Raw genomic sequence first — 288,358 nt, 5'->3', positions numbered from 1 at the left:
ATAAACACAGAGATCCACAGCTGGACAATATGCAGAGAGTGAGAGGTCTTGGATCACTTAGTCCTAGATGGGATGTCTTCATCAAATCCCTCCTCTCAGGGCTCAGGGACCCCTGTGGAAGAGGAGGTGGAAATGTTGTAAGAACCAGAGGGGATGGAGGACACCAAGGAACCAAGGCCTTCTAAACACAGAACGACTGAAGTACATAGGAACTCACAGAGACTGTGGCAGCATGCACAGGGCCTGCACAGGTCCAAGTCAGATGGAAGTCCACTAGGAGTGGAAGTGGACACAAGTCTCCAGCCCTAACCCAGAAGCTAGCTCTGATTGAGAACAGCTCACAGACGAAAAAGCTTTTCTCCAGTGGCATCTCACTGGGTATACAAACCACTCCTAAGGGCAAGCCCCATGCCCAGCTGTAACTGGCTAACATGAACTTAATTCAATGGCATTTTTTGAAGGTACTTTGTCTCAAAATACTTTGTCTGGGCTTTTTTTTTTTTTTTTTTTTTTTTTTTTTGCTTTTCAAGACAGGATTTCTCTGTGAAGCCCAGGCTGTCCTGGAATTCACCCTGTAGACCAGGCTGGCCTCGAACTCAAAGATCCACCTACTTCTGCCTCCCAAGTGCTGGGACTAAAAGCACAAACCACCATGCCCAGCTGAGCTGGGTTTTTTGCATATATATCATGGTTTCCAGTTTTGTGTTTCTATGGGATTTTTGTGTGTGCAAACATGTGTCTATATGTCTTTCTTGTGATTTTTTTCACTCTTTTTTCTTCTATTTGTTAGTTTTGTCTTATTTGGTTTGTTTTTATCTTTTATTATGATTACTTTAGATGCCTGTTTATGTTCTAATGAGGGAGAGAAAGAAAGGAATGGATGGAAAGGAAAATATGGGTGGGGAAAAAGGAGGCTCTGGGAGGAATTGGAGAAGGCAAAAACTCTAATCAGAATCTATTATATGAAAAAATCCACTTTCAATCTTAAAAAAAAATCTCCATTTCCTTGCTGAACTTGTCTTCCGTGTTAGCCACATTTTTGTTCGTATCACTGATCTTCTCATCCGTTTTCCCGACTTTCTTTCGTGTGCTGTCTTTCCTCGATAGGAGCTTGCTTGAACTCATTTGCTTATTTGAATCTTCTCTGAAGTCATCGACCAATCGTTACTAGTGAACTTTTCAAGTCTTCATCTACCACCTCGCCTTGGAGTTCAGCAGCTGAGGCATCAGTCTCTTCGGAGGAGTCACGTTGCCTTGCTTTTTCATAGTTCTCATGTTTCTGTGAGGCAAGTCGTACATCCGTTAGTTTGCAAATCTCCTGCTTTATTCTGGAATCTTCTTATTGAGCAATCTCTGCTCCTGAGGACCTAATAATCCCCAGCACCGCACAGTGAGGAAACAGCAACTCTTACGACAGCAACGCCGTGAAACCCCAGATGATGCATCTACAGAAAGGCACTCGACGGGACTGATGACTTTTATCAGTCACGTGTCCATTGCTGTGACAAAACACCACGATCAGGGAAACTTAGAAAAGGAAGCATTTAACTGGGCTTACGCTCCCAGAGGCTTTAGAGGTCCATGCCGGCAGAGCATGGCGTGGAGGCAGGAGCAGCTGAGAGCCCACACCGTAAACAGGAGACAGAGACACCCACTAGAAACCGCTTGAATCTTTTGACGCCTCAAAGACCATGCCCAGTGGCACATCTCCTCCTACAAGGTCACACCTCCAAACAATTCCAGCAACTCAGCCCCAAGACTTTACCAAGGGAGCCTAGGGGGCCATCTCCATTTCAACTCCCACACCTGTTTATTAGTCGCCAATGGTCACGAGGTAGAAAATGAGAGTGCTAGTGTAGAACGCACCGTGAGGATAAGATTACTTAGGGTAGGGGCTGGAGAGATGGCTCAGAGGTTAAGAGCACTGCTTGTTCTTCCAAAGGTCCTGAGTTCAATTCCCAGCAACCACATGGTGGCTCACAACCATCTGTAATGAGATCTGGTGCCCTCTTCTGGCTTGCAGGGATATGTGCAGACAGAACACTGTAGACATAATAAATAAATAAATCTTTAAAAAAAAAAATTAGGGTAAATGTGGAAATAAATAAACGAAGGGGGCAGGAAAAGGGAAAATAGAGAGGGAAAAGGTAAAGAAGAAGAGTGGGGCCTAGACACAGGGCTCAGTCATTAAGGGCGCTTGTTGCTTCCAGAGACCCAAGTGCAGTGCCCAGCACTCACATGGTGGTTCACATCCGTCTGCAACTTCAGTTCCAGGGGATCTGACACCGTCTTCTGAACCCCCTGGGCACCAGGTATGCATGAGGTGCACACACATACATACATACAAGCAAAGCACTCATATACTTAATACATAAATAATTTTTTTTTTGGTTTTTTGAGACAGGGTTTCTCTGTAGCTTTGGAGCCTGTCCTGGACTAGCTCTGTAGACCAGGCTGGCCTCGAACTCACAGAGATCCACCTGCCTCTGCCTCCCGAGTGCTGGGATTAAAGGTGTGTGCCACCACCGCCCGGCCCAATTTTTTTTTAAAGAGTGGAAAGAATGATTTGGAGGGGAAAGAGTAGAACTTCACAAACTATTATTTTTATTTTAGCACTTCTTTTTATTTATTTTTATTTTATGTGTATGGGTGCTTTGCTTGCATGTATGTCTATACACCACATGCATGTAGTACCTGAAGGGGTTGGATCCCCTGGAACTGGAGTTAGAGACGATTTTGAGTCACCATGTGAGTGCTAGGATTGAATCCCAGTCCTCTGCAAGAGTAAAAATTTTCTTAACCACTGAGCCATCTCTCTACCCTCCAGAAAAGATTTTAAAAATAAAACAAAAATATTTCTCAGTAATACATAAGCTTAAAAACAAAATTAAAAGTCCAGATGGTGGTGATGCACAACTTTAATCCCAGCACTCGGAAGGCAGAGGCAGGTGAATCTCTGTGAGTTTGAGGCCAGCCTGGTCTACAAAGTGAGTTCCAGAACAGGCTCCAAAAGCTACACAGAGAAACTCTGTCTCAAAAAAAAAAAAAATTAAAATTTGAGGCCAGCCTGATCTAAAGAGTGAGTTCCAGGACAGCCAGGTTACACGGAGAAACCCTGTCTTGAAAACTACCCCTACTCCACCAAAAAAAATTAAATCAATGTAAGAAGGAAAATGAAACATAAAACAAACAGAAAACCAGAAACAGGGGGCTGGAGCAGTGGCCCAGCAGTTGAGAGCACTCGCTGCTTTTCTGCTTTTCCAGAAGACCTAAGTTTGGTTCTAACATCCATCAGGTGATCACAGCTGTCTGTAACTCCAGCTCCAGGGATCTGATGCCCTCTGCTGGCCTCAAAGGGCACTGTCATGTATGTGGCACACACACACACACACACACACACACACACATAAAAATAAATCTTAAACAAAAATGAGCAGGAGTAGGGACGCAGCTCAGTTGGTAGACTGCTTACCTACCTAGTATGCTCAAAGCCCTGGGTTCAACCCCCAGCAGCACATAAACAGGGCATGATGCACACACCTGTAATCCCAGCTCTCAGGAGATGAGGCAGGCAGATGAGAAGATAAGAGTCATCTTCAGTTACATAGCAAGTTTGAGCCCCACCTTGTCTATGTAAGACCTTCAGGGGGGGGGGGAAGCAAAAACAAAATAGGGGGCTGGAGAGATGGCTCGGGTGTTAAGAGCACTGGCTGCTCTTGCAGAGGACCAGGGTTCTGTTCCCAGCACCCACATGATGTCTGTATCTCCAGTCCCAAGGGATCTGATGCGCGCTCGCGCGCGCGCTCTCTCTCTCTCTCTCTCTCTCTCTCTCTCTCTCTCTCTCTCTTCTGATTTCTGTGGGTACTAGGCACACATGTGGTACACATGCATACATGTAGGCAAAGCATTCACTCATAAAGTAAAATGAATAAATCTAATAATAAAAAACAAAAAATCCAACAAGATAAAATTTTAAAATGCTACTAAAATATAGTAGAGAGACAGAAAGGAGATGGTTGGATAGGGGCACAAAAAAAAGGAAAAAAAATAAAATATTGCCCAACAAATTAGATGAATGTATAAAAAATGAATGTATAAAAAAATTAAAATATTTTCTTAAATACAACAAAGTAAAAATATTACTAAAAGTGCAAGAATTTTTAGAGATGAGATTTTTAAAGAGAAGAAGATGAAGTGTTGAAACAGCTTTTTTCCAAAGTTCTCAAAAATTAGAGGCTACTGTTTATACGCTTGAGCGGGAAGGACAGTCGGACTTGAGAGTTCTCCCCTTTCCTCTGGTTTAGGCTGGGGTTCCATGGCCACCAGAGCTGTCACTTCTTGGGTACAAGGGCCCTCTACTGGCTATGCTTAGCTTTGCAGTCTGTGGTCTGGGCAAGCTTTTCTCACCCTCTTGAAATCCTCCAGCTCACACCCGCTGGTGGCCACTGTTGTAGTGCGTGAGGGATGTGTAGGCTGAGGACCTGTCTTCCCGCTTTCAACCCTCCTGCGTTCACCACCCGGCCGGAGGGGTGCGGCTGGGGCGCCAGGCAGACCTCTGGGGCTTCAACTCCCGGGCTCTCCCGCAGATAGCGGCTTCCAAAGGTATACACCAGCTGACCTCCAGCTCAGAGCTCTTAAACTCCAGGTTGGCATCAGCTGCTGAGGCCAGCTGTCAGTCACTGAGGGTGGGGATGCCCTTCCCTGGAGCCTCCGGCCGCGCCCACTTTTCGGCAGGTCGCTGTACCGGCCCCCTCTGCTCTCTACACAAAATTCAGGGTCTCTAGCTCTACGTGTTTCTTGTTCTCAGGCCCACAAGGTAGCTAGCTCAGTTTCAAACAGTGCTTCTCTCTCAAGATGGCACATTTCCCAAGCCTTGCAAGTCATACAGAGCGACAGCATCCTGGGCCTCTGAGTCACTGTTTATCAAAACCTACCGCTGGGTTGGAGGCTTCTGAGGGCTGTGGACTTGTGGTGAGGGTAGGATGGCTAGGTTTTTTTTTGGACAAGGTGTCTGTTGCTGTGGAGAGACTCCATGACCACGGCAACTCTTACAAAGGAAAACATTTGTTTGAGGTGACTGGCTTACAGTTCAGAGGTTCAGTCCCGTGGCCGTGGGCAGGCAGACACGGTGCCCCGGGTGCTCCAGGCTACATCTTCATCAGAAGGCCTGTTACATTGGGTGTGGCCTGAGCATGTATGAGCCCCAAAAATCCCACCCCCACGTGACATACTTCCTCTAATAAGGCCATGCCTACTCCAACAAAGCCACACCTCCTAATAGTGCCACTCCCTATGAGTATATGGGAGCCAATTACATTCAAACTACCACACCAGGATCACCTGGCTTACTTTTTTTTGTTTGTTGTTTTGTTTTTCAAGACAGGGTTTCTCTGTGTAGCTTTGCACCTTTCCTGGATCTCGCTCTGTAGACCAGGCTGGCCCCGAACTCACAGAGATCCACCTGCCTCTGCCTCCCGAGTGCTGGGATTAAAGGCGTGTGCCACCGCTGCCCGGCTATCTGGCTTACTTTTTGGAGTGTCTTCTACCCCTGCCCATTTAGGGCTACACACAGCTGGATGAGTAAGGCCTGCCTGCCTTCTTTTCCGGACAGCACCTGACATTTTCTCAGCTCTTCCAGGTATCCTATCAATACCTTCCTGGATTTCTGAAGCTTGTTCTCTTAGATTTATTTATTTTTGTTTCAAGTGAATGAGTGCTTTCCTGATGGATGTATGTGGGCCATGTGTATGCCCAGTTCCTGTAGAGGCCAGAAGGGAGTGTCAGGTTCCTGAACTGGAGTTACAGATGGTTGTGAGCCACCATGTGGATGCTGGGAATCAAAGTCCTCTGCAGGGACAAGTCATCTTAACCACTCAACTACCTCTCTAGTTCAGCTCTCTTTCTTTTTAAAATTTTTATTTTATTATTTTATGTGTACGGGTGTTTTGCCTGCATGTATGTCTGTGTGCCACATGTGTCCAGCACCCTTGCGGACCAGAAGAGGACATTGGATCTCCTGGAACTGGAATTACAGACAGTTGTATACTGCGGATGGAATCCAGATACTCTGGAAGAGCAGCCAGTGTTCTTAACAAATGAGCCGTCTCTTTCCACCCCACTTAGTTTTGTTCATTTTTTTCCCTTTTCTTTTTGTTTTGTTTTTTGGGGGGTTTTGGGGGTGTGTTGTTGTTATTGGGGCTTTTTGTTTTTTGGTTTTTTGGTTTCTGTTGATTTTTGTTTGTTTGTTTGAGACAGGGTTTCTCTGTGTAGGTCTGGCTGGCCTGGCACTCACCAGGTAGACCAGGCTGGCCTCGAACTCACAGAGATCTGCCTGCCAGTGCCTCAGCCTCCCGAGGGCTGGGATCAAGGGCGTGCACCACCACCAGTTTTTTGCTTTCTTATTCTGGCTCATCTTCAATGGGTCTCATGGAGGCAGCTTCCAGTCGGCCAAATTTAAAACTTCCCTATAGTTTTAGCAACTAGATGGGACAATAAAACTAGTGTTCACTTCACTGGCTATGGCAAGGGACCCTGGCCCCTGGATGAAAAGGCACATTTAAGAAAATTTACTTGGGGAACCATTTACAGCTCATAGGAGTTTGGAAAGATACAATTAACAACAGTGATTATGTTACGAAGACCTGACACAGAGGTCATACTTTCAGATAGGACCAGGATACTTGAAGGAGCCAAGGATTGACTTTACGAAGCTAAGAATAGCCCTGGGAGATCAGGCATTAAAGTTATTGGGTTACCCAGAGCCAAAACCCTAGCAGCCAAGTCCAGAAAACAGCTCAGAACTCCCTTTCCCTGGATGTCTTCCTTTCGTTATATTTCCTGATTGCTTACTGACATTAAAGTAAGTTATTTATTATTAGATATAACTTTTTAGCTGTATTCTTGGCTAAAAGTTGAATGAAACAGAAAGGATTTGCTTCCAAATGCAGACTACTGTTTTTATTTCCCTCTTGAGGTTTTCTTCCAGGTGATAACTGCTGAACAAATCCATTCTCCACCAGCTTAGTTCTCTTCCTCTTTTTGTTAGGATTGGCATCCACTATGGACACTTGGATGCTAAGATGGAAGCTAAATCTGAAAGCCTTCCTAATGAACCCACTCCTGCAAATAACATTAGTCTAGCTCACTTCTCACCATGGCTACACTGGAGATTAGGTTTTCAACACACAAACTTTGACCATGGCATAGAAGTAGAGATGTAGATTAGTGGGACAGCACTTATCTAGTGAGCACAAGGCCCTGAGTTTAATTTCCAGTACCAGAAAAATAAAAAATTGGGGCTGGAGAGGTGGCTCAGTGGTTAAGAGCACTGGCTGCTCTTCCAGAGCTCCTGGTTCACAACCATCTAGAGTAGTATCTGATACCCTCTTCTGGCATAAAGGTGTACTTACAGACAGAACACTCATACACAAAATAAATAAATCTTTCAAAAAACTTAAAAATAAAAAATGACAAGCCAAGTATTAATTAGTAGATAAATGAATAAAGAAAATTGTGATAAATCTGATAAATACATACAATGGGATGGTATTTGGCCCTAAAAAGGAAGGAAATTCTGACACATGGTATAACACAGATGATCCCTGAGGGAATTATACTAAGGGGAAATAACCCAGTCACGCAAATACTGCATGATTCCACTTATGTGAGGTGCTAATCAGATACACAAAGATGGAACAGTGTTACCAAGTTTAGGAGAAGGGGAATTGAGGAGTTATTTAATAGATTTTCTTTTGAAAATGTGTGTGTGTGTGTGTGTGTGTGTGTGTGTGTGAGAGAGAGAGAGAGAGAGAGAGAGAGAGAGAGAGAGAGAGAGGAGAGAGGAGAGAGGAGAGAGGAGAGAGGAGAGAGAGGGAGAGAGTCTGGTTCAACATGGTGGTAGGCACCTGCCAGTACTTAGGGAGTAGACACGAGAGAATCAGGAGTTCAAAGCCAGCCTCAGCTATATATTGAGTCTGAGGCCAGTCTGGGCTATATGAGACCCTGTCTCAAAAAAAAAAAAAAGAGAGAGAGAGAGAGAGAACAAAACGAAAAATCATCATCAACCACAACAACCCACAAATGCCCCCAGAAGATGCAAATAATGCTAAGGCCTTGATCCCAGCTGAGGCTGTCAAGCTCTTGAAGCCCAAAGAGGTTATGCCCAAATCCCAATAAACACAGTTACCAGCGCGCTGGACTTGCCAAAAAGCTCGAGATACATGTGTGTGTCCTTCCACAGCCAAAGACCAGGCCCAAAGCTCAAACCTCAAAAGTAAAATAAAATAAAAGTAAAAAGAGAAAAGATACAATTCCCAAGTAAGCCAAGTGTGACCCAGGGAAGGAGTGGATGCCTGTATTCCCAGCACTCAGGATCCCAAAGCAGAGTCCAAGTTAATCCTTGGCTACATAGCCGGCCTGAGGCCTGTCTAAACTACATGACACTTTGCCTTTTTTTTTTATTTTTCGAGACAGGGTTTCTCTGTGTAGCTTTGCTCCTTTTCTGGCTCTTGCTCCGTAGACCAGGCTGGCCTCGAACTCACAAAGATCCGCCTGCCTCTGCCTCCCGAGTGCTGGGATTAAAGGCGTGCGCCACCACCGCCCGGCAACACTTTACCTTTTAAAAGAAAGTTTGTTAGTAAACATTCTCCATGGAAGATATACGAATGGTTAACCAGCACGTGAAGTAAAAATTAACATCCCAAGCCATCAGAGAAATGAACACCCAAACCACAGTGAGCCATTTCCACCTGCTAGAAAGGGTTAATAGCAAGGAGAATAAGCGGACAAGTTAGAGACTCACACACGGCTGCGAGAATCTCACCTAACGCAGTCACTGTAGAAAACTGTTTCACTGGTGCGCAAAGGGCCACAGAATTGCCGTACGACTCTGACATGCTACTCCCTTGTATACACCCCAGAGAATTAAAACCCGCTCACACATGCATAGGAGTGAGCAAAGTGCACCTTTCACAGTAAGAAACGATGGACGCAACCCAGAAGCCCGTCAACAATTAGGCTAATCCATACTGTGGGATTCGAGCTAGCCCTAAAAGCAGCGGAGTAGTACAAAACGGAAGCATCTTGAAAACACACTGTTTTCATTTGTTTCTATTACTGGGTTATATAAACACCATGACCGAAAGCAGCTTGGGTAGGAAAGCTGGATTCATTTCATCTTCCAACTCTCAGGTCACGCTCCATCACTGAGGAAAGTCAGGGCAGGAACCTGGAGGCAGGAGCTGGGGCAGAGACGATGTGGGGAGGGAACGCTGCCCACTGGCTTGCTCCCAGGATCGTGTTCAGTTACCTTTCTTATACAACAACCCAGAGCCACCTGCCCAGGGATGGCACCACCCACATCAATCATGAATTAATAAAATGCCCCACAGACTTGCCTACAGACAATCTGATGGAGGCCGTTTCTCAACTGGGAGTCTTCCTCTTCCCAGATAACTGTATCCTGTGTCAGGTTGACAAAAAAAAAAAAAAAAAAAAAAAAAAAAAAAAACTGACCAGGATAAACACCGAGTCAAAGAAGCTAGTCACCAATTACCAGACATTTTACCATATAGTCTATGAATAGGAAATATTCAGATCAGGGAAAATCCTGAGAATTAGAAAGTAAATTAATGGGTGGCTAGTTCAGAGAAACCAGGAGATGATACATCAGGGGATGTGTTAGTCGACTTCCCCTTGCTGTGACAAAACACCAAGGATAATTCATTTAAAGGGAAGAATTTACTCAGATGTTCTGTTGCAGGTCATTTGGGCTTTGTTTGGGTCTGGGTGGACCGGCTTGTTATGGTGGGCGCATACGGTGAGGGGATCTGTTCACTTCATGGTACCCAGGAAACACAAGAGAAAAGGGGGAGGTCAGGGTCTCAACAGCCCCTTCAACGACACACCCCCAATGGCTTACCTTCCACAGGGACTCAACCTCTCATGGGTTCCACTACCTCTCATGGGCTTGGGACCAAGCCTCCAAACATAGAAGCCTTTGGGAGACATTCCAGATTCAAACTATAACGGAGAAGAGGGTAATGGAAATGTTATAATGATGCTGTAAGAACTGATAATGGAGGCTAGAGAGACGGCTCAGCAGTGATGAACACTGCCTGCTCTTCGATTTCAGCATCCACATGGTACTCACAACCATCTGTAACTCCAGTCCAAGGGGATCCATGCCCTCTCTGGCCACCAAGTCCACTGCACAGATGTGGGGCACAGACACACACTCACTCAAAACACCCGTACACATAGAATAAATATTTTTTAATTTTAAAAAGAAGTAAATACATTTTTTAAAAACTGATTGTGGTAAAAAGTTATGCAATCCTGCAGCTATACTAAATATCACCAAACCATACATTTTTAATGGATGAATTGTGTGCTGTGAAAGTTAGAGTTCAATAAAGGTGTTTAAAGACTAACTTTACACACTTTTTTAAAGACCAAATATTATTATACAAGAATATTGCGATTACTTCTGGAACTGAAACCAAAGAGGAACTCTCAACTGCCAATAATAATCCTAAGAGGGGAGACATTCCCAATGACATCCTTCAGGAAATGCAGTAATAATTTAACCAGAGACCTTCCTAGAGCGTTCGTTCCCCAACACAAGCCAACACAAGCCAAAGAAAACACAGCTTCTGCCCAGAAGCCAGCAGATGGCTACAGCAGATGGCCTACAGTCAGCAGCAGCAGCAGCTGCTTTCCATAAATCAGTTCTCTGCTCTCGAGCGATGACTCACCCCACCCCGAATGGGACTGGCCCTTTTTACCACCCACACAAGTGGTTTCTGCACACGCACAGCTGTGCAGCTCTCCACAGGGTATTTGTGGAATACTTTTATCCCAAAGACACTCCTCTGCCCACTTGCCTTTTGGCATTGATGACCCCAGGGGTCCCAAGCGTCAAGGACTGAAGGAGCCAGGTTAGACCATCTTCCCCAGGGGTGACTGGGTCACATCTGGCTGTGACAAACAATCTGTCAGTAAGTTACTCTTGCTGAGAATCCTAATAATCCTACATTTTACACAAAAAGGGAATCAATAAAGACGCTTGAGTTAATATGCCTTGAAGTTCTACGGTATGAAAACTTAGTATTGTGACAACTACTGACACATTAAGGCAAGTACCGAGGGAATCCTGGAAGAACAAAGCTACAGGTATCTCATGGCAACGTGACTTTTCACCTTCTTTTCTTACATTACTGTTCTCTTTGCCAGTACTCTTTTGGAGACAGGGTCTCACGCATACCAGGCTCACCTTGAACTCCCCATATAGCAGGGGATGCCTTTGAACTTCTCTGATCCTCCCTCCTGCCTCTGCTACCTGCGTGCTGGAATTATAAGTGTTTGTTACCATGCCTGGTTTATGTAGTGCTTGGGATCGAACCCAGGGCCTCATGTACACTAGACAAGTGCTCTACCCAACTGAGCTACAGCCCTAGTCCCAATTATTCTTGAGCTTGCCTAATAATTATAAGTCATTGTAAAATCAGATATAATTTAGTCTTGTAATACATACCCTAGTTTGATTTTGGGGTTTTGTTTGTTTGTTTGTTTGGTTGGTTGGTTGTTTTTGCTTTGGTTTTTGAGAGTCTCTCTTAGAAACTCCGGCTGACTGACCTTCAATTTACCATCCTCCTGATATGCACTACCATGTGCAGCTCCTAGTATACATTCTAATTCTGTAATTATACAAATAGCCTTGTATCTGATTAGTGATTACATGATGAAATTAAAGGATACCTACTAAGGATTGACACCTTGGCATTTATCACTTAATTTTATGCTATTATTATTATTATTGGCATAAAATAATATTATGCTATTATTTTATTTTTGTGGTGCTAAGGACTAAATTCAGGGCTTCATATATGCTAGGAAAGCAGGCCACTACAAACTACAACCACAGCCTCACCCCCTTTTTCTTAAAGGAAGATTTCCTTTTATTTTATGTGTGTATAGTTATTTTGTCTGCATGTATGTCTGTGCACCACATGCCTCTGAGGCCAGAGAGGGCACTGGATCCCTGGGAACTAGAGTTGCAGTTAGTCATGAGTGGCTATGTGGGTGTTGGAAAGTGAACCTGGGCCCATGCTCTTAACCACTGAGCTATTTCTCTATACCCCATTTTTATCTTTAAATGGACAGATTAGGTAAAATCTAAAGGATTTTGAATTTTACTTATTTAAAACTGATATATAAAACCTTAAATTACACTATTCATCGGGTATTTAATTATTTTATGTCTGTGGGTGTTTTCCCTTCATATATGTTTGTGTGCCATTTGCATACCTGGTACCCAGGGATGCCAGAGAGGGCACTGGATGGCCTAAAACTAGAGTTATAGATGGTTATGAGCCGCCATGTGGGTGCTGAGAATAAAACCTGGATCCTCTGGAAGAGCAGCCGGTGCTCTAAACCACTGAGCCATCTCCAGTCCATGATATACATACATACAAACATACATACATACAAACATACATAGTTTAAATCTGCCTAAACACAACCATCTCCTCAAATATTCACCATTTCTTTATAATAAACATTGAAAATCCCACTTCTGGCTTTGCAAAAGGTGCAGTATATCAGCTACACTCAGCACACTGTGACGAGCACACCAGAACCGCTAACTCCTAACTTTCATGCAATACCCACTAAGCAGCTCCTCCCTAGTCCCTCTCTCTCTTCCTCACCCTATAGATGCTGCAGTGTCATAGAAAATGGCCTATTTGTGGCTCTGGCTGGTCAGGAACTCACTACATAGCTCATGTTGGCTCAGGGCTCCCAGTATAGTGAGTTCCCTTCCACTGTATTATCCCTCCTGAACACTGGGATAGAATGCAAATTTTATATAGTTTGTTTGGTTTTGTTGAGACGGTTTCTGTGCGTATCCTGGCTGTCTTGAACTCTATGTAGACCAGGCTGACCTCGAACTCACAGATCCAAGTGTCTAAACATTGGGATTAAACAAAACAAAAAAAATCCGCCATATTACTCCTACAGTCCTCTGCCGCTTAATGGGACACATTCTGAAACATGTTGTTAGGCAACTTCTTGTGCAAATATCATAGCGCACATCCACAATAAAGGGCTAAGTGGACGGCTAGATGATGTCATCTTGTGGACACACTGTTGTGTATGCATCCCATTGTTGGACAATCTACTACCAAACAAAGCTTCACTTACTGCCCACTGTGAGGCTTTGTTGTTGCTGCTGGGTTTAGGGCATATGCTCATGTGCATGTATGTGTGCATGTGTGCATGTGTGGAGGCCAGAGGCCCACCAGGTATTGCTCCTCAGGAGTGCTCCACCTTAGTTTGTGTTTTGAGTCTGGGTCTCACTATGTCATTCTGGCTGTCCTGGAACTTGCCATACAGACCAGGTTGACCTTGAACTCAGAGTTCTGCTCTGCTTACCAAGTGCTGGGATTACAGTTGTGTGCACCACATCTGGATTCCACCTTAGTTTCTGAGATAGAATCTCCTGCTTGGGCCTGGGGTTCACTGTGTAGTCTAGGCTGGCTAGTCGGTGAGCTCCAAGGATGTGCTCATCTCTGCCTCCTCTGCCCTGGGATTACAAACATGTACCGCCATGATAAACATGCATGACCAGCTTTCCCAAGGGTGGAAACTGAAGCCAGGTCCTTATGCTTGCTAAATATTTTCCAGACTGAGCTATCTCCCCAGCCCCCTCCTTTGTTTTTGAGACAAGGTCTCAATTCTATGGCTCAGGCTGGCCTTGAACTCATGACATCCTCACACCTCAGCCTCCCAGATACAGTGGGATGGAAAGCATAAGCCTTCTTGAAAAAGGCTGTCGACTGTAATGTGCCGTCTCAGCACCACGTCAACAGTTGGTGCTGCCCACGGTTTGTGTTGTCTTTTCTTGGGTTTGTCTTAGCTTTGCTCTCGGAGGATGACAGGGTGTGTGGTCTCTCCTGCCTGCACGCCTGTCCCTGCGCTGGACAGCCCACTGTTGGGCACACCCACAGTCCCTGGGCCACGTTGTGATTCTGTCTCTGAGTTTTTATTTCATCAGAGCATTACTGCCTTCAAGACTGTTTAACTCGGTGTGTCCCTCAATGAGAAGGTGCTGGGGATAAACTCAACATCCCTTTAGTAGAGGGAAATGAGAAATGGGCAGAAATAAGGTCTGAGAGGAACTGCAAACAATTCTTACTGTCGTCTAAAAGCAACAACCTCAAGGATACCTCTAAAAGGCCCAGCTAGAGGTGACGGTGCAAGTCGGCATCTAAAGAGACGTCCCTACTGTGTCCCACCATCACTGTCAAGTGACCACGGGGGAACTGGGAATATAGGATGCGGTTTTGGCCCCCAGAGGGAGTGGCCCTATCAGGAGGTGTGGCCTTGTTGGAGGAAGTGTGTCACTGTGGGGGAGAGCTTTGACGTCTATGCTCAAACTGTGCCCAGTGTCACAGTTCACTTCCTGTTGCCTCAGCTCCTTCTCCAGCACGTCTGCCTGCACGCCACCATGTCCCACCACGATGATAATGGACCGAACCTCTAAAACCGTAAGCCGCCCATTCAATGTTTTTCTTTATAGGAGTTGCCATGGTTACAGTGTCTCTTCACAGCAATAGAACAGTAAGACATAAGGGGTTGGGAAAATAAACTCAAGCTGGTGGTGTGAACTTTCAAAGACTATTTTGACTGCAGCAGTTCGTTCCACAGGAGCCTGTTTCTATGCTCACCTTTAGTACTTGGCATGCAAAGGGACTCCAGAGTCGAGCACTCGCCTCGGCCTTGGCTTGGCTCCAACTCTGGTTCACAGGAGAAAGCACACAGAGGGTGACGCAGCCTCCAGCATTTGCTTTGCCAGCACAGCTGACCCGCAGCTGAGTAAGCAGACACATGTGCACTCACGCATCTTTCATGTCACGTGTACACACATATGCACACACACAACCCTACACTCCTTTGTTTGGGTTTTGAAAACAGGGTCGTCTTGTAACTCCAGCTGACCTGGAACTCGCTGTGTAGACCAGGCTGGCCTCAAACTCACAGTCAACAGCCAACCCCTGCTCCTCTGATGGTGGGCTTAGAGTTAATTGTCAACTGCCATGCCTAATTGCTTGTTTTTCCTCTGTGGTGCTGAGGATTGCTTCTTGGGCTGGAGAGGTGGCTCAATGGTTAGAGCAAGAACTGCTCTTCCAGAGGAACTGTGTTTAGTACTAGTACCCATCCATATCCAGCAGCTCACCAACACAGCTCTAGGGGAGCTGACATTCTCTTCTGGCCTCCACAGACATCCACACTCATGGGCACACTCACACACATACAAGTCATAATTAAAAGAAGAAAAAAAGACCCCAGGTGTGGTGGTGCACATGGAGGCAAGTGAACCTCAGAACAAGTAAATCCTTCTGAAGACAGCGGGGGTGGGGCAGACACTACCCCTCCTTTGCTAAGGACTGACTTGAGGACCTAAAGCTGCTGTTCTTGGAGACAGGTGACACCATGGGAAGCAGCAGTGTCTTCATTTTCCCAGACAGACGGGGCTGGGCTGCAGGGCTGCTTTACTCCTCCATCTACAAACACCCAGGTTCCATGTGCCCTCAGCTTCCAGGGGCCACCCAGTTCCTCAAGTGCCTGTCGCCTGACATGCCAGCTCGGAGCTCTACCCTTCTCAGATCTACCCCGTGAAGTTCCTTTGTGGGTGGGAACGCAGCCCTAGCACAACATCCAAAGCCCTGGGTTAGCTTTAATCCCAGCACTCGGGAGGCAGAGGTAGGCGGATCTCTGTGAGTTCGAGGACAACCTGGTCTACAGAGTGAGTTCCAGGAAAGGCACAAAGCTACACAGAGAAATCCTGTCTCGAAAAACAACAACAACAACAACAAAAAAAAAAAAAAAAAAAAAAGAAACAAACAAACAAAAAGAAAAAAGTCCTGGGTTAAAATAATAAGACAGCGCAGGACTGCATCAGTGACCTTTCAAAGAACTATTTTAAACCATGAATCTAGCTTGTCTTTTGAGATGGGGTCTCACTGTGCAGCCCTAGCTGGTCTCAAACTCACAGGCATCTGCCTGCATCTGCCTCCCTAGCGGTGGAATCAAAGCCATGCATAGCAATCCAATCCAGGTAAACCTAATTAGTAAGATTTCTAGCAAAACAGTAAAACTAAAGATCAAGCTCCACATGTGGGATACAGCACACACTCCCAGGGATTCACACTGAAGTAGTGTGCATACAGCTCGTCACTTCCGCTTTCCAGGGCTTTTGCCCAGTATCATGGGAGAGACAGGGGCCACCTGCCAGAGCTGGTAAGCTCTTGGGTCTCAATCCACAACCTGTTAGTTACTAACCTGACTTCCCTACCCTCCACTCTCTCAACAATACATGGTGCCTTTCCCTACTTTGGCAACGTATGGCTTTGCTCAACCCCTACTCTAATAAGGACCAGGTCAACCACGAAGAGTGGGCCCCAGTAGCACCATGTTGTCTCTGAGGACAAAGTGGTCACTGATTGGCATCTTCTACAAGGCAGTCACTTCCTAAGAATACACCATACTACGACCAGCAGAATTTCCAGTCCCTAACACACCGGTCTCCTTCTTTGTTCGGGGGCAGCCTGATCACTCATCAATGTGGTAAGCCCTCTCTTGGGAAAATCCCTCCCCCACTTAAGCTCTCTCTTAAGTGCCCATGCACTCACACTCCGACTCCACCTCACTTCTCCTATCACCCAAGTTACTGGATCCAGTACCACCTGGTCCACAGGTGTGGTGGCCCCTCACATTCACGCAAAATCAAAGAGAAGAATTCAGGGAGAGGGCTATCACACAAGGCAAAGCTACACTAGGACCCAATGGCACAGGTCAAAAAGCCTGTTTTAAACTTGTGGTGTGTTACTGTTCATAAGTAATAATCTGGGCCAGCGGGATGGCTCAGTGGATAAAGGCACTTACCTACTATGTAGTGACTGAGTTCAAGCCCCACAGGTGATAAGTTCAAGCCCCACAGGGGACTCCACGGTTGTCTTCTGACCACACCCACACTGTGACACACATTTGAGGACACACACACACCAATTAAAATGGAAAAGTTGGGGTGAATATGATCCAAACACATACAAATTTCAAATTCTTTAAAAATTTAAGTAATAAGTTATGTTACAGAAATATACAATACGCCGGGTATGGTGGCATAAGCCTGTAACTGCAGCACTTGGGAGGCTGAGGCTAGCCTGGGCTACAGTGTGAGATCCTGTCACACCCTCACCCCTTCAAAAACCTCCAAAAAACCAACAAATTCCTACGAGAAAACTGGAGAGACTCAAACTGAACGATTCTCTTTAGTAAACGACCACAGAAGCGGTCCCTGCCAGTTAGGTGCACTAGTTTCTCTTCATTCTCTTTGATTTCTTCCTCTGGTCTTCTGTGTCCGTCTCTGCGGGTCGCTTTTTCAACCCCTTCATTTTCCTGGTCTGCAGTTTGCTTAGGTCTTGCTTCTGCATATGAATCCTTCCAAAAGTTGTACCAAAAGTATCCTGAGAAACATTCTTTCTCTTCTTTGGCTATAAAATAAGAGAAAAGTATGTGGGTATATACATATGTAACTTTTTAGTGGTCTTTTACTATATATATATATAACTGGTAGAAATCTAGCACACCACACAAATCTAACACTTCCCACTGTGAAGATTCTCAATGACATAGCTTTACACACCTTTCTTCTCGAGGAATCATAGGACTTGTTTAAAATGCACATTCTCATTCAGAACCAACCACTAGCCCCTCCCCCTTGTCCTACAATGCTGCCATGCTGGGTAAAATGTCAGGTCATCTGGCAAGAATCAAGATACACTGACCACTATCATGTATCAAGACGGTTTTTTCGGACTTAGCCTCAGAAGACTGAGTTCTCAGTTCAATCTCCGATAGCATTCCAGAGGTGCTTACATTTCTTTTATTATTATCTGTGTGTATGCGTGTGTGTGTGTGTGTGTGTGTGTGTGTGTGTGTGTGTGTGTGTGTGTGTGTGTGTCCGCGCGCGCACGCGTGTGCGCGCAGCAGGAGCCCATGGAGGCCACAGAGGAAGTTACAGGTGGTGTGAGCACTAATATGATGGATGCTGGGACTCAAAGCCTGGTCCTCTGCAATGGGAACAAGTACTCTTAAACCACTGAGCCATCTTTCTAGCACGTCTAGTTGTTTGTGAAACAATCTAAAAGTCAAAACAAAGCTGGGCCTGTACTGCACGCTTGTAATCCAGCACCTGAGGGTCTGAGACAGAAGAACCCTGAGTTCAAGGGCACACTAGGCTACAAGTCAATACACATTTAACATATATATCGTTCTAGAAACACAGCTGTAACACAGTCTTCATGATGCCCACACTATTCTGGTTTTGCTGAAAATGGCAGACAGCCAAACCGGACTCCTGGCTTCTGCAGCTCTTTACTACTTTTACGTCTGGAGAGGTTCTTTTCTCCTTCTTCTGACTCTGAGCCTAACTAACCTATTTCATTCATTTTTTCATACATCTTTTTATGACCACAAATCCTTCCTGGCAAAAGTGGAATACAGAAATCAACACAGTACCACATCACAGGGTATGTACCTTGAGAGCTTTGGGCACTTTCATGGACAATTTATAGAGGTCATCTGATGCTAAGTGTGTCCTCCTGAGAACCAGGTCCATCGACGGTCCCATCTCTTCCAGTTCAATCCGTGGGGTTCTGCAACCAGACTTCTTCAACAGCAGCCTTTAGGAAAAGGGGAAATGCTGCTCAGTTTATTTTTTAAAGTCCTTTTTTAAAAGGGTTTTGTAGTTTCAAATAGCGACAGTTATAATTGCAAAGGCCAAGCCTCTTCTTAGACACTTTAGGCATTCATACCAAGTGCATCCTTTGGTTAGTTTTTAAAAATCAGAAATGCAGTGGCACAGTAATGCTGGGAAATGACAAGTATAAAAATTATTTTCAGATAATTCAGTGGTAGAGCACATGAACGTTTGCACAAGGCCCTAGGTTTGACACTTAGCACCAAAATAGCAATTCCAACCGGACTTTAGAAACAGTATGTTTCATGGGGCTTAGTGGTGCACACCTTTAATCCCAGCCCTTGGGAGGCAGAAGTGGGTGGGTCTCTGAGTTCGAGGCCAGCCTGGTCTACAGAGTGAGTTCTAGCATAGCTAGGGCTATATAGTGAGATCCTGTCTCAGGAAAAAAAAAAAAGAAAAAAAGAAAGGAAGGAAGGAGGAAAGAAGGAAAGGATGGAAGAAAGGAGGAAAGGAGGAAAGAAAGGAAGGAAGGAAGAAAGAAGGAAAGGAAGGAGGGAGGAAGGAAAGGAAGGAGGGAGAAAGGAAAGGAAGGAAGGAGGGAGGAAAGAAGGAAAGGAAGGAAGGAAGGAAGGAAGGAAGGAAGGAAGGAAGGAAAGAAGGAAGGAAGGAGGGAGGGAGGAAAGAAGGAAAGGAAGGAAAGGAAGGAAGGAAGGAAGGAGGGAGGGAGGGAGGGAGGGAGGAAGGGAAGGAAGGAAGGAAGGAAGGAAGGAAGGAGGGAGGGAGGGAGGGAGGAAGGGAAGGAAGGAAGGAAGGAGGAAAGGAGGAAAGGAAGGAAAGGAAGGAAGGAAGGAGGGAAGAAAAAGAAACGGTATGTTGAAAGGATTAACAAATTCTTATCTCCAACATTATATGAGTTAAGTCAACCCATTCAAAATCAACTTTTCCCTACAGCACATTAATGACTTCTATAGCATGTAGTAAATCTAAAAATCCTAATAAAACAAAATTACAACTTCTTCATCATTCTATGTCCAAATAACTCCAGAACTAGAAATATCTGGGCAACAGGAGAGAAAGGAAGAGTGAGGAGCTGGTGAACAGACAAGAGGAGCCTTAAATTATTCTATTATTAGTAACACAAAGTAATGGGATTCACTGTCTTGTGCATTCCTGATGGGCACCCACTTCCCAGTCATTACTAATCTCTCTTTCACTCTCAAGTCCCCACCCGGCCTCACCTCCAGTTGTGTTATGAGTCCTATCCTAAGAAGAGCTGAAAGACCCGGAGAGTAGTCAAGTGTCGTCATCCTAGCCCTTGGGAAATGGAGGCCTGAGGACCAGTTAAAGGCCGTTCTCTGCTACACAGTGACTTCACTCTGGGCTATGTGAAACTGTCTCAATAAAACAACAATTAAAAACAAAATACCACCAACCCCAAATCTGAACAGTATATTTGCCAATCACATTTGATAGAGCAGTTATGTTCCCACAGGTAAAAATATGCGGGGGAAGGGGCAGCAGGGAGGTATTAACTGACTAGCATTGCACAAAAAGCTGTCACAGAGGCAAGAGACAACACGGGAATGAGAAGGAACAGAACAATTAAGGAAGGCTCCAGAGAGCGACAGCAGGCAGCTGGTGTGTGTGTGCCAGTGCCTACTTCAGGAGCTCTTAGCCCTGGGTACACTTGCAGATAGCCAACCAAGGCAGTGCACTCTCGGGAGCAGGTGCTGGTCACAGCAAGACTCACAGGAGCAGACATGTATCAAGCAACCCCCTGCACTCAATTCAATGAGACACATAAAGAGCAGAGGGTTCAACAACACAGCGCTATAGAAACATAGAAAGATAAAATGAGCCAGGTACGGTAGCACACACCTTTAATCCAGCACTCAGGAAGCACAGGCAGGTAGATCTGGGTTCAAGGCCAGCCTGGCCAACAGAGTTCCAAGACAACCAGGGCTACACAGAGAGACCCTGTCTCACCCCTCCCCGGAAAGAAAGAGCAAATGGATGCTAGGCATAGTGACATGCGCCTGCCATCCCCTCCCTAGGAAGGTAAGATAAGGCTGAAGCTTGAGGCCAGCCTGGGCTACAAAGCAAGGGTGTGTCAAAACAAATGAAGTATGAATTAAGCTACAGTGCCCCTCCGTGCAAACGATCTCTCTCCCTCATACTAGCTGACACTATGCTGTTTTCATTGTGTAATCTCTCTTACTGGAAGGCTGTGTTTGCTTTTTAAGGTAAACTTAACACTTCCTGTTTGGCATATTTCTCCGCACACAGCCTAACTGATACTCCAGCACAGGTATATGTGGCATTTGAGACTCTTTATCAGGCTGGTCCTGGGAGCCTGTCTCTGTAATTCTCGGTACTTGGGAAACTGAATGAAGCAGGAGGATCACTACAAGTTCAAGTACAGCATAGTCAGAAGGACACTGTATCTTAAAAAACAAAACAAAACTGCATGCTTTAGTGGTTCTGCCCATAAGCTGAACAAAATTGGTAAAGGAAAGCAAACGATGCTCACCTGCGGCAATAAATGACTACAGATGTACAGAAGAAGTCAGTAACACTAGGCCTGACCGTAACCAGAAAGGGATCACACAGCAATAAATGACTACAGATGTACAGAAGAAGTCAGTAACACTAGGACTGACCGTAACCAGAAAGGGATCACACAGCAATAAATGACTACAGATGTACAGAGGAAGTCAGTAACACTAGGACTGACCATGACCAGAAAGGGATCACACAGCAATAAATGACTACAGATGTACAGAGGAAGTCAGTAACACTAGGACTGACCGTAACCAGAAAGGGATCACACAGCAATAAATGACTACAGATGTACAGAGGAAGTCAGTAACACTAGGACTGACCGTAACCAGAAAGGGATCACACAGCAATAAATTACTACAGATGTACAGGAAGAAGCCAGTAACACGAGGACTGACCGTAACCAGAAAGGCATCACACAGGTCGTAGTAATATAATTTCACATTCCAGCTGTCATTACAACAGTCAGGAGGCAGAGGCAAGGAAGATCACAATTTGAGGGCAGCCTGGGCTACCTACTGAGTACTAGAGTACACTGGCAAACCACACTGAGAGCCTGTGTCAGAAACAACCCAAACATCTGCTAACTCATGGGCAGAACTGCCTTCATTCATTAAGAAGCACAGTGCGAACACTAACAGCTACGACACTTGGCACTGAGGCAGCAGGGACCCAGCAGCACAGCCACAAGACATCCTCTAACTTCAGGACTTGAGATGGAAGCCAGAGGTCGGAAATTTAAAGCTAGATGGGCTATGCAGAAAGTTCAAAGCTAGCCTGGGCTACAAGAAACTTTGTTCCCAAAATGAAAAATGAAGTTTATACTAGGGGTTCTGATTTTAAAATTAAAACTTTGTACTATGAATGACTGCCAGGCTGAATCTAAAAGTGGCTTCAGCAATCTGGTAGACTGACCTGCCTCTGCCTTCCAAATGCTGGATTAAAAGTGTGCTGCCATGACGTATGGTGTGCCCTTGCTCTTAAGTCCGATGCATGTACATGTGTGCAAGAGCACATGCGTGTGCACATGGAGGCGGCCAGAGGTCAACCAGCCCTCTTCTGTCATCACAGTGGAAGTGAGAAGAACAGAGTCCCAGGCCATGAGGAAAGCAGATGCTAAGGAGGAAGGCTCCCACCCAGCATGTCCCTCAAGAAACCTTCACACCGCTGGGGCACAGAAGGACTGATTGACAACAAGAGGTGAACACTTTAGGTTCATCTGGACGTTCTGTTTTTTTAAAGGAGTAAAAGGATGCTAACCTAACCCTGAGTAATTGTAGCATGTTGGTATTTCATCAGTGAAAAAGGAATCTGGCTGTGAGTGGTGGTTCTGGCCTGTAATGCCGGCACTTAAGAAGTCGAGGCTGCACAATGAGTTCAAGGCTAGCCTGGAGCTACATCAACAGATATTGTTTGGAAAACTCAAACCAAACAACAAAACAACCTGTTGCTGGGATCTACACTCATATTATATGGTGCTGGGGTTATGGTGGAAACCTAGGCTAGAGGGGAATCAGTGGTCAGTCACTGGTCCTTTCCCTGCTTTATGCTGCAGCTTTTAAATCTAGAATTTTGAAAACTGCTTTGTCTGGCTTGACTGTGGCTTGTTCTAAATCTAGTCAAGAACAATAATAAGACAGCACAGAAATCTAGGAAGGGGGTTTACTACATACACCAGGCTCGTGATAGATGATCAGGGACCCTGGAGAAGTGTGTTTCTCAGATAGGGTCAGGGCACAGCTCCTGGCACTACTATCTGCAAATTCTCCAGGCCCACTAGGCAGGAACTAACTTTGAGTTAGAATAAAACGTTACCCCTGAGGATTCTGAAAAACACCTGGAAATGTACTTACTTATAGCTTCGAAAGTAAACCTTCCCGTTCAGTGCAGTGAAGTGCAGAACATATTCTAACCCAGCCAGTCGGACATTTGATACTGTGGGACCTCTGAAGAAATCTGAAAGCACATATTCAGTTGTTAAGAAAGAAAACTATAGCTGGGCAGTGGTGGCGCATGCCTTTAATCCCAGCACTTGAGAAGTAAAGACAGGTGGATCTCTGTGAGTTCAAGGCCAGCCTGGTCTACAGAGCAAGTTCCAGACCAGCCAGGGATATACAGAAAAACCCTATTGGGTCCTGATATTGCTTGTAATCCAGGGAGTCTGCTTAAAGGGCAAAGAAATTTATTAGAGAACGGGCATGTAGTTCAAGGTCATAGGCAGGTGTAACAGTTACCTGCCACCTAACTAGGGGCAGTGCTTCAAGGTCATAGCTAGAACAGCTACCCACTACAAAACCCTGTCTTAGGAAGGAAGGAAGGAAGGAAGCAAGCAAGCAAGCAAAAATTCAGTTACAGGGGCTGGAGAGATGGCTCAGCATTGGCTGTTCTTCCAGAGGACCCAGGTTCAGTTCCCAGCAACCACATGGCAGTTCACAACTGTCTGTTTCAGGGGATCTGATACTCTCACACAAACATACATGCAGGCAAAATGCCAACACACATAAAATAAAAATAAGCCAGGCAGCGGTCGCACACACCTTTAATCCCAGCACGTGGGAAGCAGAGCCAGGTGGATCTCTTGAGTTCGAGGCCAGCCTGGTCTACAGAGTGAGATCCAAGACAGGCACCCAAACTACACAGAGAAACCCTGTCTCAAAAAACCAACCAAACAAACAAATAAACCATTAAAAAAGAATTTCAGTTACAAAGTGTTAACGTGTGTGTGTGTGTGTGTGTGTGTGTGTGTGTGTGTGTGTATCCGCACCTGTGCATGAGCAGGGATGTGTGGGGACATGAGCAGATGATCACTGAGGCCAGAGGTCAATCTCCAGTGTTGTTTCCCAGGAAGTAGACCTTGGGAACTAGGCTGGCCAACAGCGAGCCCCAGAGTGTGCCTGCTCTCCCTCTGCAGCACTGTGACTATACCCAAACTCAAGCACGTAACTGGCCCCTGCACTGTTCCCCAGCCCTACTTCAGTTTGTTTTGAGCCGTGTTAACAGTAATGTTAGTCTGGCCTCAAACTTCTCACTAGGAGGATGACTGAACTCTCTGAACCTGACTCCACCTCCTGAGTGCCGAATGCATGTACCAAAATACATCTCCTCTTTGTTATATCATCTTCATATAGTAGGAACAGTAACATAAAAAACAGCCATAAAAATCAGGACAGACAGAATCTAAACATTGCTATTGTTTACTGGGTTTCCCGTGAAGAAATGCAGTCCTCAGTAGGTAAGATGGCTCAGTGAGTAGGTGTGCTTGTTATGTAAGCCTGGAGATCCACGTTCAATCCCCAGCACCCACGTAAATGTGGAAGGAGAGAGTCAATGCCACAAAGTTATCCTTTGACCTCCATACACATGCACACCCACATACACATCATACAACACAATAATAAATGTTGCTTTTCCAAAAAAGGAACTGTATAGGTTGGGATATAATCCAGTAACAGAAGGCTTGCCTAGCATATATAAGGTCCTGGGCTTACCCCCAGTAGATTCACTGCGCCGTTTAAGAGACCAGAAAAGGGCTCTGCAGAAGGAAACAGTCCTCTATTAGCCTGTCCCTACTGACCTAGTGGTGTCACAGCCATTTCTGTAGGTGTGGAGTTCACACACTGTGAGATCGTGTGATGACACTCTCCAAAGCACAGGCTGCTGTCACTGTACTTCATTTGAACACAGAACATAAACAGAGCAGTGGGCTGACGTATTTATACTGAAAACCTAACTCCCCCAAGAGCAACAACACTTTCTCTGCATTCAAATCCCACCTCTCTGCTTCTGTCCCGGATTTCTTTTCCATTCCATGCCCTTCCTTATCACTACATTATGGAGTCTTTCATGCCATCTAGTGGAAGTAAAAGATAATGAGAAATTAGGGTTTATGAAATCTAGTCAGCCTTGGTGTGGGGCACACATTTATAATTCTGTGTAATCCCAGTACTTAGAAGGCACAGTAAGCTGGGTGGTGGTGATGCACGCCTTTAATCCCAGCACTCAGGAGGCAAAGCCAGGTGGATCTCTCACATTCAAGGCCAGTCTGGTCTACAAAGCAAGTTCCAGGACAGCCAGAGCTAAACAGTGAAACCCCATCTCAACCCCCTGCCCCCAGAAAAGAAGGCACAGTAAAAGGAATGCTGCATACTGGTACCAGCTGGGCTACAAAGCCCATTTCAAAAGAGACACAGACGCATGCACGCATGGAAAGAAAAAGGGCTGGAGAGATAGCTCGGTGGATAAGAGCACTGGCTGTTCTTCCAGAGGACCAGGGTTCAAATCCTTACAGAACTATAGGCAGTGAACTGCTGCTGGGATGTAGCTATAGCCACTGGTAACTTGCCTGTGTCTCAGTAAACCTCCCACCACCACTACCTAAGCTTATGAATGAAACCCTTATTAAGCTCAGTGGGACAAAAAGAATAGATATGAGAAAAGATATGAGAACTGTACAGTTTGGTGAAGGAAAGAATGTGAACAAGTTTAATCTTACCGAAAAGGTAGGTCTCAAAAGCAGCTGTAATTGTTAATGAGATGAATTCCAATAATACTTACCAATAAGAAGATTTTTTAATCTTCTATAGTCTTCTGTTACATCAAAATCATCACCAGCAAAAATCAACATGGGTTTTGTTCCCTCAGGGCACTTACTAGTCTATGAGATTAAAGAAAAAAAAAAAAAAAGCACCATAATTATATAATTTCCAAAATCTAAAGAATTTATATGACAATTTTTAAGATAGTCAATATGTGTTAAAATAATCAACATTTTTACACATACTACCTCACTTATTATTGTTACATCCACAAGTGAGGATCAAGAAAAACTGATTTGATAAATCACAAACATCACATAAATGGCAAGACATGTCTTGAACCCACAGGTCCAATTATGAGGTCACTCTTTGACTCTGAACTTAAGGAAGCTGGAGTTACCGACTACACAGGGAACTGACTGTCAAAAGCCTTTTTTTCAAAGCCAAGGAGAAGGATATTTAGGTTAATTATTCTATCAAACCTTCAAGGTCTGTCCCTTTTTTAGAGGAGAGCTAAAGAAATGAGCAATGTGTCCATTTACCACAATTTAACCACACACGAGTCTAAGCTCCACTAGCTCAGCTGGACCCAGGGGAGCACGCCTGCAGTCCCAGCACTTGTGGAACGTGGAAGCAGGCAGATCAGAAGCTCAAGCTCAGCCTTGGTGACACAGCAAGTCTGTGGCCAGCCAGGGTAATTTAAAACCCTACATCAAAGCAACACACAAACCCCACTAAGGTGTAAAACCTTCATTACAAACAATATTCTTTCTCTCTAAACTCTTAAACTCCAACCTTGGTTTTTATCTACCATATATACATGACACTAAGGTTAAACAATTAAATTTGGGTTTCGAACTGGAGAGATGGCTCAGCGGTTAAGAGCACTGGCTGCTCTGACAGAGGTCCTGAGTTCAATTCCCAGCAACCACATGCTGGCTCACAACCATCTGTAATGAGATCTGGCACCCTCTCCTGGCCTGCAGGAATACATGCAGACAGGAAATTGTATACATAATAAATGAATGAATGAATAAATAAAATAATAAATTTGGGTTTCAATCACTAAATCTAAACGGAAAACTGGGTTTGGTGTGGTGATGAATGCCTTGAATCCCAGGCCAATCTCTGAGTTCAAGACCAACCTGGTCTACATAGAAAGTTCCAGACAGCCAAAGCCCATAGTGAGCTCTGTCTAAAAAACAGACAAAGACACCACCAGCCAGGGGACACGGCCTTAATCTCACACCTCTAAGATCCAAGTGAAATCATGTATTGATGGGACAATCTGAAGTGAGACACTCCCTGCCCTTCTCAGGCTCTTTGGGCCAAACCTTACGACTTCTTGTTTCATAATCCCATTCAAACAAAGCAGGTACACTGCAGGTTCCTGAGGAGGGGTTGTGCTAGTATTTCTAAGTAATTCTAATAGCTAAGAGACGAAACAATACAGCGGCAGCCAGAGCTTTCTGGCTGTAGAACAGCACTCAACTGGAAAACTTCGGAGTGTCTGTAAACGTTGTTATCACCTAGGACAGAGAGCATTTACTCCACAGCCCTAACCAGAACTGGGCATCGCTCTCTGAAGTTTAGCTTCTGTAAGATCCACATGCACTATATGTTATAAATGCATTCCTCCTTTGTTGTTGGTTTTTTGGGGTTTGTTTGTTTGTTTGTTTTTGTTTTTTTGAGACAGGGTTTCTCCCTGGAATTAACAGAGATCCATCTGATTTCCAGGACTAAAGGCGTATGCCACCACCTCCTGGCCTACATTCCTCTTTATAAAATAAAGGTAAAACTTTTTCTGCATGAGGTTCTTTTTCTATAAAATTCTATCAGTACTTCTTTACCACAAGACGCCAGTATTGGCCAAGAACATTATTAAAATGCTATTTAGTTTTATGATCAATAACTTACCTTAATATCTTTTAGAGACACAAATTTCTCAATACCTAGTTCAATCATATCCAGCACATGGTAGTCATACATACGACCTAAAAGGAAATGCATTTTTAAGCACGTAGATTTCCCAAATAGCCACCTTATGTTACCTATATGCTCCAAATGATCTGTGTCTTCTCTGTCTCTCCAAACTCACGCTCCCTTCTTAAACTCGGACATCTACTTAGTTGCGTAGTTAGGCTATTAGTCATGGAAAAACTCTACACTCTCACGCTGAGCCCAGCTCCTTTACTTTATGGAATGAATGGGGAGCTGGGTGTGGCAGTGAGCACCTACAATTCCAGCACTGGGGAGACAAGAGGACGGAGCTCAAGACCAACCTGGGCTATACAGCAAGACCCAGGCCAGCCTAGAGATAAATAGAAAGACTACTAAAAAGTAATAAATAAATTAAAAAGAGGTGCAGCTCAGCAATACCAGAAATATTCAGCATACATCAGGCTTGGGATGAAACCTTAACAATAACATCCACCCTCAAAAAACAAGCTATACGAAGACCACAGATGGTAAAGGGGTTGCCTATGACTGAGCATGTTAGATAGAAACTCTACATATCAGGGCTGGAGAGATGGCTCAGTAAGTAACAGCACTTCCTGCTCTTCCAGAGGACCTGACTTTGGTTCCTAGCACCCATGTCATGACTGTCCATAACTCCATGTGGTTTACAAACATACACATAAAATATGTAAATAAATAAACAGAGCACCAGGAACCCACACCTCCTGTTTAAAAGCCAGAACTGCTCTCCAAAGATGTTAGCAATAGTGTTCTAAGATTACTAAGCAAGAACTAGTTCACATTCTTTCTCACTTCCCTGGGCTGGAGGACAATACTGATGTCACTGGTGGATAGGAAGTTTCTGTGGTGATGCTGGGATCCCAAACCTAGCCTTCAAAAAGCTGGACAAGGGCTCTACCAGAGGTAGACTCCAGTCCAAAAAATTTTATCCAGTGTCACGAAGTTAATGCAGCAACAGAAACTACTTTGAGCTCACTGGTTGACTGTAAACCCTGAAAACATCAGCTAACCAAGTTACGGAGCTGACTCTATGGGTAAAACCATTAAAGAGTTGTGGCACATGCCATTAATTCCAGCACACGGAGGCAGGGAATCTCTGTGAGTTCTAGGCCAGTCAGAGCTACACAATGAGACCTTGTCTCAAACAACAACAACAACAACAACAAAGAATATGATACTCACCTATAACTAGATTATTCGGCCTCTTCTTATTATGGGAGCCAAACATGAATAAAGAACAGTCTGACTTCTTTGAAAAGAACTCCTATAAAGGAAGAAGGAAAACTCTTGAAGACTCTCAGCCTGCCCTGCTTATGCACTCAGCAGGCTGAGGCAGAAACACTGCTCTAAGTTCCAGCCAGCCAAAGCTACACACAAGAGCCTGTCTTCAAACAAACAAACCAGTCTTACCTTTAAGCTTGTAAAGGACACCAGGGGTTTCCCCATCCACCCCTCTCCCACCAGAAGCTAATGAAGATGTAATGAATTAGATAAGTATATACAGAAGGGGCTGGAGAAGTAGGCTCAGGTTAAGAGCACTTATTGTTCTTGTAGAGGGCCAGGATTCAGTTCCCAGAACCCACATGGCAGCTCACAACTATCCTTCACCTTCTTCTGACCTCCAAGGGCACTAGACACACATGTGATGCACATACATGCAGGCAGGCAAAACACTCATACATTAAAAAAAAACAAACTAATCTTAATACATACTTATATGCCAATATAAATATATAGATAGATAGATGGAATCTTACCTTATTTTAGCTTTTAAATCCAAACTTTTCTGATTTGGAGTACTTAGTTAAAAGGCTCACATTTCAAGACTGAAACTACGCGGAAGCTAGGGAGTTAATACAGGCAAGGCCACTCGTCTCAATTATGCAGTCACTCTGAGTAGCACACCGGGTGTTTCCTTTACTGAATGTCCCTGAACTCACTTTACCGCACATCTCAGCACGCACAGGAGCCACAGAGGTTTATGCAGTCACTCTGAGTAGCACACCGGGTGTTTCATTTACTGACTGTCCCTGAACTCACTTTACCGCACATCTCAGCACGCACAGGAGCCACACAGGTTTATCATATCAACACACTGACTCTGGATGTTCGTAACTGGTCAGGAGTTTTCATGCCCTCTGCTACTTCTCCCAGCAAACTGCAACAAGATAAGGAAGGGGCTCTAGGATCTCCATGCCACAGTTTGATTAGAGCCGTGTCTCGTCGGGGAGGGGCTGACAAAGCTATGACAGTCCAGTATAAGAACTGTTTGGGCTGGACGTGGTTGCACACGACTTTAGTCCCAGCACTCAGGAGGCAGAGGCAGGTAGACCTCTGAGTTCAAGGCTAGCCTGGTCAACAGAGCAAGTTCCAGGACAGCCAGGGCTACACAGAAAAACCCTGTCTCAATCAATCAATCAATCAATCAATCAATAATAAATAAATAATAAATAAATAAATAAATATGAAATAAAAGTTTTCCTTGGCTTCCATTACAGATTTGAAAGGAGTAGAAACGTGAAGTTTCAATCCTAGACAATCCAATGCCGACACTCTACATCCCGCACACTTGGCTCAACTTATTGAGGTCACTATTCTAACATAAAAACTAGATTCGAAGCCAAGTGTGCGGCACACGTTGGAACCCCAGCACTGGTATGGTAGAGACATGCAACTCTAGAGTTCGCTGGCTAGTCCTTGAGGCCCAAATGGCGAGCGTCAGGTTCAGTGACAGACCCATCTCAGACATAAGGCGGAGAGCAAAAGACCCCACAACCTCTGGCTTACAGCACCGCATATGCACAAATTAGATTTAACATGTCCTAGTCCAAAATCAGCTAGAAAACCTTCAAAATTAATGAAAAAGATCAAAGGACAAGGACAATCCTTAAGTTCCCCGTGTCATTCCCCACCCCACCACCCATCCCATACCACACACACTGGTTATCACTCCTTGAGGAGCGAGCTCCCAATCTGGATATCATTCAGTAAGTTTCTATGCAGAAGCAAGTGGGGCAAAGAGCCACAGCTGCCCATCCACTTCCAGTGTGAAGAAAGGAGTTAGGAAAGTCAAGAACTCAGGCTGGACAGGTGTCAGGGTGCACACTCAGGAGGCAGAGGCAGGTAAATCTCTGTGAGTTCGAGACCAGCCTGGTCTACAGAGTAAGTTCTAGAACAGCCAGGGATACATGGAGACCCTTACCTCATAGGTAGATAGATAGATAGATAGATAGATAGATAGATAGATAGATAGATAGATAGATAGAGAGACAGACAGACAGACAGACAGACAGATAGATATAGTGAATGAATGAATGAATGAATGAATGAATGAATGAATGAATTCAGGCTGTGAACCTTTTCCTGTCCTAGAAATTAACTTTTCTGAGAATTAATTTATCAGAGATAGTAAGTCTTGCAAAGCCCTACCAAGGTCATGAGATGTCATCTGATGGCATTCTACACTGAAGTGCTCAAAAATATTTATGGTCAGGCTACAGATTTGGCTCATCATCAGTCCTGATGGATTCTAGAAGACCTGAATTCAATTCCCAGCACTCTCATCGGACGGTTTACAACTACCTATAACTTCATCTCCAGGGGATCCAATGCTCTGGCCTCTGCACACACTAGCTCTCATGTGCACAGACCCACACACATATATACATATAATTAAAAATAATAACACTTTAAAATATGCATTCTTAAGATGCGTTCTGTAAAGTCTCCTGACAGGTGTGGTGTGGCATGTCTTTAATACCAGTACTTGTGAAGCAGAGGAAGGAGGGCATCCTCTGCAGATTAAGTTTGAGGACAGTTTGGGTTTCATGAACCACTGTCCCAAAAATAAATAAATAAATAAATAAATAAATAAATAAATAAATAAATAAATAAATAAATAAACAAACAAATAAAATGAGTGCATATTAGGTATTCAAACATCTGAACTGACTATGTTGTTTAATAAGAATATGAAGTTTAGTAAAATTTAAAAATGTATTCAAGCCAAGCATGGTGGCACACCCTGTCATTCTAGCACTTGGAAGATGGGAGACAGGACTTCAAGGCCAGCCTTTGGCTACTAAACCAGCTAAGAAACACAAGGCACTATTTCAAAACAACAGACAAAAATAAAAACATTATGTTTTAAGAGACCAACGTCATTGCCATCTTCATCCAATTTATATTGAGGAAAGCCCTTTCTCCTTATCTTCCTCTGTTTTTTTTGTTATTGTTTTCAATTTCCCTAATATAGAGGAAAGACCAATTGCCTTCCCTCTGTCATTTTTTTTTCTTTTTACATCCAAAATCATCATAGTTTCCATCAAATTCTTCTCTGTTGTGGGATAATCTTTTTGTACACTGTGAAGATGGGTCTCTGCCAAAGCATCTTCTGATTGGTTTAATAAAGAGCTGAATGGCCAATAGCTAGACAGGAGAGGACAGACAGGACTTTTGGGTAGAGACAGGAACTCTGGGAAGAATCTGGAGGAAGGGGAGAATGTAATTAATATAAACGGGTTAATTTAAGTTTTAAGAGCTAGTTGGGAACAAGCCTAAGCTAAGGCCAAGTTTTCATACTTAATAAAAAGTCTCTACGTCATTATTTGAGAGTTAACGGTCCAAAAAGTCCAACTACGCTTCTGTTTATAGATACTAATTTTTTTTTTTTTTTTTTTTTTTTTTTTTTTTTTTTGGTTTTTCAAGTCAGGGTTTCTCTGTGTAGTTTTGGTGCCTGTCCTGGCTCTTACTCTGTAGACCAGGCTGGCCTCGAACTCACAGAGATCCACCTGGCTCTGCCTCCCAAGTGCTGAGATTAAAGGCGTGCGCCACCACCGCCCGGCTAGATACTAATTTTTTTTTTTTTTTTTCATTAAAACTACCAAGAGGGTTGGAGATGTAGCAGAGTTAGCACTCCTTGCCTGGCATGGACAAAGCCCTTGGCTCTATCCCCAGCACTGCACAGACAGTGGTGGTCCATGCCTGTAATCCCGGGACTGGGGTGGAGACACGAGGGTCAGAAGTTCAAAGTTATCCTTGGCTACACAGAGTTCAAACCACCCTGAAATACATAGGATCCTGACTCAAAAACCAAAACCCAGGCTGGGCGGGGTGGGACTGCCCCTTTAATATCAGCACTCGAGACAAAGGCAGGTGGAGTTTGAAGCCAGCTTATTCTACATAGTTCCAGGACAGTCAGAGAGAGCTATATAATAGAGAGACTGTCTCAAAAACAAGAGTATCTTATGACAGTAATAACAACAGCAGCTCTATCTTTTAAAAATAGCTGTATCTGGGGTTGGGAGTTTAGCTCAGTGGTAGAGCGCTTCCAAGGCCCTGGGTTCGGTCCTCAGCTCCGCGGGGGGGGGGGGGGGGGGGAATAGTTGCATCTTTTAAATTCTCGGGTGGGAGAAACTGCTTAGTGGGTAGAGGTGCTTTGGTATGAAGCTTGGTAACCTGAGTGTAATTCCCAGAACCCACAGGGTGAAAGGCTAGAAACACACACACACACACACACACACACACACACACACTCTATTCATTACACTTTTTTTTGGGGGGGGGCAGTAGTTTTTTGAGTGTAGTTTTGGTGATGTCCTGAATCTTGCTCTGTAGCCCAGGCTGGCTCCCAACTCACAGAGATCCACCTGCCTCTGCCTCCCGAGTGCTGGGATTAAAGGCATGCGCCACCACCTCCCAGCTCATTACACTTTTTTAAAAAAAGAATAGTCTTATTTCTCAGTCTGAATATCCAAACTGTCATACATAGAATTTCTAATTCAAGAAGGAAAAGATAACGCATTAGGAGTGCAGCGTGAACTAGTATGGAGTCATTTCTGCACAGCTCTGTTCTGTCATCTGAGTGCTGTGGGTAGAACCCAGGGCCTCGGGCATGCTAGGCCAGCGTGAGGCAGCACCATTACCGCTCACTCCCTCAGCCACACGCCCAGTCCTGCCCATAAGAGCTCTCTTCAAGGAGGAAGATGCTTGTACTTACCAGTGATGTCTGATCCTCAAATGGTCTTGTAATATTTTTCCTAAGAATATGAAAAAGAGTGACTCCAGTTTTAATAATGTTAACAAGTACATTCAGTTAAATGATATAGTGAATAAAGGTAATTATATATTCAAATGATTAAAAGAATGGGACACAGAGGGACACACCTTTAATCTCACCATTTGAGAAGCAGAAGTAGGTAGATATCACTGAGTTCCAGACAAGCAGACCTTGTCCTAAAACACGCCACCCAAAATGAGGGTGGGGAGGCCTAGAGAGATGGCTCAGTGGTTAAGAACACTGGCTACTCCTTCAGAGAACCAGCTGGGTTCAATTCTCAGCACGTACCTAATAGCTCACAACCATCTGTGACTCCATTCCCAGGGCCGCCAAGGGTAACAGGCATACACATGGTACAGGATGCGTGCAGACAGAACACCCCAAAACATCAAATCAGCAACAAAACTCAACCCACCACATCTAATCCCAGCACTCGGGAGGCAGAAGTAGGCAGATCTCTGAGTTAGAGGCCAGCCTGGTCTACAAAGCAAGTTCCAAGACAGCCAGAGCTACATAGAAAAATCCTGTCTCAAAAACAAAATAAAACAAAAAGATTATTCTAAGTGTTGGGCTGGAACAATGGCTCAGAGGTTAAGGGCTTATTGTTCTGACAGAGGATCCAAGTTCAGTCCTAGAATCCACATCAGGCAGCTCTGTGGGATCTGCTGCTTTCTAGCCTGGGCAGATCTTCATATGCACATGGGCAGACAGCTACACACACACACACACACACACACACACACACACACACACACACACACACACACACGATTCTAAGGGGGAGCAGAGGACCCAGGTTCAATTCCCAGCACCCACATGGCAGCTCATGACTATAACTTCAGTTCCGGGATTCTGACACCTTCACACCAATGCACATAAAATAAAGTTAAATAAATTACACAAAAAGTATGGAAAAAAAGGAGAAGAATGTACGAAGGGACTAGCTCAGTAGAGGGCCTGTCTAGCATGAGTAGGGCCTTGGATCTCATTTCAAGCACTCTCTCACACAAAAGCAAAGATCTTGAAACACACAGAAGCTTATTCAAGCAAAAAAAGCAGGTAAGAACTGACTGAAATGAGTGAGCAAAGTGAACAATGGTGTGAAATCTGTAAGACTAAAGCTAGGCATGCCTTAGCACCTGGGAAGTAAATCAGAAGGAACAGAAATTAGAGGCCAGTCTAGGCTACATGCAACCTTGTCTAAAAACCAAAACCGAACAAATATGTTATCAGTCAAAGAATATAGACCATACACAGAAAGAATAATGGAAAAAGAGTGTTAGCTGCTGAGCCATCTCTCCTGTTTCTTAACTTTTCTTTTTAAATTTTCTCATTAAAACGTCATTGTGTGCTCTGAGACTTGACTTTACTGGCATCCAATAACAACAGCACTGTATTATAACCCTCAAGAGTATACTGAGACCCACATTGACTTAAGCAACTTAAAAATAAAGGGCTAGAGAACTTTTTCTTCACAATTCCAATCAGAAAGAGACCACTAGAGCATCACAATCATCCCGACTGCACACAGACACACACTACAGACAGAACACTAGGACATCACAGTACACACACACACACACACACACACGACACTAGAGCATCACAATCATCCTGGTGCACACACAGACACTATGGACAGGATGGGTAACAGCTAAGTTTCGAGAAAGAAAAGAGACAGAGTCCTCAGAATTTGTGAGTTTAACATCCACATATTCATGCAAGTATACGTAGGAAGTATTTGGATGGGTGGGTAGCTGCACTGCACTGGACATGGGAAGACTTTTGTTTCTTAGCATTATTCCCTAGACAATACAGCCCAACTGTGTACCCAGTATTTACACAGTATGTAGAGATGACTCAAGGTATACAGAAGCTGTGCACAGGTTATGAGACTACCATGACAGACTGTATATTCCAGGGAAGTCATAGATCGGCTTCCCAAGAAACAACGAGGGATGACTGGACTGACTGTATTTACCCAGTTTCAAAGTATCTCTCCTAAGTATTTACTAACTACAAAGGGAAAAATAATAACTTTATAGAGAAACCAGGAACAAAGCCACCAAAGACTTTCACAAATTAAAGAAGACAAAGGGTGGGGCCAGCAAGATGGCTCAATGTACAAGCACTTGCCTCGAAGGCCTAACAGCCTGAGTTCAATCTCCAGAGCCTACAGAAAGGTGGAAGGAGATCGACCCCACAAGACGGTCCTCTGACCTCTACATCTGCACCCTGGGACATGAGACCTACACATGCGCATCATACACACAATGACAGAAGATGATGACTGGGGGCTGAGGATAGACATCCCTGAGTGGCAGAGCACTTACTTGCCCAGCATGCACAAGGCCCTAGGTTCAAACTCCAATATTCCCAAGGAGGGAAAAAAAAAATCAAGACTAGGGAAATACAACTAAAAGCAATGTGGAAACTGAAGAGAAAAGAGCCAAGTAAAATCAATCAATAATTATTTCATATTACCAAAGCAATGTCAATTCCCCACTTAGAATAATTGCACTATAATAATTCAAGATGTATCGGGCAGTGGTAGCACACGCCTTTAATCCCAGCCCTCGGGAGGCAGAGGCAGGTGGATCTCTGTGAGTTCGATGCCAGCCTGTTCTACAAAGTGAGTTCTAGGATAGTCAGGGCTGTTACACAGAGAAATCTTGTCTCAAAAAAACAAAAACAAAACAAAACAAAACAAAACAAAATTCAAGATGTAACACTGGAGTAGCTGGGTGAAGGACATACAGGAATTCTAAAAATTCTTACAACTTTCCTGTGCATATGTAATTATTTCAAAATAAGGTATCTACATATTAGTTATGCAAGAATATTCTGAGCCAGGCATAGTGGCACACGCCTTTAATTCAAGCACTTAGGCGGCCAATGCAGGAGATCTCTGTGAGTTTGAGGGCAACATAGTCAAGTTCCAGGACAGCCAAGGCTGTTACACAGAGAAATCCTGTCTTGAAAAACTTAAAAAAAAAAAAAAAAAAAAAAGAAAAACCATTCAGTGCAAATACTAACACTTTTTCCTTCCAAATCTTCCATAAAGCAATTGTTACTTTTACAACTAAACAAAGTAAGTAGTAATAATAATAATAATAAACCAACTTACTTTTTATATAGAACTCCATATGGTTTCTTCAGTGCATACTGTAAAACATAATTTTAAACTTTCTCAACCAAACATTCAAAAAGCAGAGTCGTGGCAATCTTCCTGCTTCCGTCATTCAAATGCTGGAATTATGTTCATGGGCCATCACATCAGTAGTTTTCAACTGAGTGGTGATACAGGATCTCACTATACAGCCCTGGTTGCCTTGACTGAGTTCTGGGCTTACAGGCATGTGGCACCATGTTTAGTAAAACATTTGAGGATTCTCAGCCAAGTGTCTTAGTGTAATGAATACCGTCACCTTTTTCTGACAAGAATGACCATCATGTAATATCTGTAATACTGTACTTCTCCTAGAACTTAAATGTGTAGTGTCACTTAGAAGGAAAGAGGCTGTTTCCTCCCAATACCACACCATGCAGATAAACATTTCAGAAATAGATGAGCAAGCCAGGCCGACACACGGTAGCTCACATCTGTAATCCCAGGGCTCAGCAGGTGAAGACACAGGATTGAGAGTTCAAAGGCAAATGATGTGGCTCAGGGGGTATGATGTTGTCAATAAGCCTGATGACCTGAGTTCAACTACTGTAGCCTATGTGGTTAAAGGAAAGGAGGAAAAAATGATAAAGTCAAAACCCTCCATATATTCAAGCTCGGCAAAGTGGCACATGCTTGCAATTCTAGCACTTGGAATGCTGAAGCAGGGGATGGCTAGCTGGAGGCCAGCCTGGGCTACACAGGAAACACTATCTCAAAGGGGGAAAAAATTCAGTTATTTAGCTGATTTCATTCAAAGACTCTATCAACTACACACAAGTCTAAATACCCATGTATCTATTAGATATTACCACATACAGTGACTGTCATTCATCAATTTATTGTGTACCTACCAGGTTCAAACACTGTCAGGCTTTGTGGCAAGTATCTTTACCCAATGAGCCATCTTGCCAGCCCAACAAATTAATTTTTATCTTAACTACTTAAATTAAATGTCCCCTGAACATTATCACCTTTCCCTCCAAACCTGCCCTACCGGACACATTCTCTAAATTGATATTTGATTTTTAAATTATATTATCTTATATGTATGTGTGCTTGCCTGTATCTATGTATGTGCACCTCATGCTTGCCTGGTGCCCAGGGAGACCAGAAGAGGGTGTTGGGTCACCTGGAAACGGGAGTTACAGATGGTTGTGAGCTGCCATGTGGGTGCTAGGACTTGAACCTATGAACTCTGGAAGAGCAGCCAGTGCTCTTAACAGTTGAGCCATCTTCCCGGCCCTCTAAATTGGTATTACTGCTCACTGGGCAACCAAGACAGAAACCTAGGAAGACAGTTCCCACCGATGCCAACACTTGTACCTCCATATCTATTCTAACTAGCTCTCAATTTCATTCATTTATTATTAATTGATGTGTTCATTTCTCTGTGGAGCCCTGGATGTCCTGGAACTTGCTCTGTAGACCAGGCTGCCCTTGAACTCAAAGTTCTGCCTGCCCCTGCCTCCAGAGTGCTGGGATTAAAGCCATGTGCCACCATGCCCAGCTGTTAATTTCATTTCTACCATCAGACGCTAGATAACCTTTTCCAGCATTTGCTCTTTAATACCCTCTTTAATAGAAGCAATAAATTGTAGTGACAGGTATAACTCGGTGGTAGCACTTGCCTAACTTGCACAAAACCCTGGATTCCATTTCTAGCACCACATGCATCACAAGGCTTATCATATCTCTCACTTAAAAAACAAACAAACAAAAAACTCAGCATTAAAAAAAAAAAAAAGACTTCAATGACTCCACAGGCTTCAGAATAACTCCAAATCCATGTTACTGTACACCCCTGCCTCCTTTTCTAGGTTCATGGAGTCCACTTTCCTTTGGCCATCCAGTTACTTGTGGCTCACCAAGTGGGTCCTGTTTCTTCTCCTCAGTCTTGGAAGCCCCAAACTACTTTTCCTGTTTCATTTCCTCCTTCAAAATGAAGGCTATGTATCATTTCCGGAAAGCCCACCTGTGATCAGATCCCCCCTATGTGATTTTTTTTTTTTTTTTGCTACATATTATTTCTGGGAAGCCCACCTTGTGTGTAGGTCCCCTCCTCTGTGATTTTTTTTGGTTTTTGTTAGTCTCGTTAGGCCATACTGGACTTGACTCTGTGTAGACTGGATTTCTGATCCTCTACCTCTCCGCATGTGATTTTTAACTATTTCCCATCCTATGCTGAGCATACTTCCAGCACAGCACAACTGCACAACACTTACAATGTATGTCTTCTCTGATCTCACTAAAGAATAAGACTGTACTGTTTATTAATTCTCAGAACCTAGAATAACTAGTACTGTTGAAAGAACATAGTAATAAGCAGTTATTTCAGCTTACAAATTAGTTACTAAACTGGGTATAAACAAGGGGCAGGTGAGATGGTTCAGTGATTACTCTAGAGGATCCAGGTTCAAGCCCTAACATCCACATGTAACTCACAACTCTGTAATTCCAGTTCCAGGGGATCTGAAGCCATACCCACAAGGTAACTCACAACTCTGTAATTCCAGTTCCAGGGGATCTGAAGCCATACCCACAAGGTAACTCACAACTGTCTGTGATTCCAGTTCCAGGGGATCTGAAGCCATCTTCTAGACCCTAAGGGCACCAGGCACATCAGTGGTGCACAACCATACACACAGGCACAATACCCATACACAATTAAAAACAAATGTCCATAAACCAAACTTTAAAAGATTTGTCAAAGAGTAAGGCAGGATGGCACATGCTTATAATCCCAGCATCCAGGAGGCAGAAGTCAGCCCAGTCCACATAGCAAGTTCCAGGCCAGCCAGGGCTACAATGTGAGACCCTGTCCCAAGGGGAGGCAGGACCCGAATAAATAAAAATTCACTCAGATGACTATTCTTTAAGTACCCTTACAAGTACATTATAAGATAAATAGCTTCCAATTTCATTGTCCTTTCTATTTACCCCTGCCCCTCCCAACTCCAACTCTTCAAGGCTGGATCTTAAGACATCATAATCCTGACCTGGCTCAACCCAGTATGCTCAAAAGTTCCTAAATAGTTCAACCTTACTTTAAAAGAATATTCAAAGCCAGCCTGGACTACATAGTGAGAACCCGTGTTTTGCTGGTTTTTTTTTTGTTGTTGTTGTTGTTGTTGTTGTTGTTGTTGTTGTTTTAGATTTTGGTTTCTTAAGATAGGGTTTCTCTGTGTAGCCCTGGCTGTCCCTGGACTCACTCTGTAGACCAGGCTGGCCTTGAACTCGAAGATCTGCCTGCTGGGATTAAAGGCATGTGCCACCATGCATGGCTTTTTTTTTTTTTTTAAGTAAGTTAACAGGGCTAGAAAGATGACAAGGCATTTCTCTTGCAGAGTTCCCACCATATCAGGAGGCTCACAGTCATCGGTAACTCCTGCTACAGGTGATGCAAGGCCTTTGGCCTCCATGGACACCCACAGATGCACTTAGTTTAAAAATATAGCATTGAATATAGTAAGTCACGATACCTACCACATCTCGGAGTACTTGAGTCACGGTTGCATTTGCATTCCCCCCTTTAATCAGCATGGCATTCTTAATGTTTTCACTGAGTTTGGGTTCTCTCTTCTCAAGGAATCGCTTAGCCCTTTTTGTTTTTGGCTTTCTGTTCAAAAAAGCACAATTCATAACAATTTACACATTTTCCTCATATGACACAACTACACAAAAATCAACACTCACATCTATCAAGTAGGATTCCATCATGAAATAACAACAACATAAAAACCCTCACCTTTTCAGGGAGACATTAGCAAAGGTATTTTATCATTACTGGAGCTGATGGATTAAACTAAGAGCACCTGCTACTCTTGTTGAGGATTAGGTTTGGTTCTTAGCACCCACGTGGAAGATCACAACTGACTGTAACTCCTGTTCTAAAGGATCTGATGTTCTCTTCTGGCCTCTGTGGGCACTGCATGCAACACACACATATAAACTAAATTTAAAAAATGAAATGATCCAAGTAAACAGTTATTTTTAACTTACTACATTTCTTCATGGTGACTTATGCTTGTAATTATAGCTCTTTAAAAATCAGGCAACTCAGACTAGAGAAGCAATATGGCCAAGGTCTGGTGTGCAGACCAATGCTACAAAATGAACTAAATGTAAGAACCCATCTACAACTCCCATTACAAAAAAACAAAACAAAAAACAAAAAAAAACCCACAAAACCACACCTAATTTATTATTCTGTTTTTATGGTGGGGCACTAATCGGATGTTGTTATACATTTCTGTTTAGAAGAAAGAATTCAACTTTGCCTCCTCTATGGTAAACATGGTACTTTTCTGGCATCTATTAACAAAATGCCTCCTCTCCTAATTAACTATAACCCTCCATCTTCCAGTCTTGGGACAGGTAGGGAGGGAAGAGAAAAACCACATACATACACTTTAGTTTCCCACACAGAATTTAAAAAATTCTTCTCCAATGAAATGCCACGTGTAAAACCACGTAGTTGGCATTTACTGGTCGCTCAAGTTGCATTTTTCATTGAATCAAATCAAGGCACGCACTGTGTTTATACAGTAATAACTGCTAGACACTCTATAGTCCACGTCTTTTTTCAATCTCACTAAACAGTAATCAATGCAAACTTCAGCTTACTTGCTTTATCAGTGAGGCACAGTGGGTGCACAAAATCTATTGACTAAAAAGAAACTTTCGTTTACATTGCACCTTTACTTAAAAAGCAGAAAACTGAGCCGGGCGGTGGTGGCACACACCTTTAATCTCAGCACTCAGGAGGTAGAGGCAGGTGGATCTCTGTGAGTTCGAGGCCAGTCTATCTACAGAGCGAGTTCCAGGACAGCCAGGGCTACACAGAGAAACCCTGTCTCGAAAAGCGGGGCGGGGAGCGGCAGGAAACTGTAACAACCAATGCAGCAACATTTGGGAACTCAAAATATTTTTGAACAAACGTAACCATCACTCAGCGATAGGCCGAAGTGTACAGATTTGGGCGGAAAAGAAAAACGAAAACTTTGTACCTGTTATGACAACACTGCTCCCTACAGTTCTATGACGCCAGAGTATCATGACAGCTATGTTACAGGATAAACTGATGGAGGGCGGGTTAAAGGGTCACATTCACTAAACTCTGAGCCCGGTCTGTTCCGTCCACCGCCACTCTCGCACTCAGAGCCCATCAGCGGCGGGGCCCTAAGCCGACCACGGCTCTGGCCCTCGCTCCACCCACCCCACAGCTCGCCGCCAGCCTGAAGGCTTCTGCGGCAGGGACTCGGGCTGCAGAGTCCGCCAGCTCCTTCCCAAAGCGCGTCCGTCCGGAGGGCGCAATTCCGGGACGAGACGGCGGCAGAGGCAACGTCCCAGTCGCGGGAGACTCCCTCCCACGCCATCGCGTCCCACACACACTTACATGACTTTATCCAAGGCGTCCATCTCTACCAGACCCCTAGCCAACACACGTGCGCCGCGCACTTCCGCAAAGCCGCCGCCAGCGCCGGAAGATGCCGGACCGGAAGTGCGAAACAGGACTTCCCGAGACAGCCCCGCGGTCCTCGCTGGCGGCCATCTTGGGAGGGCATAGCGTTCTGTTCCCTTGGTAACGGAACGTTGCTTTGGCTGTTTTCTGGAAAGTAAACACTTTGGAGTCGATTTTTTTGGGGAACCAATTGTTCCTCTTCAGGGAAGTAACCAGAATGCTAGAAAGGTTGGAGGCACGGTACTCTTACAAAAAATAGTGGCATGAAAAGGACATCATTGGCTTAACTTCGAGATCAGTTGAGGCCGGTTGATTACCCAGTTGCTTTCTACATAAAAGATATACAGAGAATACTGCTGATTGTGATTAGCCCTCAAGTTTTAGTCATATAATTTGCATATAGTTATATAAAATGCACCTTTCAATGTGTACAATTCGGTGGTTTTGGGTGCATCCACAAAGCAGGTGAACCCCAGCACAGCCTTGTAAACCAGTAATTCAGCATTGGTGGAATGTAGGGCAGGACTGAAAGTTGAAGTCCAGCCTAGGCTCCACAGTGAGATGTCTCAAACACACACACACCAAAGAGCTCAACGCTGGGGTGTAGGCCTGGCATTTCAGTACTTTGGAAATGAAGGCGAGAGGATCAGGCTATGTAGGGCTCTAGATGCCAGCCTGGCCTGGTCTACAGGAGACCTGTTTTAAGAAAGAAACAAAACGTGGAACCATAACCACTATTAATTTCAATATACTTTTATTACTTCAAAGAGCTCACCTACCCATCCACCCAATGGCACCGTCAATCTTTAATCCAGTTTCATGGAGTTGCCTCTTCTGACTATACATAGTATGAACTGATTATCTCAGTGTGCTCTCTTACGTCTGAGTTTAACTTACTAGGTTTTGGGTTTTGTTTTGAGACAGGGTTTTCCGACATTGTTTTGTCTGGCCTGTAACTTGCTATGTAGACCACAAGAATCTTGAATTCACAGTGATCTTCCTGTTTCTGCATCTTGAGTGACAGAAACATGTGGAGTTTGCCACCACACCATTTTTGCTCTTTTGGTTTTTTTGAGACAAGATTTCTCTATGTAGCCTTGGCTGTTCTGGAACTTGCTCTGTAGACCAGCCTGGCCTTGAACTCAAGAGATCTACCTGCCTCTGCCTCCCGAGTGCTGGGATTAAAGGCATGAGCCACCACTACCTGGCACCTAATTTACTGTATTAAGGTCTGTGTGTTTGTGTGTTCTGTTTTAGAGGGAGGATCTTGGAATACGGCCAAAGCTGGAGTAGAGCTATTGCCCATGCTGATATGAAACTTATGCTGCTGCCTTTCCCTATAGACAGTCGAGATTAAATGCATATCCTGCCATGATTAAAGGCGTGGCCTGCCATTCCAGGAAATATATCTTTTGCATATTGGAATAAATGATGGCAGGAGGGTAGCTTCTAAATAGATTAAGGGTAAGGACTGGCTGGAGCTCTCCAGGCTGTCTCAGTGGTATAGCACTTTATATAACACAAGGCCCTAGGCTCAAACTACTGCACTAAATTGAAGAAAAAACACTGGAGCTTTCAACCTCACTTTGACTTACCTTCAGGAATGGTAAAGGGACTGGAGTTATTATGTGGTCAGTTACCAACCATGCTTAATAATGAAGCCTCCATAAAAGCTCCAGAGAACAGTACTTTGTGAGTTTCTGTCTTGATATGTGGAGGTGCTGGGAGAGTGGCTTTGAAAAGAGATAGAACACCCGATTTGGCTCTATGCAGTCTCTCCATCTGGCTGTTTCCCAAGAGGATCAGTTAGAGGTCATCCTCAATACACAACAAGTTCAAGGTCAGACTGGACTATATAGACACTGTCTCAAAACAAATAAGCAATAAATCTAGTAAACAAACTTTCCAGGTCCTTTTCTAAATTCTATGAGCTGTTTTAACAGCAAGTGGTTGAAAGTGAGAAAAGGATTGTGGGAACATCCAATTTGTAGCTAAGTCCTAAGTTGTAGGTAACTTGGGGAACTCACTCTTGAGATTGGAATGTAAAGATGAGATGGGGCAATCCCATGGGACTGAGCCATTAACCGGTGAGATCTGACATTAGGTCCAGGTTGACAGCATCAGAACTGCGTTAAGATGGAGGACATTGAACAGGTGTCCTCCAGGGAACTAATCTGTGATGGAAACTCCATACATCTGAAGTAAAAAGTGAAGTACTGAGGGGAGCAAGATTAGAAGAAACAGTTGAGTTTTCCTCCAGGGGCATAACCAGCTTTTTAAAAAGGCAAAATGAAAAAATATTAACAGAATCTGTTAATATTTCACAGCTTCTAGTCTTGGGAGAAACAATGGGTTTTGGTTTCTTGTCCCTCTTTTTAGGGGACAGGATCTCACACTGTAATCTAGCCTGGCCTCAAACTTGCACAATCCTCCTGCTTCAGCCTCCTAAGTGCTGAGGTGATAGGCAGAAGCCACCAAGCAGGGATTTTTTGTTGTTTTGCTAACTCCGGACCTAATTAACAATAGACTATCAGAATAGTTCCCCCCCCCCCCCCCCCCCCCCCCCCCCCCCCCCCGCTCTTCAGTCTGGCCTCAGACTCAGAGATTCACCTGTCTCTGCCTCCCAAGTGCTGGGATTAAATGTAGGGAAAGGGGGCTGGCTAAAGCAACTCAGTGAGATCAGAGCCTTCTCTGCCCCTGGTCAACTGACTTGTGAAACCAACCAATCACAGAGTAGCATCCTGCCCCCCCCCACCCCCCAGGCTCAGTGAGATCGGAGCCATCTCAGCCCCTAGCCAACTGACTTGTGAAACCAACCAATCACAGAGCAGGACAGTAGCACCCTGGCCCTGGGGCCCAGGACCAGGGAAAGAAACACAGCCTGGGTTTGGGACCTGAGCCAGAGAAATGAACACTTTATCCCCAAACCCAGAACCCAGGAAACATGCCCTGACTCTGAAACTAGTACCAAAATAACACTCTTGGTCCCTAGAATCAGAGTCAGTGAAAGAAATGTGCCCTGGCCTTAGAGGCAGTGTCAAAAAGCCAAGAAAGGCCAGTGAAAAAAACACAGTTTGGCTCTGAAATCAGGGCCATCTCTGTCCCTAGCCCACAAAACTGACCAATCCCTGGGCAGAAAAAATCTAAACAATCACTGGTTGACTCCGCCCCCTGGACATCCTATATAAACTGCCCTGCCTGGTCAGTTGTGGGCTGTTCTCTCCACCCTGGTAGAGGCAGCTATTTTCCTGAACTCCTCCTTCCCAAGTCAATCTCTTTAGAGTTTTGGGTGTGAAGATCTTCATTCACCAGCGTAGAGAAGATCCTTGCTGAGATGTCCCTCAGTGGACAGAGCAAGAGAGAGCTGAAAAAGTAACACTTTTCTCCAGAGCCGGAGGAGATTGCTACATTTCTGCATTGGTTTCCCCTTCTGCAGAGTGAAGCAAAAGAAGCAACATCTTAGGCCGGAGAAGCAGAGCTCTGCTAGGAAGCCCCCTTAAGTGGGGGCTGGGCAAAATTCAGCTGCAACAGCTCTCCAGGAGAGGAGCAGGATTGCTATATCCTGCAGGGAGACCATCCCCCACCACACCAGGTATAGCCTGACTCCCGTACAGTCAGGATACCCTTCCCCCGCTGAAGCAGTTCCAGGCCTGACTGCCAAGCAGTCAGAAAACTTCCCTTCCAGGGCTGAGCTGTCTCTGCAGCTCCAGCTATCAGAGCTGTTCTAAGCAGCTCAAGGTGTTGCCTGACTCCCCAGGTAGTCAGGACACCTTTCCCCAGAGTTACAAAACTTATATTGTTGGTGCCAAAACCCACCAAACCCACAGAGTTGCAACAAATTTACTAAAGGTGGTACTCCACCACCACTCAGCTCAAAAAGATTTTTTTATCCTTTCATATCACTCATTGGCTGCCAACTATGATATATAATTTTGTAAAAAGTAAAACTGAGAGTGTAACATGAAATTTAAAAATAACCATGGCTGGGCTGAAGAGATGGCTCAGGGAGTATAGGTGCTTCTTGCCAAGCCTGGCAATCTGAGGCCAGCAGTTAAGAGTGCTTGTTGCTCTCCCAGAGAACCTGAGTTTGGTTCCCAGCACTGACATCAGGTGGCTCACACCCATGTGAGTTACACACACACACACACACACACACACACTGCATGTATGTGCTTCTTTTGAGACCCACTATGTCTCCCTGGCTGGACAAAACTATATAGACCAGGCTGGCACTTAATTCAGAGATCCGCCTGTACCACCACGCCCTGACCAGGTCATCTTTCTAATGGCTATTTTCTCCCTTGGTGGTACTGAAGATTCAACCTAGGGCCTCAAGCATGCTGGGCAAGTGCTCTACCAGTAAGCTACAATCTTAGTCCTTATATAGGTATTTTGACAGTCTCATTAAGCCCAAGTATCCAGGCTTAACTTGAACTCACTTTGCAACCTTGAAGTCTTGCTTCTGCCTCCCAATTAGCTGAGATTACAGGTCACCATACCAGGCTTCCAAAAGCCTATGACTTTGTTTCAAGACTTAAAAAAAAAAACTATGTGCACGTGTGTGTGTGTGTGTGTGTGTGTGTGTGTGTGTATGAACATATGATGCAAGTGTCCAAGGAGTCCAAAAGAAGCTTTGCATCTCCCAGAGCTGGAGTTATAGGCAGTTGTGAACTGCCTGATATACGTGCTGAGAACTGAACCCGGGTCCTCTGCAAGAGCACCATGCACTCTTGAGTCAGCTCTCCAGATCATGGGGTTTTTTTGTTGTTGTTGTTTTTGAGACAGGTTCTCTCTGTGTAACAGTCCTAGCTATCCTAGAACCTGCTTTGTAGACCAGGCTTGCCTCTGCCTTCCAAGAGCAGGGATTAAAGGTGTGCGCCACCACCGCCTAGCCAGACCGTGTTGTTTAATAGGCATTTATAACACTTGTCTATCTTCCTGTCCAGATACTTTTTTGGTTTGGGTGGTGCTGAGCATCAAACCCAGACTCACACATCCTAGGTAATCAATTACCACTGAGCTATACCTCCAGTCAAGGGGCCATTTTTTTTTTTAAGCATAATAGTGCTAGTATCATACTTGACATTCTATTATTATCTTGAAGTACTGAAAGGAAAACTCAAGATCAGTAGGGCATGGTGGCAATTCTTGAATCCCAGCACTCAGGGGACAGAAGCAGGCAGATCTGTTAGTTTGATGCCTGCCTAGTTTGCATAGCAAATGCCAGGCCAGCCAGGATTACATAGTGAGACCCAATCTCAAATGAAACCCAAAACCGCCTCGAGGTCTTTTTTCCGGAAGGGGTTTTGTTGACCCTCTAACTCATGGCAGTCCAGGGCAGCATCAGTTTTCAGAATCCTACTTTCTCTCTTGCTGCTTCTGCCCTCCATAGTGTCTATGTGCCCGTGACTTTAAAGTTCAAGAACACTTGCTACAGTCACAAGGCCGGGGAATTCAGGGCTAGTCGGGGTTGCATACAAAACTCTGTCTCAGAAACAGAAGGAGGTGAGGATGGAGGAGAAGGACAAGTGAGGGTTCAGCAGTTAAGAGGCTCACCTCTCTTGAAGAGGCCGGGGCTTCGACTCCCAGCACCCACATGGCTCACGACCGTCTCTAACGCAAACTGCTCTTCTGGCCTCCTCGGGCACCAGGTCAGATTGTGGTGAACACACACAGACGCTCACATACACATACTCACACTCACATATACACAGGAGGTACTTTTACAGGGGGGCTGTATGTAAACAGAGGGCTGCGAGATGACCCAGCAGGGAAAGCAGTTGCTACACTAGCCTGATGACCTGAGTTTGATTCCCAGACCCCACCGAGAGGTAGGGGAGAACCTGGTGCCTACAGAGGCCAGAAGCAGGCATCAGATCTGAACTGCCACATACACAACGGGAATTGAATTCAAGTCCTCTGGAAGAGCAGCCAGTGCTCTTAACTATGGAGCTATCTCTCCATCTCCTTAAGTAACATTTTTAAAAATTGAATTTCTGTCTGCTCCTGCGTGATTCTAGTAAAAAATTTCTAGTGTACTGAATACGAAACTGGAAATGTGTGTTCACCCAACAGTAACAAGAAAATGACGAGCCAACTGCAAGCTGGTAAAAAATTACAGGGTAATTTTTTAAAGTTCACGACTGGCTGTTTAGAGAAACATTTCCATCTTGAATTCCCATGAAAACAGAACTTTCCATCTCAGCAGGGGGATCTCCAGGAGGCCCAGGGTCCCCTGCTTCCAAATGCTGCACCTCCTCCTGCTCTGCGTGTGTCTGCTCAGCAGCGGTGCCACCCTGCAGTTGAATCTCTTGGTCTTCCACCTCCACAGGTTTATCAGCAGCTGGCACTCCAGCCTCGTCTTCATTTTCGTGGAGAAAGCTGCAGATCATGTTGGGTCTGTAGGAGAAATCATTATCCTTCATCTGCAGCCACTCTACGCCATCTACTGGGCGGGAGGTAAGCGGGACAAACAAGAAAGAAACAGAAATTTCAGTAAGTACATTTTCTTCTTAACCAACAACAAGTGTGGCACAGATGAAGAGCTGTTACACGGGGCTGGTGGGGACGTAAATTTGTACAACACTACAGAAATCAGTACAACGATGCCTTATTTAAAAAAAGAGGACCGCTGGGCAGTGGTGGCGCACGCCTTTAATCCCAGCACTCGGGAGGCAGAGCCAGGTGATCTCTGTGAGTTCGAGGCCAGCCTGGGCTACAGAGAGAGCTCCAGGACAGGCACCAAAACCACACAGAGAAACCCTGTCTCGAAAAACAAACAAACAAAAAAAAAGAGGACTGCTGTATGGTTTAGCTGTACACTCCTTGATATAGGGAAGGATGTGAAGTCGGTCCAGCACAGAGATATTTGCACATCTATGTTTATGGCTGCAGTATTCACAAGAGCCAAGATCCGGAACCATGCTAAAGATCCATCAACAGGACAAACAAATATAGGGAGGATATAGCTTTACTCGCCTCAAGTTCATTTCGAAGTATCTTCACCTTTAAAATAATTTTATTTTATGTTATCTTCATTTTTTGAGACAGGGTCTCACTATGTAGCCCTCGTTATATAGATCAGGCTGCCCCCAAACTCACAAAGATCTGTCTGCCTCTGTCTCCTGAATGCTGGGATTAAAGGCAAGGGCCACCATTTCCGGCCTAGGGATTAAAGGCAAGGGCCACCATTCCCGGCCTATCAATTTATTTACTTAATATTTGTGGGACTTTCAGAACAGCTCAGCGGGGGAAAGCCCATGCCATGGAAGCTTGACGTAAGTTTGATTCCCAGGCCCCACAGTGGGATGGCCGAACTCACCCCAGGGTTATTCTCTGACGTCCATATTTGCACAACCCCCTGCTGCCAATAACAACTTTAAAATTTTTAAACTTTAATTTCTTTGTATGTGGTATATGTGTGCATACATACATGTGCATGTGTGTTTAAGGCCAAAAATAGACATGCGACGTCTTCCTTAATCATCCTGCACCTGATTTTGTGAGAAGGGGTCTCTCAGTGAACCTGGAACTCGCCGATTCAGTTAGACTGACTGAGCAGCAAGCCTGTCCTGTGTCCACCTCCCTGTGCTGGGGTTAAAGGCACAGGCCACTGCAAGGGTGCTGAGGACTGAGCTCTGCCCCCTGAGCCGTCACCCAGCACCTCGAAAGGGAGAGGCAGTGTGTACTGTAATCCCAGTGCTAGGGAGGTGGTGATAGGAGGACCAGAAATCCACCCAGCCTGGGCTGTAAGAGGTAAGACAATCTGTCTAAAAAGAAGTGGTACTTATGTAATACACAATGTAATTTTATTTACCTATAAATTAGAATTAAATTAACATATGTAGGAAAATGGATGCAACTAAAATTCACTGTGAAGCAAAATAAGCTGGATGAAAAAGACATGTATTGCATGCTTTCCCTCCTATGTGGGATCCACATTTAAACTGTATGTAAGACATGAAAACAGAAAGGGGAGGGTGAGGGAAGCCTAAACAGAGGGGCAGGGAAGACATCAGAAGGCAACGGGAGTCTGTGGCAAGTAAGCAAAAAGAAGAACTCTGAGCCTGGCCTGGTCTCCCAAGTACTGGGATTGTACATAAGAGCCACACACCCAGTGCAGTGCTCAATTTTAATATACTGTGGCTTATTAATATAGTGATCTCTAAAAGTCCAAGGAATGTCTGGATAGCATGTATCCCTCACTGCCAAAGCCTACACTAAGATCACCTACTTTCTTCTCTGTGTGTGTGTGTGTGTGTGTGTGTGTGTGTGTGTGTGTGTGTATATGGGACTTAGGACATTTTTTGTTTTCGAGACAAAGTGTTTGAGCTCAGATCTTACTTCCGCTTGCCAAGTAGCTGAATCTGGCCTTGAACTCCTGATCTTCAGCTGCCTTCCCCCACCCCCCAATGCACTGGGATTACAAGCAGGAGCCACCACATCCGGGTAGTACTAGGCATTGATCTAAGGGCCTCAGAAATGCTGGACGAACGCTCTTGACTTAGCTACACTCCCAGCCCAAGAAACCCATCTTCAAAGAATGGAGTCAACAGACCTATGTTTTCTTCTCCTTCCTTCTTCTCTGTCAGAAGAGTCCTCGTCATGCTGAGTTTCTTCATTGTGTGACACTTGTACTTCAGCACGGTTCTGTCAGTCCCTTCCGGATCAACTAGGACATAAAATGACCTTATTATAGGCTTCATGCCACCAGATCAAGGACTCATGTTAAGAGAGTCGGTCTCAACTACTTCCTATGGAAACAGCACAGGAAGTTCACACGGTAATTCCTGCCCCACATGCAGAAAACTGACAGATAACATTGTCACTTGAAGGCACAAAAGGACCCAGACACCAATAGCTGTAAGGACAGGAACACGAAAACAAAGAGATTAGAGCAACAGGCAGGCAGACTCAAGCCCTGACATGGGAAACAGGGGTCAGAGACTGGCCTGCAGGACAGTGTGTACAATTCCATCACTCAATGTAGGACCAGAATCAAATGCTCTACTTTTTTTTTTTTTTTTTTTTTTTTGGTTTTTTGAGACAGGGTTTCTCTGTGTAGCTTTGCGCCTTTCCTGGAACTCACTTGGTAGCCCAGGCTGGCCTCGAACTCACAGAGATCTGCCTGGCTCTGCCTCCCGAGTGCTGGGACTAAAGGCGTGCACCACCGCTGCCCGGCTCAAATGCCCTACTTATAGCTAGAGGCTTGAGTGGGGATGTTCCCAATTAGAAAAGCCTGTGGAAAAAACTGCTGTGATATTGCTGTCTAGAACTACAACTTTTTTTTTTCTTTTTTTCTTTTTCTGGAGCTGAGGACCAAACCCAGGGCCTTGCGCTTGCTAAATCCCCAACCCTAGAACTACAACCTGTAAAAGACTGTGGGCCCACACAAGTGAGAGAATGAGACCCTGGACCAAAGATGGAAAACACCAGAAACTTCCACACGCTGCTCTGCCAAGCGAGAGCTCTGGCTACACGTCAAGAGAGAACATGACATCTATCTACTTGAACCATATGAAGCCCCACTATTTTTAATATTCAAACGCAGAATTTCACGTGGTTCCAGCTGCTCATTTGGTTAAAAATAGCATACATTCCATTTTTATTCTCCTCCACCTCTCTTTCTACGTGTTTTTTTGGAGGGGGGGTTGTATAATTGTGGCTAAGGCCTCACACATGCTAAGCAAATGTTCTAGAGTGAAGCCACAACCCAGCCTCCTATTAAATCTATCTCTTTTCCTAGCTCATCAATCTAGTTGAAGATACAAAGTTTGGAGACATTTTTACCTATCCACACAAAGACATAAAGAACGGATGGCGGCACTTTTATAGTGAGGTGTTCGATACAGTTAGGAAGGTTAAGGCAGTCATGGTTGTACAGCAAAGCGCTCAGAAGGTTGAGACACGCGGCTCACAAGTCTGAGGTCACCTGGGAGAGGCTACGCATAGCTCCTTGGCATATGCAAAGCTATAGTTAAATGAATGTGAGCCCTGCAGCCAAGCTAAATTCAAAGGTAAATCTGACCCATGTTTTTTCCAACTGTGAATGAACATGAAAATGATACCTATCCTGGCCCTTGGAGGCTAAGACAACAGCAGAATTTAAGTCCAGCCTGGGATACACAGAGAATTCCAGGCCACCCTGTACTGAGGCTGCTTCCAAACATACAGAAAGCACTTTGCTCACTGAACTGTGGTAAGGATTAAATGAGTAAATGAATATATATATGCATGTATGTATGTATATATATATGTATATATGTGTGTATATATATATATGTATATATGTGTGTATATATATATCCTTTATATTTATATCCTTTAGAACAGTACCTAACACATAGAAGATGACAAATAGTAGCTATTAGCTGTGTGTGGTACCTCATACCTTTAATCTCAGCACTCAGGAGGCACAGGCAGGAAGTTCCCTGAGTTCAAGGTCAGCCTGGTCTACAAAACAGAATTCTCCGTGTACAGAGAAACCCTGCCTCAAAAAGCCAAATCAAGCCGGGCAGTGCTGAAACACACCTTGAATCTCAGTACTCTTAAGACAGAGAGGGCAAATCTGAGTCTGAGACCAGTCTGGTCTACAGAGTGAGTTCTAAGACAGTCGGGGCTACACAGAAAAAAAGAAAAAAATAGTAGGGCTGGAGAGCTGGCTCAGAGGTTAAACACTGGCTGTTCTTCCAGAGGTGTGAGTTCAATTCCCAGCAACCACGTGGTGGCTCACAACCCTCTGTAATGAGATCTGGCTCCCTCTTCTGGCCTGCAGGGATACATACAAACAGAACACTGTATACATAATAAAAAAAAAATAGTAACTATTAACTAATGGAGAGTTTTATAATACAGTTGAACTGAGTATCGGCTTATACTCACAGTAAGAACAAACTACAGAATATATTAGTCTCCAAACAGAGCACTACACAACAGGAAAATAAACTTGGATTATATATCATCAGGTATAAACTTCAAAATATAGCTAAATAAAAAAATACAGAGTATCTTGTATGGTATGTTACAATTTATAAAAACTTTTTGGTTTCTGTTTTGTTTTGCAGTATTAGGGACTGAATTCATGTGGCTAGGCAAGAATCTACCACAAAGCTAAACTCCAGCCTCGAGTTTGAAAATACACATATATGTAATATAAAACTAAGTACAGGAAAGAGAAACACCAAATCCAAAACAGTGATTATTTCTGGAGACAGAGGAAAGGGTGTAAGCTAGGAACTGAGCACAGAGGGGCTTCGCTCACATGCTGGGGGATTTTTCTGGGGTGCTAGGGACCGAACACAGATTCCCCACATGCTGCACAAGCATGCTACCATTACGCTTTAACTCTGACTCTGAGGCAGAATCTCACAGTGTAGCTCAGTCAGGCCTTGGCCTCCTGAATAGCTGGGATCACAAGTCTGGGCCACCAGATGCAGTTTCTGTCACACTTTAAACTAGAGCCCAAGTCAAATGACAAATGGGTACCTGATACCTAGCTTTTGTGTTGTTTTAATTACATGTTTTATGTGTTTGTATGTGCACAGGAGTGCCACAGCACATGTGTGGAGGTCAGAGGACAACTTGCCAGTCTTCTCCTTCCCCCATGCGGGTCCCAGGGGTTGACTTCATGTCGTCAGGCTTGGCAGCAGGCACCTGTACCCCTGGAGCCACCTCACCAGCCTGAGGTATTACTTATCCTTATTGTCAGTTTTTGAGACAGAGTCAGTCTCACCAGAATGCTGGCTGACCTGAATCCACTATGTAAACCAGGCTGGCCTCAAATTCACAGACATCCCCAAGCCTCTGCCTTTCAAGTGCTAGATTAAGGTATGCCCAGCCTGAGATATTCAATTTTATTATTTTTTACCCATAATGTATTTTTTTAAAGAATTAATTGAATAAAATCTATAATTTTCTAGATTTTTAGATACCAAGTAAATACATCATTTAACTTTCTCTTTACACTAAAGGTTTAAAACTCTGATAAAACATTTAAATTGAGTCATTCCTGGGCTGGCCAGACAGCTAGGCAGATAAAAGTGATTGTCTTACAAGCCTGAAGAAATGAGTTTGACCCTAGAACCCACGGTGGAAGGGAAGAGCTAACTTCTGAAAGCTGTCCTGTGATCTCCACATGTGTGATATGGCATATACATTCCTGTACTCACATGCGTGTATACACACAAATGCAAATTAATACATTCAAATTTTAAAAACAAAAAGAGGGGACTCCTAGCATTCCTTGTCATAATGCACTTTGTACAGTAAGTGGAACATTTCAAGCTACTTAACTCCACTCCTCTTACTTTTCTTTTTTTCTTTTTTTTTTTTTCTTTTTTTTTTTTTTTTGGTTTTTCGAGACAGGGTTTCTCTGTGTAGCTTTGCGCCTTTCCTGGAACTCGCTTTGGAGATCAGGCTGGCCTCGAACTCACAGAGATCTGCCTGCCTCTGCCTCCCAAGTGCTGGGATTAAAGGTGTGCGCCACCACCGCCCGGCACCTCTTACTTTTCAATTTCCAAATCAAGAGTAGAAAAAATGATTTGTATAATTTGACAATCATGAAGTTGTATCTCCCAATAGTGCCAATACATTAAATACAGGCATCTGTTAACAAGAGACTGTAGTTTAAATACGAGTTTGTTCACGTGTTCTCCAGGTACACTTGTAACTGTGAATGTCAGTTGGCTTTTATGGCATGTAAAAATGCAGCTACTGTGGTACTAGTTTATCCATACCTGAAATATTGGAATATGATGTTTGTCTTTTGCTTTTTTAAGTAAGTCAAAGTTTGTGAATTTAAGAATCGGTAAATTTTGTCAAAATAAAATGTTCATGGTAGAAATCTTTTTTTCTATGTGTATGTGTCCCTGTCTGTATGTGGGAATGTGCTGAGGCCAGTCCCTTGGAGCTGGTGTTACAGGTACTTGTGAACCACCCAACATGGGAACTGAATTCCGGTCCTCTGCATGAACAGTACATGTTTTTACCTGCTGAGCCATCTCTCCAGCCCCCTATATTTACTACATATTGTATATCTGAAGCTCGGCATAGTAGTGTACAGTGGCTGTTATCCCAGCACTAAGGAGGCATGGGAATTCTGAGTTCAAAGCCAGCCTGAGCTACAGCTGACCTGATACTAAGCAACAATAAAACAAAATAAAAAACAAAAAGCAAAACACACAGTATATTTGAAACGATCTGCAGAAAAAGTTAAGTCTAGCATAGCAATGACTTACTACGTTCAACACCTTCTTCAAATATAACACAGGTCCCAAGAGTATCTGCAGGAAAAGGCGAAGGCAAATTAGGAAAGAGAGCAGAAATACCCTGAAAGCCATCTGAAAAAGGAGCTTGCGCATCTGGATTCTCCTACCTTCATATTCCCCAGCAAACACATAGCTGTCTACTTGCAGGATGGGCCTCTCGGTGTCAATTCCCTACAAAAGATTAAAGGGCATAAAACACCATCATTAGACAAGGCCCCTGGAGCCGGGCGGTGGTGGTGCACGCCTTTAATCCCAGCACTCAGGAGGCAGAAGTAGCTGGATCTCTGTGAGGCCAGCCTGGTCTACAGAGTGAGATCCAGGACAACCAGGACTGTTTCACTGAGAAGCCCTGTCTTGAGGAGGAAAAAAAAAAAAAAAAAAAGCCCTCAAGGGCCATCAGGATCACTCAGCAGGTCGGAGTGCTTGCTGTCAAACCTGAGGACCTCAGCTCAATCCCCAGAACCCACAGGGTGGAAGTACAGAACTGCCTTCTGTAAGCTGACCTCTGAGCTCCACAGGAACACCATGGCATGAATACAGTCACACACAAAAGTAAATAAAATAAATGTAAGTTAAAGGAAAAAAAAAAAAAGGAAGACGAAAGAAAAAGCAATGCCAGGTATGGTGACACACACCTGTAATCCCAGCACTCAAAGGTAGAAGTAGTTGAGAATCACGAGTTCAAGAACAGCCTTAGCTGAGGCCATCCTCGATTACATCAGCCCTTGTCGGGAACTACTGGGGAAAAGGCAGGCGAGAAGGGAAGGGTGAATATGACCAAGTATATTACGGGCATGGATAAGATGATCAGAATGAAACCTATTGTGTACACAATTATTACACACCTTCTATTTTTCTTTCTTTTTTTCTTGTTTGGTTTTTTTTTTTTTTTTTTTTAAACAGGTCCACCTGCCTCTGCCTCTCAAGGGCTGGTACTAAGGCATGTGACAAATCTGGTTTTCTTCCCTATTTTTTTGAAGGTTTATTTTATTGGTGGTTTTTTTTTTTTTTTTTTTTTTGCATTTGTTTATTATGTACACAACGCTCTGCCTGCAGGTGAGAAGAGAGCACCAGATCTCATTACAGATGGTTGTGAGCCACCATGTGGGTGCTGGGAATTGAACTCAGGTCCTCTGGAAGAGCAGCCGGTGCTCTTAACCGCTGAGCCATCTCTCTAGCCCTATTTTATTGGTTTTTTGAGACAGGGTTTTTCTGTGTAGTCCTGGCTGTCCTGGAACTCACTCTGTAGACCAGGCTGGCCTCGAACTCACAGAGATCTGCCTGCCTCTGCCTCCCTAGGGCTGGCACTAAAGGTGTGTACCACCACTGCCTAGCTTCTTAGGTTTTTTAAAGACAGGGCTTCCGGTAGCTCAGCTGGCCTAGAATTTGCTGTCATTAAGGACAACATTGATCTTCTGATCTGCATGCCTTCGGCTCTCCAGTGCTGGCATCACAGGGCACACCAAGACAGCCTACTTTAATGCTGTTTCTTGTAGTCTGATGAGTGAGGCACAGGTGTGAGCAACGGAGATACACCAAAGGCATGCCTGTAGTGATGTGCAGAGCCTTGAGTGCAGCGGGTAATGTGGGTGCTGGGCAACGCTGCACACATGTCCACACTTAGACCAGAGTCTGGGTACCAACTGAGACTGGGCCTACTAGAAAGAAGACAGGCTCTGGTTAGGCACAGCACTGGATATGGCTTTTGTCCTAAAACTGCCCCAAAAGTTCCATACAAGACGCTATCTTTTGCTCTTTACTTTCTCTCCAACCATAACCACACATTCAGGCAATGAATCAGGCATTTTCTTTACTCCCTGTTCTTTTGTTTTATTGTTTTTGAAAATTTATTTAATCATGTATATAGTGTTCTGCCTGTGTGTATGCCTGCAGGTCAGAAGAGGGCACCAGATCTCATTATGGATGGTTGTGAGCCACCATTGAACTCAGGACCTCTGGAAGAACAGGCAATGAATGCCCTTAACCACTAAGCCATCTCTCCAGCCCCCTACCCTGTTCTTCTGGAATGATCCTTAAGCTTTGTAAGGTGGAATGAGAATAATTATCTTTGTTGACAAGTGTAACACTTTCATTCTTGTTTTAACTTCAAGAAAAACGCTGGGTGGTGGTGGTGCATGCCTTTATACCCAGCACTCAGGACGCAGAGGCAGGCGGATTTCTGAGTTAGACGCAAGCCTGGTCTACAGAGCAACTTCTAGGGCAGCCTGGGCTACACACATAGAAACCCTGTCTCAAAAAACGGAAAAAAAAAAAAAAAAAAAAGGAAGGGAGGGAGGGAGGGAGGGAGGGAGAGAGAGAGAGAGTGAGAGAGAGAGAGAGAGAGAAAGGAAGAGGAAGAGAAAATCTACAACATTCTCTAAACTCAAAAGAAAGAAAATCTACAACATTCCCCAAATCCTAAGACTCACCAAAATCTTGCATTTTTTTTCACATTTGGAGAGAAAGTCTGAATCAATAATTCCTGACAATTCTACCAGAACAAACTGCTCCTGGTGGAAGAAAGAAAAGTTAATACGGTATACGGCCAGTGCGCACGGGACAACGGACAGAAACGCCCCAAACCCCAATTCAACGAGGCCACCTCAGTGAGAAGGGGATCCGGTTTCTGGTGGGTGCAGCTGACCCGCAGCACCGCCCAGACCACCTCTACTCCTTGTGGAGTGGGTAGACTAGAACCCGGGTCAGCCCAACCCCGCTTCGGTGCCCCGGGGTCTGAAAGCCCCTGGGCCGTCTCCGGGCCTCCCTCCCGCCGTCCGCATCCCGCACTCCCTTCCCCACCCGGGGCTGGCACAGCTATGACCGCCAACGCTGCAGGCCTTCGACCCACGCTTACAACCTCCTCTATCTCCTCGTCCTCCTCCTCCTCCTCTTCCTCGCCCTCCCAGCTGGGCTCCACCGCAGCCGCCATAGCCCGCACACTCGGAGACGCCACCGCTGGCCACGCCCACCCGCGGCCGCCATCTTGCATACGGGCAGCGGCGTCCCGCATCCGGCTACTGCCGCTCACGACGCACACACGCCTCGCCAGAAAGCAAGATGGCGGCGCCAGGCTTCCGCAGGAGAGCCACGTGAAGATTTAACGCACTTGAGAGCTTTCGAGCTTAGGGAATTTTAGATTTTTTTTTTTTTTTTCTTTTTGGAGAACGTGGCTCATAGAGCTCGGGCTGCCCTGACCTTTCAGCTGCCTGAAATTCTGAATCTCAGAAACAAAATCTCACATACACTGCGTGCCTCATTTAAGACAAGAAAACCAATTCGAGCCAAATGGAATGGCTGCCTACACCTGTCCATCCCAGCAGCAAAGGAGGCTGAAGCAGGATTATTAATGCAAGTCCAGGGCCAGGCTGGCTACACAGAATCAGGTGTATGCTTGACAACTCCAGCACCGAGGTTACCGAATGTTACTGGGGAGACTGGGGCAGGGTGGAATCCGGACAGCAGGGACTGTGGAGCAACACCAACCTCAAACAACAAAATGCAACCTGACGCGCCGCACACACTTTATCTTTAAACTGGACCGGAAGCGGTTTTGAGTGAGCGCCTGAAGACACTAACGTGATTGGCTGCTATCCGTAATATGTTAATTAAGAACGTAAAGCTGAATTCGTTTGCAATTCAGAATATTTAAAATGATTTGTTTCAGACTAACATACAAACTTCACTTTGAAAATGGATTTTGTGTGTTATTGTTTAGAAGAGAACATTACGGGGAGGGGAGAGCGAGAGGAATGTAATGTCACCATTAGCGAAAAATGGGCCGTCAGCTGTGACTCGGCGGCGGTTGACAGCTGGAACTTTAAGACTATACTTTCAGGGATCATTTCTATAGTTCGTTACTAGAGAAGTTTCTCTGACTGTGTAGAGCACCCGAAACCACGAGGAGGAGACGGAGCATTCTCCCCCTGAGCGTGAAGCCGGCTCTTAGTGTTGCTTTCTGCAACTGCTACTTGCCATTGATGATCGTTCTTCTCTCCCTCGGGAGAGTGAGAGGGGGAGAATGCAGTCTGAGTGGTTTCTTTTATTCTCGGTCAAAAGTTAGATTTTGGTTAGGTTGCTTGGTTTTTCCTTCTTCCTACCATTTGATGGCAAAGTACTGTCAACCTCTGCTAATACGCTTTTCAGGTTGTGTTTCCAATATTCACATTGTTACAACTCTAACTGCTGCCTACTTTCCATCTGGTTTCCTTGTTTTGTTTTATTTTTGTGGAGTCTGCTGCTATTTTTCGCTATTTTTCTTTCTTCTTTCCTTCCTTTTTTTTTTTTTTTTTTTTTTTTTTTTTTTTTTTTTTTTTTTTTTTTTTTTTTAATTTTCTCCAGACAGGGTTTCTCTGCCTTCTGGAGCTATCCTTGAACTCAGAGGTCCGTCTGCCTCTGCCTCCCGAGCCCGGCACTACTGTTATTTTTCAAGAGTTAAAACTTTTTTTTTTTTTTAGTGGCCAAGAACAAATCTATTGAAGAGCTATGTGTCAAATACACCAGGTCTTTTGCAAGCATAGTTGAAGTTATTTGAGGAGAAAGATCTGTGAGGGGGGCTATTAATCTGAATTTTAGTAAATAAAAGTAATTAGAATACAGAATTCGATTTCTGTATTTTTAAATACGATACTGGGCGCGATATTAATAAACCTGCCACACGGGGGCGACAAGTGATTTAAGGATCTGCTCCTTCTTGCTCTTAAAGGTCTATTATGAAAAATGTACTTCATAGCAGAATTCTAGTAATAGGAGCCTTTAGGGTTAAAGTCTTGTTTCAGAAATGAACATTTTGCACTTACATAAGAGTCATCAATTCAGGGACAATACGTTTTTGTTTGTTTTAAACGTGTACCTTACTTGGATGAGAAAACCAAGTGCAAGACCGGGAATGTAACTCAGTAGTAGAGCGTTTGCCTGGCACCTTGGGAAACCCTTGGTCCAACCGCCAATGGGGCGGGGCGGGGCGGGGCGGCTACTAAGTGCTGGATAAGTAAGACATCTTCAAATTTCAGCTGCATCACAGTGAGCTGGAAGGCTTCACCAGGTAGCAAGTGAACATTTCTACCAAGGTCCCAGTTACTGATGCTGTGGTCTAAGTAACCGAATTGGGATCCTACTCCATTAGATCACAATATTAAAGAGCCATTCGCCAGCAGCCATGTATGTACAACTAAATACTGAGATCATGCTAAGTATTCCAGCTTGCAAGAGAGTAATAATAGTCGTGAAAATAAATTCAATTTATTTTCGTTTTATTACATGTGTAAGTAATGTATTTTGGTTTTGCCTGTATAGGTCTGTCCAGCACACATTAAAATAAAAATATCTGGGTATGGTGGCATCAGCCTTTAATACCAGCATTTGGGACAAAAGAGGTGGATGGATCTCTGTGCATTTGAGACCAGACTGGTTTACATAGTGAATTCTAGACCAGCCAAGTGAGATACAGTTCAAAAGAAAGAAAGGGAAAAAAAAAAAAGGTGGAGGAGATCATAAATTTTGCATAACTGTTTAAGATTCTAGAGTCATAAAATTTCTCTGACTCCAGTTAAGGGATGTGGCTCAGTTAGCAGAGTGCTTGCATAACATGCAGGGAGCCCTGGGTTCATCCCTGGCAATACATAAACAGGGTGTGGTGGTACAGCCTATGATCTCTGGAGGAGGCAAAAGGATCAGATGTTCAAGGTCATCTATGAGCCAGCTGGTGGTGGGGCACACCTTTAATCCCAGCACTTTGGAGGCATAGACAGGCAGATCTTTATGAGTTTGAGTCCAGCCTGATCTACAGATCGAGTTCCAGAACAGCCAAGGCTACACAGAAAAACCCTATTTGAGGAGGGGTGGAGAGGTCATCTTTGGCTATGTAGAATGGGCTATATGAGAGGCCCTCCCTTAAGAAAGTATTCTCTGATATGTGAAGAGAAAAACTTCAGGCTGCTTACAGGGGCTGGGGAGGTAGTTATTCTGGTAGAGTGGCTAGTATGCACAAAACCCTGAGTTTGCGTTTTAGCATTTCATAAACTGGCCGATATGACTCAGGAAGGAGATGGAGGTCCATTGTGCACTACGAGGAAGGAGAGAGACAACATTTATGGGTTCCAAAGATTTTAATAATCACCACATAATCGAGTCACTCACTGCTCAGTAAGGGCTGCAGGACAAGGACTCGGAAGCCTGGTTTCTCGTGTCAGCCCCAAGCACAGGCAGAAGCAGGGTTTATAAGCCCAAAAATCATAACATTTGTTGCCAAGTTACAGTTACAATTTTCACCAATCAGGAATCAAAGATCAAGGACTCTCCTTGTGTGTTCCATCACTGTCAACTGACACAGAATGTAAGCCTTTCAGTCCAACCAATCAGATTCATTTGTTATTTCTGTTGTTGGGAACAGCCATAACGGCTTAGAGAACCAAAGGTGCATAACAACTATTTCTATGGTTGAGGGAGAAGGTTGACCAGCCATTGGAAAGTTCTCAGCTCCCCTCGGGCTTGGGAACCTGAACTTTATTTCACCTTACAGGTAAAATAGAGTCTGAAGTCAAAATGGCAGTACTCAGGCCAAGGTACTTTTGCCTGCTCCCTTCATAATGAATGAATGCATTCATGTGTGCTCAGCCCCCACTGCCTAGGGAATGGTACTGCCCAAGGATGCGTCTTCCCACATCAATCAAATAATCAAGACAATCCTCCATGGACATGTTCACTGGGCAACCAATCCCCACAATCCCTCTATCTAGGAGATTCTAGATTATGTTAAGCTGACAATTGAAACTGACTATTTGGTTGGAACCTCCAGCTCGCCCCTGCATGATCAGGAAAGCCCCCCCCCCTTTTTTAAAGATTTATTAATTTATCATGTATATAGAAGAGGGCACCCGATCTCATTACAGATGGTTGTGAGCCACCATGTGGTTGCTGGCAATTGAACTCAGAACCTCTGGAAGAGCAGTCGGTGCTCTTAACCTCCAAGCCATCTCTTCAGCCCCAAAAGCTTCATTCTTGTCTCTCTCTCTCCAAACCTGGAGCACTCAGAGAGTCTCTGAACAGAGGAAAGATGCCAAAAAGTCTAGTTCCAAATTCTTGGAGGCTACTGCAGATCCTCCCCTGAAGTTGCAGGCCACCCAAGTTCCCGCCTAAAGTGTTCAGCTTTGACCACACTTGGGCACAAACCCAGCTTATGGTGGACACATCACCACCCTCCCCTGCAACCTATAAAAGAAGTCTCCCTGCTTTCATTTTGGGGCACGGCTTCTCCAGCCTCAGTCTCTGGGACTGGAGAACCTGCCCAGCAGTTGCTTTGCTCAAATAAACCTGTTGTTACATTTTCAGTTTGGCTTGATCTGGCTTACCGAGTCAGTGGAGAAACCTATTATGGGATGGAGGATGGGAACAGAAAACCTTTTACTGACCGCCACAGAGCTATATTCCTTAAGTGTATTCTCCTGCCCACCTTTTATTTTTTTTAATTTTTTTATTATTTATTTATTTATTTATTTATTTATTTATTTATTTATTTATTTATTTATTTTTGTTTTGTTTTGTTTTTCAAGACAGGGTTTCTCTGTGTAGCTTTGCGCCTTTCCTGGAACTCGCTTTGGAGACCAGGCTGGCCTCGAACTCACAGAGATCCACCTGCCTCTGCCTCCCGAGTGCTGGGATTAAAGGCCTGCCCACCTTTTAAATTTGTCTCTGCTCTTAGAGGCACTTCAGTGGGAAAGTTTGAGAAATATTGAAATATTGCTTAAAAAGTAAATGATGTTCTGTAACTGGACCTGAAGTGAAGGGCTGCCATTTCAGTACTCAGAGAATGGGGCAGGAGGATCCCAAGTTCGAGGTTAGCCAGGTGACTTAGTTAGACCCTATCTCAAAATAAAAATAAAATGAGGAGGTATAGCCCAGAGGATGATATAGCCTAGCGTGTGTGAAGTCTCCAAAACCGACACAAGTGAACAGACGAAGATTGGACTAGCATGATGACATTTGCATCCGAAGCATACTACATGTCAGCAGCCCCTTTGATGTGTGGTAGAGGCGGTGGGACTTGGCTTCTAATTGGATGAAGGGGAGCAGATGAGAACATTTTAAAATCCAAATTATTAGCTGGGTGTGGTAGTGGACACCTCTAATCCCAGACTCAGGAGGCTGCGTGAGAAGCGTTACAAAAAGGCCAACCTGAGAAACTTACCCAGAGCCTGTCTTTAAAATCAAATATGTGGCCTGGAAGATGGTAGCACACGCCTTTAATCCCAGTACTCAGGAGGCAGAGGCAGGCAGATCTCTGAGATTGAGGTCAGTCTGGTCTATAGAGCGAGTTCCAGGACAGCCACTACTACACAGAGGAACCCTGCCTTGAAAAACCAAAATAAGGGCTGGAGAGATGGCTCAGAGGTTAAGAGCACTGGCTGCTCTTCCAGAGGACCTGGGTTCAATTCCCAGCACTCACATGGCAGCTTACAACTGTCTGTGACTACAGTTCCTGACACCATTACACACATAGGCAAAACACAAATATACATAAATTAAATGAATAAATATTTTTAAAAAGAAAAAGAAAAACCAAAATAAATAAGTTACATGTATTTAAATTTCTAATCTCATTTATTACCAGTGTGTATGTGCACATGCATGGGTAGTACATGTGTTTGCACCTGAAACAATTCAAATGTGGACGTCAGAAGACAACTTTGTGGAACAGTTTCTCTCCTACCTTTACATGGATTCCAGGAATAGACCTCAGGTCATCAGTTGTCACAATATTTAATCTCTAAACCAGTGGTTAGAGGTCACAACTCCTTTGAGGATGAATATCAGATATCCTGTATATCAGACATTTACATTATAATTCATAACAGCAGCAAAACTACAGTTATGAAGTAGCAACAAAATAATTTTATGGTTGGGGGTCACCACAACTGCATTAAAGGGTCGCAGCAATAGGAAGGTTGAGACCCACTGCAAACCATGCCACCAGCTCCTGTCTCAAAGCAAAAAGCAAAAAAGAGCTGGGCCGAGGACAGCGGGAGATGTGACTCAGTTGGTAGAGTACTTTCTTAGGATGCATGAAGCCAGAGCTTTGACCCTCAACGCCACGTAAAACCAGGAACGATGGTACAGCCTCGCAATCCCAGTACATGAGAAGTGGAGGCAGGAGGGTCAGACATTCGAGGTCAGCTGGGCATAGTGATACAAGTCTTTATTTAGTGCCAGCACTGGGGAAGCAGAGGCAGGCAGATCCCTGTGAGTTCCAGGCCAGCCAGAGTTCACAGTGAGACCCTTTCTCAAAGAAGCAAGCAAGCAAGCAAACAGAAGTTCAAGGTTATCTTCGGCTACCTAACAAGGCTGCTGCCATCCTGGGCTATGTGAGAGCCTGTTTCAAAAGTAAAGTAAGGGTTCTGGAGATGGCTCTGCAGTTAAGAGCAACTCCAGATCCAGGGGAGCCGATACCTCTGCCTCTGCAGACACCTGCACTCACATGCAATACCTACATGCAATCACACACACTTCCACATAATTAAAAATAATAAAAGTAAACCTTTATTTTAAAAAGCAAACTAAGGGACCAGTAACATGGCTTGTAGCAGGCTTTTTGGACTGCCAGCCCCCAAATCATGACATGGAGACTTATTATTGATTATGAATGCTCAGCCTTAGCTTAGGCTTGTTTCTAGTTAGGTTTTTTAAATTTAATTAATGAATTTCTATTCATCTATGTGTTTCCTTGAGGCTCATTTACCTCTTCTATGTCCTGTCCATCTGTTTTCCTGCATCCTCTGACTGGCTGGCTGGCCCCTGCCTGGCTGGCTTCCCTTTTCTCTCTGCCGGCCCGTCCTGCGTAGTCCTCTTCTGCCTAGCTATTGACCATCTAAATTTTTTATTAGCCCAATCAGGTGCCTTATGCAGGCAAGATGAAACAGCAACACATCTTTATATAGTTAAACAAATGCAACATAAACAAAAGCAACACACCCTTATGTAATTAAATAAATGCAGCATAAACAAATGCAACACATCTTTACATTGTTAAGCTGATAGTCCACAACAATGGCTCAGCAGGTGAAGGCACTTACCAGGCAAGCCTAGCAAACAGAGTTCAATCAACCCTGGACTGAAGTGGAAGGAAAGAGCCAACTCCACAGGATTTCCCACCGACCTCTACACACGTGCTGTGACATTTGTGCCCTCCGCACACACATCACATATAATATATACACAACTTTTTTAAAGAAGTAAGATAGAGCTCAGCGGTTAAGAGCACCTAGTTAGGTCCCTACCACTCAGATCAGGTGGCTCAGAGCCACCTGCAGCTCCAGTTCAGTGGCTATGATCCCTTCTGGGCTCTGAGGCATGCGCACAAGGTACGCATAAACTCAGGCACACACACATAAATATTAATCAAAAGTGAATATTTTAAAAAGTCAAATAAGGGGCTGGAGAGATGGCTCAGCGGTTAAGAGCACTGTCTGTTCTTCCAGAGGTCCTGAGTTCAATTCCCAGCAACCACATGGTGGCTCCCAACCATCTGTAATGAGATCTGGCGCCCTCTTCTGGCCCGCAGCCATAAATGCTGTATACATAATAAATAAATCTTTTAAAAAAAAGTCAAATAAAATAATAAAAGCAAAATGTATAGAATGTTCCAAAAGTTTATTTGTCATCGATAAGTCATAAAGCATAAAGGCTGCCAGTGGAGGAGACACTGGCAATGGTATGTGAGGTGACTCAGAATAGGAAGCTGCTTTGGGGAAGACCAGAGGACCCTGAGTGAGTCAAAGACCAAAGAATAGAAGATGTGTCAGAGACATAGCTGCTCAGAATAAGGCTTGGGGACTGCCATGATGATGAAGCCAATAAAAGAAAGGGCTCACTTCACCCCTGCTGGGTGGAGTTTGGACTTCGGTCTTTCCCAGGACTAGGCAGTTTTGTTTGGAGCTAGGTTTTGAGGCTTCTGCCCATCGCCATGGAGCCATCGGAGACGCTTGACCCCAGTGTGAACCGGAGATCTCCTCCGGTGAACTACCAACAAGAGTCCTCTGATGACTCGGAAGCCAAAAATGTTAGCAAAGGATCTGAGAAAGCTGACCCTTACCCAAGAAGGTTTTTCCACTCGACCAGGATATCAGCATGGGAAAAAGCAGGAGGCGGAGGATAGACATGAAAAAATCTTGAGGGAGGTTCAATGCGCCTTTCCCAGACGTCACTGTCGGTAAAGAATGATCCTGTAGCAAAGGTGAAAAGATGTATGCAGACTAAAGAAAAACTAAGACGTCTTAATAGAAATGAGTACGAGGAAAATAGCCATTTCTGCCTTGGGTGGTATCCTTCTGAGAATGCCGGAATAGGGAAAAGATAGGACAGTCAATTTAGACCTAAATTGTCCACAGTCCTTACTGCTGCGAATGCCATGCGACAATTGTGGAAGCTATTCCTTGAGGTTAAACTGTCCAGCAGTCATTATGGACAATCTCTGCAGGAGTCGGTGATATTACAGTTCTTCCATTTTTCCTATGCTGGGGGAGTGCTTCCAAACTTGTCTAGATGGACTGTGTGAAGTTTGAGTGCATGTGGCTGATCTCATTATATCATTCTTTAAGTTGACCCAGAGAAGCAAGGGTGAGCCTCAAGTCTTCTGTGAGCTCTGGATGCCTCAAGTCTGAGATTAAATGCAATAACTTGAAAGAATGTAAATAGAATCTGGGGTTGTCTGGTTAGAAGGCAGTAACTGGAGTAGATCTTGGGATTTTCTAGCTCACAAGAAATTTGTAATAAAGGCAATCTTGTCTTAACTTTTAGTAATAAAAATACAGAATAGATTAAAGGGGGAATGGAATGGAAATCTTCAGTTATGAGGCAGAGAGTCAGTTCAGATGAATGGATTGGTAACATGAGGCAGCTTGCCCCAGCTGTCTGTCTAAACAGATAAAAGGATGATTAACCAGGCCAGTGGTTTTCAAGGGTGGTTCCCAGGGCATTGTATTCAACATTAGCTGGGATTATGTCAAAAATGCAAATTTTCAGGCCCTACCCAAGAATACTACATAACAACTCCTGGGAAGACCCGAATTGGTGGCTTAAAATCTCCAGGACATTTTGATGCTCGGTGAAATTTGAAAACTGAGTCAGGCCTAGTCAGATTCTCTTTTTTTTTTTTTTCTCTGACAAGAATTTGGACTGGGACGTAGAAGAGTCAGTCTGCTGGGTGTGAGGAAGAGAGGTTGAACATTGGCTAAAGTGAGGTTATGAGTCAGCTGAAGTTATGAGTCAGCAGAAGTTTTGAGTACACGGGGTAGCTGGCTCACAGTCACAGAGACAGAGAAGGATGGCAACACACACCTTCACGGTGGGGAGTACTGCATGCCTGCAGCAGGCAGGCGAAACACAGAAGCCCAGTCCCTAGTGTGCACAGACCTCACTCCTTTCCATTAATTCCCAGCCATACTGCTGCCGTTCATTTCCTCTGATAATCTTATCTCGTGTATAGCCTTAAAATACACTTCCCATTATTGGAGGTAGCCTAAGTTAATCTATGTTCTTAAATATGTTTTCAGAATTTGAACTATGTGTGTATGTGTGTAGTGGGGTATGTGCATGTGAGTGCTGGTGCCCGAGAATGCCGGAAGAGGGCGTCAGATTCCCTGGAACTGGAATTGGGGTCCTCCACAAGAGCACACACTCTTAACCACTGCTCTCTCTCCAGCCCCTGAATCTATGTTCTTAAAACGAAAAAAGATGATATGGCTCCAAAGCCTACTGAGCAGAAGTATAAGTTAATTAAAAGAATGACTAATTTTTTAAGTATAATTTTTTTGTTTTATTTTACCATTTATTTATTATTTTGAAACAGGGTCTCATGTAGCTATGTAGTTGAGGTTGACCTTGAATTTCTGATCCTCCTGTTTCCAGGAATTCTGGGATTACCAATGTGTGCCAACACTCCAGGTTTATACAGTGTTAGGGATCGAACCTAGGGTTTCATATATCAGTGGATATGAAGCATTCTACCGACTGACCACATCCCCAGCTCTCTGTGTGCTTGTGTCTACACTGCATGTGAAGGCCAGCCGTCAGCCTTAAGTGTTTCTCAGGAAGCCTGTCCACCCTGGTTTTTCTTCATTTTCACTACATTTTATTATTTGTTTGGGCAGGGGCATGTAACCCAGCACCGAGAGGTCAGAGTTCAACCTGCAGGAGTCAGTACTCTATTTGCAGGACATGCATCCCTGAAATCCAACTCAGGTTGTCAGCTTTGGCAGCAGGTGTCTTTACCTGCTGGGGCATCTTGCTAGCTCCACCCACTTTGTGTTTTTGAGAGAAAGTCTCTTACTAGGACCCCAACGCCCATCCATTACAGTAGAGTGGTTTGCCAGCGAGCCCCAGAAATCCTGTGTCTGCCTCCCCAGCACTGAGATTACAAGAACACACCACTATACACAGCTTTTTGCTTTGTTTGTTGGTTTTTGTCTTTGAAATAGGGTCTCTCTATGTAGCCCTGGCTGGCCTGGAACTTTCTATGTATACTAACAGAACTCCACCTCCCTCTGCTCCCAGAGCTCTGGTGCTAAAGGCCTGTGCTACCACATCTGGATCATGCCCAGCTTTTATTTGTTCTTTCTATCTTTTTATTTCCTTTTCCTGTGTGTGTGTGAAGTTTCACCTGACTGGCCTGGAACTTAGAGATCTGTCATGCCTAGCTTTTTTTCCCCCAAGGTTTTTAAAATTTATTTTATGTAGATTGATGTGAAGGTGTCAGATTCCCTGGATCTCAAGTTACAGACACTTGAACCCAGGTCCTCTGGAAGAGCAGCCCATGGCTCTTAACCACTGAGCCATCTCTCCGGCCCCCAGTGCCTGGCTTTTTAATGCTTGCTGGGATTCACCTCAGGTCTTCCTGCTTGTGTGGCAAACACTTTACCAACTGAGCCATCCCTGGCACAAGTTTTTTGTTGTTTGTTTGGTTTGGGGTTTGGTTTGCTTGTTTGTTTTGTTTTTGTTTTTGAGACAGGGTTTCACCATATAGCCCTTGGCTGATCTGAAACTCACTGCATAGACCAGGCTGGCTTTGAACTCTTAGAGACTCCCTTGCCTTGGCTTCCTGAGTGTGGAACACCATGCCTGTTTAGTTGTTGTTGTCTTTGTTTTCGTTTTTTTTAAGACAGAGTCTAGTGTGCTCTAGGCTAGCCTCAAGCTGTCAGGTAGCAGGGACTGACCTAGAACTCCTGATCTACTTGTTCCTATCTACCAAGGACTAGGATAATAAGTGTGAACCATAACCAGGTGTGGTGGGCACACACCTTTAATCCCAGCACTCAGGAGGCAAAAGCAGGCAGATCTCTGAGTTCAAGCCAGCCTGGTCTACAGAGGAGTTCCAGAACAGCCCAGGCTACACAGAGAAACCCTATCTTGAAAAACAACAACAAAAACAAACACAAAGAATGAACCCTGATGCTCAGGAATGTTGTCTATTTGTTTATTTAGTTATGTATATATTTGTCATTATTGTTATCATTGACACAGGGACTCTGTAGCCCAGGCTGGCCTAGAACTCACTGTGTAACCCAAACTGGCTTGGAACTATCAAGAATTCTCCTGTCTCTGCCTCCCGAGTACTGAGATTATGTGTGTTATTTCTCCTGCCTGGCCAGTATTACCAATAGTTTGACCTGGGCCCGGTGGGGTGGCAAGCACCTTCAGTGGTAGGTGGGTCTCTGTGGTCTGCTTATCGAGTTCCAGGCCAGCCAGGGCTACACAGTGAGACCTTGCCTCAGATAGATAGATAGATAGATAGATAGATAGATAGATAGATAGATAGATAGATAGAGTTTGGTCTTCTAGAATTGATATTTTATTATTAACATCTTTCAAAAAAGGATGTTAAAGTTCTAAGAACAAAATTGTGGGGGTGAGTGTATATAGCTCAGTGGTAGAACAGATACATATGCACCGAGGCTCTAGGCACCATCTCTCCCTAGCACCAAAAAGAAAAGGCCAGCTTGATGGCACACACCTTTAATCCCACTGCTCAGGAGGCAGAGGCAAGCAGTTCTGTGAGTTCGAGGCCAGGTTGGTTTACACAGTGAGTTAGTTCCAGGACATCCAGGGCTACACAGAGAAACCCTGTCTTGAAAAAAAAAAAAAAAGACATTGAAAATAAAAGGAGGGGGAGGAGGAGAGGAGGAAGACAACCGTTGTGCTTAGACTGTCAGAAGCTTTAAATGTCGATGACAAGTTGATTGGTATCAGAACCTCAAATACCATATCACAGTTTACACGGCTCCTTTTCAGCCAGCAGCAGCGCTCTCCTGACCACCGGTTGATCAGCGCCCTGCTCTCTCTCTGTGCCAGGCATCTGCAAGTCTTTCCTCCAGGCTCTCTGCTGCTCTTGCTCCAGGAGCCTCATCCTGCTGGCTGACTCCAGCCCACCCTCGTTCCCTGAGCCACACTGCTTGCACCGTTTTATGTGTGTCAGTGCTTGTGCGTGTGTGTTCTTGACCTCGCTCTAAACGCCTTGAGTCGGTTTCTTTCCTGTCTCCCTTGGTCAGTGCCGTGTTTCCTCTGTGCTGCTGAACTGATGAATGGGTAGTTGTCTTGATTATAGGGTATGGAATCTGCTTACCTCGGAGGAATAGCCTTATATTTATTTATTGTACTGGTATGAGTATTTTGCTCACATGGGTGTCTGTGTATCGTGTGCTTCCTGGAATTGGAGTTATGGATGGCTACAAATTGACTTGTGGGTGCCGGGAATTGAATTCTGGTCCTCCACATGAGCAACAAGTGCCCTTAACCACTGAATCATCTCTCCAGCCCCTAGAATTAAAAAAAAAAAAAATTGTGATGGGGGTGACATTGTAGAGGGTTCAAGTGAGTGGTGACACCTTTCTTTTCACTCCCCATTCACGGTTGGGGTGACTCATTTTTTTTTCTTTTTTTTTCTTTTTTTGGTTTTTCGAGACAGGGTTTCTCTGTGTAGCTTTGCGCCTTTCCTGGAACTCACTTGGTAGCCCAGGCTGGCCTTGAACTCACAGAGATCTGCCTGGCTCTGCCTCCCGAGTGCTGGGATTAAAGGCGTGCGCCACCACCGCCCGGCGGGGTGACTCATTTTTAATCCTTGTTCAAGTTAATCTTATTTCTTCCCTAGAGAAGTAAGCTGACTCTGACTAAGACATATTAATAAGTGTCTTTGAATTATTAAAGTAAATTTTTGTATTGTGTTTATCATCTACACTAAGAGCAGAAATTCTGCATACTAGGGACCCTCTATCTGAAGTGTGTGTCTCTGTGTGTGTGTGTGTGTGTGTGTGTGTGTGTGTGTGTGGGTGTGGGTGTACGTGTGTGTGTCTGTGTATATGTATGTATATGCATGTCTGTGTATGTGTATATGTGTGTCTGTGTGTCTGTATGTATGTCTGTGTGTGGTATGTCTGTATGTCTGTGTGTGTCTCTTTATGTATATGTCTGTATGTCTGTGTGTATCTCTGTATGTATATGTCTGTATGTCTGTGTGTGTCTCTGTATGTATATGTCTGTATGTCTGTGTGTGTATCTGTCTGTCTGTGTGTGTCTGTATGTGTGTTTGTCTAGCTGTCTATATGTCTCTGTGTATGTTTGTGTGTGTGTTTGTGTGTGTGTGATGCTGAGACTAGAACACAGCCTTGCCGGGCTAATGTTGTATCTGTTTGCCTTGCCAGACTTTTAGCTTTCCACTTCCCAACAAAACAGAAAATTCCTCCACAAAGCTTGACTTGCTGAAGACAACTTGACCGTAGTTTGTGCTTCTTTCTCTCCTGATTCAGAGTCACAGACAGCTCAGCTCAGGATGTTGCCTTACAGTAAACCACACAAAGTTATGTTCATCACCTCTGCTGAGCCAGAGGATCCCTGCTCATTCTCAGCCCTTCCTTCAGCTTCCCCATAATTAAAACTCACATAAAAAGGGCAGGGATTCAAATGAGTCTCACGGTGTTTCTCACTTCCCAGAAAGTGTTTGGATAGCTACAACGGATAACAAAACACAAAGCCTGTTGTAGCAATAATCCTTTGGCCAAGTCATTGCCTCCTGTCCCAAGTCTCCGCGGAGCTGGTATTAGCTCCAAGGCTTTTTCTTCCTCCCTACCCCCATCTCCAGGAGGTGTGCTAGACTCTCATAGATGGAAAATATGCCAAGAGCAAGCTGAGTTAGAACTCTTGCCCCCGTCCTTGACAGTGAGATGAACCTCAGCACCAACCACTCGAAACATGTGGGTGTCCTGGAAGTGGGTCCTGGACAATTTAGGACAGTGTTGCGGTGTGATCTCAGACTGGATTGGGCATGATAACTCTTAACATTAGTGGTGGTGGCTGGAGGGTTGAAACGGTCTCGTGCAGCCCAGGCCATCCTTGAACTAGCCAGGTATTTAAGACAAACTTTGACCTTCAGATCCTCCAGCCTCCACCTTTGACCCCTACCTTACACCTGAGTGCTGGGATTACAAGTGTAAGCTACCTTGCCCAGCCAGCCCTAATTTCTTAACTGGAAAACACATTCTGTGCGGGGTAACTATAATCTAGTATCGGTCTTTTCAGCAACACCCACTCAGACAGATAATAATCGCCGGTGATAGCATCATTTTCAAATTGTTGTAGCTTCTCACTTGAACAATGGTAGATAAAAATCTAGCTGCAAGAACAATTAATACAGCCAATAGGTACTTACCAAAGAGTAGCGTGGGGCTCTGGTGGATGGAAAAGGAAAGCAGGCCCATACTTGGCTCATTCTGGAGTCACCGGGCTCTACAAAGATACTTTTCCTTCCCAAGCCCCAGATGGAAGGGTGTTCTTTCAGAGTGGGAAGAATTAAATACAGTTGCTTTACTTGTAGGTGAAGGACCAATCTAGAGTTCTAAAATGACTGCTTCTGGAGCCAGAGAGAAGGCTCAGCAGGTGGAGGCTGTTTCCTGGGACCCACATGGAAGAATTAGAGACTCCACAAAGTTGTCCTATGATCTGCACATGAGTTCTGTGGAATGCGCGCAACACGCGCCCCCCCCACACACACACACTCATGCACGCACGTACGCACGTAAATCTTTTTATAAAGTGACTACTTCTGAACTCCTAACAATTCATTTTTATCATCTACACTTTCATTACCAAGTTGTTTTCTTAGCCATTTCCCATTCTGCTGAAGCTGTAATTAAATTGGAGTGTGTATCAGATATGTATATACTAAGTTCAACTTCTCTCTTGCAATGATTCTTTGGTGTCTATCTCCCAATGAGGCTCAGTAGCATCTACTAGCATCTACTGCCACTACCTGTATGGATTTAGGGACTGACCTAGCTGGAGCAACAGAGAATGAAGAAAGGACAGACGCACAGACAGACACAAGTACAGAAAAGCTGTGACTAGGTGACCTGGGTGGTCTGATGGAGATGCACCAACAGCAGCAGCCAAAAATCTCAGAATTTGTATACGTCCGAACCAAGGAGATGGGTTTGTTGTGTGCAGCTGAAAAGGGGGACAAGCATAGCTAATCTCTGTAGGAAGTCTCTATAGGAGAGGAGTGGCAGGCTGTGTACATCCTGGAAGAGGAAGGTGTGGTTCATAGTCTCTCTGGTCAATTATTCATAAACACTGACACTTGGACCAGAGGAAGGCTTTCCCATCCCTCTGAGCCTTCCCCGGGGTGTGAGATATTGGGGTTCTCAACATGGCTGTGCTCATGTCAACAACATGCATCCACACAGAGCTTCCTCCACTCCCCACAGTCAGTATAGTCCTTTCACCTGTCAGGGATCATCTAGCCAGACCTCAGTGGATACCCTCAATTCTCTGGCTGTCAGTAACTATAAGCCTGGGGGCTGGAGAGATGGCTCGGCAGTTAAGAGCAGTTGCTGCTCTTCTAAAGAAACCAGGTTTGATTCCCAGCACCCACGTGATAGATCACAACCAACTATAACTCCAGTTACACACACACACACACACACACACACACACACACACACACACACACACAGAGTATACATACCTAACATACCTACATGCAAGCAAAATATTCACACACATAAAATAAGATACATACATACTTTAAAAAATAAGCCTTGATAGCGCCTACTAAGGATCCCTGGGGCAATCAACACAGATGCCCTTACGTTAAAACTGTCATGGTCATGAGCTCTGGATAGCAAGTGTAGGAGGACAGTCAGGGACAATGACACTTGTTGAGCTCACTGAGGTTCCCATGCTCGCTCTGTGAGCCTAACCCCCACGTAGGAGGTTACTCCCTGTCGCTATACAGATCAGTGTGACAGAATCAGAAAGCAAGATGACTCGTTGCAAACTAAGCCCATTTCTATGCGCAAGAGTTTTATAGCAACAATTAAACTCTTGTGCCTGGTTCTAAGCACAAATCTTTGGAACACACCTCTTTCTCATATTTAAGAGGGCAAATCTGTGCACACACCTAAACCTCGGCGGCCACCTCGCCCTTCTGAGCCTCGCTCTGTGAAAAATGGCTTCCTACCAGATGGACTCTTCTAGAACAGGACTTACTGTTTCAGTAATGTCTCATTCTGTCTGTCAGCTGGCTGCCATCTTTCTGGTTAAGGTCTGGAGAGAAAAAAACGTCTTGCAATGTGATTGCAAGTGAAAATACACTTCCTTTACATTTTTCCTTTAAACATCCTGGAGTTTTATTGCATGTGTGGATCGTCAGATGAATGGCTTTTTTAAAAATTTGGCTTGGAAGCCGGGCGGTGGTGGCGCACGCCTTTAATCCCAGCACTTGGGAGGCAGAGCCAGGCGGATCTCTGTGAGTTCGAGTCCAGCCTGGTCTACAAAGTGAGATCCAGGGCAGGCTCCAAAGCTACACAGAGAAACCCTGTCTCGAAAAAACAAAAACAAACAAACAAAAAAATTGGCTTGGGCTGGAGGTAGAGTTCAGCTGGTAAGAAGAGTGCTTGCCCAGCATCCTCAAAGCCCTGAGCTTCAACCCAAGAACCCTGAATGCATAGAACTGGGCATAGTGGTACTCATCAGTAACCCTGGCACCCTTGAGGCAGGGGGTTTCAGGAGTTCAAAGTCAACTTCAACTACATGAGGCCCTGACTCCAACCTTATCTCTTTTAGCTAATCATATTGCCAGCTGTGTCAATTTATTTATGTATTGAGGTTTCAAAGTTTTCAATTTTATTCTCTCTCTCTCTCTCTCTCTCTCTCTCTCTCTCTTTCTCTTTTTCTCTCTCTCCCTCTCCCTCTCTCTTTCTCCTGTGTGTGTGTGTGTGTGTGTGTGTGTGTGTGTGTGTGTGTACCCATGACCAGGCCAGAGGAGGAATTTGAGTATCTGTCTCTATTGCTATCCATTTTATTTTTTGAGACAGAGTCTCTGATGGGATCCCAGTGGCTCGCTGGCTGGCCAGCCTAACCAGAGTAGCAAACTTTGGGTTCCGTCAGAGACAGAATTAGGAGTACACATTTATACCAGACTTTCTGATTTTGTGGTTTTGAAGACATGGTCTTGCTAGATAACGCTGGCTGTACTGGAATTCGCTCTGTAGACTAGGCTGGCCTTGAACTCACAGAGATCCGCCTGCCTCTGCCTCCCAAATGCTGGGATTTACGGCATGCGCCACCACTGCTCAACATCTTATTTTTGTTTTGAGACAGGGTCTCATGTAGCCTAGGCTGGCCTCAAACTCACTATGTAGCTAAGGATGGATTTGAACTTCTGCTCCTCCTGCTTCTCTCTGCCTCCCAAATGTTTGGATTACAGACTGTGCCACCACATCCAGCTATGCATCATCTTGGGGGTTTTGTTTGTTTGTTTGTTTGTTTGTTTGTTTGTTTTTTAAATCAAAACCAGGGCCTCACAAACACTCTACCACTGAGGTACACTTTTAACCCACTGTTTGTGTGGGTGTGTGGTATATGTGTGTGTTTGTGTGTGCAAATGGTATATGTGGGTATATATGTGTGTGGAGGCCAGAACCAACATCAGGTGTCTTTTCTCAAGTGTCTCCACTTTATTTTTTGAGACAGATTCTCTGACTGAGCCCAGAGCTCACCAATTGTCAAGACTGAATGACCAGCAAGCTCTGGGAACCTGCCTGTCTCTGACTTCCTAACCATGGTGTTACAGATGCACACTGCCATGCCCAGCCACAGTGTTACAGATGCACACCGCCATGCCCAGCCACGGTGTTAAGGATGCACACCGCCATGCCCAGCCACGGTGTTTCAGATGCACACCGCCATGTCCAGCCATGGTGAGGTCATCCTGTTTTCATGCAGGCAGTCTACTGACTGAGCCATCCTGCCTGTTTTTAGTGAGACAGAGTCCAGTAGTATGGAACTTTTAATCCTCCTGCCTCTGCTTCCCAAGTAGATACAAGTGTGAGCTACCACACATAGCTAAGTATTCTCCTGTTTTGGAGCAAGGTTCCTGTTTTGGTGCCACAGAGCTCCCATAATAATTCATCAGGAGATTTTCTATGTGGACATCACTGTAAGCTCAGGAACACAAACAGGCATCAGCAGCGGCTTTCAGTAAGCCCCTGCTAACTTCAGATGCACTCTAGGGAGAGGAAGACAGAACTCTGCCTAGCTATAGTAACAGGCTCTACCTGTTTCTAGGGTTTTTCTTTTCTATTCTTTTTTTTTCCCATGAAATCTGTGTTCTAGGAAATACTGCCACAAACTGAGAGTGCAGAACCACGTCCCTTTCAGAACCATGTCCATGGCCCTTTTTTCTTCCTCCCTCCCTCCCTCCCTCCCTCCCTCCCTCCCTCCCTCCCTCCCTCTCTTTCTTTCTTTGAGACAGAGTTTCTCTGTGTAGCTCTGTGTCTTTCCTGGAACTCACTCTGTAGACCAGGCTGGCCTCAAACTCACAGAGATCCACCTGACTCTGCCTCCCAAGTGCTGGGATTAAAGGCGTGTGCCACCACCGCCCGGCCAGAACCATATCTTAATTAACATTGGTGTCCTTCAGCACCCTGCACACAACAGAATGCACCGTAGAAGCTTGGTACATACATAGTGAACTGGACATAATCCACGTATGGATAAAAACCCAGCACATTCCTGAACAAGGGAGAGCAGCACTATCTTAGGGAAGAAAGACCAGTTTTACTTTTTCTAATGTTCCCAACACTAACACCACACAGGAGGGTGGAGAGAGGGCTCAGTGGTTAAGAGCACTGTCTGCTCCTCTAGAAGACGAATCCTCCACTCCTAGCCCCCACATGGCAGCCCACAAACCTCTGTAACTGCAGTCACAATGCCTTCTTCTGTCTCCAAGGGCACGAGGCACATATGTGGACACACATACAAGCCAACACCCACACATACAAAATAAATATTAAAATCTCTACACATATCTCTATTAAGAATTAATTATACTACCAAACATGATCATGTTTTATTTAAAGTTGAAGCTTTGCCAAGTGTGGTGGCACACATCTTTAATCCCAGCACTCTGGAGACAGAAGCAAACAGATTTCTGTGAGTTAGAGACCAGCCTGGTCTACATAGTTCCAGGATAGCCAAGACTACATAGTGAGAGCCAGCCTGTCTCAAAAAGAGGAGAAGAAAAAAAGGAGGAGGAGGGAGGAAGAGGAGGAAGAGGAGGAGGAGGAGAAAGAGGAGGAGGAGGAGGAGGAGGAGGAGGAGGAGGAGGAGGAGGAGGAGGAAAAGTTGTTGTTTTAGGGCCAGCAAGATATCTCAGTAGGTAGAGATGCCTAAGTGCAAACCCCAAGTCCTTCACACACACACACACACACACACACACACACACTGAAGTTTTAGCTAGTGTGATGTTACATACCTGTAACCCCAAAACTTGTAAGGCTGAAGCAGGAGAATCACAAGGAATTCCAAGTCAGCTTGGGCTACATAGTGAGTTTCAGGCCAGGCTAAGTTAGAGAGAGACCCTCCGTGTGTGTGTGTGTGTGTGTGTGTGTGTGTGTGTGTGTGTGTGTGCAAGGTTGGAGGGAAAGGGTAAAATATACTAAGAAAAAGTGATTTAAAATTTAAAATTTCGCCGGGCGGTGGTGGCGCATGCCTTTAATCCCAGCACTTGGGAGGCAGAGCCAGGTGGATCTCTGTGAGTTCGAGGCCAGCCTGGGCTACCAAGTGAGTTTCAGGAAAGGCGCAAAGCTACACAGAGAAACCCTGTCTCAAAAAAAAATTTTTTTAAATTTCTTGTGATTATTTTGTTTAATAGTGTTGACAGTCTCCTGGGAGAAATAGCAAAAATTCATCTTAAGTGTTGTAGAAAGCATAACCTTGTAGTGCTGGGACAGGAGCGAGTCCCCAGAACAGGACTGACTTTCTGCTCCAGAGGTCATGTTCCGGAAGAAGAACTCCAAAGACATGTCTATAATCAGAAACAGAATATAAAACTTACATATAGCTATCTTCCTCAATAAAGAAACAAAAGGAAAAAGCTCAGGACCTTTTCTCCACCCCACATGAGCTAGGCCCGCGCTCCACCACCGAGCTACACCCACGCCTTAAGCCAGCTCTTCAGCTGCTTCCTAAAATAAGAACTCCAGGCTGAGGAACACTGAGGTCCCTTCCATGAAGCCTCATTCCTTTTCAGGAGGAAGAAGAGCTTGTGGTTGAGACAGGAACTGACAACAGAGAGTCCAGATGAGGAGAGAGACCACACTCCAGCATCATTCACTCAGTGATAGCAGGCACTCCGTTATCCACCCTGGCACTCACAGTTACAACAATCTGCATGCACCGGTTGTGAAAGCAGCTTGCTGGGTTCTGGAGATAGCCTAGTGTGGCTGTCAGGAAGTCCTGGTTCCTGTCTGGGCCCCACTTTCTGAGCTTCCCTCCTCCCTTAGGCACTTGTCCACATGTGGCCAGTCTCCACTATGTGTACTCTTGGGGGGCAGACAGCCTTATACGTGTCTCTAGCCCATGTCCCGCTTAATGTCGTGCAGGTAGATAGTAAGAATCATCAGATGATCACCTACCAAGTGCTATAAAGTAGTTGTGAAACCAGTTTTATTTATTTATTATTTTTATTTTACATGCATTGGTGTTTTGACATGGGTGTCCCGTCCCCTGGAACTGGAGTTACAGACAGTTGTGAACTGCCATGTGGTTGCTGGGAGTTGAACCTGGGTCCTGTGGAAGAGCAGCCAGTGCTCTTAACCAATGAGCCATCTCTCCAGCCCTGTGAAACCAGTTTTCAAATGTCATTTCACACAAAATCTTTGTTTCATTTATGCTCAATAAGCAGGTGAACCATTCTTCGAGGCTCACACCAGGTTTATCCTCCTCTAGGAAGCACTAATGGGCTGTTTACAGACTTTTGTTTTTGATGTTTGGGTTTTTTTTTTTTTTTTTTTGAGACAGGGTTTCTCTAGGTAGTTTCATGCCTTTCCTGGAACTCACTCTGTAACCCAGGTTGGCCTCAAACTCACAGAGATCTGCCTGGCTCTGCCTCCTGAGTGCCGGGATTAAAGGTGTGTGCTACCACCGCCCTGCTTTGTTTTTGTTTTTGTTTCTGCTTTTTTGTTGTTGTTGTTGGTGGTGGTGGTTGTTGTTTTTGTTTTTTGAGACAGAGTTTCTCTGTGTAACAGCACTAGCTATCCTGGAACTCTCTTTGTAGAACAGGCTGGCCTCAAACTCACAGAGATCCGCCTGCCTCTGCCTCCCGAGTGCTGGGATTAAAGGTGTTGTGCCACCACCATCTAGCGAGGACAAGTTTCTTCAGGCTGACAGTGTCAGACTTCTCGATCCATGATCACCTGACCTGTGCAGAGTCTGTACATCACAGCAGGGAGCGATTGAAAGAGAAAATTGCTTGTTTCGAAGCAAAGATGAGCAAGAGGAAGGGATTGGGGTCGCACCCCTTCAAGAGCACACCCCAACAACATACCTTCCTTCTCCCAGACTCACCTCTGGGAGATTGCCTGCTGTGGAGGTTGGCATAGGAATGGCCCCCATAGGCTCATATATTTGACTGTTTGGGTCATTAGGGTGTGGCACTACTTGAGAGGATTGGGGAGGTGTGGTCTTGTTGGAGAAAATGTGTCCCTGGGGGTGGGCTTTTGAGAGTTCAAGGGCCCAAGCCAGAACTAGTGTCTCTCTCTTCTTGCAGCTGGTGGCTCCAGATGTAGAACTCTCAACTTCGTCAGCACCGTGTAGGTCTGTCTGCTGCCAAGCTCTCCACCAAGACATTAATGGACTAACCCTCTGAAACTGTAAGCAAGCCCCCAATTAAATGCTTTCTTTTCTCAGAGTTGCCATGGTCATGGTGTCTCTTCACAGCAATAGAACAGTGACCAAGACCCATGCCTTTCCAGTAGCAGGGCAGGCTGGCCAGTAAGGTTTTTAACACACAGTGCTGTAGCTTGAGTTTTCCTGCCTGGCCCACAGTCAGGACAAATCTCTTTCGCCTGCCAGTCCCACAGCCGCTCAGACCCGACCAAGTAAACACAGAGACGTATATTGGTTACAAACTGTATAGCTGTGGCAGGCTTCTTGCTAACTGTTCTTACAGCTTAAATTAATCCATTTCCATTAATCTATCTATACCTTGCCACATGGTTCGTGGCTTACCGGCATCTTCACATGCTGTTTGTCATCGTGGCGGCTGGCAGTGTCTCTCTGACTCAGCCTTCCACTTCCCAGCTTTATTCTCCTCCTTGTCCCGCCTACACTTCCTGCCTAGCCAATGGCCAATCAGTGTTTTATTTATTGACTAATTAGCAACACATTTGCCATACAGAACATCCCACAGCACAGTGCCCCTGGGGAACATTTGGGATCTACCACGGCAGGTAACAAAAGAAGAGACAAGCAGATTTTGAGGACATTATTGTGTCTTGAGATGAAGCTCTGCCCTGATCTAAGTCACTCTCTATTGTATAAAACTGGTTTTCCTGGCTGTGCCTTGCCCTAGGAGACTCCATTTTACAAGTAGCTGACTCCATTTTGAGGTAGAAGGATGACTGCATCCCCACCCGCCAGCACAGATTAATAAATGACTTATTCCTGGGAGTAGAAAGGGAGCCATTCTGTAAGTTTTTTGGGTGAAGTGAAACATAAGGATACATGGGCATATTAAATTCTATCAGGCCTGGGAACTTACCAGAGATACCAGACCAAGGAAAGGGAGTAACTCCCTGTTAGTAGTTTGTATGAAATGGCCCCCATTACTTATAGGGAGTGGCATTATTGGAGGTATGGCCTTGTTGGGGTAGGTGTGGCCTTGTTGGGGTAGGTGTGGCCTTGTTGGGGTAGGTGTGGCCTTGTTGGAGGAAGTATGTCTTAGTCTCTTTGAGCTGCCTTCAGATCCAGATGTAGAACTCTCAGCTCCCTCTCCAGCACCATGTACACCTGCACACTGCCATGCTTCCCATCATGATGACAATGGACTAAAGCTCTGAACTATAAGCCAACCCCAATTAAATGGTTTCTTTTATATGAATTGCCAGGATCATGCTATCTGTCTCTTCACAGCAATAAAAACCCTAACTAAGACACTCCCTCACTTGGACCCCATGAAATAATGGACACCTGTCACTGCAATGTTACTGCCCACATTAATCCATAATCTAACACACAGTGTGTGCATCAAAGACTGAGGAGCCCCTGACTGTTCCTGGAACTTTGGCTCGACTCTGTGATGGTTTAAATAGGAATGACCCCCAGAGGCTCATATGTTTTGATGCTTAGTCACCAGGGAGTGGCACTACTTGAGAAGGATTAAGAGGTGTTTACCTGGTGGAGGAAGTGTGCCACTGGGGGTGGGCTTTGAGGTTTCAAAAGTCACGCCAGGTCTGTCTCCCGAGTGCTGGGATTAAAGGTGTGTGCCACTACCACCTGGCTCAGTACATATTCTCAACCACTGAGACAGCTCTCCAGCCCCTATTTATTTCTTTAAAGAGGGACTCTTGGGCAGGTGAAGCAGCTCATCAGTTGAAGGTGCTTGCTGTTACACCTGCTTATCTGAGTTCCACCCTTTGGACCCTCAAGCTAAGGAAACTAAGAAGCTGGAAGGATGGCTCACCAGGTAAGACCACTGGCTGCTCTTCCAGAGGACCGGGGTTTGATTCCCAGCACCCACACAGATGTTCAACATTGTCAGAAATTCCCATCTCAACAGATCCATGGCCTCCTCTGTTCTGTGCACATCGGGGAGGGGGGGACACCCTTACATATAAAGATTAAATAAATAATAAATGTGAAAAAAATCATTACTTTGAAAACAAAGTCTATAGGGTCCCCTAGGCTGCAGGAAGGGGCTGTGTGGCTAGAAAGAGAAATTCCTGCCTCTATCTAGGCTTCCTGTTCATCTGTAAATATATTTCTCCTCTGGTTGACTCTCATCCACTGGAGATTAGCCAGCCCAGGGTGGGAAGAACTGCCTCGATGACTTTATTCTGTTAAATAAACTTTAATATTGTTTTTACTTAAAAAAAAAAAAGTCATACCAGGCCTACTTCCCCTCTCTCTCCCTGATACCTGTGGATCAGGATGTAGAACTCTCAGTTACTTCTCCAGCACGTCTGCCTCTGTACCTCCATGCTTCCTGCCATGTTGATAATGGACTAAGCCTCTGAAACTGTAAGCAAGCCCCTGATTACATGTTTTCTTTTATAAGAGTTGCCTTGGTCATAGTGCTGGGATCAAAGGCATGTGCCACCACCACCTGGCTCTACTTTATTTTTAATTGTGTGTGTGTGTGTGTGTGTGTGTGTGTGTGTGTGTGTGCAGGTGTCCCCAGAGACAAGAGGTTGTTGGATCCCTCTGGACCTGGAGTTATAGGCAGTGTGAGCTGTCTAACATGGATGCTGAGAACTTAGGATCCTCTAGAAGAGCAGCCAGTGAGTGCCCTTAACTGCTGAGCCGTCTCTCCAAACCCAGTGTAACACTGTGGAAAGACACGTCTTCGTCTATATTGCTCTGTAGCATAGCGCAATTAAAACAGTGGGATAGTCTGGATACACACAACTGAAAACAATGTAAAAATCTGCAATATAGAAATAGAAATATGGGGCTGGGCATAGTGGCCACGCCTTTAATCGTAGCATACAAGAGGGAGAGGCAGGTGGATCTCTGTGAATTTGAGATCAGCCTGATCTACATTGCAAGTTCCTGGACAGCCAGAGCTATATAACAGAGTCCCTGGAGAGACAGAGACAGACAGACAGAGAGATAGATAGAGAGAGAGAGAGAGAGAGAGAGAGAGAGAGAGAGAGAGAGAGAGAGAGAAGGGAGGGCCTATAGTATATCAAATGGTGCTTGAGGAAGATTATACCTCTATAATGATAATAGCTAACATTTAGCAGGTGCATATCTTTCTGTTCAGATAGCTTGTTTCTCTAAGGCCCCATTGTTATTAAATAGTGGGCCTAAACCATGAGTTCAGGTTGGCGGACTGCAGCCTGGTGGACTTCAGCCTGGTGTTCCTCGCTCCTGAGAAGGTGGAAGACGCATCAGAGACTGCTTAGTTAGGTGATTATCATCTAAGGCAAGCCATGATTGCCCTCTGGGCTGAGAAGGAAAACAGGAAAGGATGAAGTTGAAAACAATATCCAGCAAAGACTCAGACTTGCTAGTTATATTTGAAAATGGAGATAACCGAGATTACAGAGATGAGGATGGCATCTGTGGTCGCTTTATTTCATTCCATAAATATTCACTGAACATTCACTATGTGCTGAGGTTAAGAAACAAGCAGGCTTCTCATGCATACACTGTCCAGAAGGAATCATGACATCACAGTGTAGTGGTGATGGAGATTGTTAAGGAGCAGAACAATCTAGAAACAGGAATGTGGATTTTTTTTTTATTTTATTTTTTTATTTTTTTTATTTTTTTTTTAGGAATGTGGATTGTTAACTCAAGTTCTCAGAAAGAAACTGTACCTCTTCCTGACTCTGCTTCAAGGTCAGCTTACTGATTAGAACTTTAATGATGGTGGAGGGTTTGGAATGGTACAAGACCAGAGACAAATCATCTTGGGTCGGCTTTAGACCATTAATAGCCATTCATTGCCTCCCTCTGTGTGTGAGCTAACATCTTTGTGACCACTAAATAAACTCTCTTGAACGTACAGACACTACGTAACTCCTGCCAAGCAAAAGCGTAAGAGTGTCAGATAGTATCTGAGACCTATGGCAGAGAGTCCCTGGATTTGCTCTAATCCACCTACTTAATGTTCACCAATGTATTTTTTTTTTCATTTTTCTTTACTAAGAAAATTTCTACTCACTCTACATACCACCCACAGATCCCAGCCCTCTCTCCCAAGCCATCCCCCATCCCCCACATCCTCCAAATCAAGTTCCTCCCATGGGGAGTCAGCAGAGCCCGGCACACTGAGCCTAGGCAGGTCCAAGCCCCTTCCCATTGCACCAAGGCTGTGCAAGGCGTCACACCATAGGCCCTGAGTTCACAAAAGCCTGCCCATGCACCAGTGACGGATCCCAATCCCCCTGCCTGGGTGCCCCCCCAAACAGTTCGAGCCGAGCAACCCTCTTCCGTTCCCAGAGGTCCTAATCCAGTCCCATAGGGGCTCCACAGCCACCAGTCAACAGTTCATGGGCTTCCACTAGTGTGGCCGGTCATCTCTGCACGTCTTCCCATCATGATCTCAACGTCCCCGACCTGCAGAATCCCTCCTCTCTCTCATCAATTGGATTCCCAGAGCTCAGCCTGGTGCCTGGCCGTGGGTCTCTGCAGATCTCCATCAGTCACTGGACAAAGGCTCTCTTAGTCCAACCAGGTGCTGGAGGGCTCTCATCAATGTATTTAAAAGTGTCCTGATTCATTACACTCTTGTTCTGCCATTATACTAACTGCATGAAACTGCTTCCACATTGAACATGAAATTTCGGACGACCTAAATCTGTGTTCCCGGGCCATAGCCACTTAAATTTGGCTCCATAATAAGATAACTCTTATTTCCTTTGGGATGAGAGTTGTGTTTATTTTGTGTTTACAGGATACAGAAGAATGTGTTTGTCTTCTGAAACAGGTAATCACTAAATAACCCAAACTCGGGGTTCTCCTTCCTCAGCCTCCCAGCTGCTGTGGTTAGAGGCCTGAGCTCCTGCAACCAGCAAACTTACCTGAATTTAAAACATGGACCTACTAATTATTTATCTCTGAAGTTTTCTTTTTAACCTGAGATACTAACTTTGCACGCTATGGACTAAATCACAAAACACACATGCACCTTTGCCTGTATGAATGCAGACACTGAGGACTCCCCAGCAGCGGTGAAATGGGACCCATCTGAGAGAAGAAGTGTAGGTAGGAAACAGTGATGAACGCCACTGCATTATATATCCTTTCATACAATTTATATGTTTATGTGTTCAATTATTGAGTATTATATGCACACTCTATATATGAGTCAATAGGAAAAATAAATGATCGTATAAAAAACGGCAAGCAGAAGCCAGGGAATGGAGAGATCCCACATACTCTTAATGTTTTATACACTACTGCCATTTCCCTACTGTGTAACTTCTACCAAAACTGACATTTAGCCGGGCGGTGGTGGCGCACGCCTTTAATCCCAGCACTCGGGAGGCAGAGCCAGGCGGATCTCTGTGAGTTTGAGGCCAGCCTGGGCTACCAAGTGAGTTCCAGGAAAGGCGCAAAGCTACACAGAGAAACCCTGTCTCGAAAAACCAAAAAAAAAGCAAAAAAAAAAAAAAAAAAAAAAAAAAAAACCTGACATTTGAAGGAAAAGCATGTGTGTTCATGGGAACACAGGGGCGGGAACCAATAAAGTTTTGGTGCTTGTGAAAAGAAGGGAACTGAAACGTTTTGGCCTCTGGCTAATGTGGGAAAAACTCAGCTATCAGAAATCTCCAGATAAGGTTTCACGGAGCGCCTCAGGCAGTTTCACTCCTTACAATAGACACGATGTGGAAACAGGTTTGGTGGTGGCCAACCTCCACCCATAGGCTGCAGGGCTTTTGTGATCTCTTGTACGACCAACTCACTCTGGCAGGCCAGCTTGCACCACATTTTAAATCGGAATTGTTTCACTGGGTTCCAAACAAAATTTGGATGGTGAGATGCATTTCATGAAAGGGAGAATGCTCGATTTTTAACAGGCATGGTACTGCACCTGCAGTCCCAGCAAAGAGGAGGTGGAAGCAGGAGGAGCCAGAGTTCAAGGCAAGCCTTGGCTACTTAGCCTGTTCAAGGTCAGCCTGGGCTACCTGAAATCCTTCCCCCTAAAACATGAGTCTGACAGAAAGAGAGATGGAGGAAGGGAGGGAGAGGTTTAATTGTTATTATTATTATTATTATTATTATTATTATTATTATTTTGAATTAAATTTTGATTGACCATGGTCTGGGAACACAGATTCAGGATACTCCAAATTCCATGTTCCAACATGAAAGCAATTTCAGGAAGTGGTATCCTTTCACAGAACAAAGAAAGTCATAGTCAAAGCAAGTTTAAAATACACTGTGAGTGAGCACATGGACCTCAGCGGTTATCTGCTGACATTCTTAGCTTTTGAGTTGATGGAAGTTAGTGGTCTGCTAAGTTAATGTACTAGTCACAGCATGTTAGTTCTGACACAGAGGTGGGCAAAGATCGGTTATTTACGGAACTAAAGTTAGCCTAAGACAAGGCAATCAGGCTCTGGACTTGCAACATCCCAACCTCTCCACATCTCTGGAGTTTTAGTCTTTGCAGACATAGCTTCTTCTTGGGAGTTCTTGTTCACAATATTTACCCTTCAAGAGTTTTCAACAGCTTCACTGCAGTATTACTGTCACGCATCCAATAGACACGTTAGGACAGAAGAGGCGACTCACAGGTTAAGAGGATGAATTGCAGAGGATGGATTCCATTTCCAGCATTCATGTGGAGTGGCTCACAGCTGCCTGTAACTCTGGCCTCTCCAGGTACCAGTGCTTAAGTGCCTTTCAAAGGAAAAGGTGGACATCATATCTTTCTTTCCTTGAGACAAGTTCTCACTGTATAGTTCCGGCTTGCCTGAAACTCATTACATAAACCAGGCTGGGCTTGAACTCACAGAGATCCACCTATCCTGCCTCCTGAGGGTGCTGAGATTGAAGGAGTCTATCACCATTCTGGGTTTTGTTTTTCTAGATATTGAGAATTTCTTCCAGGAGTGGGATAGAGTGGCATTGAGGGAAGTGTGACTCATACTTAGTCTAGAATGTCACCACAGTCGCTCCCTCTGCATGTGGCGGGGGATGTACTGACTGATCTTCACTTGCTTGGGATTCCTCGTAACTCTTGTCTACCAGATGTGTTGTCAAGAGTACGTCCAGCATTAGCTCATCTTCTGGATTACCAGTCTTTAGGAGCTTGCTGGGATGCAATGCCTGATGGTTGCTTGCTCATCATCAGGCAAGTGCTCATCAAGCTTGCTCTTGAGGATCTCCACCTAGGTGTTGGTGGGGTCTCCAGGAGCTTCTGGTGACTGTCCTTCAGGTCCCAGCACTGGGCTCTGGACTTTTTTTCCAACCATCCCACCAAGTCAGTGACATTCCTTTCAAGCATGCTAGGACCTGCAGCTGTTGTGAGCATGTTGTACAGCTCAGTGATGTCCTTGCTGCACTCCACTGCCTTCTCGGTGTTGGGTAGTTCAGTCTCCACTTGTTTACATTTATGATTGATTGATTGATTGACTGACTGATTGATTTTACGTGTATGCATGTTTTGCCTGCATGTAAATGCAATAGTCGCATGCCTGGCGCCTGCAGACGTCCAAATCTGTATGCACTTCTTGAAGGCGTCTGCCCTTTCTGCTCCCACTTTTCCTGTTGCTTCAGGCTATATTCTAAAATGTTGGGGCAGATGATGACAGACTTGTTTCCTGTAGGCCTTGTGGGGCTCATCAGTGTTGGGCAGGGAGGACAACTTGCTCTCCATGTTCTTGGTATGCATGCTGTCCAACCATACTGAGGATGTGACCAAAACCTACCAGGACCTGGACATCTGGAATGAAAAACTAGACTGGCCAGCTCACTGCACCCCATTTCCTTTGTTCACTAAAGCCTTATTAGCTCCAAGGCAATGAAGCTCAATGGTACTCCGATCCCAGGAGCACATGCTTCTAGACAGGACTCTGCCTCTCCCTCTCTATAATAAATAATGTTTTCTGTATCTCATCCTCTGTGATCCATGGACCTCATTATTTAAATTCATTCCAAACCCAGAAAAATGCTGGCTTGGGGTGGCCTTGGTGGATGTTGAGTTTCGGGGACCCCAGTCTCTCAAGCTAAGCACAACAGAGATGAAAAAGTCTCTATCATTCTCAAAGACACCCCGATATTCCTGTATCACAGACATGAGTATTTTAATAAACCAATGAATACAGAGTAAATTTAACTTTGGTCATCTGTAAGCAATACTGATTTTATCTTGATTATTTGACAGTGTACATTTATACCAAACTGTTAAGACAGATAGACAGGAGATAGCCAGGGAAGACAGTCCTTCAGTCACCTTCAGACACAACCTCCCATCTCCCATCAACACACACAGGTGTAGGGAGAAATACAGCCGCCCTTTCCCAAGGTCCAAAATACGTGAACAAGGAAGATGGAGGCATCAGACGAGTCAAGGCCTGAGGAGGGTAAGCTACTTCCCTGGGTCAGATAGAATCTGAGTTCTCAGCCGGGCGGTGGTGGCGCACGCCTTTAATCCCAGCACTCGGGAGGCAGAGCCAGGCAGATCTCTGTGAGTTCGAGGCCAGCCTGGGCTACCAAGTGAGTTCCAGGAAAGGCGCAAAGCTACACAGAGAAACCCTGTCTCGAAAAACCAAAAAAAAAAAAAAAAAAAATCTGAGTTCTCTCTCTGGTCCTGACTGGAAATAAAGACACTCCAATCTGTCTCAAAGATTATAGCATTATGTAAACACATATACACAAATAAAAGCCTCCCTTAAAAAACAATAGATCAGAAATATATAGTGTCATTCAGTAACAATGCATATTTCTGATAAGAGAATCCTTGAACATATTATTGTAACAAGTGTGCTCTGCTAGAAATACACGTGAACGCATGTCTTTCCACAATTTGTTGTGGGATTTATGTCAGAATTTATTGAATAACAGTAAGTCCATGAAGTTCAGAGTTTTTAAGGATATTTGTCATATAACCCCACGTTCCTTGGTAACCTGAGGTGAATACAGGTTCTTTTATGCCAATCTTAATTACCAGTATTAACTCTCATACCATACTACACAGCAAATATATCTGTATATGTATGGTTTACAGAATGAATACAAGCTACAGAGGCTGCATCGGAGTTCCAAAGGATTCAGGAGCGGGCTGAGCATCCATATTGCTAAATCAATTAGACCAGGCCCGGGAGAGCTGCTTCTGGTGCTGCTGGGGTTTGAAAGCAAAGCTTCAGGTTGAAAAGCTCGAGGTTCGGAGTAGAAAAGCCTTTCCTGTCCAAGCTGCCAGCAGGGGAACAGCTGGGGAGGCTGCAGGCAGCTGGGGAGAGCCAGCTGAGTTGGGAGTCTTGGGCCCTTCACACACACACACACACACACACACACACACACACACACACACACCAGGTGTCAGGTGACAGGCTGGTGGAGGGCCATGTTATCACAGTACTAGGGCTATCACTTTATCACTTCTTGGGGGCCAGGCGAGGGAGTTATACCCTTCCCAGCATTTGGGGTATCTGGCAAGTGTGGTGATGTTCCTAATATATTGTGCACCCTATAAAATTGATCTGAGGAGCAGAGGAAAAAGCCAGCGACTATATTAAACATAGAAGTCAGGCAATGGTAGCACACCCCTTTAATCCTATCACTCAGGAGGCAGAGATCTGTCCGGATCTCTGTGAGTTCAAGGCCACACTGGGAACAGAACCAGGCATGGTGGTGCATACCTTTAATTCCAGCACTAACCATAAAGGTCTGAAGGTCTGCACAGACAGGAAGTGACAGAGCTGGGCAGAAAGAGGAAGCAATGTAGCGGGGCGGAGAGAGGAAATGAGATGGCAGAACAGAAAGGCTTATAGGCGTGGGTATACAGGAAGTAGGTCTCTTTGGAGGCTGAGGTGTCAGTGAGGTGAGGTTGTCTGTGGCTTGTTCTATTTCTCTGATCTCAGTTTTTCACCCCAGTATCTGGCTCCGGGTTTTTATTAGTAAGACCGTTTAGCAATTCATCTTACAGCTAAGTTCTTAGCCTGGTTTCCCTGATACATTTTAGTACACCCAAATACCCCGACAATCACAATTCACTCCAGTAAATTTACAGAGCTACTTCTTTTCTACTCCCAGGAATAAGTCACCTATCAGTCTGTGCTGCAGGGGGAGGAGGGTACCGTCATCTCCAGAGGCAGAGACAGGTGGATCTATGATTTGAGGCTCGCCTGGTCTACACAGTGAGTTCCAGCCAGCCAGCACTACATAGTGAGACCCTATCCCAAAAAACCAAACAAGCAAAAATAACAAAAATTTACAGCTTTATATATAATGTATGTATATATGTATCACATATATCATATATATATATACACACACACAGAGACACATACGTATATTTATAGAGTGTCTCTATGTAGCCCCAGCTGTGCTGGATCTTTATATGTAGACCAGGGCTGGTTTCAAACTCACGGGGACCTGTCCTCCAAGTGCTGGGACTAAAGGCGTGCACCACCACACAGCCACTGATCTATCCTCTTGACCTGAACTATCAATTCCAAACTACCCGGTTTGCAATGAGAGGCACCAAAACTGACATGTTTAATTTCTATAAATGTTTGGCAGAGTAATTCTGTCTGAATCTATTAGTTTTGGAAGCTCTGGCCACTATTTTGGATATCATCTTTTAAAAATGTCTTACTAGGAGATGATGTCAGTCCCCCCACTACCACAAATTATGCAGTCTAGTTCCCCAAATTTGGGGGAATCGCAGGGGTCAGCACATGGCATGCAATGGATAAGCCTCACCCTGGGAAAACCACCGTCCTGATGATTTGCTCTAGTAAGAATAGACTTACCACAGCTTATGAGAATACTGGTGTGTAAAACACTGGAGTCCACGCCAAGCATTTAAAAATGGCAATATCAATGGATGTGTAAGTAAGGGGAAATTTTTTGAGGGGTCCCACCTGAAGACAAAGAACTAAAGGAAACTAATGGCTGCTAGAATTCACCTCTCTGAGGGATGCGTCCCCATATTGTTTGTCCAATGCAAAGTGGACAGCCTTGTAATCACACACACAAACAGAAATGGACCCAGCAGTTTTACTTATATATTATTGGGTGCTCTAAACTGCTGAGCTATCTCTCCAACTTTTTTTTGTTGTTGTTGCTGCTGTTGCTTTGAGCCTTTGTGAATGGATCCCCCCCACCCCCCCAGCAAGCTAAACAACAGAAAAACTGATAACACCTGGGCATGGTGGCACAGACCTTGAATCCCAGCACAAGTTCAGAGGCCAACTCATTCTACATAGTGAGACCCTGTCTAAAAAAAAGAAACCAAGACTGATTTGTAATTTTTTCTTTTTCTTGGAGACAGTGTTTCTCTGTGTAGTCTTGGATAGCTCTGTAGATCAGGCTGGCTTCAAACCTGCCTGCTTCTGCCTCCTGAGTGCTGGGATCAAAGGTGTGTGCCACTACCAATACACTGTCAAAGCCCTCCCCCCCTTTCTGTGTAGCTTTGGAGCCTGTCCTGGAACTCATTCTGTAGCCCAGGCTGGCCTCGAACTCAAGAGATCCGCCTGGCTCTGCCTCGAGTGCTGGGATTAAAGGCGTGAGCCACCACCACCTGGCTTTTCTGCATTACTGAGCACTAGACTTGAGATAACACTGACATCAAACCACGCTTGTGTACCTTGGCTGAAACCTATTGCTTCCTGTACCTTTTTGAGCATGTGCTCAAGTCCACAATAGACTTTTGGCTCTCCTGGCGCTGGGGTTGGACAGTTACAAGCCACCTCAGGTGCTGGACTCAAACCTGGGTAGTCTGGTTTACCCTTGTTTTTTGTTCTTGTATAGGGAACTAGAATTAAAAACTCACGTCACATGATGGCTCAATGTGGTCATACCACATTTAATTTATTGCTACCTCATGGTAACCACACAACCTCCAACCTTTCACCTAACTAGCTTAGCATCTTCCAAACCTGCCTTTCACTAAGTGTATTTTCTTACTGTCCTCTTAAATCAATCTGCTCTGAGTATCACTCTTGCTGGCACTGAAGGCATGTGAGCCCAGCCCAGACCTCATTTCAATGTTCTTGTGTTTTCTTAATGGGCCAGGCTTATACACTTAGCATTTTTATTCTCTTGTTTTGTTTTTCAAGACAGGGTTTCTCTGTGTAGCTTTGCACCTTTCCTGGACCTCACTCTGTAGAACAGGCTGGCCTTGAACTCACAAAGATCTGCTTGCCCCCCCCCCCCCCTTCAAGACAGTCTTAGTTAGCCGTCTGGAACTCAGATCTGCCTGCCTCTGCCTCCCTAATGCTGTGATTGAAGGCGTGCACCCACCACTGCCCCACAGCATTTTTATTCTCTATGCATTTATACTTGGCACTATGGTCAGCACTTCCTGCAGAGTTAATAGAACAAATGAAACGTCTATTGTATGAGGAAGGGGCACAAATGTTGGGGGTTAAAGGACAACTCATGTGCCTTGTTCCTCTATCATGTGGGTTTTGAAGATTAAAGTCATCAGGCTTGGTTGCCAGGGTTTTTACTGGCAGGGCCATCTCATGTTCAACGCACAGGCGTACAGCAGGACTGCTTCCTAGTTATTTGTACATGTCCATGTAAAGTCACTAGAAATGACTTTACACAGGTCAATCAAATTCCCTGACGTTTCTAGAACCAGACAACTGCACATTTTTGGGAGTTCTGAATTGTCAACAAAGTTAATGGCAGTTCTTCCTCCGCCTCCTGACCCTGGAGTAGACAGTTCAATCAAGATAGGTATCATCCAGGGAGCAAGGCACCTGACAGATCAAACGAAAACAGGAAGAAAACCAGAAGTCAGAACCAGCAATCCATGGAGAGTCTAAAGGCAGGAGGGAGGGGACCCAAGCAGAGCAGTGGGGGCCAGAAACCCAAACAGCAGCACTTATTTGCCTAAGAACAAAAGCTGTCATTTACTGTATTTGTCTCATGACACAAACGGGAATCTCTTATGCTCACCAATGAACACTGAAATTCATATCAACACTTCTATGCATCATATTTGATCATCGTGGTTTTTTTTTTTTTTTTTTTTTTTAAGGATGTCTATTCTTAGGAGGTGGTACCCAAACACCTGTAGGGCTCAAGTGATCCTCTGCCTCAGCTAGAAGTAGCTGACTTGTCAAGGGATTCTAATCCTGGTTTTTCAAACAGAAAACCAGCAAAGCATTTTCTAATTTAAGCCCATCCTGAGAATATCAGAACAGCATTTTTCATGCTTACTAGACACATAGTCAAAAACAAAAACCAACCCAAAACAACCAGGAGCAGAGGTAGTCCTTGCCCAACAAACTTTAATAAAAAAATTATATAAGCACCCTGCTGACAGCTTAAGAGTTGAATCCACAAAGGGTTGTAAATGTCTACCTTCAAATATTTGAATTTCTCTAGTTTTTGGCCAAGTAGACATCAGACAACAGAAAACCTTCTGAATGTTACTAGACAATTAAGCAAACTTTTATTGAAGCTTACAGTGTGGTACAGAAATACATTTCAACTGATTAAAAGCCCAACACCAACGAAAAGAAATTATGGCACCCAAACTTCCCCTTCTGCAAGGATCACTATTCAATCTACTGTTGGTTTTCTAGGCTTTTTCCACAAGAACCTATGCAAATTTCAACATTAGAATTTATAGTTCTGTAAGATCGGGGAATGAGACCTCAAACCAACAAAATCTAGTGGGTTACAAAATCCAGCTTAAATAAGCACTGGTCCTCCAAATGGCAGTTCAAACATTAGGCGCTGTGCTCATTACACAACCAGACTGATAAAGCTGATTGGAGGCTTCCCCAATGAAGCATTCAATCAACAGCATGCTTAAAGTAAAAATCCAGACAGTGTTCCAACCACTTGATTTCAAACCAAGTAGATTCTATGTTTAGAAACGCTAAAAAAGTGTTTCGTTATAAATACGGAAGGAACAGAACATCACTGCATCAGTCCAGAAACTACCAAGAAAACAGTACGAAGGCAATAAATAGGATATTAAGTCCATTTTGCTCCTCTCCCAGCTGTTTAAATCCCACAATATCTGCAAATGCCACTAACATGCCAACTCTTGAAAGCCTGTATTTCTAGTCCCATTAAATATTTCAGACTATTGTGTTGTTTTGTGTGTTCATACATTTACTACCTGGCTGAGTAACCTGGATAGTCCTCACTCTGGGCAGTCGTTCATTGGATCATGTGAACACCATGGTGAACAAAGACCACACAGAACAGGTGAAGTCAGAACAACTCACATGCATCACACACACACAAAAAAATACAGCTTCTAAGTCAAAGATGGAAATGCCACAGATTCTCCTTTTTATCAAATTTTCTTTTAGTAGAAATTGGTGGCAATAGGTTAAAAGTTGACTGCACGTACCTGAGGTCAGAATATCTAGGATTAAATATCTGCCTTGACTCAGTGGACTTCCTCCGGTCACTAATAAGTCAGTGAAAGCATGGCAGGTGCTCCATTAAAGCTAAAAGTGCACCGCACAGCCGACTGGTTCCAGTGAGTTTTATTATTATTATTTTTTAATGGGTTCTCTCTGCTAATCACCCCTGGAGACCGAACTCTTTTCATTTAATACATTCAGTTTTGTCATTTATCTTCCACAGTTCATGCCAATAAGGAGGCCCCATTCTTATGTCTTTAAAAAAAAAAAAAAAAAAAAAAATCAAGCCAGGGACCGCCTCAAACATCCCACCTGGGGTATTAGATTATATATAAGCCCTGTGTAACTGTGTATTGCTTTAATGGGGGGAGCAGTGAGTTGAGGGAAGAGGAAAAGACTCCGTGGTGAGAGAAGAAATCAATCACAGGACTATAAAAGCAGGAACAACTATTCAAACAGTAGAACACAAAACAGTAACCCGAATCAGCATTTTCTTACAAGGACTCAACTTGTGGAAGAAAAACTTTAATTGCCATTGCATAAAACACCTGTATGAAGTAAAAATTGGTCTTGAATAACATTAGTAGAGAATATGCTCTAGAAAGTGGAGGTAACTGGATGTAAAAACTCTGGCAGCACTTGAATAGAACAGTCGCAGACGGTCAGCTGAGGCCAGCATCTAATGAGGACGAAAGCCTTGTCTGTGGGGGATTTTGGACGATGCCTGCAGAAATATTACACTGTGCATAAACCAAATTGAATCATTTTCACAAGTGTCGTAAGGATTCATACAGTCAAAGTTCTTTTCTACATGCACTTCAATTCCACAGCAAGAGTGGCATAGAACACCTAAACACAGAGGAGAGCATTCATGCAAGATATCTAACTCCTTGATATAATAATGCATACACTTCAAAATGATTACACTATCAATACACCTAGGGCTTTCTGCAACTACAAGGTGGTGGTCATGGAGAACACAGCCCCCAGCGTCAACATCTAGAAAGCAGCCACCACCTCCTGTGTGTCTTCTCTTTTTGCGTTTTTTCTTCTTCATTTTTCTTAATCAACTCTGCTGTTGTTGCTGCTTCTTAGCAAAACTGGTAAAAACAAAATTGTAATCATTGAACATAGCACTCTGGCAATCAAGACGTTTAAAACCTTCAATCTTCTGGGGGGAAGAAAGCACTGTGCGACATTTAGAACTCTGGGGAAAAATGGAAACAAACATTAGTACTTCCAATCTCTAGATTATTTTCAGACAAAACAGTAATGCCACGAATGGATGACTATCTTAATAAAAGATTTTATTTATTTAATGCGCGTGTGTGTGTGTGTGTGTGTGTGTGTGTGTGTGTGTGTGTGTATACACGTACGTACGTATGTGCACAACGTACACGCCATGAGGCCAGACGGGATGTATGATTCCTTGGCATTTCGGTGTTTTATGAGCTAGCTGATGTGGGTGCTGAGATCTGAACTTGGGTTTCCTGCTGAAGGTGCTCTTAACTACTGAGTTCTCTCCAGCCCCAAACTGGCATTTTATCTTTTTTCTTGTGGGCGTCTTATAGTCTCTGACCAGGCTGTCAACAGGGAGCATCAGTACAACAAGAGCTTGCTAACTGGGTGCCACACAAAACAGACTACTGACAATTTAATGAAACGTGCAAGGTTTCTCCGCCCACAGTAACCCCTGGGAATGGCACTGCATTACATACAGCTCAGTAACCAGGTAGTTGTCACCCTACAGCATGTCTTGTGGAAATCCCTGTTATCCCATTTACTTCAAGGCTTTATTACTCCTAGCAACCACATTAGTTGGGCTGGGAAGTGCTTGCCTAGCATGTGCAAGACCGTGGATTCAGTTCCTAGTGTGGCTGAAAGGATAAAGAAAACAGAAGTCAGATTACCTGATTAACAAACAAGGTGGTCACAAATTTTCCTGGCTTGAAGACTTCCACAACCTTCCTGATCAGGTCATCGTAGGAGGTCTGACTTAAGTTTGTTTCAAAGCTAACATAAGAGAATTCTGGTTCTGGAGTGATGTGAATAGTCCAATATGTTCCCTTTGAGAAAAGTTGTATTAGTAGTAGTAATAGAAAGGAAAGATATAAATATTAAAACATCATTGAAGAGTCTATTTACTTACATCCGATTTCATCCCATTCATTGAGTAGCCACAAGGATTGAACAGTGTGGCATCAATGACAGAACCTGGTATCAGGTCACGAATTCCACTCTCACGAGTGACATCCTTTGCAGTAACACCATCTTTCATGTAGAACTGGTCCATAACTGCTGGGTCGAGCTCACTCATCAGAATTTCCAGGGTTTGATCTGGCTGATTGATTACTCGGCTCTCTGGGAAATCCAAAGTATACAAGTACCTACATAGAAGTAAAGCAGCTTAGCTTCAACAGAGCTTACAGACTGAGACCAGCACGATCTACAGGGCAAGTTCCAGGACAGCTAGGGCTACACAGAAAAACCCTGTCTCAAAAAGCCAAAAGAAGCCCAGGCCCCCCTCTCTCACCATGGCCATACTTAAAACCTTATAGCAGCTGTGGCTGCTGTATCAGATCAAGCCAAGTAACATTCTAGCCTTGAGTCGAAGGGGGGGTTTCATGAGCGCCCAACCTTAACAGAAAAGCCAGGGACACCTGATGGCTTCTGAGGGAAGAGCTAGTTTTTCTTTAAGGGTTCTAGATGGTTGACAAAACTCCAGTGGATGGCCGGACGAATACCCAGGAATATAGATAGATATGAGCAATGAATTCAAACACTCTCTACCACGGAACTACACTTCCCATCCTTCTCCTTTTGTCTCACTACACTGTCTTTACTGGCCTTGTTCCTCTTACCTCAGCCTTCAGAGTAGCTAGGATTAACAAGCATGGGCTACCAGGTCTAGCTTAAAACAATACCCCTGTTCCCTCCAAAACCCCCACACACGGGCAACAAAACCAAACCAAAATTACATACCAACAGTCAGAATTCATACGTCCCATACAATATGCTGCTCCATCTGTAAGGAAAGAGAATATTTTTAAAAATCCACTTAACAGGATGGTTCATTATCAGTCATCCAATGAACAGTTTTATTCGCCACCTATTAAAAATGTCATCAGTGAAGAGAAATTAAAGTGGGTAAGTTCGAAGAAGGAAAAAAAAAACCCATCTTCTTAGCGCTCTTTTTAAAAGGTTTGTTGTATGTGTATAGTTTGCTGGCACCACATGGTACTTTGTGCTCACAGGTCAGACCCATCACTCTGTGGGCACCAGGTCCTCTGGAAGAGCAGCAAAGGCTTAAATCCCTCAGTGCCTCCCTTTTGCTCTTACACACTTCTCTTCTGGCTGCCACTGATACTCCTGAACTACAGATGGATCTAAATGGTTGAGAAACTACAGTTCCCCTTCTTCCTAAAACTCTCACAGGCAGAGCACTGGTTACTTTTCTATTCTTCTTCTAACTAATAAGCTGTTTTACTTACATATCCCTTCCCAAACTGTTTTAAGATTTCCCTTAGCACAGCAAACCAACTAGGAAATGACACCAGTAAATATCCACCACTTTCTGGCATCACGTAGTGTTTGAGGTCATAAATTACTGGCAAATACCTGAAGTCTTTTTATTTCTTGAAGTATTGAAGATCAAATTCAGGGCCTCACACACGCTTAGTATGCGTTCACCACTATTTTTGAGCTACACATACCTCACCCCCAGGATTTTTACCTCTAAATCCATTCCTGTAAGTGATTTTGCAAAGTTATGAAGATATCTTAGGTTTAGAGCCACCTACCTTATTTCACTCCATCTGGTGGTTTTGAAACAAGTTCTCACTATCTGGCCCAGACTGGCCTTGAATGTTAGGCTCAAGGGCTCCTTCAGTTGACTTACTAACCAGGAATACAGGCTTTGCTTCCCAATGACATTGTCTACCTTAACAGCACTGGCATTATTTTTACAATTACACAATACAACCTGTTCTGTTACCCACAAAACCAAAATTTGCCTGAAATCTTTAAACATCCAGATAAACAGAAAAAAAAGCACAGAATTAATATAGCACCACATTTACACACACACACACACACACACACACACACACACACACTTCCAGTAGCAAACAATCCAAACAATGATGGAGTTCCAGACCAGCCCCAGACCACCAAGGGCTAGCTACATCATGGGATCCTGTCTCAGAATCGCAACAAAAACAAACACCCACCCATCTTTAAACGGTTGTACACCTAACTTTAACAGATTAGAATTACTACACTCTATTTTTACTTACTTGGGAAAATTGCATTCAGAAACTCAATTTCTTCCTGGAAATTCCGGTGTGGGTACCCTTGGTGAGAAGGCTTCATGAAATTCTTACGAGAATAAAAGAAGCTCTTAAAAGAGAGAGAAAGATCTTTAGGAATTTTTCCCTAAATCAATTTTCTACATGTAGAAGAGACAACAAAATAAAAACTTTGCAAATGTTTCAAGGCGTAACTGTGAAGCACACAAATTAGCCACCAGAACGACAATAATATGCATAATTTCACAACTGCAACGTACTTTTAAAGCTGGAATAGAATAAAAAACACCATGTCTATCAACGGGGGTCAGAAGCACAAAACACATTTCCTCCTAGCAAAGTGCTTCCTTTTAAGGGCCCTACCTTCGTTTTGACTCCCAGCACTCATGGAGGCTCACAAACCCTCTCTAAACTCCAGCCCCAGAGAATCTGATGCCCTAGTCTGGCTTCCATGGGCACTGGGCACACATGGCACACACATCCATACACATGTGCACAAGCACCAAGAAGTGCGTGTGGAGGTCGGAGGACAATCTCTAGGCATTTCCCTCCTACCTTTTGTGGTTCTGGGGATAAAACAAGGTGTCAGGCTTGCACAGGAAGTGTTTTTCAAGTCAGTCAACACTATTAAGTGCCTATGTTTTAGATTTCTTACAAGGACAGTTGAGTAATTATCAGAACTGCACTAGTGGGAGGGGTGTGATGGATCACAGCTTTAATCTTAGTACCAAGGACACCAAAGCAAGAATGTAATATTGGTTATTTTTTTACTCTTGAGGGGCCCACCACCCAGCTCCCAAATAAATCACACACAGAGGCTTATTAATTATAAATGCCCAGCCTTAGCTTGGCTTGTTTCTAGTCAGCTTTCCTTAACTTAAATTATCCCATCTACCTTTTGCCTCTGGGCTTTTTTCCTTTTCTTACTTTTGTAATCTTACTTTCACTCTTACTCTGTGGCTGGCCCCATCTTTCCTTGCACCTCTTCCTTCTTTTCTCTTGCTCTTGTTCTCCCAGACTTCTATATATTCTCTCTGCCTGTCAGCCCTGCCTATCCTTTCTCCTGCCTTGCTATTGGCCATTCAGCTCTTTATTAAACCACCAGTTGTTTTAGACAGGCACAGTAAGTAACATAGCATCACAGAATTAAACAAATGCAACATAAAAGAATGCAACACACTTTACAACATTAAATGTTCCACAGCATAAACACATCTTAAAATAATATTCTACAACAGTGTAAATCCGAGACCAGCCAGGGCTCCAAAGCCAGATCCCCCATTTCCCACCCTCCAAAATAGGCTGAGTATGGTAACTCGAATCTGTAATTCCAGAACTCTGGAAGAAGGGGCAAGAGGACTGAGTTTGAGGCAAGCCTGGAGTATGCCCCCAAACAGCATTAGCAGGGCAGGCAGTTTAGTGACAGAACTTTTGACTAGCATATGTGAAGCCTTGGTTTGGGTTCAGTCCCAACCACAGGTGCAAAGAAACCAAAATTCTGAGATTTTAATGACATTTCTTTCTTTGAGGTAAAATATTGAAATCCAACCCAAAAAGAAACCATTCTTTTGACACTGTGTCTGAGCACTTACTTGAATTGAGTCAAACCCACTGTAATCCCTAGCAAGCTTCAACAGGGGAACCAGTGCTTTCAGTAAGAGGGTGGTACCACATGTCTTCAAAATGAAACGTCTCTTGGAGACAAACATGCTACTCTCACTGCAACAGAAAGGCACAAGGTCATTACCTCAGCATGTTTTACTGAAAATACAATTAATGTACCAGCGCATCAATTTGTAATTTTTACATCACCATTGGATGTACATTATATGCACAAAATTAGAACTAGAAAAACTATTAGCTTTATATCCTTTCATAGCTCATGCCTATAACCTACATTCAGTCACTCTTCACATCCCCTAATATTTAGCCTCTCAATCTCTCTTCTGCACACATACATAACTATTGGCTAGGTTCTGCATGTGGGAGTACATGCATTAACTGTGTTATCTTGCTTAAATAGTACATTCTAAGTCCTTCATGTTCCTGCAATTGCGTGATTTTACCTCCTCGTGGACACCAATGCTCTCCCGTGTTTTTTCATCTTTAACTAGATAACAAGCTTTGTGAGGAAATCAATGTTTTTGTACATCATTATATACTTGGCATGTATACAGTAAGCATTGACCAACATGTGTGTATGCCAAACACAGACTTAGTTAAAAATAAAGTCAGATATTATGTATGTTATGTAATGTAAGGCCCAATGCCCACAGTATAAACTATGCATTCAAAGCATTTATTGGTTAAGCCAACCTTGCACCTAATTTTAAGGCCAGCCTGGTCTACAGAGTGAGATCCAGGATAGGCACCGAAACTACAGAGAAACCATGTCTCAAAATACCAAAACCAAACCAAACCAAAACAACAACAACAAAAAACAACACCCAAAACCAAACCAAACCAAACCAAAAACCCTGGAAAACACAGATTCCATGAGAGGAGAGTGTGGCGTGTCTCACCCATGGCTACAATCAGGACTCACCTGAGTACATAAGCTTCCTGCTTGTCAGTCTTTGTCACACTTATGATTGAGCACTGCACATCCTTCAAAAGGACATCCCACTCAGATCTGTCATTCAACAAAACCCACAATTAGCAACAGGACTATTTCTACCAGACTTTATTCTTTAAGACCACCTTTGTCCTCCGTTGTTAGAGATAGAACCTGGCCTGTAAGAAGCAAGCACTCCACCACCAAATTATATTTCTAGTCTCTTAAGATAGATTTTTAAACAGAAAATCTGACACAGTAACTAGGACCATTTAACCCATTTATTTATTGGAGACAGTGTTTCATTGGGTAGCCCCGGCTCCTGTACACAGGCTGGCCTCCAACTCAGATCTGTCTGCCTGATTACCAAGCACTATGATTAAAGAGTGTACCACACCACACTGGCCATTTCCCTTTTCTTTCCAACTTAAAAGTAATTATTTTATGTGTGTAAGATATTCTGCCCACATGTCTGCATACAACATGTATGGTCAAAAGAGGCCATCAGATCACTGGGAATGGGAGCTACAGATGGTTCTAAGTGGCCACATGGGCGGCTGGAAATCCAACCTGTGTCTTCTGGGAGAGCAGCCACTGCTCTTTACCAGGAAGTCATCTCTCCAACCTCTCCATTTACTATCATAAGCAAAGAGTATGTATTTCTTTGGGGCAGGGAGGGAGAGGGTCCTTTCTTTTTTCTTTTCTTTTTCTTTTTTTTTGGTTTCTTCCAGACAGGGTTTCTTTGTGTAGCTTTGCGCCTTTCCTGGATCTCGCTCTGTAGACCAGGCTGGCCTTGAACTCACAGAGATCCGCCTGCCTCTGCCTCCCGAGTGCTGGGACTAAAGGCGTGCGCCACCACCGCCCGGCGAGAGGGTCCTTTCTTAATCACGATCTTTTTGTTTTGTTTTGAGATGAGTTTCTCTGTGTAGCCCTGGCTGTCCTAACTTACTCCATATCATGCTGGCTTTGAACTCGGAGGCCTACCTGCCTCTGCCTCCTAAGTGTTGGGATTAAAGGTGTGCACCACCACAACCCAGCTTTTTTTCAGTATCTTTAACAGTTACTTCAATATACTTACTAATACTTACATTCCAACCCATATACTTCCTTGTCAGGGGTTGAGTTGTTCTTTGCACAGGCTATACACAAATGTCCTTGGCCTTTACCCACTCACATGTCAGAAGAAGCACCCCCCAAACTTCAGCTGTGCCACATGTCTCCTGGGTAGCAACTGTCCCCAAGTAAGAAACACTGAACTAAGTCAACAAGAAAGTATCCTTTAATGGGTTGGCTTTGTTGACTATCAGTTTGAATGCTATGTTTAAAATCTGTAATATTGCCGGGAGGTGGTGGCCCATGCCTTTAATCCCAGCACTCAGGAGGCAGAGGCAGGAGGATCTCTGTGAGTTCAAGGCCAGCCTGGACAGAGTGAGTTCCAGTAAAGGCGCAAAGCTACACAGAGAAACCCTGTCTCGAAACCACCCCACCCCCCCGCCCCCAAATCTGTATATAAAGACTTACCAAATAGAACCATTTGGTGAAATAGTTAATATAGGCTAGTAATCTTAGTGCAGGGTTAGGAATAAAGCACACATCTTCAACCATTATTACTGACTCCACTAGACTTTCTAAACAGATAAATAGCTAACTCAGAAATGCCTTAACCAACTATAAAGTTTTGTTGTCTTCCTATCACATGGACAACAATAAAAAAAGTCAGGATACCTTCTTGTAAAGCTAGGAGATAATTATTTCAAGGCAGATAAATGCTCTTAAACTAATCAGTTCTGCCTCTAGTAGACAAAAATTACCACAGATACTATATATGAATAGACTACTGTAGGTTCCAATTAGGCATTATGTACCTTCATAATCATTTGGTTGATTAAGACTTTAAGTCGGTGTTTCCTTTCATTCCATGAGAGAAAAAATACTGACTACTTTGAACATCACTGTTAGTTGAGGAAGAAGCATGCCGGGATGCTAAGATGGAGGAAGCACAATTCAGTTGTCTCTTACTAACTAGAACTAGGCAAAGCTGTGGGCTGTACTCAGCCCCTGTGACTATGTTTATAACCTAGCACTGGAGAGGCCTGGACTGCACAGCTGTCTCAAATAAACAAACTAGCCATAAGATGATACTCAGTGCCTGCCTAGCATACATACATAAGGCTGAATTCCAATCCTAGCTCTCTCCTCCAAGTGAAAGCGAGCAGCAGTTATGGAAAACTGTATAGAACCCCCACACATGAAAGTTAGGTCTAGAACACTGTACTCTCAGCATAACTTACAATAGCTTTAAAAAAAAAAAAAAAAGGAAACCCCATCAAATGTTTGAACTAAGAGCATATTAACTAACATTAAATAGTCACAAATACTCTACCATTCCACCCAAGTCAAGTCCACACAAGCTAAAAAGGCAGAAGAGGAGCTGGAGAGATGGTTCAGTGGTTGAGAGTACTGCCTACTCTTATAGAAGACCTGGGTTTAATTCCCAACACCCACATCTACCACATCATTATTCTTTATTTTTATACTGCTTTAGGTATACATAAGCTAGACTTTTTTTTTTTTTTTTTGTAGTTCCAGTGCCTGTCTGTCCTGATCTCGTTCTGTAGACCAGGCTGGCCTTGAACTCACAGAGATCCACCTGGCTCTGCCTCCCGAGTGCTGGGATTAAAGGCATGTACTACCGCCGCCCGGCGCTACAGACTGTTTTTTAAAGGAGACTTTTATTATTTTATGTATGAGTGCTTTGCCTGCATGTATGCCTGCGCACAACATACATGCCTGGTGCCCACAGAGGGACTGTGGCATCAGATTCACAAGATAAAACTATTTGAACTACAGTGAGTAAACAAAAATGGACACAACAGAACAGTACCAGTAGGTACAGTAGACAGAATGAAATCAGGGCCAAGAGGAGAGCTACGTTGATTCTATTGCTGGAGACTATCTGAGAAAGGCGGCCAGAGATTTTAATCTATGATTACATTCATGTCACTTCCTAAGTAAAATGGCTGGTTTCAAAGTTCAGTTTACCCAGTCACTGTTTAAAATTCAACAGAAGCTACCAAATTAGTGAGCACACAGCTTTACTATGGTCTGTTTCTGAGACTCTTATACTCAGGCCACTACTAACCCAAGGCAGACCTTCTGTCAAAAGTAACCAAACACATAGTATTTATCATGGCTGCTCACAACTGCTTCCACTCCAGCTCCAGGGGATCCGATGCTCTCTTCTGGCCTCCAAGGGCACATGCATGTGTGCACACATGCACACAAACACCTAAATAAATTGTCCCAAATTAATCTGTACAATTTTCTCTATTGCTGCTACTTTATTCAGTGTATGTATGCTTAAGATAGATAGCTTGGAGGCGACAGAATGACTCAGTGTATTATAATACCCCAGTTTGACCCACAGAACCACAGGAGGGAGAGGAGGAAGGGAGAGAGAGGGGGAGAGAGGGAGAGGGGGGGCGCGAGATGTTAAAGAACTGACTTTGGTTAGCTGCCCTCTGCCCACAGGAACAAACACTTGCAATAGGGCAGCATTACGACAAGAGTTGGTGTGGGGAGCCACGGATCCAACTCAAAGGTTCTCTGGCAATGCACTGTGAATCCCTCCTGTCTAAGTGACCAGAACTCAACACTGCAACAACAGTCAACTAAGAAGGGAGAGCTCAGAGTGTCATGGCTGAGGTGTGACTGACTACCTCCAACAAAAGAAAGGGGAGGGCCTCAGGGGTCAGGCCTGGTGGCACAGGCCTTTAGTCCCAGCACTCAGTATGCAGAAGCAGGAAGTTCTCTGTAGTTCAAAGGCCAGCCTAGTCTACATAGTGAGCTCCAGGACTATGTAAAAAGACCCTGTCTCAGCATTAAAGCCTGGAAGACAAACCCATTTTGCTTACTTTTTGTTTTTTCGACACAGGGTTTCTCTGTGAAGCTTTGCGCCTTTCCTGGATCTCGCTCTGTAGACCAGGCTGGCCTCGAACTCACAAAGATCCGCCTGCCTCTGCCTCCCGAGTGCTGGGACTAAAGGCGTGCGCCACCACCGCCCGGCACCCATTTGCTTACTTAAAGGGTCTATTCTATTTGCTCACACCATACACAAAAATCACTTTCAGGTGAGTTTTGTATCAGTATGAAATGTAAAACCTTTACGGGAAAACATCTTCGCCAGACCGAGATTAGCAAAGATATTTAAAATAGGGTGTCACAAAAGCTACCAGGAAAAATTATTACCAATAACTTAATGTGTGCCCACCAGTATGGGTGGACACGCATGAAGCAGCCAGATGACAATTTACGAGTGTGTCTGTCTCCTACCTGTCCCAGCCTCCCTAGGGTTCTGTACTCGGTTAGAGGAATCAAGTTCAGGTCCTAGCCCTGGGCTAACTGTAAGCTATCTCCCCAGACCCGTTTGTTTTCTGAGACAGGGTCTCACTCTTGCCTAGACTAACCCTAAGGCCCCTGAAATCCTACTGCTCCATTCTTCTGGTTCCAGGTGAGCACCACCAGCTCAGCTGAAATCCTAACAGAGCCTGGCTACATACAGATTAAGACACCACCTCAAAAGAAAACCAAAACAAAATGAGAAAAATCCAAAGTTACTTCCTATAATGAGTATCTCCAAAATGATACAGGATTGATTGGGGGGTTGGGGGGAAGCTGGGAATCTCACTTTGCAGACCAGGCAAGCTGCAAGCTCATAAAGATACATGGCCTCTGTACCTGAGCCCCAGGATGAAGGCACATGTCACCACACCCATCAAACTTTATCATTATTGTGTATGTCAGAGGACAACTCTTAGGAGGTGTTTCTCTCCAACTTTTATGTGGGTTTCTGGGATGAAACTCATCTTGCTTTTGTAGACAAGGCATCAATCTGCCTGCCTCTGCTTCCAGGATACTAAGACTAAGATCATGTGCCACAATACCCAGCAGCACATTCATGCCCCTTTGCAATCCAGCCGTCCCTTTGTCAAGGCCTCCAGTCAACCACTGACCGGTCTTGTTAGATCAGTTTGCACTTCTGGTTTACAGAAATGAAATCTTAAAGCATGTACTTTTGTCTGGCTTCTTTTCTCAGCATATCTGTTTTCATCATTACTCATGTGTTGTATATATCAATGGCTCATTTATCGTTGGGTAGCACTCTGTTGTATGATTTTACAACTATCCATTTGTTCTTTATTTTATTAAAGATGTACGCCACCAATTCCTAACCACCCCCACCCCCACCCCCGGCCCCCTTTAGAAGAACTGTTTCCAGTTTGGGAGTTTATCACAAAACTGCTATTAAAATTCCTAAGTCCTCATATGGAGATATATTTCCTGCTTTTGCTGGCAAACACAAATAAACCAACTAGATCTTTCTTAAAATGATCAGGCCTGGTTATGTTGTTTAAGATGTTCCCCTGCTTCTTGCAGAAGGTGTGAAAAAACAACCCTTATTTCTAAAAGGCAGGGCACCTCTGTAGAAACGAAGATATCTATTCTTCCTTCTTTCTGCAGGCTTATGTTCACTATGCTTCAAACATAGACTGCTTCTTTATTTAACTGGTCTGCCCATCTTTCAACTTCAGCTTCTTGTCTGCTCACATTTCGATAGCTATTGAAGGCAGTATTTTCAGCAATGACATGTAAGGACTTTCTGATTATCAAATATTACTCAAGCCGGGCGGTGGTGGCGCACGCCTTTAATCCCAGCACTCGGGAGGCAGAGCCAGGTGGATCTCTGTGAGTTCGAGGCCAGCCTGGGCTACCAAGTGAGTTCCAGGAAAGGCGCAAAGCTACACAGAGAAACCCTGTCTCGAAAAACCAAAAAAAAAAAAAAAAAACAAAAAAAAAAACAAAAAAAAAAACAAAAAAAAAACTCAATACAACACAGTTTAATGAGTTCTAAGACCAGCCTGGTCTATATATTGAGTTCCAGGCCAGCCAAGGCTACATAGGGGAAACTATATCCCAAACACAAAACCCTGAAAGTTTACTTTGTTGAAAAGTGGGCTCAAAGTCTGGATAAAAAGAACTTGGTGGTGCATGCCTTTAATCCCAGCACTGGGGAGGCAGAGGCAAGTGAATCTCTGTGAGTTCGAGGCCAGCCCGGGCTACAGAATGCGTTCCAGGACAGGCTCCAAAGCTACGCAGAGAAACCCTGTCTCGAAAAAAAATAAAAACACCAAAACTGTTATCATTTAACTACTGTAAATATCAGTTTATTTAATCCCATTACCCCACAGTAATTGTTTCCATTTCAGAAATGATTCAGGGCTCCTACAAAAGACTCCTTGTTAAGCCACTGATTAGGTAGGTTTACCTACCACCTACTTTTTTTCAGATCCTTCTTTGAAAGCCTCATAGTAAATAGCAACCAGTGCCCAGCTTCTTTATTTCTTCAGTCAGTGAAAAATAGTGAACTTCTTTCAGTTCTTTCGAACAGATTTCAGCTACTACTTGCTTAAAGCTAGCTGTAGAGTAGTGCTTAAGGCTGTATCACACCGAAGCAGTAAAAATTTCAGTTACCTGGTTACACACAAAGTATATGCGGTTTTCAAACAGTTAAAGGAAGTACCTTGTCTTTTTAAAAAAGCCTCTCCTCTACCCAGGAGACACTTAACAGGCACACGTTTATTTGGCGTCAGATGCCCTGGAACCAGAGTTACAGATGGTTGTATGCTGCTGTGAGGGTGCTGGAACTTGAATCCGGGTCCTCTGGAAGAGCATCCAGTGCTCTTATCTGCTGAGCCATTTCTAGAGTCCCATTCTGGCATCTTAGACTAAGAATTTGGGGACAACATCTTCCCTTTATTATAGGTGTTACAGATTATTTCGGGCTTCCAAATGCTCTTGCAATTTCCTACCGCACTCCGTCATTCACTTCGTACCAAGATTTTCTAGGAAATAATCCTGGTAGCACTAGCTTTTCGAGAAGCCTATCACCAACCACCAGCTTTTCATTTGTGAGAGGAATAAGCTTCTCCGTGATTATTAGGAGAAGATTAACGACAACGGAAAACGGAGACCGTAACGTTTCAGGCTCCACTTCCCCCTACAATGGGAACCTCCGCAGCAACTAGTAAGAACTGCGTTTCCCAGTGTGCCTTAAAGTCCCGGCAGCACGTGGCCGCCGGGATTCTCTCCTCGCTTTTTGTCAGAAGACGGTTGCACCGCGCAGCCAACATTCCTAAAACGCCCATTGGTCCACACCCTGGGGCCAGGCTCCCGGAGGGGCCCGAGAGCTCATTGGTCCGCCTCTCAATGAACCGGACCACGCCGGTTCCTCCGCCACCCTGGTGGCCCTGGCGCCCCGAGGAACACGGCGGAGCCCGTGCACCGGCCCCCGAAGCCGGCAGCTGGTGTCGCCGCCGCCGGGTCCACGCATCCTCAGTACCAACTGCACACTTGTAGGCGCGAGCCCACCAACAGCTCTCCGCGCGACGTCCCGTGGTCGTCGCCGCGGGTGACCGCCCGGGTGCCAGCGCCGGGGCCCCAGGTCGCTTTGCTCCAGCTTAAAGGCATTATTAAACAGGTCCCCGGGCTGACCGGCCTCCATCCACCCCCGCGATCGCCGCTCGGTAGTTAACAGGTTACACAACCCAAGGTCAGGAGACCCGGGGGCGAGCCCCGGAGGGTCCCGCGGCGCTCGGCTGCAGGGCACGGCGGGCCCAGCACTGCGACACGGCGGCTCCCGCCCAACCCCGCCGCCCGAGCGCCGCCACGCGCGGCAGCCTACCCCGCGGCGGGAGGCCTGCTCCCGAGCCCCGCGGCCCAGCCAGGCCCGCCCAGCTCGCGCTCCGCCCGCCCCTCACCCGCGCGGGCACGCCGTGACGAGCCACACCTGCCGGAGGGCCGCGCACCCCCAGCCCCGGCCCCGGCCCCGGCCCCCCGGCCCCCCGATCCGCCGGGGACGTTACCTGAGCACGCGGCCGCGCCGGCCTCCTCCCCTCCCCTCCCCCCGGCGCAGGCGGCCCCGCAACGGCAGCGGGGAGAAGCCCGTTCCCGCCCGCCGACCTGGCCCCACCTGAGGCCGAGCCTCGAGCCTCGCGGGCGGGAGGCGGCGGCGGCGGCGGCGGCGGCGAGCCCCCCTCTCCGGCCCCCCGCACCCACCTTGGGATGGTGCGGAGATCCCCAGATCCCTGGCTTGCGTCGGACTGCTGCCTGGAGAACCAGACCTCCAGCAGTTTCTCGGTCCCTTCGAAAAAATGTGCAGCTTCCATCACCGTGAGACTAGCGAACAACCAACAACCACAGAAAATCAACTAAATTAAATCTCTTCTCCCGCCGCTCCTGCCGCCGCTGCGGATTGTTCCAGCTGTGTTACTAAAGTTCAGGTTCCTTTTTTTTTTTTTTTTTTTTGCTATAATTTTATATTAACTTTTTTTTAAAAAAAGGACTAATAAAATTTTCCCGGCTATTTTTTTTTTTTTTTTTTTTTTGTGAGCGAAAGTTGAATGTGAGTCTGTTGGAAATAGAGGCAGATACAGTTCAGTCTCTTGTAGTCCGCTGCTTTCCCGTTAGAGAGAGTTGAGCGAGCGCTAGCTAATGTCGCCGGCCATACTGTGTAAGCGAGGGTTCTGCGTGAGCGCCGACCTTATATAAGGCATCCTCCCCAGCAGGCCAGGAAGTGACGACATCGCCCCGCCCTCGGGGCCTCATAGGCCCAGCTCCGTGTCAGTCAAACGTCGCCGAGCGCCGGCTGGCTGGCGGTGGGCCTACTGGGAGTGCAGGGGATTTGCAGCTTGGTTGCAGATGGAGCTGCCGCTGTCCCCAGAGCGGGAGACCGCACTGTTGTCCGGCTGGGGACGTGGGAAGCTGGGCTTGCTTGGAGAACTGTTGGGGCGAGCGGGAGTTAGACAAGGCTGTCCCACGCTGCATACAGCTGGTTAGCAGAGAACAAGAGGGAGTAGTCTTGAGGGGTGTCTGCGGGGCTCGGCGGGGGCGGTGGCCACTGCTGGGTTGGCGTGGTGGCTTTGATCCTATGGAGTTCCCCGCTTCAGCCGAGGGTTTTGTTGTTTTGTTTTGCTTTTTTGTTTCTGTCTTTTTTTTTTTTTTTTCTTTTAAGCCGTTTTTTTCATGCGTTTTTTCGAGACGAACGCAGCCAAGGCAGTGCAACTTAACGTTTGTCGGTGACGTACGTGTTGCCGGGGGTCGGACTGGAAAGCGCTTTAATTCTGCTCGTGCTTTTATCTGATGTGAGAATGAATGCCGCTCTCGACCGGTTTACACAATAGCCAGAAGCGTTGTCTTCCTATTTCAAAAGAGAAGAGCAACGTGGCGCGCCAGCCTTGCAGGGCTCCAGCGCTACCTACCTCCCACCGTGTGCCTCGCCTCGCTTAGGAGGTGGCAGCGTGCAGCAGCCACCTTTATCAACCCGTGATCCATTAGGTCAACTGTTGGAGATGTAGTTTGCAAAACTTTCCAGGAACTAGCTTTATTAAGTATAACACGAGGCTATTTGGTAATATTTTTCTTGGACTATTCTTAAAGGGATGAACTAATTGAAAGTCTTCCTCTCAACCACTCCTCACCCCCAAAAATTTACAGTGCTTTCTCAAATGCCTAAAAAGGATTTTCAGCCGGGCGGTGGTGGCGCACGCCTTTAATCCCAGCACTCGGGAGGCAGAGCCAGGCGGATCTCTGTGAGTTCGAGGCCAGCCTGGGCTACCAAGTGAGTTCCAGGAAAGGCGCAAAGCTACACAGAGAAACCCTGTCTCGAAAAGCCAAAAAAAAAAAAAAAAAAAAAAGAAAAAAAAAAGAAAAAAAGAAAAGAAGGATTTTCACGGATATATAATAACAGTATAAACAGGTATCCAAGACTTTTTACTAGTAAACTAAAGTATAAATTAAGGGTCGAATTATTTTATTGTATTTTAATTTTTTTGTTTTTCGAGACAGGGTTTCTCTGTAGCTTTGCGCCTTTCCTGGAACTCACTCTGTAGACCAGGCTGGAACTCTGTAGACCAGGCTGGCCTCAAACTCACAGAGATCCGCCTGGCTCTGCCTCCCGAGTGCTGGGATTAAAGGCATGCGCCACCACCGCCCGGCTTAGTTTTTTATCCTAAGTAGCAAAAGATGGTAACAAAGTTATTAGTTACTTGGGAATACTGGGGGAGGGGGGAATTCCCCAATCTTGTAAAATTAAAAAACTATTGTCGAAAGACAAAGTGACCTTTCCCTATTATCATTACTGAAAACACTGCTGAAATTTGCTTTGTACATACCCTGAAGGCTAGCTCTTCTCTTACAAGATCATGGGTTCACATGTCTCCATGAAATTTGTTAAGCTGTGTGATGAGGTAGGTACATATACTATTTTTGCCATATTTTTAAAGACATCTAACTTAAACTGGGGATTAGAACAAAATATAATAAATATGACTTATTTATTATAATAGTAATTCAAGGAGGATGTGGTTGTAGTTGGAATAAAGATTAAAGGAATATTTCTGTGTTTTACAAGCTATTCAATTATTTGATGGTTGCTTATTGAAACAAAGACTGCCTACTAAACCACCTCAAACACTAATTGTGGTATAAATATAATTTGGCTTATAATTACTTATAATTAGTTGCTTTTTCAATTACTATTATGCTTTTTCCCAACTTAATTTAAGTTAACAAAACGGCCAAGAATCTTGGCAAGGTCAGACATTGTTAATTAGATACAGGGTAACTTAACTAGTGTCAATGAACTACATTGTTTCTTTGTAAAATGTATCATTTTTTCTTAAGGGCCATTATTATAGTGAAGCTCAAATCACGTGTGCTTTTAACGAAGGTAGTTAGTTTTTGCTTATATTTCACAAAACTGAGTATATCCAGAAGTTATTTATCATCATTCTTAAACTAGTCTCTTTCTTTCAATGATCATTCTTTCCTACTTTAAAAAAAAAAAATGAGAAACCAGGCGATGGTTGTGCATGCCTTTAATCCCAGCACTGGGGAGGCAGAGGCAGGCGGATCTCTGTGAGTTCGAGGCCAGCCTGGACTACAGAGTGAATTCCAGGAAAGGCGCAAAGCTACAAAGAGAAACCCTGTCTCGGAAAAAAAAAAAAAAGAAAAAAAAAAGAAAGAAAATGAGAGAGACAGCTCAGTTGTTACAAGGATTTGCTGCTCTTTCAGAGGACAGGGCTTGATTCCCAGTATACACATGCTGGCTCATGTACATCTGTAACTCCAGTTCCAGGAGATCCACCATTGTCTTCTGACTTCTATGGGCACCAGGCAAGCACAAGGCATACATATGTACATGCAGGCAAACACTCATGCATAGAAAATAAAAATAAAATTCTTTTCAGAAGTGCTTATTTAACATAGCATTTTGCCATCTGCCTCTTTTGCTTTTGTCCTAAGAATTAAAGCCAAGAACTTGAACTATGTAGCCGAGGCTGGTACTGAACTTGGAACCCCTCTGCTCCTGTCTCCTAAGCGCCAGGATCATAATTCATTTCCTTTCATAGTCGCTCCTGTTAGGATCTTACCCAATTTGGGTGGAAAGAAGCTGGGGACTGAGTCCAGAGTTTCCATATGCTAAACATATGTTGTACTACTGAGTGTGTGTGTGTGTGTGTGTGTGTGTGTGTGTGTGTGTGTGTGTCCGTGCACATCATATCCTCATCTTACATGTGGAGATCAGAGGACATCTTCGGGAAGCTGGTCCTCTTTTTTTCACCATAGAGGTCCCGGAGATCAAACTCAGGCCATCAAACTTGGTGGCAAGCACCTTTACCCACTGAACCGTCTTTCTGGCATCCAATGCCCAGTTCTAAAACTCCTTACTTAACTCTATTTATCCCTTCGTCTATCACCCATTTTTTTTTCTCTAAAACTCCCCAAAAGATGGCAAGACAGATGCATACTTATGGCCTGTTCCTTTCCATTGCTCCTTCAGATCCCAGAAATGGGTTTTTATCCCTGGGAATGAAATCAAATGGTATTTTTCAAGGCCCACATTTGGTCAAACCTAATGATTCAGTTTTTGAATAGTTTGTGATATAGTACACCGACCCCTCCCCCAAAGCTGGGGTTTGAACCTAGGGCCTCAGGCATGCTAGACCATATCCCCAGCCCTTGCTTCAGGAAACACTTCCCTGGGCTCTTGTGATAATGCCCTCTCTGATTTTCTTCTTACATGGGGTTTTCTTCCTCACGACACAAGAGTTCTTACTCTCCTCTCTGCCTTTCTCCTCATATACAGTCTTTCCCAGAAGACCTATTCATCCAGTTCACACTTTTTTTTTTGTCTTTTTGTTTGTTGTTTGTTTCCGAGACAGGGTTTCTCTGTGTAGCTTTGCGCCTTTCCTGGAACTGGCTTTGTAGACCAGGCCGGCCTCGAACTCACAGAGATCCGCCTGCCTCTGCCTCCCGAGTGCTGGGATTAAAGGTGTGCGCCACCACCGCTCGGTTTTTTGTTGTTGTTGTTGTTGTTTTTGTTTTTGTTTTTTGTTTTGTTTTTTTTTTGTTTTTCGAGACAGAGTTTCTCTGTGTAGCTTTGTGCCTTTCCTGGAACTCACTTGGTAGCCCAGGCTGGCCTGGAACTCACAGAGATCCGCCTGCCTCTGCCTCCCAAGTGCTGGGATTAAAGGCGTGCGCCACCACCGCCCGGCTTGTTTTTGTTTTTTCAAGACAGGGTTTCTCTGTATAGCATTGCGCCTTTCCTGGAACTCACTCCATAGCCCAGGCTGTCCTCAAACTCACAGAGATCCGCCTGCCTCTGCCTCCCAAGTGCTGGGGTTGGGGGCAAAAAAACTATGTTAACCTAACTAACCTAGTTTCATTTCTAAAATACCTTGATCAAAACCAAAACCAAAACAAGCAAACAAGTAAAAAAACCACCTTACTAGAGAAAGGGATTTATTCTACTCACAATTCCAGGTTACATACAGTCCATCACAGCAGGGACTGGAACTTGAAACATTTATTTACCTCCACGGTGAAGAACAGAGAGGAATGACTATAAATGCTCGCTTCTACTCAGCTTCGTTTCTCTACTTTTTTGTTTAAAGATTCTGCCTATCCTATCTATCATCTATCTTTTTTTTTTTAAATGAATGCCTTCATGAATTTATGTGCACTAATGCATTCCTGGTGTCCTTGTAGGCTGGAAGAGAACCTGGAAGAAGAACTGGAGTTACAGGCAGTTGTGATCCACTGCATGGGTGACGGGAACTGAGCCCTGGTCCTCTATAAAAAGCAATCAACATTCTTAACCACTGAGCCATCTTTACAGTCTCCAGTTCTCCTTAATGGTTGAGGATATAACCCTAAGGAGTGGTACTGCCCACTGGATTAGGTCTTCCCAGCTCGATTAAGGCAGCCATGACGATTAGTCACAGACAAGTTCACAGGACAACTTGATCTTGACAGTCTTGCATTGAGATCATCTTCCCAGGTGACAATTAAAACTGACCATCATACTGGCCTTTAAACGTCTATGTGAGCCCATCCTGAAGACTACTTCACTATCACGTCTCTACCATCCACTCATTTGTCAAAGTCATACTGACCTTTCTACCTTTAGGTAAATGTAATTCATCTGAAACGTTTTCTTTTACTCTTTGTAGGATTTGTTCATTCTTTCATTTTTATTCTTTGAGACGGGTTCTCAGGATGTAGCCCAGGCTGGCCTCAAACTCTCTCTCTTCCTTCCTCGGCTTCCCAAGTGCTGGGATTGCGAGTGTGAGTCATCAGGTCTGCCTCAGCTTGTTAATTCTAGCAATTTGAGGTTTTAGTTTAAATGTTGTTTCTTCTGGGAGCTTACCTATGACGGAGGGCCAAGATGTAGTGATCCTCAAACATAGTGATTCAAAAAAGATTAAAGTTTGTTTGTACTGGCACAACATGCAGAGGCAGGCAGATGTTCCAGAGTCAGTGGACAGCTCTGCTCCAGGAGATTGCTAACCTGTTTTTCTCGTGGGGTGTGTTGATATAAAAAGAAAAAAAAAAGAGTTCTGAAACAAGAGAGTCATTTATTCCAAGCCACTAGGGAGGACCCTACTTCCTAGAAACATACATTCAGGTTAATATTTGCTCCTAAAGGATATTGTTGCACCAGGACATGGTTCCATCCATAAAGAGATTACAAAACCATTTGTAGTCACAGAGGGAAGTAGGCAGCCATCAAGTCAGCAGACACCAAAAAGTTGGGGAAATCTAGGCTAGAAAGGTGGCCAAAAAGTTGGGGAAATCTAGGCTAGAAAGGTGGCCCAGCAATAAAAGGTGTTTGTCTCCAAGCCTGATGACCTGAGTTCCATCCCCAGAACCCACATAGTGGAAGGAGAGAACCTACTAGCTGTCAAAATGTCTTCTGACCCCAACACATGGTCTATGGCATGTACTCCCCTCTTCCCCCCCAAAAAAAACCTAGAAAGATTCGGGTGCCTTTTCCTTCCTAGCCTTATGATTTAATAGAGGCCAAAAAAGCTCATTCAGCCTTAAGATAAACTTCAGGACAGGGCTGCTGATGGCACATGCCTTTCATTTCAGCACACTGGAGGCAGAGGAAAGCAGCTCTGTGAGTGTGAAGCCAGCCTGATCTACACAGTGGTTTCCAGGACTGCCAGGGCTACGTAAAAAAACAACAAAAGCTCAGGACTTTAATCTAGGAGTGACACATAAAATGCCATCAAACACAGAGACACAGAGGTCAACAGTAAGCAGCTGTCAGAGGACTCAATACAACTTGGACTTCTTTTTGTAAATTTGAGGCATCATCTTGCATGTAGCCTAGGTTATCCCAAGTGTTGGGATAACAGGTGTGTGCCACTTTACCTGGCCCCACATTACTTTTCTTGTTGATGTGACAAATGGCTAACAAAGGCAACATGAGGAAGGAAGGGCTCGTTATAGTTAATGCTTTAAGAGGGAATGTTGTCCATCATGTCAGTGAAGACATGCTGGCAGGAAGGGGAGATGACTGGTCGGTCACACCGCATCAGCAGTCAAGAAGCAGAAAGTGGTGACTGCTGGAACTGCACTCACTGTCTGCTTTTTACCCATCCTGGTACTCCAGTCCACAGGATGCTGCTGCTCACACGCAGGGTGGGTACCCCAGTCTGTGGGATGCTGCTGCTCACACTCAGGGTGGGTACCCTAGTCCATGGGACGCTGCTGCTCACACTCAGGGTGGGTACCCCAGTCTGTGGGATGCTGCTGCTCACACTCAGGGTGGGCACCCCAGTCTGTAGGATGCTGATGTTCACACTCAGGGTGGGTACCCCAGTCTGTGGGATGCTGATGCTCACACTCAGGGTGGGTCTTCTGCCCTCAGTTAAACTTCTCTGGAAACATCTTCATGGACATTTCTAGAGGTATATTTCCTAGTTAGCTCAGAATCCAGTCCTGTTGACAATGAAGATTAACCACGATAGGCTTTTTAATTTACAGTGCTCCATCTTTCCATGAAGTCCCAACACTCTAATCAGTGAAAGATGCAGTCCTCCGTTCTCATGATTAAAGCTTGTGCATGCCTCTCCACATTCTGGACTGCAAGAAGAGGAAGACAAGAGATGAAGAACAAGCAGTTTCTACATAAAAACAGGATCTGGAGACAGCATCAGCTTGGTTTGTGCCATAGTTGGAACAAAATCAGTTCCTTCCAAAATCTGGTGGTTGCTAATGTACTAACATTAAGAGATGATTAGGGCCAGGTGGTGGTGGCACACACCTTTAATCCCAGCACTCAGGAGGCAGAAACGTAGATTTCTGTGAGTTTGAGGCCAGCCTGGTGTACAGATAGGAATTCCAGGTTAGCCAACGATACACAGAGAAACCTTGTCTTGAAAAACAAAACAAAACAAAAACAACAACAACAACAAAACAAAACCAAAAATAAAACAAAACCAAAACTCAACCAAACAAATGAACAAAAAAAAGATACAATTCTACATAATATAACATACTCCTTTATGTGCTGTTAGCTATCTGTTGCTGCATAACAAATCATGCAAACCTGAGTGACATAAAACAGCACACATTTCACTCTCTCACTCTTCCTGTGGGTGTTCCTGTGTGGCCCAGCTGGAGTCTCTACCCCAGGGCCTCCTACAAGGCTATACTCAGCTTTTCAATTTCTTTTAGTTATTTTGAGCTGCTAGAGCAGAATATACCGTACAGAGAGCCTTATGAACAATAAGAGTTAATTCCTCATAGTTCTGGAACGGAAAGTCCAAAACTGGGTGCCAGAGTTGGGTTCCCAGGAGGGCCACCACACAGGGAAGATTCAAAAGCTCTCACATACTTTCTTCTTTTCTTCTTTTTATAAGGAAGGGCACTAATCCCACTCAGGAGGATTCCACCTTAAAAACCTACTTACTTCCTGAGGGCCCTGTATTAATACCATCACATGAGGAGTAGGATATCAAATTATAAATTCAGGGGGCTGTGACAGAACATTCAGTCCATAACAGCCCATGCTCTTGAGTCTCATTTCAAGACTCAACTAAGGAAGGGTTTTTCCAACCTCGTATGATTGTTGGCAGAATTCAGCTCTTTCCTAGCTGTTGAGCCAAGTTGCTCAGTCCCTCACCTCGGGACGTCCTAACACCTTTGCATTGTTGCCATACTCTTTTAAGATCATAAGCAAGTTGCTTTGAAGGAAAATGGATTCTATAGGCCCATGCCAGGCAAGTTCTCTGCCACTGAGCTATGCCCTGCGGCCATTCATGTGCTTTTAATCTGAATTTAAAATGATCAGTGCCAAAGCTGGCTCTTGCCTGTTTGTGAGAGCCAATTTCTGTATGTTCAGAAAACTTGGGAGTGAACTGATATCACGTTGTTAGCACGAAATTGGCTGTGGTCAAATTACTCACTTCAGTGAGACGGTGAACACTGCAGTCCAAGAGGTGTTTGTTACATGTTTACCAACTCTGCTCGTTCATTTTAACCGTCAACTCAACACAACACAGGAACCACAGGAAAGAGAGTCTTAATGTGGAGTTATCTAGACCAGGGCTTGTGGTCATGTCTGTGGGAGATGGTTCTGGCTGAAAATTTATGTAGGAAGACCCAGCCTATTGTAGTCGGCACCATTTCCTGGGCAAAGGGTCTTAAACAGTGTAAGAAGTGAAAGCTAGCTGAGAGCAGGCAGGGACCCATGTGTTGATTCTCTTTGTGGATATTATGTCTTAAGCTCCTACCTTGGCATCCCCAAGATAATGGGGTGTAACCTAGAACTGTAACCCAAATAAACCCTTTCTTTTTCTATTGTGCTTTTCATGGGGCATTTGTCACAGCAACCAAGGCACCAACATACCACTGGTGGGCACAAACCCGTGAGACTAACGGTGTTGAAAACATGGTTTGGTTTTGTTTTGTTTTGTTTTCTCATGTAAATATGAGTTCTACTACTTGAGGCTGTTATGAGGCTTTGCAGAGAAAAGCAAGACAAGTGGGATTAGTTTTGTTTTTGAGGCAGGGTCTCTCTACATAACTCTGGCTGACTTAGAGCTCACTATATAGGCCAGGCTGGCCTCCAACTCACAGAGATCTGCCTGCCTCTGCCTCCCGAGTGCTGGGATTAAAGTCATGCATTGCCACCACCACCCAGCTCGCTTTCTTTCTTTCTTTCTTTCTTTCTTTCTTTCTTTCTTTCTTTCTTTCTTTCTTTCTCTCTCTCTCTCTCTCTCTCTCTCTCTCTCTCTCTTCTTTCCTTCCTTCCTTCCTTCCTTCCTTCCTTTCTTTCTTTCTTTTTTTCTGTTTTTTGAGACAGGTTTCTCTGTGTAGTCCTGGCTGTCCTGGAAATCACTCTGTAAACCAGGCTGGCCCTTAAACTCAGAGATCCACCTGGCTCTGCCTCCCGAGTGCTGGGATTAAAGGTGTGCACCACCAGTGCCTGGCCAAAAGTGATTGTTTTTAAAAGTGTATGAGCAGGCCAGGTGGTGGCGGCACAAGCCTTTAATCCCAGCACTTGAGAGACAGAGGGAAGCAGATCTCTGTGAGTTCAAGGCCAGCCTGGTCTACAAAATGAGTTCCAGAACAGGCTCCAAAGAAAGCTACACAGAGAAACCCTGTCTTGAAAAAACAAAGATTGCAAGTGTATGCTACCATGTTTGTTTCTTAAATTTATTTTACATTTATTTATTTGTTTGTTTGTTTATTTTGTGTGTGTACTCTCACATGTGCAAGTGTGCAGGTGGGGGTTAGGGGACAACTCCTTCTACCACGGGGATCCTGGGGATCCAACTCAAACCATCAGTCTTGGCGCCAGGCACCTTTATCCCTTAGCCATCTCTCCTGCTTCCGTGGGGTCTTTTACTGAGTTCACATTGCAGCTGCAGGTGGTTCCGTATCGAAGCTCAGTGTGACACCCTGGATTCATCCCCAGCACTGGCGAAGGGGTTGAAGGTAGGATACTCAGATTGTAGGGTGCAATCTTCAGGATTGAAGATAGGAGCTTTTCTTTCTGTCTAAAAGTGGACTTATTACACAGCTTGCAACATTCTGTTGTAACACAAGTGACTAAACCCATTGTTGCCAGCACGCTAAGCACTCCCTATACTGAGCTACATCGCAAGCCTCTCCCTCCCCCAGATCTGCCTGCTCCTGCTTCCCAAATGTTGGGATTAAAAGTGTGAGCCACCGATCAGCATTTGGGAGGCAGAGGCAGGTGGATCTCTCCAGAGTTGGAGACCAGCTTGTTCTACAGAGTGAGTTCCAGGGCAGCCAGCCAAGCAGTACACGGAGAAACCCAGTCTGGGGGATGGGGGAAGCATGAGCCACCATGCACCTGGTTAGGGTTGTAGTTTCATGAAGCATAGGTTCTAAAAAAATTGTTTTAAAGATTTGGCTTTTACTTATGAGTTACACTTGCGTGAGTGTATGCGGCCGGTGTGTCTGTGTAAGTGAATGCCATGTGAGTGCAGGAACCTGTGGAGGCCAGAAGAGGGCATAAGACCCTTAGGGACTGAGTTATGGGCAGCTGTGGGCCACTTTTTCAAAGGAGTCCTCTGGAAAAGCAGGGTGTGCTCCTAACAGCTGAGCCCCTTAAAGAGTTTAAAAAGCCATAGTTTAAACGTCAAACTCCCAACCCCGCCCTCATCTCTCTGTGTCACTGGTAGACACGAAGTTTTCATGAAGTAGTCGTCAGGGATCCGCCATCAAAAGCTTTTCAAGGGCCAGGTGTGGTGGCGAACACCGTTAGTCAGGAGGCAGAGGCAGGAGGATCTCTGTGAGTTCCCATTACAGACCAGTCCAGTTACAAAGCAAGTTCCAGGGCAGCTAGGGCTGCATAGAGAGATTCTGTCTCAAAAAAAAAAAAAAAAAAAATCCCAGACAAACAAAAAACCCCTCTCAAAGGCCAATGAGATAGAAGATAGCTCAGGCAGCAAAAGTAAAAGTGTGGCCACCAAGCCTGGTGACAAGTTTGATCCCTACGATCTCCACAGCACAAAGAGAGCTGACTTCTGCAAGTTGTCCTCTGACCTCCACACACATACCGTGTCACGCCCACCTCCCCACCTTGTCCCTAATCGTGTAATTGAGAAAAAACAGCCACTCTGCTGTAGGATGGTCTGTATGGCAAATGTGTTGCTCTGATTGGTTAGTAAATAAAACACTGATTGGCCAGTAGTCAGGCAGGAGGAAGTATAGGCGGGACAAGGAGGAGAATAAAGCTGGGAAGTGGAAGGCTGAGTCAGAGACACTGCCAGCCACCACGATGACAAACAGCATGTGAAGATCCTGGTAAGCCACGAGCCACGTGGCAAGGTATAGATTTATAGAAATGGATTAATTTAAGCTGTAAGAACAGTTAGCAAGAAGCCTGGTATGGCCATACAGTTTGTAAGCAATGTAAGTCTCTGTGTTCACTTGGTCGGGTCTGAGTAGCTGTGGGACTGGCAGGTTAGAGAGATTTGTCCTGACTGTGGGCCAGGCAGGAAAACTCTAGCTACACTACTCCTCAAATTGAAATTGAGAAGCCTGGTGTGAAGTACCTTGTGTCCCAGATGCTCGGGGAGCTGAGGCAGGAAACCCCTAAGGGTTACCTCAGAGAAGACCAGAGACTATAGCTCCGTGGTAGAGTGCTGCGTAGCATGGGCAAAGCCCTGTGCATGTCCCCAACACCACGAAAATTCAATAAAAAGAAACTTAAAAGCCCATGTTTTCCAAGGACCACTCTTTCTAGACATTCAGTCAGGATGTGCATCGCTTACGGTAAGTTTCCACATCAAGCCTTATGAGATAAATGTTCTTTAAGATATTCCTTCTATGAACTACTAGGGAAAGCTGCTGGTTGTCTCCACGCTCCCCAAAGTCTGACATCTGGTAAAAGCCCAGACTCCTTTCTTTTAGACCTGACAGTCTTCAGCCCTGCAGCAACTGAGAAGCTCTGAGGGAAGGGCCCCTTATCTGAGGCTGGCCCTGGTCAGGAATAGCCAAGCAAGCTCCCTCCTCCCAATTTCCACATGAGGACCACTCATGCAGAGCTTTATAACATCAAGGTTGTGCTCGTCGGCAGAATAAGGTATTGAAGAAATCTTTCAAGATCAGTGATAGAGTAATGGGTGTACATGAGAAAAAAAGGAAGCCAGAGGAAACAGAAGCCATGTAGCAAGGAAACTTCCCAGGCTAGAGTGGCATAAATACGCTCCACAGGAGTAAGAGAAAACACTGTACCTAGAAAACAAAGCCGAAAAATACAACCAAGAAACCTTCAACAAACCAAGAGAGTGCTTGGAAATTAATAGAGCCAAGTTTTTATGTTTGGTTGTTTTTGTTGTTGTTGTTGTTTTTGTTTTTAATTAGAGAAAAAGCAAAACAAATGAAAGGGTGGGAGACAAATTGAACTAATCTCTAAGACTGTAGGACGAGTCAGAGACGGATATAGGAGAGAAACGATAAAGAAATTGGCCCGTTAGTCAGAAGTCCCCACATCTAGGTAGTAAGAGCTCCAGAAAGAGAAGATGGGAAATAATTACTACAGATAACACATATTCTAAGTTTCAGGATGGAAGCATGTGGCTTTCTAGACTGTAAACGCTTCATGCATGCACTGCACATGTGTGAAAAATAGCAAAACCCTTGGGGCCCTGGATGACCGTGGGTAAAGGTGCTTGCCAGCAAGGATCTGCATGGTAAAAGGCGTGAACCAATTCCTTATTGTCCTCTGACCTCCACATGTGCACAGGTGAGCCTGTGCCCACACACATACACAATCAATGTGCATGAGCCTGTGCCCACAGACACACACAACTGAAACACACGAGCCTGTGCCCACAGACACACACAATCAAAACACATGAGCCTGTGCCCACAGACACACACAATCAAAACACATTTTTTTAAAATAAGGGGGATAGGGCTGGAGCAAGTAACTATCAAAAGGAAATGTGATTTAAAATTTTTGTGACATTGGTGGGCTTGCACAGCACTCTTGGGGGAGTGAGATATCTCCTTCCACCACATGGATCCCTGGGTTCAAATTCAGGTCATCAGGCTTGGCAGCAAGCTCCTCTACCTGTGGAGCCATCTTACTTGCAGCCCGTGTTCTGCTTTTTATAACATGTACACAAAAGTGGTCCAACAGAGCCGCAGTAGTGAAGAATTAAATCCCCGGGCTGGCTCTCTCTCCTGCCGTTCTTGTTTGAGAAAGATAATAACTGGAATAGTTGAAGCAACGAGCTATCACCATGGAAATGTTACCTCACATAGGAAGCCCTTCTGTAGAACTGAAAAACAAAGGCTATTCCAGAACAGGTTTTAGTTGACCACCCCAAACTCCCACTCACTGTGGAAGCTAGAAACAGCGGACTCTTGGTAACTGATCAAGAACCCTTACCACCTCAATATCTAATTGATCAAGCGATGCTTGCTGCACTCATCATGATCCAGCCTTGTTCTAGAATCATAAGAAGAAAGTGAGCCTTCTGGACCTTATTTCTCAGATCCGTAACCTTATAATGTGAAAAGTAAAGTCTGGGGAAAAGTCTCGTCCAACTTTCCTGGCCCCTGGGGACTGGAGAGCACAAGTACTTTATCCCTACCCACTTTCCTTCCCGGAGACTTACATGCTCCCTGCAAAAGGAAGCCCTGTTACTTTTAGGCCTTGTTTCTCCAGCCATAGCTGATTAGATCATTCCAGAACACCTAATCCGACCAGATTCTCTCCCTAGATATTTTGAACCCAGAGACTGGACCTTTGAAACAACAATTCAGTATAGGAATCTTGAAAGAACCAGACACAAAAATGCATAAAACTAGGAATTTAAACATTTTGGTGAAAACTCTACAGAATGTAAGAATTGCAAAACTTTCAAGGAGCGAGAGTTTGACATTGTTATCAGTGGTGAAATAGATGTTTTTTTAAAAAATCATTTATTTATTCTTATTTTATGTGCATTGGTGTTTTGCCTGCATATATGTCTGTGTGAGGGTATCAGATCTTGGAGTTACAGACAGTTGTGAGCTGCCATGTGGGTGCTGGGAATGGAACCTGTGTCCTCTAGAAGAGCAGTCAGTGCTCTTAACCACCAAGCCATCTCACTAGCCCTGTAGATAATTTTTTAATGGACACATAAAATGATTATGTTTACTTTGGTATCTTCTGGTATCACAACATACATGCTTTAAAAGCAGCTTGGTGGGGTTGGTGGGGGCTGGAGAGATGGCTCAGTGGTTAAGAGCAGAGGCTCCTCTTCCAGGGACTCCAGTTCTGTTTTCAACACCCACTCACCTCATGCAGCTCACGATAAATCTGTACCTCTAGCTCCAGGGGAGTCAACACCTGTAGTCTCTGAGGGAACCCTCATTCACATGCACATGCCAATGTACAGACATGCAGACATACTCATAATTTAAAACATTATTTATTTATTATGTGTGTTGATATTTTGCCTGGATGTATGCCCATATGAGGTTGTAAGATGCCCCCTGGAACTGGAGTTACAGACAGTTCTGAACAGTCGTGTAGGTGGTAGGAATTGAACTAGGGTCCTCTGAAAGAGCAGCCATTGCTCTTAACTGCTGAGCCATCTCTCTAGCCCCAAGACATACTCATAATTTAAAACATAAAATAAATCTGGAAAAAAAAGTTGTTTTGGGGGCTGGAAAGATGACCCAGTGATTAAGGGCACTTCCTGTTCTTTCAGAGGACTGGAGCTGGGTTCCCAGTATCTAAATTGCTTGGCAGACAAAAGCCTCTAATTTCAGCTCCAAGGGATCCAATGCCACTTTCTGGCCTCCCTGGGCACCTGTGCACACACACACACACACACACACACACACACACACACACACACACACACACAAAGTAAAATAACTTTAAAAATATAAGTCAGAGCTGCATAGAAAGACCCTGTTTAAAAAATATAAAAGGTTAATGAATAAATACATACATAAATAAAATAGCTTTTGCCAAATGTGGTGTCTCATGCCTATAATTCCAGCACTTGGGAGACTGAGTCAGGAGAATTGCTATGAGTTCAAGGCCAGTCTGGCCTATAGAGTCATTTCCAGGTCAGATGGAATGAGACTTGACCTCAAAAACAAAAATTAAAAACAATAAAAAAGTAGTGTATTTTATTTTTTTGTAAGTGAATTTCAATTCAATTCTGATATAAAAACTGCATGTTTGGCCGGGCGGTGGTGGCACACACCTTTAATCCCAGCACTCGGGAGGCAGAGCCAGGCGAATCTCTGTGAGTTCAAGGCCAGCTTGGTCTACAGAGGGAGATCCAGGACAGACACCAAAACTATACAGAGAAACTCTGTCTCAAAAAAAAACAAAAACAAAACAAAACAAAACCCCCCCAAAAAACTGTATATTTGTGTATGTTGGTGACACTGTTTACAATTATTAAATACTTACACATGAAAGATAGATAATGATGAAAATTAAATTCACCACGGTAGAGAGTAAATTATTTCTGCCATGGGTAATTACAAATTAGAATTTTATCAGTAACTATGTATAGCTATTTAATACTTTTTTTATGCTGAATAATGAAGTTACAATATTGTTTACTAAGTCTTTTTTTTTTTTTTTGTTTTGTTTTTTCAAGACAGGGTTTCTCTGTGTAGCTTTGCGCCTTTCCTGGATCTCGCTCTGTAGCCCAGGCTGGCCTTGAACTCACAGAGATCCGCCTGCCTCTGCCTCCCGAGTGCTGGGATTAAAGGCGTGCGCCACCACCGCCCGGCTGTTTACTAAGTCTTATACCCAGAGCAAAATTTGAAAAAATTTTCCATTTACTTAGATATTTCTATAAGCTGGGTTTTTTTTTGTTTGTTTGTTTTTGTTTTTTGTTTTTTGTTTTTTTTGAGACAGGGTTTCTCTATGTAGCTTTGCGCCTTTTCCTGGAACTCACTTGGTAGCCCAGGCTGGCCTCGAACTCACAGAGATCCGCCTGGCTCTGCCTCCGAGTGCTGGGATTAAAGGCGTGCGCCGCCACCGCCCGGCTATAAGCTGTTTTATAATGAACACTTCGTTTATCCTTAAAGAACATAAACTGGGCGGGGGAGGTGGCGCAGCCTTTAAGAGCATTTGTTGCTGTTGGAGAGGACTTGTGTTCCATTCCCAGCACTGATGTGGTGGCTCACAAGCAACTGTAACTCCAGTTCCGGGAGACAGATGCCTGCTGACCTCCTGTGGTGGTGTGAATAAGAATAATGGCCACCATAGGCTCATATACTTGAAAGCTTAGTCACCAGAGTCAAGCTCTTTGAAAGGGTTAGGGTTAGGAGGTGTGGCCTTGTTGGAGACACTTGGGGTGGGCTTTGAGGTTTGAAAAGCCCACACCAGGCCCAGTAGTCTTTCTCTCTTTAACTATGGATCAGTATACACCTCTCAGCTACTGCTCCAGCATCATGCTTCCGGCTATGATGGACTAAACCTTTGACACCGAAAGCAAGCCCCCAATTAAATGCTTTCTCTTATAAAAGTTGCCTTGGTCACGGTGTCTCTTCACAGCAACAGACTCAGGTACAAGGCACACATATGACGTACATATACATAGGCAGGCAAAACATTTATACACAAAAAAAATGTGAATAAAATATTTTTAAGTTTAAATGATTTATTGAAGGCATCTCCTACCATCAGCAAAGGGAAGGAAAATAGGTAAAATCGTCAGCATTTGATACATAGAAAGATGAGTTTAATGTCCCATGCACTTTTGTGGTCCACTCACAGAACACTGCTCCAAACCTGTGTTGAGGCCCCTGTTGCCTTGGTGAAGTCCAGGTTCTCTTTCACTCATCTTTATGGCCAGTCAGAAGTGGGTTCTGACTGAGTTAGATGCGGGTTATAGAAGGAGGCTTGGCTACCATCTCCCCAGAGGAGACACTTGGTCCTGATGCGGAGGTGGGAATAGGTGCGTAACTCCGGTCTCTACTGCTCTCGGTTGTGGATTTCAGGAAAACACTGAGCATGTTCACTCCAAATCGGTGCAATGCCATGAAGTAGGTGAGTGCCTTCCACGTGACAGCTGAGCCCTCCTCTCCCTGGGCCAGTGCACCAGGAGGCACACACCATTACTGTCACTGTCTTGGACCTAAAAATAAATCTTAAAAAAAAAAGACACTTTTCTAAGAAAAATAATATTTGCAGTAATCAGTTCAGTTTACCTAGCAATTGCTTTAAATAATTGACTAGTAGATTTCCTCATTTATTTGATTTTGCTGCGCCACAGATGAAACTCAGGGAAAGTGCTGTACCACTAGGCTATACTCACAGCCCATCGAGGCTCAAGTTTAAGAAAAAAATTAACTAAGTTAATTAATTAAGATATAATTACATAATTGCCCACTTCCCTCTCCTCCTCCCCACCCTGTCCATGTTCTTCCTTCACTCCCTGTCACGTTCATAGCTTCTTTTTCTTTAATTGTGCTAACACATATGTGTACAGAAACATACATATATAAATACAACCTGCTGAGTCCATTTGGTGTTGTTTGTATGTATATGATTTCAGGGCTTATTGCTAGATATTGGATAAACAATCGGGGGCCTCTTTCCTGTGGAGGACTGCGTCCCCCCTTCCATGGTATTGTGTCCATTGTGTTATTTAGTCATTGTTCAGATCTTGCTCAGGCCGTCATATTGTTGATATAGCATCAGGGCGTAGCTTCCCTGACATTTCCAGAAGATACATTATCACAGAAGCCTTCGGGGTCCTTTGGCACTTACAATCTTTCTCTCCCCTATTACGTGATGCTCCTGAGCCTTAGGAGCAGGAGTTGTATTGTTGATTGTTTTTGTTTTGTTGTTTTTATGAAACATGGTTTTTCTATGTAGCCCTGACTATTCTAGAACTCGCTGTGTAGACCAGGCTGGCCTGAAACAGAAATCCACCTGCCTCTGCCTCCCAAGTGCTAGGGATAAAGGAGTACCTATTAGTACTAGGTACCTCTGGATCGGTTTGCTTGTCTGCATTTTGCCCTGCGGTGTTTTTCTATAATGGTCTCCATCTTTGGCAGTGAAAACCTTGATGAGAGATGACAATGATACTCATCTGTGGTACAGGGTAAGTATTTAGTTTGGAATCACGCTGGTTTAGAGAAGTGTTGGTAGTAGGGACTCCTCCAAGACTAGCCCCAAGTAGTTGGTTAGATTTCAGTACCTGGCATGATTTCCCTTCTGTTGAGTGGGCTTTGAGTCCAATTAGACAGCAGGTGGCTAGGAGCAAAGTATGAGTGTCACTTTCCCACCTTTTAGGGAACCTTGCTCTACTGGTCCCGGTGGTTTGCACACATCACAGCTAGGTGGTACTGTGGTTGTCTCCCTCCCTCGGCCGTTTAGTGCCTTCTGGTACTATGAAAGCTAGTCCTCTTGGAGGAGGTTTTCAGGTCAGACCTAGCTTGAGTCCTGTGTCTGAAGGGCATGATGTCTTCAGAAATAGAGGCTTAACTTCAACCTCTGGGGGGCAACTAAGGGCAAGAGCTATACAGCACACGCACACACACACACACACGCACACACACACACACACACACACACACGCACGCACACACACACACAACACACACACACACTAAGGGCAATAGCTATACAGCACACGCACACACGCACGCACACACGCACGTGCACGCACACACAGGTGTATTATATATAATCTTAGGTAAGTAAAGAATACTATGATTCCCTATGGCCTTTTCAAACATTCTTAGTGATATTTTCCTCCTTCTCCCCACCTCCTCTTCTATACTGATGTACCTCCCCCTTCCCAAGTAAGACTCTCCAGTTTTTCCCATTTCTTCCTTCATATTACTTATATTCTTCAATTCCCCCTCTGGTGCTCCTCCACCTCCACAGCCCCATTTTTCTTTCCTGGTTCGGGCAGTTACTCCAGGTTGTATAGTCACGTCTGAAGATTTGGAGCTAGGAACCTGGGGTGGCTTGAAAGAAAATAGCCCCCAAAGTGAGTGTCACTATCAGGAGGTGCGGCCTTGTTGAAGTAGGTGTGGCCTTGTTAGAGGAAGTGTGTCACTGTAGAGGTGGACTTTGAGGTCTCTTTTGCTCAAGCTTTGCTCAGTGTGACACTCAGTCTACTTCCTGTTGCCTTCTGATCAAGGAGTAGCAGCACCATGTCTGCCTGCACACCACTGTGCTCCCCGCCATGATGATAATGGACTGAACCTCTGAACTGTAAGCAGCCACCTCAATTAAATGAAAACACTTAAAATCCTTTGTAAGAGTTGCCGTGATCATGGTATCTTTCCACAGCAATAGAAACCCTAATTAAGACAGAACCACAGATGAGAGAACACTCGGCATTTGTCTTTCTGGGTCTGGATTACCTCATTCAACATAATCTTTCTAGGTTTACTTGAAAATTTTCCATTTACTTGCAAATATTGTTATTCTATCTTTCCAAATTAACCTTTTTATTTTATTTTAAGGTTTAGTTACTTATTACGTATACAGTGTTGCATCTGCATGTGTGCCTGCACCCCAGAAGAGGGCATCAGATCTCATTATAGATGAATGTGTTTGCTGGGAATTGAACTCAGGACCTCTGGAAGAGCAGCCAATGCTCTTAACCTCTGAGCCATTTCTCCAGTCCCTAACCTTTGTATTTTTATTTTACAAAATCAGTTATAGGTCTGGGGAGATGGCTTTGCTGGTAAAGTGCTTGCCATGAAAATGTAAAAACCTAAAAAAAATAAAAAAGAAAAAAGAAAATGTAAAGACCTGATTTATATTCCTAGCATCCGGGCTGGAGAGATGGCTCAGCCGTTAAAAGCTAGGCTCACAACCAAAAATATATTCCTAGCATCCACATAAAAGCCAGGAGTGGAGATACGGTACATGTTTGTAGTCTCAGTGCTGGGGAGGTGGTGGTAGGATCCCGGGGTCTTGCTGACCAGCCACTACAGCAGAATTGGTGGGCTTCAGGATCAGTGGGAGAGTAACTGAGGAAGACACCCGAAGTCGACCTCTGGCCTCCACCCACAAAGCAGTTGTGGGCCGATTACGTGGCGGCATATGCCTGTAAGTCCAGCACAGGGGAGGCTGAGGTAAGGGGAACCCAGGTTCCATAGCAAGACCTTATCTAAAGAAACTTTCGTAGACAACTGTCTGAACAAAACATTGTCATAATTTTAGTTTTGATTCTCCAAATATTCCTAGTATTGCTTTATTCCCTAGGAATCCCACTGGAGGAGTTTTGTAGGGAGGAGTGATTCCTGTCTCTTGCACTCACTCATCCTCCTTTCATAAACCCTGGTGACCTACATAAAAGTTAGTCATAACTCATCTGTATTCAGGCCTCTTATGCGAAGTCCTGTGTTGCTTAACTTGACAGGCCTGTAATCTCAAGTGTGAGATGGGGAGTTGTCGAGAGTTCCCAGCAGCGGGATCTTTAGCAACTAAGGCGTGGCATCACCCAGGATGTGGATAAAGGACACTGTTCTTGTCCTACACGTTCTTTCTGCATCTTCTATTGAGCAGCAAGCTCTGTCATATAGACATTCTAATCCTTAAGTAAAGGGGAAAAACAGAGAAAAGGCAACACACAGCTATCCCAAACCAAAAGTCCTGCACAGCCCCTGAAAATTCCTGGAGAGAGAATCAGGTTGGGTTTTCCTTCCCCACTGCCAACTTCCGAAGGCTCAGTAGAAGGCTTCCCCATGAGAGCCCAAGAACCTACAGGCCAGCATCACCAAGACACATAGGTATGGCTATGTGGCGGCCTCTCACAAGCTGTTTGATGCTGAGCCTGTGTTCATAGCCATCCCATAATAAAGTGGAAGAGTTTCAGGATTGTGAGCACTGAAGGGCACACTGAGGGGTAGAGAACTCCTGACCTGTCATTGGCTCCAAAGTCTCATGTAGTTAAAACTAACGTGCAAACGTAGACCTCTGAGTTCTTTTTGTTGCTTCCTCCCACCCGACTAGACTATGCTTAGTTTTCGGTATGACTTATTTATTCATGAATTAACGAGTTAATTCTTCTCTAATGAACTAACTGACTAATTTAACCATCTGTTCATTCAACAAATATTTATCAAGTACTTATATATGGCACTGTGTTAGTTCCTAAGTGTAGACACCGAGACACAGCGGCTTAGTGGAAGATCAGTTGGCTTCCTAGAAGTTAGAGGTTGGAGAAATTGGAAAAGCAGGTTGGAAGAGTCCCTTGTTGAATTTGGGCAGTCCTGGTGAAGACTCAGAGGACAACTGTGATGGGAATGACTGGTCATGACCAGTGATCAGAATGTTGGTAGAAACGTGGCATAAAGGGAATTTTGATGAAAGAAGATACTGGGAACTGGGATTGAGGTTATCTACTCTCTTACTAAGTAGCAAAGAAATGAGTTAAACTGAAGAGTTAGAAACCAAATTATCTGGCAGAAGACATTTCTAACGTAATTTATCTCTGTAATCTTTTTTGAGATGACACTACTCCATTATGGAGCACAGCTAGGCTTCTTTTTTTTTTCTTTTATCTTTTTCTCATTTTATCTACCATTAGTGTGTGTGTTTGTGTGTGCACACCAGCGTGAGAGTCGTGGTATAAATATAGAAATCATCGGACAACTTTGGGGGCGTTGATTCTGCCCTTCCAGTGTGGGTTTGGGAGTTGAACTAAGGCCATCACCCTGGTGCAGCAAGCGTTTTTACCACTGAGCCATCTTGCTGGCTCTTGGCTGCATTTGAATTCACGTATTCCCACCTCTGCCTCCCATCATTCCTAGCTCCGTGATCTCTTTCTTTTTTTTTTTTTTTTTTTTGAGACAGGGTTTCTCTGTGTAGCTTTGCACCTTTCCTGGGACTCACTTGGTAGCCCAGGCTGGCCTCGAACTCACAGAGATCCGCCTGCCTCTGCCTCCCAAGTGCTGGGATTAAAGGCGTGCGCCACCACCGCCCGGCTTTCTTTCTTTTTTAAAAACTTTATTTCATGTGTTTGGGTCTTGTGCTTGCACGTACGTCTGTGTGCCTCATGTGTGCCTGGTGCTCAGGGAGGCCAAGCGTGTTGGATCCTCTGTAACCGTGGTTCCAGATGGTTGGGAGCCACCGTGTCTGCACTGGGAATCAAATCGGAGTCCCCTGAAAGAGGAGCCAGTGCTCTTAACCACTGGGCCACCTCTCTAGCTTTCTTTCTTTTTAACTCCACACAATACAGTGAGGAAAAAAAAAAAAGATGTAACAATGGAAATTATAATGAAAAAGGACCCAGGATTGGGAGATTTGAAGGATTTTCAGCTGGTACAGAATTAAAGAGGTTGTGTTTTTGAGGAGAGATATGTTCTCACATGCACGAGGAATAGGGAGATCATAAAGAATGTGACTAGAAAGAAGCAAGCCAGGTGTCATTCTTCAGGAAAATGGAAAAGCACTCTAAAGGCATTTCAGAACGTTTTCTTGTTATTTTCTAGAGACAAGGTCTTGCGATGTTGTCCAGGTTGGTCCCAAGCTCCTGGGCTTAAGTACCACCTCCCTTCTCCCTGCACAGGCCCCATCTAAGCCTTCCAAGTAGGTGGGACTTCAGGCATACACCACCACGCCTGGCTCATCGCTGGGATCTCAGACGCTGCCCCACTTAAGCCCAGAGCTCTAGGAAGGCTGAGTGATTTGGAGGGGGACTAGTCAGGGCTCTGCCCATGAACTTGTTGCCCCAGACCTTGGAATTCTGCCCTTAATTCCAGCACAGTGCTCTTTGGCTGACCTAAGCCATGGCTTAGGCTCAAGTGTGCTAGGTGTGGTTGGGCGGCAGCCCCGAAGAGCAAGGCCATAAGTGCTAGGAAGTTGCCTGTGATAATTCTGCAGGTGCACAGAGCTTGTAAGCTTGGTACAAAGTTGCCTCCACCTAGATGTCAAAGGCTGTATCAGACAGCCCAGAGCAATGCTTACCGTAGCATCCTGGATGGATGGGGCTGTTCCCACCACCAGGAACTGTGGGTGTAGAATGCTAGCCTGGAACTGCTACAGGCACAATACTCTGGTACTTCCCAGAGACTCCAACCCACAACAGCTATTTTGTGGCTGAACATGTCACACAACACTTTGGGGAGCCAACTCCTTAAGCAGTGTGCCCAGTGGGTGCGACATGGAGTCAAAGGAGATTTCCAGCTTTGATTTAGTATTGTTTATTCTGTTACCTTTTAGGCTGCTTGGGATCTGGTGTTTTCTTTCTGATTTCTCCTTGTTATAAAGGAGATGTGGGTCCTATGCCCATCACACCCATGGATTTGGGAAAGAGAGAACATTAGTTCCACAAGCTTTCATTTGGAAAGAGAATTTGCCTCTGGATGAGTCATGCTTTGAATCTTGCTCCTTCGTTACATCTGATTTAGATGAGACTTTGAATTTTGGACTTAAGGGTTGGTGTTAGAAAGAGTTGAGGGTTCAGAGTTATTGGAAGGGTGTATTTCCCATGTGAGAAGGAAGGGACAGAATGTAGGGTCTGAATGTATCCATTCAATTATACACATTCATCCTAAAAACATGCAGTATTTTAATCAAGAAACCACACTCCCCTTTTAACCTAGTGAATTTAACAGTGTTTGTCTCTCCCAGAATGAGAAATGTGAAGAAGCTGTAACGATCTAACACTCCTGGCCTCCTGGCCTGTGTCTCCCAACAACCAGATTAGCCAGCTGGGGGAGGAGCTGGCTAGTAAATTCCACTCAGTGCCCTCCTACCTAGAACTGGTGACTTCCCACATGCTTGAGAAGGGCTTTTGAGGAAAAAGGCTGTTCTTTGAGAGGAAGCATGTGGTTTTCTGGCCCTGCACATGATAAGTTGGGCGAATATGCCTTAACTTAGAATTCAGAATTAGGGAGCCCACAGGCCCAGAGGTATCAGCCATATTCTTTAATAAACAGCACCCTTTCATGGCCTCTGCATCAGCTCCTGCCTCCAGGTTCCAGCCCTGTTTGAGTTCTTGTCCTGACTTCCTTCATGATAGACTATGATAGGAACATGTAAGCCAAAGAAACCATTTTCTCCCCAAGTTGCTTTGGTCATGGTGTTTCATGCCAGCAATAGTAACCCTAAGACATACACTTTGAAAAGAAAAATTGGATGGTACACCCCAAATAGCTAACAGCAGTTACTTCTCCCAAATGAGACTGGGTATTTGATCTGGATTTAAACTTTGTATGTAAATCCCCTTATTTCCAATTGTCTTTTAGCTTTTGGAGCCTATCCTGGAACTCGCTCTGCAGCCCAGGCTGGCCTCGAATTCACAGAGATCCACCTGGCTCTACCTCCCGAGTGCTGGGATTAAAGGGGTGCACCACCACCGCCGCCGGGCTCTGCTTTCTTATTCTTTTTTTTTTTTCTTAAAGATCTATTTATTTATTTATTATGTATACAATGTTCTGTTTTCATGTATCCCTGCAGGCCAGAAGAGGGAGCCAGATCTCATTACAGATAGCTGTGAGCCACCCTGTGGGTGCTGGGAATTGAACTCAGGACCTCTGGAAGAACAGCCAGTGTTCTTAACCTCTGAGCCATCTCTCCAGCCCTGCTTTCTTCTTCTTATTGTCAGAGTCCCTTCTCTGGCACTGCTAGAAAGGACCTCGCCTCCAGCCATTATCACTACCCCACCAGGCAGGCACCTGCATTCTCAAAGGTGACTTGGCTGTCTCAGTATGGTGATTTAACCATCACAGTGATTCAACTGGACACTAATCTAGGTGTTGCTGGGAAGGAATTTCATTGATGGAGTTACACATGTTCAATCAGTTGACTTTTAAAATAGACAAGCTGGTGTAAACGCACAGCCCCTAGTCTCAGCTACCCAGGAGGAACTAGGCTCACAAAACTCCCTAAGTTCGAGACCCACCCAGGCAGACATAGAGACTCCATTTCAATAAAAAAGTAATGTATATTACTACGTGTTGTCCAGGTAGACTTATCAATGCCCACTTTATGTCACGTGTATAGAAGTTCCTTTGACTTACCTCCCAATAAATGCACTGTGAGCTAAACTTCATAAGTCAAAACAAAATAAAACATTAAAAAAAAAACCCATATGTGCCAGGCAGCGGTGGCGCATGCCTTTAATCCCAGCACTCGGGAGGCAGAGACAAGTGGATCTCTGTGAGTTCGAGGCCAGCCTGGTCTACAGAGTGAGATCCAGGACAGGCACCAAAACTACACAGAGAAACCCTGTCTGGAAAAACCAAAAAAACAACAAACAAACAAACAAACAAACAAAAAACCCACCTGTTTAACACAGTACACATAGTTATCACGCTGCATATCTCTAGTACAGGAGAAGTCCAAGTATAGTTTCTCCGGAATGAGTATAGCTTTAAACCATCATAAAGTTGAAGAATAAGTTGACCCATTAGAAGTTGGAATATATATATCCCTAAACTCGTAGAGTGCCATGTTCTGAGAAGCTTGGGTCTAGAGCCCTGACTTGGGATGGTGAGGAAATGAGTGAAGGACAGACACACAGACAGACATATGTACAGAAAAGCTGGGGCCAAGGGGGGTGGGGTGTGCATATGCTGATTGAGTGGCCTACTGCCACTAAAACCCGGAGCCTTGGTGTGTGTATCATGTACAGCACAAGGGAGGGATTAGCTATCTCAGGGGCAGCTCTCTCGAGGTGAGCAGTCTCAGGCTGTAAAACCTGGGAGGAGGAATGTGCAGTTGCTAGTGTTTGTACACACTGGTCACTTGCTCACACTCAGGCCCTGGAAAAAGGCTTTGCCATCCCTCTGAGCCTCGCCCAGGAGGGCTTTGCCATTCCTATTGGTCTGATGTGCTAGAATCCTTGATGTGGTTGTGCCCATGCCAACAATACACATTCACTCAGGGCTTCCTCCACCCCTACAGTAGAGTGTGTGTGTGTGTGTGTGTGTGTGTGTGTGTGTGTGTGTGTATGTGATTATTGTGTATGTGTATATGTATGTGTGTGTGCTGGGAATCAAAATGTTCAATGAGACAATCTTTATTTTATTTACCTTTTCTTTACACAATCTTTTTAATTTTTTTAAAAGATTTATTTATATGTCTGAGTGTGGTTACTCACAGAGGTCAGAAGAGGGTATCAGATGCCCTGGAACTGGAGCTACAGTGGCTATGAGCCATTTCACATGGGTGTTAGGAACCAAGTCCCGGTCCTTGGGAAGATTGTGAAGCACGCTTAACCACTGAGCTCTCTTTTGACAACCTTCAAATTCAGTTTTTACTTGGAAGCCTGTGAGTATTTGCTCTGCAGTGTTGGGGCAGTTTTCTGAAGCATAGACTCTGACCTCAGTGAAGAAGTTAACAACTTTGTTACACTTTATTGTGGTGTCCATGTGTGTCCTCTTATCTCACCGTCACTTAGTGAGAGTGTTTAGTACCAGAGTACTGCCAGTTCCCGTGCAGGCATGGAGGACAGAGAGAGAACGTTTGTGCGTATACCGTGGGATGGGTTGTGCTGATGAATGACAACCCAGCTTCACACCGTCCAGTCTCTAAATAAACCACCCCCTCCCTTTTCCTGACGAGTCACTGTAGCTTCTGCTGTGTTCCCACCAACACCAACACAAGACACTGGGTCCAAACTATGGCCTGGGCATGGATTTGTGTACACAGGGCCACGTGACTCACTATGCCCGTGGCCTGAGCGCCACTACAGGTGCTGATCTCTGACAGATCACCATTGCTCACATTCACACCTCATTATTCAATCAGATATCATCCACAAGACATAAATGTAGGCGTGCCTGCAAGGCCAGCACCCACCAGACTGAGGCAGGAGGATCAGTATTCCAAGGTCTTCTTCAGCTACAGAACAAATTCTAGGTTAGCCCGAATTCCATAAGACCCTGTTTCTAGAAACAAATAAGCAAGCAAGCAAACAAGCAACCAAATGAAAAAAAAAAAAAAAGACACCAATTCAAAGATAAACTTGTTGTTATTGGAGTTTGGGGGCAAAAGTCCTGGCTCCAGAAGTTCTAACAGGCTAGAGTCTACCACTCACTCCAGCATGCCAATCAAGGTGATAGATAGACAGTCGTACAGGGCAGAGAAGGGAGAGTTACCAGATGTGACCACAGTAGGAAAATCAGGTAGGGCAAGTGGGCACCAAGCCCATCTCCAAGGAGCTGACAAGAACTCCGAGGCTTTGAGAAAAGAACTGAAGGAGGATGGAGCGGGAGAGTGTGGCTGCGCTTGTGGCCGGGTCCATCTTAGTCCTGGCTCTGAGGGAGGTTCTGGCGAGGTTGTTACTGCAGTCACCACTTAATCTAAAATACTTTAGGGCTCTAGCTGTGATTCAGTGGTAGCTTATATGCTTAGATTAGTGTGAAATTTGGGGTTTAACCCCCAGTACCAAGCACCACTAATAAGAAAACCCAAAAAACTTTTTCCCCCCAGGGTAGGGGTAGGGGTTTGAGACAGGGTTTCTCTATGTAGCTCTGGCTGACCTGGAACTCTCTCTGTAGACCAGGCTGGCTTCAAATGCACAGAGATTCGCCTGCCTCTGCCTCCTTCGTCCTGGGATTAAAGGCATGTACCACCACCACCTGGCTTTTTTTTCCCCCTGAAGAACTTTATAACTAAAACATGCTCATTATTATTTGTGCCTTCAGTGAAGCATGATCTTTTCTCTGTAGAAAGTCTTGTTTCAGTGCCAGTGTGCTGACTGAGAAGGGGAGTCGATGCTGAAGGCATGAATGGCTAAGGAAATGTCTTAAAATAAAACCAAGCATAGGGATGGACTCCATAGTAGAGCCCTTACCTAGCACAAGCAAGATCCTGGATTTGGTCCCCAGCTACTCAAACTAAACTAACAAATGAATCACAGTATATTTGCCACATCTAGGGTGGGGAGATGGCTCAGTAGTTAAGAAAGAGTATTGCTCTTGCAGAGGACTTAAACGCCTAGCCTCCCTATCAGGTGGCTCACAGCATCTGTAACTCCAGTTCCAGAATGTCCAATGCCTTCTTCTGGCCTCTGAAGGTAATTGCACTCACACGCACATACGTTATACAGACACACAGTCACACACATAATCAAAAAGCGAAAACCAATATTTAAGAATTTTGCCACATCTATTGACTTTTCCTTTTATGAAAGATTTCCCGTTAGCACATAAAGCAATTATATTAATTGTAGAGGGTCTTTCAAATCCAGGTGACCTATGCCCGAAGCCCCAGCAGTCAGGAGCTGGGGGTGGAAGACTGCCATAAAATTGGGATCTGTCGTCTCAAACCCTGCCCCTGTTTTACCAGCTGAGTTGGTGTATTTGAAATCCTCTGTTGTTATTTCTACACTGTCTACTGCGTCTTCACTGGAAAGAATAGATTTCAATAAACGACTTTCTTTGCTCACTCACTCGCCCCAACTGCAGATTCCTTCTACAATCCTCGTGCTATTCCCACCACACCTAAGGCGAAGTTCTGAGCCCTTCAAAGCCATCTGTGAGGGGTAGGATCAACTTATTCTAAACTCCTGTTAATGCTGACATTCTGATCTCTTCCTTTGAATCACAAGTGTCCTTTATGACATCTGGAATGGTGACTAGTTTTCAGGTTTTTAATTTACTGTTCCCAGACCCATCAGAGCAATCACTACAGTAACTATGGCATTAAGAAACTCATTTTAAAGGGATAAGACTTAAACGTTGAAATTACCCCTTAATCCACAGACTCCAGAATGGCTTGAAAACAACGTTAATCTTGCCATATACATCCATCAGAAGTCTTGGGTAACTAGGTACATTGTCATCAAATGGTGAGGTTTTGAGATGAACCCTTTTTTTCTGAGCAGTGGGCTTAAGATGCTGAGTGACCTGCAGTTGGGAAAAAGATGTGCTGTCAGGCAGGCTTTGCTGGGCCACTTAGCAAGCACAGGCAGAGACGATTTTGCATGATTCCTAAAGGCTTTAGGATCTTCGGAATAACAGATAAGCACTGGTTTCAACTGAAAGTGACCGGGGGAGCTGGGCGTGGTCGTGATGCGCACGGCGGTCCCAGCTCTCGGGAGGCCGAGCGCATCGTCTCTCTTACTGTGACCACACGTCTGACGAGAAGCAAACTCGAGAGAGGAAAGGCTTGTTTTGGCTCACAGGTCAAAAGCACAGTCCATTACGGGAGGGAAGTGACCGCAGTAGGGGCTGGAGACAGCTGGTCACATGGTCACATTGTGTCCGGTGTCAGCAAGGAGGGGTGGGGAAAGCTGGTACTCCCGGTTATTTTTCTCTCTCTTTTGCTTTTTGGTTTCGGTTTTTTGAGACAGAGTTTCTCTGTGTAACTGTCCTGGCGTCCTGGAACTTGCTCTGTAGATCAGGCTGGCTTCGAACTCACAGAGATCCACCCGCCTCTGCCTCCCAAGTGCTGGGATGAAAGGCGTGCGCCACCATACTTGGCTCTTATTTATCCTTTTTATTCAGCCCAGGACCTTAGTCCTTGGAGTCGCTCCACCCACAGTTAAGTTAGTCTTTCTACCTCAATTAATTTAATATAAACAGTTTCATGAGCATCCCCGGAGGGTAACCTAGCCTAGATAATCCCTCAGAGATGTGCCCAGTGGCTAACCTAATCCCTATAACTCCTCACAGGAATTCCCAGAGGCTGTGTCCTAGAGGATTCTAGACCATCTCAAGTGGACAGTGGTAGCCATCATAGCTGAGCCGGGAAGACTGGGAAATCAAGACCAACTTGGGCTGCACAGCGAGAGCTTTTCTCAAACAAAACACAGTAAAACAAAACACCTCACAAAGGCATCAGTTGTGTTCACCTCTGATGAGGAAGGGAGCTTGGCACGAGGCCAGGCATTGATTTCTCCTCTTTATGAAAGTCCTCGATGGCATCTTCCTCCAGGTACAATTGTTTCGTTCACATTGAAAAATCTATTGTTTGTCGTGGTCACCTTTATCAGAGTCTCAGCTCAGGGGCTGGAGAGGTAGCTCAGTCATTAAGAGCCCTTGCTGCTCTTCCCCCGGGATCAGAGTCCAGTTACCTGCTCTCACACTGGATGGCTGTGTGCTCCGCTGGTAATTCTCTTGAGATACACTGTGACGCTTTTGTGAAACATTGCTTGAAGTCTCCTCCTGAGTTCATCCCACTGCATGATGGACTCTGCTGACTTTGTCCCATCTAACTGCCCTACCAACCCAGAAAGAGTATGTAAGGTGCTGTAGTTCTTAACTAACTTGCTTGGCATAAGATATAGCTCACACAAGACCTCCCAAACCCAGCCTTTCTGTCTTCTTTATCTTCTCATCTCCTGGCTACCTCCCACTTAGAACCTTGTGGCCTGCTGATCTGGGTCAAGACAGACAGACAGACAGACAGATAAAAAAAACAGAACCTGAGGCTCACTCATATCAAGAGTATGATAACAACCAGTCACGATCATGAAACATTTCTAACTATAAAGTTCTTAGTCCACAAGATTATTATAGGAATAAATAATAAATAATAAAAATAATTATATATATATATATATATATATATATATATATATATATATATATATATATATATATAAAACCGTGTCCCCTAAGCCGGGCGTTGGTGGCACACGCCTTTAATCCCAGCACTCGGGTGGCAGAGGCAGGCAGATCTCTGTGAGTTCGAGGCCAGCCTGGTCTACAGAGTGAGTTCCAGGAAAGGCATCAAAACTACACAGAGAAACCCTGTCTTGAAAAACCAAAAACAAACAAACAAACAAAAAAACACAAAAAAACCTCAAAAAAACCTGTGTCCCAGAACAGTGCTTGTCATGCAGGTGTGCAATAAATGTTACTTTCTTTTCTTCCCCTTTCTTGTGCCCTAGGTTAGGCTATGGCTCAGTAGTAGAGCATTTGCCTAGTATATTCATGGCCTTGGGTTCAATCCCTAGCAGTGTAAAAATAAATACATAAATAAAAATAAAAAATTAAATTCCTTTTTTATGCCCTACCTAGAATAAATAAAATGATTTTCTACTCTATCCAGTATGTTGATGATAGTATGTTATACATCCATGAGAAATGTAGAAATATTAAAATAATTAGCACTTGTTTATTATTAGCACATAAGATGCAAATTATAAGGTTTCCACAAAGGACCAAATACAGCTTATGAGAAACACATGAAAAAAATTAGAAATTCAAATTGTGAAAAATTGAGTAGGACAAGATGACTCCCATCACACAGAGCTGAAAGTAGTTAGCTACCTTATAAAAACAGTTATTAGAATGAGTTAAAAATGAAATACTCAGCTTCCTAATTATCACACTCAGAGAATTACATAAGGAAGCTATTCTGAAGACCATTTCCATCTATTCAGTTGAAAAAGGATGTATCACATGGATCCTTGTCCAAAGAACATCAAGCAACTTAATGGAATGTATTTTAGCAGTGCAGTTGGAGAATAGTTGTTAATATAACGAGACGTGACTTTTAAAAGGTATTTTTCATTGCAGGAAACTAAATATAGGTGAGATACGGGTTGAATTTCTTCTTTTGTGTAAGTAAAAACTAGCAGAGGCTAAAATAAAATTGCTGAGGTAGCTCCCTCGAAATGAATTGACTCTAATTCTTAGAAATCTTAACTTACACAATCAGAGAACAAGTTATCTGTCCGTTAGGGACATGACAGAACTCTGTCCAGAAGCATCAAACCTATATAGGAAGCAGGGAGAAAACTAAAATAAACTAGTGCTTAGAAGATAAGACTGTAGCTCAGTGGTACAGTTGTTATCTAGTGTGTGCAGTGCCCTGGGTCCTAACCCCCCACTGAAAGTAAAAAGTATTATGTATCTACTAATATGGACCTATTCTTCATTATCCTAAATATTATCAGCCTGTTCAATGGGAGTTATTCCCAGTAAGATACATAAAGACACAATACGTAAAAATATATTGAAAACACAAACATCCAACCTCTAAGTCAATTGATGTCTTATGCTTTATGATTTTAAAGTAGAAATATTAAGCCAGGAGGATCTCCATGAGTTCAAGGCCTGTCTGATCTACAAAGTGAATTCTACCAACAAACCAAGACTACATAGAGAGACCCTGTCTCAAAAAAACCAACCAAGCAAACAAGAAATAATAAATAGAAACATTAGCACAGACATGCCTACAAATTTTCTAAGAGTTTAAAACAGATATAAATAATTGGAAATGTTTGAGAGATGTCACAACTAAAAACATTTTGGCAATCATCCATGATGTACTATTTTTTTTTTTTTCGAGACAGGGTTCTCTGTGTAGCTTTGCGCCTTTCCTGGAACTCACTTGGTAGCCCAGGCTGGCCTCAAACTCACAGAGATCCGCCTGGCTCTGCCTCCCGAGTGCTGGGATTAAAGGCATGCGCCACCACTGCCCAGCCATGATGTACTATTTAATGACATTATTGTTTATATGCCTCTAAAGAGTATTTTTAAGTCCACTATATAAATTGAAGTCTTTATCTAGCAAAAACAATCTATATATACAATGTTCACATAAAGGCACAGTGAAGAGAATACAATGATTTACTTAATTAATATTCAAACTACTTATAAGATTTTTGTTATAAAAAATAGTCATATCCATATATACTTTTGTGTATTTGTCTGACCTTTTTTTTCTTTTGAGATAGAGTCTTACTGTGTCAAGGTGGCCTCAAACTCAAAGAGATCCACTTGCCTCTGCCTCTTGAGTGCCACCATACAAAGCTGTTTTTTTTTTTTTTTGTTGTTTTAGTTTTTCTGGTCTCTCTCTCTCTAGCCCAGAATGTCCTGGAATTCACTATACAGCCCTGGTTGGCTTCAAACCCAAAGCAATCCCCTGCCTCAGTGTTCTAAGTACTGTGTTATAGGTATGAGTCATCATACCCAGATGAAAATAGGGTCTGTGCAATGTAATTAATTAAGATGTGGTAATATGAAATTGGAGTGAATTCTAAATCCAGTGACTGGTGTTCTTGTACGAAGAGGAAAGTTGCTGAGGAAGAAATACTTGAGGAAATAGAGTCAGAGCCAGAGGACCACTGGAGGGCATGAGAAGCTGGAGAAGGCAAAGAAGAGCTCATCCCTAGAACCAAGGGAGCATGATTCTAGGCACACCATAATTTCAGAGTCTCAGCTACAGAACTAGAAGGGAGTAAGTTTTGATTGTTTCATATCATGACAGCAGTAGGTAGAAATAAAAATAGGCCGGGCGGTGGTGGCGCACGCCTTTAATCCCAGCACTTGGGAGGCAGAGCCAGGTGGATCTCTGTGAGTTCGAGGCCAGCCTGGACTACCAAGTGAGTTCCAGGAAAGGCGCAAAGCTACACAGAGAAACCCTGTCTCGAAAAAAAACAAAAAAACAAAAAAAACAAAAAAAAAAGAAATAAAAATAGTAAACACCAACATTTACAACAGTTATCAAAGTATGATGCATGGTCTCCTGAATATGCCTAAAGTCTTTTCTGGGAGTCTATAGGTTAGAACCTGTGTAGCAATTTCCTCCTGGTTAAACAGGTTCATTAAGATTCAGGATGTGGCCGGGCGGTGGTGGCGCACGCCTTTAATCCCAGCACTCGGGAGGCAGAGCCAGGCGGATCTCTATGAGTTCGAGGCCAGCCTGGGCTACCAAGTGAGTTCCAGGAAAAGGCGCAAAGCTACACAGAGAAACCCTGTCTCGAAAAACCAAAAAAAAAAGATTCAGGATGTAAACAACTCATAGGTCTCAGGAAATCCCTGAAACTGATCAGATTCATAAGGCACCTTCCTCCCCAAGCTTATATAAGCAGTAACAACAGCTGGAGAGATAAGACTCCAGATCTGTTGAGCTGCTTGCATATTCAGAGAGCTCTAGGGTTGTAGCTTTTGTGAGTCAGCACCTAGGCTGGGGTTACTTTTTGGCGATGCAGTTGCCTTTGAGTTATCCATGTTCCTGTAAGTAACTTCAATAAACTTTTTAGCATGCTGAATTGGACTTAGGTAGAATTGTGTCTTTGGCCTGTCATCAGTGCCTTATCTGGGGTGAGCAGAAGTTGGTTCATGTCTCTGCAGGTAAAGCTGTGTAACAGAACTAGCTCATAGTATGAAGACCTTTTAAATTTGTTGATATATACACTAACAGAGTCTAAGCATTTCAACATGTATGAATACAGTTGCACCTCACTGCACAAGCAGTTATTGTCTTCTTTCTCTGCTACACACAGAAAAAGTATCAGTTTCTGTAGCTGGGTGCGGTGCTACAAGTCTGTAATTCCAACCCTTGTTAGCTGAATCAGGAGGAGCAAGAGTGCAAGATTGTGCTCAGCTACCTAAGAAGTTCCAGGCTAGCCTGGTTTAAGACAGACTCTGATTCAGAAAATAAACAAACAAACAAAAAAAACCCCCCAAAACTCAGAAAACTCTGACATACATACGACTGTTCTAGAAGAAGTCTTATTTCTCTGTTCACATTTGACTTCTACATAGCTCATAAATTGTCATGACTAAGCATGTAAGAATGAACAGGCCACCCCAAGTTTGCTTACCCTTTCTGTTCACACATGCAGTGAACCTGACTTGAAATATTTACAGCTCATTTCCGCTCATGACTGGTCCACTGGAGGCTGGGCAGGCACGCCTTTCCTTTGGTTTGAATCAAGCTGCCAAGGTAACGTTTCTGTCATTGTGGGTCCTCTGCCTGGGCCAAGTGAGCACAGTGCTTTAATTTTTAGAGCAGACTTTTCATATTCTTTACAGGAATGCGATTATGGCTTGTTGCTTGTGGGGTCATTATCTCGTGAGGGCTTTGTGTGTTTGTTTAAACCACAGAGTGGGGCCCCAAACCAGCAGCAGGGAACAGTTGCTGCTAATTTGGAGCTAAAAAGCTCAGGACTGGGGAGAAGATTTGTGGAGTGCCAAGACCATGACAGCCCTTGGGAGCCTTTTCTCTGTTTTCCTGGGAACACTAAGTCATACTTAGTTCAAGTCTTAGTTACCACATGTGCATCAGGGGAAGGCTTCTAGCATGGAACTGTGCCAAGCATCACACTAGAGATAAATCAAGGATAAGAGACAGCTTTCAGATAAGGTCAGTCCTCTGGGCCCATAGACATTCTCCAGATAAGGGCAGGTAGAGAGCAGGAAGTCCTCACTGGGGAGGGAGTCCTTCATATTGTTGAGCTTGGAGAAAGCTGCCAGGCCATGATAGACTACAACATCTGACTTGCAAGGCCTCCCAACAGGTGCAAATATCTGCAGAGACCAGAAGACAGTGTTGAACCCCTGGACCTGGAGTTATAGGTGGTTATGAGAGACCTGATGTGGGTGCTGGGAACCACACTGGGGTCCTCTGCAAGAGCAGGACATGCTCTTAGCCATCTCTCTAGTCCTCTGCAAATTTTAAAAATCAGACATGTACTGTATTCATTACTTTTCTGTTTCTGTGATGACGCATGATGGCCAAAGGCAGCTCAGAGAAGAAAATATTGGTTTGGACTTGCCGTTCTAGAGAGAGAAGGGTCTGTCATGGCGGCCAATGCCTAAGTAGCTGAAGCAGAAAGCTCAGAGCTTACATCCTCAACTGCAAGCACAAAGTACAAAGAGTGAACTGGAAGTAGGATGTCTTCATTAGGGTGTCTTTGCTGTGAAGAGACACCATGACCACAGCAACTCTTACAGAGAAAACATTTCATTGGGGTGCCTCCCTTACAGTTTCAGAGGTTCAGTCCATTGTCATCATGACAGAGAGCACAGCAGTGTGCAGGCAGACGTGGTGCTGGAGTAGTAGCTGAGAGTTCTACATCGTGCAGACAACAGGAAGTCGACTGAGACACTGGGAGGTATCCTGAGCACAGGAAACCTCAAAGCTTGCTCCTACAGTGACACATTTCCCCCAACAAAGCCATACCCACTCCAACAAAGCCACAGCTCCTAATAGTGCCACTCCCTGTGTGATTATAGGGGCCAATTACATTCAAACTACTACATAGGGCAAATAGGATGACACTGGCTAATCTCAGAACCTATCCATAGTGACTCACTTCCTCCAGTAAGGCTGCACCACCTACCTCTCCCCAAACAGTGTCACAGCTGTGTGACACTATTCCTGGTGAGATATGAACAAATGTCTACTCACTCTAGAGGGGAAACTCGTGACGGATGAGCTTGGCTGTCACCTGTGGTGGTTATTATATGAATGGCCCCACAGGCTCATGTATTTAGATGTTTAGCTACTAGGGAGTGGAACTGTTTGAGAAGGATTAGAAGGATTAGGAGGTGTGGACTTGGAGGAAATGTGTTGCTAGAGGTGGGCTTTGAGGTTTTAAAAGCCCACAACAGGCCCAATCTTGCTCTGCCCTGCCTGTTGTCTGTGGATCAGGATGTAAAGCTCTCGGCTACTGCTCCAGCACCATGCCTGCTTCCCCGCTGCCACACTCCCCACCATGATGACAGTAGACTAGCCCTCTGAAACTGTAAGCTGGTCCCCAATTAAATGTTTTCTTCTATACATTGCCTTGGTCATGGTGTCTCTTCACAGCAACAGAACAGTAACTAAGATACCACCAGAGTCCAACTTGGTGAACTAATGTTTTATTGGGGTTATTTAGAGGAATATAGGGGAGGGGTTATGTACAGGAGCAGAAATGACTCAACGATAACTGCATCACCGAAAGCCCACTTCAGCATGGGTGATGGCTCACAAAAGGTGGAAACCTGGAGCACACTGCACAGCCTGCAGGCAGCTCAACAGGTTGGATCTGTGGATCTGAACCTCTTCCAGATAGCACGGCTACTCTCTCTTTCTTCTCGGCAGTTTCAGGTGGTCTCTACTTCCTCCAGGAGCTCAGCTGATTTATATTTCTTCCAGGCGGCTCAGCTGGTCTGAGTGTCTTTTAGCAGGCCTCACTCCCTATATAGGCTTAGAGAGGAAGTGTCCTGGTGACTCTGGTCAGTTTCAGGGACTTCCTAAAGCTAGTTTGAGTTATGTACTTCCTAAACTTAGCTTTCCTGCAGGATGGAATGGTTCACCTCCCCTTAGGACATCCTATCATTTCACCTCCATGTAAATACCTTGTGTCTAAGTGAATATTCCTCCAAGATGGAAGGTTTTGATCTCCAAGGACACGGATACACACTAGCCGTCAGCTTGGAACCAGCAGATTAAATACCTGAGCCCATGGGGAATATTTCTCATTCAAACCAAAGTATTTTTTTACATTAAAGTATAACACTCCCACTCAAAGATTAAGAGAAAATAAAAACATAGAATTTCAATAGTATTCCTGTTGTTAAATGTAGAGACTCAGAACTGGTCAGAGTGCTGAGAATAAGTGAATGTTAGGTGCTCATCTCTAAGACATCAAGGGGCTGGAGAAATGGCTCAACAATTAAAAGCACTGGCTGCTCTTCCAGAGGTTCTAAGTTCAATTCCAAGCACCCACACAGCAGCTAGAAACCATCTATAACTGTAGTCCCATGGAGAAGTTTGGGTGTACACCTACTTTCTAAAGTCTATAAATGTGAGTGAACGTGTGCAGCTCTGAAGGGAAAGGTATCCTGGCAGTCAGGAGGAGCCAAGGAGTACCACAAAGTCACACCGCACAAAAAACCCTCACAGGAGATCAAGTGGGAGAGTCACAAGAGGGTGGCTGTCTCTGCTCGGGAGAAGCCGCAGAGAACTGAGCACGAGGCAGGCTTTCTATAGGGTTTCTTGTGTGTGTAGGCTTTCCAGGGTCCTGCATGTCCAGTCAATCAAGCAGTCCAGGGAAGATCAGTTTCTTGCTTAAATGGCAATTTTTGCCAAGGTAAAGATAAACTCCATATGGAGTGTCTTTGATGCCCATACTCTTCTCTGAAGTAAATTGGTGCTGTCAGGAGCAGACATGTCTCATTGTCCATAAAGTCTAAATTTTAAAACATTTTAAATGCCATATTCTGTAGGTCTTTGAAATATTTGAAGATTACCTACCTATCTGAAATATATCTATGTATACCTAGAAAACTTAACTAACATGACTACAAGTATGATTATCATAGATGACTAATTATTAATCTATTTCTTAATTATCCATTACAATTTTAAATGAGCTGTAAAAACATAATACCTTAAACAAGAGTAGAAATATACACACAGTATAACAAAATTAACTTTAAATTTGTATCAATAAACTAAAATCCAGAGCAATGTAAAACATTTTTAAACAAGTTGTAGCTCTTTAAAAGTAGGTTCAACAATCTACCCTTTTATTCTATCATATCTATATCCTATCCCCTTTTCTTCTTTAGAAAGAGATTGCATTTATAATCAACCTGATTTAAATAAAAATATTGATTTTTCTCTGTCCCATACCAGAGGGCTCTTCTGATTTGGGACACAAGAATCTCTTAACCTTTTCTTTCTTTCTTTCTTTTTTTTTTGAATATGCTTGGGTTTAGAGAAGGAGTGAGCCAATTCCATCTCCAAAGCCAGCTTGGTATATTTGGGAATTTGGGCATAGCTTCTCTTACTACTTCCTGCTGGAGGGGGGCGCTGTATCTTATGGGACACAACACAATTTTTAGGATTATGAAGTAGTCCATGAAGGTGTATCGTTTGAACCAGTTGCCTCGAAACGGTTCTGGATGTTGGATCATCTGGGCCATGGTGTCATCGGAGACCTTTCAGGTGGTCTTGGCTGGTCAAACCTGATGTATCTTAATTTGGAACAAATCCATAGCCTCTGGCTTTCTGTGGAAACAAAAGCAGAGCCTCCTTTCCAAAGCAACATATCCTTATATCCAAACTTTGAAGTCAAGGTATCTTTAAAGTATACATATTGGTTTGACTCCACTACCTTTACAATCAAATATCTTTCTTCAGTTAAAAATCCCAAAGACAACACAATCCAGAGTCTCTGTGTAATATCCATCTTTACGTGGCTTATATTTTATACTACCTTTATTGTCTCTTTAAAAACTTTATTTTTAAAAACTATCTATTTCTTTATATAACTGTATATATCACTTTTTCTTGTCTCTTTCAAGCCTACGTATATTTTACACACATTGTAAACTGTTCCATCTGAATATGTCTTATTGTAAACCTATTGCTTTAAACTGCAGCATTTGTAAGACCAAAATGGCCGCTGTGCTGTGGCTGGTGGCTTGTGGCTCCACCCACCTCAGCTTCCCAGCATGGTGGTGGTATGTTTACTGCCAGCTCTGGGTCTGGAGCCATGTGTACCATCAACTATCAGAAGCAGTTCTATCAAAGCAGCACATAGCCCAGAAACCATCTTTTTTTTTTTTTTTTTTACTAGCAAAGGCTAAATCCACCACACAGCAGCATCGTAATGTGCCACTTGTAGACTCCTCATTCCCGCCATACTGCTGGTCAAATGCACATGCCAGGAACCCGCCATAGCAGCTCAAACCCGCAGGCTGCCGCTAACTTGAGAGAGACAACTAGGAAGCTGTTTTCAGCTCTGTTTTAGAATCTTTTTTCTCAGGTTTTAGGTGGAAACTCTTGCCAACCCGTTGGGCGCCATTTGTAGCTAGAGTTTTCCTGGTCCTGCCTGGCCCACAGTCAGGACAAATCTCTCTCAATCTTTAGGAGGAAGTGGCCAGATACGGGAATAGAACTGGGTGGGTAGTTTTAGGAATGTAACCGAACAGTTTATCAGGGAGGAGGGAAGGGGAAGGGCAAGACCTGCCAGAGCCATGTTTGCCATGCTCGGGCCTACCAGAGCCCCTCAGCAGTGGCTTAGAACGGGCCCTGAATCTAATCTAGCTGGTATTCCTTTAAGAAGAAGGAGCTGTGAGTCCACAGACAGAGGAAAGATGGCTATGTGAGGATGAGGTGGAGACTGGAGTTAACCTGTTGTAAAGCAGAGTGTAGACAATCACCAGAAGTTGGAAGCATTAAGGATTCTCCTTTACAGGGTTCAACTGGAATACAGCCCTTCAGACACGGTGATTTCAGGCTTCTGGCCTCCAGGCCTGGGAGGCAACTGATTCCAGTAGTTTTAAGCCGTTGAGTTGGGGGTAGTTTATTGTGGTGAGTCTAGAAAGCTGACGCAGGCATGAATGAAGCTCTTCCTCTATCTTTGAGCAACGGTCGGGATCCCTCCCTTTGCTAGGCCTGTTTCTTAAAAATCAGTGTATGTGTGTGGTACATACAGTGCATGTCCTTCTTCATAACCTTTATGTGCACATGTGTGCAGGTACATGGCTTGTGCATACTTGTGGAAGTGTTATGCATATTGCATTGGTAAACTGTTACGTGCTGTTTGATCTTTCTATGAAGATGGCTCTGGAAACAGCTGACCTCCACACCCCACTTGAGACCCAACATGTTTGTCTCAAAGAGTCCTTGATGGCTAAACGGGGCTTATTAAGTTATGTAACAGTTTCCTCCCACACTGAAACATTCCATCCCTGCAGGGAAGCTCCTTAAACAGGAAGGTAAACAATTCAAAATAGCTTCAGGAAGTTCCTGAAACCGATCAGATTCACTAGGACCCTCCTGGCCAGGGCAAGCAATAAGAACCGAGTCCTTCTCAGACCAAAAGAGGCAAGCAGCAAGGAAAACTATGAGAGGAGACCAGCTGCCTAGAAGAAGCAGAAACCAGCCTAGCTGCTCGGAAGAGGTTTGGACCAACTGAGGCACCTGGAAAGGACACTCTCCAGCCTGTTGATCTGCCTGCAGACTCTGCAGTATACTCCAGATTCTCAGCTTTTGTGAGCTGTCACCCATGCTGGGGTGGGATTTGATGATCCCGCTGCCTTTGAGTCATTTCTGCTCCTCACCCATATTCCTGTCAGAAACTCCAATAAAAGTTGTTAGTACACTGAATTGGACTTCTGGTGAAATACATACTTTGGTCTGTCATGGGCTCCCTACCTAGGGTGAATAGACAGATGTGTGTACGTGTGTGTGTGTGTGTGTGTGTGTGTGTGTGTTGTGTGTGTTGTGTCCTCCCAGGAAGAATCTTGTTACAAGACTTGCATGTCTAAGGCTGAAGGTCTGGAACCTTCCTGGAGAGGTACTCATGTGAGTCCATGTTGGAAGGCAAAGGAAGCTGCACTTAGGTCCGTGGGCAATGGCAGCCGCGAAGATACACCTGCTCAGGAAGAGAGGGGCTTCAGTTCACTGGCTGGCTTCCTCCTCCTCCCTTCATTCTGTTGCCACGTCCAGACTGAAGGATGCTGCTACCCACATTCAGGGTGAGTCTCCCTCGGTTGCTACCTCATGTTAATCACCTTTGGAAATGCCCTTCCACGCGGAGAGAGAAGTGTGCTTTAGTAATCTCTTAGGCATCTCTCAATCCAATTAAGTTAAGATTAACCTCATAAGTCCTCTCCTTGTCAACCTGACCTCCAAGTACATTTCCTTGTGGCATACTTAATCGCTGAACAAAGATAACCATAAGGCCATAGATTACCAGTGCTCTCTGGACTATTATAAGGAGAGTCTTTAGCAACTTTAGGTATCATCAAATTGGAGTACCAACTCCAGAAGTCATAAGCCAACTAAGGAAATTCATCCCTACAGATTTATTTCTTTAGAGTCACTTTTGGCATCAACATCTATTTTACAGTTCCCTACAGGTGTAGAATTGTGTGTGTGTGTGTGTGTGTGTGTGTGTGTGTGTGTACAAATACATGTACATAAACACGCACACTTAGATATATGATTTAATAGGTAATCTTATATGACTGGAAGCTGAATATTGTAACCATGGCTGGCTGCATGCTGGTGAAGAAATCACAACTTAGTCCAAGAAGCCAGAAACCTTGGAACAAGTGGGACCAATTATGCAGCGCCAGTGTGAGGCCACGAGCCTTGGAAGCTCCCTGGAGAACACCAGTGAGTCCGTTTCGGAAGGTGGAAAAGCTAGAGTCTGAAGCCCATGGTGATGGCAGCAGTAGGTGCACCTTCTCGGGAAGAGCAGAACTTGCACTCACTCTGTCTCCCGGCTTTGCCCCCTCCAGGCTCCCAGCCTGTCAGTACCACCCCCATCAGGACGGGTCCTTTCCCCTCAGCTGTCGTTTGGCATGTTAACTGTCTCTGAAGACACGGTACACAGCCACAGTGCCTCACTGATCTCCTAGGTATCCTTTGATCCAAGCAAACTGATAGTCACTGTTGGAGTCTGTGAGTAAAGCGACCCATCAGCGGAATCTTTGCATCTACAGGAATGGGCTTGCCCCACTATCTGAGGATTTTATGCACAGTCATCCTGGTATAGCTTATGAGGGGTATGGCTTCAGTACAGACACAGAGCTCAGTACATGGGGCCTCCTGAAGAAGGAAACCCTAAAGGAGTACTATCACATCCTTCACATTACAGTGGGTAAAGGAGCTTGCCACCAAGTCTGGCAGCCTGAACTTGATTCCTAGGACCTACATGGTAGAAGGAAAACAAACAAACAAACCCTATAAGTCATTATCTGACCTTCACACTTGTGCCATGGCATGCCTGTGCTCACACAACACACACACACACACACACACACACACACACACACACACAAATCAATAGATGTAATTAAACACTTTTAAAAAGACTGCATAATAATGCCAGGCAGTGGTGGCGCACACCTTTAATCCCAGCACTCGGGAGGCAGAGGCAGGCAGATCTCTGTGAGTTCAAGGCCAGCCATGTCTACAGAGCGAGATCCAGGACAGGCACCAAAGCTACACAGAGAAACCCTGTCTTGAAAAAACCAAAAATAAATAAATAAAAATAAACAAACAAACAAACAAACAAATAAGATAAAATAAATAACACTTAGATGGAAATATCATCAATGCTGGGCAATGTACACATGTACACAGGTCGATGAGTATTCCTGTTGTTTCTAGGCCCTTCCTTTTTACACATAGTACTCGAAAACAAAACCAACTAACAATAACCCTCATTATACCACCTTACAAGATATAATAGTACTGCAAGTTGGCTTCTAGAGCCTTGAGATGGCGATGAACGTATAGTCAGCTTGACAGGAAGAGTTTTGGAACAGCTATGGAAGGGTAAAGAAGAAAGCAAGATTGGAGAAGTTGAGAAATTGGTCTGCAATGCTTTCTTAATTATGGCCCTCGTTCTCCTTTCCCTGCAGTGAGTTCTGAAAACAGGATGACTCATCAGTTTTCCTGAAGTGAGGGGAGAGGTCTGGGCTTAATTTTTTTTTTTTTACGTTTATGTGTGTGTGTGTGTGCATGTGTGCCATGCCGCTGCATATTACATGGAGGTCAGGAGACAATTTGTGGGGTTCACTGCTCTCCTTCTATTGTGTGGGTCCTGGGGATCGAACTCCAGTCATCAGGCTTACCAGCAAGTGTCTCTACAGGTTGAGCCATCTCACCAGCCCATGGGCGGGCTCTGCACTGACCAGTCACTAGACAAAGGCGGCTGTAGGAATAGGCTAAGGAAATTCCCGAAGGCTGGCCGCTGAAACTGCTGCAGGCAGGAGTCTCAGGAACAACTTCGGGGATTATCCAGTTGTGTCCAGAAGAGTATCTGGGAAGCCTGTCAGATCACATATCATATGGAGCAGGACTCAGAATAAACTCCTGGACTGCACTGCTAAACTCTGTGTGTGTGTGTGTGTGTGTGTGTGTGTGTGTGTGTGTGTGTGTGTGTGCTTGTGTGTGGAGGCTAGAGAGAAACTTTTATTAAATAAACTATTTAATGTGTGTATGTATAATTGAGTTTACAAGAGGACATCGGATGACGACTTGTGGGAGTTGGTTTTGGTTCTCTCCTTCCACTGTGTGGGTTTTGGGTGAGGACTGAACTCAGGTTGTCAGGCTTGGGGGGCAAGTGCCTTTACATGGCTGAGTCATCTTGCCAGTCCATTTAAAAATTTATTATTATTATTTTGTATTTTTAGAGATGGGGTTTCTCTGTAACCATCCTGGCTGTCTTGGAACTCACTTTGTAGACCAGGCTGGCCTCGAACTCACAGTGATCCACCTGCCTCTGCCTCTTGAGTGCTGGGATTAAAGGCATGAACCATCACACCTGGCAAAAAAATTATTTTCTTAAAGATAGGAGCTCAGTGTGTAGCCCTGGTTGGCTCTGATTCACTATGAAGACTAGTATGGCCTTGGACTTAGAGATCTACCAGCTTCTGCCTCCCAAGTGCTGTGACTAAAGGGGTGTACCACCATGCTCAGACATTTTTTTAATGGTGGACAGGATGGAAAACGGGGCCTCAAGCATGCTAAGTAAGCATTCTACCACTAAACTCTATCCCCAGTTTTAAAAATCTCATTTCCTCTCAAATATATACTCATTCATAACTGCATCTACAATTTAATAATGTAGTTGTTCATATGAAAAACAGGAATAAGGGGACGTATCTTTTAGGAATGTTTTTAGTTAAGGATATAATGGGTACAAACACCACTGTTTACAAAGAAACAGCTGCATTAGTTACTTTTTGCATTGCTGTGAGTAAAGTGCTGAGGAAAGGAAGGTCGGAAGTGTCTTAGTCAGGGTTTCTACTGCCGTGAAGAGACACCATGACCATGACAGCTCTTATAAAGGAAAGTATTTAACTGTGGTGGCTCACTTACAGTTCAGAGGTTTAGTCCATTATCATCATAGCAGGAAGCAAAGCAGCATGGGGGCAGACATGGAGCTAGAGAGGTAGCTGAGAGTTCATACATCTTGACTCACAGGCAACAGGAAGTGGTCTGTCTCATGGGGCATGGCTTGAGCATAGGAGACCTCAAGGCCCGCCTCCACAGTGACACAGTTCCTCCAACAAGACCACACCTTTTTTTTTTTTTTTTGGTTTTTCGAGACAGGGTTTCTCTATGTAGCTTTGCGCCTTTCCTGGGACTCACTTGGTAGCCCAGGCTGGCCTCGAACTCACAGAGATCCGCCTGGCTCTGCCTCCCGAGTGCTGGCATTAAAGGGGTGCGCCGCCGCCGCCGCCGCCGCCACCGCCGCCACCACCACCGCCTGGCTGACCACACCTCTTAATAGTGCCACTCCCTTTCGGGGCCATTTTCTTCCAAACTACGACTGGATGGAAGGAGTTATTTTGGTTAACGGTTCAGGGGATAAGTCCATCATGGTGGGAAAGGCATGGTAGCTGGTATGTAAGGTAGCTGGTCACATTGTGTCTGCAGTCAGGAAGCCGAGAGAGATGAACGTAGACAGAGATGAATGTTGGTATTGGGATGCCCCCCCCCCCCATTCACTTTGGGATCCCAGCCCATGGATGGTGCCTGCTGCCTATCAGAGTGGGTTTCCTCACTCAGTCCATTCCCCTCTGAATACCTCCAGAGAAACACCCAATATGTGCGATATTAATGCCCTAAGTATTTAATAATCCAATGACATTGACAACTGAAATGAGTCATCACAGTTATCAATCAAAAATATTCTTGGAGTTGGGCATGGTGGCACACATGTCTTTAATCCCAGCTCTTGGGAGGCAGAGGCAGGTGGATCTCTGTGAGTTCAAGGCCAGCCTGGTCTACAAAATGAGTTCCAGAACAGACTCCAAAGCTACACAGAGAAACCCTGTCTCGAAAAACAAAACAAAAACAAAAACAAACAAAAAATGTAAACAGACTGATTACATTTTTCCTTAGCTCAAAAGTCTTCGATAAACTGGGTGTCATACGTATTTGCAATTGCAGCACTTGTGAGGCTGAGGCAGGAGGATCCTGAGTTTGAAGCCAGTCTGGCCTACACAGTGTGACCCTGAAACAGACTGACAGATTTTTAATGACTTATTACTGATAGAACAATACAACCTAAGCCATTGAGCATAACGACTCATAATTTGGCATCTGCTTATTTGTCCTGTCTTATCCATTCCCTTCGGCTTAATCTGCAGTATTCAAACTAGTTGCTGTGTCCTAATGTATCACGTGGTGACAAGAATGCAGTCTGTTCTGCTTGATAGAGTTATGCTCCCTACTTTCTCACGTATTCAAGTCTTTATTCATTCTTTAAATTTTAGCTCACACTGCTTCCTTCATGAAGGCTACCACCCAGCCTAGAAATCATCCCGCCTGTTTTACTATTGTGCTCTGTACCCTTTCAGTTCATTTTAACTTCGCTCATGTATTTGTTTATTGAGATCTACAATACTTAGTGAACTCTGATTCCTTCCTCTCTTCTCCTCCTCCATTCCCTTCTCTTTCCCTCTCTCTGTAGCTGAGGAGGATCTTGACTTTCTGATCCTCCTGCCTCCGCCTCCACTGTTGGGTTCCAGGAATGCACGGTTTTATGACTGAGTTTGTGTGGTGCTTGGGACGGAAGCCAGGGCTTTGTGCATGCTAGACAAGCACTACACCAAGGGAGCTACACTGCCAGCATTACCTCTGATTCTTGACTGAAATAAAATAATTTCTTGACCTTCAAGATTTAAGGAAGTAAGGGCTGTGGCAGGAAAAAGAGCAACCCCTTTCTAGTTTCACAAGAGTCTCTGAAAACCCAGCAGGCAAACGACCACGCTTTTTAAAACTTAGAGTTACTCACCATATTGCTTCAGGTGGAACTGACCATTCTTCCTTTTATTTTACTCAATATTACGTATGAATCCTATCCTAGCGCTAGCCATGTTTACATTTGCTTCTGAGCATATAATGTATGAGACATGCCATTACAGGGGAGGAAGAATAACTTCACTCTGTCTTTCTAAATTGCTTGGTTAGTCTGCAAATTAAATTGGCATCAACTAGATTAGCAGAAGAACTACCTAGGCTGGCTCCAAACTCCCATGTTCAAGAGATTCTCCTTGACTCTGCCAAGAGCAGGAGGGACTACACTGTTTGCCATCATGCCTTGTCTACGAGAACAAGGTTAGTTATAGATGTACGCACCGGAGTCCTACAACATCATACTCAATGCCAGATGATTGACGTACAGAAAGGAACAAGAATGTGAAGTTTTAGTAGGCAGCGGAGACAAATTAATCAAGGTCAGGTGAGGGAAGGGACTAAAGATAGCCTCCCCAACAATAACGTTGTCTACGAATAGCTAAGCTGCCTTCCTGATACAGATACCTTATAGAATTTCTCTTATAAATTTAACACTCTTTACAAAAAAAAAAAAAAAGTACCCTTATATTTTATTTTGGGTAGTGGAAGGGAGCTGAAACTCGTGTGTTGGATGTAACTCAATTTCTTAGTTTAAAAATAATCAACATGCCGAGGGATACATTTTTAGCGTGGCACTTTCTAGGCCCTTACAGTCATATTTTGAGGTGATGTGTCCTGAGCCCCAGACACCATAATCAATCAATGTCATGATTATGATAAATTTCTTAAACCCCCTAGGTAAGCCTCACTATTATGCACAGACTGTAAAAACGCTTTACAACTCAGCAAAAAATGATTGCTTTTAAAACGCTGCATTTTCCAATCTTCCAGGCACTTTAATTGTTCTCAGACAGATGGTTAAAGCTCGGCTACCGCACCCGCATATGCTAGGATAAAACCCGACTAGAGCGCCAAGAAAAAGATGATTGGCTTTGGGCCCGAGAAGTTACACGGTTCCCCTAGCAAGAGCTGGGAAACCGCTGAATGTTCAGGTTTTGAAATACGGTTTTTGCATTGTAAAGAAAAAAAGATTAACCTATCAGGAAGAACCGAGCACATCCAATTACCAATCAAGAGCAGGAAAGAAGCCAAAGCCGGAGATACCCACGCACCACAGAGGACGTCATTCTTCAGCCTCTGCCAATAAGCCGCGGCAAGGGGCGGGGCAACAGGAGGATCAATTGCCCAAGAAAACAAACAATGTGTAGTACAACTGTCTAAACCCCAGTCCTCGGCTCTGCAAGCCCCGGAATGAGCTCGCGAACAAGGCGCTCGTGAGGTGCTTCCCGCTTTCTTCGCCCAGGGACATTCGGAGCCGGTTATCTCCTTCCCAGCAGAGCAAAGGCTTCCCTCCCACCAGCTCCCACGGGCTTGCAGAAAGCCCGCTGTAACTTTGCGCTACAGTTTCCAGGAACAGCAAGTCGCGGGCTACCTGAGGGGGTGGGGCGGCGGCTGTGCGCAGGCGTCCTTGCCTCGTGGAGGCGTGGCCGAGACGGCCCAAGGAACCCTGGGAACTGTATTTTTTGCGTCCGAGGAGCTAGCACAGCTCCCGCGGCCTCTCGAACTACATTTCCCAGGACCCCCCGCGACATCGGGGCGGGCCGCTTGGTTTGTTAATGAGTTCGAGAAAGCCGCGGCGCGGCCCACCAGGTTCCAAAACAAGGAAATGAAGGGGGGAGGCGGGACTGTGTGTGCCTGCGGGAGCCTCCGCCGCCGCCGCGGAGGAGGAGGAGGCGGAGGAGGTGGCTGCCTCGGCCGCCGAGGAGTCCCTTGCTGAAGGCGGACCGCGGAGCGGCGGGCGGCGCGCGCGCGCCCGAGCGGCGGCTGTTGGAGAAGTGGAGCGGCGGCGGCGGAGGAGGGACTGAGTGGCGGCGGCCCCCGCGTCCCGGTTTCTCTATGGGGGAAGCAGACAATGGATTATGATTTCAAGGCGAAGCTGGCGGCGGAGCGGGAGCGGGTGGAGGATCTGTTTGAGTACGAAGGGTGCAAAGTGGGACGCGGCACCTACGGGCACGTCTACAAGGCGAGGCGGAAAGATGGGTAAGAGCGCGGGCGGGGGAGTGGGCTCGCCCGGTCCCCGCCGCTGCGGCGACCCGGAGGGCTGGGTGGGTCGGAGCCCACAGGGCGAGGCGCTCGGCTTGGGTCGCGGAGCGGCGTCCCGGGGCCGACTCGAAGGCACTGGTGCTGCCGCCCCCCGCTGGCCGGTCGCGCCCCTCCAAGTCGCCCGGCGCAGCCCCGTCGGGGGGCGTCGGTCCCACCGCGAGTCGCCGCTGCGTGCTTTACAGCCGGCGACGGGACCCGGTGGAGACCGCGCCTGGAGGTGGAGTTTAGAGGTCTGGTCCCGGGGGACTCACTCGCGGAGGTCTGGGAGGGCTTGGCTGAAGAGTTACCGCTATGGCCCTGTGTTGGTGACGGTCGTGGCGGAACTTCCAATCGGCGCAGCGCCTTCCCAGGGCGGCGGTTTGAAAGCTCGCGGGGGCGCCGCCCGTCTGGTGGCGGCGCGGTTGGGTCCTGGACGGTCCCTGGGGTCTGACTCCCTGGACGCTGCCAACCCAGCCTGCATCCCTGTGGCTTACCTGGGGACTTGCTGACCCTGATAGCTCACTTGCTCCCGATTCGACCTCCTAACATTCTGAATTCTGCACTCTGAAGATGGACCTTGGAGAGATTAACTGTATTACTACGAGCGTTTTAGTAGTGTTCTTTGGTGCCTACCTTTCCTACTTCTTGGCTATCTTGGGTATCCACCCTCCCACCCCCCTTTAAAGACATGGTCTCTCTGTGCACTCCTGGCTGGCCTGGAACTCAGAGATCCGCCTGCTTCTGCCTCTCAAGAACTGTGATTATAGGCGTATGCCACCACACCTGCCCCCACCTTTTTCTTTTCTTCAGGAAGAAATCTTGAGTATTATATCCTCTATTCCCCATCCTCTTGTGAAATGGCTGCGTGCTTTGGTAGTGTTTATCGAGAACCTAGACCATCAAGAACAGAAAACCGATTGACAGAACCGCGTCTGAACCACCGGTTCTTAGGAGTTGAGGGGATCTATAGGACTCCCTTGGGAAGCATTTATGGATTGTTTCATTAGTAAAAGACAGGCTGGATAATGTATCGAGAATGTCTCCTTCGGACCGGAGCAGGACGGGTGGAACCCGCTCCTGGCCTGGGAATGGTGGGTTTAAAGCCGGTTGTCTCCTTGGTCCCATCCTGGAAGGAATTCCTTTTCCTTAGGTTCTGTAACTTAGAAAGACAGTCTCCGACTCTTAACAAAAGAGAGTTTTTAGGATCATAGTGGAGCATATTTGAAAAGCAGATTGTCCCCACAACCTTGGAGTTGAAAGTGCTTCTTAGGGTTCCTTCTTCACACTACTGTAATTTGATTGGTTGTGTGGAGAACTCCAGCATCAAAGTAGGCAGTGTATGTGCTAATTTATAAGAGGAAAAACACAGCACAACTGTATGAAGTGTTTCCTATACAGTGCTCTGAAAATGACAAGTACTGTCTGGGTTTCAAGGATGATGGTTACTGTTGCAGTTACAACTGTACAGGCCAAGCCCCTCAGTTGAAGGAGTTGTTTCTTTTAATTACGGTGTGTCCTTGAGTGCTCGCCAGGGGCTGTAGGGTACTATAATTGACTTGTACTTTGTCTTTGGAGTATCCACTCTACTTGTTAAATTGGTATTCCAGTGGGCATCTTTACTGGGATGTTTTGGGAAAGCAAATCCAGTGCTACTATTTGGACATTGTTGTTACAAAATAATTGAGGTGGGTCCCTCCTCCCTTCCCTGCTGACTTTGTTAATATACTTCATATAGAATTTTACAAAGTTTTAATTTAAAATATTTTTACTTTGCCTGGAAACTTTGAGAAAAGTTAAAAATATTCTGCTTCTGAATTGCATTGAATGGCTGGGCTTGCAACAAAGCCCAATGCCTGACTGCTTCTGTTTGTTTAGTATATCTGATTCAAATACATGTTTTCTTTGAGTGAAATTGGTAAATTAGAATAAATAATAAATGAAATAAGGTCAGTTTTTGTATTTTCAAAGTAGAATTTAAAAACAACAGCAGCAGCAACAAAAACAACAAAAAACCCATTTAGAGCCAGAGGCAGAGGCAGGAGGATCTCTGAATTTGAGGCCAGCTAGGTCTACAGATTGAGTTCCAGGACAGCCAGAGCTATACACAGAAGCCCTGTCTTGAGAAACAAAACAAAACAAACAACCCTAAAACCGAACAAACACCCCCAACTCAAAGCAAAACAAAACAAAACAAAAAAACCACTTAGAATATGAGACTAGTTCTGACCACTATATCCCATGTAAAACAAACGATGCTAGGTTTTATTTATTTTATTTTTTCTTGGATTAGGTGTTTGGTCCAGATTCCTGGATTTACACTAAAACTAAACACCCAAATCTCTTGTGAGCTGGTAGTGGGATTATTTTATGTTCATTACTAATCAACAAAAAATTTTAGTGATGGTTCTCTACTGTGATACAGATTTGTATAGTAAAGGATTTTTACCCTGTGATCATTGTAAATTATAGTTCACCTCTTTTCAGATTTTATTTTAGTAAGCTCAGGAAAAATGAATGATGCTTGATGCTCTCTTAGGGTGCAAGAGAGATGTGGGCCTGCTAAAGAGAAATGATTCTGGCATATAAAACACTCTGTGTGTGTGTGTGTGTGTGTGTGTGTGTGTGTGTGTGTATGTATGTATGTATGTATACACTAATACATATAAACAAAAAATTGTTAGATCTTTAGAATAATGGAAGAAATAATTCTCAGTAGAAAAGCCTTTGCTTATGTTCTAGTGATAGCTTACACACAGTCCTTCAGAATGAGAATTTTAATATAGGCTATATCATGCAGTGTAAATTTATAGCAGGCTAGAAATGCTAGACGTGTCTGGGTTTTCCACCTTTTTATATTTAATTGGTGCATAAAGATTTACATAATTGTGTGGTACTAAATGATGTTTTGATCCATGTATACATTGTATACTGTTTAAATCAGGGAAAACGTGTCTCCTCAAACATTTAACATTTCATGTATTGAAAACATATTTTATGATTATAAGGGCTTATTTCTCCCAAGGTTTTTTTCCCTTTAATAAAATTGTTGCTTATTAATTTTGTTGTTTGGAAGGAAAACTATTTATCCCCTTTAAAGAAAACAGTCAGGCTTGGGCCCTGAAGATGGCACCTGCTGGCGTAAAAGGACCTGCTGCCGAGCACAAGACCTGAGTTGGATCACGGGGACACACACAGTGGAAGGAGAGAACCATTCCCACAAAATTGTCCTCTGACCACCACACGTGTGGCATGTGGGCACCCTCTCCCTTGGAACATTTAAAGTAAATAAGTGCTTAATAAAATAAAAAAATACAGGCTTAAAAATAATGACCCAAAATTTACTTATTAGACATATTTTGATCCTGGTGGTGGCACACACCTTTTATCCCAGCACTTGGGAAGCAGAGGCAGAGGGATCTCTGTGAATTCAAGGCCAGTGTGGTCTACAGAGAGAGAGTTCCAGGTCTCTAAAGCTACACAAAGAAACCCTTTGGAAAAAAAAAATATTTTGTGTGGGCCATGGCATGCATTTGGAAGTCAGGAGACAACTTATTGATTCTCATCTACCTTAATATATGTTCTGAGGATTGAATTAAAATTGTGATGCTGGCATATCAGACAAGTACCTTCACCTGCTCAACCATCTTGTTGGCCCACATTTATTACTTGGGTCAAACCTAAGGCCTAGAGAATGCTAAGCATGTACTCTGCACTGAGCTGTGCTTCCAGCCCAGGATATTTTAGAAGTTTTTAGTATGAGTGAGAAGTATTACATGTTTTATTAGTCAAAAGTTCCACATTGTGCTGGGGATGTAACTTAGTTGGCAGAGTGCTTGCCTAGCACCCAGACGGCTCTGGGTGGTACAGCACATAAACTGAACGTGGGGTAATCCTAATGCTTAGGAAGTGGAGCCGAGAAGATCAGAGGTTCAAGGCCATGCTTGGCTGTATACAAGTTCCATCCAGCCTGGGGTATGTGAGACCCTGTCTCAAAAAAAACGTTGAGCATAAAAATTTATAGTGACAAGTCTGAAGACAGCATTTTTCTAGTTAGGAACACTTTTAATTATGATTGATAAAGGAATATTGTTAAAAATTTCTTCTCATTAAAAGGGTCATAAAAACCTGATTCCACAGTATAGGATTATGTATGAAAACTTGACTAATGTGAGTTGGATTTCCAAGACTAAAAACAAAAAGTTCCTTTTTTGATTCATATTTTTGAAAGGTACTTTTAGTAATGCAATGGTTCTCAACCTTCCTAATGCTGCGACCCTTCAATACAGTTCCTCATGTTGTGGTGACCCCAAACCATAAAATTATTATTACTATTTTTTACTCCTTCATAACTGTAATTTTGCTGCTGTTACGAATCATAATGTACATATCTGATATGCAGGATATCTGATATGTGATCCTTGTGAAAGAGTCATCTGACCCCAAAGGTTGAGAACCACTGTGGTAATTGAAAGGGAAATGGCTGCCATAGCTCTTAAAAGTTTGAGTTTTTTTCTGTGAGTTCAAGGCCAGCCTGGTCTATAGATTGAGTTCCAGGACAGCCAGGGTTAAGCAGAGAAACCCTATCTCAAAAAATGGGGGAAAAAAAAGTTTCGGTTTTGTCTCAGGGTTTCAGACGAGGAGTGTTTCAGTGTGTCATGAAGTCCGTCACAAGTAGATGTAAGTCCATGTGGGTAGATATGGACGAAGAGTAGGCGCGGTGGCATCTGCCTGTTTGGAATGGCGTTTTCACAGTTGTATTATAGATTATGTTTGCATTTATTGGTGGCTTCTGGAGGTTGAAGAGGTGGTTAGCTCTGTGATAATAGTATTTTCCAGCTGTCAACAACTTTAGATCATCTACTTCAGCTTCCTCTTGTACATACGGGAAACTCAGAGCTTGGAGAGGTCGTTGAGCCCATTGTCACACTTAGGAAACCTGCAGCCCAGGTAGGAATTCTTACCTTTTGTGGTACGTTTTCTTTCCTAATGAGAAGCAAGCCAAAAAGGCCGTTTGCCTCTAGCTTTGGTAATTTTATTCTGAACACTTCGTTCATGAAAAAAAAAATGTACCCATACCAGAAATATGGAAAAAATGACATGAAAAGGACATTTAAAAAAGGAGTGCAGAGGAGGAGGTATTCAGGGTAAAGCTTGGAGCCTGCGCAAGGCTCCGAATTGAGTCCCCAGCCCAACGAAAACACGAGAATCCTGTTGTGCACAGCTGCTTGTCTTCCTCTGGCTTCTCTTCATTCTGTGACACACTGGAGGCCATTACCTGCTTTGCACAGCCGCAGAATTGGTGTCTGCCTTTAGTCTTGTCTCACTGTAGACCAAGATCCAAGTTGCTATCATTGTCAAGTTCCTGAAAAAAAAGTCAGGTATATTTTATTTTGATTGGGAAAATGGTACGTTTCTTATGTCTTACAGCGTCAGATCTCCTCTTTGTCCCTTAATTTGGCCTCAAAGATATTTACAACGAGATCCTGACCCTTCCTCCCAGTTCATTGAGTGATTTACTTTTGTAGCATTGGGCTATGTTTTCTAGGACCTAAGTCTTTCCGTGTTTGACATTCTTCTACATTTTAACTAGAATGGGGTTGCCATTGACCTGATTTCCTTATCCTTCCGTATCTGGCCAACTCTTGTTGCCACCTCGATACCCAGCGCTCTTTGCTGTCTTCCAGAAGTCTTCCCTTTTTCACTAGATGAACTCAGCTGTGTTGGTTCCTCCTGTGGATGCAGTACCACGATAAATGATGCCACAGTCTTTCATAAATTGTCAGCTTCGCTGTTTGGAGAGTTGGGTGTATATACGTGTATATACGCAATCAAAACTTAGGTTAGCTGGGGGGGGGGGGGGGCGGCACTCAGAAGGCAGGAGCAGGAGAAACACAGCTTCAGGCCCGGCCTGGGTCACATGAGACCTTGTTGGAAACAAACCCAAATTGTTGAAATTTTAAAAATGCCACAAATTGGGAAACATGCTCTCTTAACCTTAAGAACAGATTGAAATTATATATGTGTACATACATACACAATACATAGTATATGCTTACACGTATTCATGTACATATGTATGTATATATACACACATGATTAGCACACATGGATGTATAATATATAATACACACATATATACATACACATGTAATACACATAAAGTATATAATGCATATATACATGCATAAAACACCACACATATTATACACATAGTTTTTTGAGACAAAGTCTTACTATGTAGCTCTGGCTGGCCTGGAACTTATATGCAGATCAGGGAGAACCATTTGCTTCTACCTTCTGTGTGCTATGATTAAAGGCGTGTACTAATAGGCCTGGCTCCTCCCTCCCCCATCCCCGGTAACTGTTATGAAATGGTGATGTTATATGAGATAGGTGACTGGATACATTTCTATAGCGTTAACTAGATGTAGAGATTTTAGACTAACCTAAACTTGAAAGTCTGATCTCTTCCCCAGCCCTGCAGTGCTAGGATATAGGCACAAGCCCCAACACCTGGGTAATGTCATTGTGGAGGTCAGACCCAAGGCTTTGTGAGGCTAGGCAAGCATAGCAGCAGCTTAGCTATTTCCCAGCTCTCTAGCTCCAGTTAGTCAGCTGTCAGTCAGTCAGTCAGTCAGTCACTCTGTCCGCCCGCCTGCCTGCCTGCCTGCCTGCCTGCCTGTGTTTATATAGTTTTTTCCCCCAAAGACGTTGTACCTTTAGTTGCCTCCCTCCATTTTGAGGCAGAGGCTTGCTATGTAGCCCAGGCTGGTCTGGAACTTACCATCCTCCTTGTTACAGGCCACAGCTGGGCCTGCAGGTGCGTACTACCACACCTTACAGTTTCTTTTAATAGAGGTTGAAAAGAGAAGGAGTTATTTTGAAATAGTAAGCATTTTTCCCTCTTCGACCAGACCGGTTTTTGCTAGACTGTGAATTCTGTCTTCTGTGCTTTTAATAGCTACTTTATAGCAATGCTTAGAAAATGTCAGCACTCATGTATTTTAGGAATTCTTTTTTGATATTACAGATTTATGGTAAAAAAGTATTTTTAGTATTTAGTAAATGAGGTAAACATTGGTTTATACTATTCAGCTTATTTTTTGTAATACAAACTTTCTAAAACTATTTTTGAGGCCTAAGGGAAATAATTTTTCAATGTATTTTTTGATAGAAGCAGTAGTCAGTAAACTTTATATGAAAAGCAGCAAACACTAAATATTTTAGACTTTGTACAGTCATCTCAGCTGTACTTATGTACAAATGAGTCTGAGATAGATTGATAAAGAAAACCAATGTTTGTAGAACGCTGTAAAAGGAACCACACCAGGTTTTGAAATGAATTAGTATTCCAAAAAAAGTATTTTGTGGGCTGGAGAGATGGGTTAGCAGTTAAGAGCACTTTGCTACTCTTCCAGAGGACCCAGGTTTAATTCCCAACACCCACCTGGTGGCTCACAGTCATTTGTAACTCCAGTTCCAGGGTACCCCATGAACTGTTTTGGTTTTCATGGGCACCATCCGTGGATGTGGTACACATAGATGCATGTAGGCAAAACACTCATACCCAGAAAATGAAAATAAATATTTTAAAAAAGTATTTTGTAAAATAAAGAACATGTTTATTTAATAATTGTAGGGGCATGAAATGTACCCTCTGTCATACAATTTCTCTCTGGAGGTAGCTTCTAGATGGGTTTTGTTTTGTACATATATGTTAAACATAAACATGTCATTCGATATGGTAAATGCTGTGGCTGTATATTTCTCTTTTTAAACTTCTACTACTTGAAGATTGGTCATTGCATATCTTATGTAAAGAAATGGCTTGTTAATAGTCTTAGTTTTCTCTTTTATTGATAGATGATTTAACTATCCCTCTTGATGGAACTTTAGGATTGTCTTAGTCTTTTTCTAGTACTAACGCTAGTGAATATCCTAGTAAGTGCAATTTTTGCATATTAATGTATCTGTCAGTTAAACTCCTAGAGACTCCTTTAGAAGCAATGACTTGTAATTGTTTGCTAATACTATGATATACAAGATACACATCTAAAGACTGGAGATTAAGAAGTGCCTTTAAAGATATTCATAAAGATAAGGAATGAATTATTTGCTTGCCTAGGACATGCGCATTGCTTTCGGATGTTATTGTTTTGGTAGCATAGAGTTTTAATTAGAATGGATTTTAAAATACAGTACATGTAAGTATTGATGAAGAAAGTATTTTTACTTTTTTGTCACTTATTTTGGGGCTTGAGATACTGGATATATTGGTTAATATATGATAATAAATGGTGAACTTGTTTTTTGAAAATAATCAATATACAGTCAGGGTTAGATGTTGCTATAAACTATTTTAATTTAATATATAATCATTTGACATTTTCTTGGTGATATCATTAGGGTAAGAATATTTAGATCTTTTTTTAGTATTTGGATCTTAGAAACCAAGTTTTGCTGGGTATAGCACACACCTTTAATCCCAGTAGTAGAGCATAGTGGCAGGCAGATCTCGGTGAATTCAGCCTGGTGTACATAGCAAGTTCCAGGCCAGCCAGGGCTATGTAGTGAGACCTTGTCTCATAAACCAACCAACCTCTCCAAACCCAAAGATCACCCCAACTCAGTGTTTGTAAAAGATGAACTTGTTTGTTATCCTGTTACATTGTGACTGTTCAACATTGGCACTCCCTTTTGGTTCCAAAACAAAGTGACAAGAAATACTATTTTTAGAGTGCATTTTAAATTAAGTAACTAACTCAGCCATTTCTTAAAAATAGTATTTTTGGTCTGGAACCATGCAGAGTTAGCCGACAGTGCTATTTTAAAGATTTTGTCCATGTATAAATAGCCAATAGTCCAACACTTCCTGGAATAGCTGTTGGGAGCATGCACCGTACAGGATTAAAGAGAGGTGACAGGATGTAATTCAGGATACGAGTGTGCAGCGGTGATTTTTTTTTTTTTTTATTAAGGTTTGAGTTCTGTAGGAGATCAGAGAACTAAAAACCTTTACGGTCCTCAGATAATTGGTATCCTTGTAAACTATCTTTAATTTCATTGATAGTAAGTCCTCTCTTATGGTACTGGGGATCAGACAAGTATAGTGAGTCCTACTACAGGGAAAGCCCAGCTTTCTTGTAGAGATTTTAATGTATTTTCTCTTTCAAAATAAAAAGGGAAAGAATAATCTTTGGTAAAATACTGTGCCCCAGCCACAGCTTCATATTTATGGTTGCTCTGTCCCTTGCACATTGCGGATTTACCATCGTCCTCCATTGCATGGGGCCACATGACGTTTGTCACCTGTGTTATTTAGGTATGATGTTCGCACAGCCTCAGGGTACATTTGTTTAGCAGCCCACAGGTGCCTAAAGCTTTCCAGAAGAAAGTCATATGTAAAAACATTTCATGGAAGCTTCAAAGCGTTGGCTTTTCTCGGTGCTTGAAGTCTCTTTTAAAGGTACAGTTAGCAGTAACCACACTGCAGGAGGACAGGCATGCTGGCCAAGTCTGAGAGCTTTTGGCATGCATACCTGAGGGTCGGGGTTTGGTTCCCAGCCCTGTAAGAAAGAAAGAAAAAAAGATTTTACATGGCAAAATTAAAAAATAAAGTAACTTTTGAGAAAAGCAACGATGTGCTTTTGAGTTATTGGTGAGCATATTTAACTTTTTCTTTTTTGAAGGTTTATCTGATTTGTATGTGTCTATATGCTGTGTATGTAGGTGCCCTGGAGACTTGAGGAAGGCCTGGGGTCTGTAGAGCTGGAGTTACAGGTAGTTCTGAGCTGCCCACATAGGTGCTCGTCACTGAACCCAGGGCTTTTGGGAGAGCAGCAGCAAGTCCCTTTTAACTGCTGAGCCATCTTTCTAGCATCCCCCGACCCCCTAAAGAATAAAAAAAAAATTGTGTGTGTGTGTGTGTGTGTGACTGTGAGCACACGTGCCATATGTGGGGTCAGAGAACAACTTGGGCATGTCCTTTCTTGCCTTCTCCCATGTGGGTACTGGGGTTGAACTCGGGTTGTCAGGCTTGGAGGCGAGCACCTTTAACTTCTGAGCCATCTCACTGGCCCTTGAGCTGCTTAGGAGTCATTTTGAAAATGACTGCTGCCATGGTGATAATTGCCTGTTAGCTCAGCACAGGCGGTGGAGGAGGAGCCCCGGTTCAAGGGCATTGCTTGTTTCTCAACAACTACCCTTACCACCACCAAAACCAATACAAACTTTCCACCAAAAAATCATATCTAATCCACTTGGAATGCAAAAGTTTTAATCCAGTTTTCCATCAATTAAGAACTTACCTGACCCTTTAAACAGTTCCTCATGTTGTGGTGAAACCCCTCCCCCCCACCATCAGATTATATTTTCGTTGCTGCATCATAACTGTAATTTTGCTACTGTTAGGAGTCATGTCAAAATCTGTGTTTTCTGATGGTCTTAGACCTCCCCTGTGAAAAAGTGGTTTGACCCCAAGGGAGTCATGACCCACAGGTTGAGAACCGCTGGTCTAGATGTTAAATATTGACAAGTACCTCTGATAGAGTTCGCCTTGAGTGCTGTACTGTGCTGAACTGCACTACTGTGGTGTAATGGGAGGTTGTCAGCTCCACTGTGTTATGGGATATCACCAATATGTGTGATTTATCATTGATTGAAATTTCATTATGCAGTCGTACGTGACTAATAGGAAAAGTGTACAGAACCAGTGTTGTTTGTTGATATTTTAGTGGAAATACTTTCATTTTTGTTCCTTTAAAATTATTAAGTGCCGGGCGGTGGTGGCGCACGCCTTTAATCCCAGCACTCGGGAGGCAGAGCCAGGCGGATCTCTGTGAGTTCGAGGCCAGCCTGGGCTACCAAGTGAGTTCCAGGAGAGGCGCAAAGCTACACAGAGAAACCCTGTCTCAAAAAACAAAAAAACAAAACAAAACAAAACAAAACTTATTAAATACAGTTGTGCATAGTAAAAACCCGACCTTCAACAGTGCAGTTGTACATAAAACGAAGAGTACAAGCTTTCCTTTTTACTGTCTGTCTCCAGTGTGCCTTCGCTGCTCAGAAGTAAGCAGAACTATTAACCCTTTCATTTTATTCTGTTGCTCAGGATGAAACCTAAGGCTTTGGGGTGCCAGTGAGATGTCTCGGCTGGTAAAGGTTCTTGTGGCCAAGCCTGGTTACCCGAGTTTAATCCCTGAGATCCACGAGATGGAAGAGACACTGAGTCCTTTGACTTGCACACATGTGTGGTGGCACATACACAGCCACATCCATAAACACAGTAAATAAGTAAATAAATAGGATTATTAAAAAAAAAAAAACCCAAGACACTGTGCATGTTGGGTTGGTACCACGTTGAGCTGCATTCCCAGCCCTTAGCAGTATAGCTTTAATTAAAACTTTTTTATTGCACTTACTTGTGTGTGCACTCATGCCTGTGTGCTTTAGGCTGTAGACATTCTAAGTTCTTGTATGTGTAATAATGTACTTTGTTTTCATAATTGGTTAACAAATTTGGCTATAGAAATTTTAGATTTATTAATTATTAAAATTTTATTATTTGAACACAAAGCTGCTGCTTCATGCTTTTTAGAGTACATCATCCATGGGAAGTTTATTTGGAACTTATTTTTTTTTTCTGTTTTTATTCATACATATTATGTATTCTTCTCTCATACATTATATCCTGACCTCAGCTTCCCCTCCCAATCCCCATCGTGTTTTTATTCTTTAAGGACTTTTTGATTTCTTTATGACTCTGTAACTTGCAGATGTCTGGAAGGCAGGTCTCTTTCTTATCTGGCTTTGTCTCCTGTGTCTTAGTACTGTTTCTTACTGGGGTGATGATAACTTTGCACAAATTTGAACTCGAGAGGTTCAATTTTGTAACGAGCAGCTTTAGTCTTGTGCTTCTCATCTTTTGCTCCTGGTTTTCCAATCCTGCCACTTAGAGAGCCTTTCAAGAGCCCCTTCTTTTGTTTGTGGATAGCAAGGGAAGCACTTTTGAGTGGTGGTTCAGACAGGATCTCATGTAGCTCAGGTGGCCTCCAGCCTGCTGTTCCGTCAGGGGTGGTCCTCGGCTGTTCATTTGGCCGCCTCTGCCTCCCAATGCCGGCATCACAGGCATAGTTCTTGTAGCTCATTACTGACTTGATTGTTCTGTTTCCTTCTTCAGGAATGCTTACTAACCAGCATTCTCTTCTTGGTTCTCCCTTCAGTGTCACTTAAATTGATTGTCAGTATTCTGAGAGATTTTTCCTTTATTTTAATTTCCTAGGTTACCAATGTGGTCTTTAGTGAGGCCTGGAATCTTATTATGACTTGAATTCAAGAGTCTAAACTTCTGTTTTCAGAGTTTACAATGTCTTGTTGCTGTAAGAATTTCTTTAGTTTTTTCCATGAATAGCTTTATAGAATTTTTTTTTTTTGTGTGTGTGTGTTTGTGTTTGTGTGTTTGTGGGAGGGAGAGAGAGAGAGAGAATGCTAGTGGCGTGGGAATTGAGCATGCTCATGACATGGCTTGCATGTGGAGATTAGAGAACAATTTCTGGAACATGTTCTCATCTTCCACCTTGTTGAGGAGGATGTTTCTGTTGTTGGTTGTTTTTGCTCTTTGGAGGGGCCCATCACCCAGCTCCCAAATAATTCACACATGGAGACTTATTCTTAATTATAAATGCACGGCCTTAGCTTGGCTTGTTTCTTGCCAGCTTTCCTTAAATTATTCTGTTTACCTTTGGCTCAGGGGCTTCCATCTTTCTCTATTTGTGTATGCTTTTTCTCAGCTTCTTACTCCGTGTCTGGTTGGGTGGCTGGGTGGCTGGGTGGCTGGCCCTGAAGTCCTCCTCCTTCCTCTCTCATTCCTTCTTCCTTTTCTTCAAGATTTCTCCTTCTATCTGTTCTCTGCCTGCCAGCCCCGCCTATCCTTTCTTCTGTCTTGCTATTGGCTCTACAGTTCATTAGACCATCAAGTGTTTTAGACAGGCACAGTAACACAGCTTCACAGAGTTGAACAAATGCAACATAGACAAAAGAAACACACCTTAAAATAATAGTCCCCCAACATGTTTCCCTTCTGCTGCTGTGAAGCATAGGCTAGGCTAGTTAGCCTGCAAACATTCTAGGATTCCCTTGTCCCTGCCTGCAGTAGTTCTGAGATTACTGATGCACATCACTGCGCACCCCCCTCCCCCCTCCCCCGGTGGTGGTGGTTGTCCTTGTTGTGGAGGAGGAAGAAGAGGTGGTGGTCATGGAGGGTGGGCTGGGTTCTGGGGACAGAATTCAAGCCCTCAGGTGTGAACAGCGAACACTCCTACCTGCCAGGAATTCTTTGTTATGTTGTTTACTGCTTTTGAAGCAGGGCCTCATTATGTGGTGCTGGCTGGCCCAAAATTAACTGGGTAGTCCAGAAGCTATCCAGAATGCACAGTGATCTCTTGACTCTGCTGGGATTCAAGGCATGTGCTAACAACCCAGTTGAAGAATTCTCCAGTAAATCTTCTGTAAGTTTTTATTACCATATATTTTTCTTTTTTCCTTCTTAGGTTTTCTTACAATCTGATGTTACACTAAGACAATGGGAATGTTTTTCTGTTTAAACTTTCAGAGACCTATTTATTTCATTTACCAATATATAGGGACTTATAATGGCTACAGGAATTTACTAAATTCTGCCTTTTTAAGTGTTGTGCTACCTGCAAATTAGATCTGTGTATTAAAGATTTAGCTGAGAAATTTAAGGTCTTTTTCGTATTTCTCCAAATAAGTAAATTTGGTATATTTGTATCTAGCTGTATTTATTTTTTTTCAAGTTTTTCTTGCCTAAATGACTAACAAGGAAGGGAGGTCTTACGTTTAGTCGCCTGTACAACCAGAATAGGTGGGACAGTAGAGCTGGGTCACGATCAGCAGATGGAATGACATAAAGGATTGGGTACAGTGGTGAAAAGGAGTTAGATCACTTAGCAAAGACAATCATGCTGTGAAATTCCCATGATAGGAATGATAGGAATTCCTGTGATAGTAATTTCTGAAGAGTCTCCATCTATCCACATCTCCATCCACCGGCCTGTCTATAGAGCTAGTCCTGTTTCTACCAGTCAAGGTATCCATTCTCTGCCTGCCTTCTGTCCATGGACACATTATTCCTTTAATCATTCTTCCATTTGTGTCAACTAATTTAATTAGACCTTTAGTATTTATCCTTTTGATTCCTTCCGTGAGCCAAGTATTGTGACATAGGCAGGAATACAAAAGCAGATGAGAAGTATAATCTGTTTGCAAAACCAGGATGTAATATTCAGAACAAATTACTAACAACAATTTCTGTGGGATAGAATCTGGGTTGAGAGAAAAACTGGGGAATCAACCCAGGGACTCAAATTTGAGGAAGACTTTTTAAAAATTACATATTCTTGAATTATTTTGGAAAATATATTTGCTATGTATTTCCCACTTAAAAATGATAAAACATTGAAAAAATAGTGATGAGAAGAGCCAGAGGTGGTGGGTTACTTCAAGGAAACTCTTTTTTGTACTCAGCAAGGCATTTGTATTAGTACAAGGGATGCAGAGCAGTATGGCAGCATGCTTAAGACCGGAGCAATTCAAGCTGCCCCAAATTCCAGCACGGAGAGGGTGAGGTGGGCATGAAGTCCCACCCCAAGCTGAGGAGCATTTGGTAGCTGTTGAGAGGGAGAGTCAGTTTTCTTTAATGGTGCAGATGTTGATCACACTCTGGAACAGGCACCACACCCAGTAGCAGTTGGTCAGCAGAAACTGGATTTGGTGTTGGCCTGTGGGAGAATGGATGAGAACAGGGAGTTGGGTAGGTAGGGAAATAGGGGTGGAGGTGAGAGGAATTGGGAGGGGAAGTAAACATCAAAATACACTGTATGAAACTCTCAAAGATTTCATAAATCCCTTTTGTTTTAAAAAGTACAACATGTAAATTTCCTTATTGGAAAAAACAAAAGCCTTTTGTCTTAAGCACATGCACTTGTAGTTCCAGCTAGTCTACGGGCTGAGGAGGCGGCTAGCTTCGGTCTGGAGTTCTGTGCCAACCTGGGCAACACACCAAAATCTTGTCTCTTAAAAAAGTTTAAAATACCATAAATGTTTTAATTTACATATTATGAAAAACAACAGTAAGGAAAGTTAGGGATTTTAGAAAAATATGAAGAATAGGTGTTGGAGAGATGGCTCAGCAGTTGAGAGCACTGGCTACTCTTCCAGAGGACTGGGGTTCAATTCCCAGCACCCACATAGTAGCTCACAACTGTCTATATCTCTAGTTCCAGGGGATCTGACACCTTCACATAGACATACGTGCAGGCAAAATACCAGCATTCATAAAATAAACCAATTACAAAAAAAATACGAAGAATACAGGTTAGTGTGCTAGTGTGCACCTGTAATCTCAGAATTCAGGGGTTGAGACTGGGAGGTTGATAGTTTGAGGCCTGCCTGGGTCACATATCAAGACATAGTGACAAGCTGAGAGCAAACCAAAAGAAAACATGAATTACTTATAAATACTCAGAGGTAAGTATTATTAGTATTTTGGCATATTTTCTTACAGTGTGTTTAAAAAATTATGCATAATAGGCTTTTTTAATAAGGTAAAATTTAAATAACAAAATTTGCAATTCTATGTAGCTACTTGGGAGGCTGAGGCAGGAAGATCACTTGAACACTGAGTTTTGAGGGTTGGGCTACAGATTGAAACCCTATTTCAGGGGAAATTTTTTTGATAGAGGGGTGGAGAAATGGCTCATCAGTTAGGAGTACATATTGTTCCTGTAGAGAATCTGAACTTGCTTCCCAACATCCCATATCTGGTTCCTAGCACCCCCATTTTGGGGCTCACAATTGACTGTCTTGTCATGCAAGCTTTAGGGGTTCTGCCGTCTCTGGCCTCTGTGCATACCTTCACTCTTGTGCACATACCCTGCAGACACACAACTGAAAACAGACAACTCAAAAAAAAAAAAACCAAAAACCAAGAGGAGACAAGCTGAGCTAGGTGGTGCACGCCTTTACTCCCAGCTAGTAAGCACTCGGGAGGCAGAGGCAGGTGGACCTGTAAGTTTAAAGCCTATCTGGTCTACATGGCAAGTTCCAGGCCAGCCAAGGTTTCATATAGGCCCCGTCTCAATAAAGGAAAAAAAAAAGCTGCAATTCAGTGTGTTTTAGTACATTCACAGTGTTTTGTAAGTTACTCCTGCCTAATTCTGGAAGATGCTCATCTCCCAAGGAGCCCCAGACCTTTGGAGTCCTTACACATTGCTCTCGATTCTGGCGAGTACGGTCTGCCTTCTGTCAGTGGATGAGAGACAATCTGGCCTTTTGTGACTGACCTATTTAACTCAGCATATTTTCAAGGTATACCATGTTGCAGTATGTACTAATACTTCCTTTTTGTGGATGAATGAATATGGCCACATTTTGTTTATCCATTAATGAAAATTTGTTCTCGCTACTTTTTGGCATTCAAGAATAATGTAAATATGTATACATATTTTTGTTTGAACATATGTCTTCATCTGTTTTGAGTGTATACCTAGGAGGTAGAATTGCTCAGACATATGGTAATTCCAACATAGAACTTTGTGAGGAACTGACGAAATGCGTTGCACATTGGGTACACCATTGTACATTTTACCCAGGGTTGTGTTCAGTTGCTCCACATTATTCAAACTATTTCCATTCTTTGAGTTTTATACCTACACTCAGTGTAGTTTGTATTGGTTTGAACTCCCTTCTCCCCAACTCCTCCCTCACTTCTCCCCCTCCTGTGTCTTCCCACATCACCTCCTCAACTTCATGTCTTCTTAGTCTTCATCCCTGTGTCTGTCTGTCTGTCTCTCTGGACAGCTTCCTGAGTCCAGTATATGTACCGGAACATGGTTGACTGACTTCCTCTGAGGTTTTGCTGTTACTTCTTACTCTGTTCCTTGTAAGAACTTGGAATTTGTCTTTGTGTGTGTGCAGGCATGAGCCCACACATGAGTGCTTATGTGTGCATGGAGTGCCACGTCATGTCTCTGGGTCAGAGGGGGTTCTCTTCTTCCCTCTTAAATGGTTAAATCACCAGGCTTGCTCAATAATCACTTCTACCTACTGAGCCTTCTCACCAACCCTGTCCTCTGTTCTTTTAAAGAAAATATTGTAACTATTCTAGTGGAAATGGTTTTTCTCATAGATTTTTGTTTTCCTATTGGCGTATGATAATTTAACACCCTAGCCATTTATATATCTTTGAAGAAATGTCTATGGAAGTCTTTTTCCTATTAAATTGGTTCTTTTTTATTATAATATTTTTTTTTTTTTTTTTTTTTTTAAAGACAAGAGTTTCTCTGTGTAAGAATCTTAGCTGTCCTGGAACTCGCTTTGTAGACCAGGCTGGCCTCGAACTCAGATCTGCCTGCCTCTGCCTCCTGAGTGCTGGAATTAAATGCATGTGCCACCACTGCCCAGCTCCTCCTTGTTATTTATTAAGCATTGCAGTGTTATTCATTAAGTGGCCCTGTTTACTGTGCTAGAAAAACCACAAGGTACAACAAAACCCACTATAAGAGTTTATTAAAGGGGAGGAAAAAGAAGGGGGTGCTTAGGCTTTGGAAGGATTGTGCAAGGAAAAAAGGGCAGAGGGATGAGTGGGACCCACTTTTATGGATTACCCCGCACATGCGCGTATGGGCTTACGTAGCTGCACCACGCATGCGCATAGGTTACATGATCCTGCTCTGGGCAGATTATGTGACCCTGGGATGACTAAGCATCTTGGAGTGGTCATGTAGCTGGGGAGTGGCTAGGAATTCCAACATTCCTGCCTCCACCTCTCAGTGTTGGGGTTAAGGTACTTCCCCAAATAATGTGGTGCTGGGCATAGAACCCAGAGTTTTCAGCAGGCACTGTGCCAGCTGAGCCATACCCCAAGCCCGACTTTTAAAATTTCTTTGTATTTGAAACTGATAGTTGTTCATTCTTCCACGTTTTGGTCCATGTGATTTCCCCCCCTCATGATAGTGATATAAATTGATTTATTGTGCCAAATACTGTAAGTTGTTTTTAGGCTCTTATTAGATATTTCCAAATGTATAGATAATTTCATGCACTACCACTAACAGTGTATGAAAGTATCTCTTCCTTTCAATTCTTTATTCTTTTTGAGACAGTTTCTCTGTGTAAAACAGCTTTTGCTGACCTGGAACTCACTCTGTAGACTAGATTGGCCTTGAACTCTGCCTCTTGAGTGCTGGGATTAAAGGCTCACACCACTATGCCTTGCTTCTTTCCAATTCTTTAACGTGTGTGTGTGTGTGTGTGTGTGTGTGTGTGTGTGTGTGTGTGTGTGTGAGAGAGGGGGGGGGCGGAACGGATGGGGAGCACAAGCGCTCGTGAACCCAAAACGGACCTGGAGTGTTCGCGCTGGCACACACTTGCTTCTGAATGGGTATGGAGGTCAGAGGACAATTTAAGGAGTCAGTTCTCTCCTACCTTGGGTTCCAGGAATTGAACTCGGTCGTTCGGCTTGAGTGGTTTGTACTTGCCCGCCCTCGGATGTGTGTGTCACGTTTTCACACATGAGACAGTCTCTGTTGTAGTCTGAGATGGAGAGCTGATGCCCCTATGCTTTAGCTCTTTGGAACTATAGTTTGTCGTTGAGTTCCTCTTCTGTTGATCTTTATTTTACAGTTGGTAATATCGTTAGGTTGTTAAACAGTAGTGTTTCTCCCCCCTTGGAAAAACATGCATTTATATAATTTTTTCACCTACATTTTTCTACTTTTATATTAAAAGATATATTTAGAAATGTAATTAGTTAAAAATCTGCCAGAAAGCTTCCTAGTCAGCCTGTATTCCTACTATTTTCTCAGAATGAAGAAAAGAATTTGAAGATACATGCTGTACCACTCAAGAAAATGGAGTCCTGGTTTGCTTTGTATTCTGATAAAGCACCATGACCAGAAGCAACGTGGAGAGGCAAGGGCTTATGTGTCTCAGTCACAGCCCATCACTGAGGGAAGCCAGGCAGGAGCTGAAGCAGAGCCATGGAGGAACACTGCTTATTGGCTTGCTCCCTGTGGCTTGCTCAATATGCTTTCTTATTATCCACCTCGGGGCAACCTGCCCAGGGCTGGCACCTCCCACGTGGCCTGGGCTCTCCCCCATCAATCATTAATCAGGAGAATGTCCGACACACTTGCCTACAGGCAGTCTGATGGAGACAGTTTCTCAATTGAGAGTCCCCCTTCCCAGACGGCTCTAGCTAGTGTCAAGGTGACAAAAAACTCAGGAGCATAAATGGGAAAGAAGAAACAATGTTCCATATTGTGTTTGCTGTAGAAATTGTTAGCAGCGTTAAACAAAATTCACGCTAAGGAATGGAGGGCAGAAACCGTCTAGCTGTCTTTAAAACGGGGAGAGAGCACACAAGGTGCTTAGGGTGTAGATCTCTCCTTCTGACTTCATGTAGAAGAAAAACCTGACCATTATTATCATTGTAAGGAAGTAAGTGTCCGGTATGGCGCACGCCTTTGAGTGTTCAGGAGGCAGAGGCACGTGTAGCTCTGTGAATTCGAGGCCAGCCTGGTCTATATAGTGAGTTCCAGGACAACCAGAGCTACACAACAAGACCCTGGGGGGGGGGGGCAGGGGTGGGTGGGTGGGGAGGAAAGACAGCCAAACAATAAAACAGGAAAAGAAATAAGGAATTTTATTTTCTTAAAACAAAAAGTCTGGATTTTTTTTTAACTTGTTGTATACAAGTGCTTTCTACCAGTTAGCTGAGCACCTACATTAATTACCATTTTAAGTTGCCTATGGAAGACACAGCTTCATGCTGTGGCCTGCAGTAGCTTGTGGGTTTTTTGTTTGTTTGTTTGTTTGTTTGCTTTTGAGTCATTCATGCAGGTGAAACCTGAGTTTTGGCTTTAGTGTAGAAAAAGAATTTCAGGATGAGCCAGTATGAAGGCAAAGTTGGGAGTTTATTAAAAGACATTTTAAACATAGATTAAGCACAGGGGTGAATAGAAAAAAAAAGTATTTAGAGAAAGAATGAGACATAGCTAGGTGCCGATGGACTTTAAGGAAGAATATCACTTTATTGCCTTTATAATAGTCATATGTAGGGTCTTATTGATTTCTGAAGTTATTATTGCTAAGAAATTGAATGAAATCACAAAGTGGTTCCTAAGGTACTCCTGGCACGATTACATTTGGTAAGGTAAAGAAAGGTACATCACAGGGATGCAGAACATTTAGGATGTAGTCACTTGGTAGCCTCATTTCTGAGATTCCCAAAGGATCTGGGTGAAGAGTGAGGTCCTGTCTGGGGTCATACACGCTCACTCAGGCCTTAAGTCTGGCTCAGTGTTATTTTATGATCTGCAAGTTTTTCTACATAAGGAAGTGTGCCTTTGACAGCATCTTTCATAGCGAGTGTTAATTGTGCTAGCAACTTGGATGCTTGGCTGGAGGGCTCTTCAGCTAGACACCAGGGCGGGGCTCTTTCCCTTTTCCACTTCCCTAGAGTTTCCCCTGTCTTTTTGTCCTGGCTCAATATTATATCTGTGTAGCTTTATTATTCTTATGTATGTTTATCCTCTTGTATGATTATCTCATTAGTTAAATTCTTAGAAGTGTAATTGTTAGATTACAGGGTAACATTACCACATTCTTCAAAAAGGTTGAGTCAGGGCTGGAGTGATGACTCAGCAGGAAAAATGATTGCTGTGCTGTCATGAGGACCTGAGTTCAGATTCTCAGAATCTGTGGGAAAGGCTGGATGTAGCCACTTGAATCCCAGCACTTTTACAGCCTGATGGGAGGCGGAAGCAGAATCCTAGGAAGCTCATAGCCAGCTCACCTGGCCTACAACGTCAAACAAGAGACCCTACCAAACAAGTGGGAGGCTTGAGATTGCCCTCTGACCTCCACCAAGTTGAGCTAGAACTACTCCATGTCTATCGGAGTAGAGTGCTGCCTGCCCCGCTCTCCTTCCCCTTGCCTACCTGGGCTTCTGGCCTCACTATCTGTTCCTAGGCCGGTGGTCTTTTGCTGCTCTCACCAGTATTTTATTGTGGGAAGGAGGTTGAATGTCTTCATTTGTGTGTTGATTATCTTTTGGGTGCCCCACCTCTTCTTCCCCTCCAGTAAGCATTATATGGTGGCTAAGATTGGGCATTACATTTAAACCATCTGGATTTATAAATCCACTTACACTACTTAGACAAATGACTTGGGCAAATTAATTCTGTGTCTTTGTTTTCCTGTACATCCTGGTAAAATGGTATACTAGTTCCTACCTCATGGGGCTGTCGGGAGGATTGCATGAGGTTATCCATGGGAAGAATTTAACCATCTGGCAGATAAGAAGCTGTGCTGCTCCTCTTAGACTCTATACACTGCATTTCTGGAGGGGAAATACCTAGAAAAGTGTAGTGTTTCAAAATAGATATCACCAGACACTGTCTTAGCACACTGTTTACAGTAAAGGCTGCATAACTCTTGTAATTATCTCAGTGATACAATGTTTAAGCCTTTGCTTTTGGTGATGTATGTGTTTCTGAGTACATGTGTGTTTGTAAGTTGTGAAAAGATTTGTGTATAAAGTGATCTATATTTTCTAACTTGGTTATCAGTAATTTCAGTCATTAAGAAAAGTCTCATGACCTGTGTATCCCCTGCCTAGACATTTGTTCTGTAAAAGGTCAGGTATTATCAGGATTTCAATAAATATTTGGCTGTGTGGTCTGCTGTGTGTGCTGAGTTCTGTAGTTGTGAGAAAGCAACCCTGTTTGGTTTTTACTTAAACAAACGGAAGTCTTACTGACTTCATGGCCCTTGACTTTACCCCAGCACTTGGGAGGCAGAAGCAGGTGATCTTTGTAAGTTTTGAGGCAAGTTCCAAGCCAGTCAGAGTTACATAGTGAAGTCCCTGTTGCAAAAAACCAAAACAACTCCCAGTCAAACCTAGATCTTGTTTTTGTTTTTCATGATTTGAAACAGGGAATCACATCTAACTTAAAATCAAAAGAAACTTTACTAAGGTACACGTAGTCTTTGAAGTTTGCTTATGATTGTATTTTTTTAAATAGTAGGGAAAAAGAAACTGAACTATAGCTAGCCAAATGCTTTAAAAAAGCAGCCAGCTTTGATAAAGAAGCTAAAAGAGGAGCATGGGGAGGTGACATCTCAGCTATTTTCAGATCTACTGTTACTGTGCTTTTACTTGGTAAGGAAAATTTGTGACAGTTCAAATAAGCTATCCCACTGCACGGAGAAGTGCTGACATCTGCATCGGGTCTCCCCCACTCCCACAGCACCTCACGAGGGTCCTCCTTTATCCTTTAAAAGTGACATGCTCTGACGAGAAGGCTGGATTCCTGTTGAGCTGTAGAGTTAGTGACGGACTGTAGGCTGCCATTGGGAACGGTGTGCTGCAAGGTGAGACAGACAGACTTTATTCATTACGAACTAGCATTGTTCATAACGTTTAGAACAAACTTACAGACCTTATTCTTTATGAACTAGCATTGTTCATAACGTTTAGAACAAACTTAGCAGTCTTACTACAGCTTGGCAGTGTATGCAGAGGAAGCAAAACAAAAGCAGTTGAGATTCTTTCAAAACACACCAGCAGTGTCATTCAGTAAATACTTAGGATGGTGGTTGGCAATATATTTGCAGAGAAAAAAAGCAGATGGTGCTGGGCGGTGGTGGCATACGCCTTTAATCCCAGCACTTGGGAGGCAGAGCCAGGCGGATCTCTGTGAATTCAAGGCCAGCCTGGTCTATGGAGCAAGTTTCAGGAAAGGCGCAAAGCTACACAGAGAAACACTGTCTCGGAAAAACCAAAAAAAAAAAAAAAAAAAAAAAAAAGCAGATGATGACCGTGTGGTCCCGGCTAAAGAATTTGGCCTCTAACCTGGTAGAGAATGAAAGTAATGCATTCCAAATGGAGTAGATTCCAATAGTTCCCAGGACAGAAATAGGCTTTTTTTCTGGTTGTACAAGGAGTATATGTTACAAAAAGGAAACAATTAAAACTGTGATAAGCCCCTCTAATCCCTTTTACTAGAGGTGACCACCACCCAGTAGCTGCATGGCCTCACAGAGGGCAGCTTCACGGTCACTTGTCCCAGTATGGGTGGCACAGAGGACAGAGAGGGAGAGCAGGAGCCTGGTAGAGAAGTGATGAGAAATGGCTGTATTCTGTCCTTTTGGTAGCTGTTGGGTACCAGGATGGGCTGGCGAAGGTTCAGGAAGATGCTTAGGTGGCAGGATTCAGTGACTAGTTAGTTGGAGGAGTGGAATGGAGATGGAAGAGTGGCCAGTGACGAAGCTTGAACCAAATTGTGACATCACTGGGCAAGATTTGGGTAAATGGTATTGAAATGTATTTTTTTAAATTTAGTTTTTGGTCATAAGTTGCTGTATTTAGTTTTCTTATTGTTGTTATTTTTTCCTTTGTTTTTTTTTTTTTTTTTCTTTTTTTAAGGACTAAGGCTCACTCTGTATCCCTGAATGGCCTGGAACTCACTGAGTAGGTGGCTTACAACTTACAGAGATTAGCCAGCCTCTGCCTCCAGAGTGCTAGAATTAAATGCGTGGAATTTAATCAATTAATTAATTAATTAATTCCAGCACTCTTTTGATAATAGTCATTATAATGGGTGTGAGGTAGTATCATTGTCTTGAGGTTTGTTTTTTTTTTTTTTTTTTTTTTTTGTAGTTTGTTTGTTTTGAGACGGTCTAGCTGAGTAGATGAGGTTGGCCATGCACTGGCGGTCTGTTTACCTCTGCCTCCAGGGTTTGGGATCTCAGGCTTGTGCCACCGTGTCAGCTTGAGTTGTTTTTGTTTTTTAAATGTGTGTGTGTGTGTGTGTGTGTGTGCCACAGGCGTGTGTGTGTGTGTGTGTGTGTGTGTGTGTGTGTGTGTCACAGGCGTGTGTGTGCGTGCGTGCGTGCGTGTGTGTGTGTGTGTGTGTGTGTGTGTATGTGTGTGTGTGCCACAGGCGTGTGTGTGTGTGTGTGTGTGTGTGCGCGTGCCACAGGTGTGTGTGCGTGTGTGTGTGTGTGTGTGTGGCACAGGCGTGTGTGTGTGTGTGTGTGTGTGGCACAGGCGTGTGTGTGTGTGTGTGTGTGTGTGTGTGGCACAGGCGTGTGTGTGTGTGTGTGTGTGTGTGTGTGTGTGTGTGTGTGTGTGTGTGTGGTGGTCAGAAGACGCCTGTGGGAGTCAGTTCTCTCCCGTCGCATGTGTTCCGGGGATTGAACTCAGGCTGACAGGATTGGTGAGCAAGCCCTCTTGCCTGCTTGCTAAGCTTGTTTTACCCCCACCCCCACTCCCCCCAACCCCCGGAGACAGGGCTTCTCTGTGTAACAGCCCTGGCTGTCCTGGAACTCTGTGTAGACCAGGCTGGCCTCCAGTTTACAGAGCTTTGCTTGAGTGTCCCTGAGTGCTAGGACTGAAGCTGTCACCACCAGGTTTGGGTGTGTCAGGGTTCTAAGACAGTGCTGTTCTCTTCTTTCCTAGTTATTTGGTGAGACTTTGAAAGATTGTTATGTAACGGGATCACATTCTCTAAATAGCTAGTAAATTTACTTTGGAGGGTTTTTCCCTCCCAGTTTTGAGATACTGTCTCACTATGTAGCTCACATTGGCCTTGAACTTGAGGCTTCCTGCCTTCACCTCAGTTCTCAGATTACTGCCCAGTTATCTTGGAGGATTTTTGAAAAAATGTCTGTCACTAGGAAAGAATGAAACAAGCAGATACTACTTTTTCACCTGATTAAGTCTTTACTAGTGTATCACAGGAGTGGTGTCTGAAAGCATGTGTCCTGGCTGTTTTTATTTGACAGCTCTGGAGCAGAGTTCATCCCGTCCTGCCCAGCATGCTTTACTCATTTCACTTTCCCTCGAATGAAGTCTGGCTTTGTGAGTACCTTCAGCCTCGTGGTCTGCCTCTCCCCTTTTCCTCTACATTTGTTCCCATCCTGCTATGCGTTAAGTAGTTCTCTCCCATAGTCTCAATAATTTCTGGTTCTAAGAAGAACTGTAGTTATCTCCATATTCTATTTTGTGAAGTTTATTTTTCTATTTAATATCTTTTATTTTTCACATATATGTATGGGCTCTCTCACATAATTAAAAAACAGTTGCTATTTTCAGTTTGTATGAATTCAGACCTTTTTGTTCTATTAGTTTTTTCAGTAGCATAAATCTTTTTTTGATACAGTAATTCAAGCTCAGTCAGTCAGTGTTTGGTATTTATGCATAACCAGTTGCAAAATATATGATGACCTGTGGTGTTAGTTTACACTGTTGACTTTCTTGTCAGATCTGAAGTCTGAATCCTGGCAGATATGTAGACTTAGATAGGCATTGCCGTTTCATGTTTTTGGAAGTGTAACTTTAAATCTACACAAACTGCCTTTTGCTTCTGCTGTATTTGTGGGTTCGTGTATGGACCTCAGGTGTTGGAGGTGGCAGACTTTTCAGCAGAAGGTAGAGAGAGTGTTGTCTTCTGGTGTCGTTGTGTGCTGGGTGGGTATATGGCAGGTGAGAGAGCTCTCTCCGAGTGTCACCACAGAACAGTTATAGCAAATGGGCCACTCGGATCACATTTAAGATACATTTTAATTCATTATTCTGAAATCCGTTAAAAAAAAGAAAGAAACAAACCTTCAGTGCTGGTGAGATAGCCCGGTGGGTAGAGGCACTAGCTGCTGCTGCAGCTGCAGCCTGTGGAGTTTAACCCCTGGGACCCACAGTGAAGAGAGAACCAGCTCCTGCAGGCGGGCCTCTGGCTGCCCCATGCACACTGGCATTTATGTGCTTACACGCATGTACACGCACAAATAAATGTGCAAGAAAAAGTAAAACCTAACTAGAGCTAGAGAGTGACTTTCACTGTCTCTGACATAAGATTGGGAGTGATTAATAAAAAGAGAACACTAGTGTATTGTGTATAGGCACTGTGTCATTTTTCTCAGACTTAGCCAGCCGCACTGTGGTTTCTTCCTGGGAACCTGTCCAAGTCATTATTCATGTTGTATTCTCCCCACTGCTCCTTTTACTGAGAGATTGCTTCACAGTAAACACAGAGGCAGCCTAATCCGTGACTCATGACTGGAGGATAGACATTCTTGTGTTAGGTTCCGAGTGCCAGAAACGTTGGGTTCCAATATGCTAACTACCTCTCTTCCGAACTTGTTAATATGCTCTTCTCTCAAGTTTGTTCTTGTTTTAGTAGAGAAACAAACACATCCCACATACTTGTAAAATATGTTTTTATAGAGGCTTTTTTAATGAGTTGCTTTTAAAGAAAATAATGAGATTAGAATCAGAAATTCTGACATACTTTTCTTGGGCAATGCTTCTTTGATTAAAAAAAAAGGGACCATTTTGCCATTTATATGCCAGATATTATAAATACTACTTTTATGAGTTTATACAGCTGTTTATGAAGTTTCTCCACTTTACAGTTCTTTTCAAAAGTGTGCTTTTGTACATGCATGTGCACATTCCTTCATGTGAATGTGGGTGTGACTGTGCCTGAGTGTTGATCCTCACCTTCATCTTATTTGAGACAGTCTCTGTTGCTTCTCAGGTGCATATGCCAGAGTAGTGGCCTGTGAGCTGCTGCAGGTTCTCGGTCTGTCTCCCAGCTCTCTGTAGGTGCACTGGGATTACAGACATTTGCAGAATGCATCAGGCTTTTAGGCCTTTATGAGGCTCTGGGCATTTGAACTCAGTCTCCACATTTGCATATCTGCACAACAAGCACTTTTACCTAGTGAGACGGCTTTCTCACTTGTAGTAGGCTTTAGTTTTTGTTTGGATTCTCGCTGTGTAAACCTGGATGGGTTAGAACTGTTGAGGACTAGGCAGACCTCCGATTCTCAGAGATGCTCTTGCCTCCGTCCCTTGAGTGCTGGGATTAAAGGTGTGCATCAACACATTTGCCTAGATTTTTTTCTTTAATTAATAAAAGATTTGTAACGGCTTACATAATGCTATACTCCAAAGCATAAAGTTAATAACAAGGTTAATTTGTAGATAGATTCTGAATGAGAATTAGAGTAACTTTTTGTTTTAATTTTAGAGTAATTGTTTTATGTTCTTTGGAGATTGTGTTCTTTTAGATATTGAGTAAGTAGCTAATACATTGCACTTTCTGTTCAGGATGTACAGTTTATATGAGGTTGAGTAATATACATTTGTTCAATCCCTAGTATGTGCTCAAGTTAGGGTCATTACATTTTTCTTTTTTGTTTTTGTTTTTTTGAGACAGGGTTTATCTGTGTAGCTTTGCGCCTTTCCTGGAACCCACTTTGTAGCCCAGCCTGGCCTCGAACTCACAGAGATCCACCTGCCCCTGCCTCCCGAGTGCTGGGATTAAAGGCGTGCACCACCACTGCCCGGCGGGTCATTCCATTTTACAGTCAGTTGAGTTCACTGTTTCTCTAGCTTCCTCCTGTTGCTTAGAGGCAATAGGAGTTTCAGGTTATTTAGTGGAGTGAGCTATAATTTTACATCTGAAACCCTGCCTTTTACTTTCTTCAGTGGCTGTTTTTAATCTATCAATAATAATTGGAAGTAATTTTCTTTGAGAACTTTTTGTTCTTTATTTCCAAGTTAATTGGCTATTTTTTTATTATTTTTGAATTATGTACATTTATTTAATGTGATATGGTATATATTGTTATAATTAAGAATCTCAAAGAATTACTCTTATCAAAAAGTTGTCTCATCTAACTCCCTTCCCTTCTTAGTTTCTTTGAGGGAGATTAAATATATGTTATAAAAAATTTAAAAATTAATTGATTAAAAATTAAAAAGAAACTCACTCTGTGTGTGTGTGTGTATACACACATATGTACATACGTGTGTGCCCATGGAGGTGAGAGGCATCAGATTCCCTTTGGAGCTAGAGTTACAGGCAAATGGTTGTAAGCCGCCCATTGTAGGTTGTAGGAACTGAATTTCGGTCCTCTTTAAGAACAGGATTGACTCCACTGAATCAGGGTACCAACCCCTTATCCCTTGTAACTTTGGCTGGGCGCTTCTTATGTAGCCAGGGTTGACAGTGAACTTCTGATTCTCCTGCCTCCACCTCCCAAGTGCCAGCATTAAAAGCCTGCACCATCACACCTGGTTTTACCTAGTGCTGGGAATTGAACCTAGGGCTCTGTGGGTGCTAGACAGGCACCATCCCAACTGAGCTACATCTCCAGCCTGTAGCATACATTTTACAGATGATGGGACCATTGTTTTCAAAGTGATGTTCTTACAGGCCCTTTCCTTCCTCCTGTTTCTGTGACTTGACTTTCACATTTCTGTCTCCCTTCTAATTGATTAAAAAGTAGGCATTTGAACATCTCCCTTTAGACATTACCAGAGTCCTCAACTTAAGTTCCTAAAACTTCTCCAATCTGTTGTGTTCTTGGTATCTTTCATTTGTTTCTTTACTCTTGTTCCACTGGCACCGTGTCCCAGTTACCTTTTTATTTCTTTGGCCACCACCCTAGAGTATACCGTTGTTCCCGTCCACCACCCTAGAGTATACCGTTGTTCCCGTCCACCGCCCTAGATTATACCGTTGTTCCCGTCCACCACCTTAGATTATACCGTTGTTCTGGTCCACCACCCTAGAGTATACCGTTGTTCCCGTCCACCACCCTAGAGTATACCGTTGTTCCCGTCCACCACCCGAGATTATACCGTTGTTCCCGTCCACCACCCGAGATTATACCGTTGTTCCGGTCCACCACCCTAGAGTATACCGTTGTTCCGGTCCACCACCCTAGAGTATACCGTTGTTCCCGTCCACCACCCTAGAGTATACCGTTGTTCCCGTCCACCACCCTAGAGTATACCGTTGTTCCCGTCCACCGCCCTAGAGTATACCGTTGTTCCCGTCCACCACCCGAGATTATACCGTTGTTCCTGTCCACCACCTTAGATTATACCGTTGTTCCCGTCCACCACCCGAGATTATACTGTTGTTCCCGTACACTTAAATTACTTCCAAGTCTTCTAACTACTTTTTCTGTTGTGTCTTCACACCTTCAGACTATCCATAGGGATATAGACTGCTCAAGATTCTGCCCTCTGTGTCTTAGGATCATGGCCAGGTCCCTTCATGGGACTTACGTGTTCTGCTCTATTGGCCCTGCTTGTGTCTTTGTCGTTTTCTCCTTCCCTTGTTCTAAGTCAGCCTTCAGATGGATCATGCTCATCTGCATGTGAGTCTTGGCACGTGCTGTTCTTCTCTCAGGAGTCTAAAGACATGAAACAACGTGCTCTAGTGATTAAAGCTGAATCACTTCGGCTTGAATATTGGACTCTTCTCTTCACTTGTAATCTAGGAGGTGTTGCTTACCCTGCCAGCTTTTGGTGGGATTGTAGCATGTGATGGGAATCAAGAGTCAGTGTGTGAGGTTCGTGGGTCAGTTTCTGCCATGTAGTAAGTACCATGAGAGAATGGCTATTTGCAGTTCATAGTAAGTGTGTTTTGCTCTTGGGTAGTACTGATTTGTGTTGATTTGAGAGTCAATGGAAAAGATAGCTGTTCATTATAAATTAAGAGTAGAATGGCTCATTGTTGCTGGTATTTACCTTTTATTTTAATTGAGTATCAATTTTATTCAATTAGTGTCTTGCTTTTTAACTTATTAGTGACTTGAATTTAACCCTTGGATTGACATTTGTATGAAATACATCATTTGATAAGGCTATATTTGCCTGAGTGTTTTGTTTTTGGAGATTGGGTCTCTTATAGCCCAGGCTAGCCTTGGTCTCACTGTGGAGGTATAGATGACCTTGGATGTGACCATTAAGTAGACAAGTTCAGGCCAATCTATGTGGGAACTCTTGAAAGAAAATGACTATTACACAAGCAGTTAATGATTGTTATAGAAAAATCAGAAGGGATAAAGATGGCAATAATAATATTCTCTCCATTGTTAGTAGTTTATGTAAGATGTATTCCATAGTACACACAGTATACTTTATGATACAGAAATGAGGAAATGGTTTCATAACTTGCTTTAAGTGTTCTAATGCAGGGCTGGGCTTGGTGGCACACATCCTTGATTCCAGCATTTTAGAGGCAGAGGCAGACTGATCTTTGTGAGTTCAAGGCCAGCTTGGTCTACATAGTGAGTTCAAGGCCAGACAGGGATACAAGCTAAGACCCTGTCTCAAAGGACAACAAAAACCAACAAACAGTAATAAAACCTGTTTTAACACAGCTTTATTCATACAGCATTCTCAGAAGAAGATAGCTGACATTTTGGTTTGGCCACATGATTTATGTGCCATGTTGATTCAAATTTCAAGTAAAATCTTCTAAACCAATTAACTTTTTCCTTGTAAGTGTATTTCTTACTGTACTAGGAAGTGTGCCCAAACTCCCACTTAACTAAGAGAAAATGTGGGCTGGGGAGATGACTCAGTAGGTCAGAGCACTGGCTGCTCTTGCAGAGGACCTGTACTCTATCCCAGCACTCACCTGGTGGCTCACAACCATCTGTAACTGCAGTTCCGGGGTTTCTGACGCCCATTACTGACTTCTCCACAGGCACCAAGCCTTTAAATGGTGCATATACATAGACTCAGGCAAATTACTCATTCCCATAAATAAATAAGTACTTATTTTTTTTAAAAGGAAGACGCTTCAGTGGCTCAGGTTTGGAAGAACCTTCCATGATGGAAAACTAAGACATTTAAAATGTAAAAAATGTTGATTTTAGTATCTTGAATCTTGGTGATCTTTTTGAATATTTTGTTTTGAATAAATTCTTAGGATTTGAAGTAATGTCATAGAATATCTCAGAATGAAGCTGGAGGTTGCTCTGGGCCTAGTTCAGTGGCAGAAAGGAGGCTCGGCATGCAGAAAGCCCTGGGCTTCATCCTCAGCACAGCACGGACCCAAGAAAAGTGTGCCTGCTCTAATGTCTCAGTCTGTCTGATCCGACAGAGCTAGACTTGAGGATGCCAAAATATTTACATATTCTTTCCATTCCCTCCAGACGGAAGAAGTTGCATTCTGGTGAATTTTAAGACATGCTGCTTACTATTCCAGTGGAAATATTGATGTAAGGTTCTAACTGTCATTTTTATTTTATTTTTCACATGTATTTCTTTTTATTGTTGCATTTTTGCAGTCCAGGGATGTATGACAAGATTTTCCTGGGGAGGTGCAACACACACACACACACACACACACACACACACACCTCTGTCTTTACTCACCCCCAGATAGAGAGTCCATGACAGAGCAAAGTAGGGATACCATCTGAGTCTAACTTGGTGAAGCAATGAGTTTTATTGGTGTTGCTTGCATTAGGAGCAGAAATGACTTAAAGACAGATGCATCAGCAGAACCCACCCCAGCACTAGTTACAGCTCACAAAAGCTGGGAACTTGGAGCACACTGCGTAGCCTGCAGGTTGGATAGTGTCCCTTCCAAGTGACTTCGTTGGTCTAAACCTCTCCCAGGCAGGTGGGCTGCTCTCTGCTTCTTCCAGGCAGCTGGACTTATCTCAGAGTCTGTAGCTTGACTTGTCCGAGTTAAGTCTCCCCCAGCTTTACTGTTTACTCTTGGGAGGGAGTGGCCTAGTGAGTCTGTTCAGTTTTAGGGACTTCCTGAAGCTATTTTGAGATGTTTACCTTCTGTCTTAAGGAGCTTCTGCTGCAGGATGGAATGTGCCTAGAGGTTGGAAATGACTTAGGAGCAATATAGTCGGGTGGACAGAGGGGACTACACTGGTGTACAGGATGTGCCTCCTGGTCCAGGCCTGGAGTGTAAGGGTAGGTCTGGCTGGGTGGAAAGGTTGGGATGTGGCATGGGAGGGGCCTGTGGTTTAGGGGGTAGGCAGAGTTGATCCTGGCAGAAACCTAGATATTGATTGTGGCACAGGCAGGGGTGGCCAGACTAGCCTAGGCACTGGATATGGGACCTAGCAGTTAGGGAGGGTGGGTACATGTAGGCAGACATGAAGAGTTCTTACATCTTGATCCAGTTGGGGAGAGTGGATATAAGGGAGGGTCAGGCACAGTTATGGGGCTAGGCAGTGGAGACAGATGTTACTGTCATTTTTTAAATTTTTTCTTATTTTGAAAAATGTAATAATAGAAATTTTAAACTGATGGTGCTGTCCCATGCCTGTAACACAGGCTCTCAGGAGGTGGAGGCCCAAGGATTCAAGTTCAAGGCCTGCCTAAGCTACCTACCTAACAAGACCCTGTCTCAATGTGGAGGGGCTAGGGATATAGATCAATAGTAGTGTGCTCTCCTGGAAGGTTCTAGGTTAGGTCAGTACTGGAAAAAAACAGCAACATATTGATATTACATAATAACAACAGTAGTTCCAAATAAATCATTACTACTTTGCTGGTTGAATATTGGATTCATTGAATAATTCAGAGTGATAATAACAGAAAACTAACTTTTGGTTCCTATTATTCCAAATACTTATTCTATGTTGCTTTTTCATTGTGTGTGATTGTCTTAGTTAGGATTTCTATTGCTGTGAAGAGACACCATGACCACGGCAACTCTTATAAAGGAAAACATTTAATTGGGGTGGTTCGCTTACAATTTAGAAGTTTAGTTTATTATCGTCATGGTGGGAAGTAAGGCAGCAAGCAGGCAGACATGGTGCTGGGGAAGGAGCTGAGAGTTCTTACATCTTGATCCAAAGGCAACAGGAAGTAAACTGTTTTAGTGGGTGTGGCTTGAGCATATATGAGCCCTCAAAGCCCGCCTCCACAGTGACACACTTCCTCCAACAAGACCACACCTACTGCAAACAAGGCCAAACTTAACAATCATGCCAGTCCCTATGAGCTTATGGGGGACAATTACATTTAATATCACAATTACCATGGTGATATTAAAACTCTGTAGCCTGCAAAATCAAATTGTCACGTACTAAAGGGAAGGATATACATTGATGTATTCCAGCATCTTCTTGGAGGAAAAAAATATTGGCCAGATTCAGTTGTCATAGAGTTTGAAGAATGAATGTCTTATTGGTAATACCTACTTGTAAAAGATAACAGTATATCAGTCTTGGTTCTCTACTTTTGATAGTTTTATCATGTGAATTCTCTTAAGATTTGGAAAAACAAACTTAAGGGATGAATCTATATAGACTTGATTCTCTGGGATGTCAGAGGCGAGTGTGTCTTCAGAAACGGTTCTGTTCGTCTCTGTTCTCGTGGCTTTCTCTCTTTTTTGGATACAAGTTCTATCTTAGTTCTACAAAACTGACCTCCTTACAGTGCGGTACAGTAGTGCCACATCCTCTGGCTCAAGTTTATCAAGCTTCAGTTCTAATCTGATCTCAGTTTTCTTTTCAGTCCTATCTTATTCTTCTCTCTTCAGCCCAGCCTCAGGCTTAGCGTGTGTGGTAGTGATGTTTATAACCCCAGCAACTGGAAAGGCTGACGTTGACCAACCTGGGCTTCATAGTTGAGTTTGAGGGCAGCCTGTGCTACATAGCAAGACTGTCTCAAAAAGCCAAAGCCAAACTATCCTCTCTCCCCTGTTAGACTCACCTCAGTCTCACCCTTACCTGTCTTTAGTAATCTTCCTGTATGTGCATTTGGGACTGCCAGTCCTCCCAAATGCCTCACAGGTGCTGATTAGTCTCACTCTCCCCTCCAGGCTGTGAAGAACACTGCACTGGGGAGTAGAGGATGTGGGGTCAGAGCTGCCGGTAGATGTTGGTCTGGTCTCCGTGTCTAGGGTGTGGAGACTGGATCTTAAGCTCTTTTTCCGAGCTGTTTCCCTGCAGATGGTTGTACCTGCTCCAGTCTCAGTCCTCTCTAGAGCATAAATGTCCTCCTTTGTTTCCTGTCGCTGTGGTAAAGCCGTGACCAGGGCAACTTGGAGAAGAAAGTGTTTATTTCATCTTACAGTCACAGTCCATCATCGCGGAGCCAGAGCAGGGACTTGAGCAGAAACTGCAGTAGAGACCGTGGAGGAAGGATGTGTTTTGATTTGTTCTCCATGGCTTGCTCACTGGCTTTCTAATAAAACTCAGGACCACCTGCCCAGGGGTGGCCCCACCCACAGTGGGCTGGGCCTGCCCCCATCAATCACTAATTAAAAACATGCCCCACAGACTTGCCTACAGACCACTTTGGTGGAGCCATTTTCTCAGCAGAGGCTCCCTCTCCTCAGATGACTCTAGTTTGTGTCAAGTTGACACACAACGAAAGTTCTAGCAGTGATCTGTGACGCCATCTGCATAGACGCTTGTCCAGCCTCATTCTTTGCCGTCACCACACACCTGGCTCTGTAGTTAGACTCGAACACTAGCTGCTTTCTGCACATGTATTGTTTTCATACCGTATGTCTGTCTGGATTCCCTGACATCCTCTTCTCTGCTTTGGGAAATTCTCCTTTAGAGGATGACTCAAGGAGTTACCTTCCTTAATCTCAAAGTGTCCCTCGAATTCTGTCTGGGCCTTCCTTGTGTATATCCTGAGGGCGAGGAGCACAGGGGTTTCTTGTTTATAGTTCCCTCTTATTAAGGATGTCTTGTGTAAGATAGGCTGTGATATCCAGGTAGTCAGTGTCTCAATTTTGTTCTCTAGAGTATGGCATAGTGTTGAAGGTCAAAATCTGAACTTAGTAGTTAGTTGGTGTAAAGATGCAAAAATTTTAAAGGATTTGTGTGAGTGTGAGTGTGTGTGTATGTGTGAGTGTGTGTGTATGTGTGCGCGCACACACATGTGTGTATGAGTACATTGTTCATGTGCATATGGAGGCCGGAAGAGGGTGTCAGATGCCCTACTGTGTCATTTTCTGCCCATTTCTTTGAGGCAAGTCTCTTCCTGAACCTGTACAGGCATGTGCACATGCACTCATACAGACAACACATTAAAAAAGATGTACTCATTTATTGTGGGTATATGTGTGTGGATACACATGTGTGGGTCTGTGTGCATTTAGGCCAGAAGACAACCTGGCCTAAAGGCATCTTCCACTTTTTTGTTCTTTTGAGACAGTCTCAGTGGCCTGGACCTAGCCAAGTAGGCCAGCAAGCCCTAAGCAGCTGCCTGCCTCCGCCTCTTGGAATTACAGGAGTGTGCTGCCATGCAGAGTGTGTGTGTGTGTGTGTTTCCCTTTCCCTACAACAAGGTGGGTCCTTTACTACTGGAGCCGTCTCCCCAGGGGCTTCCTGGCCTTCAGTAGTCCTTGTACTTGAGACAGGTACAAGCTGTGGGGTAGTACTACTGCCACGTGGAGGGACTCCAGGGAGTGGACCCTCAACAGATGACGGCAATGGGCTTCCCTGCCTCGTGTGCCTAAACTGAACTCTGTGTGGACAGTGTGCTAATAATCACATTCTTGGTCTTTTAAAACTTCCTCTTACGTTTGTTTGTGGTGGCTATGTGCACATGTGTGGAAGGTAGACAGCTTGTGCCCTCTCCTCCTGTTATGTGGGTCCTGGGGTTTTGGCAGCAAGGGCCTTTAATCACTAAGCCGTCTCCACAGCCCCCACATTCAATCTTTTTTTTTTTTTTTTTTTTGAGACAGGATCTCTGCGTAACCCTGGCTGTTCTGGAACTCACTATGTAGCACAGGCTGGCCTCGAACTCAAGAGATCTACCTGCCTCTGCCTCCTGAGTGCTGTGATTAAAGATGTGTACCGTGTCTGGTGCCTGTGGTCTTCATGCTAAAGTTTTGACTCTTGTCAAAGAGTCTTGTTCCCCCTGAGACCTTGCTATTTCTTATGCTGAATCTCAGAGGTGCCTCTTCACTATTCAAAAAAAAAAAAAAAAAAATATATATATATATATATATATATATATAATTTCATTCCCTCTCAATTTTAAAACTTCAAATCTTCAAATTAAAGGTTTTTTAGGGTCTTATTAATTTAGCATGTAAAAGTTATATTAAACTTTTTAAGTGAAATAATTACTAGGTTTGTTCCTTGTTTCTATCCATATAATTCAGGGTAGGGCCTATGCTTTAGTCTGTTCTCAAGCTTTCAAATTCCTTTGACAGTCTGGATATGAAATTCAAAAACCATTAATGTGATGTGTTAATTTTGCACTTTTTGACTTACTGCAAAAATCTTATAGTTTCCATAGCAACAATAACCTATCCAGATTGTGTAATATTCTTTACAGTATTAAAAATAAAACTGCAATTCCATGAGTTTCTGGAGCACCTCATGTAGGAGAACTGGGAATTGAAAGATGTCAGTGAAAAGTAAGTTGTGATTGAGTGTGAATATTTGTCAAAAGGCTTTTGTAATTTTAGGAGTTAATTTTAAATGTTCAGTGGTAGATAGCTGGTAGTCAATATGATCATTAGACATGAAGCATGTACATTGTGAGTATTTGTCTCAGTATCACAAGCACACTGGCCCCCCTGCACTCGCTGTTCTTCCTTCGAGGTAGGAGGCGGGTGGTACTGGCCGGCCCTAGCTGCTCTCCATCACCTGCTGCCTGTGCTCTTTAGTGGTTCTGAATGGTCCGAAAACCCAAGAAACAGTGGAAGAAAGAGGAAAAGGGTCATAAAAGCTTTTCCTATTGTTCCTCTTTGCTCTTTAAAATATGCCTATGAACGGGGCATGGTGGTGCACATTCCGGAGTCAGAGACAGGCGGATTGCAGAGTTCAAGGTCAGCCTGATCTGTCTAAATACTGAATTCCAGACTAGACAGGACTACATAGTGAGACCCTGTCTTAAATATAGCCCCCCATATGCCAAGTTAATCATGTTGAAAATACTAAAGATTATTTAGGTAGGCAGTTGTTTCTGGAGTATCAGATTATTTTGGGTCCCTCCATGCTAATATAAAACCATTATATTATTTAGTAGCTTACCTTCTTGCATCTTAACACGTGCTTTTAATTTTTTGTATTACTTTCAATATACATGTTGATGCATATATTTATTTATAGTAGTATGGTTTATATACTTTCTTAATGATACATAGCATCCTAGTTGCTTTCTGCGGCTGTGATAAAACACTGATCAGAAACAGCTTGGGGGAAGGAGGGTTTGTTTCATCTCCATCACTGAGGGAAGTCTGGACAGGAACTTAAAGCAGACCACAGAGCAATGCTGATTACTGGCTTGTTCTCCATGGCTTGCTTAGCTTGCTTTCTTACACAACCCAGAATTACCTGCCCAGGGATGGCTCTGCATGAGTGGGCTGGGCCCTCCCACAGCAGTCACTAATCAAGAAATTGCACCACAGACTCGCCCATAGGCCAGTTTCTCAGTTGTGGTTTCTTCTTCCCAGGAGATTCTAGAAAAGCTCCCCCCCCCTTTTTTTTTCAAAAAAAAAAAGTAAATAAATTAAAAGATGCTTATTTGTCCTGGTTGGCATATAATGGAAAAAAATAAATATAATGCTTAGATTGATGGTGGGAGGAAAGCATTTATAACTCAACATAGGTAATTAGAAAATGCATGGATCACCTAGGAAGGAGAAGTAGATGAGATCCCCTGGGTAAACTGAGTGGTGGTGGGGTAGCGGGGGAGGGGATGGAAGATGAGAACTCAAGGGAACAGGATGGTGGAGTTGGGGGAGGGATGGAGAGAGAGAGAGAGCAAGGAAAGAGATGTCTTGATAGAGGGAGCCATTATGGGGATGGGGGGGGGGAAACCTGGTGCTAGGGAAGTTCCCAGGAATCCACAAGGATGACCTCAGCCTAGACTCTGGCAATAGTGGAGAGGGTGCCTGAGCTGGCTTACCCCAGTAATCAGATTGATGAATAACCCTAACTGTCATCATAGAGCCTTCATCTTACTAGATGAAGTTACTACTGATGGAAACAGACGAACAGATCCACAGCCGAGCACTGGGCCGAGCTCCTGGAGGCCAGTCGAAGAGAGGGAGGAAGGATTATATGAGCAAAGGGGTCAAGGTCATGATGGGGAAATCTACAGACAGCTGACCTGAGCTAGTGGGAGCTCACTGATGCTGGACTGATGGCTGGGGAGCCTGCATGGGACCGAACTAGGCCCTTTGAATGTGGGTGACAGTTGTGTGGCTTGGTCTGTTTGTGAGACCTCTGGTGGTGGGACCAGAATTATCCTGGGTGCATGAACTGGCACCCATTTTTTGGAGTCCATTCCCTATGGTGGAATACCTCACTCCGCCTTGATGCAGGGGGAAGGGGCTTGGTCCTGCCTCAACTTGATGTGACAGGCTTTGTTGACTCCCCCCAAGGGAGGCCTTACCCTCTCTGAGGAGTGGATGAAAGGGGGGGAAGTTGGTAGGAGGAGGGGAGGGAGCGGAACTGTGATTGGTATGTAAAATGAAAAAAATTTTGAATTAAGTAATATGCAAAGGAAATCAATATAAAAAGAAAATATTCAAAAGAATTTTATTTTCTCTCCTGTTGTATTTATTTATTTATTTGTTTGTTTGTTTAATGGTGGTGGCGATTGACCCTAGTGCTAGGCAACATACTTCCACTGACCTAAATCCCCAGATCTAAATTGATATGTTAAAAGGCACATTATAAATAATGTCTAGCTGGGTGGTGGTGGCGCACGCCTTTAATCCCAGCACCCAGGAGGCAGAGGCAGGTGGATCTCTGTGAGTTCGAGGCCAGCCTGGTCTACAAAACAAGTTCCAGGAAAGGCGTAAAGCTACACAGAGAAACCCTGTCTCGAAAAAAAGAAGAAAAAAAAAAGTCTAAACTCTTGTCTGCTGTTAGAGAATGGAAAAATGAGAAATAGCTAAGTAGGACAAATGTGCCAGTTCTTTGATACCTTTAATAAAACCATCACATCATATATATAAATAGTGGGAGTTTTTAAGACAGGGTTTCTCTATGTAGCCCTGGCTGTCCTGGAACTCGATCTGTAGACCAGGCTGGCCTTGAATCCGCAGAGATCTGCCTGTCTCTGTCTTCCAGGAGCTGAGATTAGAGGTGTGTGCCACCACTGTCCAGCTGAAGTTTACCAGTTCCCCTCTTTTTTCATTTTGTCAGTATTAGGGATTGAACCTGGGACATCCTAGTGGAAGTCAAGAGATCTACCACTGTGCTATAGCTCCTGCCCTCCAAAGACTTTTTTTTTGAGACAGGGTTTCTCTGTGTAGCCCTGGCTGTCCTGGAACTCACAGAGACCCATCTGCCTCTGCCTCCTGAGTGCTGGGATTAAAGGCGTGCATCACCATACCTGGCTGATGTGACCCTTTAATATAGTTCCTTGTGTTGTGGTGACCCCCAACCATAAAATTATTTTGTTGCTACTTCATGACTGTAATTTTGCTACTGTTAGGAATGGTAATGTAAATATCTGTTTTCTCATGGTCTTGGGGTGACCCCTGTTAGTACCCCACAGGTTGAGAACCGCTGGTCTAGATGTTAAATATTGACAAATACCTCTGATAGAGTTCGCCTTGAGTGCTGTGCTGTGCTGAACTGCACTACTGTGGTGTAATGGGAGGTTGTCAGCTCCACTGTGTTATGGGATATCACCAATATGTGTGATTTATCATCGATTGAAATTTCATTATGCAGTCGTACATGACTAATAGGAAAAGTGTACAGAACCAGTGTTGTTTGTTGATATTTTAGTGGAAATACTTTCATTTTTGTTCCTTTAAAATTATTAAGTGCCGGGCGGTGGTGGCGCACGCCTTTAATCCCAGCACTCGGGAGGCAGAGCCAGGCGGATCTCTGTGAGTTCGAGGCCAGCCTGGGCTACCAAATGAGTTCCAGGACAGGCGCAAAGCTACACAGAGAAACCCTGTCTCAAAAAACAAAAAAAACAAAACAAAACAAAAATTATTAAATACAGTTGTGCATAGTAAAAACTAAACCTTCAACAGTGCAGTTGTACATAAAACGAAGAGTACAAGCTTTCCTTTTTACTGTCTTGTCTCCAGTGTGCCTTCGCTGCTCAGAAGTAAGCAGAACTATTAACCCTTTCATTTTATTCTGTTGCTCAGGATGAAACCTAAGGCTTTGGGGTGCCAGTGAGATGTCTCGGTGGTAACCAGAAGACAAAATTTGGAGGGCCATACATTATGTCCCTATTATTAGAACAAGCTATGGCGTGACTTATATTTACCAGATAATCAGACCACAGTTATGGCAGTCATCTGGGACCATCTTGTGACTAGTTCTGGTGTTTGTACTCTGAGGATATTATTTATTAAAATAACCACGCATCTGATTGTCTGCCTGGTTATTGAAACATTGTATTGGTTAAAATCCCTGGTAACTATTAGGCTTCCCTGTATTCCTAATCCTGTCTCCTTTGTTTAGTGTGTCCCCACACCCACTCCCACTCCCACCCCTACCCCTGCCCTCTAGCCTTTTTGAAAGTTTCCCTGTGTAGCCTTGGCTGTCCTGGAACTCTGTAGACCAGGTTGGCCTTGAACTCACAGAAATCTGCCTGCCTCCTGAGTGCTGGGGCTAAAGGCGTGCATCGCCACCGTCTGGCTACCTTTGCTTGTTTTCAAACCCACTCTTAACTACTGGATTTCTCTGGGAGTGTTTTAAGAAAGTGTTATTGGTGTGAAGTTTTGAAGTCTTAAAAGGCTTTTGCTTGGTGACTTGGAATTTGGGGCCAATTGGTGAGTCTGGTAGTTTATATCTGTTAGTTACTTGTTAATGATGGTTTATAACAGAATGCTTCTGTAGACTTCAGATAATTAAGAAAGGAATGGCAGTCATCTTACAATATGTTTGAGTTTATATTTCTGTTTGTTTACTCTTTGAACTAGTGCTGTGTTTAGTATTCTGTTTGGTTCATTTTGAATTCCATGTTTTAGCTGTCTGGTATTTTTATTATAACGTGAATTTCTTCTGGTATTTCACATTTCTGTAGTTGAAATATTATCAAAAATAATCAGCAGTGCATGGCATAGTGAAAATATTTACATATCATTGAGAGACTAAATATATTTCCATTGTTCTTGTAGTTATAATTTTAAATCTAGAAGTAGTATATGGAAAAATGAAAACTGTGTTGTTTCTTTTTCACACGCAGAAAAGATGAAAAGGAATATGCGCTGAAGCAAATTGAAGGCACAGGAATATCCATGTCGGCTTGTAGAGAGATCGCAGTGAGTAGATTAGAGGGCGCATTTTAGTATAAATTAATATGTTTCGTATAAAATATGCATTAATGTAGTACTTAATTGTATAATGAGTGGTAATTTCATAGATTTAATTTTAGGATATTTTATATAAAATGGGAAAATCTATAAACTTAAAATCACAAGTCATTTTTGAGCATTTTCTTAATGATATTTGAGATTTGTAATTTAGAGATACTGAATAAATGATGATTTAACTAAAATTATGGCATATAATTGCTTTAGTGAATAATTATTAAAGTTTATTTTTCTGTAATTTTAAGTCTAATATTTCTTTTTAAAAATAAGTTTTAAGAGATTTCATTTGTTTGTATGCATGAGTTTATGTGTATCATGTGTGTGCTAATGCCCAAGGGGTCAAGAGGGTGTCCAATCCCTTGAACTAGAGTGACAGGCATATGAACTGCCTGATGGAGACGCTGGGGTATGGAGCTGGTTCCTCTGTGAGAGCAGTAAGTTCTGGGAACCACGAGGTCGGCTCGCCAGCCTCAAGTCTGATATATTTCTTTACAGTGAAAGGGGCTATATTATTAAATCTCATGTGATTTAATTTTTTCCTAAAATATATCTGATAGATTTTACTAATTACCACAAAAATCAGACCATTATATTAGGATAATTCTTTAGAGAAGGATAGTTCCTTTCCCTGTCTTACTATGATAGTCCCTTGCAATAAAGGCAAGTCATAACTGCTGAGGATTTTCTTTTCTCTCTCTCTCTCTCTCTCTCTCTCTCTCTCTATATATATATATATATATATATATATATATATATATATTTTTTTTTTTTTTTTTTTTTTCTTTTCTTGAGACAGGATTTCTCTGTGTAGTTTTGGTGCCTGTCATGGATCTTGCTCTGTAGACCAGGCTGGCCTTGAACTCACAGAGATCCGCCTGGCTCTGCCTCCTGAGTGCTGGGATTAAAGGCATGCGCCACCACTGCCTGGCTCTGCTGAGGATTTTCTAAGTATTAATCCACTTAACTTTTACATTCTGTGAAATAAGTAATTTTAGTATACCTATTTCATATGAGAAAACAGGCAAAAATCTAATTCTGGTTTTGAAGGCTTGCTATTACCGTTTCTAGTTTTAATTCAATAAAGGTTTTTAATTGGGCTTTATGTGCTTATACATTTATTAGAGACTATTCCCTCTAAATTGTTAAGTATTTGAATAAGGTTTGCTTAGTAATTCTTAAACAGTTGTTTCCATTTTTCATATCCATTAGGTATGTGTGTGTAGATTAGCATTATTAAGGGAAAGTGAGAAAACTACGAAGAGCAGGAAGGATCCCAAGAGTGGAATACCAGGTCTCTCTGTCTCTCTCATTCGGAGACAGGTCTTACTGTATAGCTCTGGCTGGCTTGGAACTTGTTACATAGACTAGGTTTGCCTGGAATTCACAGAGCTCCTCCTCCTTCTGCACCCCCAAGTGCTGGGATTAAAAGTATGTAGCACTATGTTGGCAAAGATGTCTGTTTTAAATGTAACTCTTATATTACATACCCACAGTTCCATGTTTCTGCCTTATTCACTGGAAACATTCCATAACACTTAAGAAACATTCCATAACTCATAAGAAAAAAGTGTGGTGCAAAAAAACTCACAACAAAAACCCCCTTAACACTGGTAGGAAGGCTTGGGTGTCTGGCCAGGTGGTAAGGTAGTCATAAGTCCAGTTTCCTCATCTGTTATTGCTTAGTTTTGCTGGGCGATTGGTAGAAGACTGGCGTGTAAGGGAGTTGGGAATCAGACTAAGGACTGGTAGCTTGGAGATGCTGCAGAAAGCAGCATTAATCAAAGAGTAGAATTGTTCCCCCCCCCCCCCCCCATATGTCATACATTGCCTGGCCAGATATTTTCTGGTTGATATGAGGGCATATAGTTGAAAGACTTTTGATGTGGAAGTAATTGGGAAGGAACATTTTACTTATTCTGAAATTATGGTGAATAAGGCAGGTTTGGGTACTAGAAAAAGAACTTGTAGCTTGGTCATGAACTTGGGATTGTATGCAGGAAGACAAGAAGTTTAAGAATCAAAATGCATCATCATCTCAAGGCTCACTAAAGGACAATGCCACATCATATCACTATGTAAAATTTTCTTTAGATTGTGTGTGTGTGTGTGTGTGTGTGTGTGTGTGTGTGTGTATTTTGCCTGTGTGGATGTCTGTGCACTATGTGGTTGTCTAGTGTCCAAGGAAGCCAGAACAGGCTGTCAGATCCCCTGAAACTGGAATTATATACATTTGTGACCCACATTTGTGACCCACCATATGGATTCTGGAAATCAAACCTCAGGTCCCCTGGAAGAGCAGCTAGTGCTCTTAACTGCTAAGCCATCTCTCCAGCCCATCACTGTTATTTTGAAACAGTGTTTCACATTGTAGCCAAGGCTGGATTTGAACTTAGTATTTAGCCCAGGCTGGCCTTGAACTTCCTGCCTCAGTTTCCTTCCTCAGTATCTCCTGTGCTGGAATTATAAGGTGAGAACTTTGACACCTGGTTGCCATATCACTGTTTATTCCATTTGGAACTTAGGGAAAAATCTGAAATATAGCTTTGTATAATGCTTTACAGCTTCACAATTTGCTATAATAGGTTGTAATTTTGGATCATGAACATGCCAGGAGCATGTGAATATTAGCATTTTAGGTTAAGATTACAGAAAAGTTCAAGTGTAAAGATTCTTATCTATGTGGCGTGTGTGATCATATAATTGCTACTTAGAAACATAGTAAATATCATTGATTCAGATTCCACTAGTTTGCTTCATGGTTATAAAATTTAAATATGTTCATTATAAAAAATATCAATTGCTATAGAAAAGGATGGTGTAAAAACATCTGGTACGGCCGGGCGGTGGTGGCGCACGCCTTTAATCCCAGCACTCGGGAGGCAGAGCCAGGTGGATCTCTGTGAGTTCGAGGCCAGCCTGGGCTACCAAGTGAATTCCAGGAAAGGCGCAAAGCTACACAGAGAAACCCTGTCTCGAAAAACCAAAAAAAAAAAAAAAAAAAAAAAAAATCTGGTACACCAACACTTAATCTTTATTACTATTTGTGTATATATTTAAGACTATTTTCGTTGCAAAAATTGCCCCCCTCAAAAAAAAAAGTCTGTCGGGCGGTGGTGGCGCACGCCTTTAATCCCAGCACTTGGGAGGCAGAGCCAGGCGAATCTCTGTGAGTTCGAGGCCAGCCTGGTCTCCAAAGCGAGTTCCAGGAAAGGCGCAAAGCTACACAGAGAAACCCTGTCTCGAAAAAAACAAAAAAACAAACAAACAAAAAAAAAGTCTGTTTCCATTTTGTGGAGTGTGCTTTAATCTAAAGTAATGCAAATGTAAGTTTCAATTCTAAAGTTGGTTGGACAGTTTCTTGATCATTCTAGGTTATGTGGGATATATAACAAATTGTAAGACGGAACTCCTCAGTGCTCTTAAAAACCGAGATGTTTGCATAGCAAAGAGAGGCTGAAGGGGGTTAGTCAGGACAGCAGGCTGAAGAGTGTAGGTTAAAGAGGTGCCCTAGTCTTTGTGGACTGTTAGGATAAAACAACAAACACTAGACGTCATGAAAGCATCTATTTCTGACACTTCTGGAGACAGAACCTCCAATATTAATCAGGGCACTGACAGAGTCTATCTGGTATGGTTCCCTGTTTATGGGTTGTTGGCCATCTTTTTCTTTTGTCTTTATGGTTGAAAGGATGCAAGGAATCTCTCTGGGGTCTTTTAGAAGGGAATGAGTCAGATTCACAAGGGCTTTGCTCTCTGACTTAATCACCTCCCACCTCACAGAGGACCCATGAAGTGGTGACTTTGGTTTAGGGGTAAGATTTAAAGATTGGAGTTGGGACTGAGGCACATAAACATTCCGTTTAGGACTGGGATGATGGCTCTGGGTAAAGTGCTTGGTGAATGAGTCTGAAGACTGACTTCATCCCTACCATCCAGGAAAACCTGGGTGGGCCTGCCTGTATATTTAGTGTAGGGGAGGCAGGGACAGGGGTTCCCAGAGGAAGAATCAGTGTGCTCTGGGTTCAAGGGAGAGCCCTACCGCAGTAAATCAATCAGAGTGCAATCAAGGAAGACACTGATGCCCACACATGTGAACATGCACACACATAAACACAAAAATGGTGGGAACAGAAACCTCATTTGCATTAGTGCCAGAGGGAAGAGAGAGGTCAAGTTGCCCCCTTCCCCCAGTGCTGAGAATTGAACTCAGCACCTCATACAGCGAGACAGTAACCACTGAGCTGTATTCCAGCCCCAATCCTGACTGGTCGGCTTGCTGCCTGTCTCAGTTCTGGCCTGCAGTGCTGAGACGTCCTACCTCCCCTGATTACTCTTGGCTGCTATTTCCAAATGTCTGTATCCATCCATATTCCAGCTCTGGTGTTCCCAAGGTAACGGGCGGATAGCTGCTGTGGACGGTCACTTTAGTTCTTGTACTCACGTGCAGTGGGTAGGTGGGAATGGAACGGCCAGGAAGGACCTGCCTTGGCTTGTTTGCTCTGCTGCTCTCTGGCTGGGCCCGTGCCGACGGTAAAGTTCAGTGGAATGCTTGCAGCTCTTGGTATAGATGAAGAAGCCTTTGTTTTTTTAAAGTTATGAAATGGAGTTGGTAGAATGTATATTAGCTGATAATTAACTCTCAGAAAAGCTTTGAAATAGCCATGAATACAGCTGTAAATTTTCCTAATTTATCTCTATAGACTTAACATTATTGGGTTAAATTTCATGTATTAAAAGTGGAAAAGTGCATGGCGTTACACAAGAATTTCAAGAGTTTTATAAATAAAGTTCACATTAACTATAAAAAAAGTAGAGAAATATCTTGTTGGAATTATTTTATTGTATCATTTTATGTTTCAGTGAGTCTAGATTTCCCTTAGCCTGTGTCCAACTTTGTGAAAGTACAGATTTGTGGAACTAGATGTATAACTCAGGATTGTACCCTTCCTGTGAAAGGATTAGATTTCTGTGAAAAGCCTCTAAAAGCCGACAACTTTTTTAGAAGATATTTTTTAACAGGATGTTCTATGATAATTTTTCATAAAACGTTTGACATGGCTTTTAGAGTAGAACTAAAGAATTTTATGTGATTTACTTGGAACAAGATCTCTGCTTTGGATGCTTTCTTCTTTTTCTTTTTCCTGGGTTTTTCCAGACAGGGTCTCTCTGTGTAGTTTTGGTGCCTGTCCTGGAACTCACTCTGTAGCCCAGGCTGGCCTCGAACTCAGAGATCCACCTGGCTCTGCCTCCCAAGTGCTGTTATCGTAGGTGTGCACCACCACTGCCTGCCTGGGATCTCTGAGTTTGAGGCCAGCTTCGTCTACATTGGGAGTTCTAGGCCAGACAAAGCTACATGCATAGTGAGACCTTGTCTCAAGTAAACAAACCAAATGTATTCTTAGATACTAAAATATAAACTGTTGTGTTTGTGTGTATATATATATTTGTATCTGTGCATGCCTGTGTGCAAGTGATTGTGTGTACGTGTGCATGCAGAGGCCAGTGTAGCCATCAAATATCTTTCCTGGTTGTTTCCACCTGGTTTTTTTGTTGTTGTTGTTTTGTTTTTAAAATAACATTTTTATTAATTCTTTGGGAATTCATAGTGTGTTTTGAACATATACACACAGCCTCAGCTCCTCCCTTATCTTTTCCCTCCACTTTCATCTTCCGACATCTTATTTTTTTGAGGTGCAGTTTCTTCTTTAATCTGGAGTTTGCCAGTCTGGCTAGACTGGCTAGCAGCAAGTCCCCAGGATCCCCCGTCTCTGCCTCTCTAGCAGGAGTACAGGCGTGCGCTGCCTGCCTGGCTGTTGTGTAAGCTGACGCAGGTCCTCCTCTGACACAGAGGCACTTCACTGACTGACCCATCTCCCCAGCCCCTGATCGGTAAACTTCAGTGCAGTTAACGTAAATAAGATGAGCATTTGGAGAGGGTGTCCAGGCAGGCACCCACATGCACATATGGTGCCCAGACAACTGCTTTCAGGAGTTGGGTCTGGTCTTCCGCTTTGCTTAGGTAGAGTCCCTTATTTCTCCGTGCTGCACTGCACTCTCCAGACTGGCCGGCCCGTGGTGGACTCCCACGTCCACCTCCCTTGTCATCACAGAAGTGGAGTGCAGGGATCACAGAGGCTTGTTTGTGTGTGCACACTTGCAGGCATGCATGGCATGTGTGTGGAGGTGAAAAGGCAGCCTGTAGTCTTGTATAGTATTAGGGGGACCAGCCTTAATATTATATATCCCCGGGGCTCAGGAGAGAGGACTACTAAGGTCGAGGACTGTTTTTGGGAAATAGAATCTCAGCACACCGAGCTCTATAGTCCACTTGCTTTAATTCCTCTGGCATAACATCCTATTTACACAGCTTCAGTTCTGTTCTCGTGCCTAGCTCCTTTCTTGCCTGATTTCTCTCTATATTTATCTACTGCTCCCTCTAAGTTCTATCTTAATTCTCTCGTCTTAATTCTGCCTCATCTAGGTCCTTTTCATCTCGTTCTTACCTAGCTAGTACTTCCCCATCTGACTCTTCCTCATCTTCCATCTCGTCCACACATAGTCTCTGGTCAAATTCTTCCTTATCTTTCTTCTTTCTCCGTCTCTAAGTTCTCCACTTCCTCCTAAGTCTCCCAGGAATCCAGTTATAAACCCAAGCAATAGAAAGCCCCTGGTCGAGCAAGGTCACCGGGCTTGAATTCTACGGGGTCATAAAGGCAGGTAAGAATTTTCCTCAGGCAGTGACCACCAGGCTTTCTTTTACAATCCAAAATGGGAGTGGTAAAAGAGGAGGTCAACTGAGTGCTCATATCAAAAAGTATATCAAAAAGGGGATCTGTGTGCTTAGTCTACATTCCTAGAAGTGGTTAGGTAAGAAGTTAGGGGTCTGTTAGTAAGGTTGTATAAGGAAGGAGGGTCTCACCCTAAATTGCACAAGAAATAAAGCTATCTGCCTGACCTAGGAGACAGGTGTTGTTTCGTATGGCCTTGGGTGCTTGATAGGCATTTTATTTAGATAAATACACTGTTAGGAGGTCTTGGAAGCACACAAGAAAATCATTTGAGGAACCAGCTAATATATATACATACAAAAGCTAAACTATCACCAAGACTCCTTAAGCCATGGCTTGACCTTTGAAGCAGTCCTTTCCCAAGCAGTAGCTTTTGTGACCGTAGCTGGATTCCGTGACATTTTCCTGCGGCCTGCAGTACTGTGTGTGTAGGTTTGTTCTCCCTACTGTGTGGGTTCGGGGATTGAACTCAAATCGTCAGGCTTGGAGACGATTGCCTTTACCTGCCAGCTTCTTGACTCTCAATATATGACATTAAAATGGGGGAACCCCAAACAATATTAAAGACAGATTCCTTGGGTTTCATTGTAAGGTGGGAAAGAACTCGGATTTTTGGATTCAAATAGATTTGGGGTTGTGTAGGCTCCGCCATGCCTCCTGCATGTCTTCAACAAGCTGATAGTGGTGCTGGGACCTATTTTTCCTATTTTTAGGTAGCTATAGAGATGAAGTTTTTTTTTTTTCTTTTGAGACAGGGTCTCTTTGTGTAGCCTTGACTGGTCTGGAACTCATATAGACCAAGGCTTACAGATCCATGTGCCTCTGCCTCCATAGTGCTGAGATTAAAAGTGCATTACTATGCCCAGGCTTTTTTTTTTCCCTCTTTCCTTTTTGTGATAAGCTTTATTTTTATGTTATAAAGGGCTTATTTTAAGGTCACAATTCAAGGTACAGCCCATCATGGAGGGAAATGAAGGGGCAGGGGCTGAAAGCAGTGTACTCGTTTCTCGGAAGTTGAATTCGCTAGGATTGTGGGAAGACACATTGCAGGTGTCTTTAACAGAAGTCTGCTAAATACTTATCTGTCTGTCTGTCTGTCTGTTTGTCTAAATAGGTAGGTTCTAGCTATGTAGCTTGCCTGGAACTTACAACTGGATTGGCCTTGAACTTGAGGCATTCTGCCTGCTTTTGCCTCTCAAGTGCTGGATTATAGGTGTTCACCACCAAGCCCACCACATAACTATTCCTTCCAGAAGTTCAGTACTTCTTTGAAGAATGCTAAATTATTTTGAGGGTATATTACAACAGAAAATATTCTTTTCTCCTTCAGCTGTACCAGTTGGTATGACTGGGTACTACTTTTTGTGACACTTGTACAGCAAAATTTGTATGCACATAAAAGTCTTCTGAGTTTTTGAAACATGAAATACCCGTTTCCTCAGAAAATGTTGAAATAAATGGTCCTGGGGCCACTAGCCTATTCTACCAAAACTTAGTCACTTAGGTGACTGAGTGGGTTAGGCTGTCTGGAGTTAGAGCTCTTATCTGCTCATCACTGGTGTTACAGGAAAGCACATTCTCCTAGTTTTAAGTGCTTGTTTAGTGATCTTGGTGCTTGGTTGGACTCAGTGCTGAAGCGCGATTCCAATTAGTATTAACAGTAAAAACCCGGAGTCAGATATTTAGGGTGAAAGCTGAAAGATAAGAGAAGCAGAGCAGCAGCCACCAGAGACTTCTTACCCCTACGAATCCTCAGACTGAATGGGGGGCTGCGATCCCATCTCTATCCACCTTATATTCTGGTCTCTACCTCCCTAGTGCTGGGATTAAAGGCGCACACCACCACAGTGTGCTCTCACGTATTCTGCCACTCAGCTCCAGCTCTAGTAGGAAATGCATTGAGGATTAAAGTCCTAAACTTGTGTTTTTGAGACAAGGTCTCACTCTATAGCTGAGATTGGCTTTAAATTTTCATCCTTCTTCCTTTGCCTTCCAGATGTGGGGCCTGAGTTAAAGTCTTAGAGCACTGGGGCACATCTGACCTTGTCATATTTAGTGACAGTGTCAGGCAGGCCCTTTGAGGTGCTCGTGGTGTGAAAACGAGAATAGCGACTGGGAAAAATTAGACAAATGCTGGGCTTACATGGCAGCCAAGCAGAAGAACCGGAAACCGTCCTACCCAAGCAGTGTGGCTTGGCGCCAGCGTGGATGATAAGAAAGAAGACAGGAGTAGAAGCTCCAGGTGGACAGGGGACTTGGAGGCAGCTGGCGGGGTGTCACGTGTAGGGGGGGTGGAGGCACACAGTGGACAAGGCAGCCTGAGCAGGGAAAGCCCACAGTTGGGAGGTGACGCCAGAGTGCACAGGACAGCAGGACATTGAGGGTGGCCCAGAGGAAGGAGTCCCTCCAGCACCAGTGGTTGACATAAAGACAGTCTGACTTATGCTCTGTCTGCTTCTCGTGATAAAGGTACTTACAGAAAGCCTGGGTAGGCCAGCGCAGTCAGGAGGAGACTGGGCTTTAGCAGTTGCCCACAGGAATTAGACTGCATTTCGAAAGCACGAAGCATAAATTTCAGTTTTATAAGCTTTTTGGCATACTGAGCAGGTCTGGTCATCGAGAAGATTGACTCTCTTGTTTTTCTTAGAAGAATGTTTTAATTAATTGGAAATTCTACAGCTTGTAGATTTTTGTGATACATATTTTTTTTGAGGGGGTGGTGGGTGATCTGCCTTTTTGGTAAGTCTGCCAAGCCATTTTATATTTCTTATAGTAAAAAGCTAGACACATAAGCTCATATTTACCTGTGGTTTCAGTCTTGAGATGTGGCCAGCACGGGGTTCATTTGAGTGTTTTCTTGTTCAGCTTTTAAAATTGCCCCCACCCCACACTCTATCTGTTTCTCTTCATGTTGGACATTAAACTCAGGGCTGCATGCAATGTATGGTAAGTATGTGGTCAACCACCCAGCTCCAGGATTCCTAAAAGTTAAGATTTTTTAATGTAATGATCCTATCATGTTATCAATTAAGTCTATTTTAATATTTTATGGCATTCTTGTTTGTCTTGGTCAGTTTTTGCATTTTATGTCTTTGTTAATTTATGTTGAGTGCTGCCTATTTTGTTATCTTTCTGGACATCTTAAGGAACCTTTTGTTCTCAACATACTGAGAAGGGAGCATCCAGAGGGATGGTCAGATTCATTTGATCTGCTGTACCCTTTTCCAGTATTATTTACTTTGACTCTTTTGAATTTTGTTGTCTAATAATAAGCACAGTTAATTTGAGATGACCTTGAAAGTGTAGATATATCAGTTTCTTCACACACACACACACACACACACACACACACACACACACACACACTCTCAAGTGCTGTTGTCTCAGTATGAACAAAAAAGAGCATGCTGAAAATAGGCTTGTGGAGTTTGGACAGGTTAAGTTGGTAATAATTAAAGTAAACATTTAAAATATGTACTGAAAATTACTCCCTTCCACGCCACTAGATGAACTTTAAGTTTGTGTCTTAAGAGTTTAGTATCATTTAAATTTTTCTATATTCCCAATGATCTCTGAAGTTTTGCATAGAATGTATTCTGCAAGTAATTTAAGAGAAGGATAATATATGCATTTTCAAAGTACAACCCTCTGATGGGAAAGGTTCCATTGGTTTTATTACAGTTTACTTTAACTTGTAGTACATGTTCTCAACAGTACAGCAGGTCCACATGGAAACAACCGCAACCACACACTGTGTGTTCTCAACAGTACAGCAGGTCCACATAGAAAGAAGCACAGTGTATGTTCTCAACAGTACAGCAGGTCCACATAGAAACAGCCACAACCACAGAGTATGACACTTCAGTCTGTAAGTATACATTAGGTAGTGCTGCCATTTATATCTGCCTTAACATAAAAATTGTAGTTACGGCAATGAGAATAATTTAAAGGTGCTCTATATTCACATCGCATATGTTATGCTTCTTAAAGTTTGTGTACATGAGATGTGTATTTTTGATTTGGTATAAGTTACTGTTGTAATTTTTCTTGTCTTTTTGTAAAGAATTTTCTGAAGGAATGATAATTTCTCAAGAATTGTGAGTGAACACATTTGACATTTTTCTGGAAAGGGTTTCTTTTGGAGGGTGTTGTCATTTGTTTGATTTTGAGACAGGCTCATGCTTTGCAACTCAGGCTGGCCTTCAATTCTTGATCCTGCTTCTTCAGCTTCCTAACTGATGGACTCTCTGACTAACGTTTGGTTTTCTCTTTTAATTTAAAATGCTTGTTTATCTCTGTGTGCGCACACATGCATGCATATAAGCATGTCATGATGCACATGTGACGGTCACAAGACAACTTTTGGGAGTTGGTTCTTTCCTTCTTCCACATGAATCCCAGGAATTAAGCTCAGGGCCTCAGGCTTGGCAGCAGGTGCTTCCGCTTGCTGAGCCATCCTACTGGTCTGTAAAGGCAGATCTTTTTAATCCAGTGGAGGAAATAGGCTAACGGCCACCTGCACAACTCACTGAACATGGAGAAGCTGAGCTGGTGCCTACGTAGAGCCTTCACCCCGACTGAGCAGACCTGTGTTGGTGTTACGAGAAGATACTCTGCACACTGCCAAAGTAGAAAGGCAAACACCAACCCAGCTACAAACCCCTCTGTCTACAGCAGTGACCTGCTGGCAAGATGCACTGGTGCAGTAGGGACACGAGGCATGTGAGAGTAACCAACCACTGTCTGATTGGGTTAAGGCCTGATCCACGAGATGGAACCATCCGTAACACTGCTCAGATGGTGAAGAACCTGGACTAGGTGGCCAGAGACCTAGGGGAAAACCAAACCCTACTGTTCTCTTAAAGAAACAGCAACAAAATGATGTCTAATGATGTTCTGCTATATTTAGAAATCAGTGCCTTGCTCAGCCATCATCAGAATAAATACAGGGACCATAGTTAGTGTGCAGAGTGGAGGACCTTGGAACACTCGGTACTGTATGGGATGTCTCCATCAATTCCCTCTCCTCAGGGTTGAGGGAACTCTGGAGGAGGAGGCAGAAAGGTAAGAACCAGAGGGGATGGAGGACACCAGAGAAACAGGGCCTTTTAAAGACTGAATGACCGAAGAACATAGGAACTCATGGAGACTGTGGAAACATGCCCAGGGCCTGCGCAAGTCTGGGCTATGGGGTTCCAGTGCTGTGAGTGGAAGTGGACACAACTCCCCATCCCTAACCTGCGAGCTATATCTGGTAGCCCCTCACAAGGGAAAACTAATTTTCTTCAGTGGAGTCTCACTTCACTCTTAAGGCCAGGCCCATACAGTGAACTCCGTGGTATTTTTAAGGTTTTTTTTTTTTTTTTTTTTTTTTTTTTTTTGCCTCATAATGATTTATCTGGGCATTTTTTCTTACCCTACAGGTGTTTTGTTTGTATATTATGGTTTCTGATTTTGTGTTTTAGAAGATGTCTGTGTGTATAAACATGTGCCTCTGCTCTTATTTGTGTTTCTTATGCTTTTTCTTTGCCTCTTTGTGGGAGGAGTTAGGGGAGGGTATACCATAATCAGAATATTTTGTATGAAAAAAAATCCATTTTTTCTTTTTTTGGTGTTTCAAGACAGGGTTTCTCTGTAGTGCTGGCTGTCCTGGAACACACTCTGTAGACCAGGCTGACCTCAAGCTCAGAGATCTGCCTGCCTCTGCCTCCTGAGTGCTGGGATTAAAGGCGTGAGCCACTACTACCCTGTAAAACAAACGAACAAACAAAAACCCCCTATTTCCAATAAAAAAGAAATAGGAGCTTTCAAAAAGTAGAAGTATTAATTTCCAATAAGAAAAATGTTCCATCATGAATAATTAGGAAAATATTAAATAATCCCACAATAGAGATTTTTTTAACATGCCACATCAATAACAATATTAAGTGTTTTCAATGGAATAAAATACTGGCACTGTTATATAGCACTAGTAAATTTTAAATTATACTGTATCACTGACTAAAACAATGTATTTAGTAGTGATATAGGTCTGTTACTTTTTACCTCTGGATTTAGAGCCTTTTAAAAATATTTTGTGTGTGTGTGTGTGTGTGTGTGTGTGTGTGTGTTGAGTCACTGTTCTGTTACTGCTATGATAAACTAATTTATGTTATACTTAATATTAATTTGTGAATATCACAGTTCAGCAGCAGATTGTGAAAAAAAATGCAAGTTTTACCCAAATTCTTAAATTGAATTTAAACATCTGTGAAAGCTTATTAGTATGCTACAAATAGTTTGATCCTGTACTTGACTCTCAAATTTCAGTTATTTTTCTCTTGTTCCTTATGCACTTACTTGTTCTCATATTTTCCTTTACATTTATTTTTTTTAAAAAAAGCCCTTCTGTATATAACACGCAACTCTTAAGAACCTTGTAGTAAATGTTCTTTGATCAATAGCAAAATTACTGCAACGGGTGGGCTTTTCCCTCCAAGTCTCAGTCTCACTCTGAGTTCTGAATAGTTTACTCTGTGGGCAAAGTTTATTTCAGAAGTATCTAGTAGTCTTTCTTTCTCGTGGGATTATAGATTTGTTTGCTATAAACAAAAATACATGTTCTTCCTAACTTAAATATAAATTTAAGCCACTAGTTCAAAACATTTAAAAAATTTTCCAATATGCTGCCTGTCTTAAGAGTTTCTATTGCTGTGATAAAACACAAGGAGGGAGGGGGTGTGTGCATGCCTTTAATCCGAGCACTTGGGAAGTAGAGGCAGGTGGATCTCTGAGTTTGAGGCCAGCCTGGTCTATAAAGTGAGTTCCAGGACAGCCAGGGCTACACAGAGAAACCCTGTCTGGAAAAACAAGCACCGTAACAAGAAAACACTTGGGAAGAAAGGAATTTATTTTGTTTACCCTTCTGTCGCAGTCAGGTGTCTGGAGGCGGGAGCTGATGGAGAGGCCGTGAGGGAGAACTGCTTAACGGACTTGCTTTCTTATGGTACCCAGGGGTGACAGTGCCCACAGTGAGCTGGGCCCTTCCACATCAGTCATCAGTCAAGAAAATGAAACATGGGGCTTGCCCACGGCCCGGCCAGTCTGGGGGGACATTTGCTCAATTGAGGTTCCCTTTTTCCAGATGACTGTCTTGTGTCAAGTTGATGTAATACTAACGAGCATACTGACTTGGACACCCCTTCCCTCCCCCAGGGTATTTAAATTAGGTCTGGGACATTTTCAGACCTTTCCTGTTATTAGTTATTATTTAATTAATCCCTCACCCCTTTGCTTTGGGTCTGTGTTGACCTGAGCCTTGGATACAGAGGCGTCCCTGGACTGGAAGCCATGGTGCTTCAGTCTTTTGTCTCTGGGTAGAACATCTGATGATATCTGTCTATTATTCCAGACAACTGGCATTAATTTATTTTGCTAATGTACTCCTATTATCTTATAAAATATCTCTTAATACTTTGTTTCCCAAGTAAAGAAAGAATATGTGAAGCAATTCTGACATGATTATCTTGGCTGCATTGTGAAATACTAGGATTATCTTTTCCCAGTCAGATGGAGTCACTAACTGTTCTTTGAAGCTATGGTATTTCAGAATGATACTGAAATGGGTTCCCATAGCAATACCCTGCCAGTTTCTTTTGGCAAACACTGCATCTTTTTGCAAGTTAGATGGAGAAAGAGAAGTTTTTTCTGAGTTTATTTATAAAACCAGGCCAACAGGATGTAGTTGTTTAGGATTTTAGTCTTTATCTCTCAAGAGATAAAGGAAAGGACTGTTAGATTAAGCAAAAATTAATGGAAGATTTTTACATTAATTTTAAAGTTAGCCTATAGTGTCTCCTCCTCCTCCTCCCTCTGCCCTCTCCTCCCTTCTCTCCTTTCCCCTTCTCCTTGGTTTTTTGAGACACAGTTTCTCTGGGTAGCCCTGGCTGTTCTGGAACTTGCTCTGCAGACCAAGCTGCCCTTGAGCTCTGCCTGCCTCTGCTGAGTGCTGGGCTGAGAGCTGGGATTAAAGGTGTGTGCCACCACTGCCCAGCTGTGTGGTTATTCTTATGTAAAAGTTTATTTTTTTAAGAATGAAAACAAAAAGATTTACTTAAACAGCCACACTCAAACTCCTGAAGCACTTCAGTTTTAATAATGGAGTCCTATTGAAGGTGCTCATTGCTGTGCCCAGACATGCTTGAGACTGGGGTAGGCATGCCCAGTGGTGCCTTGAGAGACTCTGCAGCTCCTTCAGGCTGCCTGGGATTTGGGGTGAGATGGTTGAGTGGGGAGGGAAGGCCTACTGATACCTACAGTGTGCTTTCCAGGTGAGGTTACTTCTCACAGTCTACCTTTAGCAGTACTCATTCAGCTCAATATTTGATTCTTTTTCTAAGAAGTATTGATGACATTAATCTGCTATTTTCTCTGTTTAGTTTTATTCTCTCAATTTGATTGAGTGTTTTGTTAACTCAGACTTTTGAGGTTTTCAGTATTTCAAAAGCAAACTTAATTCCATATTTTCTAGTTTGGGTCTTTTTCCTTGTTACTGTGTGAATTTTCAAAGCAACAGATTCAAAGAGATCCTTTGAAACTATCATAAATTAGATTTTAGGAAGTTAGTATTTAATATCCTTTAGATATTGGTTCATTTAGCAAATTCCACATACTCTGTATATAACAGAGAAAAACAGAGAAAGAATTCTGTTCCAGTGGACCTTCCTAGTAGGGATCAGTGGAAGAGCCTTTCTCCTTGGCCTTCTTCACTCTACTCACAGGGTCCTGATGAAGCTTCCTCTGGCTGCTACGAGCCCCACACCTGTGTAACGGCATTCTGAATGATGGTGCGTGGTTTATTCTCTCTCTGTCTTAGTTGGGAACATTTACTTTAGGCACAGAACAAAGGGTCTTACATACCGCCTACTTTTGCAGTCAGTTTACAGGAGCTCTTTCATGTTCAGGTTTGCCCTTCGATTCCATGTCTTAATTTTAGTTCAAAATGCTTTTCAACTTCAGCTTCATTTTTACTTAAAAATGCTTTTGAAAGAAGATCTCAGTATGTGGCCAGGCTTGCCTCCAACTCCCACTGTAGCCCAGGCTGCCCTTGATTTGTATGAATATTCCTGTCTCGGCTTCCTGAGTGCTGCCATTACAGGTAGGCGCTGTCAAGCCTGGCTGGCTCATTTTTGCCTTTACTGCATCGGTTTAAATCCTTCGTATCTTTTTTTTGCCTAACTTTTAGCAATAATGTTCTGTTCTGCTTGCCTCTCTGCCAGCTTGTCCTAAATATAGCCACTGGATTAATCTCAGACTGCAGACACAATTAGGTTACTCTTTAGCTGCAGAATCTTATCCTTGGAGACAGAACTCTGCAGTAGACACACATTGGTGTCCCTCAGCATCCTTGAGTTAGTCCATGTGGTCACTTGTGTCCTTTTTCCTTTCCCATTAGGTGCTTGTTGATGGGCGGTTCTTCTTTTCCGTTCTGTTTCCAGATGCTGAAGTGGGGGAAAGGGAAGCTTAGGGGCTGTGGTTTAATAGTGGCGTATTGTGTGTCCAGTTGTGAAGAGACAGCTCTTGATTGCTAATCTTGGTTGTTAACTTGACCCACCTGAGTAGAAGGAGCCTCAGTTGAAGAATTGTGTCTATCAGATTGACCTGTAGGGATGTCTGTGGCATGTTTTCTGGTTGCTGATTAATCTAGGAAAGGCTGGCCGGCTGTGGGAGGTACCCGTCACAGGTAGGTGGGCCTATGCTGTGTAATAAAGGTAGTGGAGTGTGAGCCTGGTGGCAAGCTGGTGAGCTGTATTTCTCTGTGATTTTCCCTACAGTTCCTGTTTGAGCTCCTTCCTCAACTTCCCTTAGACTGTGACCTGGAAGTGTAAGCCCACTAAACCCTTTCTCCCACACTGCTTTGGTCAGAGTGGTTAATCACAGTAAAACAAGCAACCTGAAATGTTTCTGAATAGGATTGCTAAAGAGGCTGTCTCTGTGGCTCTGGGCCTGTGCTGCAGTTTGGTAAGGTCTTATGTACTCAATGCATTATTGTCATTCTGTTTTGATTGTTCTTTTTAAAACAGTTTTCAAAGAGTGTTTATTGTATGTGGCCTCCTAGTTTGTGGAATAAATGATTACCATTTGTAGCAGATGTACTGTTACTGAACATTGTTAATCCTTCCTAAACAATGAAAGGGAATATTCTAGTATTTGACAGAGATCAAAATACCCAGTTCACATAAGAAAACAAGCTCTCATGTGAGCTGAGTCCATGCTCTGTTCATGTACATATTGAGAGTTGAAGCACTGAAAGTCCTCGAACCCCAAAACAAAACAACAAATAAAAGCAAGAACTAGAAGCTGCTGATAGGCTACCAAGTTTCCTGGGGAACAGCCACCTAAAAAACTCATCTGGTTTTCAATTAAAACTCCACCCTTTATTGCTGTCACTGTAAATTATCAACCCTGCTTTAAGGAAGTAAGAAAATAGTTCTAAGCCAAATACAAGTGATCATAGCCTAAGAAAAATACAGCTTTCCCAAATGACATATTTTGTCATGGAAAAGCTTGTCATGATTTTAAAATTGAAGTTTGATAAAATGTTTGAACGTATAGGTGGTCAGTCCTCTGTGTTAGTTCATTTTTCATTACAGTAACAAACTGCCTGAGGTTGGTTAGCTTTATGAAGGGATTTATTTTGGTCTTAGATTTTGTCTTAGAGTTTCTATTTGAAACACACTATGACCACAGCAACTCTTATAAAGGGAAACATTTAATTGGGGTGGCAGCTTACAGTTCAGAGGTTTAGTTCATTATCATCATGGCAGGACATGGTGGCATGCAGGCAGACATGGTGTTGGAGAAGGAGCTGAGAGCCCTGCATCTTGATCTGCAGACAGCAGAAAGTGAACTGTCTGCCACACTGAGCATAGCTTGAGCAAAGGAGACCTCAAAGCCCACCCCCACAGTGACATAACTTCCTCCATCCAGGCTACACCTAACTCTGACAAAACCATACCTCCTAATAGTGCCACTCCCTTTGGGGGCCATTTTCTTTCAAACCACCCCAGTTTTGGAGGCAGAACATCTAAGATCAGGTGACCCTGTAGTTCTGTCCTTTGGTGAGGGGCTAATTTCAGATGATATCAAGGTACAGATGCAGGTGGGAGCGAGAAAGCACATTGCCATTTGGAAACCAGAGAGTAACCAAGGGGTTGGGCTTCTCACGTGAGCTGAGGACTCCATAGGAACCACCATAACCCTTCACTGCCATGCTCCCATTAACCTAACAACTTCTCGCTTATAGATCCCATCATTGCCCCATTGAAGACTATAATTCCAGCACTTGAGCTGTTGGGTACGAACCACATCTCGCATACTTGAATTTATTTCTTATTTTATGAGGGCCAGGAAGAGAACCCAGGGCCTCCTACATGCAAGACATTTTCCTTCTGAGCTGCACCTCCAGTCTGAATTTGAGTCTTTTCTTTATAAAATGATTCATTTACAGTATTGCTTCTTTGCTTTTGAGAGCTTTGTTATGGATATCTAACACTTGTAAATGCTTAGATCAGTTGTGGCACACACAACCTCTCCCCCCCCACCCCACCCGTTATCTGTGCAGTGGTTGAAACCAACAAGGAGAAGGAGCCTACAGTATCATGGACCAGAACCCTCTGATTTTTAGTGAAGCTGTGGTTTGAATACTTGTGACTCCACGGCTGTCTTTACATTGGACTCCTGACCCCTATAGTAATAGAGCAGTTAGCGCCTTCCTAAGTAGAGCCTCACTTCTTTGAAAGGTCATGAGAGGTTACAGTGAGAGAGGAAGGTTGTCAGTCACTGAATCTGCTGGCGCCTTCATCTTGGAATTGCCAGCCTTCAGAACTGTGCAAAGTAAATTTGTTTATCGGCCACCTAGTCTGTGGTAATTAGTTATAGACAGTAGCTCAAATGGACCTAGATAGGGGTTTATTTCCATCTAGACTTGCCGTCTTTTGACTGATGCCCTAGGGCCACTGTTGAGGCTTGTTTCAGTGTGGTTGGCTCCTGACCTGGACAGTGACTGGTCAGGACTGCCAGTGACAGGCACAGGGGTCTCCGTGCTTTCCCATGTGCATTGCTGACAAGCCCGAGCAGATCTCTTGGAAGCTACTCTTGGCACTTAGCCAGTGTGATGGAAAGACTCACATAATAAACTGCTTGAGATGGCCTCAAGACTAATTTAGCTTGTTTAAAAGTTACTGCTTTGTATTATTTATGCTTTCTGTGGTTACAGTGTTCTTCTCAAATGATGTGGATTAGAGTGTCGAAGTTAGAATTAATGTTGGAGACTTTGTCCCTGGATGATAAACTTTTAATGGCAAACACATGGCCATCTGTGGAAAACAGTGACATTGAACGATGTCTTGGCATACATCAACAACAAATGGATGGTGTGCTTGTAAGAAGTTTTCTCTTGGATACTGTTTTGGGTCAGGTTCTGCCGTGTATCTGTATCACTACTTGACATGTAGAAATTTCAAGTATGATAGCTCCTTAAAGTAAGTTTTCTGTCATGATTGTAAACTAGATTCAGAGTTGTGGATTGGGCCAGCCTGCTCTACATAGTGAGTTTCAGGGCAGCCAGGACTCTATAGAGAGATCTTGTCTTAAAACAACAACCCCCCCCCCAAAAAAAAAAACACCTGAATTATGGGTTGGCTAGAATTCCTGCCAGTGTTTCTTCATTCTGTAATTACATCAAGGTTGGTACTTATTTTCTTCCATAGATAATTGGAAAAACCACTTTGTTTTTACCCCTAAGAAAATGGATTTCTAATATTGAGGATCCTGGGTAATGTCTAGTTGCCTTCATACATAAATGAATCTGTAAATTTGCTGTTTCTCACTTTCTCAGCTTTGCTTTTCACAAGGCAAAGCTTTTCTAGGACCCTGTTTCTTGGGCAGATTTTTAATAGAGGAGTAGAGGGCTCGTTGCAGTACCAAGTTGTTACTTAAAACTAGTTTTGGTTTCCGACACAGGGTCTCTCTGTGTAACAGCTCTGGCCCCCCTGGAATTTGCTTTGTAGACCAGGCTGGACTCAAACTCAGAGATCCGCCTGCCTCTGCCTCCCAATTGCTGGGATTAAAGGCGTGCACCACCACTACCCAGCACTTAAGACTATTTTAATTATCGGTAAAATTTAGAAACTTTAACCTAATAAATTTATTTTCTTTATTGTTATTGTGTGTGTGCTGTGTGCTTGTGTGTGAACATGTGCTGGTAGAGCACAGTTTTGTGGGATCAGTTCTTTTCTTCCACCCTAATGTGGGTTCTGAGTGATTAAGCTTTACCCACTGACCATCTCAGCCCGGCTTCTTGAGTCCAAGGTAGTGATTCATCTTATACCACCTTAGTGGTTTCTTTATTAAAACAGTAAAATGGTGGAATGTGAAAATTTTGTATTACCCTTTCAAGTGAAAGATCATATTGACAATGTCATCATGTTGCCAGAAGCACACGAAAGGGAAAACTTCCTCAGGAGGTTGGTCAGAAAACCTGCCCTTCATGAACCCTTACAGGTATATATGCAGGTAGGATGATGGAGTTGGAGACAGCAGGAGTAGTGATGTCAGGAGGTGATGTTCTCTTTGTCTTCTGGCCTCAGGGGAATGAAGCAGGAGGGAGCCAGCACTCGATAGGGGATCAGCAGGAGGCGCAGTGGAGAGTGGACAGCTTCAGAATAAATGGAGAGCTTTGCCCTCTCCAAGAACTGCGTGAACTAGCACAATCTAAACCAGTGGCCCTCAATCTGTGGGGCATGACCCTTTGGGGGAGTTCAAATGACCCCTTCACAGGGGTGGCCTAAGACCATCAGAAAACACAGATATTTACATTATGATTTGCAACAGTAACAAAATCACAGTTAGGAAGTAGCAATGAAAGTAGTTTTATAGTTGGGGTCAGCACGCCATGAGGAGCTGTGTTAAAGGGTCGCAGCCTGAAGAAGGTTGAGAAGCTCTGGTCTAAATGCTACACTGCCTGTTGGAACTCCCTGTGGTGAGGGAAACTCCTGTTACTGTCCAACAATGAAGCCTCAAATTTACAAGGGCTCTAAGTCCTCACAGTGTAGGTAGAAACTAAATAATTAGATACTACTTGAAAACGGCCTCCTTCTGTATGTTTTTATATTAAAGAGTTAGACAAATGTAGAAAGGTATTCATTATAATACCTATGATATTAAACATGTAATAATCAGAACAACACAAATGTATTATTTAAAACCACCTCTTATACCTAGATAGTGGAATACTGGGACAGCCATTAAAACTGCTGATTAGTTTATATTATGTCAAAAGGACTGGTTATAATTTTGGGAGGTTGAAAATGTTGAAAAGTATTATGTTTTGTGTATATGTATATTGATAAGTAGGATCTGGAACTAGGGTATCAGAGCACTTACTTTAAACCGAGGCTGTAGCTCCGTGGTGGAGTTCTTGTCTAGCATCAGTGGGGCTTTTGGTGACCTCGTTACAGTTTGTGTAGTGAGGGGAAAGGGAAGACTGAGTTTATTTTACCTTTATTTTGTTATTAGCTGTGTGACTTTGTATAAGGCACTTTACCTTTTAGCTTCTGCAGTTTTTCTACTATGAAAGAGACATTTAAAAATAGTGCTTTTTCACTATCCTCTGAGTTTACATCATCCAAGTTTAACCCCTGGCCTCCACCCGTGACACCCTCCCTTCATTGCTTCCCTTTTTGCTGGAACTGCTGCATTTTTTTCCCCCTGTGATTCACCAAAATGGCAAAGAAAATGAGAAAGAGGAATGTTCTTTCGGTCATTTGGAACATGCAATTGTCCCACTGGCCCCACACATGAGTGCAGAAGAATGGTGATGTTGTGGATATCAGAAGTGTGTTGTTGAAGGGACGCCACGTGAACGTCACCATGGCAGAACTGGGAGAGCCCACCTGCTGTGGTGCCCAGGGCGCTGTTGGCATTGCTGCATGTGGTGCATATCTTGAGCACTCATGGGGAAAGATGGCTTCCCAAGACACAGGAAGGAAATTTATCAGAAAGACACCAAAGAGAAAAACTATCTCAATTCAACGTAGCCAGCCTTCGAAACCCGAGAAAAACAAGTTTGATGAGAATCAGTGGAAAGGATCCTGAGCTGATTGATCTATGCTTCTGGAATTCATGGTATAAGATGTATTAAAAACAAAAAAGGACCCCTGTGCTGCAAAGTGAATACACAACTAAAAAAGGCAAACCCAAATAACCCAAGTCTCTATCTCAATTGAGTTGTTTGGATTGTTTTCAAGATTCAGTGAAGTAATGTAGCTGTGTAGTTTAGCACAGGATCTAGGTCATTTACTTATGAAATGCAATAAATATATATAATTATATACTACCTATATACTCGTACATTTATATAATATAAATAATTAATATTTAGTATAGCAATCAATTTTAATAATAATACATTATACCTATAATAATAGTAATATCTATTACAACTATTGTTTTTAATCATTAATCAATTACTACATAACACATTAATATACAATGTTCATATAATTATATAATTTATTTAATTATGTGATATTATATAAAATACAGCACATGCCAGCTCTTTCATGGTCGTGGTGATTGTTATTATTGTGAAATGTATAGGCCAATAGAGACAAAGTTAGGAGGTATGTACCCAAATACTGTCTGTGTGTGTTTTAGAGAGAGAGAGAGAGAGAGAGAGAGAGAGAGAGAGAGAGAGAGAGAGAGAATATGTAAGGGAGAGAGATGCTGGTCTTGTATTTGAGCATACAAGATTTTTATAATTTTAAAATGCTTAAAACCTTCTATGTGCCTGAATCAATATTTTTAGGCATATTGTTAAGTAAAAAAACAAAATGACTCATGCTAAGTAAATGAAAGATTTATGATCTCTAATATAAATTTCACCATCCTATTTAAAATTGCAACATCATTTTTATGGCTATAGGAAGGAGAAATAGCTCAGTGGTTAAGAGCACTTGCTGCTCTTGCAGAGGACCTGAGTTTTATTCCCAGCGCCCACATGGCGGCATCTAGCTGCCGATTGCTAGAGCTTCTGGGAACAGATGCCCTTTTCTGTGCTCCTACATGCACATGGTGCATAGAAGCTCATGCAAGCCAATGCACAAAATAATCATTAAAAAGAAAGAAAACCTGTGAAACCAAGACTAGTGGAAATGTAATAATGCAATTGAAACACATTCCTCTATGTTGAATTGTGCTTGCTCCACTCATTCATCCATCCATCCATCCATCCATCCATCCATCCATCCATCCATCATCAGTCCATCCATCCATCTGTCTAGAACAGGTTGGCCTTGAATCCCCAGATATCCACTTGTCTTTGCCTTTAGAGTGTTGGAATTAAGTGTGTACCACCATGCCCAGATGTAGAATTACATTCTTAATCATATTTACGTATGAGAAAGACATCTTTGATATTTTATACAAGGGCAGATACTTATTGTTATTTGGAAATGTCCTTTTTTATTGTTGAGACAGTCACATACAGATCAGGCCATTCCCAGACTTGTGTGTAGCTGAGTTTAGCTTTGAACTTTTGATATCCTGCTCAGTAGTAGTCTTGGTTTTTAATTGCTTATTTCTGTGGTTCAAATTCAGTAGCTCTAGTAGGTATCTGAATTACTGGAGAAGCTGTTAAAGTTATAAGAAGGGCACAGTGAAACCATTGAACTGGACCACTCTGGGTAGAAAGACATTTTCTTTGGGGGAATCAAACTGGTGGGAAAAGCCTTGTCAGTCATGAGAGCAGTTGGTGGTGGGAGGAGGGATGTGGGCCGTAACATCCTGGGACTTAGCATGGGGGCTGTTTGTGTTAATCAGGAACTAGAGTCCCTTTGTCCAAGTAGTTGACCATTTGAGGTGGATAATGGAAGTAATGGCTGTTCTGATCCACAGAAACAACTTCATAAGCTTTCTGAGGAATGTTGAGTTTAGGTTTTTGTCTGTTGGACAACAGGCTTCCTGTGTACCCTGTCAGTCCAGCTTGAGCTGAACCCAGACTGTCATTTAGGATATTGTCAACAGCACTGCCCGTTTTAGGGCCCACTTTGAACCTAACAGAAGTCTCCTTAGAGCGTTGTTTTAGGTGGGTAGTTGTCATTTTGTATATCCAAAAGTTTGGGCAGAGGCCTTTTGTATTTTGCTTTTCGTTCCCGATACTTGTTGAGTTCCACACTCCAGAGTGTGTTAGGATGACTTTTTAAAAGGGATTCCAGACCTTAGGTGGCAGTCTATTCAGAGAGCCAGGCAAGTCAGTAAATCCATTAGCTGTTGCAAGCGTATGATGGAAGGAAGGAAGGAAGAAAGGAAGGGGGTACAGTGGAGTACTGATCAGGAGCCGTCCCTGGACTCTGGGAGGGATGGAAGTGGACACGGAAAGGGAAAGGATTCGGAAGAAAGTCTTGAGCTGAAGCTTGAAAGTGTGTGGGTTGACAGATGCATCCTGTGTAAGAGGTGCATGAATTGCAGCAGACAGGAAGCCACCAGGACAACGCTGGGATCCTGCTTCGTTCTTAATTCTGTTTTCACTGCCAATCTTCCACAGTATCTTTTTGCTGCAACTACAAGGGACATGATTTTTTGTGAGTTTAGGAGTAAAGGAAGAGGAAGCTAGGAAGATGTGTGTGTGTGTGTGTGTGTGTGTGTGTGTGTGTGTGTGTGTGTGTGTGTGGTTACTAGCTATATTGACATGCTCATTTGCATAGACGGTCATTCTATTGTAGTACTGTGCTACTTGATTTTTAAAATTCGTTCTGTTAAAAAATAAAATCTTCAACCAATTGCACATTAATTTGGGCTAAAGTGAGCAAATAATTAGGGAAGAGTCATGTGATATTTGCGTAGATGTTCAATTTTCCCCATATATTCTTCTGTTCCCATATTTTTAAGTTGTTGTCTCTCATGTCATAACAAAGCAGGGCAATACAGAATGCCCTTAGTGACCCTCTAGGCAGAGCCTATTGGCTGGTCTTCGTCATAACTGTTCAAGGCAGCCGAGCTTGGTTGCATTCTGCCTTTGTTTCTCCTTCGTTTAAAAAGTATTTACACTCCCACACATGACTGGCCCCCATTGCTGCAGCAAATGACAATGAACAAAAATAGACATAATATCTGTCTGTGGACAGATATTTTAAATTTAAAAATTTTAAATTTTTAGTAGTGAAAGCTATTCCTTTGGTTTCCAAATACTGCCAATAGAATTTGATAATCTAATAGGAATTTCTCTTAGCACTTTAAGATTGTCTATTCTCAATCTGGGAGGAAGATACTTTTATTGTTTCATAGCAGTACCGTCTCCTGGGTGCCTGAACTGGCTTACCCCAGTAATGAGATCGGTGAATACCCTGTCATCATAGAGCCTTTCTCCAGTAACTGAGGAAGCAGATGCAGAGACTCACAGCCAAACACCAGGCCGAGCTCCAGGAGTCCCAGTTGAAGAGAAAGAAGAGGGATTCTATGAGCAAGGGGCATCAAGATCATGATGGGGAAACCTACAGAGACAACCAAACCAAACTAGTGGGAACTCATGAAATTTAGACCAACACCTGTGGAGCCTCCATGGGACTGGACTTGGCACTCTGCATAAGCCAGACAGTTGTGTAGCTTGATCTGCTTAAAGGGCCTCCTGGCGGTAGGATCAGGATCCATCCCTGGTACATGAGCTGACTATTTGGAGCCCACTACCTATGGTGGGACACCTCACATAGCCTTAAGGCAGGGGGAGGGGCTTGGATCTGCCTCAACTGAGTGTACCAGGCTCTGCAGACTCCCCATGAAAGGCCTTACCTTCTTTTAGGAAGAAATGGGGGTGGGTTGGAGGGGTGGGAGGAGGGAGAGGGGGATCTGTGATTGGTATGTAAAATGAATAAAAAATTTCTTAATAAAAATAAAAATATCGCCGGGCGGTGGTGGCGCACGCCTTTAATCCCAGCACTCGGGAGGCAGAGCCAGGCGGATATCTGTGTGAGTTCGAGGCCAGCCTGGGTTACCAAGTGAGTTCCAGGAAAAGGCGCAAAGCTACACAGAGAAACCCTGTCTCGAAAAACCAATAAATAAATAAATAAATAAATAAATAAATAAATAAATAAATAAATAAATCCATCCTCTCCTGTGTGAAGGAGGAGTCTACTTTCTTTTTTCTTGTAGACATTGGGTCGGTATCCTCTTTATCTTAAATGTCTCTTTTAAAAAATGCATTAGTCTTTATTTTCCTAAAGAGTTCTCTATGTAACTCTCTTCGTATCACTCAGTGTCTCTTTTCTCTGCAATACGAATCCCAGGTTCATCTCCTCCAGTTGAGCACTGCCTCTGAGCTCCAGATCCATGTGACTGGAACCACCCCACGCTCTCAGTTTGTTTGACACTAAAGTCAGCCATCTCCCCCCTTCACACTCGTAATGTGTTCTCTCATCTCTAAACCGTACTTACCATGCCTACTATTTCCTGACCATCCTGGATCGTTCGTCTTCCAAGCAGTGACTAGAGCCTATTGATGATGTTGCTACCCTCTTTTTACCCATCTCTTCCTTCCTGTTCTTATCACCATGCCCACTCCCAGACACACTGACTGCTTCTAGAGTAAGGGTTGCCAATAGTCAGCCTACCCACTGACCAACTTTTGCTTTTTGAGTGAGGACTTAAAAGAAGGATTTGTTGAGACACCAACTACATTTATAAAATGGAAGGATTGTGCAGTTTATAAAAGTTAATTTGAGTTACAGATGCATATATAAAAACAAAGGGATATGTATGAATAATGTGCATAAGGTAAGAGATTGTTTTTAAATTGCAAATGTATGGGATAGAAAGGATGAAGGAAGTAAAAATCAGGTAAAAAGTGATTGGCTAAAAGAGAAAAAGGTAGTGTAAAGTCAGGAAAAGACACATGCAGTTGGAGATAATGACCTAACCAAAGACAAGTGGACTTCCTCCTGTGATGCTCTGACTACACAGTATACATGATGTGATTTCCATGTTAGTGAAAACAGAGTCTGATTTCATTCTTCTTGTGGTCCTTTGATTTTATTTATTCTTAAAATTTTACTTTATTTACTGAATTATGCTCCTAATCCTAGCTAGTCATTTTGTAGTTGCTTGCTTTGGTCAGACTTGATTGAACAAAGGATGGTATTGGTAACTAGCACTAACTACTACTTAGTTACTACTTAGAGTACATTTCATATTCTTAGTTCACAGGAGCTAAGGCAAGAAGATAATGTGAACCTAGTAGTTTCAGCGTAGCCAGGGCCGTATAGCAATAGTGTTTCTAAAATAATAATAATAATAATAATAATAATAATAATAATAATAATAATAATAAACCCATATTCTGAATCTCTTTTATATATATATTTGGACATTGTGGTTTTCTGCCAATATTCTCGAATTTTCAGAAACTTTGGTATTTGAAAAAAATCTGTTATTTTGGTGATCTCTTTATAGATAACACTTAAAACCTACTTTTCAATCTTGTTTTTTTGTTTGTTTGTTTGTTTGTTTGTTTTTTTCGAGACAGGGTTTCTCTGTGTAGCTTTGCGCCTTTCCTGGAACTCACTTGGTAGTCCAGGCTGGCCTTGAACTCACAGAGATCCACCTGGCTCTGCCTCCCGAGTGCTGGGATTAAAGGTGTGCGCCACCACCGCCCGGCCTACTTTTCAATCTTAAAGATCTCAAAGACAGTAATGCACATAACTTAGAATGTGGAGCTGTTCCAAATGTGTGTGTATATATGAGTTCTTTTATAAGAAGTCATTTGTCTTAATGTTATGTAGTCATCTGTTGGACGTTTCCTCTGAATTTTCAGAAATGGTATTTTTACATTATTATTTTGATAAGTAGTATTTTTTTCAAGTCAACCATACCAAGAATTGTCTTAAAAATAGGTTGTGGGTGTGTGTGTGTGCTGGAGCAATGTCTTAGTGGTTAAGAACACTGACTGCTCTTCCAGAGGACCGGAGTCCAATTCCCAGCATCCACATGGCAGCTCATGTCTGTAACTCCAGTTCCAGGAGACCTGGCACCCATGGCAAAGCACCAATGCACATAAAAAAAAAAAAAAACTAAATAAAAAAATAGGTTATCAGGGCATGGGGGAGGTGGCTCAGTGGTTAACAAGTGTGTTGCTCTTGAAGAGGACCCGCGTTTGGTTACAGCATCCACATCACAACTGTAAAGATGCATACTTGCATAGACACACACATCTTTAAAAAGTAGATTCTTGGTTAGACTATCAAGATTTGTTTCCTGAGGACACTATTCAGATGCTAGCAATACAATATTTTTCAGTTTTTAAGACTATTAGTCTCTGTCCACATTTTTTTTTTTTTTGGCTCTTTATTTCTTCATGCTTAGAACCATTGATGAGTACTGGCATTTTCTTTTTCTCCTGTCCTGTCACTCATTGAAAATGTTAATTGCAACTCCTATAAGTCAGTTTCACAGCCCACTAATGGGTTGTTATATGCTGCAGTTCCAACACTAGTGCTTTGGAATAGATTTCTACAACACATCACTATTTAAAGTGCAGAACAGTGTGAGACACAAACCCAAAATTGTATTTATTTGTTCTTTTAGTTAATTCTGGGTGGCATTTCAGAAATATATGCATAATAAATCTCCAAATACCGTGACAGTTCCTAGATTATATCCAGGCAATATAAGATAGAAAATTTAGCTATTTAACTTTCTACATTTACTCATTTGTTGTGTGTTGTGTAGACTCAAAAGTACTATGGCTTGTGTGTTTGGAGGTCTGAGGACAGTCTTAGGAATCCATCCTCTCCTTCCACCATGTGGGTCCCATGGGTTGAACTCCTCTTATCAGGCTTAGTAGCAAACACTTTACCTCCTGAGCCAACTCACTGGCCCATCACATGGAAAATTTTAAATCTGTAGCTAATGTAAATAAATCGCTTCTGACAGCCTTTTTGAAGTTTTCATAAAGCTTAAAAAAATTTCCAGAGAGATTGTGTGTCTACTTTTACTTTGGCAGCTACTGTTTTTTTCTTAGTGATCTTTCCATATCAACAACACACATGTGTCTTATCTCAGTAGTTTTAATGGCTTTATGTCATGCTTTGGTAGCATTTCTTCAACTAGTTCTTCACTGATGTCATTTACACAGTGTAAGCTGCAAAAAATTTCCCTGCTCTGAAAGATTAAAACCTTTGGCTTCAATTTGCATTTTTAAATGGAAGTAGTCATGTTATTCCATAATATTTTTACTATTTTAAGTTATATTTACTTTTGTGAAATGTCTGTTTATATTCTCTGTCTCTTGTATTACAATTTTTTGGATTGATTTTTTTTTTTTACAAGCTGTACAAATCTGGCAGCATGGGTCTTTGTTGTCTTAGATTGGATGGGGTTTGCAAGGTAGCAGTTGGCTGAGTCCAGTAATATTCACCACACACACACACACACACACACACACACACACACACACCATGCACACATCTACACACACCTAAGCAGCTTTGAATAGATATTAAACATCAAAGCTCAGAAATCAAAGAAAGCTTGCTTTATATAGTGTGTACGTGTGTATTGTTGTATTTATCTAATTATTCTTTATCAATAAAAACTTGGGAGTCAGATATCAGGGTAAGAACCTAATGATCAGAGGAGCAGCGAATACGTGACCAGTGACCTATTTCTTCCACTCCTTCATCCCAAAGGACTGAGATCCTCTCTAAGTCCTGCCCTGCTACTTCCTGCTTCTCCCTCTATCCTCAGTCCTCCAAAACCTCTATGGTTAATTTTGGTTAGCTAGTACCTAGTTCTGCCCTCTGTTTCATAGCAAGCTTTGTCAGAATGTGATCAAAATATCATACATTTCCCCTTTTTTGCCTAGTTAAAAAAAAGGGGAGGTTTAAACTCTAGCATAGTAAAACTATATACAATAAGAACAATTATCAGGTAAGAATTATGTTCACAATGTCCAGTCCATTTGCACTTGGCAAATTCAGAGAAAATACTCCATTATCTAGCATATCTATCTTGGTGAGATTAAAGTTGGGTTATCTAGCTTAGTGTTAGAATGCTTGTGTGGCACCTGCGGGCCCTGGCTTTGAACAGATATTGGATATTTTCAGCATCACACAAAAATGTAATAAACTTCACACACTTAGTGTGAATATAATTTTTAGTATTTGTTGATTAAATATAGTAGATACTTAGTGCGGAGGACAAATAAATTAAAGTTAATTACTTCATTGTGTAAATTCACCCTGCTCTATTTTCTTGTAATAATAATGGATTTATTAGCAGACTCGGAATGAAGTAGATTTTTTTGTTTGTTTGTTTTTCGAGACAGGGTTTCTCTGTGTAGTTTTGGTTCCTGTCCTGGATCTCGCTCTGTAGCCCAGGATCTTGCTCTGTAGCCCAGGCCGGCCTTGAACTCACAGAGATCCACCTGGCTCTGCCTCCCGAGTGCTGGCATTAAAGGTGTGCACCACCACCGCCTGGTAAAGTAGTTTTGTGTAACAGACAATGCAGTAGATACTTCCTGGACTGTGTTTAGTTCAGAGCATTTATTGCATTCCTTGTTACTTTTGTTAAAATGTCTGTGACGTGCTTTGGAATGATGGATGCATGATTGATTAATTTGAGTCTGATTTCACTGTGTTCATCATACTTCCTTTTGAAGCATAGTGATCTAAAAGACATTGAGTCATTTGTATTGTTAGTTCAGTGGTTATTAATCCAAACCCTTCAATATAATTTGTAAATAGTATTATAATTTCCTATAGTGTTTGAAGTGGCACCTAGCCATTTAGATTTAGAAAAAGGCAGGGGTGGGGGAGTTGAGGGGGGTGGAGGTGAGGGATGAATTAAATGTGCCTGAAAATTAGAGGATTTTACCAGTCAAATTCAATTTTTTGGTATACATTTTATTTTTCATATTTTAACTTTGTATATTCACAGTACTGTTGATTTGTAACAGGTATTTTTCAATATTTTCAAATGTAATACATTTCAAATGCATGAAAGCTTACTTATGTTTCTTTTGTGGTTTGTTTTTGGGTTCTTTTCCCCCCAAAACAAGATTTCTCTGTGTAGCTTTGCGCCTTTCCTAGAACTCACTCTGTAGACCAGGCTGGCCTCGAACTCACAGAGATCCGCCTGGCTCTGCCTCCTGAGTGCTGGGATTAAAGGCGTGCACAACCACCGCCTGGCATTACTTATGCTTAAATAAACATCTGTCCTATCACAGTGAGGGAGATGTAAACTTACTTATTTTAGATCTCACTTGACTTAGATCTTACTCAGCAAATATGTGCAGAACTTGAAGTCAGAGAGAAAGAGAAACCAAATTGTTTATTGTGTAGAAAGATAAATAGCTTTCATATAACCACTCTATTGTGGTAGAATCTATTAAAGGAGTGTTTCAGGCACTTTGTGAGGCGGTGCTATGCCATTTGTCTATCACGACCTATTTCTTTTTAGTGAGTATTTCTTACTGCCTTGAGTGGTTAGCTTTTTAAAGAATTGTAGTAGAACTACATCACTTTCCCCCCTTCAGCTCCTCCTAAGTACTCTCCTTCCAACTTCTCTCATGCCCACCCCCAAATTGGAAGCCTCCTTTTCTTTGATTATTATTATTGTAACACCCCCCCCCCCCCGTGTATGCCCAAATATATATAAATATAACCTCGGAGTCCACTTTCATTGTTTGTGTGTGTATGGTGTTAGGGCTGACCACTCTTCATTGGAAAACCAATAAGGGGACTCATTTCTGGGACAGGCTAATTCTCCTCCTCCCAGCAGTCAGTAGTTGGCTGTCTTTGTCTAGAGGTGGACCCCACGGAATTCCCCCCTTCCAGGTTAAAATGCCTGTTGTACGCCACTTTGTGCAGCCGTTTCTAGGGGAGACTATTTGACAGGATTTCCTGGTGCTCTGGCTCTTACATCTTCCTGCCCCTCTCTGCAGTGTTCCCTGAGCCTCAGATGCATGAGCTGTGGTGTAGGTCTATCTGGCGGGACTCTCCATGTCCTGAGCCTCAGATGCATGAGCTGTGGTGTAGTTCTATCTGGCGGGACTCTCCATGTTCTGTTGCTCTCCACATAGTGTCCATTCGTGGTTTTCTGTGAGGGTCTCCATTTGGTATAAAGACAGGCTTCTTTGAGGGGTGGGTGCTAGCTACACTTAGCCAGGAAATGTGGTGGTTAGTTTCTTTTAAAGTTAAGTACGATCACAGCTACTGTTTATCAAGAATTTATCTTGTGCTATACACTCTACATAGATCATTGCGTTCTTGTTTTGTATTAATGTTCTTGCAAGTAATGGTAGTTATGAGTAGTAACTTATAATTTGTCAAGAGTTTGATTTGTTATAATCTTTGAGTTATATACTTAATCACTCTATATTCATTCCTTACCGAAATTAGCGTGTGAGTAGATAACTTAATCTTCCACAAGACTAAGAGTTAAGTAACTTTTGTTGTGTCATACTGTAGTGAATCAGGACTCACCTGTAGTTTTTTGTGTTCTGCGTGGTGTTGTATTGTAACAAGTAGCTGTGGAGAACACTGACCTTTTGGAGCTTATGAATGGTACCTAAGCATTGCTACTGAAGTGTGTGTGTGTGTGTGTGTGTGTGTGTGTGTGTGTGTGTGTGTGTGTGTGTATGCGCGTGCGCGCGCGCACATGAAGAATTAGAGGAACCTAGAACCATAGTTGGGTTACTGTGCTTATTACACCCCTTTCATAATATGAGTGCCACCTGCTGGAGGGTTATAATGCACCTACTGTGCTTTTGAAATACTAGCTTCAAAGAAGCCTGTCAAAGGTGTGAAAGTGTCAAGTTTCAAATGCTAATTATTAATGATGGTTTTTAGGATCACTCTACAGTGAAATTGGGCAGTTCTCCTAATTTACTATAAAATTCATTTATTATGTTGTTTTAAGAACTGATTTACTCAGTACTTTCTAAAATAGAGTCATTGGCAATGTTTTTACCCAAGAGAAAGTTTGATTCAACCCTGTGAGTCATATTATTATTTTAAAGAAATCAAATAAGAATAGAAAATTGGATTTATTTTGAGAAAAGTAAGTATAAGGATTTTAGAATCCCTTTAAAAAACGGTCTGGAACCCAAGGGAGCGTTATAGACAACACAGAAGGTATTGTGGGTAAAAATAGAAATGGGGAGTGTTATAGACCGCATGAAAGAGTGTGGGTAAAAATAGAAATGCATGCTGGAATCTTTAGCTTGGTAAAGAATCTCGAGGTTAGTAGATATCTTTTTTTTTTGTTAGTAGATATCTTAAATAGTGCTTTAGAGAAAATATTTAGAGCTCTTAGATTTTTTTACGTGTTTAAGACAATGAAAAGTGGACCCTTTTTATAATTACTCCCATGTCTGGAAGGGGGAATCAGATAAAATCTGAGTCCATTGAACATTCTTCACAAGGGTGCGTTGCTATCGGGTTAGCACACTGAGTATTTAGCACAGAGGTTAGCATTCAGTGTGTGTCATGGGAAAGTCATCGTCTACTTAATTTCTGTTTAAATGGATCTAATGCATATTTGTAGTTGCATGAGATCACGTGGAACAAATATTTGTTGAACAAAAAGAAATGTGATTGTCATCTCACACCATTAACAAGTACTAGTAATACTTCACGAGATATTTTATTTTATAAACAAATCATTTTTATAGATGTTTACATCACAACATTATAGCAATAAGTCTCATGAAAGAAAGCCTTGTAAAGGGCCTGGAGATACAGCTCAGTGGTTAAGAGCATACACTGCTATTCCAGAGGACATTAGTCGGATTCCTAGCACCCACATCAGGTGGCTCACAACTGCCTGTAACACCAGCTTCAGGGGATCTCATGACTCTCGCCTCCTTAGACATGTGCACATACTCCCTACACACAAACATATAATTAAAAAAAAATCTTTAAAAGCCCTTCAGTGTATATATCTGAAGCTATAATGTGTGGATATACCATACTTGTCAGTTTTCATATCATTGAGCACTGAGGTTGTTTTTGCTGTTCTGTTTGCTGGGGTCTGTAAGTAAGAGTAGGTAGACGTAACTTTGTGTTGCTTGCTGCAAAGTCAGAGTGGCGATACGCTTTCAGAGATTCAGGCCATGGCTTCTTGGCCTAGGGCTTGTGATGGCATGGTACCTCATTGCCAGAGCGTGTGGCAGCAGAGGTCTGTTAATACTCAGGATATAAGCTGAGTAGAGAGGACCCAGAGGTCCAGCATCTTCTTCAAGGGCAGAACTCTTAACAGTACTACTTCCTTTCACTGGGCTGTATGTCCTAAAGATTCCACTACTTCCCGATATCAACATGGGCTGGGAACTAAGCCTTTAGCATATAGGACTTTAGGAGACGTTTGGGATCCAGACTCCAGGCACTTATCACCTCTAGTCTTTATTGGTGCACACAAGACTCACCAGGTCTGTTATGTCCCATAGACACCAGAGTACATAAATGTAGATTTTAAGTTTTCTTTCCTCTTTTTGTGGAACATATATCCAGCTCTGATACTGTGCTAGGGTGGATATAAATTGACCATGTGATTTCTGTTTCTCGAGAAGATAGTCTTTTAATAAAGAAAATACACATGGACTAAATATAGTTCCTTTTTTGGGGGGGGAGTTGAGTGTGTGTGTGTGTGTGTGTGTGTGTGTGTGTGCGCGTGTGTACGTGCGTACATGTGTACATGCATGTGTGTGTATGTTAAAGCCAGAGAGCAGCCTCAGGTGTCATTACTCAGTCCTTTCTTTTTGTTGTTATTTTGAGATGAGGTCTCTCAGTGACCTAGAACTCGATAAATAGGCCAAGCTGGCCAGTGAGGAACCCACCCCCCGGCCGCCCCCAACCCCACCATCCATCTGTCTCCACACTATTACCATGGCTGACTTTTTTAAAAAATGTGGATTCTAGGAATTGAATCTCAGGTCCTTGTACTTGGAGTACAAGCACTTTATTCACAAGAACTATCTTCCCAAACTCAGTGAATTCTGTAGTGACACAATATTCATTTTGTTTATCATTTTACACTGCATCATTTAAAATGGTCCTAGCCAGGCAGTGGTGGCGCACGCCTTTAATCCCAGCACTCGGAGGCAGAGGCAGGCGGATCTCTGTGAGTTCAAGGTCAGCCTGGGCTACAGAGCGACATCTTGGATAGGCACCAAAACTACACAGAGAAACCCTGTCTCAAACAAACAAACAAACAAAAGGTCCTGATTAACACACTCGTGCACACATGCACGTTGTAGAGGAGGCTCAGAAAGGTGCTGACAGAGTTTCTCTCCAGGAATGGTATTGGAGAGCTAGTTCCCCTTCATGCTGCTTATCTGGCTCTTCTAAAATTTGAAGAGTTCATTTGAAAGCTAGGCATGGTGGTGCACGTGGATTGTGAGCTCAAGGGTGGCCTGGGCCTTGTAAGACCTTGTTTCAAATAGAAAAAAATCCTATTCAAGTATGAGCAGAATTCCCTTCTGAGCCCCTCTTTGCTAATGAGTAGTGATCTCTCTCTTTCTCTTGCCTTCAGCTTTTGAGAGAACTGAAGCACCCTAACGTGATCGCATTGCAGAAGGTGTTCCTTTCTCACAGCGACAGGAAGGTGTGGCTGCTGTTTGACTATGCAGAACATGACCTTTGGGTAAGTTTAAAGTCGCTCTGTCCAAAGGATTATTTTATCTAGGTAGGGGCATGTATGCAGTCAATATGTACTACTAATGCATAGAAAAGAAAGCTCACTGTCCATTACAGCTCAAAGCAACCACAGTAAATGTTGATTTTAAAATGGCAATCTCTGCTGTACCCAGAAGTTTCCCTTGAGGAAGTTTTGCTAGAATAAGAAACTAGTTCTGTGAGGCAGTTAATGGCAGTTTGGTGATATGCACAGTGAAAAACTGGTCCTTTTTGTGAAGTACACAGGGCTCAAATTTGATCAAGTATATGCTTGTGAGTAGTTTTTAAGTTAAAGTTGATCTCTTACCGTATCTTGGTATTTAAAACTGGGTCTACCAAATAAAACTATGCATATAGTTTTTAGAATGCCTTATCAATACATAAAAGAACCAGAGCATTTTAAACATTTTGTGTCTAAAACTGCCCCCCAAATTAAAATGTGACAGTTAAATTATGGATAAATTTAGTTCAGTATGTTATTGTGTGCCTTCTACATAAATCAAAAAAAAAATCTTCATAAGAACAACTTGGACAGGCTTATAGGATCTTGAATGACCTTTGAAAGCCCATGCTATTACAGAGCTGTTGATAAGCACTTCCAGTGTTTTTCTTAATAAAAATTACATGGTTTTGGCAGGGTAGATGGCTCTGTTGGTAAAAAGTACCTGCCATCAAACATAAAGATCTGAGTTTGATTCTCCCAGGACTCACATGGTGGACTGAGAGAATCCATTCCTGTGAGTTACCTTCTGACCTTCACATGTGTACTCACGTGCGTGCGCGCACGCGCGCACACACGCGCACACACACACACACACACACACACACACACTGCATAAATAAAATGTTTAAATGTTATTTTGCTCATCATGGTAATGCACATTTGTAATCCAAGCCCTTGAGAGGTGGAAGCAGGAGAATCAGGAGTTGACGGTCGTCATCCTTGAGTACATGAGTTTGAAGTTATCCAAGGCTACCCGAGGACCTACCTCAAAACAAAAGCATTTTCCCCATTTATCATAACCCCCTTGATTTCTACAAAGCTCACATTAATAGTAGTGTGGGGCTGATGCTGTGGCTCAGCAGTTAGGAACACTGGCTGTTTTCATGGGACCTGGCTGGGATTTGAGTACAGACGTGGGGTGGGAGTTAGAGGAGGCTGTAGCATTTTCCTCCCTTGCATTACAGTGCTTTTATAATCCACATTTAACATGTGATGTGAAAACGATGGTCTGGTTATTGACACCTCAGCTGTTTGACAAACGGCTGCTGTCTTGGGTTTGAGACCTAACAATTACAAGTTGTTAAAATTCTCTAATTTCTTCTCTCCCTTTTCCCTGTTCTTTCTAGTATTCTCTCCTATATAATATTAAATTCTAGGAACATATCACATTGTTTTGTGCCTCAAGGAGGTAGTATTTTCCAAGTAATTCAGATATATCCGGTGTCAGTGATGTTATCCAACTGTACTAAGTACTAACTGTTTATGTGACAGCCAGGATTTACAGTTGCCATTCTTTCTTCCTCCCATCCACATAGAATATTGCCAATACTGTTCTTAGACTGGCATTTAAGTATCAGTTCTTTTTACCTTTTGAGGCTATTTAGTGAAAATTTCAGGTTTTCATGAGATTTGATCACTATAGATCCACATTAACATGGTCATATTCATCCCCAAATATATTTTTTGGGACAACTTTATTATTCAGAAATTTTTATATCATTAATTTAAAAGTTAATTGTAAAGTACAGAGCAATTATTTCAATTTTGATTGTTTTTTCCCCCTTAGGCAGAGATATGAGCAGACTATATTATTACAGTATGTTTTATTTTCTAATTTTTAGCATATTATTAAGTTTCACCGTGCATCAAAAGCAAATAAAAAGCCCATGCAGTTACCAAGATCTATGGTTAAGTCACTGCTTTACCAGATTCTCGATGGTATCCATTACCTCCATGCAAACTGGGTGCTTCACCGAGACCTGGTAAGTGTTTTTAACTCATCAGTACGTCGTTTCCTTCTCCTTTAACAAAATCGTACTTCTCGGTACAATTATAATGGAACATTAGCTAAGAAAAATGTATAAATACATACCAAAGGAGGGATAAAAACTCACCTGTAACCTGTAATCAAAAGACTAGAAGCTGATGTCGTGGTGGCTGCTGTCTGTAATGTCAGCACTTGGGAAGCTCAGGTAGGAGGATTGCTATGAGTTCAAGGACAGCCTAGGCCAATAGTAAAGTGGTCTTCCCCCCACCCCTCCGTCCCTCCCCTCTTCTCTCTCTCTCTCTGCCGAGTGCAGTAGTGCACACCTGTGACCCCATCCTCAGATGGAAGAGTAAAGTGGTCTTCCCCCCACCCCTCCCTCCCTCCCTCCCTCTTTTCTCTCTCTCTGCACACCTGTGACCCTATCCTCAGATGGAAGAGTCTTAAGTTTGCAGCCAGCCTGGGCTACGTAGCAAGGTTCTGTCTCAGATAATCAAGAACCAACCAAACCGGATTATCTTTAAACATCTGGTGTCTGTTATTATGTTAAGTCAGTGCATAGCCATAAAATGTCATGCGATTTTTAACAATGATTAGTAATATATAATTTTCTTGTTCAGTTAATAGGTAAAGCTAGTGCATTTCACTTCAATTTGTCTTTATATAAAAACTCTAATAATGAAAGTTGACTTCTCATTTTTTGTCCCCTTAAGACCTAAGCTGAAATAATGACATTATGTCTGGTGAAATAATGTTATTACCAACATTACTTAATAGTAAATAAATGGATAAATGCATTTAATAACTAAAACATACTTATTAGGCAAATTAGCCACAATGCAAATGTTTGGTCATATATTTTATTCAGTATATATAACAAACATTTGTTAACAACCAAATTATATGTGAAGTACTTCTCTTCCTTTTCAGCTTAGATTATTATTATTATTATTATCATTATTATTATTTTGTGCGGTTTTTTTTTTTGTTTTTTGAGACAGGGTTTCTCTGTGTAGCTTTGTGCCTTTCCTGGAACTCGTTTTGTAGACCAGGCTGGCCTCGAACTCACAGAGATCCACCTGCCTCTGCCTCCCGAGTGCTGGGATTAAAGGTGTGCACCACCACCGCCCAGCATGATTATTAATTTTTTTATTAAGACTATAAGGCATAGGACAGCTGTAATCCTCATAATTTGTCATTGGAGGTGCTGTTCTCCCCCACATGATTTCATAATAATTTTTTTTTTTAGTTTTTTTTCAGATTTTAGATCCAGAAATGATAGGGGTTAGTCGAGGTAGATTCCAGCTTTATTAACTGAGGAGAATTATTTACTACAGAAGAGAAGGAATGCATAAAGAGATGTAGTTAGTACCCTTGGCACCTTGTCAATCAGACCTGGAGTCTGCCTTGACCAGCTCTTATTGTGACATTGTGACCACAAGTCATCCATTCATTTAGCATTTTTAAAGAATCTAAGGATGTTTAAGTCTTCTAGATTTCCAGTTTTGTATTTACCATTGAGTCACCAGGTTTTAAAATGGTTCATTGGTACTTGAGAATGCTTTGGAATGGTTCGTAGATAGCATTTAGATTTTGTACTTTTAAGGTTCCAGTCACATTTGAATCATTAGTGAGAATCTTTTATTCAGGACTGAATGTTTTTCTCTCGTTTTACAAAGTTCCTTGTTCTATGTAGAAGACATTACCGTGGTTTATTTGTGATACTGTGATCTGAATGCCTACCGGTACTATTCAGTATGATTAGGACTCAGTTTTTCCTGTTAAGGTTGCTATCCTTTGGTATCTTCTCCCCTGGTTATGGCAGCAGCCTCTTCCTGGCAGAGAAACATCTCTTTCCGTTACACAGACCTTCTTTGTAGTTTACATCCAGAGCATGACAGGGTGTATCTATAATACCTTTTCTACTCATCCGTTTTTATCCCCTGTGCCTCCTTCCTTGCTCAGGCCCTAATAAATTAGGTTTTCCTTTTGCCATGGTGCTAACTGGCCTCTGCATTTTAACAGTCTTTTCCCTCCCAGTCCATTTATTAGCCTCTCAGGAACTGTGGAATATAATCTTATAGAAAAAGTAAAGTTTAAGTTTCCTATTTGGTTTTCAGGATCTAACTGGATATAGTTCTAATGACTTCAGATGTTTTCTCTCCACACACCCCCTTCCTTTCTGCATGCCTTTTATTAATGGTTGTTCCTGTATCATCCTGAGGTTCCTTGCCTTAACGGCTCGCATTTCCTTGTCTTATTATTCTTTGTCTCTACGTACTTAAATATACTTGTCTTTCAAGGCTCAGCACAAATACTAAAGCTTGGGGCTGGAGAAGGCTCAGCAGTTAAACACTGGCTCTCTTGCCAAGGACCTAGGTTTGATTCCAAGCACCCATATGACAGCTCACAGCTGACTATAACTTCAGTTCCCAGGAATCTTATGCTGTCTTCTGGCCTGTGCAAGCACCAGGCATGCACCTGGTGCACAGACATACATGCAGAAAGACACCGATGCACCATAATAAATATAAAAATTTAAAGCATACCTTCATAATCCATCTCAACTTTGAAATGAAATAATCTTTCATTGTTTTTTTATTCCTGTTATATTTCATTTTTATTCTCTTATGGTGTTTGTTAGTCTCCTATAGATGTCTTAGATCAGCAGTTCTCAATCGGTGGATCAATAACTCTTTCATAGGGATTGCTTAAGACCATTGGAAAACGCAGATATCTGCACTAGGATTCATAACAGTAGCAAAATTACAATTATAAAGTAGCAATGAAAATAATTTTATGGTTGGGGTCACCACCACACGAGTAACTGTATTAAAAGGTCACAGCATTAGGAAGGTTGAGAACTACTGTCTTAGATCTTCTCCCAGATTATAACTTTCTGAGAGGGCAGGGTTTATGATCCTTATTGTATACAATAAATGTTGAAGAAATTCCATAATGTTGATTATTGCATTTTCGTAACCAAGTATTTGAAGCACTGTTCTCAATGAATTATTTTTGTGTCCGTGTAAAATAAGGGGAAACGGGAATGATACAGCTGTGACTGCATCAGAGAGCGTCTGAAGAAGGCCGTAGGCTATGATTAGCAGCATGACATAAGACCAACAATTACAAGTTAGGGAGGATGAGACTGGAGGTCCTTCAGAGGTGAAGGTGCAATGCTGTTTATTCCAGCTAAGAGGAGTTACTATTTGAGTTCGGTGGGGAATAAGGTGATATTTCAGGGAGCAGTTGAACTTTGAGATGGAATTTAGAAATTTGGTTAGCAGAAGTAATCAGAAATGTTGGTTATAAAAATTCTAAGATGAAAGCCGGGCGGTGGTAGCACATGCCTTTAATCCCAGCACTCTGGAGGCAGAGGTAGCGGATCTCTGTGAGTTCAAGGCCAGCCTGGTCTACAGAGCGAGATCCAGAACAGCCACCAAAACTACACGGAGAAACCCTGTCTCAAAAAACAAACAAACAAACGAAATTCTAAGATGAGAAGGCCCTTGTATTGTCTCAGAAAGGACACAGGTTGTGCTTGGCTCAAATAGGAATAACTGGGTTTAGTATAAAGTAGGACAAAAAAGATTTGGATTGCAGCTTGACTCAGGCAGGTCCTAAATGTCAGGTTCTAGTATTTGTGGGTTTGTTTGTTTTAAGGTCCTGAATCTTTGTGAGCCAAAGAGTGGATTCCCCACTGATTACAAAAGCCTTTCTCCTAGGGTGAGCATAGGGTTTACATATATTCTGAGAGAGGTTCTGAACCATCTTAGACTTGTTTATATTGTTCCCACACAGTTACTGTATCTTTCCGCCATTCCTAAGTAACTAAGGAAATTGGGGACAGTCTACCTGTCCTTCCCATTGACTGGGATCTTGATAGCTCTCTGTACCGTACTGTCTTGCTTTTGCCCAAGTATTTTCAGGAATGGAATGTTCAACCTATACATATACATTTTTGTCAATAGAAAAATGTAAAGTATATAAAATAGGAATATATTATTAAAAGGAGATGGAGATGTTTGAAATTTCTTTTAGTGAGCTGAAGAACAGGGCTACTGTTTGAGGTGCTGGAAGGCTTTTAACTGCTTTATTTCCTGTTCTTTACACCATTTGTTAAGTCACAACTGTTTCTGTGTACTCATTGTCTCTAAATGATTATTTCGTATGACAGACCTGGAAAACTCGTACAAGTATAGTATTAGAAAAATATAAACTTGCAACTTGATGATATAACAAAGGAAATTGAGAGTAACGTAATTGGTGTTTTTGTTGTTGTTTTCTCTGTTTTCCTGTCTGGAACAATATTACAGTTGTGTGATTTGGATCCTAGAATGTAATACAAAAGCAGAGAATTTTAAAGCCACCAAAAAGGTGATTTGAATTGAGGAATTGGCTTTAAAAGGAAAGGAGAAAGAGCTGAAAGTATTTATCTTGGCTGAGAGACAGTGAAGGAGAGACATAAGTCTATAAATATTTGAGACCTGTAAACAGTTTGAGAGAAAGCTGTATTTTAGTTTTACAGCAGGATGGAGTGCAGAGTGAGATGATGAATTACAGGATGACTCACGTTTCTGGGGTTGCTGTTCTGGACTTGGAGGAATGCCAGCATGCAGTTGGTAGTCTTCCTGTAGTGTGAACTTCTTAGAGCGGGGTTCAGATCTCATTGATTCTGTCCTGGCTCTGGCTATTGTCTGTGCTTGTAAGTTACTAGAATGGGATCTCTGCAAAGCACATGACACTTCTCATTATTCTCAGCAGAGACAGAAGTGTGCTGGCTAATGTGGTGCTCCGTGGATTTCTTGATCTTCAGTTTCAGAGCATTGCTACCGGGTCAGTGGCGTAAGCTGGACGACCAGCTAGACTGTCCTTTTCACTCTCCTACCCCAGAACTGGCCCATGCTAAGAACTAGTTCTTCATGGAGTAAAGATGGGAATGAGCTCGGGCCTGGCCTAGCTCTTCTCTTTAGAGAGTGTTTGTGGAAGTCCCACCCCAAAAGTTAACTTGCATTTTGAATAGTTGTGCTTTCATGTTAGTGAGTTGAATTTTATTTGTTTAAAAGTCCAGAGGAGGGGCTGGAGAGGTGGCTCAGTGGGTCAGCATATTTGCTGCACTTGCAGAGGACCCATATGGCTGCTCCTTGGGCTGGCTCCACACACATGTGGTGTACACATATAGGCAAACACATGCATACAAATAAAATAAAAATAAATCAGTCTTTAAAAAAAACTAAAATAAAAAGTTTCCAAGATGGCCATTAAGCCTCTGTTTCCTTCACTGTAACATGTAGGTAATGGTAACTTATATGCTTGACTCTCTACCTTCATACTGAAGGTTCTGAATTCCTCCCAGTTGCCCTCTGGACAGTAGGTGCCTCTGGACAGTCCATGCATCAGCACTCCAAGCATACCTTCCTCACACAGTTCCTTCATCCTGATGCTTTTTCTAGCCTGTCTGCGTAAAGCATAGACCAGGTAGAAGTGTGTGAATCATCCTTCCTGGTTCTTCAAAAGATTTAAAACTTAGCCTGTAGTTCCTGTAGCTTATATTTGAATAGTACAATTATTTTTGCCAAGACTTTAACATTTAAAATATGAAGTTTAAAAAAAAGATAACTAATGTCGTAATGTAAGTGCTTTGGATAGCTTATTTTCCCTCTTAAATGAGATCTTATTGAGATGCTCTGGAGGCAAGAGTGCTGTGGTGGTCAAATGACTTTCTATTTTCATTTGATTCATTAAGCTAAACTTCTACTTAAGGAGAGTTACTGCAGCAGGTAGTATTTGTCTGAGTAGGACTTAATTGCTCTTGATGGTTGGTTTTACAAATTAACTTACACAGTGTAAGAGGAGTCAGGGCCCTGAACTTACAGGAGTGCAGGAAGCCAATGAAGCAGCCCACAGTCAAGCTGCTTTCTTCTCTCTGGTCTTAGCTGTGCAGTGAGTTCCTGTGCCGACCTCCTGACGGTGATGGGCTGGAACCCAGAATAGAAAGACAAACAGACCCTTTCTTTCCTGCTGCCCTTGTGGGGTCATTGGTTACAGCAGCAGACAAAACTAGAACACAGTCTGCAGAGGAGGCTGATCCCTCTTCGAATCCCTGAGGAATTCAGTTTGTTAGTGTGAAAGGACTTCTCAACATGGTGGGCCTTGAAGGGAAGGAGCAGTCCCTGGAGAGGGCCTGCATTAAGGGTGAGAGTGAGCTGGGCAACCCAGCACTCGGGAGGCAGAGGCAGGTGGAGCTCTGAGTCCCAGGACAGCCTGGTCTACACAGAGAAACCCTGTCTTGAAAAAACAAAGCACACAAAAAGAGGGAGAATGAGGGAGACTGGGGCGGGGGGCAGCATGAGCCAGCCAGCTATAAGAGGGAAGCGGGTATGTGGTACTGGCTTGTTCTGTCAACTTGACACCAGCTACCACCATCTGAAAGGAGGGGCCTCAATTGAGAACATGCTTCCGTAAGGCCGTGCTGCAGGCAAGTCTGCTGGGCATTTTCTCAACTAGTGCAGTGCCACCGCTGGGCAGGTGGTCCTGGGTGCCATAGGAAAGCAGGCTGAGCATGCTGAAGGGAACTAGTCTGTAAGTAATGCTCTTCCACGGCCTCTGCTCCAGTTCTTACCTCCAAGTTCCTGCTTTGAGTTACGGCCCTGACTTCCCTCAGTGATGGAGCCTGAGAGGTACAAGATGAAATAAACCCTCTTCCCTAAGTCGTTAGCCATGGTGTTTTTATTAAGGCCATAGAAACCCTACCTAAGATCGGGGCGGGGGACTTCTCCAGGTGGAATGCATGTGTACATGCACACACACAAAGACACATACAGACACAAAAATAAAAATAATTATAAATCAGTCAAAACCAAAGGCCACAGACAGGAGCGTTAGAACTTTGAGAGCTGTAGTTAAGACTGAAAAATCCATTCAGTCTTGCTATTTTATTAAATTGTTTTTATTATTATATATAATGATATATCCTTCTTTTGAATTACAAATTGAATTTGTGATAAAAGGTTATCCAGGCAGTCCCCGCCATGGCATTACCCCAGGTCTCGTCTTGAGGATGTAAGGACTGGTGTTTTATTTTCACCAGGTTACATAAGGTGGTTATTTTGTGGGACATACCTTCCTCTGAGCACACTTCCAGAGGTGAGGGGCAAAAATCAGTATACCATAAGTTCTCCAGGCGCTCCTGCTTTCACAGCCCTGGCCTGCGGCCTGCGGTGTATCTTTGGGAGCTTTGCCTTCTCACTTTCTGTGGAGAGTGCAGTTGGAGGAAGTTAGTTTCTTCACTCCGGGCCTCAGATTCTTCATCCATAGAGCAAGAGAGCTCAGTTTGATCATTTTTTTCCCTGATGCTCTTCCTTTCTCAGTATAAGAGTGAACATAAATGCACCTAAAAATTTAAATAGAACGGGAAGAATGGAGGGCCGCGGATGGGAGCCTTTGGACTTGGAAGGCCATAGCTAAAACTGAAAACCCATTCAGGGATGCTGTTGAATTAAGTTCATTTTGTTTGGATGAGTGTCGTCGATGTAATAGACGCCTCTGTGAGGTGTACTTCTCAACGCTGAATCTGACGCCTGTGCACTGCTGTTCCTGCTGCAGCCAGCAATGTGAAGTCAGTTCGATTAGTTCCTCCTCTTGACCTTGAAGGAGTTAGGTAAACAGCCCTCCAGATACATGTGTTTGTTTTGCATGGAGCTTTTCATAATGGCTGCTTTTTATTGGTTCTTGTTAGGGAAAAGAAAGCCTTATCTTTGCTGTTCAGGCCTATAAACACTTCTAAAAGCAGACAAAGGAGTGCATTGTTAACTGTTGGCAGTGCTAGGTTGGCAGGCATTGTTTACTGTGAGTACCAGAGTTGGATTAACATAACTGTTATATTGCAGATACTACCAGCCTGGCTTACAGTAAAACCAAACTAATCTCGTACTAGGTATTACAGGTTGCTTCTAATTTACAAATAGCTTATATCTGACTACAAACATGAAATTTTATTGTGAAGACTTTCTCAGTTACAGATAACATTTTAAATAGTGACTAGGTTCTCTAAATAGAGAAGTCTTTTTAGCTTACAGTGTACCTAAAGTATGAAAGTAATGGCAATACTGAATAGAACCGTCATTTAAAACTGGATTTTTTTTTTTTTTTGGCCAGGCAGTAGTGGTGTACACCTTTAATTCCAGCACTCAGGAGGCAGAGGCAGACAGATCTCTGTGAGTTTGAGGCTAGCCTGGTCTACAGAGGGAGTTCTAGGACAGCCAGAGCTACACAGAGAAACCCTGTCTCCAAAAACCCAAACAAACAAAAATCCTGAATATTTTTATCGTTGGGTTTCTATGGAGGAAGTGCTTGTTTACAGACTTAGAACTTGCTTTGTAAATTTACTTTGACTTCCTAATATGTACTAGACACTGTATTGAGCACTTGGAAATATAAAAGTTAATAAAATACAACCTCTTCCCTCAATGGGTCCATTGCAGGGGAAATTCATATACAGGTAGTCATAAAACAGAGATGCTTTTAAAGAAGCTGCAGGGCTAAGGTTGTAGTTCACTGGTAGAACGCTTACCTAGCCACGAGCAGCAATGCTCTCATGCCAATAGCATGCATGTTTTCACACATACTCACACATGCTCACCTAGAGACAGACAGACAGAGTTTGCAGGCATGAACATGGACACTCAAGTATAAATACTGAGAACACGGAATTAGAACCTACCTAGTTGGGATGAGGGCCTTAGACCACTAAAAATAAGTAGACCTTAATACGGTGAAGGCCATGGGTCTGGGAGCATTCCAGGCAGAAGAAATGGCGTGAATAAAATCGTAGACTGAGCAATGGCCACCTGGACACCACTGGGTGGTGTCACTGGAACAAAGAGAAGGCAGAGCAGCAAGGAGGACCAGTGACAGAGGATCCTAGTTGTTCTGTTTAAGTGTGGGCTTTCCTGAGTGGGTGGGTTGTGGGTTTGTTGTTTTGGTTTTTTTTGTTTTGTTTTTCGAGACAGGGTTTCTCTGTGGTGTTTTGGAGCCTGTCCTGGAACTCCCTCTGTAGACCAGGCTGGCCTCGAACTCGCAGAGATCCTCCTGGCTCTGCCTCCCGAGTGCTGGGATTAAAGGCAGGCGCCACTGCCCCCTGGCAGAGCTGGGTAGGTTCTTAAGACAGACTGCTCACACTTAGAAAATCTGTTTAGGGCCTCGGAGGAGACATAGTCAGCTGTGAGAGAGCAGGAAGGTCCGAGGCAGCGAGCCGGTCAGAATAAGGAGGAGGAGGAGGAGGAGGGGGCTGTAGTAAATGTTTAGGGCCTGAGGGAGAGCTGAGAGCAAGACCAGGTTTACAGCCTAAAGGACAGAACCGAGGGCAGGCTTTTGCTTCTGTTGACCGAGGAGAGAATACCCAGAGAAGACAGTTTTGTTAGGGAGAGGGAAAACTTCATCAGGATGAATGGAGCTTGTGATACTTGTGGAAATGATTTACCTACAGTTGACATATTTCTAAGATACATGGAAGATTAGAGACCCAGCAATCTTGATTTGGGGGCATTAGTGTACATGCGATTTTTGGAACCCTGGAATAAAATCCTAGTTTTTAAAACATATTCATAAATAAACTTGATATGTTTTAGGGTGTTCACTCATTTCCTGATACTTCTTTTAAAACTGGGACATCACCTGTCAAAAGACACTTAGCCTAACCCCATAACTGGGTGGATTGTGAGTGCTAACCATTGTCGGTTAAGTTCATTTGTGTATTTGTTCCCTAGCCAGTTAGTATATGGAAGCTTCCAGTAGACATGAGAGTGCTAGGGCGCACATCTGTAATGTCTGGAAACCAGCTGCATTGACCAGTTTCTCGGCATTTCTCTCCTACCTCTCTTTTCCATCCTCTGCCCTACTCCTCTCCCTCTGGTTGGTTGGTTGGTTTTGTCTTGAGGTAGCCTGAGCTATCCTGGAACTCATAATTACACCTGCCTTTGCTTCCCAAGTGCTGATATTAAAGGTATGCTCTGCCATGCCCTGCTCCCTCCCTTTTTTTTTTTTTTTTGAGATTAGCTCTCCTTTCCCAGGCTGGTCTTGAACTTGTAAGTAATCAAGGAAGACTTTGAATTCTGATCCTCTTCCCTCCATTTCCCAAACGCTGGGATTACTGGCATGAGTCACTATGCCTTGCATATTTTTAAATGCTCAACTGTCCAGTTAGTGAGGTTGTTTTAAGGTTTAGATAATTATGGTGGACTAATGTCTGCCGATGACTACTGTGTGTGTTCAAGAAAAGAAAGCACCGTGCTTCCTCCTTGGTAGTTATGTGTTCTACAGCACAGAATCTCGTTTGTTCAGGGGAACAATGAAGAGCAGTGTGCAGAAAGCAATCTCCTGGGATCGTACTTGTGTATCAAATGGGAAGGGAATTGTACTACACTGTATGGAAATGAAAGCATAGTTGGAACCACTAATATCCGGCCAGCATTGTCCATTGTTGTAGAAACTAGCCCAATTTCACCTCCGCTTGCCTTGTTCCTGTTATTTAAGACTGGCTAGTTGTGTTTGTGTTCTTCTGTCTTTGGTGCTGTTAAGAGTCAGAGTGAAATTGCCCGATATGCTGAAGTGGGAATGCAAAGCAGATGTAGTGGGATGGTTGTGGATCTCTATGCTGTTCTATTTATGAGACACCAATTAACTGAAGTAAATTTAACCCTGTGAAATAAGTGATCCTATAAAAGGAAAAGCAGATTGGGAGTACATGGAAAGGATCCTAAGTGTAGGTTTAAGAATTACTAAATTCGACCGGGCGGTGGTGGCGCATGCCTTTAATCCCAGCACTTGGGAGGCAGAGCTGGGCGGATCTCTGTGAGTTCGAGGCCAGCCTGGGCTACCAAGTGAGTTCCAGGAAAAGGCGCAAAGCTACACAGAGAAACCCTGTCTCAAAAAACAAAAAAAAACAAAAAAAAAAAAAAAAAAAAAAAAAAAAAAAAAAAAAGAATTACTAAATTCTGTGGAAATACAGACGTTTAAGGAATAGCCTCTGTATAATCCTGTTACTATTGCACATTTTTGTGACTTGCCTTTACAATAGAATTTAACTAAAACAAACCCTGTAGCATTGATTTTTGTCTGTTTGATTTTATTGCTGATAACTTAAATGTGAGGCATCCGGCTTCTGCCATTTCTGCCGTTTCTATGGCAACTAAAGTGTGCAAACCCAGCAGTATCACTTTCTTCACAGCTGGCATTTTGTGTTCACAGTAAGAACAAGAGTTTTGGTGAAGCGTGGTCTGTGCTAATTGGGGTGTAAGTGGGTCAGGACAATTTTGGTATGCTTCTTTTTATCTGTTTAGGTTTGTGTAGGAGGGGTATGGGTGTTGAAGTACACAGTTCCTCCCCCCCCCACACACACACATACATACTTTCACTGATACTAATTATTGAAGTTAGTCTTCTTGAGAATTGGGTAGAGTTGTTCTAAGACCCTCTTTATAGCCCTGGACACTCTTGATTATTTCTATTAAAGAAAAACATGTGAGAAAATACTCTGAAGAGTTGAACATATTTAATGGTGGATCATAGTTTATCTTGTGATTATTTTTTTTTTAAACATACGTATCTTGTGGCCATATCGTGTTTTTGCTTGTTAGGAAGGGGACAGGTAACCCCACTTTAGGGATGCACTTTGGAAAACCTGGGTAATTCTAGATCTTGTGCACAGGGTAGGCTGCGACTGTCCCTGCCTTCCTGCCAGCAGCGTGGACCCCACACTTAGAGCTTCTGTCATAGGCTCGCAGTGTGCTCCTCTCTGGAGTCGCATCTCATTGTGGGGCCAACATTGTTTTTCAGCATAATGTGATCACAAGGATTTCTAATAGCGTTAAATAATGTAAACCTGTTTCCTGTTCTTGCATTTTATTTCTTTTATGAAACTATTTGTTGTTCCCATGTCACAGACTTCATTGTGTGTATATCTTAGAATTGTAAAGTGCTTTAAAAGCTCAAACTTTAGGAATTACAAATACTATAGGAAAATGGCTTATACAATATGATAATCTTACAACTTAAAACTTGTGACCTATCAGAAATAATCATTCTTACTCTGAATTTGTCTCTGCCTTCTTTACACAAACTTGAGTTTCATTTAGTCTATCTGGATTCTGTAATTGAACAAAAATTATTTTTATTGGGCTACCAATGACCTGATCATCCATTTTGGTCACATCTCCTCAGATTTCATTGTTTACATCTGACAGCCACGTACAGGGACCCTGTGCTGTCTAGATACTCGTCCTTTCTCCCTCGGACCTTGGTCTCAGGCGCCCCTTTCCTCCCTCCTTACCTCTCTAACCTTGCCCACCTGCTCCTCCTGCGGCAACCCTTAACAGCTGTCAGACCCACACTCCAGAGCGCTCCCTGTCCGGGTTCCTCCCAGGGCTCTTGCTAAAAGCGGAACCACTTGAACCAGGAAGGAAGTCCTTCCTTGGTTCCCTTTTACAGTCATCATTGTGTTCTGCCCTTGTAACCGCCCTGGTTCTTCACATCCTACAGTTCACCAGGAACATGCTTGCCTCGGATTCAGGGTGCCCTGTCCATCCTCCCTAGATAGCTTTTCCCTGAACACCCAGGTGGCACACTCCTCCCTGCTGCGCTCCCTTCAGACCTTATTCCAGGCGTTAGCTTCTCAAAGAGGTTTCTCTGTAGCGGTCAAGGACCACACCTTCCCGTCCCGTTCCTTGTTTTATTTGTGGTTGCTCCCATCATCTTACTATGCACATGTAAAAATACTTGCAGTATTTCTGTATGCTAAAGGCATAAAAAGGCCGCCCGCCGCCACGAACTGGAGAACGTGCCACCTCCCAGGTAGGCATCAGCAGCTGTGTGCTTGCTCTTCTCTTCCTGTCTGCTCTCTTCCTCCTCCTGAGAGGAGGTAACAGATGGTCACTAGGTTTTGAAACTCTTATTCTCTTCAGTTTAAAAATAGCTTTATCTCACTGTGTATGTCCCTAAATACTATATTTAGGTCTGCTTGAGATTAAGCTCTATGGAAATGATGTTCTGTCACAGATACCTTTTCGAACTTTCTTTTTTCATGCAGTATAATACTTCCAAGATTAACCGTGCATTGGTAGCTATTTGTAGTTCAGTAATTTTCTTAAAATTATGAACTCTTAGTACAGACATTCTCTGGTATTGTGTAAAAGTGAAATTACTGATTCAAAGTAATTCAGTTATTCACTTTGGTTTTTTTTGCGGCCGGGGGGCGGGGGGGGGGCATTCAGGAAGGGGTTTCTCTGTGTAGTTTTGGTGCCTGTCCTGGATCTCGCTTTGTAGACCAGGCTGTCCTCGAACTCACAGAGATCCTCCTGGCTCTGCCTCCCGAGTGCTGGGATTAAAGGCATGCGCCACCACCGCCTGGCTCAGTTATTCACTTTTGCGAGATTATACCAAATTATTTTGCAAACAGATTGTACCAGTGTACTCACCCACGAGAATGTCTGGGAGTTAGCACTGCCGTACTTCTGTTGTTCAGGTCTCGATTCTTTGACCAGTCTGGTAGGTTAAGATGCCATCTCATTGCTCTTACTTTGCATTTTTATCATTACTGAATTAGAATGAACACCTTTACATAAGGTTTTTGATTAAAAAATATTTTTGCTGTACTTAAATTTCTGAATATTTTTTCCTAATTTTCTATATGATTGGTTTTTTATTTTGACTTGTAGAAGGTCTTCCTTTTGTCTTGTAAATATTGCTCCTGTTTGTGCTGTGGATTTCATTTTCTTTATGCTTTGATGATTGGAAATTATTTTAATGTAGCAAAATTTATCTGTCTTTTATGCTCAAAAATTTGAATGTCTTTGTAAAGGAATTTGTTTGAAGATAGAGAGTTTGCTCAGTGGTTAGCCATTACTGTTCTTATGGAGAACCTGAGTTTGGTTCCCAGCACCCACATTGGGTGCCTCACGGCTCCCTAGAACTTCCTTCACCTCAGCATCTGATACCTTCTTGCTTCTGTGGATACTGTATCATGTGCACAGACATATCCACATATATACAGTTAAAAGTAAAGTCAATCTTGGAGGAGGAGGAGGAGAAGGAGGAGGAGGAGGAGGAGGAGGAGGAGGAGGAGAAGAAGAAGAAGAAGAAGCAGCAGCAGCAGCAGCAGCAGCTGCCGCCGCCTACCGGGATGTCATGGTGTATCCCTCTAATCCCAGTACTGAGGAGGCTGAGGCAGAAGGATTTTGAATTTGAAACCAGCTTGAGTTACATGAGTTACAGGCCAATTGGGCTCTGTAGCGAGTTCCTATCTTAAGAAAAAAAAGTTATTTTTGTATTTTTTTTATTCAAACTTTTGGTCTCTCTCTCTCTCTCTCTCTCTCTCTCTCTCTATATATATATATATATATATATATATATATATATTTTGTTTTTATTTATTTAATTCTGAGGTGCTGGAGATTAAACCTAAGTCCCTGAACTTGCTAAATAAGCCCTATTGTTTTGGTAGAGTCTTGCTGTATCACTGGCATGGAGCGCATTGAGTGATGTGTAGCCTAGGTGACTTGATTCTTCTACCAGCCAGCCTCCCCGTTCCTTCCTTTTCTTGCCCTTCGTCCACGCACAGACTGTCACTGGATAGCCTAGCTGCCCTCAGAAGTGTGCTCCTCTCCCTGACTTCTGCAATTACAGACCTGCACTCCTACGTCCAGCTCGTTTCTTGACTTTATCTACCTTGTTGTATATATAGCATAAAAGGTGTGCAGTTCTTCCTGGGATTCTTTGTTTTCCTGGTATCACCGGACCTCTTCTTCTCTGTGCTTCCTGTGTTCTTACTCCAGTTGTCTCAAAGATTCATAATTCCCTGCTGGTTCCTGTTTCTGCTGGATCTTTTTAATACTCCATAGTGTTTGTTTTGGTTTGTTCTCTTGCTTGGCTATCCTGTTGACCTACTGCCTTTCTTAAACACTTCAGGCACACATTTCTTATGTGTAGGCTTTTTTCCTGCCATAACATTCAAAGCCATAAACTTCCCTTATAAGTGCTTTATTAGCTGCCTTCCACAAGTGTTGGCAAGATGTATTTAAAATATTTTGGTCTTGAGTGTTTTTCATTTTTGTGTCGTTTCTCCTCTTGCCCTGATTGCTTTAGAAATATTTTTAAATTTTCAAATATGTGTTGATTTTGTCTTATATTTTCATAATTGACCCTAAAATTATTTGTGTGTATGCACTCTCATGATATACCTTTGCATGTGCCCTTGGAGGCCACAAGTGGACCACGTCAGACTCCCTGGAGCTGGTTGCAGGTCGGCTGACATGGGTGCTGGGAACTGAAGTCTCCAGTCTCCAGGAAGAGCATCAAGCACTCTTCACTGCCGAGTCATCTCTCCAGTCCATGTCCCTGTCATAGGAATGTGTCGTGTAGGGTCCCACGAGCCTGAAAAGCCATTCCTCTTGTTTGAGTGTATTCATCTTTACTAAAGTCGCCTTCCTAAAAACTATCCTTTATGATGTTCACGGAAGAGAATTATTATTCCTTCCACCTTCTTTGTTTTGTTTTGTTTTGTTTTCGAGGCAGGGTTTCTCTGCATAGCCCTGGCTGTCCTGGAACTCACTCTGTAGACCAGGCTGGCCTCAGACTCACAGAGATCTGCCTGACCCTCTGCACCTGATTAAAGGTGTGTGCCACCCCTGCCTGCCAGACTTTCCTAATACTCCGTTCTAAAACTCTCTCCTTGAAATCCGGGTCGTCATATGTTGCCTTTTGTTTCTTGAAAGTCTACAGTGTAACATTTTGTAATCAGCTTTGTATCCATTGGTAGTTACCAAATTTGAGTTTTGAAGGTTTGGTTTTCCCCTAATGCTGTTTTCCCCATTCGGCCTGGTGACCTGATTTTAGTTGTCATGCTCCTCTGACAATGACTTTTAGTCGCAATCGTCCTGTCCCACTTTCCTGACTAGTGTGGCTTAGGCATCTCATGATATCCAACTCCTGAGCCCCTTCCTCTCATAGTTTTCCAGCCCCCCAAATGCACAGTCATTCTTGGGTCACATGAAGCCCAGCTCTTGTGATCTCTGTTCCGGTTTTTGTTCATTTTTTTCCTTTTGCTTTCAGTCACAAAGTCCTATGAACTTGTTTCTCTAAAATGTTACTCAAGCCCACCCCTCCCCCATGCTTCTTATCTTCACATCAGATCTGGTCTCTGCTGCTGTGGCCGGCTGCCTGCCTGTAAGGGTCAGATGACTTCACTGGCCTCTGAGACTACTCAGCAGGGGCCTTCTCCCTCCTCTCAGTGAGAGCTCTTCCTGTCTCCCAGGCACACTTTTCCTAGCCCTGCTCCTCTTCCCTGCTTTCTCTCCTCCTGGTAATTGTTCCAGGATCTGGCTAACAGACTGTCCCTGCCCTCACCCCGTAGGCATTGCCCTTAATAACATTGCTAGTCACTTCCTTTGCAATAGTTGTGTGTGTGCTTGTTGTTTTCATTGACGAGCTTTCTTAAAACAAAAATCAGCAACATGGAAAGGATCTTAGAGAGAGCAAGAGAGACTGTCTCAAAAGAAAACTGAAAACTCGCCCTGTCTATCCATCTATCTATTCATTGAATAAATGAGTACAATACATTCTAAGTACATACGTTTTCTCTCCCGAGTTTTCAGAGGAGTTTGGCTCACTTTCCCCCTGTACGTTCCCACACATTTGCAGGTGAGGACCATGTGAGCGGCTTGAATGTCTGTGGTTTATTCTTTCGATGTAGAGCTTTGTATTGCCTTTGGGTTTTTTGTTTGTTTTGTTTTGTTTTTTGGGACAGGATCTCACTATGTAGCCCTAGCTGTCCTGGAACTAGCTCTGTAGACCAGGCTGGCCTGGAACTCACAGAGATTCCCCCTGCCTCTGCCTCCTGAGTGCTGGGATTAAAGGTGTGCACCGCTGCAGCCTGAGTGGGCTTTGGTTTTTATTGTCCTACACTTTGAAATTGTATTTGGAGTTTCTTCCTTGTGTTTTATTATGGCTGATGTGAACTCTAATGGACCCTGTCTGTATGTTAGTGATGCTTTCCTAATAGTAGTCCAGAAATACTCAGTAAGGAGTACTCATTTGATTGACTTAAGTGAGAGTCGTTATATTGTGTTTTGAAATTTGTACATTAAAAATAAGTGTATTTAATTTGTGCAGGTTTTTAAATTATGGGACAAATAGAAATGATAGCTTTAATTACTTTGTAATAATTATTTATATGGCACAATTTTGAATATAGGTATGTTTTCCTGGCAAAGGTGTTTATATGAATGTCGTGCTAACTTCAAGAATATCAAATGCTTTAACTGGAAAAGGTGCTTAATCTTTAATTAGTTTAGACGGAATGAAAATACATCAATTATATTTTCATAAGAGAAAATTTCCATTTTGGAGCATGTCAAAAGAATAAATGTAGTAATTTGAATGCTCTATTTTTATTTCTAGAAACCAGCAAATATCCTAGTAATGGGAGAAGGTCCTGAAAGGGGGAGAGTCAAAATAGGTAGGTAATTATTCCTAAGATAATTGATGAAGAAACCAAGGTGATTACAAAGATGTTTCCCCTTTTAATACCCTTATTAAGTTGTTGATTTTAAAATTACTTTCTTGGAGTGTTTATAGAAAATATGTTGGAAAATGTAGGTAGTCTATAAACCCACAGTTTTTCCACAGCTCTTTCTTCAAAATAAGACCCTGTCGTTGTCAATTGGGGCATCAGTTAACAAGCCCCTAAACATTTGCTCCATACAGTAGGTCAAGTGTGTCACCACCGCTCTCCAGCATAACACCCCAGCTTACTGTGCTCTCTCCTTGGCTGCCAGTGTCTGGTCCCCCATGCATTGCCCTAACCCTAACTCAGTGCATGGCGTCTCCCAGGTGCTCCCCACTGCTGTCCTCAGGAGCATGTCTCTGGCCAGGCGCTGTCATCCCTGGTGAAGTGAACGCTCTTAGTACCTCGCACTGGTTGTGACCATTAACCCAGGCAGGAAGGGTTGTTTGTTTGTTTGTTTGTTTTTGTTTTGTTTTGTTTTCTGAGACACAGTTTCTCTGTGTAGTTTTGGTGCCTGTCCTGGATCTTGCTCTGTAGACCAGGCCGCTGGCCTTGAACTCACAGAGATCTGCCTGCCTCTGCCTCCTGAGTGCTGGCAGGAAGGGTTTTAATGAAACTGTGTGCTATTGGAAAGTTGATGCTGGAGGTGGTACAACCCCGGCTGCTTGCTTCCTACTTGGGCATCTTCTTCCCAGTCCAGTTCCGGAAGGAGCTGCTCTAAACTAGTAAACCTGCTCTGACCCTCTGCCCGGTTGGCATGGAATTGACCTTTACTGTGCTGTCGTTAAATACTACCTGATAGGTGCTTCCCCTTCCTGCTCCTTCCCATTGTCTGTTTTCATTTCAACACTCACATGTTTTTTTACAGGCATTTATTGAAGATGGACGTTTTGCTTGGCAAAAGTGAAAAGGAGATAAGAGCTAGCCCCCTCCCCATGAGAAAGCCGTGTAAACATTTTGCTCTGCAGTGTGCTTCTTTATTATGTTGCCTCAGCCACACAGCTGCCTGCTACGGTAGATACAGTGAAGGGAAACTGGATTTAAAGAGCAGTGCCTTGCTCGTTCTTGAAGCCATGGCTAAGGATCCTGTCCTGAGACTTTCCCTGCAGGCTCCCGATCCCTCCCTGAGTCTGCGCACCTGAGTTCCCTTGGTAGCTGTAAAAAGGACTGGTTCTCTTAAGCTTCCTGTAGTACACATTATCACACCTCTTCTCAAGCTCCTCCTGGTCCCTTCAGCACTGGTAGCCCTCCCTCCATTTTAAACTGAGTTTTACCTCTGCCAATGCAGGAGGACAATGCTCTTGTCTCTAGATGAAGAAATTTTGTTCAGGTTGCCCCTAATAGCTAGTTCCGTTGTGAGAGCAGTTACAGCCAACTTGTAGTCACAGAACAAACAAAAGCCATATATCAAGGCGTCCCCCAAATACACGGGCAGAAACATCAGGTAGACAGACAGCTGATAGCAGAGCTGGGTGGTGGTATGTGATGATGGCATGGACAGATGGACAGCTCTGCTATGGATTTAATACATTATCTGAGCACATTCTTAGCCTTTAGGTTGATGGAAGGAAGCTAGAGGTCTGTTAATACATTCTAGAAGTTTTATCTGATGGTTGAAAAGATACAGCAGATACAGAAACAAGGAATAATGATATCCTGAGATCACTTGGCTCTGGACGTGCAAAATTCCAGTTTTCCACAACCGTAAAGTCCTAATCAGTAGCCTGGTTGAACCTTTCACATAGGCGTGGCATTTTTCTGAGAGCGTCCATTCACAGTTCTCCTTCTTGGCATGGACTACATTTTGTACATGTCGAGGCTGGAGGGTGTTTTATGTCTCATGATGCCAAGAAGGCTTGTTTCTAGCATCTAATAAAGGTGAAACTGAGTAGGCAGGGAAGCAGTTTACAGGAGAGGGATTGTTAGAATCACTAAGGAAGGAGCCCCCACGTCATATAACATTGTTAGCTGTCAAGATTAGGTCAGATTTTTTTTTTTTTTTTTTTTAGGTTTTTGAGACAGCAGTTCACTCTGTAGACCAGGCTGGCCTCGAACTAAGAGTTCTGCCTGCCTCTGCCCCCCGAGTGCTGGTATTAGAGGCGTGCGTCACCACCGCCCGGCCTTTTTTTCTTTTTTGCCCTCTGTATCTGACATGTGTATTTAGATAGATTAGATATAAAGTTGACTAATTATGACAGTAATAGGCATTTTTAACCAAATCCCTGACTCAAAAAAGATCTTTAAACTGTGTTTTCCCTGTGCCTATAATCATTAATATTCTATGAAATATTTTTTTTGATGTTTGAGATATGCGAAACAATTTATTACTATTTTAACTTTAGTTGTTTGGGGTTTTTTTTGGCCAGTTTGTTTTTTGTAGCTATGACCTTATGTGGGGTGGCCAGTCTTTGTTTTAGGATTGGTCTTTAATGGCCATGTCATCTGAGGTGTTATTTATGGTATATTTTATTTGTCCTATTATTTTGGTATTATATTGGAAAGCCTGGGAAAGTAAATGGGTAACCGTTACATTACAGAAGAAATCAGATAATAATAATCTTAAAATTCCTTCCCAACAACATTATCCTTTCTATATGTATCAAGTGTTACTACTGACCGGGGTAGAATCTGGAGGCCAAACCCGTGAGAGATCAGCATTTGTGGGCATGATAAAATCTTATTTCTTATTTTACAATCAGAAAGGAAACTGGAACTCCAGTAAGTTATTTCATAATTTTACCCACTGATTTACTATTCATTGTCAGAATAGGAGAATAGGAGTATTATTTGGTAATTTTTAAGAATATTTTGATTTATTTATTTACAATGTCATACATTTATAAAATGTGTTTTAATCATCTCCACTCCAGCTCCTACTCTGCCCACCTCCTCCCATCCTCCTGTCCTTTTTCAAACCATGAACACTGAGAGTTCATTTAGTGCTGCCTGTGTGCCTAAAGGTGTAAGGCTGTCTGCCTGATTCTGGACAACCTGCCAGTGCCATGCCTTCAAGGATAAAATTACACCACCATCAACTTGCAGTAGCTTCTGAACTAGAGGTGGGGCCTTGTGAGCAGGTCTTAATATAGGTAACCATTGCCATGAGCTCCTGAGCCCGGTGGCCATGTCATGTCCAGGAGGCAGCATTGGGCAACACTCTCTGCATCCTCCAGCTCTTACTTTTCCCCACCCCCTTTTCTGGAATGTTCTCTGAGTGTCAAGGGGCAATATAGTTTTACAATCTTGGCTTGTACTATGGAATGCTCTGAAAAGTCATTTAATCAAGAAACACAGGTTTTAAGGTATGATCTCTTATATAAGTTTCTTGTTTTTGAAAGAATAATTTTATGTATTTAAATATGAGCCCTTTTAAAGATATATTTTTGTTTGTTTGGTTTTGTTTTTTGTTTTTTTGTTTTTTTGTTTTTTTTTTTTTTTGAGACAGGGTTTCTCTGTAGTTTTGGTGCCTGTCCTGGATCTCGCTCTGTAGATCAGGCTGGTCTCGAACTCACAGAGATCCACCTGGTTCTGCCTCTCAAGTGCTAGGATTAAAGGTGTGCACCACCGCCGCCTGGCTCAAAGATACATGTTTTAGACATTAGTTTTAGTGGATTTGTTCTAAACCTTCTAGTTTAGTACTTATGTTTCCAAAGAGGTCTCCTTCGATACTAGCGTTTGTACAGTTTTTATACCAACACTATGGATGTTGTTGTCTCCAGAAACTGGAGCCTTTATTAGAATTGTGTATATGGTGAGTCAAGTCAAAGCCATTGGGTATCAGTACAGTTAGTTATTGTATATGTCATAGGACTGCCTAGAGCCTTTAATTTGTTCTATCACAACAGTTTTATTAAAATAATAACATAGTAATCCAGATGGTTGAACCCAGTTGATACTTTTTTCTTTTTTCCTATTATGAGATTCTGTTGATATTGGTGCAGCTTAAATTTAAATTTTAAGATATCCCTAAAATGTTGTTCCTTTTGGAAAATTTGAAATAGGTCTTGGTCAGTGTGAAGATTAGATTTTTTTTTTAAAGTTATACTGAATAATGAGAAGATTTTTCTGTGAAAATATTTGAGTCATTTAAAACATCAAGACTTGATTTAAGTCAAGCAAACACTCAAATACATGATTAATAAAAGGACATAATACTGTTGTCCTCTTTTGTAGTTTTACTAAACCAAGGTTAGTGATTAATCAGTTAGGAAAATATACCAAAGAAAGTGCAGAATCTCTTAGACAGTTTTTACATTATCTGAACATAGAAGAGTGAGCGTTAGGAATGTTGTGGTGGTTTGCGTTCACTTGCTTGGGTACTCGGAGGTGTCGTGGAAGATGACTTTGTGGTTGTGTCCTCAGAAGTTGGTCCAAGTTTGAGGTGAGAAGTGGAAGTTGCCCTCTCATGTTCTCTGTGGAACCAGACAGGGCCCTTCCTGTCCCGGCGAAGGGAGTCTGCAGCATTACATTCAGTGTTAGTCACCTGGTTTTAGCTCTTGTCATTTCATTTTTCTCCAGATGTTCACGGTGGAGGCTGCTGTAAACAATTTTGGATTTTTAGAGTTTTTTAAGTCTCATAGTAATGCATAGTGTCTCATTATTGGAGATTGCTCGTACAGTCCTTTGTCCATGTTGATAGGATGCCATGGGTTTCTACTCAGTTACTGTCAAAGCCGGGGGCAGATTGACAAACATCACAACAGTGTGTAGGCTTGGTGGAAGCAGGTGGAAACACGGACCTTTCAGTAAGAGCCTTCTTCACTGTAAGAGAGGGCAGGAGAGGCCGAGAGGCATGCCGTGTGGATCTCAGGTCATGGCTCTCCCTCCCTAACTTTAAAAGCTGAGCAGCAGAGAGACGCCCTTACAGATGGAAAGTTGAATTAATGAAAGGTAAATAACTGGATTACAGGTCGGTACAATGATCTGAAGTTCTCTAGCAAATTCTAGAGAGGCCTTAGCATCTCCAGCTTGTGCCCAGGTACTGGATAGACAGTGTAGGATCACTGTCCTAGGCTGTGAGGAGAGGCCATCTGGACAGACAGTGTGGGGTCACTGTCATAGGCTGTGAGGAGAGGCCATCTGGACAGACAGTGTGGGGTCACTGTCATAGGCTATGAGGAGAGGCCATCTGGACAGACAGTGTGGGATCACTGTCCTAGGCTGTGAGGAGAGGCCATCTGGACAGACAGTGTAGGATCACTGTCCTAGGCTGTGAAGGGAGGCCATCTGGATAGACAGTGTAGGATCACTGTCCTAGGCTGTGAGGAGAGGCCATCTGGACAGACAGTGTGGGGTCACTGTCGTAGGCTGTGAGGAGAGGCCATCTGGACAGACAGTGTGGGGTCACTGTCCTAGGCTATGAGGAGAGGCCATCTGGATAGACAGTGTAGGATCACTGTCATAGACTGTGAGGAGAGGCCATCTGGACAGACAGGTCACTGTCCTAGGCTGTGAGGAGAGGCCATCTGGACAGACAGTGTGGGGTCACTGTCGTAGGCTGTGAGGAGAGGCCATCTGGATAGACAGTGTAGGATCACTGTCATAGACTGTGAGGAGAGGCCATCTGGACAGACAGGTCACTGTCGTAGGCTGTGAGGAGAGGCCATGACAAGCTGGGAGTTTGATGCAGATCTTTGTCTAGCTTGAGAACTTGTAGAGAGTAGAAGGAAGGGTGATGAGGACTCAGAGCAGGCAAGGTGGGATTCTTGATTCATTTCCTGCTCTTCAGCACCTTTCTTTTTCTTTTCTGTCTTTTTTTGTTTGCTTTTGAGACAGGGTTTCTCTGTGTAGCCCTGGCTGTCCTGGAATTCATCTCTAGACCAGGCCTTGAGATCCACCTGCCTCTGCATTAAAGGCGTGTGCCACCACCTCCTGGCTTTTAACACCTTTCTTGTTTCTTGTTTCTTGTTTCTATGGTTTCCAAAACTCTTTTTGGTTTTCTTTTGTAAATTTGCAATTTTACCATTTCTTAGGTGCTTTTAAACTCAAGTTGAAGTAGCCTTCCCATTCAATGTATTTTGCTTTATTGTGTACAACTTCTAGCTTGGAGAAACAAAACAAAAAACACAATTTGAGGATATTGAATGCATCCCATTGCCTGTGCAGGGCGAGGGTGGATAAAACCAAGTTATAGTTTGGTAGGTTTCCCTGTTTTTCCAAATAATTGCAAAGTTGAATTGCTATAATTATTAAACATAAAGCCAAGTAGAGTTCCAGGTGGCTGTGGTCTCCAAACACTTCCTCCTTTAGATTTTTGCTTTCCTTTGTTTTGGAGGAGGTATCTTTTCTTCCTGGAAACTGTATAATCTTGTGTGCTAGCTAGAGGGATTTGTGTTTGGGATCAAATTTATGTGCCACTTGTGGGAAAGACTCCCTTGGGTCTCATCCCAAGGTAGGCTTTTCCCATTGTGTCTGGGGTTTATTCTGACATGTACAAGAATGTGAGGGGACTCAGGACACTGGGTGCCCCATCCCGTAGGTGTCTTCATAGTGGAGCTAATAAGGTTCCTTCCAGGAATGGGGTGTGTTGTCTCATTCTCTGTGAGGCCGGTGCTCATCTTGATCCTGACACCTAGAGGAGATGGCACTTATCATGTGTGATATCTTAATGATCACAAACTTTCTAAGCTGAAGGGATGAGGTCACGGTAAGCTGGAGCAGACACGGAAACGGCACCCTCGGGTCCTGGAGACCCTAGCAAACGTGTGTTCTGAAAATCAGCAATACAAGCAAATGCTCTGGTGGGTGCCTGAGGTAGAACACCAAGGCATTTGATAATAGTCTGCACAGAATACAGGACTGTCAAAGATGCCGTCCACACCAGAGGAGAGGCCCAGTCCCAGAAACAATCACCAGCGTCTACCTGAGGAGGCAGTGTGGTTGGGTGACCTGCTGATAACTGATGCCAATGCAGGTGACTCCTGATGAAGGTGGATGTTCATGGTTTAGAATCAGAACTGTTGACACAGAGTAGAGTGCTCACCTCCAAGTGAATAAGGGAGTTTATTCTGAGCTAAAATGAGCAGCTGTATGCAAGGAGCACACATTTCAGTAGCTTGAATAACATTCTAACATGGAGGCAGCTGCATGAACTTTTATAGACCCAGAACAAATCATAAATTAAGGCATTTTCCAAATACCAGGTAGGTAGGGCCTAGCAAAGTGGATAAACTCTGCTATGGTTTTAGATGTTACCCAGTCACGCTCTTCACATGTAGCTTGGTGGAAGCTGGTAGTCTATGAGTGCATCCCAAAGGAAGGACGTTCGGTCAGACAGACAACAGATGCCTATTAAGAGGACGTAGGATAGCTTGAGATAATCTGGCTCTGACCTGCAACATTCTAACTCTAGTCACAAAGTTTACGTCAGTGAGTTAGACTTGGAGTGTCTGTACACTGGTGGTCACTTCTTCTGCGCCACTTGACTCCCTGCCTCCATCCTATTTTCTTTAGCATTTGTGTCCCCGTGTCCCATGCCGGTGCAGCCCCAATGTTTCTCTACTCCTGGGATGGCCTTCGTGTTCACTCTGTGGTTTCATTTACCATAATTGGTTACAATCTCACCTTGAAATCCATTTCGCTGTCAAAACTGTCTCTGAAAAGGCCTAGCAGATCCCTCGGCCTGTGTCTGTCACTGTTCTTCCCACAGTATGCCTGTGACCTGTGTCCTAGCAGATCCCTCGGCCTGTGTCTGTCACTGTTCTTCCCACGGTGCGCCATGTCTCCTGAGCAGCCTGGCCCGAGGCTGCTGACATTATGTGGCTGGTCTTCCGTCTTTGGCTTTGCTGTTATTTCTGCACTGTGCTCCTGTTGCCCCCAGTCGTGTGCCGTCAGGACACCTTCAGCACTGGTGGGGGACACAGCCTCCCTCTGTAATTATTTCTTCAAGGATTTAGATGTTGTGAAAATGATCCTGCAGTTTGGATGTCTGTCCTCTCTAGCGGAAGTCTTTATCGTTATTTGGCCCTCTTGGCATCCTGAGCTCCGTTGTCCCCAGCAGATTCATTGGCATCTTCTTAGACTCTTCACTGTGTTTATTAACCCTAACCACCCAAATCTAGTCAACATAAAGTTCTGTTCTCTGCCCAGACAAGTTACCTTATTGTTAAGAATTTCAAGATTATAGTTCTGGTAAAGATTGGGGATAAATTATAAACTAATAAATAACAGTAAGAGTAATTATAATGGGTTAAGTCCTTATAAACTTGGTTTTAATGCTGTGTCTGTGTGTGTATGGTAGTCCACCACCATGCTGCTTCCACAGCCTCAGAATACTGTTTAAAGACAGTGAGGTAGGGACCGAGGGCACTCAGGGCACGGTGCTGCATAGCATGCGTGGGACCCTGTGTTCAATCTCTGTGGTAGAAAATCAAAATAAAAATCTGCAAATGCCTATGTTCTTTTATTCTTTTATTTTCTTTCCTGTTTGCACAACTTGATAGACTTTAGTCCAGTATCCTCATAGGCCCATGACACCATCACCACTTTCTATTTTAGAACATTGCTGTCTTCAATTTCATACACACATATAATGTATGATGATTACGTTCCACTTGATTTTTTTAAATGAACATAATATTTGCAATTGTAACTATTTTTAAGTTCACAATTCAGTGGTATGAATTACATTCAAGATATTAATTACACTCATGATATTCATTAATTATACTCATGATATTACATTTGTGATATTCATTGACTACATTCGCAGTACTCATTCAATAACTATACTTATGATATTCATTAACTACATTAATTGTATTGATTTATTACATTCATAATATTATGTCCTGATACTACTGTCCATTTGTGGGCCTTTTCTATCACACAAAACAGAAACTCTGTACTTAGGGAATCATTGTTCTATATCCTTTCTTCTCCATCTTGAGATAACATCTAATCTTTCTGTCTCTATGAAGTTGCATATTCTATATATTACATGTAATACAATTCTATAGTGTTTGTCCTTTTTTTAATGTAAAAACATTTTATGTACAACTGCAGGATAAATAATACACAGATAGCTTGAACATAAAAACAGGTTATAATTCAAAAGTCCAGAGTTATTTGAAACTGTAAAATATTTTCTCTGTAGAAAATAGTAAAAATGTTAACATTTCCTAATAAGCCCTTTTAAACTAAATAATAGCTGAATTATACATTATAAGTATTGATTAGATTCTGGGACACAGGAGAAACCTCTCTTCATCTGTTCAGAGAGCTATGTTTTACTTAAGTTGTGTAAGTGAGATTCCTATTCATCTTCCCCTTCACTGATTTACAGCAGACCAAATATCTGTGTTTAAGGCTTTAGTATAGTTCTCTTTGGGCTCCAAAGAACAGCAGTTGAATGGAAAAAAGGTACATTGTGCCCTTTCCTCCCTAGCAACCTCAAAGACCCCAGCGTGACTTACACCTTCAGGACTAGCACTTCAGAGGTTGAGATGAGAGGATTGTTGTGGGGTACATAGTCAGTTCCAGGCCAGCCTGAGCTAAGAGTAAGAACCTGGCTCAGGAAACCAAAAGTATTTAGCAATCCTTATCTAACATCCTTCTTCTCTCCCTTCTCAAAGAACTTAAACTTCAAAATCCATTTTCAAATTAGTCTATTTCTGCTGTGTTTAAAAGCACCCTTCCGGGTGGTTCCTTGAAGGAGCTAGAGACCCTCCCGCTTTGTGACTTAGCATGGGTTAGAAACAGACACTTTTGCCTGGCTGTAACCTCACTCTATTACCTGTATGTATCTGTGTGCTGCTGTCATGCACACTTGTTGGGCGTCAGACTCTGCTGTTAGATACTGCCTAGTTAGCACCCACACACACCCACACAAGGTTCTCTGTGTAACCCTGGCTGTCCTAGAATTTGCTCTGTAGGCCAGGCTGACTGAGAACTCAGAAATCCGCCTGCCCAGAGTGCTGGGATTAAAGTTGTGCGCCTCCACTGCTCAGCTTACCCATTCATTTAACTGAACAGTTCCACACACATTTTCTTTAGAAAATAGTCAAAGCAAAATTTAGGTTAGTTACTTTATCTAAATTATTTGAAAAAGCTCTTGTAAACTTTGTTCATTAGAGTGGAATTGTACTTATTTTCTTCTGGCCATGGCTTCATTTAACAGTGAATTAAACAGAATTAAGAGATGGAGGCACATGCCTTGAGTCCCAGCACTTGGGAGGCAGAGTGAGTTCCAGGCCAGCCAGAATTACATGGTGAGGCCCTGTCTCCAAAAATAAATAAATCACTTAATTCATTTTTTAAAATTTAATTAAAAGGTAGAGAATAAGAAGAGAAACATTAGCTTTTGCCTGTAATGTAAAATGCTTTTCAGTGGCCCAAACAGCATCCCATCATACATTTCCACCATCACATTAACCAACAACAGCAGCCAGCGCCTGTCACTCAGGGAAGGTGGTGCTTTCAGTATTACAGCTTGTCATGAAATGATAGGTGTAATAGTGGGAAAATTACTGGCTAGTCTTGTTTGCACTAGAGAAATGTAGTTTTCAAAGGGTAGGCATCAGCACAGGTTTCCTCGGTTAACTTTAATTTTTTTTTAAGACCACCAGAATTTTGATACTCCAGAGCAGTCTCATGAAGCATTATACATTATTTCAAACTCTAAAGAAACAATATAATCAATTATAATTTAATGCATATTATAGCATACTTAGTTTCTGATTAAATGATCCATTGTAGTCACCTGCATTTGTTCTTTTTATAGTACATTTGGGTTCCTTACACATTCAAAATGTACTGTGTATATTGTATATTTAAAATTATATGGATTTATCATCTTGTGACTCTGCCTTTGTGGTTTGTAATTACCATGTGTATAATTTACTGGATGTCAGTCAGTGCTTAAGAGTCTAGCTACTAAAGGGCTCCGTGGTGCCTTAGTTGAAATGCCTAACACACAAGTATGAAAGACCTGAGTTCAGATCCCCAGCACCCACATTAAAAGTTAGTCTATTACTATAGAGCTGGGGGTGTTGGAGACAGGAGGATTCTGGAGCTTGCTGGCCAGCCAGTCTAATGAGTATGTGTTGAGCTCAGGGAGAGACCCTGTCTCAAAAAACTCAAAAAAGGTGGTGAGTATTATGTCACTAAACTTTTCCTGGGGAAACGTCACACAATTGTCTACTTACTACAGAGAGGGAACTCATGGCATAGCAAAATGGTACCACCAGAGACCAACTTTGTGATGGGTGAGGAGTTGCTTCCAGGAATTTAAGTGGAGCAGAAATGACTCAAAGACAGGTGTACCACCAAAGCCCACCTCAGCAGAGGTGACGACTCACAAAGCTGGGAACCTGGAGCACACTGCACAGCCTGCAGGCAGCTCAACAGGTTGGAGGGTGTCCTTTCCAAGTGACTCAGTTGGTCTAAACCTCTTCCAGGCAGGTGGGCTGCTCTTTGCTTCTTCCAGGTAGCGGTCTGCTCTCTGTCGTTTTTGCAGCTTGGTTTGCCTCACAGTGACTCAGCAGTTGTTACTGTGTGTCCTTGGGAGGGAGGGGCATAGTGAAATCTGGTCAGTTTCAGGGACTTCCTAAAGCTATTTTGAAGCCAGAAGTTGTTTCCCTTCTGGTTTCAAACAGTCTGCACCAGCAAGGAACTTTCCGGCTGAGACGGATTGTTTCAGTTTCTGAGGAATGGCTAGACAACATGAGAGTAAGAGAAAGACACCTGAGACCAGCCTCTGCCGGCACACCCCCGGCATGTGCACATGTACACACAAGAGTATGGCTCCTAAGTCAAAACGTGGGCACACCCCCGCATGTGCACATGTACACACAAGAGTATGGCTCCTAAGTCAAAACGTGGATTTTGAGTGCTGATGACTTGCTCTTCCTGTGAGCAAAGACAAGTGATTTAATTGTCTTCGGCTTTGGAGTCCTCATCTCAGAAGCAAGAAGCAAAGTACTAAAGTCAGATTCTTACGAAGGTGAAATGAGGTTGGATGATGTGTATAAATGCCATGTGTAAAGTGCCTTATAGCTACATCCTATTTATGAAATCATAAAAAAGATCTCTAGAACCTTAGAGTGACAAGTACCCCCAATACTTAGTTTGTTTACATCTTTGTTAAATGAATTACTGTAGCAACTGTCTGTGTATCTCTTACAGTAATTATTATATGTCTTATGTATGTTCTCGGGATTGTGCATGTGCTGTTACAATTGACTTTCTAGGAGAAAGGTCCCGATAATGGTGATTTCTGTTTTGCATGCTCTAATTGCTCCCCCATAGCTGATTCCATGTGTCTAGTCCAATGTCACTGGACACAGGCTTGGGAAGAGACATGGGTAATTCAGCCCTCCTGGGTTTGTAGCACCTGATTCCAGGGCACACTGAACTAAGTGGTATGGATAGTCAGTTCTCAGATGGGGAGGTACAGTCCTAAACAAGGAGACTTTTGGAATGTTTTAACTGAAAGCCAGGAAGCTGAAGTTTAGGCTCACCTCCCACTTTCGACTCTGAACTTAAGGCCTTCGCTCTCAGGAAGTCAGCATACTTTTAAGCTTTAGTCTCCTTGTTGGTAAAGCAGATGGCGTCAAGGATTCTATCTCAGTAAAGGTAAACAATGCAGTTCCCAACCAGGGTGCAGCTCTTAGAGCAGGCGTCTGTCTTTGAAAGGGTAGTTACCAACCCCCGCATGGCTCTGACAGCATGTCAAAGTGAGTTTTACGTATTTATTTTCTTTTTCAGCTGACATGGGTTTTGCCAGATTATTCAATTCCCCTCTAAAGCCACTGGCAGATTTGGATCCAGTGGTTGTGACATTTTGGTATCGGGCTCCAGAACTTTTACTCGGTGCCAGGCATTACACAAAGGCCATTGGTAAGTGTCAAGACGGCTGACAAGCTGAGCACTCCTAAATGTCAAATAGTTCGTTATAAAGCCAGTGCACATGGAAGCAAGGACGTGCACTTCTTCCTTTATCACTGCTGCGTAGCTGTTGATCTGAAGAGCTGGAAAGAGGGTTAGGAACTAGCTTTACAAAGAAAACCAGGACAGGAGTATCATGCTGGAGAAAAGCTCCTCCAAGTGTCCTAACCACGACACAATGTGATGTTCCATCTCTCTTGAATGGTCTGCAGAATGGCAGTTTGTCCATTAAGGCGGGAAACACAGACTTGGTAGGATCGCGTCGCTCAGCAACTTGCCAGACCACCAAAAGGAAAAAGAACTAGAGAAAGAAAAATGGTTATGAATGTGTCTGTTAGGATTTATGATCTTCCTTACAGTGGAGACTTTGGAGATTGTGTTGTCTAACTGCAGGGAAGACGTGGCTATGGATAGAGAGTTAGCAGGTGAGAATCTTCCTCAGCTCTGGAGATCTCTTTACAGCGAAGAAACAGAGAAGGCAAGGAGAGAGGAGGCAGCAGCGGCCAGGGCCTGGGTCTGTCCCGTGTATTGCCGGGAGGACTCTCTGCATAGTCCCTCTCTCCTACAGCTGCTGCTTCGGCTGTAGGCAGTAGCAGCCTGATCACCCTAGCTACTGTTGCATCTGTTTAACAAGGGCACCAAGAGTGGAATGGTACTCAAAATCCACAAGAAACACAGTCCAGATTCTGTTTAACAAGCTTCTGAAATAGCATGCCACTCAGAGCACTGCAAGTTCCGTTCCTGTCTTTGGAGAGATGCAGTTAGCCTCATAATTAATTCATGGGTCAAAAGCAGACATAGTCCAGTGCCTTACCAGGAGATCTGATTTCTTCAAAATCCAGATGCTGTAGGGTAGTGCTGAAGTGATATTAGTATAAATATAAGTCAATATAAATATAAAATATTCATAATTACTCAACGTTGGCAAAAGCCTCTGAGTGGTCGCAGAACTGTGGGGACAAGTGTGTTGACTGCAGAGGGATGTGAGTGTGACACTGGACTGTGTCCAGTCAGATCAGAGGCTGCTGAGGCCGTGCTGTCAGTGACTGGAGTGGCTTCAGGACCGAGATCTTCCAACCTGATGGGTTTGCTTTTCTTGTTATCTCAGTCTTTTCCTCCCGGCTGTTGGGAACCTCGGAAGGCAGCAGAGCGTAGGAGGGGAGAAGAAGTCTAAGAGCGTGTGTGTGGAGGGGAATGTTAGCTGGAAATTAATAGAGCCGTCAAATAAGAAAGATGGTGTATAGTTCAGGGCAGGAGTGGACATCGTTTTTGCATTGCGGCATGTAAATGACCTCATCATCCATAAATGCATTGGGCCGTATTCATAGCTACCCTGGGACTCATGCAGTTGAACATGCGTGGTAGAGGATGTGGAATCAGAAGCAATCCATATGCCCCTGGCCCTCACCTGCAACTTGTATACTATATTAAAAGGAGACTTCCCATTCAGAGAAGAGATCTTTAGCCAAAATATTCTTTTCTGCTAAAACTGTTTCTCACTGCCCTACTTTTTTATTGCTGTGACAAAAACACCGTCACTGAGGCAACTTATAAAAGAATTTAATTTGGGGCTCATAGCTCCAGAGGGTTTGACCATCATGGTGTTTTTGCAGGAAAGCACAGTGCTGGAACATGAGCTGAGAGTTCACATCTTGGCCCACAAGCTGGAAGCAGAGAGAGCTGACTGGAATGGCATAGGCCTTTGAAACCTTGGAAAGCCCGTAGCAGGGGCCCACTTGCTCCACCAACTAGGGCCAAAACATCCAAATAGGAGCCTATGGGGGCAATTCTCATTCAAATTGCCACACACCCCTAAAGTGAATGTTACACATACAATAAGTCCCCCAGAAACCCAGCTTTTCCCGCGCCTTCCTGGGTAGTTCTGCTGTGTGTCTACACACTGGGGAGCACGCTTCTTGGAAAGCACAGTTGTAGTAGTTTTCTTTCTCGGCTTCCCTCTGCTGTTGAAATAGATGTGGTGGGTTTGTTGTTGTTGTTTTTAATAAATGTGAGGAGAACTGAAATTGAATTTTAACCAGTTTGCAACTTTTTTGCTCAGTTAATGAGATTTACCACTTAAGATAAAAACGTAATTACTTCCCAGGTACTAATTCCTGCAATGCTAGTACCTGGGAAGATGCTGATGCAAGAAGGTTGTGCGTGAGTTTAAGGCCAGCCTGGGATACACAGTGAGATCATATCTCATCTCCAAAACAAAATCATAATAACCAATTTTAGTCAAATCCTAACTATCCATTCACAGTAGAAGTTAGGCAGATTGTTAAGATAGAGAAAAATAATCACTTCCAAATCAGTTATCTCTGAGTTTAAAATATATTCATAACAGTCTATATAAACACGTACATGTTCACTCATTCTCACTTTTCTCCATAACTGGTTTGTGTCAGAAACAAGTATAAGTGATGCAAGAGCTGGATGGAAATACAAAATTAAGATAATGTTGGCAGGCTGGGCAGTGATGGCGCACGCCTTTAATCCCAGCACTTGGGAGGCAGAGCCAGGCAGATCTCTGTGAGTTTGAGGCCAGGCCAGCCTGGTCTACACAGAGAAACCCTGTCTCAAAAAACAAAAACAAACAAAACAAAACAACAACAACAACAAAAAGATATTGTTGGCAGGAAACAGAATTTAACATTCTTGCTTTTCTGAGGTTCTTTATGCAAACAGTTCACAGGGAAGTCTAGATTTTGCTTTGAATAGAGGACCAATCAGGAGTTGACATGACTGGCAGCTTACAGTAGCAGTCCTCACTGGCTATATTAGAAGCCACCAGGAAGAAGAGAGATGATGGAGCTATTAGGGACAGGAGTGACAGACAGCATGATGTGGAAGACAGGAAAGAATTAAAAAGCCAACACAATATTACTGTGTGGTACTGATGGATGTCCCTGAAGATCATGACAGTGGCTGTGTCATTAAGGAAGATTAGATTATGTTTTATGGCCTTTTATCATAGCAGGTCATGGTATGGTAAACAATGGCTACTGAAGGCCATTACCCATTATCCAGAAGGCTGATTTCTGTGGAGGGAAATAACTAAATGGTCAGAGAAGAGAAGCATTTATAGGCAGAAGTTTCTCTCCCACCTGCCTGTTCCCAAATACCCAGCAGCCACTTCCCAAATTGACTCAGAGGCTTAATATTACTTACAAATGCTCAGCTAGTAGCTCAGGCTTATTACTAACTAGCTCTTACACTTAAATTAACCCATCTTATCTGTGTTTAGCCACGTAACTTAGTACCTTTTCTCAATGGCATTCTCATCTTGCCTCCTCTGCAACCCTGCCTTTCCTCTTTCCAGAGTTCTAGTCTGGTCACCCCACCTATACTTCCTGCCAGGCTACTGGCCAATCAGCATTTTATTAAACCAATTCGAGTGACAAGTCTTTACAGTGTACAAGAGCATTATCCCACAGCAGCTTTACAACATAGCTTTCTGTTGGGTAGTTTGTTTTATAACAGAGCATACTGACATTTATTCTAGTTAATGAATATAATTAAACTATTTGTTTATGTAATTTATCTTCAAGATGTATTTGACATTGTGGTGAACTATTCTACATTCCTCTACTAAAATATAGTTTTGTATGTCTATTGGAATTATACGCAGTAATTGTAACTAGCAAATGTATATAAATGTAATGCATTTGTGTAAGAAGTTGTTTTTCCCTTCGCAGATATATGGGCAATAGGTTGCATATTTGCTGAATTGCTGACATCAGAGCCTATTTTTCACTGTCGTCAGGAGGATATAAAAACGAGCAATCCTTTTCATCATGATCAACTAGATCGGATATTTAGTGTCATGGGCTTTCCTGCAGGTAATTTGTTGCCCTTTTCAAAATACTTTTTTGAGTTCTATTTCAAAAGTGTTCCATTGTAAGAGCATGCATAAAGTTTGTTTTATGTTTATTTTCAAATTAAAAGAATTAGGATCACATGCCTAGGCCCCGGGTGGAGCTCTGGGAGTCCAATTAGCGAGAATGAGGAGGGTTTATATGAGCGAGAATTGTTGAGACCAAGGTTGGATAAAGCACAGGGACAAATAGCCAAACAAACGGAAACACATGAAATATGATCCAATGGCTGAGGGGTCACCAACTGGATCAGGCCCTCTGAGTGGGTGAGACAGTTGATTGGCCTGATCTATTTGGGAGGCATCCAGGCAGTGGGACCGGGTCCTGTGCTCATTGCATGAGTCGGCTGTTTGAAACCTGGGGCCTATGCAGGATCGGCCTGGGAGGAGGGGACTGGACCTACCTGGACTGAGTCTACCAGGTTGATCTCAGTCCGCGGGGAAGGCTTTGCCCTGGAGGAGGTGGGAATGGGTGGTGGGCTGGCGGGAAGGTGAGGGGGCCGGGAGGGGAGAGAACAAGGGAATCCGTGGCTGATATGTAGAACTGAATTGTATTGCAAAATAAAAATTTAAAAAAAAAAGTGGTTACACACACAAAAAAAAAAAAGAATTAGGAGACTTAATAAGATATTTTCTATAAATAATTTTTTCAAGATAAAGACTGGGAAGATATTAGGAAAATGCCAGAGTACCCAACACTTCAAAAAGACTTCAGAAGAACAACGTAAGTAATTCCAGATTATTGAAGTCCATCTGTGCTGGGAAAAACAAAACAAAAATCCCAGATGAGTAATTGATGAAGAGCAGACAGGTACGGACAGAAGCTGGGGAATCCAGGATGGCGGTGCTGGCAGGTTCGCTGTCTACTCGGAAGAGTGCCCTGTTGCTGCGGTCTGTGGTGGGAGGGCAGAAGGGTGTGAACTCGGTGTTAACCCTCCATAATCAACACCTTTGGAGGCCTCTCTTTTCATACTTCACACTGGGGTGATCATCAGAGTTCAGCATCAGTGTTGTGAGTGAGACAAATTCTCAGGCTTGTTAATTACAGATTGTAGCTTCAGTAGGAAAAGTCACTCTTCTTTTAAAAAGGATGTAGGTTTAAACCAGAGACTCAGATGTTAGTTACCTGTCATGCCTGTAATTTAAAGAGTATATTCCAAATGATGTTAGCTATGTACCCAGTTTAGGGCTGTGATAGTTAAAAACAGAGGCAGGCCCGGTGGTGCACAATGCCAGCACTCAGGAGGCAGAGGCAGATGGAGCTCTGAGTTCAAGGACAGCCTGGTCTGCAGAGCAAGTTCCAGGACAGCCAGGGCTACACAGAGGAACCCTGTCTTAACACACACACACCCAAAAAAATAAAAACAGTTACAATTTTACTATAATAAAAGCCTCAGTTCAGTACTATAGCTGTGGCTTTATTCCTATCTGAGTAATGACTGGTGACTGAGATGCTGCCATAAGAAACTAGGAAGGATGGCAAGGAGGAGCCATATGGTCCAGGATCTGAGTAAAACTAGCTGCTGGAGGCGTGTGTGTCAAGTAGAAGTGACGGGAGTGCAAAGGCCAGCTTCACTAGCCGGGGTTCTCTAAAGGAACAGAACTGGGGGTTGGGGGGGCGTGGTTAGTAGATTGGCTTATAGGATGTAGTCCAGTTAGTCCCACAGTTGGTTGGTTGTCTCATACTGGAGAGGCTGAGAATTGGGCCGTGGTTCGGTCCGCAAGGCTGATGAATGTCTCAGCAGTCACAGTCTGGCACTGAAGGACTGGACGGTTCCTGGAGAGCTACCCATCTTCAGTCTACATTGGCATCCCAGAGAAATTGAGTCTAAGTCTGGTAAAGAAACAGCAACAGGGTAGGCAGGCTTGCCAGTGAGAGTGAGGGCAAGCAGGCAAACGCAGTTCCCTCATTCCTGTCTTTTTATCTGGGCTGTCACCAGAGAGATGCTGCCCACATAGGGTGCATCTTCCTGTTTCAAATAGTCTGATAAAGAGAATGCCTCACATTCCCAGGACCTCCTTGGCAGCTCATAACTATCTGTAACTCCGGTTTCACGAGATCTTACACCTTCTTCAGGCCTCCGGTGGGAACTTCATGAGCATGGTACACAGAAATACGTGCAGCCAGATGCCCATACATAGGATAATTTTTGAAAAAGAGAAAAAGAAGGGACTGGAGAGATGGTTCATCAGTTAAGAGCATTTGCAGCTCTTGCAGAGGACTCAGTTCAGTTCTCAGCATCTACATGGCAGTTACCTTCTGTAACTCTAGATCCAGGGGATCTGATGCCTTCTTCTGGCCTCTGCAGGAAAACACCCATACATATTGAAATAAACAAACAGATAAATAAAAGTAATAGTGATAATAAAAGCCCTTCACAGGAGTGCTCCAGTGGCTTGCATTTTAGTCGGTTCCAAAGTGCAGTCAAGTTGACAACCAAGATCACTTCAGCTTACCAGCCAATTTTCAGTACAAACAGTTGGTTGAAAGCAGTTCTCATAAGGGAGCTAGAGAAGAGCACTGCTCATCTCTGCACCTGTTCACGAAGCCTTTGGTAGGCCCTTCTGCCCTTTAGAATAACCCTGCAGGGTTTTGGCCTGGCCTCCTTTGTCACTCCACATTTTCCTTGACACACCCCACAGTTTTGATGGCCTCAGTTTACCGCCAGTTAAGCTAAAGTTTCCAGTTTGTACAGCTTGCATGTCCCAGAGAGGTGCTTGGTGGGATGAAGCAGCACTTAGCTCACTAAACTGCATATATTACTCAGTACTTCCCCAGTTTTCAAATTCACTTACTAAACTGCTCTGGTAGTTGTAATTGTCCCCCATAAGCTCTTAGGGGGTGACTCTTGGGAGGTGTGGCTTTGTTGGAGTGGGTTTGGCCTTGTTGGAGGAAGTATGTCACTTTGGGGGTTTTGAGGTCTCATGTGCCCAAGCCACACCCATTTCCTGTTGCTTGCAAGATGTAGGACTCTCAGCTACCTCTCCAGCACCATTTCTGCCTGCACACTGCCATGTCCCACCATGATGATAATGGACTAAACCTCTAAACTGTAAGCCAGCCCCAATTAAATGTTTTTCTTTATAAAAGTTGCTGTGGTCATAGTGTCTCCTCACAGCAATAGAAACCCTAACTAAGACAACCACCAATGGAATCTCGGCCTGAAACAGAACTCCTACCTGCCCAAGACCTGTGAGGCAGGGCCTTCTGTCTCACCCTCATGCATTTGACTTCCTCTTACCTCTCTGCATTCCAAATGATTAGGACATCTGCTCAATTCTTCCTTCTAGAAATGCTTTGAATCTGTTTCTACCCATCAGCTTTGCCAGTATAGTTAGAATACCAGCATGCTCTGCTGACAGTCCTGTGGTGGCCTTTCTGTGGTGTTTCTGTCTCTACTCAGTCTGGGTGTGGTGGCACATGCCTTTAACCCCAGGCTGAAGAAGGCAGGGCAGTCTGAGTTAGGGCAGTCTGGTCTACGTAGTGGAGCTCCAGGCCAGCCAGGGCATAAGACCCTGTCTCAAAATAAAAACAACAGACATCACTAAAGCAAAATATGTTGAAAACAGCGATCTAGAAAGTACTTTATTTCAAATAAAATAGTGTTTCAAAAGTAAAAGAATATTAACCTTCTTTATCAGAGAAAAAGAATTTCCAAAATACTTTGCAAATGAATTGCTAAGGGTGGCAGTAGATGTTTTTGTAATTGTTCTAAAGTGTCAGCTCCAAGGAGCTCATTCGAAAGCAAGGCGAGGCTGAGGGAGTCAGGCTCTCACTGGAAAGATGTTTGGATTTAGTCTTCAGCAAGTCGAAAAAGAGGAAGAACACATTCGAAGGAGATTGTTAATTTACTTTGTAAACCTGAATGTTCAAATAAATGCAATTTGATAAATACTTAGAAAGCTTATGTTGTTTTGGAAACTCTTCAGCTCCTAGAAGAGGAGAATTTAGAAAGTCTAACATTAAGAAAAAATAAAACAGCTACAACCAAGAATTCAGCAGTGAGGCAACTTCAAGGTTTTTTTTATATGACTGAGACAACTTAGCATCTAATGTTAACTCAGGAAAACAGCTGATTGGACAAAGAAGCCCTGAGACAGGAAGAGAAATGATTTCTCTATAAACCATAAGGCTTCTTCCTCTTACCAAATCCAGTACCTACCTTGTCCAGAAATGTCCAGATATACCTAAGTATTGTCCAGGGGACCACACAACGGGCACTTGTTCTTCTGTAACAATGAGTGCTTTTGGAGACTTGGTACAAATGTAGCTTCTGAATGGGTGCTGTGAAGCATGCCCTGTTGTCCCAGATACCAAGAGGCTAAACCAGGCTTGAGGCTAGCCTGGGCAATATAGCAAAATCGCATCTCAGAAGCAGGGTTAGAGAGATGGCCCAGCAGATAAGAGCACTTGCTGCTCTTGCAGAGGACCCTGGTTAGGTTCCCAGCACCCACGTAGTGGCTCACAACCATCTGTAACTCCAGTTCCAAGGGGTCCAACACCCTCTTCTGGCCTCTCAGGTCACTGTTGACATGTATTGCTACATATATATATACATACATACATTTATATGTAAAATAAATGTAAATTTAAAAACAAAAATAGTATGTTCTGATTGCTAGGGATATGTGGCTCATGGTAATGTTTACCTAATATGTGTGAGGCCCTGAGTTTGATCCCTGGTACTTTGCCAAGAAGAAAGCAAAAGGCCCACAGCAACGAAACAACAACAACAACAACACTTCAGATGTGCAGCTTTGACCTGATCGTCCCAAGAATTTGTTTTAGGAAAGTCAGGTTGTTACAAGGTACTGTTTAGTTCTTCACTCTTTGTAGGGAACAAGCTTACAGGGGGGTATAATTATAATCCACTTTTTCAGATGAGAGCTAAGTCTTCATAGATGTTAACCTGTTGTTCAGGATGGCACAGTGGGGAAACGACCAAGCCAGAGTCTAACCAGAGTGCAGTCCCTGTGTCTCACGCAGTAGTGTGTCCTTGCCGTGTGTGCCGAGTTAGCTCACAAGGACAGACATTTCAGAGCTGTGATGAAACTGCTCCAGGTCAGTGGGCAGTTCAGCTACTCAGAATAATTGTGTAGAACTTTTGATAAAGGAAATGTTAGTGAGACAACATTAAATGTAAAAACATAACATTTTTATACTGATTCTAATTTTATAAATCCAAAGCAAAAAAAAAAAAAATCCCTGATTTTCCCGTGTGTAAAGCAGAGGTGACTGTCCTTTGAGAGCCACATCTATAACTCTGGGGCATCTCGTTTTTTCCCAGGCACCTCCCTTTCTAACACTTTTTGTTTGGGTGTTTTGTTTTGTTTTGTTTTGATTTTGTTTTCGGCTCAAATAGTTTAATTAAAGAAAAACAAATCCCTCAGAGGTGTGCACAACCATTTGGGTTTGAGTTAATTCCAGATGTGGTCAAGTTGGAAACTGGAGTAACCATCGCAGGCACCTCTGAAACGTCACCACACTCTTCCTGAATGTCTTTGCAAACCGCTTGTTAGCAGACAGGAAGAGCTTGAGCAAGCTGAATTCAAAAGTAGCTTTCCGTTTAATGGTCAGTTCTTTCTCAGCCAGTCAGGTTAGCTGATGGTGTTTAATGTTATTTTTGTTCTCCTTATAGACTGAGCTTGGGACTAACCCCAGGTTTGATTCAGCTCATGCTTTTCTTTGTTTAAGGGGAAATCTTGATGATTCTTAGTTTTTTTTTTTTTTTTGAGACACAGTTTCTCTATGTAGCTCTGGCTGTTCTGGAACTTACTATGTAAACCAGGGTGGCTTCAAACTCACAGAGATGCGCCTGCCTCTGCCTCCCAATTGCTGACATTAAAGGTGTGCGCCGCCACCACCCAGCCTCTATTTAAACAATCTTAAGGAACACCAATTCTCCAAAAATAAATAATAAAAGACAGGGAAATTATCAAAACACTAATAATAGTTTATATATTTATACATGTAGAGTACATTTTTTAATATTTTAAAACTATTTAAAGTTTGAATATTTCATACTTAGGAAATAATATAAATGTTGTATACTTAGAACAATCAAATGAATGCCTCTCCACTCACCTCTTAACCTAAGAAGTAGAATGTTGCTGAGTGGACTGGCATCTCTGGGCGCCTCCCTCCTTGTTCCCTCTCAGAGGGAAGACTGGATACTGTGAATTCGTGTTTGTAACCCCATGCAGGCATCTCTAATACTCACTTAGTTTGATGGGTCTTCAAGCTGTATGTAAATGGTGTCATTCATCTTCCCTATTCAGTTCACATATTTGTAATATTTAATTTACTGTGACTAAATTAACAGTTGGTTTACCTGGCATTTAATAGGTGGATATTTGATTGTTTATAGGTTGGAGGTTGGTGGGTTTTGTTGTTGTTTGTTTGTTTGTTTTATATTATAGAAATGCTAGTAAGAATATTCTCGTATGTCCTGATACTCATGTGTGCACATGTCCCTTAAGCTAGGCCTGGTAACAAAGGCCTATGACCCTCCCTGCTCAGGAGGCTGAGACAGAGGGTGGGTTCAAGGCCTGTACAGCTTGGTGAGACCTGTCTCTCAGGTAGGGAGATGATGTTCAGCTGTAGAACACTTGCCTTATATGCATGACCTACTCTACTTCAGAAGCAGAAACCAAGCAAGCCGTCTCTTAGACGTGAGTGCGCAGCAGAGCAGTGGCTGAATTTCAAGCTATTTGTGTTTTCAGTTCTAATGGTTGTACATAAGCATTCCCGAAGTGACTAGCACTGAAAACTGATGTGTAGTGTTTAACAACTTTCTTTTCCTACTGTGTCAGTGTTAAGTAGTGGGTTTGCACAGAGAACCTGCCTTCGAACGGTCCTTTGGGACTACAATCATGTGGGCTCCTATCCTTGCAGGTACGCCAACAGTAGCCTCCTAAAGTACATGGAGAAACACAAGGTCAAGCCTGACAGCAAGGTGTTCCTCCTGGTAGGTGCTTCTCTCCCCCACTGAAACCTGCTCCCACAGCGCCTCTCGTCCTGTTTACTGCAGAATTGTCCCAGCTAGTCTTCCTTTTGAAGAGGAGAGGGGGGGAGGGAGAGGGAGATTGATTAATTGCTGGATGCTTGAGAAATTAAATCTTATTCCATTGAGAATCATCCTTGACTTCTAGTCTTAAATTTCTTAAATGATTCGTATCAGAAAAAAGAAAGAATTTTAAGGGTCCTTAATGGTAATTTCATAAATATGTATGTAGTATACTAATTGTTCAGGGAGCAGTACAAGATGATGTGAGGGTTAGCAAGATGGTTCAGTGGCTAAGGACATACGTTGTCAAGCCTCGACAACTTGGGTTTTTGATCCCCAATCCCTGGAACCCGTGTGGAAAAACTTACTCTAAACACACACACACACATACACACACACACACACACACACACACACACATTAGTGTGTAAAAGATGTGTTAGATGTTAATTATGTCAGACATTAATACAAAACTCAGGTAGGTGACTTGTCAACAACCTTTTCATGGGCTGTCACATTTCTTATTTGTTGCTATAGCTTCAGAAACTCCTTACCATGGATCCAACGAAGAGGATCACCTCAGAGCAGGCTCTGCAGGACCCTTACTTTCAGGAGGACCCCTTGCCCACACTAGAGTACGTAGCCTTCCTTCTCTGTGGTCTTTGCTCCATGTTGATGGTGCTGGATGCTGCTGAATGCCAGGGGAGCACAGAGAAAGGGCCACAGCAGCTTCCTAGATGAAAGCCAGAACAGACGCAACTCAGGCACAAGGCAGCAAGATCAGAGGTTAACCAGAGGGCCAGTGCACCTGACAGCCTGCCCACAGCTCGCCTTCCAAGCCTGTGCTCCGGGCTTGTAAACACTGGACACCTTTTTTCTCTGGAGGGGACATTCATTTTCATGTTGAAGCAAATGCAAAGACAGTTTCGTTTGGTACTGCTGCGGTAGTGCTGACAAAGTTCTGTGTCATACTGCGAGCCTGCCTGCCACAGTCCAGCAGCAGTCCCACCTCAGCCGTGACAGTGGCAGTGGCAGGGTGGGCAGGTAGTGACTTGTCCCTTCCTTACTTCTTAAATTAAGATGTTTGGAAGGCGTCCAGCAAACACCAGTCATGGTAAAGAATGGGATGCAAGTTAAGAAAGAAAAAGTAAAATTTTAAAGTAAGGTGATAGAATTACAGATTGTGACGTGTGTTTCTTTTTCAATGGTTTTAGTGTGTTTGCTGGCTGCCAGATTCCATACCCCAAAAGAGAATTCCTCAATGAGGATGAACCAGAAGAGAAGGGCGACAAGGTATGCGCTCCGTGCAGCACTGACTAGCGCGTAGGATAATTGAGGGCGTGATTTGATCTGTGCACTTGCCCACCTTTTATGTAACTTACGTTGATTTTGATTTTGCTCTTTGTGGGAGTTTGGAGGCTGAAGGTGGACTTTGAAGTTTAAACTGAGCTTCTGTTTTGTCTTAGGAGCCCATTCTAGTCCCAGTTCTTGCTCATTTTGTCCAGTGTCCTCTCCACCCTGCTATGCTTTCCTGAGCATCACTCCATCCTTTATGTTAATGGGCTATATTAGCCACTCCCCCTGCTCTGTTTGCCAGAGTCCTGACTGAAAAGGCTTTTAGTTTTAAGGAGTGTGATAGTGTTTCCCATGTGCCTTGTGGTACCCACTGAAATGTCTGTTGAATTTGGAGATGCTACACGGTCTAAATGAACTTCAGAAACCTTTGCTATTCAGAGCTCACTGTGTTAATCTTTGGGAAGGATGTATTTTGGAGGTTGTCACCCCATGGGACCAGGTTATACCACAGGGGTGTCACCAGCCACACATGTGTATCAAGTAGTGAAATGAATTTCCCATTCATCTGGCTTCACAGTAAAATTTCGGATCTTTCTCCCCCTTCCCCTAAAAGAATCAGCCACAGCAGCAGAACCCGCATCAGCAGGCCACAGCGCCCCCACAGCAGGCTGCAGCCCCACCACAGGCTCCTCCACCACAGCAGAGCAGCGCCCAGACCAATGGGACTGCAGCGGGAGCCGCGGCCGGTGGGGCTGGGGCCGGAGCAGGGCTGCAGCACAGCCAGGACTCGGGCCTGACCCAGGTGCCTCCAAACAAGAAGCCCCGGATCGGGCCTTCGGGTGCCAGCTCAGGCGGCCCTGTTATGCCGTCAGATTATCAGGTACTGTGTGACTGCTCCTTTTTGGTATGAATGGATTTTATGAAATAGGATATTGACTTTTAACAAATCCTCTTACAGTTAAAAAGTTCTTAGCCCCAAAATATGATATAGAAACTAGATAGTTAAATTTCTGGTGTTCCATGAAAGGGAAGATTTTTTTAATCACATTTCGTGCAACTATGAGATATTTCCTATTGTGACTTTTTATCATAACCCCTGGGAGGGAAAAGGAGGAGGTGGAGGCTCCTTAAAGAAATGTCGGTACTCTGTTCGTTCTGACCGCAGATGGACAAAATCGTGAACACTGAGAGTAGACAGAGCTTGAGAAAGATTGCTCTTACTGGAGGAAATAGTCAGTCAGTAGCCACATAGACACGGGAAATGAGAAAGACTGAGAAACAGGTCTCAGAAACAGTCGTAGTCACACTAAAATTGTTTTAACGCTAGGTAGTACTTTTTGGTGTTCAGACCAAAAGGAAATTGCAGCTGTAGCACTAGTTAAGGAAACTACAGGGAAAAGACTTGGCTCACATCTGATTCTAGGATTTGTAGGGAGTGAGCTGCCTCTAGGTTTGTTTATTACACTCTTCAAAATAAGCCTTTTTTTACATTGTCCTAAAAACAGTGCCATATTTTGTTTTCTTGTATTCGATTTTGAGTTACTTTTACCTTGTATTCATATTGAATTGTTCTGTGAGGAGACGCTGCCCTTTTAGTTTCCATATGTGGGGTTTTAGGCTGTTTTAATATAAGCAAGTATGATTAATACATCAAAAAGAGGAGCACAGTATGGTGGCCAGCCCCGGAATCTCAGCACTCGAGAAACTGAGGCAGGTGGATTGTTGAGAGTTCCAGGGCCAACCTGGCCTACATAGTGAGTTCTAGGCCAGCCCTGCCTTACACACACACACACACACACACACACACACACACACACACACACACACACAAAAAGAAAGGGATGTGCATTTTTTCCCTATTGAAAAAGAGAATATTTTCATTAAAAAAAGTTGTTTTAGCACAAGGTTTAGCCTAGGCCGAAAGCTATTGTCTGCTGTCTCTTGAGACCAGTCATGTAAGCAGGTGCTTTCTTTACTTTTTAGGTGGGAAATAAGATTTCTTGGTGAGGAAGTTCCATTTTGAATATCACCTGAAGTTTACAGTCCCTATCCCCAGCTGGTCCGCCCTGTCAGCCTTCTTGTTCCCTCACTGGCAGGCTCCCAGTGTCCCTTGTTCGTACTCTGAAAACTCTGCCTCAAAAGAATGGTTTCCTAGTCACCGCTAGTTATGAAAGTGAGAATTATCAGTATGCAGTTATATCTTACGGATATCACTTTTTCCAGTTACCAAATTGTTTTGTTGTCAAATCTTAGTCATGGAAAAGGCTAAATCCCTCTGCCTTTCTTTACCAATATAGCTCACCCTCCCCACTGCCCAGCCAAATCCAATGCCAACCAGGGTGGTCACAGTCTAAGCAGGCCTCTATTTCAGATGAGCAGAGCATGTCAACTGCTGTGGAGCTGGGCCAGGAGCCTCATGCTGAACGTAGCTGATACTCTGTCCTACTGTGACTGGCACCTTGAGCCCCTCTCTGTGGTCAGTAAACCAACCCCCTTTCCTGTTTTTTTCTAGCACTCCAGTTCTCGCCTGAATTACCAAAGCAGCGTTCAGGGGTCTTCCCAGTCCCAGAGCACACTAGGCTACGCTTCATCTCAACAGAGTACACAGTACCACCCATCTCACCAGGCCCACCGGTACTGACCCACTGCCCTCTGCTCGGCCCAGGACAGCACAGCACGGACTGCAGCAGGGCTGTGTCTGCATTGTGAAGAACCCAGAAGGAAGACTGTGACGCCATGCAAAACTCAGCACTTGAGAGGAAACCTCTGCGTACTGAGTGTCTGAAGGACTAATATCTCTTCTTGGTTGACTTAAAGAAGATTCTTGTGAAGTGTCCCCAGCCCTCCTCCCTGCATGACTTCCCCGGCGACCCCCCATGGAGCCTCCCTCTCCCCCAGCACTTCTGTGTCCTTCAGCAGTCTCTGGAGGAGTTTCTGGTGCACCTTTCTCACGCTGTAGCAATCATTGTAATTTATCTTTTCTTAGGACTTCAACGTTTTAGGAACAGGGTTCCGTGGTGTATAGTTTTATACTTCATGAACTGATGGAGCAACACCAGGCGAACGCACCTTTGAAAGCACTACACAGTCTTCACAGACTAACTGCTTTGCTCTTGGAAGTCTTAAAAAGAAACTGTTACTGTCCCAAAGTACTGTACTTTACGTTTTTATTTATCTCTTTCAGGGAAGGTCTAGTAAAAGACAAGTGTGGGGCAGAGGGTCCCCACCACCAAAAACGGCGTCGATCTTTGCAGTTGCCATGCCTATGCTATGAAGAACTGAAGTAGTTGGTGGTTTTTATATAATCGTTCATGTGGAACTTAGTTCCCAGAATCATCATATTCTGAATAATATTCAGTAATTAAAATTTATAATTTTAACCTTCACGTAGCTAAGTCTACTTTAAAAGGGTTTTCAAGAGCTTTGATGGAATCCGGTCCTTTGGGACCCACCTGGGAAGTCTGAAGAGACTGTTAACTGCACTAGGACTTCACAGAGGAGTCATGCTGGTCAAAGGCGAGTCTTCCCCGGAAGGAAAAGCTTTTTCCGTGTACCGCTGGAGGTGCTGGCTGCTCCACGGGAGCCGTTGGCCTCTTCATCCTCTCCACATCTGGGGCAGCATGAGTGACTTTCTTACATCATCAAGGATACTCCAGTCGAAGCTTGTTAATTCACCCACAGTGTTTTCCATTTGTATTTACATTAGGCATAGAGTGACTATTTTTAAAGCATGTTAAAATTTTAGGTTTAATTCATGTTCAAAGTATGTATTATGTATGCATAATTTTGCTTTTGTTACTGAGACTTAACGCTGTCAAGAATCTTTTCTATTGCACTGAATGCTTTCTTTTGCCCCTAGGAGAAAACTTAATAATTGTGCCTAAAAACTATGGGCAGATAGTGTAAAGTAGATGAGGTGAATATTTGCATTTCCATGATCTACGAATTAGAGGGGAGTTCTTTTTTAGCTACTTTTAAGGAATCCCTCCCCCTCCAGAGTCAAGGGGAAATGTAAAGGCTTAGCGCTCCCACTGTAGTGCAGGGGGCGAGACCATCCCTGTCTGATGCTACCAGCAGCACCAGCCTCGTTCTCAGTGTTTCTAGAAAAAATAGCCACTTGTTGTATATGCAAACTATATGCATTTTTAAAAACTATTCTTGTGAACTTATCTACCTGGTTATGATACTCTGGGGTCCATATTCAAGTAAAATAAGATTTTAGAAGCCAGTATACATTTTGCACTATTGATGTGATACTGTAGCCAGCCAGGACCATACTGATTTCTGCATAATAATGCTTATAAATAGTAATAAAGGTTGCATAGTGACATGCATACCAAGACTGAGGAGGAAGTCATTGACATGCTCCCTGGGAGGAATTTCTGACTGGCTCCATGGATTTTTATCCCTTTTATTTTTAAAAATAACAATCAACCTCCTGCATAATGTAGCTACCTATATAAAGTTTTGTCTTGTGCCCTGGAGCCTCTGTCCAGGGCCACTGCTCCCTTACCCCAGGCTCAGTGCTCTGCTGGGTAGGAAAACAAAGAACAAGACACATTCCTTGTTACAGCCGATCCAGTGACAATAAGCTCATGTAGGATGTCTTATGCCATGTGATTGACTTACAGATGTCATGATATGAAGGTCCTTTTGTTTACTTCCGAACCCGCTTGGAGAACTATGCTTCTGAATTTTATAGTAAACAGTGTTATCGGGAGCAGGTATGTGGCTGACCACTTGAGGAGAAAGCCAGTGAATCACTGTCACAAAAGGCATCTATGCATATTTGAAATGTTCACAGCAGCCTTCTGCAGCAATTGGGTGGCCTTGTGGACAGAGCACATTCTACCAAGTGGTTGTAGGAAATTACCATGAAAATAGAAGCTCTGTTCTTGCCCTCGAGTGAGCTCATGTTTGATAAAAGACACTAGCCCCAGTCTGCGGATAAAACAAAATACCCACAGTTCTTGTATGCAAACTGGATACACGATTCCGGCAGGATGCACCTGTACCTTCACAGGACTGTCCTGGTAAATCTGACAGATACAGGGGATTTTGTCGGTTGCTTGTGGTATAGTGTTTTCCAGGACATAACCGGAAAACTCCCTTCCATACGCAGCTGGGTTCCACGTCACTGCACTGGTTCTCTGCTTTCTCTTCTTGCCTCAGGGTTGGCAATGCATACCTGTGCCCAGTGATCCTAGAAGTGATTCTTGTTCATCACTTCCTTTTTTTGTAAAGGAAGCTAAGCCTTTCACATACATTAAGGCCATAGTCCATGGGGTGGGGCCTCTAGTGGGACCTGCGAATCTTCTTAAGGGTAGAATTTACCTTTGTGAGCCTCAAATGATTACATTCCTCTTTGAACATTTATTAGATACTATTTTGTCCCCTAGGGACACGTAGGCATCCTCCTACTTATGAGAACCTCAGAGTCTAGGGAGGTATTGAAGGATTGAGTTGAAAGGTCTCTGTTCTTTATATTAAAAGTCACTTTTAGGGGTAGCTTTGTGGCGAGGTGTTTGGGGAAAAGGATTCAGGAGTTTGGGACAGACTAGCTTAAAGTAAGGTAGCTTGGGGCTGGGGTGGTAACATGAGGCTGAAACAATCCTTTTGATGAAGTAAACCGTGAAGGGAGATGCAGAAATCAAGGACATCTCTATTTTTATATCTGTGCTTTTGAGACTGTAGAACTTAGAATTCTGACATTCTGCACTATTTCACTCTAACATGAACTAATACCTTGAAGACAGGAAGGGATGATGTCCACGTGCATTCACGTTCACTGCCTCATGCCTGGTGCATCAACTTGCTAGTTGTTCTCTGTGCCTCAGAAATGATGCTCTTTTGTCGCTAAAGGGAAAAGGAACTGGAGAGCAAGGCTTGCAGCCTGCTTGGCTTTTGAATTAATGTGTAGCTGTAGCTCCACTGAGGAGGACTTGCAGGGAAGCTGTGGCCCAAGCTCAGTGCTGCTCCCCAGGAGATGGAGAAGGCAGTGGATGGCCATGGGGCTTAATGGAGGCTTGAAGGAGTCAGTACAAGTAATAATTTTATATCAAATGTAGCAATTTAGGTCCCCATAATCATCAAGAATAGTCATAAATATCCTAACCCCAAAGGTCAGTGTTTGAGGACTTTGAAAAGTGCGTTGGCTCCAAGGAGGTGCTTATTCCTCTGAAGCTGTCGCCGAGAGGGAGTGACGCGTATGTGTTATACGGGAAATACCTAATGCACTGTTATCACCTATCATGAGTAAATTAATACTATTTAATTTTTTTAAAGCTTTGTCTGGGCAGACACTAAAAGCATTATACAAAGCCAGGACCGAGATGTCCTTTTTAATAACAGCCGAAAGTACTTTTTATATATGTTATACAGTGTGTCCTTTGTAAACTAGTTTGTATTCCTGGTAATTCCCATTTGTGAAGTGTCCTGTCTGTCCTTTTCTGTCACTTTCTGCACGCACCCCTCTGTATGACGTAGATATTGCCATGGCTCTCCCTGCTCTGCTGTGATGTGTATACTCCAAGCCCGCTGCCCTCGGTTACCCATTCTGGGGATGCAGAGTGTGCTGACTCTTCAGAACTGAGGGCTTCCGCTCTGGAGTTATCCAGCCATTCTTCTCAAAGTGACTGTTCCAGCTACGATAAGTTACATGTATTTTATATCCTTGGTTGAAATAAAATTTAATTGACTTTGTTTCTGTGCGGTTTATTTGAGATGTAGAAAAACATTTTTAAATTTAAAATTATTGCACACGTGCACACGTGCATAGGCAGAATAGTGCACGTATGGAGGGCTGTGTTAGGTTTCTGTTTCTGTGATGAAATAAATACCCTGACCAAAAGCAACTCGGGGAGGAAGATGTTTATATCATCCGGCAGCTTGTAGTCAAGGCAGGAACTGATGGAGAGGCCGTGGAGAACTGCTGCTTACTGACTTGCTTCTCCTGCTTGCTCAGCCCGCTTTCTTTTAGAACCCAGCCCCAGCAGCCCAGGGGTGGCAGAGCCCATATCATTCATCAATCACAGAAAATGTGTCCTACAAGCTTGCCCACAGGCCAGTCTGGTGGAGGCCCTTTCTCAATTGGAGGTTCCCTCTTCCCAAGTGACTGGCCTCTGTCAAGTTTACATAAAGCCAGCCAGCCCAAGGCCAGAGCACAGGGAGGACTTCCTTCTCTTCTACCACGTGAGTTCCAGGATCCAGCTCAGCTGTCAGGCTCCGAGGGGAGTGGCTTGGCCTGTTGCCCTCTTTCAGTGGTCCCCAGAGGACTCTTATAAGCCTGGTTTTTTGTTTGTTTGAGTCAGGGTCTTACTATGTAGCTCTGGCTGTCCTGGAACTTGCTATGTAGACCATCCTGGCCTAGAACTCAAAGGTTCCCCTGCCTCTGCCTCCCGAGTGCTGGAATTACAGATGTGTGCCGCCACCACCCAGCTGCAGCATGCTCTCTTATTCAGGGCAGTTATGTCATAAAACCAAATGGGGCTTGCAGAGAAAAGTAAATTACAGCTTTCTAAACACCTCTGAAGAGAAATGTCTAGGTATTTTATAAAGAAAACAGCATTTTTGTGAATGGAGTTGGGCAGCAAGATTCTCCTTTTGAAAGGGTGTTCTGTTGGACATGGCTGCCCATGGAGTCTGCCTTCTGAGGTCACTGCAGTAGTCCAAGGCATCATGGAGTGAAGAATGTTTTAAGTGACTTAAATATAAAGCTTCTCTTTCTTTGTAAAATAGACACTATGCATCCAACTTGGCCGTTTTCCTATAGGCATTGATTGTGCATTCGGCTCTGTCTTAGAGTTGCTAGTGCTGTGATAAAACACTGACCAAAAGCACCTTGGGGAGGAAAGGACGTATTTGACTTACATATTCTGGGTCACAGTCTACTGAGGAAGCCAAAGCGGGAACTGAAATAAGGCAGGGAGCTGGAGGCAGGAGCTGATGGAGGGGCCGTGAAGGAGTGCTGCTTACTGTCTTGCTCAGCCCATTTTCTT

At 43.4% G+C, this 288,358-nt stretch overlaps 4 protein-coding genes, 1 long non-coding RNA gene and 1 other non-coding gene across 10 annotated transcripts; 3 read left to right on the top strand and 3 right to left on the bottom strand.

Annotated features, from left to right (window-relative positions):
• Positions 1-17,112: 17,112 nt before the first annotated feature.
• Rpf2 (ribosome production factor 2 homolog) lies at positions 17,113-42,650 on the bottom strand. The gene is made up of 10 exons (XM_059272521.1): positions 42,457-42,650; positions 40,545-40,677; positions 37,020-37,057; positions 33,833-33,872; positions 29,017-29,098; positions 27,772-27,848; positions 25,874-25,973; positions 23,173-23,275; positions 18,599-18,743; positions 17,113-17,552 (listed from the first exon to the last, which is right to left on the bottom strand). Exons 1-10 carry the CDS (start codon positions 42,477-42,479, stop codon positions 17,373-17,375), a joined length of 921 nt encoding a protein of 306 aa, XP_059128504.1. The 5' UTR covers positions 42,480-42,650; the 3' UTR covers positions 17,113-17,372.
• Positions 42,651-48,627: 5,977 nt separating this feature from the next.
• On the bottom strand, positions 48,628-58,821 carry Gtf3c6 (general transcription factor IIIC subunit 6). Of its 4 annotated transcripts, none has more exons than XM_059272516.1 (6): positions 58,642-58,821; positions 58,217-58,297; positions 55,895-55,958; positions 55,758-55,802; positions 51,080-51,193; positions 48,628-48,970 (listed from the first exon to the last, which is right to left on the bottom strand). In XM_059272516.1, exons 1-6 carry the CDS (start codon positions 58,795-58,797, stop codon positions 48,660-48,662), a joined length of 771 nt encoding a protein of 256 aa, XP_059128499.1. In that variant the 5' UTR covers positions 58,798-58,821; the 3' UTR covers positions 48,628-48,659. The 4 variants fall into 4 exon arrangements, with proteins under 4 accessions (XP_059128499.1, XP_059128500.1, XP_059128501.1 ...); XM_059272517.1 differs by having other exon boundaries at positions 48,628-48,967; XM_059272518.1 differs by having other exon boundaries at positions 58,645-58,821.
• Positions 58,822-59,606: 785 nt separating this feature from the next.
• On the top strand, positions 59,607-59,821 carry LOC131918912 (small nucleolar RNA U3). Its single transcript, XR_009381132.1, has one exon. It is a non-coding gene; the product is annotated as a small nucleolar RNA U3 (small nucleolar RNA).
• A 36,024-nt stretch (positions 59,822-95,845) lies between these two features.
• Amd1 (adenosylmethionine decarboxylase 1) lies at positions 95,846-110,795 on the bottom strand. Of its 2 annotated transcripts, none has more exons than XM_059272514.1 (8): positions 110,318-110,795; positions 102,194-102,280; positions 101,241-101,367; positions 99,637-99,739; positions 98,324-98,366; positions 97,491-97,728; positions 97,252-97,407; positions 95,846-96,548 (listed from the first exon to the last, which is right to left on the bottom strand). In XM_059272514.1, the coding sequence occupies exons 1-8, from the start codon at positions 110,425-110,427 to the stop codon at positions 96,408-96,410; spliced, it is 1,005 nt and encodes a 334-aa protein (XP_059128497.1). In that variant the 5' UTR covers positions 110,428-110,795; the 3' UTR covers positions 95,846-96,407. The 2 variants fall into 2 exon arrangements, with proteins under 2 accessions (XP_059128497.1, XP_059128498.1); XM_059272515.1 differs by lacking the exon at positions 110,318-110,795 and adding an exon at positions 110,125-110,233.
• Positions 110,796-139,135: 28,340 nt separating this feature from the next.
• LOC131918418 (uncharacterized) lies at positions 139,136-151,298 on the top strand. Its single transcript, XR_009380968.1, has 3 exons — positions 139,136-139,329; positions 140,156-140,417; positions 150,917-151,298. It is a non-coding gene; the product is annotated as an uncharacterized LOC131918418 (long non-coding RNA).
• A 7,281-nt stretch (positions 151,299-158,579) lies between these two features.
• Cdk19 (cyclin dependent kinase 19) lies at positions 158,580-287,063 on the top strand. The gene is made up of 13 exons (XM_059272513.1): positions 158,580-159,083; positions 200,131-200,206; positions 235,606-235,716; positions 237,594-237,734; positions 255,191-255,248; positions 268,002-268,133; positions 271,880-272,023; positions 272,713-272,782; positions 278,954-279,026; positions 279,603-279,700; positions 280,280-280,358; positions 280,975-281,241; positions 282,874-287,063. Exons 1-13 carry the CDS (start codon positions 158,956-158,958, stop codon positions 283,000-283,002), a joined length of 1,506 nt encoding a protein of 501 aa, XP_059128496.1. The 5' UTR covers positions 158,580-158,955; the 3' UTR covers positions 283,003-287,063.
• Positions 287,064-288,358: the final 1,295 nt, after the last annotated feature.

This window comes from Peromyscus eremicus, chromosome 8b, assembly GCF_949786415.1.
Source record: "Peromyscus eremicus chromosome 8b, PerEre_H2_v1, whole genome shotgun sequence".
NCBI lineage: Eukaryota > Metazoa > Chordata > Mammalia > Rodentia > Cricetidae > Peromyscus > Peromyscus eremicus.
This window is presented reverse-complemented; position numbering and strand designations above follow the sequence as displayed.

Bases quoted from the DNA above. Each gene is read 5' to 3' on its own strand.
- Rpf2 (XM_059272521.1), bottom strand. From the start codon at position 42,479: ATGGACGCCTTGGATAAAGTCAT. The intron at 40,678-42,456 runs GTAAGTGTGTGT...TTTTTTGAACAG, and splicing joins GACGCCTTGGATAAAGTCAT to AAAGCCAAAAACAAAAAGGG. The intron at 18,744-23,172 runs GTAAGTACATTT...CTTTTCCTAAAG, and splicing joins GTTTACTTTCGAAGCTATAA to GCTGCTGTTGAAGAAGTCTG.
- Gtf3c6 (XM_059272516.1), bottom strand. From the start codon at position 58,797: ATGCGGGACGCCGCTGCCCGTATGCAAGATGGCGGCCGCGGGTGGGCG. The intron at 51,194-55,757 runs GTAAGTCATTGC...TTTATGTCCTAG, and splicing joins TGAAGAAGGTGTTGAACGTA to TTGATCCGGAAGGGACTGAC. The intron at 48,971-51,079 runs GTCTGTTGACTC...CCTCCCGCCCAG, and splicing joins GGAAGGAGAAGAAAACATAG to TAGATGGCGTAGAGTGGCTG.
- Amd1 (XM_059272514.1), bottom strand. From the start codon at position 110,427: ATGGAAGCTGCACATTTTTTCGAAGGGACCGAGAAACTGCTGGAGGTC. The intron at 102,281-110,317 runs GTGGGTGCGGGG...GTTGAATGACAG, and splicing joins GATCTCCGCACCATCCCAAG to ATCTGAGTGGGATGTCCTTT. The intron at 97,729-98,323 runs GTATGTAATTTT...ACTTCTATGTAG, and splicing joins CGTATGAATTCTGACTGTTG to GTACTTGTATACTTTGGATT.
- Cdk19 (XM_059272513.1), top strand. From the start codon at position 158,956: ATGGATTATGATTTCAAGGCGAAGCTGGCGGCGGAGCGGGAGCGGGTG. The intron at 272,024-272,712 runs GTAATTTGTTGC...AATTTTTTCAAG, and splicing joins TGTCATGGGCTTTCCTGCAG to ATAAAGACTGGGAAGATATT. The intron at 272,783-278,953 runs GTAAGTAATTCC...CTATCCTTGCAG, and splicing joins AAAGACTTCAGAAGAACAAC to GTACGCCAACAGTAGCCTCC.